Source organism: Pezoporus wallicus, unplaced genomic scaffold (genome assembly GCF_028554395.1).
Source record: "Pezoporus wallicus isolate ANWC-B61680 ecotype Strahan unplaced genomic scaffold, APGP_CSIRO_Pwel_v1 contig_6401, whole genome shotgun sequence".
Lineage (NCBI taxonomy): Eukaryota > Metazoa > Chordata > Aves > Psittaciformes > Psittacidae > Pezoporus > Pezoporus wallicus.
Window position 1 is genome coordinate 520,689 of NW_026638608.1, and position 264,764 is coordinate 785,452.

Consider the following 264,764-nt stretch of genomic DNA (forward strand, 5'->3'; position numbering starts at 1 on the left):
ACACACACACACACACACACACCCACCATGAAAACCCGCATCAGCGCCCGTGCCGCTGCGCGCACCCCCCGGGCGGGCAGGTTCGGGGCGCCTGAACACCGCGGGTCCTGCGGGGCGGGGGGGGGGCAGCCCCGTGCGGGGACAGCGGCTTCCCGGGCTCGTTCCCCCGGAGCCCCGCCGGGCGCGGCCCCGCCCCGCGAGGATGTGACGCCGCCGGGGCCGCCCCTCGCGGGCGCGGCCCTGAAATAGGGCCCCGGCCGCCGCCGCCGCGGGCAGCGCAGGAGCCGTGGCCATGCCCGCTGCCGCTGCCCCTGCTGCCGCCCCCGCCGGCAAGGCCAAGCTCACGCACCCCGGCAAGGCCATCCTGGCAGGTGAGTGAGCGCCCCGGCGCGGGCATCCCGCGGGCCGGTTGCTGCCGCCACCCGCAGGTGCTGGTCCCGCCGTGCGAGCCCAGCAGCGCCGGGGCCAGCCCGTGCCCCGTCCCGCTGCAGCCCAGCCGGGCTCGTCCCGTGGCAGCTCCCGCGGCTGCATCCCCGGTTTGGGCGGGGGTCGCGGCGGTGCTGTGGGGCTGTGCCTGCAACCTGTGGCCTGGCGGGGAGGGGCCGGTGTGCTCGCAGCCGCCGTGTGCGGCGGGGCAGAGGGACACGTTAGCAGGAGAGTCGGGCCGGTGGAGGAGGAAGCGGCAGGGAGCTCCCTGTGCACCCCCCGGGGGGGGATGTGAAGGGAGAAAGCTGGAGCGGCTGCGCTCGGATTGTGCCTGCTCCAGCCGTGTCTTGCACGCTGCTGTGATACAGCTCCTTTTACGGCTTCTTGGTCCCTCCTTTGTGTCTCAGCATCAGTTCCCGTGGACCGGGGCGTGTTTTACCATCATCCTGTTCTGACCATTTCCATGGGATCTAAATAGGCTCTAAGTACAGCAGTAACTGCCGAGTTAACGTGCTCCCTTCTGCTTGTGGCTGGTTTGAGCTCTGAGCTGAATGGAGTCCAAGACAGTGGAAGGCTTGTTAAACTCCTTTGTAGCCCTTCATTTAGCTCCCTGGTTTCTTCTGCCACTCCAAGGACAATTCCCAGAGTGCAAATTAGTGTCTTCTCTTTCAAACGAGCCCTCGCAGCCTCCACACGATTGGCATGTTTAGAGCTTTTGTGTTTTCCAGCCAATTCTCCCTCCTACGACTGTGCCTTTGTTCATCTGGCCAACTCTGCTCTGCTCCAAGGGCAGAGCTACAGCGCGACCTGGGGGGAGCGAGGCTCTGCCCATCCCACTGGGCAGGGGAGCAGAGCCCTTTGCCGCGCCAGCCCTGTCTCGGTGGTTGGCTTCTCCTTCTGCAGATCCCGGTTACTGCTGGAGACAGCATCACTGTGGGAAATGGATGCGAGCTCTGGAGCATGCAAAGGGTCATGAGGCTTCCTGGGGTCACGTCAGTGGCATAGAAGGGTCTGTGCTGTCAGCAGGGTTGCCCGGCCAGAAGGGCATGAGAAGGCTGCAGCCATGGCTGAACATTCACATGAACCCATCCATGAGGCCTGGCTACTTCAGAGCTCTGTGTTCCTCAGGGGTCTCAAACTTGTGCTGCCACCCCATCAAAGTGGCTTGTTAGTTCAGGCCTCTTCTTATCCCCTTTTACTCAAAGGTCTTTTAAATGGGATTTAATCTAAGCTTAGGATGGGATAGACATGATGTTTTCTCCTCACCCAGCCTTCTCAGTCTTTCCCACTTCATTGCCCATGTGTGGTGCATCAGGTTGTCACTGCTGCCTGGGCCAGTGTACCAGGACACTTCTGTAGCCCTCGCGTAGGTCTGTAATCAGGGATCTTAAGTGCATGGCTTATGGGCACACTCGGAAAGAGGCTGCAGCAGGCCTGCCCTGCTCTCCCCTACCAGAAAAGCTGCCATGAGTGTGCCTGGAAGCTTTTCTGGTGCAAAGGAACGGGCGTGGTGCTTGTGGCCTCTGCTGAGTGTCAGTCTGGGCAACAACGCAAAGCTGCACATGCCCCCACTTGGAGAAGCCCTTCTGGGTCCATGTGAGGCTGCAGAGGTGGAAGAAGGACCCTATTGAGATGCTAGTCTTCTCCTCACACGAATCAAATCAGAGTAATTGGTTAATGGGCAGAAGTCCAGCCAAGCCTCTGTGGTATCTAATTGTATTAGAGAACCACATAAATGGGAAAAAGCTGCTGTTAACTCCCTGCATTCCGGCCTGCTCAGCCCTCCAGCCCCTTCTGGGGGGATGCAGTGCAGTTTGTGGTCGTCTCTGATGACTTTAAGGAGTGTTAGGGACTGATACTTTTAAGGAGTTAACACCTCTGATGCTCTTGAGGCTTTTCATCTAACCCCTGTCTGCACAACAGGGCTGTGTGCTCCAAAGCTCATCTTCCTTGTAGAGCTGCAGGTTGTTCAGAGACGAGCCATTCCTGCTGTGCTGTGCTGTGCTGTGCTGGTGGGGTTAAATGAGCTGCCATCATCCCCCCTGGATGCGTGTCTGCTCCCAGACCCTGCGTGTGACTGAGATCCCTGCCAGAAGGGCACAGCTCCCTCGTGCTGCCCAGACCTGCGCTGCCTCTTGTCTGAAGCGACACAAGTGGAGCTCTGGCTGCCAAGCACTCTTCTCCTTCCGCTGTTGTGACGGTGAAGGCAAAGTTAAACATTAATTTGCTAATGGTCTCTCCTTTGTCCAAGCAGCCGCTGTGTGCCAGGGCAGCTCCTCACCTTGCTGCAGCCACAGCGCACGGGGACATCTTGGCTGTCCTGGCCATTGGGGTGCGTGTCACTCCCAGGGCTTGGTCTTCAGGGTTACAGAGGGCAGAGCTGGGTGGGTGTGGGTTCTGCTGCTGTTCAACCCCTACACCCCCTTTGCGAGGGGGGGAGCCCCCACGCTCTGAATTGATGGTACAAAGCTGATTTGAGGGACTGGATCAGAAGTGATGTGGCTGTAGGACACTAAGGGTTGGTATAATGTGGCTTAGTTAAACTGGGTTAAAAGACTGGTAAACGTGCAGGGCTTATACTGAAACAGATCTTACGTGTGTCTATCTCGTGGGCTGATGCCTGTTGTAAAGCTGGTGTAATTGTGAACTCGTGAGCTGGTTTGAGGTCCTGCTCCTGTCTCCTGTGCTGGGCAATAGCCTGTTTGCAAGCTGAGCTGAGCACCCAGCCCTGTGTCAGCCTCCCTTCAGCAGCTCCTGGTTGCTGTGCTGTGGTTTCCAAACCATGCCGCCGGGCTCCTGTCCCTCCCACCAGCTTCCCACAGGACTTGGTGCTGCTCCTGCACTGCCCAGCTCCCGGCGCGGGCTGTGCTGCAGCGGGCTCAAAGTGAAGCAGCGAGTGGTGAGACAGGAGCTGCTGGGGGGGTCACCCCTGTGTTACGCCAGGGGTTTGGGCACCACGGTGCTGTTAGGTCAGCTCCAGCCAGCCTGTGGTGGCCGTTTGGAGCCTGGCACAAACAGTCCTTGCCATTTTGCAGGCAAACCTCCTCACCCCAGGGCACCCTCCCCAGCAGGGCTCGCAGCGGCTGTTGGGTCAGCGGCTTTGCCTGCCCTGGCCAGAGTTAAGGACAGCCTTGCTCTGTTTTTAGCCAGCTTTGAAGCCTGGGGTCTGCTCCCTCCCACGGAGCAGCTCCTAGCTGCCTTGCTCTTTGCATGGTACCTCTGCCTGGGGGCTGCTGCGCAGTTGCTGTTCCTGCCTACACCTAATCCTGCCTGCTCAGCGTGCCTGGATGCTGCCCTATGTGATGCTTGGTTTGGAAAGAGCTCGCTGCTGCTCTGGTGTTTGCTACAAACACTGAGTGCTGCTGGGAATTAGCAGTGATGTGCACCAGGGCCCCAGGAGGAGCACGGGCGGAGGGGAGAGGGACTGTGCAGGGAGAAAGAGGGTAGGGCATGAAGCACCCAAAGCAGGGAGCCCAGGATCACAGGAGAAACAAAGCAGTAATTAGAGCTTCAGTCTCCTTTGTTAATCTCCTGATAATGACCTTTCTTGGGAAACACTGTACCTACAGAGGAGAGAGTCAGGGCAGGATGTGAAAGCTGAGGCTTGCTCCTTGCAGAGCAGGACACCATTCCCAAACATCCCAAGTCCACCTGGGCTTCCAGGGCCATTGGCCTCCTGGGAGGGCAGCTGTGCTGCTGTAGCCTGTATCGCTGCCTGGCATTGAGACTGCAGCTCACAGCAGAGCAGGGGATGTATCCCCCTTGATGCTGAGCGGGGGAGCTGGGCACTGGGCTGGATGTGGCAGTGGGGAGGGTTGGTGAGCATGGAGGGAACCCGTCTTGCCTGGTCTGCTGGCCCGTGGTGCATCATGCCTGGCCGTGGTTTGTCTGCTCTGGCTGGTGTGTGCATGGGGAGCGGGGCAGAAGGAGCACGCAGGCCCCGAGTGTGTCCTTGCCTGCCTCTGAGCCCTCGTGGACTGCAGAAACCTAGAGCAGCCCCAAGGCTTCTGGTGGGAGGAGGCTGCCAGCCCCAGGGCTGGGAAACCACACTGCGGTTCTACAGCCAGCTCAGCTTGTTCAGTCTGAATGGGTTCTGTGTGAGCTGGGCTTAATCCTGGGCCTTGAAATGTGCTGCTGAGATTTTCACATGCCTGGTGCTGTGCTTGACGTTCTGCAGGCGATCGTTTTTCCTGGGTTGACGTAAATGATCGGAAGAGGCCATCCATCTTCTGGAGGCAATGAGCCCCGTGAGCTGACAGCCCAGGGATGTTGCAGCATCTCTCAGCTCTGATAGCCTTGTGCAGTGCATGCCAATGCAGCTTTGTGCTCCTGCCTGGGCAGTGGTGACCCTGTGCTTGTGCCATGAGGTCTCAGGTCACCTCCTGACAGCAGGGGTTGATCTTTATGCCATATTTTCTCTCTCCCTGTGCTCCATTGCCTGGTGCTGCAGCCATTCCCCTGTGCTGGTGGCTGTGGGACCAGAGCCTCTCCCCGGGGAAGGCTTCATTCCTGCAGTGGCTCCTTCATCCAGCTACAGGGCTGCACTGAGGGATGTGTCCAGCAGCCCTGGACTCTGACATTGGCTCCTTGTTGCCCGTCTTTAGGAGGAGTTTTGGACACTTAAGCAGTAGATGTCTGAAGTGCTGTGGTGGGTTGGTCAGGAGCAAGCTCACAGGGGCATTGCCAGCGCCTTGGGGTGCACAGGGCAGCAGGGCGAAGGTGAGTTGAGCTGGGACAGGGGACTTGGCAGTCCCCAAAGGTGAAGTCAGCACCAGAGGCAGATGATGCTGTGACTGTGAGCAAAGGGAAACGGCTTCTGCCATTGCACTCGCAGCCATGAAGTTTATAATGTTGATTTATTGTAATATTGGCCCATTGAGAAGTAAATGCAAAGGGGTGATGAATGCGCAGGTTGTGAAAGGACAACCTGTTGAAACAGGATGGTTCCAGTAAGATTAGGGACAGATTACTCCATCCCATGGCCAGCATTATCTGCAGCGCTGTTTGCATGGGGCTGTTTACCCACCCGATGGCACAGCGTACAGAGAGGCACATTTCATGTTTGTCATCCTCGGTATCCCTGGTAAGGGGATCAGGCTCTCTCCAGCCTGGCTGTAGCACAATGCCATGACGAAAGCAGACACGTATTTACCGATGGACATGCTGAACGCCCGTGCCTCCCACCGGCCTTGTCCCTATCAGATAGGAGACCATCCAGGGGCCCCAGCGCAGGGGATGGATGCCTTCTGAGGCGGGCTGACCTATTGCAGGACATGCTTTTTCCCCTTCTAACCAAAACGCAGGTAATGTGGCAGTCTGGCCTGTGGGAAGCAGCCCTGCCCAAGCTCAGTGATGGACGGGATCTGTACAATGCGTAACAGCCCCCGTGGTGGTTTTCCCCAAGGATGGGGCTGCAGATGGGTGCTGAAGGGTTGTGTGTGGCAGGAGGAGGTGTCCGTGGGAGGCTGTTCAAAGCCAGCTCCCTGAGAGCGCTGTCCCCAGCCTGCCTACGCCTGAGCCCGTTTCACAAGGTAAGGAACGAAGGTGATGGGGTGATGTGGAGAGGGTGGAGCCCGCTCAACCCGTTTCACCACTGCAGGCAGGGCAGGATTTCTCCACCGCTGCCTTTGCTGTGTCATGGATGGCTCAAGAGCACCATGGGTGGCTGCCAAGAGGGGGTCGATCCCTCCACTGCAGGCAGCAAGGGCTGTGCTGTGCTGCTGGTGGGGCAGCATGCGGGCTGCAGAGAACGGTCGTGAGCTGGAGGGGGGCACTGCTGCCTCCCTGGTCTCTAGCACCCCGCTGCTCTTTGAGGCCTTTCATCTTTCATGTACTGAGCTCTGAAAGGCCTCTTGGCCGGAGGGGAAGAGCATCAAGTCCCCTCACGAGGGTAGGAACGGCATTTAGGAGGCAGGCAGGGCTGCGGGCTGTGCCTCCAGCATGTGGTCTGTGTCATGCTTCTCGCCTGCTCAGCTCACCCTGTACACCTTCACCCTCTGCGTGTGGGCTGGGTGCCCTCTCAGTAAGGACAAACATGAGGGTCAGCTCTTGCTGCTGCCCTAAAGAGGAGCTGTTTGTGCCTTCCCACTGCCCTGAGCCACGCGGACAGCAGGAAGGACAAGCTTCAGGGATGGTCCTGTGAGAGCTCTGCTGCTCTGCTCCCAGGCCCTGAGGAGTAATTTCGTCTAGCCTGAAAGGATCCTGCCAAACCTGAAGTTAAAAGGGGCTTTTTGTTTGGGAATCAGATGCTTGTGTACATCTGCATGTGAAATTACCCTTAAAATGGAGAGGCTGAAATTGCTCTCCAGGTGCTCACTTCTCATCAGAGCTGCACAGAGACCTGCTGTTCTGTCCGCAGGAGCAGGATGCTTTTGCAGGCACAGTCACTTGCAGGAGTGGCAGAGGCACAGTGCCAGCTCCTGCCCCTCTGTGGCTCCCAGTCGGGGCAGTGTGTGCTCTGTGGGGCACTTACCTTCACGTAGAGGATTTGGGGGGTGGCAGTGCCAGCCCTGACTGCACAGCCTTGGCTTGTGTGAGCCCCTAGGGCTCTGCTCATCTTCCCCATCGCAGCTGTGTCCTGCTGCCCTTGGCACCCACCCTGTGCTGGGTGCCAGACCTGTGGTCCCTGGGATGAGCTGGCCAGGAGGTGATCGGTGGTGTCCCAGAGGCTGCTTGCTGGTGGGGTTTGAGCTGAACCTGTGTGTGCTGGTGCTGCTGTGCTGCACGAGCATTGCAGGGGTAGCACCCGTCTGCTGTTCCCAAAGCCCCTCTTCTTCCTGCCAGCAATCCCCAGCAGTGTCCAATGCCTGCAGCTGCATCCTCAGGTAACTCTGCTGCCCCCTCTGCAAAGGAGAGACAAGCTTTGTCTGGGAAAACCTTGCTCTGTGGCTGACAAACAGGTACTTTGTCCTTCTCCCCCTTCCCCAGTGTGCCTGTGGGGTCAGGATTGCTGGCAGCTGGGGTGCTTGCAGGCTCATTGCAGGCAGGGAGCCATTCCCAGTGCTGGGAGCGGGATCCCCCCCCACCCCAGAGGCACCTTCTCTGGGGCTGTGCAAAGCGACCTTCCCTGAAGGACATCCTCTCTTGTCTGGCTCCACCACATCCAGCTAATAGCCCAGAGCCTTGGCTCAGCACCTGGGCTGCCCCACTTGCTCTTTCCCCTCCCAGGTGCTTGCTGCGGCTGTTCTGTTGACTCCATGGTGTTGCAAGACCTGAAGCTGCTGGTTAAAGTCCGGGTAAACAGGTTGGAGAGCCCTCGGCAGCCCTGGCAAGGGAGGGGGGGGCTGGAAAAAGCTGCTGCTCATGGGTGATGGGGTGGTTTGTTTGCACAGAATAAGGTTTCCACGGGAATAAAGTGCGGTGGGGAGAGGATGTTTGGCAGCAGAGCAGGAGCTCTGATGTGCCTCACTTTTGGGAGGAAAGGGGCTGTAGGGTGGGTGTTTTGTGCCACCTTGTCTCTCTGCAGGCAAAGGAAAACAGGATAAGATTGCCCCAACTCATGCAGTGTGTCTGGGGTCCCTGCTCCGTGCCTCTTCCCGTGGGATTTGGGGCTGGAGCAGCACTGGGGGCAGGGAGGGGCAGCGCAGGGAGCACATGTCCCCAAGCAAGACCAGGGAGATGATCCTCCTCTTCCCTGGGCAGACCTGTTCTCCTACCCTGGAGCTCGCTGCAGGGGTGTCGAGCCTGTCCTGGCTGTGGCAGTACCAGCACAGCCTGCGGGCACGGTGCCCTCCCCTCTCCTGTTCCCAGCACACAGTGATGGAGGCAGTCGTGGTGCCAGCGTCCAGCCGTGGCTCTGGGATGGAGACACCTTTCCCATCCAGCTCCCTGTGGCAGCCAGCACAAGTGCCCTGTTCCTCCTTCCTTGGCTCAGGCAGCCCCAGTGCAGCAGAGGCTGCCAGTTCCCAGGATCAGCATCCTTTGCGGGGCACTTCACAGGCTCCTATGGATGCAGCTTTGCCTGCAGGATGCTGAGCAGAGCCTCTGCCTCCCCTGCACAGACCAAAGCCCTTAATCCCGGTGCTTGCTGAGGCTGTGGGCAAGTTGCAGGAGGTGCAGCATCCCTCCCTGTGCTGTTTGGGGTAGCTGCTGTGCTGGGAGCCCCTGGACTGGTGCCGTCTGGCTCCTGGACCGACAGGGAACATTTACATGACTTAAAATGGCCAACACTTAAGGTCTGCAGCATGGAGGAAGGGAAGTGGCTTTGGCAGCACTCAGGGTGTTTGTGTGGCCGTGGTGGCAGCAAGGCTTGGTGGCACTATGCTGTGTTAGCGGTGCTGAGAGGTGCCAGCTGGTGCTCAGCTTATTGGGCCCTGCTGCACCCAGCTGGAGGATGCTGCTCCTCATCACAGTGCTCAGCAGGGACCTGTGTGGTCCCACAGAAACTCCTTGGCTTTGCAGAAGTGCTTGGGCAGCCCCCGGCCCCAGTATCTGCCATCTCTGATGGACATGCCAAGGACAGGAGAGGGTTGAGGGGAGAGCAGGAGTGCTCTGGGGACCCTTGGGGTGGTGGCTGTCCTCCCCTGGTGCCCCGGGGGTGCTGTGGAGGTGCTATGGCCGGCAGTGGTTGCCCATTGCTGCTGGCTCGGGCTGAGCAGCTCCAGCCCCTCCTGGGAACACAGGGGGAAACAAGGAGCCTTTGTCTGCTGCGGCAGAGCCCGGCTGGCCCCGCGCCCCGTCCCCAGCACCCCACGGTGCCGGGATGCTGCCAGGCTGGGCTGGCTGGTCCTGCTCTGGGTGTGGGGACCAGCACTCGGTGCCACGGTGTCCCCGTCCCCGCGGTGCCTGCGGGAGGAAGGGGATGCTCTCTGAGCGTGGGGCCGGGCTTTCCTGTCGTCCCAGCTGTGCTCAGTGCTGGCACGGCTTCTTGGCTGCCTTAGGGAGGATGAGACAAGCCTGAGCCCAGTCCCATGCTTCTGGTGCCTGCGGCAAAGTAACCCAGGATAAGGCTGTTTGAAGGTGGGTCCTGCCCAGCTGCTTGAGGGAGTTCTTTGAGGCTGCTTTCCTTTCCCTCCGGAAGGACATGGTGCCATGGGGAATGCCGGGCTGCATACCAGGGTGTCCCCACGCTGTGAGCAGCTTCACCAGGGGCACTTTGTGGGAGGGAGCTGGAGGCAGCACCCTGGGTTAAGGGTGTCTCTTGTAAATTTGGAGGCCATACAGAAGGAATAAGACCATACGGGAAACTGCTGTAGCCTGAGGAGCAGAGGCTGCCTGCTGTTGTCGCAGGGAGGAGCCATGGCTCAGCTCCCCATCCCATGGCCCCTATCGGCATCCCCTCGCAGGGTGCTTTGGAGGGTGCTGATAAGCGGAGCTGTGCTCGGCTGTGCTGCACCGGGCTGCAGAGCGGGGGAACCACCACCGGCCCCATGCTTCCTGCTCGCGCCGGCACAAAGAGCTCCCGCTGCTCGGCGGGACCCGGCTGCGCTTTGATGGAAGGAAGCGAGCTGCTGCGGGTCGTGGGCCGGCCGGGGCTGAGCCCGGGAGCTCAGCGTGCCAAGGGCAGCCCAGGCACCGGGAGCCGGCATCGCTGCTGCGCGCCGGCACATCCCTGCTCCAGGGCAGGAAGGGCCGCAGCCGTGTAATCGGCGCCCAGCAGCTGCCGCTGCGTGAGCCCGGCGCGGCCGGACAGGCCTGATGATAATGGTGCTTCCGTGGCCAGGTCTGCAAATGGGCTCCTGGGGAGCGGTGCTGGGCCTCATGCCGCGCTGCTCGGCTCCATTGGGTTTATAGATGCCTGTGCTGGCAGCACGCAGGGCTCTGGAGGGAGAGAGGTGCCTTTGAGGGGAAGCAGTGCTGAATCAGCAGCCGTGGTTCTCCCACCCCTTTGGCCGATCCTCTTGCCAGCTCTTGCCATGGCGAGGCATGGTGCCTGTGCAGGGTGCCAGGCTGGCACAGGGCCCTGCTGCCCTGTGAGGTTCCCAGGGGGTTGGTGAGGATGGGGACACCGCATCCCAGCCCACACCTGGCTGGTAAGAGGTCTCTGGTTCAGCCATCACGGAACTGGTAGCGCTGCACAGTGCTGGACTGACATGGCACTGCTCCCAGCAAGCGCATCCCCTCCTCTCCCTCCCAGGTGGCCTGGCCGGAGGGATCGAGATCTGCATCACATTCCCTACCGAGTATGTGAAGACACAGCTGCAGCTGGATGAGAAGGCAAACCCTCCCCGTTACAAGGGCATCGGTGAGCATGCCGGCCTGCTGGATGGGTTCAGAGGCTCCCGGGGAGCCTGGCTGGAGCTGGGGGGTCAGCGGGGTTTGTGGGGTGAGCAGTGGGGCTGGCACAGTGGCCTCAGCATAGCGGGTGATGGTGGTGCCGCTGTGCTCTGCTGCAGGAGACTGTGTGAAACAGACTGTCCGTGACCATGGCATCCGGGGGCTGTACCGGGGGCTCAGCTCGCTGGTGTACGGCTCCATCCCCAAGGCTGCTGTCAGGTAGGTGCCCCGTGATGTGGGGTGAGCTGGGGACTCTAGGCAGCAGCAAACAAAGGGTGGGTTTGCCCTCAGCATCCCCAGTGTCACTTCACCAAAGGGTGCTTTCCTGGGTGGGAAGGGTCCCCTCGCAGGGTGCATGGCTGCTCCCGGGGGCAGACCCAGAACAGGGGGTGCAGGCCCCTGGCTGGGTGCCCTGGGGTTGCAGAGTGGCTCCTTTGCAGGTTTGGGATGTTCGAGTTCCTCAGTAACCAGATGAGAGATGAGCAGGGGCGGCTGGACAGCACTCGGGGCCTCATCTGCGGGCTGGGTGCCGGCGTGGCCGAGGCTGTGGCCGTTGTTTGCCCCATGGAGACCATAAAGGTGGGTGGGAGCAGCCACCGGTGTCCCCCTGCCCAGCACCCCACCCCGGGCAGAGTCGGGAGGGGATGAGAGCCAGGGATGCTTTCAGGGACCTGAGGGCCACGTGGGTTTGCCCAGGCTGGGTTTGTAGGGGACGAGCTGATGCTGGAAAGCCCCATGGAGAGGTCAGGTCCAGCAACCACAGTCCCTTTCCCACTCTGGGGAGGACCCCCCCCACCCAGGAGCCACCCCATCACCCAGTTTAGTACTGTAAAACCCATGTTGTTGCTTTCAGAAGCAGTTTCCCAGGTTTTTCTCTGCAAAATGCCATGGGCACAGGCTTCCCCTGTGGTCTCACCTTTCATTGCTTGGCCACGAGGGTCAGCTCTGATTTTGGGACCATCCCTGGACAGGTAGCCATTAGCCCTTTGGGGACATTACATCTCCCCGTGCCTTGGCCACGACAAGCTCATTGTCTCCCTGCAGGTGAAGTTTATCCATGACCAGTGCTCCCCCAAGCCCAAATACCGTGGCTTCTTCCATGGTGTACGGGAGATTGTTCGGGAACAGGGTGAGTCCCCAGGGAGAGGCACCCTGAGCCCTGGGGTGCTGCCGCACTGCAGGGACGGGGCAGGAGGTGGCACAGGCTGGGACCAGCAGCCTGGGGAGGTTTTTCTCTGCTGGTGGGGTTGGTGCTCTCCTCCAACGCCCTCTTGCTGCAGGACTGAAAGGGACCTACCAAGGCTTAACCGCGACTGTCCTCAAGCAAGGTTCAAACCAGGCCATCCGCTTCTTTGTCATGACCTCCCTCAAGAACTGGTACAAAGGTACGGTGTCCCTGTCCCCACAGCACACCCTGGGTTGCTGGCTTCTCCAGCCCATCCTCGGGAGCTGGGCTTGGGCTTTCCATCAGCCCATCCTCCACTTCTCGTGGCTCAGCCAGACCTGGAGCCTTCCTTGGGCTCCCTCGGGGATGCCGTGCTTCATCCCCACACCACCACTCTGCCCTCAACCTCTCCTCCTTCCCAGGGGATGATCCCAACAAGGTCATCAACCCCTTCGTCACGGGGGTGTTTGGAGCCCTCGCCGGAGCCGCGAGTGTCTTTGGCAACACCCCCTTGGACGTGGTAAAGACCAGGATGCAGGTACAGCACCGGGCATGGTGTGGGACCTCTCTGCCTGTGGTGGGATGGGGCCACTGTTGTTTGGGAGCTGTTTTGTGAGCCCACAGGGCTGGCACCCAGTGCTGGTGATGTTTGGGAGATGCCTGGGGATGCTGCCCTCTCATAGGTGGGCTGTGGGATGCCAAAAAAGTGCACAGAGAAGATGGGGATGTCCCTGCTGGGTTTGGTGGCCCACAGCAACAAAGGGCAATCGGTTCCTCTTGGCTCCCCCCCAGCTCTGCCTCCCCTATGAAATCCCCCCAGATGCATCCCTGCCTCTGGCCTCTGACCCTGCTTTTCCTATCCACAGGGGCTGGAAGCTCACAAGTACAAGAGCACCTGGGACTGTGCCTACCAGATCATGAAATACGAAGGGCCCCTTGCGTAAGCACTGCGAGTGGCATGGGGGGAGCCGGGGAGAAGGATGGGCAAGGACAGGGGTTTCTGAGGGCACCGAGCCCCACGGATCCCCCTCTATCCCTGGCAGGTTTTACAAGGGCACGGTGCCTCGCCTGGGCCGCGTCTGCCTCGATGTGGCCATCGTCTTCATCATCTACGACGAGGTGGTCAAGCTCCTCAACAAGGTGTGGAAAACGGACTGAGGGGGCCAGGCCAGGCGGCCCCCACCTCCCTCACCCTGTGGGGATGCAGCTGGAGAGCCGTGACCAAGTCTACTGGGGCCAAGTCTGCCCCACACTCACGCCTTCCCCCCACACCCGGCCACCTTTATGTTTAGTAACAGGCTCTGGAGCAGGTTAAATTATTAGTTGTGCGCTAAAAGGAGCAGGGAGGGAGCAGCATCTGTGTCCAGACCCTCAGCATCCTGGTTATGCCCACCCTGAGCCCCTGGTGACACTTCCTCCTGGTCCCATATCACTTGTAAGTGCCAGTTATCCAGGACAAGGTGTCCCCTGGGACGGTGGCCCAGGACCCCAGCAGCCAGGAGCTGCCTGTGGGCCAGCTCTTTTTTGGGTGCTGAGAGCCCCCCCAAGCCATGTGGGCACAATGTCCATGCTGTGCAGCAAGCACTGCAGCTGGAGGAGGCTCTTGGGGCTGATGCACCAGCTGGAAGCGATGCGGTGGGTCTCACAGCAGCTCCATGGGGATCCACCAGCCCTGCACACCCTGGTATGGGATGGCAGCGACCTCCTGGTGTGGTCCCAGGCTCCCTCCTCCTTGCAACCACCAACCCCCCCTGGGGTGCTGCATCCCAGCCCCGGGTCCTGCTCAGCACTGGGCTGCCCGGAGTTGCACATACAGCCAGGCCTTTAGTTCTTGCTGTGGGACCGGGGTGAGCCGGGTGCCCCATCACTTGCCGTTTACAGTCGAGACGTGTGTGCGAGCCGGGGTGAGGAGGCACAGCCCCGTCCCGCAGACTTGGCCCCTCGGCCAGGGTGCAAACCCCTTTTTCTGCCACATTCCTCCCATCTGCCCTCCCACTGCCTCTCTGCAGCTCCATAGGTAATCCTGTAGCTTTCCGAGCTTCATGCTGATCTACTAACACCCGTGGCCGTGGGGCTGGAGCCCTGCTCTGCCCCATGCTGGGCTTGGCCCTGCCAGATTTGTGCCAAACTTCTCCCAAAGGATCAGGGGGTGGGCACGGTAGCCAGGGCTCGACCCATCCCTTCTTCCTCCTGTTGCCAGTGATGAGCGCAGCCTTAACACAGGAGGGCAAAGGAGGAGAAGGAAAGCCCAGGCATGGTTTACCTGTGGCTTTCTGCTCTGAAGCCAGTGAGGGTTGCGTTGGGTTTGTTTGGTTATTTTTACTGTTATTCTGTTTTACATTCGCAATTTGAATAAAATCAGTCTGGCTTTAGCAGCCCTGCTGGTGTCCAGGCTGTGCTGGGCACCTGCGGCCAGGGCTTGGGGATGGGGCTCCCCATTGTGTTGAGCTGGAGCTCCTGGGGGAGCATCGGCTTCGTCCCAAGGACAGTGTTGTATTCACCATCCTGGTTTACTGCCCTGGCCACGGAGCGCAGAGCTGGGATGGCAGCGGGCGGTGGAGCAGAAGGGAACAGGCTTTGTCCCCCGCCCAGCGCAGGGGCGGTGCGCTGGGCTCCCAACGCCACCGGCGCAGCCCTTGCTCCTCACCCGGCGTTCGCTGGTGCTGGGCAAAGCCGTCCCTTGGTGCTGCGGGGCGGCCGTGCCATGCGGGGCCTGCTGCTCTGCGGGGGCTGGCTGCTGGCCGCCGGCTGCCTGGTGGGTGCCAGCGGCAGCTGCCGGCACCGGTGCTGCCCGGGCAGGAACAACGCGTGCTGGGTGCTCGGTGTCCGCCGGGCTCACTGCTACTGCGACTCGTACTGCCAGAGGACGGGCGACTGCTGCCAGGACTACCACAGCGTGTGCCGCCGCGCCGGTGAGTGGTGGGCGGGGATGGCACTGGTTGAACCCCGGGGCTGGGAATGCCAGCCTCGGCTGCTGCTTTTGGTGGCAGATGTTTGCTGTTAGCCCCGTACTTGGAGCACAACAGGATGTGTCTGAGGATCGCGGATGCCCGCTGGGCTGGATTTGGAGCAATATCCCCATTTTCCGCTTTTTTCCACGCTGGATGAGTGGATGCTCTTAGCGTAATGAGAGCCGGCGGGGTTGGCCTCCGGTCGGCAGCTGATGGTAGTGCTCTTGTTGCAAGCCTGAGCTGTCAGTGTGGGACCTGAGCAGGATGAGCCCGGGCATCACCCCTGCAGCTGTTGCGGGCAGTGCCTTGCACGGGAACACGGGAATGGGGATGACAAACAGGGAGTGTAGGCTTGGGGGGTGCAGAGCCAGCCCGCCCTGGGAACCCAACCCTGGGGCAGCTCCCACAGCGGCCCCTGCACAATTGCAGCAGTCAGCCCTCCCTAATCTCCGGGGAGATTAGCGGGGTCCCAGCTCAGCGCGATGTAGAGCAGCAGCAGCAGCACGGGGATAAGGGCTGTGGAAGCCGAGCACAATGCCACTGTGCTGGAGCCCGGGGAGAGGGGCTGCCAGGGCCACGCCGGCCCTTTGCCGTCCTCCCATCCTGCATCTCCCCTGCTCCCCTTCCACCTTTCGTGCTACTGAAGCTGTTTCCCTCTGTCCCCCTGCTCTCCGGCAGCTGTGGGCTGTGCGGTGGGGCCCTGGGGGCCGTGGAGCGGGTGCAGCTCCCCGTGCGGGGTGGGCAGCAAGGCCCGCAGCCGCCAGGTCACCGTCCCGCCGCGGCACGGAGGGGAGCCCTGTCCTGACCTCAAGCAGCGCCGCGGCTGCCTGGGCGAGCACCCGACCTGCGGCACAGCCAAAGGTAACGCGGGTCCCGCTGGGTGCCCGATCCCCCTGCGCCGCTGTCCCCAGAGCTGCCAGCCCCGCTGCCTTGCCAGGGCACCGTTAACCACCCGTCTGTGTGTGTGTGGTGTCTGTGTGTGTGTGTCTGTGTCCGTGTCCCGGCTGCCCTTCTGCCAGAGGTGGCCAAGATACTACCCGATTCCTTCAGCCAGGACTTCAGGGATCCCTGGCGAAGAGCTGGGATGCTGCTGCTGGAGGAGCCGTCCCGGTAGGTGTGGGGCTGGGGTCCCTCTGCACATCGCCCTGCAGCCACGGCACCTTGTAACCCCCAGATCCACGGTCTCTTTGCACCCCCCCCAGCCATTACCCTTCTCTCCCCACCCCAAACCATGGCTCCTTTTCACCCTTTTCTTGACCCGTGGCCTGTTTATACCCCACTAGAGCTAATACTTTTCTCCTCCACCACAACCCCGTGGCCCCTTTGCACCACCCTACAAAATTAAGGCTGCTTTGAACCCCCCTCTTAAAGCTATTACCCCTCCCAAAACCATGATCCCTTTGTATCCCCCTAAATCTATGTCTCCTTTGCCCCCCATAGCCCCTATTCCAATGCTATACAGAGCCATGGCTCCTCTGTAGCCCCCCCCCCCCCCCCCAAGAGCTATGTCCCCTTTGCACCCCTCAGGACCATCACCCTTCCACCTCCCCACCCTGAAACAACAACCCATTTGCACCCCCCTCTAAATCCATCATCCCTCTGCAAACTGCCCCAGAGCCATTAACCTTCTCACCCCCAAACCCATGGCCATTCATACCTCCCTCCTCCATCAAGAGAACACCACAACCTCTGCCCTACCATCCAACCACCATTTCCCCCCTCTTTCTCCCCATTTTCCCCCCTTCCCAGCTCTCCCCTCCCCAGCTACTGCGGCTATTTCCGCCTGACACAGGTAGGGCCCCTGTGCCGAGAGCAGGCCTGGAGCCGCCGGCTGCACCCGAACAAGCAAGTGTGTGTAGAGTGCCGGGGGGACACGTCCCAACACCGTCCCCACTGCACCGGGCACGGGCTGCAGGGAGCCAGGTAGGGGGGAAGCCCCTTTGGAGGTGCAATGCACCCTTTAGGGCTCCTCCAAAGGGAGGAGCATCTCTCCGTGTCCCTAAGGCACCTTCCTTTTACATTCTTAATATATAAAATGAATATTATGATATGGCACAGCATGAGAAGTTAAATCAGTAATATGTACTATAAATCAGTAATATATAAAAATAAATAATATACTAATAGAATATTTCAGTTGGAAGGGGCCTACAGTTATCATCTAGTCCAACTGCCAATATGTGCTATATATACACAATATATAACTATAGATATCTAATTGTTTATGGCACACCCCAGCTCTTACCGTCTTTCCCTTCCAGGACATTTTGGGTGGCTGCCTCCGTGGCAGGGTGTCAGGGCTCGTGGGTGCAGGAGAGGCTGCAGGAGGGTTGTGTCTGCTCCCCACCAGCTCTCATTTTCGTGTAGCCCCCCCAGGTGAGCTGAGCCGCTCCACTGCTGCTTGCTGGGGAGGCAGGGAATGAAATGAAAACATGGTGTCTTTTGTAATTTCACCCTTCTGCAGGCTTGCTGCTTGCCCTTGGAGCTGACTCCCTGTGCTCTCCATGAAGTATTTGGTTGAAGAGTGGGAAGAAACCCTGCTTATAAAGATTAAAAATAAGGGAGTCGCTGAAGTGTGGTGACTAATGGTGGAAGGACATCACACTGGTGACATGGGAGGACAATGGGATGATGTCAGGCTCAGCTGCAACATCATGCTGTGCAACGAGATGCTGTTGGCGAGCAGCTCGAGGATGGAGATCACATCCTTCCTCTGTGTGTTTGGGCTGGTCCCACTGCAGGGAACTGCTGGGTGAGCCGTGAAGGGCGCTCAGCTGCGTGCTGTGGTTTGCAGAGACAAATTAAACAGAGGTACCCAAAGTCTGCACGTGGGTGATGATGCTGGTGGGTGGCTGGGTTCAGCTGGAGGGAGTGGGGCTGAGCTGTGATGCTGGGCTGTGCTGGTGCCCTCCTCAGCCTGCATGACACGAGCCTGATGGTGGGGTGCCCAGCCCAGCCTTGGTACCCACAGCTGAGACATTGTGCTGGCAGCCTCACCCCTGCCTGCACCCACAAACCACCCCCTGGGTGACTTCACCCCTGCCAGGCTGGGTGCCAGGGGTCTGTGTACCCTAGGGCTTGGGGTTTGAACCCCCAGCTGTGGTTGGGAGCTGCTGCCTGTTTGCTGCCCCAGGATGCACCCAGCTCCTGCTGCCTCCCCCTCTCCCCCTGCCCCTCCGGAGCAGGGAAACCACAAGGCTTCAATGGGGATGATGCTCTTGGTCTCTTTATTTGGGATAAAAGCCCAGGTTGACCATGAGCTAAAAAAACACGTGCTGGGAGTTGAGCAGCACAAGATGGGGCAAAGCTCCAGGGAGCATGTCCCCTCCTCCCAGCCAGACCTGAGAGCAGGAATGCCGCAAGCAAGAGCATAGGCACAGGCCAAGGCGACGCTGCACTGGTGTCCTTGGGGTGGAGAGTTAGAAAACACTGGGAACAAAGTGAGTGTGTCCCGCACAGGGAGTGGGGGTCCCCTGAGTTACACCACCGAACCTGCAGTCCTGGCTGGTGGCCACAGACAGCATCCAGCAAATGGAGGGACGCGGCTGCGGGGCTCAGTGTGATGCTGCTCTGTGCCTGGAGCTGTCAGGCAGCCCCAGATGGTGGTCCCAGCTCCCCCAGCGCATTGCCCTGGCAGGGCACAGGGGCCAGCCCATGCTGCGCCAGCAGCCCCTGCACCAGCTCCAGCTCCTGCTCCAGCTCCTGGGTGCCACAGCCCAGCCCTGGCACGGTGGCAGCATCTTCCCCCAGCACCTGCAGCGCCTGTGCCGCCAGCCGGGCCCTCACCAGCAGCACGGCCATGGCTGCGTGCAGCTTGGCACAGCCCAGTGCCTTCATCCCACAGCAGGCAGCGGCTTCTGCGGAGAGAGCAGGCAAAGGAGCTATGAGCATGGCAGAGCTGGCCTGGGGACAAGGACACCAGCTTGCCTGTCCCAAGGCTGCACGCTGTGCCGTACCTTGGCTCCAGTGCTGCTTGCAGTACTGCAGGTCGTGCAGGACACCGGGGCCTGTGGCTGTCAACCAGTGCAGAGCCGAGGCACGGACTGCAATGCTGGTGGATGCCTTCTCCAGGAGCTGCAGCAGGATGGGAAGCAGCTGCCGTGCCAGGACAGCCGGCTCCGCAAAAACATTGGGTTCATCCTCTTTGTACAGGCTGACGGCTCTAGGGGAGAAAGATGAGGTACAAGTGAAGCCAAAGGCCAGCCCCATGGTACCCTGTGCTCCCCTGTACCTCCTGCCCACAGGTCCGGCAACTCACTTGTTGGCCTCCAGCTCCTTCACGATGCCCCTGAGATCTAGGACAGGGAGGTGCTGCAGCAGCATGTCAAAGGTTTCAGGGTGCTCCCCAAACTCTGCCAGGAGGAGCCGCAGGAGGCCCTGCAGCCCCACGTTGTCCTGAACAAAGACGCAGCTGTCGTGGAGCAGCTCCCCAGGGTCCTGCTGCAGGAGGCTGGCGAAACCCGCGGCCTCGTGCCGGACCTCCCGCTCCTCGTCTTGCAGAAGGTGAATGCCCACATTTATCAGCCTGGGGAGAGGGAAGGGAAGGGAAGGGAAAGGAAGGTCACTGCACTCCTCAGAGCACCCCCAGCCTGCCTGGAGGGGAGGGAAGGATGAGACCTCCTAGGGGAATGTTTCCCCGAGGGCCTTTTCTCCCGGGTTGTGAAAGGCAGAGCCACCACCCAAGCGCTGGCAGCTGGGGAGGGCAGGGACTGCAACAGGGACTGTGGGACCCAGCAGTGCTATTTGCTGCACAGAAAGGACTGGTTGCTTCTATTAAAATGCCACCCACAAACGTTTTGTAGGCTTGGGTGCTGCTGATTTTTGAATGAGTGGGGTTTTCTTTAAATCCCCTGAGTTTTTTGTAGGGGACATCCTTCACAGTCAGCTAACCCACAGCACCCTGGGGCTGGGGCTCCAAGAGCAGTGCTATTGGGAATGCGTTGCAGCCACGGGCAATGGGGATGTATGCGGCCAGGGGATGTGCTCAGTGACCTACCGCAGAGCCACGGGGACAAGCACAGGACAGGCAGCACGCAGGGACCGCCGCACCACGGCAGCACCTGCTGTCTGCAGCGAGCGGGCAGCCGCCAGCCGCAGCTCCTCGCACGCAGCGGAGCGGCTGCACTCCTCCAGCGCCGCGCACCACCGCTGGACCAGCGCGCCGTCCTCATCCCCAAACCTGCCAGGGAAGCACAGGGAACTCAGAACACCTTGAGCTCCATCCAGCGGATGGCAGCTACCGCCTGCCCTGAGACTGCAGGACCCAGATGCAAAGATGCGATTTGTAAATCATAGAAGCAACTCATTTGGAAAAAGACCTTTAAGTTCATCAAGTCCAGCCACTACCCCAGGACTACCAAGACCACCACTAAACCCGGGCACTAAGGGCCTCATGTACATGTTGTCTGAACACTTCCAGGGATGGTGATTTCACCATTGCCCTGGGCAGCCTGTTTCAATACCTGACCACCCTCTCAGTGAAGATTTTTTTCCTAATATCCAATCTAAACCTCCCCTGGTGCAGCTTGAGGCCATTACCTCTTGTCCTGTCACTTGTTACTTGGCAGAAGAGACCGACCCCCACCTCACTACAACCTCCTTTCAGGTAGATGAGAAGTCACAGCTCTGTTTCCAGCAAGGACTAAGGAGAAGTCTCCTGGAAGGGTTGGGCTGAAGCCTTGGCAGCAGCAGGGACCTACCAGTGGGTGAGCAGCAGGCTGGCAGCACACAGCGCCTGGAAGAGGAGATCGGGACCAGGACACTCAGTTTCTACCATGTGCAGCAGCATCTCCAGGCATGCTGCCGAGGAGCCCTGGAGCTTACGGGAAGCTTCCTGGGACCACGAGGAGGGGTCTCTGTAAAGATGCAGCAAAGCCTCAAGGTACAATCTCAGGAACTCTCTGTCCCTTCTCTCTTGCAGCACCGACCGCAAGCTCTCCTAGTTGACAGTGGGAAAGAAGGTACATGGTTAGTGGCCCTGACACAACACGGTGGCAACCTCAGCACAACCAGGCAAGTGCCTGCACCCTCAGCCCAGGGAGCACTGTGCTTCTCAGAGAGCACCCAGGGTCCCACCTGCACAGTGCATTGGGGACCTTCTGCTTTACTTAGTGACTTTTGAGCCTTGCCATACCAGCAATGTTAGCCCGAGAGCCTTCTCCAGCTCCTCACACGTTCCTTCCTTCCTGGCGATCGCCCAGCTCAGGATGGCAAGCTGGACATCAGGATTTGACTGCTGGACAAGTGAGCAGACAGCACCAATCCTCTTGCTATCCGCCAGCCGCACTGCCTCACTGCACATGAAGCGGGCCATCGTTTGGTGGAGTACAGCCAGGCCCACCTGGAAGCAAACCAAGATTCCCCTTCCAACGCTCAGCCTCAAGTGATGGGACCCATGTCCCACCCCAGGCTCACTGCCAGGAAGGCCATGGCCATGCTTGTCCTGGCAGGCAGTGATACCTGCAGCTCGACACATCCTGGCTTGCCTCCTGGCGGGAGGCTGCCCAGCTCGGTGCTGATGGCATCATGGATGCTCTGGGCCAAGCTAGGGCTGAAGGATGCGGGCAGAAGGGTGAGGACCCGGAGGAAGGCATCACGGATGAGCGGGCAGCGCTGGGCAGGGGTGAGCAGCCAAACACGTGCCTCCAGTTGCAGAGCCACAGGGTGCAGCATCTCAGCCGACAGCCTGTGGGGAGACACACTGCTCACCACGCTGCTCACCACGCTGCTCATCACTGCTCAGCACAGGGCGCTCTGTGGCCAAAAGCTGCGTCTTGGTGCAGAGTGACATGGGCAGGGGCATGGCACAGGAACACTCACCCACTGGTGCCCGCAGTGGGCGCCAGCAGCGCCTGCATCTGCAGCAGGCGCCCATGGACAGCATTGTGCGAGCGGACCTGTCTGGGTGTTGTGGGGAGCTGCTGGGCCAGCTGCAGGAGGAACCCAGGGCGCCGGGGCAGTGGGATGACAGGCACCAGTGCCTTGGCAGCCATCGCTCGCACAGCATAGATGGGGCTCCCTGCCAGCCCCAGCAGCGGCTCCAGGAAGCGATCAGAGGGGCTGTAAAGCAAAAAGGACACCACACGGTGATGCTCTGGCTGGAGCAAAACCCCCAGAAGACCAGAGCCATCCCCAGCACCACGAGACCACATCCCATCGCGGGAGCCCTTGGATGGGGCAGAGCATCCCCACTGCCCCTTACCTGCTGGGGCCATCAGCACCAGGCTGCAGCTGGGCCAGGAAGGTGAGGATCGCATGGAGTGCAGGGCGCAGGCAGGGCCCCGCTGGCATGGGCCCTTCGGCTGCCTCCAGCTCTCCCAGCAGCACAGCCCCCAGCTGCGGGTGCTGCCCCAGGAATGCCTGCAGGCTCAGTCCCTCCATCGGGCAGCTCTCCCCACGGCTCCGCTGCTGGCCCAGGAGCCGGGATGTGAGGGCACCTGCACAGAGCATAAATCAGCATCAGGTCCCATCCATTCCCTGCCCGATGCCCCACACTTTGCCCCAGCCAGGTTGGAACCCCACGAATCTCTCCCCTCGGTACTCACTGAAGAGCTGGATGGCTGCATTCCTCATGGCCCAGCAGGGCGAGCCAAGGCCCCGCAAAGACAGGGCCACCATCGGCGTGGTGTGCCACAGCAGCGCGCTGCCCAGCCCCGTGCCATGGACCAGCGTCTGCAGCACATGGAGGGCACACACCTGGGGAGAGCATGAGGGGCTCAGCAGCACTGCACGGGGAGGGGGCTTGTGCTTCTGTGCAAAGGGAAGGTCAGGGAAGAGAGGGTGGGACCAAGGGGCCATCAGCTCTTGGGCTGCTGTGGTCTCTGCACTAGCGCAGTCTCACAGACTCACAGAATGGTTTGGTTTGGAAGGCACCTTGAAGCTCATCCAGTTCCAACTCCCTGCCACGGGCAGGGACACCTTCCACTGGAGCAGGTTGCTCCAAGCCCCGTCCGACCTAGCCTTGAGCACTGTCGGGGATGTGGTTGGGCTGGGGTACCCAGCGCAACCCCCTTTACAGGACCTGGCACAGGTCACCCTGTCCTCAAACAAGCTATAGCAGCCAGGAGGTCAGTGCCCACCGCTCTCACCTGGGGGAGGTCGAGGGTCTGGTCCCAGTCCTGCGGCAGGGCTGTGCTGGCCAAGGCCAGCAGTGTCTGGACACAGTGGGTCAGCAGCGGCCGTGCCTGCGCCGGGGCCTCCCCGCTGACGATGCAGAGGAAGAGCACGGGGAAGCCGGCGGCACGGCGTGTGATTGAGCTGCTCCTGGGTCCGCTCAGTGCTTCTAAGCCCTGAGGAACAAAACCCATCCAAAATACGGCTGGAAACCTGCTGGCCAGAGCCTGCAGCTGCTCTGCAGGGGAGGGCATCGGCTGCACCAACCTTGCACTGCAGCAGCCCCAATGTGGGGGAACACAGGGACACAGCCCTGAGGTTCCCCAGGGCACAGGGGAAATATGGGGCAGAATGAGCATGGTACCTGCTCCAGCATGGTCTGCGGGATGGCCTGCAGCTCCACATCTGGGTGGTTCAGCAGAGCGGCACAGAATTTGATGAAGCCGGTGCTGCAGCCCTCCACTGCTCCCTAGGGCAGAGAAGTGTCAGGCCCCCCCAGTCCCCAGAAACCTCTTTGCAAAGGGGCAGAAGCAAGCAGGAAGACATGATAGTGCGGGGACATGATGGGATTTGACACTAGGATGCCAGATGGGGCTTCCAACTGTGCCCCATGTCCTGCCCCAGATCAGACCCTGCCTCACCCTCCCTGCACACCAGTAAGAAGCCCCAGCTACTGGCCCAGGGCAGGGCAGCAGGGGTAGGACACGCTCTTACCCAGTGCCGACACCGCAGCAGGATTTCCCGGAACACCCTTGCGGCCATCTGCAGGGTGGGCAGTGAAAGCAGGGGCCCCGATCCAGCCGGCAGCCCTGGGGCCAGCAGCAGCTCGGCCAGGCCCCCCAGGAGCAGCCCTATCTCCTGGGAAGAAGCAGAAGGTCACCAGGACTGGCAGCAGGGCTGCCCCATTCCTGCCCTGCCCCACCACTGCTCCCTCGGGGAAGCACAGCAGATGCTGCCACCACTCCCAGCATGGGCGCTCTCGGTTGCCGGTGCTACCGACATGGCCATGAGCATGCACAAGCTCCACAGCATGGCAGCGTCCCTGCCAGCTGCAAGGTGTGATTAGCAGAGATGGCCTTTTTCCAGGCATCTGGTGAGGCTGTGGAGGAGATGCTGTGATGGGCGGCTGTCAGAAGGGGGCTGTGATGGGTGGCTGCAGGGCTGCAAGCTGGGAAGACTGGCTCTGCCACAGCTGGGGTCTGTCAGTGCCTGGGAACCAGCTGGGTTCATAGGGGCAGGCAGGGACGTGGCTGCTTTCAGTGGTCACATCCTCCCTGGCAGGGGTGAGGATGGGTCTGGCAGCTCCAAGGTAAGGGCAGAGATTCACCCTTTTGTCTCCCCAGGGAGGGTGAATGCCCCAAGGGGAGCTGAAGAACCGGCAGGTGGGGTGGGCTGGGTGGTGGGTGCTGTGCCGGGCTGCTCCTCTTTCCAGTGCTATGGGGAGGGGTGCTTACCTTCACTGATACCCAGCAGCAGGTCAGGATCAGGCTGTGTTCCTCTGACAGCAAGACTGAGTCCTCCTCTTCTTCCTGTACCCTGCCTTTGCCCAGCATGATGAGGGAGCCGATGGCGTTCCCCATGTCTGCAAACGATGGGGCAGCAGCTGTGAAAGGGAGAAGCCTGGTATGAATGGGGCAGAGCCTGTGGGGCATGTGGGGCAGAGGGAGAGGGATGTTGTTGGGGGTTTGGGGGACCCGCTGTCCCATTTGGAGTGACATAAATGGCAGTGGCCCCTGTCTTGCAATGTATGCAGGTATGCTTTGCCCTGCTGCTCTTCCTGAGCCATTGCTGTAAGTGCTCCATCAGCCCCTGCTTTCCCAGCTACTTCAACCTGGCAAGTGCCTTGATGCTTCTAGAATGTTCTAGCCTTTACTTCTGCTGCTGTTCTCACATGCAGTTGAGAAAGGGACTCGGACCCAGGCACCAGTCACTCTGCTCCTGCAATTTCCAGAGCATTCTGCAGCACCCTTGCCCCAGGTGTCCTGCTTTGGACCTCGCTCCTGGGCCAACCTCTGCCTGGCCCCACTGCTGCCCCTGCTACAGGCAGCGAGCCCAAAGTGCATTCCCCAGGCCTGGAGAGCTGCTGGGTCAAGGATGGCTGCGTCAATGGCTCCCGGGGCTGGTTCCCCCTGGGGACACGCTCACCTTGCTCATCAGCACCAGGGCCTTGCTGGCTCTGCAGAGCTCCCAGGAGGAAGGAGGTGATGTCCCTTGCCGTGGTCACGAGGCGGGTGAGCAGCTCCTGCCAGCTCTGCGCCAGCTCCGCTGCCCGCATGGAGGCAGCCACCTCCGGCACGTGGAGCAGGCACCTCCGCAGGGCTGCGATGACTCCTGCACAAACACCAGCTCTGGTCACAGCTCCCCTGCCCAGCCTGAGGCCGGAATGGCTCCGGGGCAGGGAGTGAGCAGGGCCCCTGGGGAAGGGGCACACTGGGCAGGTGGTGCAGCAATGCAGGGAAACTGAGGCAAGGACAAGGCATCAGCACTGAGTCCTGCCTGCTCCAGACTCCCAGAGCAAGAGCTGCTGCAGGAACCGCTGGGGCCGTACCGTGCATTGGCGTGGTGGCTGCTGCCTGCAGCAGGTCCTGGCGCGCCGCAGCGTACTGGGCTTGCAGCATGTGCAGAAGGTGCTGAGCAAAGCACAGGCCTCGGTTGGGCAGAGTCAGGGGTGCTTCGGCCTTCAGGGCCAGGCTCTTCATGATGCCGCTGTCTGACCTGGGGGAAGAGGCAGATGCTGCTGTGAGGACAAGGGAGTTTTCTGTCAGTCTTACGCTATGCAGCTCCTGCACCCTGGTCCAGCTCCCCAGTGCAAAGCTATTTCAGACCCAAGCCATTGCTGCCCTGAGCTATAAACGCAGATCCTGGTGAGACACCTGCGCTGCGGACACACTCTCGGGGGCTGCAGTGCCACTGTGGGGAGGGGAAGGCTGTGAGCTCTTACTTCTGCAGGATGGTCTTCATCAGCACAGCTCCGGCTTCAGCTTCCTGCACTCTGGGGCTGCCCAGGGTGTCCTGGGCCAGCTGGAAGAGAGCCAGGGCGATGGGCTCGGGGAACACAGGGGGAAAGTAGCGCACGAGCAGCTCGGAGGCCAAGTCTCTGATCTGTCAAGACGGGGGGGATTGGGAAGAAGGAAAGCAGCCAGAATGGGGCAGGAGGGAAGCGTGGTGGCCTTCCCCTCCAAGCCTGCTCGGCGCTGAGGCATCTTTATGATCTCGCCTCGTCTTTACAGGCTCACCTCATTAGTGCTGTCCTGCAAGCAGCTCAGCAGTGCCAACAAATTGGGCTGGGAGAAGAAGTCCCAGCAGCTGCTCTGCCTGGCGTAGCTCAGCAGCGTGGCCATGGTCCCTGCGGTGGGGACAAGGGGTGGTGTGACAGAGCTGGTGGGGAGCACCCCACAGCTGAGAGGTGATGCTCATACTCACGTGGGGGCTGGCCTTTCCTCTTGTCGGGGCTCCACGTGTCTGTGCAGGTCTCCAACACAGCGGACAGGAGCAGCAGACCTGTCTTCTTCCTTTGGAAGTTGGAGCCTGGGCTGAGCGAGGCGATGCTGAGCTGCAGCAGCCACTCCACAAAGCCTGCGGGCAGAGAGCATGGCAGCGAGTGAAGTGCATCCCGCAGGGCTCTGACGGAGGCTGCGGGGCGGCCGCCTCACCTACTGCCTGTGCAAGCTGCCCCTCTCCCTCGCTGGGGTCGGGGTCTCGGGGCTCCTTCCCCCGCAGCTGGGCCAGGGAGCTGTCCCGCAGCCGCACCAGCGCCTTCCTCACCGCCGCCTGCAGCAGCTGCCGGAACGAGGAGGAGTCGCAGTTGAGGTTGAGGGGCAGGAACTGCCGCAGCAGCCGCACCTCGGTGCCCGACAGGGTCTGGTTGGTGCTGGGGCTGCAGCAGAGCAGCCCCATTGCCGCCAGCCGCACGCCCTCCTCGCGGGCCCCCAGGCAGCGGCAGAGCCGCTCCAGCGCCTCGCCGTGCAGCGGCAGAGCCCCCGCCACGCTCTTCTGTGCCTTCAGCAGTGAGACCCAAGCCCGGAGCGACGCCGTGTCCTGGCCACTGAACCGGGCGGCCAGAGGTGCCTGGGCGGCCGGGAGCTGCCGCAGGGTCCAGGCGAGCAGGTAGTTGGCGGCGTTGCTCTGCAGGATGGGCAGGGGGGAGCAGAGCGCCTGGGAGAGCAGCGGCAGCCAGCACAGCGCCCACCGCTCCGCCACAGCCTCCGCAGAGCCCCGCTGCTCCGCGCACTGCTGCCGCACCAGGGCCCTGTAGACCTCGGCGGCTGCAGGACACAGGTGGTTGGTGGAGAGGCAGCTCAGGAGGTGCTGCGGCAGGTCCCGGTAGGTGTCCAGCACCTGCGAGAAAGGCAGACAGCAGCAGCCTGTCAGAATGAAGGCTACATGGGGGGGGACGGGGGACGGACCACACTGTGGTCGCCCATGGCACTGAGCATCTCTGGTATCCCAAGTGGCTTTTGGCCAGTTTTTGGTGGGCATCAACAGGCAAAGCTTCCCTCCCTGCTGGTGGTCCCCAGGGATGCATCGCTGTTGCTGCAGCTCACTACCCCACCAAGGATGCTGTCCCTTGGGAGATGCTGTAAGGGCCTCTCTGGCTGGAAAGGCTGCCTGCCGGCATGGCTGAGCTGGGCAGGAGGTGACAGGCAGCAGGCAGTGGCTGTGCCACCCTGGCAGCAGTGACAGCTGGGACAGAACTTCCCTGTCCCCCCACCTTTCCTACCTGCTGGCTGCCCACATAGGGGACGATGGCACAGAGGGGCACATATCTGGCTTTGATTTGCCATGGCATCGAGACCACCCTCTGCAGCATCTGTTGGTAGAGGGGTCTCTCCTGGTCCTGGAAGTGCTGGCACTCAAGGTGGTAGATCTCCAGGAGCAGTCGGAAGGAGCTGTGGATGAACTCGGACACCCCTTCCACCTGGGGGCAGGACAGTAGCAGGAGTGGTTAGGGTGGGCCCCCTCTCCTGTCTTGCTGTCAGGAAAGACCCTTTGCTTTCCTCTATCTGTGGACTTTCAAGTACTGGCTGGCAACCGTGGGTTTAGGAGCTGGGATGTGGGGATGCCAGGCAGTGAGCCAGCAGATGTAGACAGACAGGGACTGCACCCATGGGTGGGTGAAGCACTGAGACACGGCCCTGAAGAGGTCATGTGTGACATGTCCCAGCCTCAGCACCATGGGTGCCTCTGCCCTGACAGAGGGCAGACACAGGGAAGGGGGTTGAAACAGGCTTTACGGAGCTGAAACAGGCAGGGGTGTGTTATGGGCAGGGGAACAGGAGCGGAGCCGGGTCAAGGAAGGGCTGTGTCTGGCTGCTGCAGCACCCTGGCCTTACCGGGGTCTCAGCATTGTCCCACACCAGCTGGAGGAGCTGCTGGAGGAGCTCGGTGTCCTGGGCCAAGATGCGGGTCCCCTTCAGGGACCAGAGAGCAGGCAGAGTATCCCGCAGGCGCTGCAGCCACAGGGCACAGGCTGCAAAAGAACAGAGCTCCACTGCAACCCTCACCCTGAGACCACTCTGCAGCAGAGCTGGCACACGCTGCTGGGCTTAAGGACCACATGTGCAAAGGGAAAGGTTTCCCTGTTAACTACACAAGAGCCCAAGAGCATCCATTGTGCTGGAGCAGAAATTAGCTTCCAAAACAGCTGCCAGGATCCATAAAGCATCTTCCCTGGGAGCAGATGAAGTGCCATGGGTGTTCCGTGCGGCATTAGCACAGGGAACCTCTCAAACCTCCCCACCATAGGGAGGTCATCGCTTATTACCTTGGAAGCAGTAGTAGTGGCAGTCCTTCTGCTCCTTGGTCAGGACACACATAGTGGGAAAGATCACATCCAGCAGCAGACAGGCCTGTGGGAGCACAGTGACTCAGGGAGCAGGCAGGGGCAGGCTTTCCAGGGGGAGAAAACCCCACCAGTGGCTGCAGCCCTCTCCAAGGGCTCTCTCAAGCCTTGGCCGCTGGCTTGGAGCTCTCCTACCTTGTGTGTGAAGCTCTCCAGCTGGCAGCTGAGGATGTCCACCTTGCAGCACGTCAGCAAACCTCTGGTGAGCACCAGCTTCTCCAGCCCATCTGGCTCCAGGACCGTGGGGGTCTCCACTGCCAGCTCCCCAAACTTCAGCTCCCCTGTGCCTGGTGGGAAAGGGCTGCATTGGATGGCAGAAAGACTGCAAACCCCAACACTGCTCTGAGTGCAGACTGCCCCAGCTCATCCCAGAGAGCCAGATACAGCAGCAGAGTCCAGCCTGGACTGCTGGTGACTGGCACTGGTCTCTGTCCCCTCACACCCTGTCCATGACACCCCCATCCCGAGAGGCCATCCCTGGCTCGGGATGGAGCACGCACCTTGCTTGGGGAGCTGGAAGAGGCCCAGCACGGCACTGGCCCCATGCTCAGGCTGGGGAGCCATGTTTACCAGCATGCTCAGGGCTGTGCCCACCAGCAGCCTCGTGTCCTTGTTCAGGGCCTGGACTTGCAAGGGAGGCAAAGGCACAGCTCAAAACACCATTTAAACCATTTAACCACCCCCTCCACGCCCATAGGGGCAATTACACAGGGTCCCTCGGACACCCCAGACACTGGGGCTATCCCTGCAGCTTCCCTCAGGGAGGGAAATGGGGAAAGCACCCCGGAAGGATGGCACTGCTCTGCTTCTCGGGCCGGGCAGCACCATCCCTCCCCGGGGCCATACGCACCTTCCCCCACACCACCTCCAGCAGCATCCCCAAGAGGCTCTGCAGGGTCTCGCTCTTCCCCTCTGCGCTCCACACCAGGGGGGCCACGTCCTTCGGCAGCGCCTGGAAGAGCTGGAGGCAGGCCTGGAGGAGCAGGAGGGCCGGGGCCCGCGGGATGGCTGTCAGTATCCCTCACCTCTGAAAGAGCTGTGATTCCCCAGGGATGGCCATTCGAAGAGGCTCTGTGCGTTACATCCCTCCCGCGCATCGCTGCCGGCGCCTGGCCGGTCCTTGCGGGGGCTGATCCTTCCCCTGCTGCCGGATTTGGCTCTCACCTTGATGACCAGGTAGCCCCACGTGGTGCTGGGTGCAGGCTGGCTCTGCAGCACCCAGCGCAGGGTGGTGGCCAGGCGCTGCAGCAGCGGGGCCAGGTTCTGCTGCCAATGCTGCCGGCCCAGGCTGCTCTCCTCCATGAACAGGCACACTGCAAGCGAGGGGACAGCATCAGCCCCTGCCGCTGCCCACAGCCAGCCCTGCTCCCGGTTAAGCCAAGGACCGTGCTGCCGGTAAGCAGGGTGAGGATGGGGCTGGGATGCAGGGGATGCTCTGGCTTTGTCTGGTTTCCAGTTGTCACAGAGGGGGTGAGCAGAGCCATTGGGTGCTACTGGGGTCTCTGCAGGGATCCCACAGATCCGGCTGATCCCTGTCCCCTCTCCCACGAGCACAGAGGACCCGGTCTGGGTGGGCAGGGGTGTCCTGTGCATTGGTGGTGTGGGCTGGAAGAAACCTCTAGAGGGGAAGGAGCAGAGACTGACCTGACTGAAGGTCCCCAGGAGACAGCACCTGTGGGGGCAGAAGGACAGTTTGTCCCACATGAGAACATGCTGGGGCTCAGTGCCTTGGGCAGGAGGGTCCTGCCTGCACCTGAAGCTGTCCCAGGGGTGACCAAAGGGCTGGTGTGAGGAGCAGCCATGTGTCACCAGCTGCAAGCAACGTCAAACCCCCGCAGTGGTGGGAAGAGAAGCAAAGGACCCCGGGCAGCCCAAACCAGGAGGTCCCTGTCACACACGGGTTCCAGCCAAGCCCCTGCAAAGCCAGTGCCACCACAGAACCGGGGTTCTCTCACCTCTCCCTGCGGGGCCAGGCCAGACAGCAGCAAGCCCACCTCCTGGGCCAGCACGGCTTCCTTCCCCACTGCCAGCTGGGTCACGATCTGCCAAGAGACAGCCCAAGTCAGTGGGTCTGCCCAGACCCCATTAGCTACCCACTGCAGAGTGCAGCTTTCAGGAGAGCAGGGTGGTGGCACTGAGGCCCCTTTGCTGGTGAGGATGCACTGCATGAGAGCTGTGCCACTGCAAGCACAGCTGGGCGAGACCACCACTTGCACTTATGGCTAATAACTGCTCTGAAGCTGCAGCCCTGCCAGTTGCATTACGGACCTGTTCCAGTTTCTGGAAGGAGCTGGAGTTGCTGGTTGCCTCCATCTGGAAAGCCAGGACACAGCGGAGCAGAGGCCTTGCCTCTGCCTCACCCAGCGCCTGCAGACCCTCGCTCAGTGCCCGTGACTGCAGCAGAGCCTCCTCCAGGTGCTTGTCTCGGCATCTCTTGGCAGTACTCCTGAAACAGGATGAGGATGGGGTGAGGATACCTTGGGCTCAGTGGGGATTAGGGTGGTCATGCCCCATCTTAATGTGGATTGGGATAGGGGTGCCCCAGCTCAATGTGGATTGAGGTGGAGGTGCCATGGCCTGGTGGAGATTGGGGGGGGGGGGGAAGGAGGTGCCCCAGCATGATTTGGAGTAGGGGTGCCGCGCCTTGACAGGGATTAGGGCTGGGGTGCCCCTGCTTGCAATGATCCTCTCTCCCAGTTGCACTCAGCATTGCATTGGGTCCGTTCTGGCGAATACAAGCCCGCGGTGGGGCGGTGGGGCGGGGGGTGTGGGATGGCAGAAAGACACAAAAAATCCTACGAACGGCTGCTCCGCTGCTGCAGAGCAGGCTGGGAAGGAACGGTGGCTCTGGCCGGGTACGGAGCCGAGCTTCCCTCCCTCCGTCCCAACCCGTGCCCAGGGGGATGCTCGGGGTACCCATGCCCGGGACATGCCGGTATTCGCGCCAGGGGGGGATGCTCGGGGTACCCGCGCTGGGGGATGCCGATACGCGTGCCCGGGGGGATGCTCGGGGTGCTCCACGCCGCGGGACTCCCGATGGACCCGCACCCCTGGGGGGATACCGGGAGTTCCTCGCCCGAGGTCCGTCCTCTTACCCGGCGAACTGCCGCAGGCATTGCAGGCAGGAGAGCACCGGCTGGGCGATAGCCAGCGCCCCGTAGAATTCAGCGCAGGCCTGCGCCTCCCGCTCGGCTCCCATGGCCGGGGACGGCACCATAGAGCCTGCGGGATGGAATGGCCTTTGATTCATGAGAATGATCATCAAATCCAAATGGTTTTATTTGGGTTCTTTTTGCCAGTTGGCACAGGGTTGAGCTATTTTAACAGGCGCGATTTTGAGGTCCCCAAACTGTTCCATGATTCTGTAATTTCTGTGTCTTTCTTAAACCCCTGACTAATGCATCCCACTAAGCATCACCCAGCAGCTGCCACAAAAGTGCTTCTTGCTGGTTTTACCCTTGACAGATGTTTTTTCCCCTCTATTATTTCTTACAGTGGCACTGGGCAAGTGATGGTCGTGGGCAGTTTGCATGAGGTGGCATCACAGGACAGCAAAGCTGGCACAAACCAGCATCTGAACTGTGTGACCAAGAGGACACTGAGATGTGGCTCCGTTGGGCAAGCGCTGTGCGTGGGCACAGAGAGGCCCCTGCCTGTATATTTTGGCATCATTTGCCAGCAGCATCCATCCCTGCTCTGCTTTAGAAACCAGCCTGGAAGCCCAAATCCAGCCAGGGGTCCAGATTTATCCTGATTGCTGCCAAAATCACCAGGGAAGCAGCACAGGGTTTACCCCAGGTAAGGCAGAGCAACACAGGATGATGGTCACGTCCCTCAGACCTGCTCCTCCATTCCCTGAGCACCACGGCCAACCCACATGGGGGATAAGGGATTGGGGAGAAGGGCTGCCAAACCAGAGCCCCGTGGGTGCCAGCAGCCAGGCAGGGGCAAGGCAGGGGAGGGTTCTCCTGTGTTTTAGGGTCTCCAAAGCTCCTGTTCCCATCCCCTTGTGCTGCCTGCAGAAAGGGGGGCCGAGGGTGGGAGAGGGGGATTTTTTTCTGGTTTCACCATAGGAAGGATTTTCGAACCCTATAAAATTCCCTTTTGACAAGTGAACGGCGAAAGCAGATTAACCTTTTTGCTAATCCTCTATAATGGCTTTAGAATCTCCTTAACCAATAAGAAAATGATAAGAGCCTGTTTCTTTTCTTTTTATCTATATCTATATTGTCCTCCCTTGTCTGCACGTTTTTTCTTTCTTGTTTTATTTTCCTTTCCTTTTCTAATATGAAATAGCCCAGCGATCCTATCTCCTGGAGGCTCAGTAAACAGACCATCAGAAATCCCTTTCCTTTATTCCTCTCCGGTAACAGGGTGCAGAGAAGTGGCAGCCGATTGGGATTTGATTACCAGCAGCTATCAAAAGTCTCTTTGTAAGATCTGGGTCCTAAATCCCATAATTCTTTGATAAAAGAAGTATTACCAGTCCATTTTCTGAAGTGAAAGGTACGGGAGGAATGAAAGAAAGCAATCAGCAGAGATCCTAATAGGCTAAGTGTGTGTGTGGTGGGAAGCAGGGATGGGCAGAGGAGGCCAGGTGAAAGTGTCCTTTGTTAAGGATGGGGAAGGAAAATTAATCTGCTTTGGGTGTATGATTATTACAGCCAAGAGCAGAAAGGGTCTGATCCTACATCGGGTCACGACATGTCCCAGCTCACCTGCCTACAGTCCCTCTGGAGCAGCACAGTGTGGGGAGCAGAACCTGGCCCCACATCCATTCCCATGTCAGTGCTTGGGTACGTGCTTAAAAGCTGGGAGCAAATTGCAATGATTCCTGGCATTAGTGGATCCCCAATACCTCTCTGGAGCACTGACACCTTGGCAGGGCAGCAGTGAACATGTCCAGACCTGATGGCTACAAAGGTATTCTCCTGTCAAACCTGTAGAAAACGTGAAGGTTCACAGAGCATGGTTATAACTTATGTTATGCCACTGGAAGAGCTGAAAAAGAGAGGCAGATAAAGGGACTGAAGAAACAATAGTGGTTTGGTTTTAAGTGAGATTTAACAGAGATTTGAGCATCACAGGTAGGGTGGCTATGGGACATCCCTTCCCAGCACTGGGAGACCAGCAGGCAGAGGAAGGGCAGGCAGAAAGCAGAGCCCAGGAGCAAAGAATGGGGACTGAGAGGGGGCTCTCCTGGAGACTGGCTCTCGTTTTTGAGCAGTGCTGGAGCAGTTGCTGGGCTATTCAGTGTGAAGTCACGAGGTGCCACGAGGACCTTTGGTGTGCAGTGGTTTCACAGCACTCATTTGTGTGTCTCCCTGCTGTACTGGGAGTGAGACTGGTATCTTCTTTCCCCTGCAAAGAAACACCACTAGGGAAAGCGTTCCTGAAGCCTTGCTTAAACCACACTGAAGGCAAGAGAAGTTGGGTTTAAATTTCCCAAGCAACCCGAGCTTGACCACATCTTCTCTCTTTTAACTGGAGCTGCTCATTTCAGTTACAAACCCAAGATGGAAGGTGTCCTCTGTCCTCCTGTGGATCGCATCTGCCTGGCCTTGCTGTTTGCCCTCAGGCTGGTTGGTGCCAGGCGTCCCCTCCTGTCCCAAGCCACCTCTCTCGGCCATGGCCTCACCCCAGTTTCTCTCACTGGACAGAAGAAGCTGGGAATTGAACTGATGAAGCTTTGGGGAAGCCTGGCTGCTCCAGGCAGCATGTCCAGGCTGCTCCGGGCTCGCTGAAGCATCCATCAGCTGTGGCACCCTGCCTGGGCTGCTGTGGGACCTCCCTGCCTGCCTGCACATGAAGGCAGTGGGCAGCAATCATTCTCCAGCATTGCAAATGCCAAGCAGGGCTGAAGCTCAGCTGTACAGAGGTGGCTCCATGCCACTAAGCTGTGCCACAGAGCTGCCGCAAGCTGTCAGTAATCTAATTTATTAAGGGCTTTGAATCCTTACAAAGATTATGCTGGATACATGCAAAGCATCTGCATTATCACTGTGATTAGGGCAGCAGAGGTGGAGGAAAGGGGAAGGAGGGAAAATACAATTTCTCCAGTTTCAGCAGAAAATAAATCAACTTTTGCAGAGAGTTCTGGCACAGCCAAAGGCTGTGCTATCATTAAAAATGATTTTTTATTAAGCTGAACTCTCTCCTCTCTCATATTGTGTGATATGACAGCTCTCTTTTGATGGGAAAGCTTTCATTTGCCCAGAGAAAGGGATAATTTGCTTCTTTTAAGGAGTTAATCCTCTGGTCCATTTCTGAGCTGGGAACAGCTATCCTCCCCCTTCCTTGGATCGGAGGCTGCAGCACAATGGAGATCATAACCACCTCAAATCTACACCCGAGATGGAGAAATCAGATTTCCTTTTCCAGTCATTTTTGTGGGATTAGCTAAATCTTAGATCCACACTAACCCTTCACAAAGCTGCCAAGATTAGTTAGAATTTATTTTATTCACAGGGGGGTTTATGGTTTTCTTTCCAAAGGGATTATATCTCTCTCTATATATATATAAATTTAGGGTGGCTTCAGTCATAAAGCAGCTGGGATAGAAGGAGAAAAACTGTGTGTCTGTATAAAATAAAATCTCAGCTGTGAGAGTGACAGACACTTGAAATGCCAAGACAAAGCAGCGATTCCGGATGTCTTTGCCACTCCATTTCAAAAGCTATGTAAGCTGTGTTTTGGCTTGTGAGACCCCACTGTGGAGTCAGAACACAGAGGGCAAATCCCTTCAGCCTGAGCTCTCCATTCCTGTGGCCACTGCTGCTGGCAGAAGATGTCTTCAGAGCCAGGGTCAGATGCCAGCACCGACAAGAGAGGCGTAAAGAAGCCGTGTTCATTCAGCATCGAGGACATCCTCTCCAGCCCAGCAGAGAAGAGGCCCCAGGTCCTGGTCCCGCTGTGCCTCCGGAGCATCTTGGACTGCACACCCATGGGTCTGTGTGAGCTGGAGACCATCCCAGCCAGCTCCCTGCAGGAGGAGGAGGAGGAAGAAGAAGAGGAAGAGCTGGAAGGAGCAGGCTGCAACTGCTGCTGCTGTTCTCACACGAGCACCCGTTCCCTGCAGGACTCCCCAAGCTGGCTGGGTGAGTGTTTGGGTTCTATTCATGGCACTGGGCTTGTGAAGGGACTGGTGCCAGAACCATGTGCAGGGGAAAACCTGGGCATTGAGTCACAATACAGCATTTGACCTGCCACCACAGTGGTCTCAGATCCCAGCTCCAGGAGCTGAGCTCCAAAGAGCAGGCACTTTTACCTGCAATGCTACCAAGGCTTGAAAGGCAGCAGGTTCTATTACTTGATATTACTGGTTTAGTGTAAAACATTTGAGACATGATGCTTCTAGGGGTGGAAGTTCTCTGCGAAGTGCGGGGCTCCATGGTTGTGATGCCCTAAGCCCTTCTCTCGCTTGCATGGTGATCACACAGCTTGTCACCCATGCTGGCTGCCTCCTGCCAAACAAGATGTGCGGATGAACTTCTGCCTGAACTGCCTTGAGGAAGATGTGTTTCAGCCCCCCACACCTAACGGTGCTGCGGTACATCTCCCCTTGCAGACACCCGGTTCCCCTGGCCCATGCAGCTCTTCCACTCAGCAGCCAGGGTCTGTAAGAGTCCCCAGGGGAACCCAGCCGAGCTGCAGAGTTGCCACCAGATCCAGCGCCGGACGCGCCGGCACCGCACCATATTCACCGAGGAGCAGCTGCAGGCTCTGGAGACGCTGTTCCATCAGAACCAGTACCCGGACGTCATCACCCGCGAGCACCTCGCAAACCGCATTCACCTGAAGGAGGAGAGGGTAGAGGTGAGATCCTGCCTCCCGGTAGGGTGCTGTTTGCCCCCAAGAACACAGACCAGGGGATGCAGACCCAGGGCCTCAGTTTAAAAACCATTGTTGGGTATTTGACAGAACACTGTTTAGGTCTGGCAAACAACAGAGTAATAGGAAACAGATCTGCTGGGCTGGTTTGTTCAGGTATCTGGCCCCACAAACTTACACCCTCTCTCTCTCCTAGAATCACCTGTATAAACACACAGAGGCCCAATTCAGCTCATCCCCTCACTGAAGTGTTTATTCCTTATTTACGTGATCTGTGTGACTTCTGAATTTGCCGGGGGGGAGGGGGGGGGTCACAGTTCTCTTGTCCCCCTTACATGTACTGAGCAAGATCGCGGGGGAGAGGCTCACTACATTCTGTACCATACCCTTATACTGGGAGGTGTATTACAGTACGCTAAAGCTTATGCTGTACAGTCCAAGGGTGTAAGCTGCTGTCTCCCTTCCAAGCAACACATGGGATGTGAAATTTCTTTTCTTGCTTTACGCTTTACAGGTGTGGTTTAAAAACCGTCGGGCCAAGTGGCGGCATCAGAAGAGGGCGTCCGCCTCGGCACTGATCCTTCAAGGCACCAGGAAGTGCCCCGAGGAGAGCTGTTAGCGGTCACAGGCTGCATCTCAGCAGCTGCACGCCCAGCGCACCCATTTCCCATAGCTGACAGGTTCTGTAGGGGGTGACCCGAGGGGGGACTAATGAGGCAAAAGGGAATCTGTGATTCCCAGAGGATGAGGGCAGCTGAAAGCAGACACGGCACATTCACATCCAAGGTTCTCTCCCAGACCTAGCTCATGTGGCACGTAACTCGCCAGGCATTGACCCTCAGATGCCAAGGCCCGTGCAGGGGACAGAGCGATGCCAGTGTTCAGTGTGTGTGCTTCAAGAGGAGGGGAGACTCCTCTCCTCGTCTTGCTCCGTGCGGGCAGTATTTGTGCTTGTTTCACTGCTGTACACGTGCAACACACGAATGAATGTTTCCTACTTCCAGCACCTCCATGGCACCTGCAGTTGCTTTTGGGGCTGACCCTTAACAACGACACCGGGCCCTCCCCATGCAGGAGGGGACCCCGCGCTGCGGTGCGAGGGGCTGGCACAGCGAGCGCCCTGCTCTCCCCGCACCGCTCTCCCTGTGCGCGTCCCGGGCAGGGCCAAGCACAACGGCGGCAGCGAGGCAAGTGAACGCCCCCGTCCCGCCGCTCCGTACGCGCTGGGCCGTGCCTCGCCCACCGCCGCGGGCCGGCCTCCCGCGGCCCCAACCGCCCAAGCGGCGGTGCGCGCTCCCCGGTGCGCTGAGGGGGGCTGTGGGCAGAGGGCTCCGCAGCGCGGCACAGCCCATCCGCGTGGCACCCGCCAGCTCCGCTACGACGGAACGAGACCGGGCGGGTCCTCCCTGCCGGCAGGGGGCGCGCTGCCCGCCGCCAGCACGGCTCCGTGCGTCTCTTCCGTGGGCGGGCCGGCGGGTGCGGGATGTTCCGGCTTCCCGTGGCGCGGCAGTGTGACGTCACGGCGTGACGTCACGGCGCGTCGCGTTTGCGGCGGCGGCGGAGGGAGGTGTGGGTGTGCCGCGGTGGGCCCGGCCCGGCGCTATGGAGCAGGCGGTGGCTCCGGCGGCCTCCGCCCGTGCCGTGGTGCCGGCCGCGGGCAAGGGCGACGGCGCGACCCCGGCGGCCTCTAGGCGCCCGAAGACGATCCTGGATGAGGAGACCTACATCGAGGTAAGCCGGCGGGCCTGCGCCTGGGCCGAGCGCGGCGGGTCCCGCTGTAACCCGGGCTGCGTTTGGGCCTGGGGGCGAGGCAGCTCTGCGGCCGCCCGACGGGCTCCGGTACGTCCCGTGCGGTGCCCGGCAGCCGGCGCGGCGCTCCGAGGTGTCCCGGCTCGGCCCCGCAGCTGTGTCTGTGCTTGCAGCGTCTGGAGAAGATCATTCAGCGAGACTTCTTCCCTGATGTGGCGGTGTTGCGAGCGCAGAAGGATTATCTGGAGGCGGAAGAAAACGGCGACTTGGAGAAAATGAGGCAAATCGCGATCAAATTTGGCTCCTCCTTGGGCAAATCCTCGGGGGATGTACCTGTACCCTGTAAGAACTGCATCACTGGGGTGTGAGGGTTGATATCTGATGTTACTGCTCTGATTTAGCTGTGTGAAGGTGGTGCTTATCTTAACCATTCACATTGTCTTTGCATGGGAATTAGCCTGCCAGATTGGGCAGTAGCCACTGTCAGATGAGTGATGGTGAATTTCCATTTGATGGTGTTTATATTTCCTTCTTGAGGGAATGGTTTTGGAAAAAAAACAGCTACTGAGTAACCATTCCTCACAGGCATCTTTTGCCAAGCTCCTGCTCCCTAGGGAATGTTACATACTTGAATGTGCAATGTTATTGTATCAGAAAACTCTTAAGCTATGTTTTGAATTCTTATTATAGTTTTAGGGGTTCTTGTTGAGTCTACAGATGTGTAAGGTGTTTGTTTATGGGGGACAGAAGATGTTGGAAGCTCGTAATTATCAGAGGTTCATACAGCAGGCACCCTGTTGTATGTCTGCTTTCTCTTCAGGTTCAGGTGTCTATTACGTTAAAGCCCAGTTTCTGGCTAAGCTTTTGCAGTGGGGTTTAGGCTTTCTTGTGGCAAAGGGCATGTGTCAGCCAGTGGTTTCTCTTTCTCCCCTGCTGCAAGGGCTGGTTCTGGCCTAGGTGAAGATTGTTGTGCTGCTGCTTGCTTCTGCAAGCAGAAGCTGTTCATAAAGTGGCAAATATACTGGGCTGTGACTCTCCTGTGAATTTTTCCTAACAGGAGAAAAATGATGACTTAGATGAGAGCAAAAATCTTGTTCAGCGTTTGAGACAGAATTGAATATTTGGCATCTTTTCACAATTTTTAATGAAATCGTGGTTCTCTTGCTATGTGTTCTGTGACTTGTTTGGTATGTGACCCTTTCTGTGGTGGAGGACGTCACAGCAAGTGTCTCATTCTGTGTTCTGCTAACCATTTTTTCTGTCACAGATGTTACTCCAGCCACATTTGAAACCCCAGAAGTGCATCCAAGTGGCCTTCCACTGGAGGATAAATCCAAAGCTGGTGTTAAAGCTGCAGAGGAAGGTAGGAGAATGATGTTTGTTCAGCTGAATTCTTCAGCAGCAGGAAAATACTTTTGTGAGCTCTGTCTCCTGGAAGGATTGTGGGTATTTAGCAGGTGTTGAAGCAGTTTCCTTTAACCTTCTAATGGGTGAAAATGATCATTCTGAAGCTGAACTTGATGTAAAGTTTTGTCGTGTGTGTGAGTTCTCAGTTGTGGGTCTCTTTAGGGCTGTGTAAATTCTGAACTCAGTTGAACTCTTTGAAGGCAGAAGGTTTTTTTTCTACATCAGCTGAAATTAATTCTGTAAGTAAACAAAGATTGTAGGGGCAGAGCTACTCATATACAATATTAAAAATGTCTGCTAGCAGCTGTCCATGTGTGCAATTTCCTTTAACACAGATAGCTATAAATGCCATAAAAAGTTTTATGGGAAGGTTGGTTATATGTTTTGCCAAAAAGAATGTTTTATTGTACCGCTCTGCATGTGTGTATTTTTTTTTTGACACTGAGCTTCATGCTAATTATTAGTGGGTCTCTAGAAGGTTTGCTGTCAGAATGATTAAGAATTACGTATAGTGCTGTTGTAGAAAAGGAGGTATTAGTCTTTTTTCAGGCTTCTTCCCTCTTTTTGTTAGGAGAAGCAGAGAAAGGTGATAAAGAGGCACTTCCCAGTCTGGACAGCTTCCTAGCAAAACACACAAGTGAAGATAATGCTTCATTTGAGCAGATCATGGAAGTGGCCAAAGAGAAGGAGAAAGTCAAGCATGCTTGGCTGTACAGTGCAGAAGAAGAGTATGCCCAGGTACGGAAATGGCTCAGCTGTATCTCTGCTCCTGAGGTGACACAACAGGGAAATACTGTTTTATTGTATGTCTTTCTTGTTTGATTAAAGAAAATATTATCTTTTTGTTTTCGAATCCTACTATAAAAACAGATGGGAGTTCATGGGCTCTGAGTGTGAGGCTATTGCATTAGACCATGGAATTACTCATATTGCAGAATAAGAATAGAAAGGTCTTGATTTTAAGTAGTAGGTGCTTGGCGTGATCACATTAAATCTGAGCTAAGCCTGAGTTTCCTGGGTCCTGTGAGAGCTCGTTGCTTCCTTTGTAGTCCTGCTTTTTCCCCATCTGTAACTCGAGAGCAGTGTTGATTGTTGAGGATCTATCTCTTCCTAAAGTTGTGAGACTGGAGCATTGCACTGAGTGCAGGTGTTGCTGTTCTTGGCAGTCTCTTCCATAAGCGTCAATATCAAGGAGAGCAGCTGAGAAAAGTTCCTGTTGTTTGTCCATGAGCCCTTTATTATTTGCAGTTAGATTGTATTATTTCTGTTTCTGTAGCCAATAATAATCTATTCAGCTGCTGAAGTAAAGTCCTGTACACAGCATGGCCGGCTGTGCTGTCTGCCTCAGCTAGCTTCATGGGGCATTCAGGGCCTCTTCTGGAGCTGCCATGTCAATCTTTCTCCATCAGCAGTGAGCAGCCGGCATTGATGCCAGATGCATCAGTGATGGATGTAAGTTGCAGTGCCTTTTAATGAAGTTTGGCACTGACACCTGGGTGTTTCCTGCTGTGTTACTGTGAGTGAGGGTTATGGTTTTATCCCAGCTAATGTAAACCCTTGGAGTCTGTTACAATAAAAGTGCTCTTTGTGGCTCATTAAGCATCCTCTTTGCCCAAATGCTTTCATCCAGAATTAAAAGGCAGGCAGCAGGAGACCGTTTGCAAAGCACAGGGGTTGTTTCAGATCAGGGTGAGGTTTCCAGAGCTGGTCTGTGCTGATGCTGTGTGTCTTCCTGTCAGCCAGCACTGTTCAGACCTAGCATTTCCTTGCATTGCATGCCTGTTGATGTAGCAGACGATTTTGCTATGCCTCATTTAACGTATTTGGTGACGATACTGCTATTTAAATGTATATGGACAACATCAGTTGATGTCTTTAATATAGAGCTTCTGGCAGTAATTTTCTGGTTTAATTGGTGTGAGAGTTTTTAAATGGAGTAACTTATTGGTGGGTGACTGCATTCTGTTAGGTTTTTTTTGTATCGGTGATACTAGTATGCTGGTAACAGCACACAAGTAACTGTGTGAGTAAGTGTACACACAAGCAAGTGTAAGTATGTCAAATGCTTTCATACCTGTGTTGCCTATGGAAATGTTTGGAAACTAAGTATTGAAGAAGTGCCCATTCTGGTTTTTACTGCTTGCCTCAGCTAATGCAGTTTGCATGATAACCAGGATAATACAGACACTCTCCCAGGTTTACATGCCAAAGTCTTGTAAGCTGCCTTTATGTTAGATATAGTGCCTGATGTTGCTCTTCCCTCTTTTAGCAATGAATGCTTCATTTGAGTTTTTATTAGTAGATAGAGAAAAAACAGACAAAGCCTGAACCAAAACAAGTGTTGTCACAAGATGTAATAAACAAAGTCATAATCTTTATAAGAATTTACTTCTCTGGTTCTCACCTGGTTTTATACCAGAACTTCATATGGAATTGTTTGCAAGCTCAGGTGGGAACAGGATGGTTTCTCAAATGACACTTGCTAGAGAGTGCTTATGCCATGCCAGGGGCAAAGTATGCTATGGCAGGGAGCTGAGCTTGTGATTGAGCTCTGCATGGTGCAGGTGCCTGGTTGAAATGTTGCAGGAGTCAGAACTGGTTCTCCCCCTGCCACCACCCTTTTCTAATCCTTTTTTCTATCATGCTTTCAGCGTCGCAGTGAGAACCTGGCACTTCCTTCAGCAGAGCAGCAAGCTCTGGAGAGTGTGAAAGCTGGGCTGGAGACCTGGGAATACACAGCTCGAAACACCCTCATGTATTATCCGACAGGTGAGGTTGCAGGTTTCTCGTGAGGGGCATTGATTCTGAGTGGATTGACTCTGAACAGTGCTAACAGCATAACAGCATTTCTATAGATGACTGAGCACCTCTTACTGGCAATAGTGCACTTTTTCCTCTGTGAAACTCAGATACATAAAGTTACTTTAAAATGCCTGGGGTTTGCTCTCTCTCTTTTTGTATTTTTTTTCTCTTTTTCTTTATTTGAACTTTGCTCCTTTGCCTTTGATTGCAAAAGGCAGTCAAAGTGTGATCATATTCTGTTTGTCATTGAGAAATTCATTATCTGTATTACAGAAGCACTTGGTTTCAGGAGCCAAAGCTCTTTCCAGTTTGGTCTTTCTTCTTTATAAGCACTTTCTTGTCATCTTTATTCAATCTTAGCTTCTGCTCAGAGAGTGCTTCTTGAGCTTTTTGGGTTTTTGGTTGCTATAGAAAACTATGTAATTTGTAACTGCCCTTTTCTTTGGTTATAAATGGACAATTGGTAACCTGCAAACCAGTGAAGTACAGAAAAGAAAGTCTTGTTAACTTAAAAAAAATTAAAAATCTGATCTTAATTTGTAGATTTCAGCTTCTATCTGGTACAAATTCTGTTTTAAATTGCTAGTGATACACACCGCAATTGCTGATGGATTCTGTGTTGTGTAGGAATGTGTGGCAAGTGTGTTGGTCAGGAGCTTTAGAGCACACTGCCTAGTGTTATCTGAGCCCTTTCTTAAAAGGTATTTTGCTTTTCAAGGTGTACCGGATGGGGATGAAGTATTTAAGAAGCCCAGGGAAGTTGTCCATCAAAACACCCGTTTTGTGAAGGACCCTTTTAGCCAAGCCGTGAGCAAATCACAACTCCAACAAGCTGCAGCCCTCAATGCTCAGGTTGGATAATTGCACTTCCAATACTTCGTTAGACTCTTCCCTCTAACGTTGATCAACCAGGAAAACTGTGTGTACTAGATAATGCTGGTTCACACCTTTCTCCACATGGATGGCATTGTCTCTTTTTTATTTCAGTACAAACAGGGCAAAGTGGGACCAGATGGGAAAGAACTGATACCCCAAGAGTCTCCAAAAGTGAATGGATATGGATTTGTGGCTACCCCCTCTCCTGCCCCTGGTAAGAGGGATTTCTTATGTTTTCTGATGTAAGATGCTCTGTTTGTTCAACTCTGAGGTATCGTTGGTTTAGACAAGGAGATGAGCTTTCTATCTATGTAAGTGTCATGAGCTGGTGACTTTCTTGTGTACTGTGTATGCTAGCTCAGCCCAGTGCTTAAATCCTAGTCCCATACACTGGCTAGAGGAGTCATGCTGTACCCGAGAGGCTCTGAGCAAGCTGTCATGCCACCACTTAGGAGCCATGTAGAGGGTGGTGAGCCCTCCTAGGCAACTGGGGTGCTGTGGCTGCTTGTTTTATCCCTGGGTTGTACTTCTGTGGGGCTTAAAGAATTGAGGTCCTTCACAACCATTTACATTCCAATGAATTGTCCTGTAGTTTTTTGAGTGATATTCAGCCTGACTCATAGCAATGTGGCATATCACTTCCTTCACAGTCTAACCTGCTATTTCTCTCCACGTCTGCCGCTTTCTTGGTTCCTGCTTTGTCTGAATACACTTGTGTATTATATATTCCTTTTGTTCACGTGGATTAGCAGTAGGATACTTTTGGTTAGAGCAGACGTGTTTTTTCTTCCAGTGGAAACGTGGTATCTTAAGTTTTCACCTGCTCCTCGCTAACAGCTGTGTTTCCCTGTCTTTTGTTATTATGCTAGAAGCTGAACGTACTGAGGCTTTTCCTCCAGAAAGCCTGTAGGTGGCATTTGGAGCGCGCCTTCTTTCTCCATAGGAGTGCCTGTTCATACCAGTCACTAGCCAGCGACTTAATCGGGCTTTTAGCCTCAATTCATCTTGAGGCTAGCCTGTACCAAGCAGTGACTGCGCTTTGTCTGACAGCTACAACCGCAAAATAGATTCTAAGTTTGGCTATTACATGTATTCTAAGTCCTCTGCCTGTTTCTGTGCTTTATAAATAGTTCCTTACATTAAAGAAGTTTTCATGAAGTAACAGAGGGGAAGACTAGTACCACAGAGGAAAAAATGAAAGTGGCACTTAGCAAAAGCTCACCAAATGGAAAAATAAACATATGGAAAGGACAGTGCTTGGGTGTTGTCACCTGGAGGGTGACACAGCCACTGGCAATGCTGTGAGTTTAAGGTCACGCTCTTTCAATGGGAACCACATGTTGCTATTGAATATAGGCTGTGATTTCCTCTGCAGTGGAGGGGCTCCTTTTGTGTGTTGATGGATTTGCATTTCATAATTTGCCTCTCTGGATTTTTTTTGTGGTGAATGAACAGTCAAATGTCTTTCATGAGCATGACTCTTAAAATTTGGTTTTAGGTGTGAATGAGTCTCCTTTTATGACATGGGGTGAAATTGAAAGCACCCCTTTGCGCTTAGAAGGGTCAGAAACGCCCTATGTGGACAGAACGCCTGGACCAGCCTTCAAGGTATTCCATGTCATCAGTCAGCATGTCATTCTTTTTTGGGGGGAAGGACTAAGAAGGGAAAGGGAAGTGAGTAACTAATAGGTTAACATTGCTGTAGGAGTGTGACACGTCTCTGGGCTTTGTTCGCAGTCCCTGGTTCCAGTAATCTAGGTTCTGCTTGGAGGGTGGAGGTGGACATGAACGCTGCTTGGTGGAGGTACCTGAGGTGGAACACACACTGTTGTCAGGAGAGTGAGACTTCATATTTGATGATACAAAGCCCAGACATAGGGGTTATCAGAGGAAGCTGAAGAGACACCCAATTTATCCAATTTCAGTGTATAAATGGGTAGAAACTGTAGGATTTCCCTCTGTCTTGATCTTTTGGCTGTCACAGCCTGAGGCAGGTATATCACTTGAGAATATAAAAAGGCGCTCTGGCTTTGCTAATGGTACGGGTCCTTGCATGCCACCTGTCTCCTGCTGTTTTCATTGTGTATGAGCTGAGAGTCTTGCTTCAAGAAAGGTGTAATTTGCTGTGTGTGCCTATGTTTTGCTGGACTCAGAAGCCCTTGACTGGTTCTCCTGCTGTGTAGCAATGTGTGTTTGCCTGAGAGCTGGCTGGCCACAGGCCAGGCCATGCAAGACACAGGTGACATTGTTTGTCTAGGAGGGACAGCAGGAGGAAATGCCAGAGGTAATGGCTGCTTCCTCGACTGAACTGGTTCTACCATTTTTGTTACTTGCTTAGGCAGGTTGAAGGTCCCTCTGTGTCCTCTCTGGCTTTTACGTAGCAGCAGAGGGTTGTGGGCTGACCCTGCTTCTCCCCAGTTTAGATCCCTGTAAACTGGAATCCAACTGTGAAGGTGCTTTGACTCATTTTTGCAGCATTCATGAGAGTCTCTTGGCAACTGAACTGTGTGATGCATTTGTAGATCCTGGAGCCTGGGCGCCGTGAGAGGTTGGGGCTCAAGATGGCCAATGAAGTGGCAGCTAAAAAACGAGCAAAGAAGCTGGAGGCACTTCGAAAAGCGACAGAAAACTTGGCCAGGTGAGATTTGTTCTGACAGCAGAACTGGGGAGGGGTATCTGCTGATGAGATTTAAATCAACATACATAGAAAGGGAAGAATGATCAGAGTACTGGGAGCAGCGGTAGGTACAGTCAGACTGCAAGTTTTTAGAAATCAGAAAACTTAATTCCTGAGGGAAGGTGGCTGGTGGCTGTCCTTGATACTCCCTCTTGTCAGCATCACTGTTCTGCCTTACAGCCACCCAGCAGTGCATCTGGATCAGTGTCTTGCCTCATTGCAAAGAGGAGACGTGATAAGTCTTGCTTGGCCGTTTCATAGGAAGGATAGAATAGGCTCAAAGGAAAAGGCAGGTGGTACCACTCAGGTTTGGAGGGATGTAGGAGGTTTCTTTGTCACTTGTCTCTAGAGAGACAGACTGCATTTACCCATAGGCAGAATGACTTCTGCAGCCAGTGGGTCTGGTCTGTTGTGAGAGTGGATACCAAGCTCATCTGTGGAAGCATTGATGCTCTTCCACATAAGTGGCAGATTTTTACTGTAAAATCTTTTAAACCTGTTTATTCTGTTCCAGCTTCACTCCAAAAGGACTAAGCCCAGCAATGTCACCAGCTTTGCAGAGACTAGTAAACAGGACTGCAAGTAAATATACCGACAAAGCACTGCGAGCCAGCTATACTCCTTCTCCAGCCCACACTGGAACACCTGGTTACAAGACCCCAGCAAGTGGGCCTCATACACCCACAAGCACCCCACAATCTAGGACAGTATCTCAGACGCCAGTATCTCAGGATACTACATCAATCACAGACAATTTACTGCAGCTTCCTAAAAGAAGGAAGGCATCTAATTTCATCTGAATATTCCAGTCACCAGCAAGGCAACAGTGAACTGGCTCTGCTCGGCTGTCTGCAAATGGGATGTTGTGAGGCATCGGTGTAAGGGGTGTCTAGATACAGCTGCCAGAATGGAAACCAGTGGTTAGAAGACTTGGGACCAGCGCTACTCTAAACAATATAGATAAAATAGCCTGTAATGTGCTTTTTGGAAGCAGAGTATCTCTTGCTGTGGTATAAATTCCCTTTAAACTGCATGGGTGGGATGCACAGGGCTGTGGTAGAAAAAGAATGCTTCCTGCAATGGCAGAGAAGATTCTGGACTCTTGGAAAAGGGTGATAATTGTTTTAAGATCCATTTCTTTTTTTTTAAGATGGCCATGCATTTAAATACATTTCTGTACAGATATGTCTATTTATAAAATGTGTTAAGCCTTCCTAAAAGGTTGAACTGGAATTCCTTTGAGCTCGTCAGACGTCTTTGGTTTTGTATTTTGCAGAAGAGCAGATATAATCATGTATGTATTAAGACATGACCCAGAGTTTTTAGAGGGCCTCTCTTTAATTTGAGTTGCTCTTGAATGTGGCTTGGACTTGCCGAGAGAGGTGATATATTCGGAAGACAGTATGCATACAGATTCAGCTGTCGGTTCACAATGCCCAGTAACCTACCTGAATACACGGTGTGGTTGATGCACATGTGGATTCTGCAGCCTGTGTAGTCAGAAACTTGAGGAAGGTGAGTGTAAGACCTGTTAAATGCCAGCAGCACTGAAAGAAACTGTCCAGTGTGTTTTGACAGTAACTTCCCTGCAAACCGTATCAGAGACAGGCCTTGAGAACAATAGGGTTAAGCTGTTTATTCACCTCAGCAGATGTACAGTGTCTTCTATTGCTATTCTTTGTAAAGCAAGAGGTGAGGACTGTTGCTGAAGCAGAAGCTAAAGTTGAGAATCAGCAGTTCACAAGTTAGATCGACTTTGTGATACTGTTAAAACCAGCCATCCTTAGGAGGATCCTGTTTACTTCTGTCTTTTCCCTTTTGCTTAATGGCATTTGGCTTGATGCTTTTGCTTTGGCTTTCCTTCATGTGGGTTGTGGGAACACTCACCCTCTTCTGGAGCTGGCAGAGGGGACTCGACAGTGGCATCTGGAGTCTGCAGCCATGAGTGTTTCAAAACTTCATCTATGCACAATCTCTGAGACACATTGGGCTGGAGCAGGTGGTTAATGAGATCCTTGCACTCTACAGTCAGGTGTTTTGTGCTGGGGAAGGAAATCCTGTGTTGTTTCTGAAAAAAAATCATTTTCTTGATGTTGGAATCATCAAATGGCATGGAAGCATAGACCATTATATACAGGATGACGCCCAGACTCCACATGTCAGAAATCCTGGGGTCACAAGGAATGCCCTGTAGCACTTCAGGGGCTGCATACGCAGCAGACCCACAGAAGGTATTGCTGAGAATCATTTTCCCATTTTTATCCCAAGACAAGAGTTTGGAAAAGCCAAAGTCTGTCAGCTTGATGTTGAGGCCATCATCAAGAAGGATGTTCTCACATTTCAGGTCCCTGTGAGCAAAGTTTGAGTCATGGCAATGCTTGATGGCAGAAGCCAACTGCTGAAACTTCATGCGAGCAAAGTCCTCTCTCATAGCTCCTGTGATCTTGATGTGGTCCAGGAGGTCTCCCTTTTCCCCCAGCTCCATCACGATATACACTTTCCCAGCTGATGTCTCAAAAATCTCATAGGTTTTGATGATTGATGGATGTTGCAAACATCTCAAAGCCTCTATCTCCCTGGGGAGAAACCTTTCCCAAAAGTCTCCAGGAGTTTTCATCTTGTCGATGATCTTGACAGCCACTTTGCACTTCAGCCGGTTGCAGAAGGCACATTTCACTTTGCTGTAAGAGCCTTGTCCTAACGTGTTGCTGAGGCTATAGCCTTTCTTTCCAAGCACTGTAACGTCATCCATGGTGGAAGAGCTGGAGGGAGCTGCATGAGGTGGCGCTGGCGTGCATCATGGGTGGTGGCAGATGGTGTGTGCACCCACCATGGTGGCTGCTTGGGTTGCTGCTGCCGTGGTCGAGTGGCACCGGAGCGCTGGTCCCTATGTGATGTCACAGGTGCTCGGAAGGACCTTGCAGCCCTTTCCTGAAGCTTCAGGATGATGTCATCCAGGGCAGAACTTGGCATCAAGTCACTTGGAAACATCACCCATACCCTGCCTTCATCGTAAACTGATCTTTAGTTTTGCTAACAGGATGGAAGTACCCCAGATGTTTTTCTTTCCTAAAATGTACCCAAGTCTGTTTATATTTATTCACGTTAGGTGAAATTTTGTCATCTTTTTGTATGCCTTGGATGATCTTTCAAGCCCCATGTGGGTGTGCTTCTGCTGTACAGTGGCCTTGCTTCTCAACAGCCAGTTTTCCTCAGAAATGGGCTTGTCGTGTCTTAACTGAGGCTGCATTCAAGAACTGGGCTTGAGTTTGGCTTGGGGTTTTTTCCTTCATGGGCTTGCTAGGGGAAGGACATCGCTTCTTTCAAGTTCATTTCCTTCTTGTTCATCCAGCCCTTCCATTTCATAGCTCTGACTGGCTGCTTCTATGGGCTTTGCTTTTGCTGTGTGAGGGGGGTTATGTTTTGACTTCTAGCTTCTGGTGTTCTTGAGAAAGGCTCACACAACACCTTCCTCAGAGGGATTACTGTTCTGTATGTTGACAGCTTCACTGTAACCAGCCTCTGGGGCTTTTTGCTTTCTGTTCATTTCAGCTTTTTCAGATCTGTTGTTACTGCTGCTTTGTGTGTGACACCAAAGACTTGATGGTGTTGATCAAAACATGGGGGCTGGGACAACCTTGCTTTGTCCATCAGCATGGGTGACAATGTCATTCTGAAGAACAGAAGTGGCACTTCTGCCAGCCACACTGGGGCTTTTGGGGGGTTTCTCTTCCCATTCTTTGAAACTTGTGGGTAATTATTCTAATCAGCCGAAAGAAAAAGAAAGAAAGGAGAGTAGTTTTACCCATGCACAGCTTGCTCTCAGAGCTGAGTGACTGAGCAGTGGCGTGGTGTGATCCACCCTGGAGCAGCACAGAGCACCTTTTAGCAGGAAGCAGGCGTAGCCAGATGTGTACGCTTCCTGCAGCACGCCTGAGCACAGGGCAGCCTGTGTGACACTTGGAAGTCTTGGACACTTGCTATAATCAGGTGATGTTTTACCGAGGAAACTTCCATGGAAAATCCTCTGCGGCTCTTTGAGCAGTGCCTGCAGCCTTCTGTGACGTCTGGGGGGGTTTGATGCTGTGTTTTCTTGGTGGAGAGATTCTTCCTGTGAAAAACCCTAAGTGACTCGATTTTTATAGCGCACCGTGTACAAATCAATTGCTCACCATGGCATTGCAAGGAGTTAGCCATTTTTGCCTTTCAGTCAGAAATAATTGAAGGCCAAGTTTTGTCTTTAAGCAAAAAAATTGCTCTCACATATTCGTGAATGTAAAGGGAGCCCATTTACTGGCGTTTCCATGCTTTCAGAGATGTTCTTTAAGGACTGAACTGGGTAAATAACAATGAGTTTCTTAGGTAATTTAAACAACAAATTATTTATTTCATAATGACCACACGTTCCGCTCATCTCCAGTAAATGTAGGACCTCCCTGTTGGGGCACACAGGCAGATGGTCAGGCCCTGGCCTGCAGTTAGAGTCACCCAACAGAGCAGGAGAATGGAGTAGATGTGACATAAAGATGGTCGGATGTAGTAGGCACTGCTACGGAGAGCACCCAGGGGAATGTTTGAGCTTCACAGATAACTGAGGAGCAGCACAGGGACTACCAGGGTGTGGAGGTGACCCAGTGAGAGGTTATCAGAAACACCAAATTTGGCTGTAGATGTAACAAGGCTGGGCCCAAGGGGAGACAGTAATTAAAGGAGGTTATTTTGGGAAGAGATGAGGGTTAGAGAAAAGGAGGGATTAGAGAACAAGCACGGGAACAGAGAGAAACTGGATGTGCGGAAGCAGGCTGTCATCGGTGTGTGTGTCTCAAGCCCAGTACCTGATTTCCACCACCTTGTTCACTGATTCCTATCCCTTCTCTGGTTGTGGGAGCTCTCTCTTCTGGACATGGGATGCACGTAAAAGCTAGGTAGTGTTTGAGGACTGCAGATGGGGTGTACATATGGGTCAGGAGTGGGCACACATCTTCCACAGCATTTGAATCTGGTCATGCTCATGCTAAGACAGAGTTGGAATGACAGAGGGGAATGTGCTATCTGTGAATGATTAGTTCCATGTTGTGCAATCAATGCTTCTGAGCAGATCGCCTTATATATCCTGTGGGCTGGTGTTGGTTTTGTGTTCACCCTCAAGTGAATGAACCCAGACAGCCCTGGGACTAAAATCCCAGTCTCGGTTCTGCCAGACTGAAAGGCCTTCATGTGTTTGCTGGGAATGTAATTTATTGCTATAAAGCTGGATCTCTTGAAGGGGATGTAGTGCTCTTCAGATAGGCTATTCCTGTAATGCCTCCTGTAGTGTCTGGTCTCCGCTTCCTGCTGCAGTTCAGCTCCTGCTATCTGTAATTAGGGAATCAGTAATAAACTCTTCATTGCCTGATATTTTTGCTGCTGTAGCACTAGCAGATGATGTGCCTTTACAAGGCCAAATCCCATGTGAAAAACCATCTTGGTTCTTCATGACTTGTGATTTTTCCTTTTTCCTCTCTTTTTTGAGAGGGTTATTTTCCTTTTGCTCTTCCTGCATACCTGCATTGTCCAAGGCGCAAGCATGCTTCCTCCCTCAGCCAGAATAACACCTGGAGCTTACCTCAATGAAGCAAACCGCTGATTACACCAGGCACAACTGCTGCTCTTTGATTTATGGGACACAGGTAAGAACATGATGAGCAGAAGACAAGCAGCAGCCCAGGGTTTGGTGAGGCAAGTAGCTGAGAGCTCCTGTCACCATCACCCCACACCATGCTTTGAGTGAAGAGCCAGGATGGAGGTGGCCAGGGGAGTGGTGGGGCACTGTCCTGGGGCAGGAGGCTGCTCTCCAGCTCATGTTCCTCATCCCCTGTGGGCTACGTGAGCCATGTCTTGGGGCAGGGGTCTGGCTCTGCAACAGGATGTCCCAAGGCACCAACCGCCAACCTGCTCCCCTGTGCACTTCATCTTGAAGACCAAGAGTGTTTCCCTGGGGCAGATGCAGCCTCCCCTGCTGTGGTACAAGGGGCTGTACAGGGCCTGCAGTTTTCCACCACCCGAAACCAGGTTCCAGTAAGGAGTGGGGCTCTGAGCTGCTCTCTACTTAGTCGTAGAATGGTTAGGGCTGGAAAGAACCTTATTTAGCTCAGAAGGGAAGCTGTGGTTGGAGTTACTTTGTTGTTCTGGGGAACTGGGCTATTCCTCTGAAGAAAAAAGAAGTAAATGGATCCCCTCGCTCAGGAAAGTGGGAGATGGAGCAATTCCTACTTCCTCATATTTGCATTTGTTTCCTCAAACCCAGCTTGCTGCTGCTGGTGCAGGGCATGAGTGGGTTTGGCCACCCTGCCCGTGAGCCCTTTCCCTCTGCTTCTCCTGAGCACGGCAGCTTTTCTCCACTGCTTTATGGGCACGGGGGATCTGCGCTCGCTGGTTGGAGAAATGCTCACTCCCAGTATGAAACGGGGAGTGCCTGGGATGTGCCAGCTCCCGCACGCCCTCGGCAGAGGCTCAGTGTGTTCTGCTGGCATGCTCCTCGTCCCTGCAGCATCTGCCTGCCATTGTGTCCTGTCTGGTGGCTTGGGGCTGATGTGACTGCACAGGGCAGCTCCACCTCGCACCTCCCCACAGCCTGGCCAGGGCATTGGTAGTTCCCCAGTGTTGGTGCCCTCAGCACGGCACAGCCTGAGGAAATGAGTGCCTCTTACCCTTCACCTCCGTGCTGTGTGGCTGGGCTGGTTACTGCCTGTTTGCTCAAGGGTGCTGTGTGGGTTGCGGTGCTTACCTGGCACATGTGTGCTCCAGAGCCACCTCTCTTCAGAGGTGGTGAGGTTGCGGTGTGGGGAAATGAGGTCTGCCTTTCCTGGGGCAAAAGCCAGGGACAAGCAGCCTATGCCCTGTTCTGATGTGTTGTAGGGCATTTATTTACACATTGTATGATGTAACTCGCAGGCCTTGGTTGCCATGGGCTTGGGGTGGGTAAGGAGCTGTCTTGGATCAGTCTGGGGCTGGCATGTGTGGCTGGGCTGCAAGAAGCCCGGGTGAAAACAGCCTTCCTGCACTGTATCCCCTGGGAGGAACAGAGCTGGGGAGCTGGATGGCTGTGCTTTGTGCTGGAGGGTGCTGCCACGCTTCAGCTCCCTGCAGACACCCGGATCATGACAGTGTCTGGCAGCTCGTGAGAGCTGGCAAAATGTGTTCTGGCTGGAATCTTCAGGCAGCCCCCAGCTGCCTGCAGGTCCCCAAGAGCATGGCCCCAGGGAAAGGAGCCATTGCACACACTCACTGCTGCCCCAGCAACCTCCCAGCAGGCACCAGCTTCCACTGTCACATTAAACTTCACATTTGGGTATGGAAGAAGCATCTCCCTGATGCTGCTGAGCTGGGCTCGGCTGCAGCTCCTGTGGGGCCAGGGGTAGGGAGTGCACAGGAGAACCCACTGAAGCCTTGTCTCCATGCCTGCAGGTCAGCAGCTGGTGCCTGACCTGGAAGGGAAGCAGAAGCAATGTGAGAGTAGATGTATCTGTTATCTGTACATCCATCGGGAATACCCTTGAGGGAGGTTTGCTGCTGGGTATAGTAATTGGTATTAACAGAGAAACAGGGAGGGTGGGATCTTCGGTCCAAACATTGAAGCACGAAAGTGGAAAAGAGTTGTTGTAAACTTAAAAAAAATACATAAAACCTTCCCAGCAGCTTCCCGGGCTTTGGCTTTGACTCTGGATGGGGTTTTACTGGAAAGCTGGAATTCCCTGCAGCAGAAAGTGCTGACCCTGCAGCCACTGTGGGTCAGCTGCCCTGGCCAGGACCATGTCTGGTGCTACCCGAACACCGCTGCTTCTTTTCCAGTTGCCAGAGGAAAATCCGGCTCAGTTTGGGGAGTGGGTTCTGGAGGCAAAACTGCTTCTGAGCCCAGACCCCGCCTCGGCAGAGCCCCAGCACCGGGAGAGCTGTGGCACCGGGGCCAGTGCCACCTCCCCAGGCTGGGTCCCCGTAGGGACAGCCACCACCCATGGCACAGGAACACCCAGGGTCAGATTCCTGAAGGCGCCCGTCATTTGCCGGGCCACTGACGATGATCTGGGCTGCACAATTGGTGCTATTCACGTGTTTCCTCTCCGGCTCGTGAGCCTGGAACACAGCGCTTCCAGGAGTACGAAACCACCACCCGGCTCCAGCCCTGCTGTGGGGATGCCACCCGCTCGTTGGGGTCACCCCTGCAGGACTGAACTAGATAAACTCCGTGATACGGTTCAGTGCTGGTCTTGGCAGTCCTGAGGTAACGCTTGGACTTCGTCATCTTAAAGGTCTTTTCCAGCCCGGTTGATTCTGTGATCTGGAGGTCCTGTCCAAGCCAAGCCGGTCTATGGTCTATGGTCCATGGTCTACGGTCCGTGGTCTACAGCATGCGCAGGTAACGGCTGCGGGCTGGCGGTGCCGAGCGATGGCCCCCGCGGGGAGCTGAGGCCGCGCTCGACCCCGTAGGTGGGCGGGGCTTGTGCTTATCCGTGCGCTCGGCCCCGCCCCCTCGCCGCCGATTGGCGGGTCGGCGCGCTGTGGGGAGGGGTCGTGGCGGCGCGGGGGGCAGGCGGCGGGGAGGTGCGGCCGCCATCTTGTGCGTCGCCGGAGCCAGGCGAGCGGCCCGCAGCGTGGCGCCGCCCGACCCCGCGCTGCTCCCGCCGCAGCCGCCGCCGCAGCCAGGGCCGCTGGCTCCCGCCCGGGGGCGGCGGCGGACGGCGGAGGGGAAGAGCTCGGTGCGGACAGGGGCACCCCCCCCCCCCCCCCCCCCGCGGGTCCGGTGGCGGCGGCGGCCCCTCCTCCCGCCGCTCCTCGCGTGCCTCCCCGCGGGTTTGTGGCGCTGCGCCGGGGGAGGATGAACGGAGGATAAATGGTGCCCAAGGCAGACAGCGGCACCTTCCTCCTCCTCTTCCTCCTGGTGCTGAGCATCACCGAGCCGCTGCGGCCAGGTAGGGGCGGCGGGGGGGGGTGGAAACGCCGGTCCTCCTTCCTCAGCCCGCGGGCGGGTCCCGGGCCCGGAGCTGGAGCCGGGAGGGGGGCAGCGGGGCTCCCCCGGGGGGGCGGGCGAGGGAGGTGGCGGGTCAGTGTCCGAGAAGCGGTGCCCCCGGGCGGGCAGCGCTGGGGCCGTCCCCTTCCCGCAGGGCGCAGCGCGCCGGGAGGAGCCCAGCGCTGGGGTCGCCGTGGCCCAGAGCCGGCCCCGGACCCAGGGGTCGGTGTCTGCTGCTTCGTTGTGCGCTAAAAAGAGATGGGACCTGGTTGAGTCATGGGGAAGCGTCGGTCCCTGTGCTGGCTGGCTGGGACTTGGAGGAATGGGAGTTAGGGTCAAAAAACTCATTGTAAAGTTTGAAAGGTTGGGTAAAAGCTTTGTAACACTACAGGTAGTGAGCAGTGGAAGTGGGGTGGCATGGTCAAGTTTTCAGCTGCTTTTTACTTACCTATTTTTATGTTGTGGGCCTTGGGTGCCAACAAAACAAAACCTTGCTTTCGAAGTGCCGTTTGATCATCCCAGAAAGAGAAAACAACCCTACTGCATCTCAGCTGTATGTCATCTTCCTGGTTATGTTTTTGCTTCTTTTAGGGCAATAATTCAGCAGTGAAGTTGGTGTGGTAGTTGCTAGGCACAGTGCTTTAAAATGTTTAGATTAGTAAGTCTGGAGAAATGGTTGGTGTTTGCTGATTGAAAACTGCAGCCTTTCTAGGTACGTCGCTCAGTTGAGGTTTCTTCTTGGGTGTTGAACTCACTTGAAGCTTGGCAGAGCCCTAGCGTATCTTGGGCTGCTCTTGCCAAAGAGCATCAATAGCTGAAGCGTGAGGCTGCCTGGAGTAGCTTTGCAGGTTTGGAAACCATCCTCCCGTCACACCACGCGACTGCTGCTGGGTGATACTCACTCCTTTATAAACAGGAGAGAAAGAACGATGGTGTGCTTCAAAATCCCCTTGTTCTTTCTCTTCAAAATAGCCTGTATGATCCAGACTAATAAAACGTAACAGTATTAGTGAGCTGTGTTTAAGCAAGTTCCCAGTACAGCTGAAACACAATTGGGTCAGTGTAGGCAGTCTTATTGAAATAACCAACTTAGGTGTTGAAACTGCTCTGTGTGTTCCTTGTTTTGTTTTAGCTTGTTTTTTTGGCAGTGCAGTGTATATACAGGGCCTATGATATGCTCTAAAGTAGCCAAAAGAAAAGCAGAGTTGCTAACCTAGCATTATTACAGCTAGAGGCTTTACGTGGGAGAAGATGCTATGTAAAACTGATTTCAAGCAGCTTCCTCTGTAGCTGGCACCAAGTGCTACAGACAGCTGAATTACTGGTTGAAAAGGCTCAGCAGAGGTTCATAGCTGTCTGTGTACTTTAACAAGAGGGTAGGTTTGATCTTGAGCTCTGTTGGTGTTGAGCATTGTAGCCTCCTAGAAATTAGAAAATGGCTTTTTCCTCTTGTGTCGGAACATGTGTTGCTCCAGTTTGATAGCACATCTCTGCCTGATGCTTCATGGACGAAGACAAGTTCTTCGCTGAGGTTTGCTTCTTTAGGGCAAATTGATGTGTACTTTGGAGATTTGTGGTGCTGTAGCCACCCTGGCAGAAGGATTTTCCATGTGAACAAACCTGAACTCTCATCTGCTCAGGTTATGCACCACTGGCTTTGAAACCCATAGCATTAGGATTTCTGTGGGAAGTCCGTATGTGTTTCTTGAGCTTTGCTCAAACCATATGTATTCTTGAACCTAATGTGAAGTAATACAGCTGGATGTAGTATTGCAGCTGGAATTCCTTGCTGTATGAGGGATTTCTGAATTCCATTTGGAATAGTCTCACCCATCCTTTTTACTTGGAGGCTCTGGATGATTCTGGTATTTGAGCTGTCCATGGTGATGCTTCTCCTTTCTCAGGAGAGATCCCATTCCTTCAGGGTGGCCTCATGTCTTTTTGCCAATGTCCTTTGGTTTTTAGCTTGCTTCTTTTAATGTCTTAAGCCTATTCTGTCAGATAGATCACCCATTAATCAATTACTTGATTAAATAATGTGTGGGTTGATCCTGAAACAAAGGATCAGGGAATATCTGTTTTGTGCAAGTATGGAAGGTGTACAGAACCAAATTTATAATTTTAATCAATGGTGAAGAAGTCTGACTTCTCTTTTGGGGGGAGATACGTGGATTTCCTCAGAAACAGTGTTTGGATTTAGAATTTTTCTTCCTAGTGATGGTGGTTTTTCTTTTTCCTTCTTTAAACCTGTGTATTGTAGCAACTGTCTTACTGGTTTACAAAGGATGCCTGCATCATTCTTAGCTTAAATCTGTGCTCAGAGCTATCAAATGAGTGCTGCAGAGTGATGGGAGGTTTTATGTTCTCTGAGATGAATGTGTAGTCCCTTCACAATTCAGTCCCAGCGAATCAGGCACCTCTTTGTACTTCCATGTTAATTTGACACTAGCTTTGTATCCATGTTCTTGCTGTACTCTTCAGATAAATAAAACCTCCTTTTAAGCCTCCTCAACTGTAGTATCTTTTCAGGCAATCTGAAAGGCAGTGATTTTACATGGACCTATTTTTTTTCTGCGTTTCAGGGGACATGGAGTTTAGTAAATGAAGAGAGAAATTAATTAGAATTTCCTTTTTTTCCTCTGATTTTTTTCCATCTTGGTTACACAAGTCTGTTTTATGCTACTGCCAGTGCTAACATCACCAGGTACATCCAACACACTGTGGCACCAGCCCTAGCTGGAGGCTTGGGTTCCTGAAGGTATTGTGGGCAGTTAGATTCTTCTGAGCCTGTGAACATTTAATGGTAATTTTGTGCCTTTGACAGTCTCTGTTTAGATGATTTTTTTGTCCTAGTGTTTCCTCTTTCCTTTTCTAACTGTTTTGACCATAAGCTGCTTGTTTTGACTAGTCGCCTGCTTTATAATGCATTGTTGAAAGAGTGTTTTTTTTTTAAAGTAGGGGATTTCTCCTTGAGTTGTGTTACTCATTATGTGTTGGAAGTTGCTGATGTGAATTGAAGCCGAATATGTTGTACTTTTCCAACTATGCGAGTGTACAGTGAAGAAGTAAATATTTTCTTTAAATGCGTACTGAATTGATTGTATCTGGTGTTCATACACTTGTTTTGGGGGGTATTTACCACAGTAGGATTTGGCTTAATAGTATCTTTTCCCGGACAGCTCTAAACATCTGCTTCAGGTTATCTGTGTAGCTGGCTGAGAGCTGCTGTCTTGATGTGAAGAAATATTTCAGCAGTGTGTTAACAGAGTTACAATGAAACGTTCTGGTGCTAGCTCAGATTTAGACTGAGTTTCTGAGCACCACTGCATTCCTGTTGGTTGTTGAAAGAACATCAGAGGTAAATTGTTATGAACTCTGTTCTGCAGCACAGGTTGAGAAGTTCCTGTTTCTGTTAACATCTAATGTGCAATCGAAAAGTAGAGGTTCTGGTGTCTTTATGTAACACGGGGAACTTAAACAGTCTGGAATGATCTGGATGACATGTTTCAGAAGAGTGTTTAGAGGATTAATTAGTATCATCATCGCTGAAGACAACAACATGTTTTCATATTTCTCTAACAAGATGCTGCTGCTTGCTAATGGAAAACACTTAAACATGGTCAGGCTTTATATTGGATTTTGTAATAGTGGTTTAGTACAGCGCCTTGTGAATGTAGGTCATGGGCTTTCTTATTAGAGCATTTGCCAGGCAGCTAAAAGCCAATTGAGTTCTTGCAGCTTTTTTTCTCCACTTCAAAGCTAGCTAGAGGAAGTCACTTTATTACTCAAGTTCTGTTTTTAAGAATTTTGCACAACTTACCTAATCGGCAGTGCTTAAAGACTTGCCAGCACAAGTGGTGCAATTAAAAAGACCAAAAATTTTAGCTTAAAGTTTGAACTTCTCTTATGCTTTGGTGCTTGCTGGTATGCAGCTGGCAGGTAGGTTTGCACTGTGTTGGTATCTTGACACAATACCATTGACAGGTGTGTTTAAATTACGAAGTCTTTCTTGTCACTCAGTTAAAAGTTGTAGGTCTTAAATGCAAGGGAGAGCTCCTGGAGCAGAAGTCTAAACAGAAGTCAGCGTTGTTTCACGAGTGTGCTGTGACCTAACCTGTCTGGTTTTGGCTAGTTGAATTGTTATCAGTTAGTTTGGTTGGTGATGCAAATGTCAAAATGTGACCTGGGCACAGCATTCCTCTGCTCTAAAGAGTTTGTTGGTAGGCAAGTGAAAGCCCTTCTTTTACTCTTTGTTCACTGTCTCTGCTTTAGTGAGACCTGTGGTGAGTAATATTTGCTTGGTTCCATGTTGTTGCCAACTACAGTCCCTCTCTTTGTATTTAGCTGAATTCCCAAGTGAGGGCTTCTAGGTTTCAGGGACAGACAGAATGGTTTTTATCACACCTCCTCAGTTCCACTGCAAGTAGGGCTGTCCTGTCTTCCAGTCTTACGGTTACCCGTCATCCCTTATTACTTAATCTACGGGGTTTAGGTGTTTTTTTTCCTTCTGCTGTTACCTGTGTGCTCTTTTCCTGGTGTTCTGTGCTCTGCAGTTTGCTGTTGTTACGAGCTGCAAATCAAGCCCGATGGATTTGAAAAGGCTTTCTTCCTGCTGCTATCACTGTAGTAGAGAGGCAAGTCAGAAGGTATCAGACCTTGTTAGCAGGTCTGATACTTGAAGGCTGGTAATTCCTGATGTTAATTATAAGGCAAAATTTTTGAGGTGGAAGTGGGTTTGCTATTAGCAATGGCTACAGAGTAAAGGAGGAAGGGTTCAGTAGGCAGAGGGCTGTCTGTGTTGCTCTGGTTCTGAGAAGTAATAAACCAGAGGGGGAATGTGGGGGTTTGCAAACAAGTGACTTCTATGTCCCTGCAGTAGGTTTGGGAGTAGAGGAAGATCAGGCCAGAGCAACAGAAGTGATGGAGAGCTGCTGCAGTCTTTGTAGCGGGAGGAGGCAGCTGTGGAAGTGCTGCTGCTTTCTCAGTAGTTAGGGGGAAAGGCACAGCTAGCTTGAAGAGAGAATTTTAGATACTTAATATGAATGATGTAGAGTTAGTTCCCCAGTGAATGTCAGAAAACGAGCCAAGACTTCAATGAATTATTCTGTCCCCTGGAATTAGCTTCTTTAGGACTGGTTCTGATGTTGAGTTGTAATGCAAGTGTAGTAACCACCTTTTTGAGTAATGCCTGGGTCTGCGGGTTTGTACATGGTGATGTCTTGCAACTTTTATAAGCTCCCATTTAATTCTATGGGATGCATATAAACAGCTGCTTTTGTGATTAACAAAACTTCCTGTTGCACTTACATGTGTCATACTGTGCAGAGTCTGCGTACCCCGAATTGAACTTCTGGTACCTGATCTGTGGCTGGAGCAGAACCTGGAAGCAGCTCAGGGGCATTGCTGCTCCTGCCCTTCAGGGGTTAACGTGGGTGCTTAGGTTTGTTTTGTATTTTAAAAGAAGTGTGTGAAAGGTTCTTGCACTGGTAGTCTGAACAAGGAAGTCCTTGAGATGGAAAAGAAACAGAGCATGGCTAATGGCTGCTTTGATGAGAGGCTCTGCTGATCTTTGCCCGTGTCATCTCAAGGGCTAACCTGTGATGGGAAGAGGCTTGCTAATGTTTTGTCCTGTGTAGACTGATAGAAAGTTATGGCTAGAAGGGGCGCTAAGAGATTGGGTTATCTGTCTTCCTGCCCTAGAACAAAATCCAGTAAACCAAGGCAATTCCTGAAGGATATTTGTCTAGCACATTTTTAATGACTTACTGTGATAGAGACTCCAAACACCAGATTCTTTTGGTAGGTCTAGTCATCAGTCTGTTGCTTGTTCTGCAGTTGCAGCTTATTATTCCTGTCTAAATACAGTGTCATGCACGTGTCCCTCTTACGCTACAGTTCTAAAGAACAGCCTGACAGTTTCCCAGGACTGTTTGAGTGCCAGGACCTCCGAGTCTTTCAGCACCAGTCAGTGCAGTTGGTGTTTGGCAATGCCTATTCCTTCCTGGCTTTCCACTCTCTGGAGGGCATGTACTGTTCAGGATCCTTGCGTGGCAGACTCGCACCTTAGCATTGTATTTCCAGTGGTGGTTTTGTAAAGAAATTACCGAGTTGAAGAGAAATCACACTTCCTTTGGGGAAGTCACTGAGCAGCTGTAGCAGAACTCCAATGGAGTTGCTTAAAAACGTGAGTTCGGGATTAACCTTTAGTCTGCATTTCCCAAACTGTGAAATCCTCTGGCATCTTGTGGCTTCCTGTGAAACTTTTAGTTTTGCCTTTGTATTAAAGGGTCAGCCTGCTAATTCTGGGTTTTGTGAGCAGCATTTTAATGGTATTTGCTGTGTGGAACTCCTGAGGAAGCTACTATTCGTGTTTGAAGCCTAGCATTTAGATTATTTACAACTACAGTTTTAATGGAAATTGATATTTGCCTCATTAACCATAGCTAAACAAAGTAACATTCAGCTTCCTAGCAAATTAAAATAAATTGATCTAAACATTATATTTAGCTTCTGTTTGTTGATTAGCACTTGACAATTGTCGGCCACCTTGGTGGGTGGCAATGCAGAATTAGCTTTTGGTAACTGCTCTTGGGACATTCCTGCTCTTACTTACTGATCTTTGTCATATTTTCATGAGTGTAACTACTTTTCCTCTGTTATCTTCTGTTTCATATGCCTCATCTGTGCTTCGTTGTACCTTTCCCATATGCGACCAGTTCCTTGGGGTTCCTGGTGAGATTATTTGGGAACAAAAGCTAGTAGAAAAATGGGATTTAGAGCCATTTCTGGTAGAACGGTGCTGGGTGTTCTGGGCTCACTGCAGCTTTGTTTTCTTGAGGGAGCTTCAGATGTCACTTTGAAATGCTGAAGCCTCCATTGGTTTGTGTTTTGACTCCGAATCTGCATTGCAGATTGGGCAATATCACAGCAGCTGAGGTCTGAAGTGGATGAGCACAGCCTTTAGATGCATATGGAGGGAGGTCACCTCCAGCCTGGCTCTCCGAGCCCAGCTCTGGCCTCAGACCTCTGTGGGAGGGTAGATGTGGTGATACAAGGGTAGGTGTCAAGCATCACCTTTGCATGAGTGTGGAGCTTTAAAACTGAGTTAGTGTTGTCCTTCAGTATCTGCATGTTTCATCTTTGCTCTTACTTATATAGCAATTTAAATAGAAAGGTTTCTTCTGACTTAAAAGTAATGTATCTTCTTTTATACACTTCAAAACGAATAATCCTGCTTCTGACACCTGCTTGGTTTGAGTTTGTGCCCAAGTAGCATTTTGCCTTGTGTATGCAGAACTTCTAAACCATGTTACAACTTCTTTATCTTAGGAATGGTCAAAACTGCATTTGTGTTTTCTCTCTATTGACTTTGTGATATTATTCATTACACTTAAATTACTCTTTACTGACTAAAATACAGTAGCATAAATGTAATCTATTAATGAGGTCTTGGAAAAGTCTTTATTAAAAATCAAGGGTCTTGCAGGAGTGAGATCCAAGTGCAAGGACTTAATCAGAAGCATCATCCCTCCTCAGTTCAGGTGGTTCCAGATTGGAGAGAAATGGTTCAAGGATGCTGTAGTGAGTGAGTGCTTGTCTGTGTCTTTCTGAACAATAATGGAGTTGCATGTAATTTTTTTATTTAGCTAAAAAATGGCAAAGATGAAGTTTCGTGATATAGTACCTGACACGCGTGTGATATAAAAGCTGGTTGAGAAGCTGAAGAGTGCCGGCAGTACTTGAGCTGCTAGAAGGTGTGGGGAATGAGAAAACTAATCTTAAAAGATTAAGTGGCTTTTCATAAATGTGTTGGACTGTTATTTGCTGGCTTCTGATAGAACTGTTAAGGGTTTGATAGATAGATGAAATTTCTGTCTAGGTATTTGTTTTAGCATGGAAGAAGGAAGGACACTGTCTCGTACAGTGTAGACAAACGCAGAAGAGACTTCCATTGCCTGCATTGCTGCCACACTGGGGTTCACTGGAGGGGGGAATGCTTTTCAAAGCATGAGCCATTTGCTCTAATACATGACACTGCACCAGCTACTGCACAAAGGATAAAAGGTTTTCTGTATTTGAGGTCAGAGTATTTCTGTATATCAGATTTGTGCTTTTAAGTGTTCTAGATACTTGCTCATCAAATCAAGATGTGAAGATGTGTAGAAGAAAGTACAAGATGTGAAGAAAATGAAACAGGAACAAAAGGGTTTTTTTTCAGTGTGACCTTCATTTGAATAGTGTTCATTTGCAGGTTTCTTGTCTCCTTGAATTGTTAGATTCTTGTTTAAGATTCTTGCTTGGACTCTTTCTTGTTTAAGACCATGACCTTCCTTAGGGCCCTGTAGAGAGCCTCTTCATGTTCATTTGGTTTTGTAATTAAGAAATGGCACTAATTATTGGAGTGGAGTGGTTAAAAATATCTGATTTCATAGGTAAGATTTTTGTCACCTGTTCGGTATTAAGGACTCTCACAGTTCCTCATGTTTTAATTCAGCAAGGTATTATAAATACATGTTTGGCCTTACATTGTGTATTTTCATGGGATTTGTTTGGATTCCTCGTGCAGAAAGTTTAAGGATATGCTTAAATACTACTGAAAAAAAAGATACTATGTTCTATGTTTTCCTGCAAAGCAGGAACATGTGTTGTCTTGTTGAAAGTAAATGGGCTTGCTAGCTAATGTTGCTGAAATCTGGCAATTCTTACTTTCAGTTTAATGGTGGCTACAAATTAGCCTTGATTGCTCTGACAGTTCTTGAATTGCTGTTATCATGTTTCATCGGAATACTCTTGTTGAAACCTGATCTAAAGAAAATACTAATGTAGTTAATGTAAAACTTTTCGATTTAGATTTAACTTTCCTCTGTGGAAAACTCTCTCTATATTTGAGATTTATTTTTTTGCCACCTACAGTTTATTTGGTTAAAGGGAATACTTTTTTCCCCAGTGTTCTTAATCTTAAGTGGAAACTGTTTTGCATAAGGACACATACTTGTCCAAGCTGACTTGATAGGATGTGTACTTTCCTAATCCTGAGAATACTTTTTTTTTTGGAAGAGGAAAGGAATTATCTCACATGCTTAGATTTTGGGGGGCCATTTTAGGTAGGCAGCTGTCAGGTAACAGGGTAGATAATAAGACAGAGAAGTATGTTCTTGATTGCTGTTATTGGTAGTTTCTTTAGATCACTTCTTCTAAGTGAAGCTGCTTTCCAACAAGCAGCTTGTGTAGTGACTGTCAGAAACTAAAAAAAAAGAAATGTTTTGGTATTCAGATACTTCTGATTACTACACTGGTCCTTCTAGGGTTGCTGGCATCATTATGTAGCTCTGAGCTTCCCAGAGGAGACTCTGAAGTATACTGGAGATTGCATTGGTGGAGGACCACTGCAGATGGCTCCTGGGAGGAAAGAGGTGCAGGTAATACTGAAAACTTGTGAGGACGGAGCTTAGAGCTAGATGCTTTTTCTTTGTTCAGAATGACCCCAACTTTATGAAGAACTGCAAATGAGCAAGAAGAATATGTTTATATTAATAGAATGTTTTAGAGTATTTAGATGCAGTGGAGTATGAGGACTGTGTTGTAAAAGGTGTGGTTAAGAAGGTAAAGGTTTGAGATGAGGATTGAGAATGGAACCTGGTAGTAGCTAATCTGAGGTACCCAGGTATTTTAAGTGCTTGTGGTCTATGTGGGATAATCCATCTGCCCTGACCTGGGTATATAGATTGTAGGGGTGAAAGTACCACAAACAGTGGTGTTGCTCTTTTCTAGACTGAATTGATGGCTTGTGGAGTATTTTGTTACTGATGTTGTTCTTAATGGACTTTCTCTGTTGCTGCATCTTATGGGAGAATTAATATGTTGTGTGCATGACTGTATTTAAATTCTGTGTGAGGAATGGTGCTGTTTTCTTAGTGCCCATGAGCATGTTTCATAAGTAGTGGGGTCTAATGAAACCAAAGGGCTGTATCTCTATACATCCTCTACTGCAGTACCTTTGCCTGACACCACTGATACAATAAGCCTGTGCCTTCCAATGTCCTCTCTGTCTCCTCTGGCGCGAGGAGGTTGTGAGTCCTCCTGGCTCTCATGCAAGGGTTTGGTTCCCCGATCTCATCACTTTGCTGCCAGCTGCCACTATCACCATCCACTGTGGTGATAGTGCGATGTACAGATGTGCTGGTGGGCTGGCAACTGCTGAACAGTGTGAGCACTTTGGGGGGTCCTGGCCTCTGAACTTCAAGGTGGTCGTGGTTTCCTTCCCCTGTGTTGGCTCTAGGCTTTCCAAAACTTGCCTTCTGTGTTTTTCTGGTCTTTACTTTTCTCCAGCTGGAAATGGAGTGAGTTCAGTTGTGAGGTGTGATTGGCACTTTGATCCACTTACAGATTGGGCTTTCTGCAGAGTCAAATATTTGGTGTTGCACATGTTTAGGTCACTTGTCACTATTGTACTAAAAATTAAAGTCCCACCCAAAGCCATACGAAACATCTGAAGTCCTGAATGAGGTTGTTAGTATAGAGCCTACAGTGTAGGCTTTGATTTTGAGCTATATTAAAGGGTTCTCGGTACCCATGGCTTTGGTTTTGTTTGTGCCATACTGCTGTGTTTTGCTTTTCCCTTCTGCCTATTTGCTTACTGTCAGAACAATTTCTTAAGGTGGAAAAAAATGTAAGCCAGTTGCTTAGCTGGTATCATCACTGCTATGAAAATAAACTGGTTTTCAGTCTGGAATGCTGCATTGCCTAATTCACAATATTTTTTCAGTTTAGTTCAAGGAGCAAGTTTTCTGTTTGGTTTTAGCAGTACTGAAGAATTAGGAAATAGATTTTTTTCTGTTTCAATCTTAGGAATAAGAGTCCACACTCATAAAGCACAGTCTGTATTTTCTAAGTCTTAGGAAATCGTAGCCAGGGTTCCCATTCACGAAGCTCTGTTGTTGCTCTGGCTGAATGCCGGGTCTCTTGGGCTGTTGTAGCTGGGTTTTGTTGTTGCTATTTTGATTATTTTTGATAATTTTTTTTCCATCCTTACTGACATTGAGTCTGGCCTCTGGACAAACAGCAGACGCCGAACTGCGGTGCATGACACTTGTGAGCAAGGAGAAACTGAGTCAGTTCCAAGCTTGTGCAGGGTGTAGGTATAATGTTGAATAGAATTGTAGAATCATTTAGGCTGGAAAAGATCTTTAAGATCATTAAGTCCACCTGTTAACCCAGCGCCGCTAAGTCCACCACTAAACCCTGTGTGCCACAGCCACAATACCTCCAGGGATGGCAATCCACCCACTTTCCTGGGCAGCCTGTTCCAATGCTTGAGAACCCTTCTGGTGAAGAATATTTCCCTAATATCCAATCTAAACCTCCTGTGGCACACCTTGAGGCCATTTCCTCGTGTCCTATTGCTTATTACTTGGCAGAAGGCACCAACACCCACCTTGCTATAGCCTCCTTTCAGGTACTTCTAGAGCGCAATGAGGACCCCCTGAGCCTCCTTTTCTCCAGTTTAAACCTCAATTACCTCATCCATTCCTCATAGGTCTTGTTCTCCAGACCCTTCACCAGTTTCATTGCAGTTCTTTGGACAGTCTCCAGCACCTCAGTGTCTGTCTTGCAGTGAGGAGCCCAGAACTGAACACAGTGTTCGAGGTGCAGCCTCACCAGTGCCAAGTACAGGGGGATGATGACCTCCCTAGTCCTGCTGGCCACACTATTTCTGATTCAAGCCACAGTGCCATTGGCCGCCTTGTCCAGCAGGGCACACGCTGGCTCATCCTCAGCCAGATGCCAACTTACACCCCCAGGTCCTTTTCCACCAGGCAGTTTTCCAGCTGCTCTTCCGCAAGCCTCTTCAACACTCCCACCCAACTTGATGTCATTTGTGAACTTACTGAGGGTGTGGTTGATCCCCTCATCCAGATCATTGATAAACAGAACCGGCCCCGATACTGGGCTCTGTGGAGCACCACTTTTGACCAGCCACCAACTGTATTTCACTTCATTTGCGGTCACTCTTTGGGCTCAGCCATTCAGCCAGGTTTTTATCCAGCAAACAGTACCCCTGTCCAAGCCATGCGCAGCCAGTTTCTCCAGGAGAATGCTATGGAAATGACGTCAAAAGCTTTACTAAAGTCTAGGTAGACAACATCCGCAGCCTTTCCCTCATCCACTAAGCGGGTCACGTTGTCACAGAAGGAGATCGGGTTAGTCAAGCAGGACCTGCCTTTCACAGACTCACGCTGACTGGGCCTGATCACCTGGTTGTCCTGCACGTGATGCGTGATGGCACTCTGGAAGACCTGCTCTATAAGCTTCCCTAGCACCAAGTTCAGACTGACAGCCTTGTATTGCCCTGGATCTTCCTTCAAGCCAGTTTGTGTAGATGGGTGTCACATTTGCTAACTTCCAGTCAATTGGTACCTCCCTGGTTAGCCAGGATTGCTGATAAATGGTGGGAAGTGGCTTGGTGAGCACTTCTGCTTCTGTACCTTCATGTGGATCCCGTCTGGCCCGATAGACCTGTGTATGTCTGAGTGGTGTAGCAGGTCACTGACCATGCACCCTTGGTCTAGAGGAGCTTCATTCTGCTTCCTGTCTTCCAGCTCAGGGAGCGGGGTACCCTGAGAACAGATACGAGGGGGTAATGCGAAGGAGACTGCTTCTGTTCCTCACTGTGCTGTAAAATCTTTTGATGGATGTTAGGATCATCTAACATAATTTGCTATGACAGAACACTGAGTAATACAGAATGTTCATTAGAGTTATTCATTAAGGATTTACAGTTTTTAGCTGGAGCGCTGTCACAGGTTTGGTTGCTTCATGACACTGCATGCTGAGGTTATGCAAAAAATGCCAATGCTTCTAAGATGTATTATTTATCTATTTTTGGAGCTGATGTGTTCCTGCTAAATGGGATTATAACTTCAGAGTCTCTAATTTTCAGGAGCTGGAATTAAATTTGAGCATGGATGCGGGTTGTATTTGGCTGTGTGTGTATAGGACAGGGCCCAGTTTTTATTTTCCTGGGCTTTGTGCTATGTGCCATTGTGTTTCCATGCCCTCCTGTGCAGGCTCAGGTCATGATGAACCAGAGCAACATGACCTAAGGATTGTGTTTAGGCACATTTGCAGTAGCACAGATGAGTGGCTGAACATTGTATCTGAATACAAAAATGGAGTGCTCTGTTCTTCTGTAGCTTTTTAGTTCTTGTGTAGGTTTTTAATTTTAATTAATCTATAGGCTTTTAATTTGAAGAACAGTGAACAACCAGTTTTATTGAGAAACTTTAATGACATTCATCTGTTGACTGGATAATTGTCTGATGGTGATTTGTGAACTTCACAAATACTCTGAAAATAAGGTGGTGGTATCACAGTTTGTTTTTTGCCTGCTGTGGCTTTGTTATCAAGTACTGTATGTACTCCACCGCACTGAATGCGGTGGTGGGTGAGGTAAGGATAAATTTAAAACCATGTAATGGAAGTAAGATGCACCAAGTGACGTAAAGAAACCTGTGGGAGATTAATAGATAGAGAAAACTCTGCTTTCTGGAGCCGAGGGGAAATACTATTTAGGTACAGCTCCACTTGCCTGAGAGCAGCGCCTTTGCGTGGGATTGGTGATACCTCACAGACAGGTTAAAACCAAAACCTGCTTAAAGATGTGTCAGAACATCCTCAGGCAGTCAGCTTCTCTGTCACTGAACACTGTTCAGCAGCTGACCTGTGGACACCATGAGCAGATGCTGGGCAGGACTGCAGTGCTCTTCACAAGCTGGCAGGTTTTCAGGAGTTTTGGGATATGGTACCTGCTCTGGTGAGCTTCACCTGTGGACTTGAGTCAAGTCCTAGTTACGAAAGCTGCTTTTCAAGTGCAGAGGACTAGATTAAGGATGGGTTTTTACATGAATCTGCTAAGTATTAAATGAATAAAACCACTGTGGTGGTGTTGTATTGGGAATATTAAGAATATTTTAAAGTTTCTGTTACTTCAGTAAATACCAGTCTAGAGAATTACTGTTTGTGTTATGCTTCCGCTTGAACATAAATATTAGATCTGGAGGTGTATGTGTTTGTGTGATGGTGATGGGCGTGGTGTTCCTTTTGTTGTTGTTTCTGATGCTCGTTTTGAGGCATTTGTTGAGCAAAATCTCCAGGAGCCAAGGACTTAGGGGGTTAGGCTCCTTGCTGAAGATGCTAGGAGCTGATCATGCTCATCCAGTTTAGAATGGATTGGGTTATATAGAAACAATGATTTAAGAAAAAGGCAATTTTCACTTTAAGTAAACTTAAATGTGCTAAATGTGAAACAATAGTGCAACATGTAGGTACAGGCCTTTAAGTATGTAGGTGTAATATTAATATAAGAAAGATCTTTTGGACAAGCTAAAATCTGAATAAGAAGAGTTACTGGCCTACACACTTGTAGTTTGAGTTTTTCTTAATGCTTAAATTGGCTTTTGTTAGCTGTAATTGTCTCTGAAATCAGAACAGAGATTCTCTACAAGATGGTTCATCTGCTTGGGGTCAAAGAATGACTTACACTGAGAAAGCAGGAAGTATTTTTCTTTTGTTTTCCTTCACTCTGTAGATAAAAATTATGCTAGAGGATGTAGCGGACCCAACCTTGAGAAATGTGACCAAAATGAGTGAACTGCATGTGAGGTACACACAAAACTGCTACTGTTCATTAAAACCTTACATACAAACCCAAACCATGTACTTTAAGCTTATCTTTCCCAATACTTGCATTTCAGAGTAATAGCTTTTAACTGAGTAACATTAAATACTGGGTTTGTACATTTAATCAAATTTCAATTTCCATACAAATGAAGCTCAGCAGACAAGAACAAACAATTAGTGTGACAAATGAAAAGTGGCATTTCTTTGTACTAAAAGCTGAAATAGTTTCAGATCTATGGTTGCTGTGTAAATGCTGAAGCCAACATGCATCTGCAGTTTTAGCCACCAAAAGAATTTCTTCAGCTACCAGACTTTGCTGACTGGTGAATCTCTTTAATAAAGAGAGATTTAGTCATTGCAGGCAGAAGAACTCAAACTTTCATAATTAGTGATTGCAGTCACTGAATTTAATCTCTGTATCAAAGCACTCTCCTGAACTGAGACTTATAATTTTGGAGCCTTTAATTTAGACTTCTGGCTCTTCATCTCTACCTCTTAAATTGTGAATTGCCAAGTCATCAGGGTTTTTTGTGCTGCTAGTGGTTTACATATCAGAGTTAAGAACATTTCTGCTTTAGGAGAGATTTGGGTTTTTACTGTTTGGTTTTGTACTGGTTCTTGTAATGGTAAGCTTCAGTTTCTTGAAAATACAAGGTTGAAATTTGGATTTTGAAAACTTTGTGTTCACCTAACGCTGTGCAGGAGATGTTTATTATATGTACCTGAGACAGGACCTCTGGCATCTCTATTGGATGTAGCATTTCTTCAGGCTGAGTTACTCTTACATCTCTGTCTTAAACTGAAGGAGGATAAGTAGTCCTGTGAAAATAGCATCAAGGCATTCTCATTTACCCGCCAGCTTGTCTTTGCAGAAGTGTTTTGATGAGTAAATGGTGCTGTTAGACTAGAAGGGTACTTTTTGAGGTCCATATGCAGTTGGTTTCTGTCGCTTGGCAGACATTTTTAGAGCTTGCTGGTTTTTGCTCATTCCCAAGAGCTATTTTCACCTCTCCAGCTTCTCCTACCCCTGTGGTGGTGTGACCTGGTGCAGGTTTTCATGATCAGAGCTGTGACTGGTTGGTAATCGAGGCTTTTCTTATGGTACAGAAGTGAAGGTTCCAGCTATGTTCACAGGGCAGCTTCTGGTTGCACAGGGCTGAAATGAGCTGCTTTGCCTCTGAGGAGATGTGTGTAATCCCAGCATATAGGAAAACATCTTCTATTAGAGCTAATATTTAAAAACTATAATACTTTAGTAAATGTTTTAGCTTCATTGGCAGACAACTATTATGAGGTCAAATTCCACATTAATGGATACCAGCTCAGTACAATTATATTTCTGCTGAATTAGTTGGAGCATGCGGCCTTTCTGGATGTAGGGGACAAACTGTAGCTGATCTGACTTAAAATTAATGTAGACAGACAATAGCTTAATTTGATCCAAATCTTGCTATTTCAAAGCCAACTGATCAAATTCATTCAGGAAACTGAACTAGCAAGGTGAACTTCTATTGAATCAACACTTTGCTTTATGTGTCTGTAACAATCTTGATTTGATATTGGGAAGCTCTAAAATGAGATTTACTGTGTTGAAAAGTAGTCTCGGGTGCTGGATATAGATCCTCCCTGCCTTTCTTTCAAATAAAACAGTTTGAGTGACTAATTATCCCTTATCTTCTGCAATAAGAAAGTGGAAGGTGAATAAGAAATTGGTTCCAGTGTAAATGCAAGCAGGAGGTGTCCTAATACAAATGCATCTCGGAAAGACTTAAAATGAAGCAAAAAATGCAGGTTGCAGGTACTGTAATGCCCAGGCAGTGTGCTGACCAAGCATGCATCTGCAGGAAGGATGCACTGTGGCTTCCCAGTGCTCAGGCTCCAGAAGGAAAATGTTCTCAATTACATGGAAAGATTACAAGAGATGATTAAACCTGAAAGGGCTTCCTCAATCGGTTTATAATGGCAAAAATGTGTTTGTTTTATGAAACATGTGAAGCTGGCTGGAAATTAAAGCAGGGGGGGTGTGTGTATTTTATGCATCTGTCATGAAGTCCTTCCTGTGGAAAATGCTTCTAGTAAATGTCTGTTTTGAGTGCTTAGCAGAAAATCTGGAAATTAGCATGCTCTAAAGAAAGCATAAAAAGCTGGTTGAGCCCTATGTTGAAATACGTGATGAGTGCTGTGAAACACCTGGCATTCAACATGTAATTGGGAAAATGTCTGGAAGAAAAGCTTTCTGTAAGGATCTAAGCAGCAACCTAAACTTAGGTTTTTTTTCCCTTGTATGAAACCTAAATTTCTCTATTAGTGAAAAATCTTGTCTGTTTCATCACTAACTTAGAAAAATGATGATGAGGATTTCTTGTTTGTACAGCACACTTTAAATGAATTTATAATCTTGCGTGTTATTTCCGGTGCTGGATTAATTAAGCTTCCAGCTGTTTTGTGAGATATCTTTCAAATTTCAAATTACAGGTTCATGTCTAGCTTTGGCAAGACTTCTTTCAGGTGAGTGGCTTGTGGCAGATTATGTTACCTAATAATGTGTCCCAGCAAATTGCTATTGGTTTTTTTGGCCTTCACTTGACAGTAAGTTTTATCTTTGGCTATATATTAAGCTTGTAGAGCTGGTGTATGGTCTGAACCTGATTTCCATTTTCCTTCTTCTTTTTATATATAAAGTTAAGGAGTTTCTTGCCCTCTCTGGCCAATTCATAGCTCTTAATAAACTGTTGCTAGAGCGATCAGGTGGAGTGTTACCAGAGAATGGGTTGTTGTGAATTGTTGATGCTTCTGACAGGCAGACATTCCTTCGGGTAGGGGTGTGCTGGTGAACCAGCAGGTTCCTTGGGTTTTTGGCAAGAAGCACAGTGTTGTCATGAAAACATGGAAGCAGCAGTGAGTACAGCTGACTTCTGCTCATAGTCTTATCTGTAGCCTTTGGCAGGCTGTGTAATTTTTCTGTGCTTCCTTGTAGCCACCGGCAGAAGGATGCAGTGGTTGGCAAGGTTGATGAGGGTTAACATTGTACAAGTGCTTTGAGATGCTGAAGTGAAGAGACTATAATGACACCATCGCTTGAAGTATTTTCGTGTTCTCAGACTGCTTGAACTTTGTGATGTTTTGTAGGTTTATACTGCATGTAGTGCAAAAACTACAACTGCTTCTATTTCCAAAGTTTTACTTGCCTCCCATCTTTCCAGCATATGCCAGATGAATTTAATTGCTTTAAAATGAAATTTCAGTGTATGAAATTTTGTATTGTAGCAGAGCTAAGGCTGCATCTGATCGTTGAAAGAAAAAGAAGCCTTTTATGTTGGAATCTCTTATGTGAATCATAATAGTGCTGCTGTAACTTGTCACGTCGTACATGAATGCTGGAGGTGGTTGCATTTCCATTTTTTCACTTCTAGGCAGTTGTTGATGCCGTTAGCTAATGTGGTATCAGTGCCTCTACTCCCACAGCTGCTGGCTTATAGCTGAACTTGTGCCATTACAGATTTCCTAACAAGTTTGAAAATACAAAGTGTTTTATCTTTAACAGCTGGTGGAAAATGTGTGGTTTTAGTGCTGCTAGGAGGTGAAAGGTTAAGATGTTTTCTTCCTCATCTGCTTTTGCTCACAGCTATTGGTGAGTTACCACCAACAGCTATGAACAGTGCGGGATAACTGGCTTTAGGAATGAAACAGGGACTGGTACTTTTTGAACTTTGCTGTTCTTTTGAAGAACTGGAATCTTGTATGGCTAAAGGAGCCTTGTTTTATTTACCACACTCCTGGAAAGAGCAAAGTCTGACCATCCACTAAGTGATCACTTGCATTTCAGGAAAGATGCATGGTTACACTGTGTTGTACTGCTGTTCGCCTCTGCTCATACGTCTTCATGAATCATGTTCTGCTGCTGGTGCCATCACTTGATTTTATTTTTTTTTAATGTGGTACAATCATAGAATGGTTAGGGCAGAGAGACTGGCTTGAAATGTTTTCATGTTTCTGCTGGTTTGACTTAACAATAGACTACTGAAATGAAGTGCTTGACAAGGCTGTAGTGACTAGCACCTATTCTGTGCATCCTCACCTCTCCCAAATTTCTCTGTTCCTTGGCCAAATATGTTCATTGTAGACTTCCGTCTATTTTTATGTATGTATTTTACCTCTGAAGGCACCTGCCCTGGCTAGCTGATGTGCTCTGCTGTGGGAGTCATGAGCCTGGTGTGCAGGGCTGTGCAGCACACACAGGGCTGAGAGGATGGTGTTGGCAGGCGCTCTGCTGCCTGCGCTGCTGCCTGTGCTGCTGACCTTCCCACCCACTGCTGTATGTGGTCTGGGTGACAGGCACCAGTATGGGTATGGTGGGGCCTTAGTGGAAAAACCTGCACTCCGTCAGTGGCAGGAGGTTTCTGAAACTGCTGATCTTAAACATCAGTTCTGAAGGAGGCCATCAGTTATGTCCAAACCCACCCTGAGCACAAGTAAGAGGGGCAGTTAGAATTTCTCCGATGATTGCATGTTGTTCCTCTTTGTGTTAAGCCACAGTAGTCATCGTGTCAAAGCAAAACAATTCAGATGAAACTCTTTTGGTAACTGCACAGGATTTATGTAGTTCATTAACATGTGGCTTAGGATAGCTCAGGAGTTGTTACTAGCAGTGTTTGCAGAAAATGGGCATTTTAATTCTGCAGTATTTCTTCAGTGTCACATTTCCCCCCTGCCTTTGCCATAGAATTGCATAGTTTCCTTGGTCTGAAATAATAAGTGCATCTGACATAGCATGGTTTCCATTGGGAACGATTGTTCAGCTGGTTTGAGTGATGTTTTAATAGAAATATTTTCTACTCTTCCATGTATCCACATTCTTCAGAGAGGAGTGTCTGTAACGCAGGAAGTAATGACATTACGGCATGTAACTGGCATTTTTTTAATGCCCATAATATTGGGATGGAGTCATCCTTTTATCTGAGCCAGTTGTATGTAATTGTGCATAAAACAGTAATAATGTGTATGAAATAGTAGAGACAAAAATATACTGGTTTTGCCATGTGCATGTTGACTTGTGCTTTCCTGGTGGATGCTGCCTCTGAAACCAGAGGGCTGCAGAACAACTTTCTTCACAAGGATGTGTGCGTGACTTCCATTACAATCAAGCAGTAAAGAAATTAAGGGTTTAGCTAAAGTATTGAACTTTGAATTGAATTTTGCCATAACTGCAGGGGGATGCAGCAGTAGAAAAGTGGAACTGGGCTGAGAATAGTCTTTCATGTGTTAAAATATTTACCACAGTCTCCAGTGTAAATTCTGTGCTTGAAACTGCAGTGATAGAACTTTCTAAGTTTCCGCTGCGTGCTGACATTGCACAAAAGTGGTGAAAGAAGCTGCAATGATTTACTGAAGACTGGCTGCTTTCTGTGAGCTTCAAATTTGAATAGTTTCAATTTCAGCTGGAGGTTTTGTGTGCGTTTGGTTGTGTTTGGTGTGGGAACCCCCCGCTCCAATTTAGAGGTAGATTCTAGATTTTCCTCTTCTGCTACATTGGGCAAGTGAAGCTTAACCTTTTATTCCTCTAATTGGGGGGGAATAACAGGTTTTATTCCCCATTTTCTCTTTGGGCTAAAGAAAATAACTTCAGTTATTGTTCAGGGAGAGGGAATTATTGTGACCTAAGGTGGTAGATTATTTTATGAGTATTATTTTCCCTGTTAGCTCTTTGGACTGAGTAAAACTCTAACTGGGTGAGCACACTCTTGTCTTGCTGTGGCTGTCAGTAGTCTGGCAGGTCTGTGTGAGTTCTTAGCCATTTTGTGACCTGGATGTTTGCTCTGAGTAGGTGGTTGCTAAGAGGATGTGCCTGCTTTTATTTTTCTAGAAGAGCAGGTCTGTGCTTTGCAGAGAAACCAGTACTGGAGCTGGATTTTAGTCTAACATCAAATTAGAAGCCTATTATCAATATCCTATACCAATTACTAGGTGTACAGGTACATCTTTTATTGAGAGTGCATGATGACTGGTTTTATTACGACTGGTCGTGTTGTCTGAACACTTAAATGTGACCTCTGTCTTGATTTAGCTTAAATGTGTGTTTCAAGAAAGTAATAACTGCAATTACAATTGCTTTTAGGTTGTATACTGTGGACAAGAGAATACATGCTAGTGTGGTAATTCTTCCCTGCAAACAGTTACTTACTTGATCCTTTCACAATCACACCCCCCCCCATAAGGTGGTCATTCTTTAGACATGGTTTATCTGGGATGATTGTCGCTCGCTGAGAGGAAAACGTGCAAAATTCCTCAAAAATGTTGGTTTTGGAATTTTCACAACCCCCATCCAGGAGAAAGATGGGCAGTGATGGTCTGGTGCAAAAGTGAACCTGTGGATGCTAATGGGGACCTGCAGACCTGCCGTTGTTCACTTGTATAGCCAGATTATGTTTTTTTCTCATGCAAAATGTTTTGAGGGACACAAAACGAATCTGTATTATTAGGTGCTGGCATTTGATAGATGGAATTTATATGAAAAAACTATGTAGAAAATTGTACTTTTTATAATGCTAATTAGGTCTGACAGTATAATGATGGCAAGTAGGCAGTACTCTTACAGAAGCAGGAACTAAATGTTTGCAGATATTGACGGTTTCTTGTGAAGGATATGTTTGCATGGAAAAGCACTACAGAAGAGCTTAAGCTAGAAAGTGAAAACATATTCATGGCTATAGAAACTGTTTTACAAATAGGTCTGTGAAATGGCTCTGAATCAGGCTGGACGTTTGCACAAGTCTAGTGGGTCCTGCTGTACATTGGAATGGAAATAAGGGTCTGAATTTATCATGTGATCTAGCACGTAACTACCATAGCATATTTCTGTTGAACTTTGCTTCTGAGAAAAGTGAATAAGCAGTCCTCAGTGCCTCACAAGAAGTAAATGGGTAACTCTGTGGTGATAGCTGCTCCCATGGTGTCCTTATCAGGAAGTTTTTACCAAGGATGTTTAAGAGAATTATTTCCCAAGCATTGGAAGCTGGCCCTCCTGACTGTTAAAACCACACAGTTTAACACATGGAATTGGTCAGAAACAAAGCAGCTTTTTAACAGGCTGAGTTATCCAGAGGTTTTGTCCATTAACATTCAGTGATATGTTACGTGATAGATGATTAATACACGTAAAACTTGCAAGAATAAATAACACTTCAAACAAAGCACAACTTTATTCTTCTTTCCTAGAGCTCCGCTGCACCTCAGGGCAGTTTGCGTGTCAAAGTGGTACCATCCAGTGCATCCCTTCAAATTGGCAGTGTGATGGATGGCCCACCTGTGAGGATGAGAGTGATGAAGTTGACTGTCCAGGTAAGTAAACCTGAGAATACTGCTCATCCCTGTGTCAGCTTGTTTTGCAGCAGTATGCTGACTCTTTAAGGTCATTTGCTTATTTTTATTTCATAGTGGTGATTAATGGAACTGTATCTGTTATTAACAAACTGAACTGTCTTCTTTTTTTCTTCTTTTTTTTTTGCTTCCTTTCTTACAGCCTGAGTAGGTATCCTGGAGATGAGAGTTTGTAGTCTAAAAAGAGACTTTCATGACAAGTTAAAAATCATGATTAAATGAAAATGCTACATAGGCCTGTGGTTAAATTCAGAATTACTGTTTTGGTTGAATGTGTTTATCACTCAAACTGGGTGACAGTGTTGGACTTGGGTAGAGAGCTTGTTTTATTGCTGTCTATTCTGATTATGCTTCTTGTGCTTGAGAACTTTGTTCTGCCAAACAAGCTGGTGTATTAACTCTTCATCAGCTTTCGTGATCATATGCTTTCAGAAGCCTGTCAGCAGCAGTGGTGCTCTGCTAAAGCTACTGGATACTGAGATGTCTTAAAAAAGGCAAACAGAAGTTTTTGATTGTGAATATATGTAATCACAATTTTGAACCTCTTTATTTGTTCTTCACAAACAGGCCAGTGCATCTCTTTTATTGTGTGTCTTAAAACTTTTCTCTACAGTGTTACTAAATTACATTCAAAAACTGTTGTAAGAAGTTATTTGCCACTAAACTACTTAATTTGCTTGGGAGAGAATCACATCAGCTTTTCAGTTGTCATCACAGCATGCAGTCTGTCATTCTGAGTTTTGAGCTACTTTATAGAGGTGCTACAAAGTAGTAACATCAGTATTTTACATCAGCAAGCTCTTCTAAATATACGTGTTTTCTAGTGGAATTAGAGAAGTAAATCTAACACGCAGACTTTGAAGCTGTGCTATAGTTAGCCATCTCCCCAGTGTGTGCTAGGCACAAATAATTGAAAGAATGTGTTCAATGCTCTCTTCTAAAAAGCTCTTGCCTAGTTTGTGTGAATGTATGTATTCACAGCATGGGGGGAAAAAGCTGTTGGTAGTTTCTTCTGACATTGAAAAATAAGCTGTGCCATTGATATCTTGTTTAAGGATATTCTTTGCATTATGGATGTCCTAAAGAAAAATGCCTTTATAGTTGTGCTGTTATTTTCTCTCCTTTTTAACTTTGGCAAAATGTGAAAAAATATGGACCTAGTAAAATTCTGGAGGTTAATGGAAGACAGTGGCTAGAGGAAAGCAAAGTCATGTTTGGATTTACTCAAATAGCCCTGAAGGCTTCACTTGCGGGAATATGGGAACATTTACATTAGTAGAAAACAGTATTTTTATCTTCTCTTGTTGCCTAGTGTACTGATCAGCAATTTAAGTTGTTACTGGAGGATGCAACAGGATGATGTTGACTCAAGGAGTGGAGTTACAAAGAATGTTTGGTATATGGCTAGGAAAGGGATTTTTATGAAAGTAACATTTCTCAGTAGATAGGCCTTGCTTTTGTGTTTGGGGTGTATGTCTCACTGGGCTGTCTGGCCTGACACGATAAGAAGAACTTTAAGAAATGAAAGGAGATGTGTAGGAGAGATTTGATTCATTGTCATGTCTGTATGCAGGAAGACAAGAATAACATACATAAAGAATACTAGGGGAGAAAATGATGGACAGCACAGAGAAGGAAAGTATTTCACCTGATGAGAAGAGTAATTGGATAAGTAATTGTTGAAAAGGCTGTGCTTGGTGAAACAGCCAGAAAGCTGGGTGTGGTGGTTATGAAAGAACTGGGGTATTTGCACAGTAATGCAAGGAGCGTAGCCAGCAAACCAGAGCAACAAGAACTACTGGTGTAGGATGCAAAAATTCTATTATACCTGTAACAAAAAAATTGGTGGGACAGCTTTGTGACCCAAAATGGGTGTCGAAGGACGTCTGTTACTCAGAACTGTCAAGAATAAGGACAGGTTGGCATGTTGGTGTGCAGGTGAATGGCAGGCTGGATTATGAAGGGGAATAGCATGAAGTAAAAAGTCTGAGGCTAGAATAAGTTTGGAAGAGCATGGTTTTCTTATGTTGGGGAAGGCAATACATATGTGACTAGTCATAGGAGAGAGTAAGTCCTGGTAAGTTGATCGGGGAGCTAATGCTACTAATAATAGTAGTACATAATCATACTCAGGAGTGATAACTTTCTTCTTTGCCCACTGAATTAACAAGAAATGATGCAGCTTTAAATTTAGAAAATACCTTTGGATTTAGATGAGCAATTGTGAGATGATTCAGCTAAATTTAAATACTTTTTAATTAAGGTTCTTAATTTCAATAAAGGCAGACTGAACACTAAAAGAACAAGTTAATGAAGCCACCTGGACTTGTGAAACATGGAGAATTAAAGTATCTTTAAATTAAAAGGTATGAAATCTCTGTGAAACATGAAAGCTTGCAAGAAAGGGTTCTGAATCTGGTTGGGAAGCTTGTTACTTTTCAGCCTTTGAGCTACTAATGGCGCACTCCATGAGGAGCTCTGAAAGATCAGTGGCAGTGAATTAGGGTTTTGTGGTGGTGATGAAGGTGTGTTTCAATGACTACTTGTCATGTTGGTGTTTTCAAAGGTTTAATACAAAGACATTGTAAGTTTTGTCACTGTTGGTTTAGTTCACCTTTTCTAGGTCTGATTCATTCACATTAGTAACAAAGCTCCTATTAAAATCAGAGGATCATAAATTTATTAATAAAGTATTTTGGTAATCACATGTTGCCTGAAGTACAAGGAAGCAGCCCAAACCCCAAGACCTTTTTTGTTAGAATAATTTCTTACGGCATTTTTTCAGAACACAAATAGGTACAACATTAATTCATTGACCATCTGAAATAAGTGTATGAAATGCCTATTTTTGCTAGGCCATGTATTTCTCTGAACGTAGTCATAATAACGGTTTTCATTCTTACTGGCTCTTCAGAATGATCATCTTCTTTTAAAACATGGAATTCCTTTCAGTTCCAAACTTGCAGTGTGTGAAGTGCTATTCCCCCTGCCCTTCCCACTAGGCAAGCAAATGTTAGGGGAATCTGCAGCAGTGATTACTCTCAGTTCATCTCTGGTAGACTAAAACTCTTGGCTGCCTGCTCTTGTGAGCATACTGAAAATTGCCAAGAGGGTTTATGTGGCATATGCGTGCAACTCTCTTCCACTTAAGCAGTGGAGACTTAGGAAATTTGTGTACTCTTCTATATCAACAGTAATTGATCCTAAAAATAATTTATCCCAAAGCGGTGTATTCTGTGACATGGAAGAAACAGGCATTAATCTCTTTAATATGGACTTTTACAAATGGGAATTTCTTATTTCTACTCACTTTCTCTTATGTTTCTATACAAGTACTCAAAAGAGTAACGCAACTTTTTCACTGCATTTAAAAAGTTCTGCACTTCAACCCTGAAGAAGGAAGGGCTCTGCAGTTTGCCTTTTTTTACTGCTCATGGGATTTCCAGCCTTGCTTCTACCAGAAGATCAGATCAGCTTCTTCAAGTATCCTATCATCTTTGCAGGCCTGTTGGGCAAAACCCATGTACAGCAGTACAGGTGGAGCAGGGTTTAGTATATCTCTGGCTGTTTACCTGTTTTAATCTTATGCTACAGACTTGATGTCTGCTTTCTGTTACGTATGAACAAAAAAATGGATGTCTTAAACTCCAGTGTCTGTTGTAATTCCTATGCCTACCAGCTATTCAGCTTGCAATATATTGGTGGCCAGTCTGTTTTGTCTTTTTATTTATGTTTTAAGTTGAATTCTTCCCAAGAAAAAGTGATCAGATTGTGGTGTCAGCTGTGCTTGGGTTTCTTCCAGCATCTGAATTGGAAACCCTTCAGCTCATCCTGTAGTGCACACCCTTGCCTAATGCCACATTCTTCTTGTGTAAGTTATTTCTCAGTACTGTTTTCTAGACGTGCTTGGTCAGTAACAGGAGCACTGGGAAGTTTCAGGTTTTCCCTCCCTGAAGCCGGAATCAGCACTGGAGAGCTGGCCACCTTGGTGGCCCTGGTCCTGGGCCAGCAGTTGCAAGCAGTGGCTAGTTGGTGGTATGAGCTGCCCTGCAGTTCCATGGGAAACAGTACAACTTTATATGGTTTTTATGTTGAGATTGGGAGCCTAATTTCATACGGAAACAGCCTTACAGGGGAGCCAGCAATAAATGCTTAGCTTGAGTGATGTCCTCTTGTATGCTGTTCTTAAGGACTTCCCCATATACCCTATCAGGAAGAAATGTGCAGACTTGGAGGTCACTTTACCCCAGCGCATACACACTACATCATCTTTGAGGCCGCAAAATCTCCTTTGTGGAGTCCACTGAAGGCAGGTACCATAACACAGCAGCGTAGCACAGTTTTGCAATCATCATAAACAACCTTGTGTTTTGTTTCACCAAGGTTATTATGTTTGGTCAAAGTGACTCTTGTCATTTGTGCACTTCTTAGTACATCTCTTTTTTAAAAGCTAGATAATAATGATAAAAACTTGATAATTTCCACACCTTTTACAGAACCCTTTCTGAACTCGTACGTGAGTCATCCTTTTTTACCCTACTTTAAATTATTATGAGCACCTTTAAATTATTACGAGCACTTTACTGTTGTTCTGTTACTTTGAATAGGGCTCAGCACAGCAGGATGCTGTTCATGGTTGGCTTCTATTTCCTAGCATAGAACAATTGATAATGCAAAGCATGGAGATGCTTTATTTCAGAAGAACCACTCCTCTCTGGAGACTTCTGAACTGTATTTCCAAATCTTTAGGCACAGAACTGGATTTTGTCATGAAGTTATCTTGCCTCTCAAATTATCAGATGGAGATAAAAGCTTTCCAAGCTGTAGTAGGTAATGTGTTGGACAAAGTATTGGATGCTGAGGGGACAGGGCGGCTTCCTATGTAAGTTTTGGGAATCTGTGTGTTTAAACAGGTGCAACTCAAATCTTGGAACAAATAAGATATGACAAGACCTGACTGCTTCACAGTTTAGTTTTGACATAATTTGACATAGTACATCCATCCTTTTGAAGGGTTTGTCTTGAGTGAGTTGTCATCTGTGACACAGTAGCTCTGGCCGCTAGTTCAACTCCCCAAAATCCAGTATATCCCCCTTTGAGTCCTCACCCTTCAAGGATCTCTTTCTATTACAGTCAGTGTCTTCTGCCTGCCTGCCCTTTTCTTGGTGCAAAGCAGACCTTGGTGTTTGTGGCAGATTGCAGTTTCTCTTCCAGCTCCGCCAAACACAGTTTTCCATTTGGCGTCCTCTTTGTTCCCCCATGCAGTGCTGCTCGGCACGTGTATGTTCTAGCCTGTTCCCGTCTCAGCTGGTGCCAGCTCTCGCTTTTGTGTGGTCTCAGCTCTTTGGCTCACGTTTCATTTGCACTACTTGGCTCTTTTTTTTCTTCCTTTTACTTGGTCTGAATGATGGAGGTGCTGAGGGGAACAAAAAAGGCGCTTTCTGCTCTGCTTGTGTGCTTGGCTTCCCTTAATGAGATACCATGTGCAAAGAAAGCGTTGCTGAGATCCTGTGGATAAATGCAGCAGGGTAATCTCCATGGGTGTACATGGCAGAGTATGCACAACTTAACTGAATTCCTTCCACCCTCTATGAGTAATGGCAAAGCTCATATTTCTTTCAAACTTAACTGCATTTTTCCCCTTCTGTTTTTTCCACCTTCCCAACAGGAATAGCAGAACTTGTACCATAGCACAAAGCTTTTTCTGTGAGCCTGTGGGCTGCGTTTTGCAGGCTGCAGTGACGGCACTTGTGCAACTACAAGCTAGTTAGAAATGTAAGCATTTTTCCCCTTCCAGTCTCTTAATTTTTGTTCTGAATAATTGTTGAACTGTTTTCATTCAGATCTGAGAAAGTTTATCAATATGAAATGCAGTAGGAGCCATTCAGCATGGCAGATTTCCATTCTGAATTAGTAGCTTAAACTTTTAAACAAGTGAAAATGCTCACAGAATCAGCAGTGTTGGGCAACTTTCTGGATGTATAGCACTATACTTAGACTGTAGTCATGCTAGAGTGAATTAGATAGCAACCGTACATTGACAGGAGTTCTGTGAATACGAAGCATGGCTTGATCCATGTGGAAACAGATTGGAGGATGCTTGTGTCCATTGTGCTGTAGTATTTGAGGGGAGAAAAAAGAAATTTGCACCCCATGAATTTTTCCTTGAAACCATTTTTCCCTTTTCCCCACCAGCTGACAATCAGATTTCTCTTCTGGTGTAATTGTACGAAGTCAAAGGAAGCAGGACTCTGTCTTGGCTAGTAAAAATATTGCTGTTGCTGTTGGTTATAGTATCTTGAAGAATAAAGGGCTTGGAAAATAGCTATCTTCCAAAATCTGATAGCTTTCAAAGTACTAAATATGCACATAAGCAATAAAAATGATGGCTTTTCTTTGCTGAAACACTCAAATATGGTTAGTTGTGATTTTCTGGCTTAGGTTGTTATCTTAAAGCTTTGTCTGTGGCACTATTAATTTATCTTTAAAGATAAAAACACCTCTGTGAAGGAAGCATGAACAGCAGAGCACATAGAAAACTTTTCTGCAGAGTGCTGAAAAAGTACAATAGAAAACCAGTCCAATTATGCCTTTGCCACCAAGATCTGCAGTGACTTCATGGCAGTCAGGTAACTTTGAGGCTTGTTAGCATATCTTTCTTTATTGCCCTGGAAACACATGTCATTGTTGCTTTTCTCAGACTGAAAATTCAGGTCAAATAGAAGCAGCTTAATATTTGAAGAGCACTAGTTTATTAAGCAGCTGACAGTGTTGGGCTTGAAGGAGAAGTGACTTGTGGTGGCTGCTTTCTGCCTCTTGAGTCCTGCCTGGTTTCAGCAGCAAGTCTGCTGACACGGGCAGATGCTGAGGAAAGAATGAGTGTCCTGCTTCCTGGGTGAGGACCGATTGAACTTGCTCTATGTGGGATCTGTGTAGCTATTTTTCAGAGCATCTGGCATAAATTCTGTCACTTTAAGATGCTAACCCAAGTAACCCTTTCTTAACCTCGCGTGTTAAAACCTGTGAACTTCTGCTTTATTCCCCGGGGGACGTGGATTGTTAAGTCCTCGTGGGCGTTCTATTTAGCCATGGAGGGTCAGCCATATGGTGTTGCATCTGCTCTCACTTCTGAAAGGGAACTAATTCTTTGTGCGTTTGGTTCTTACTGGTTCTTTGGGTTTAGTTGTTACCATTTAATGCCATGGGAAAATAGAGCTTTCCATGCTGAGCTCAGTTCATCTTTGATAAAGTGTTCTGCATTAGTGTTATTTTTAAGGTCTTGCTATAATTAAAGGTTTGCCTTTTCAGTGTCAGTACTGAAAATCACAGTGTAAATACTGCTACTGAGCCATTAGGATTAAGAACAAATTCTAAAACTAGATTAGTCTTTAAAATAATAAAAAATAAGCAGCCATCTTCACTGTCAAATTATTTTACCATCTTGTGTCCTTTGAAATGTAGACTAACTGAATTTCTTGGCACTAACTTCTTGCCTGTGATAAATAGCATATTTTAATACTGAACAGTAGAATTACTACTTTATTCCTGTAAGGCCACGTGAGTGTATTGTGCACGGCCATTTCTTAATGGGCTATCTCTGTAGACATGTAATTCCTAGGATAACCTGATAATTAAATATCCCTTGCTTATCCCATTAACCCAGGGCAAACTCGGTATGCTCGAGCCAGATGAATGCAAAGCTACTCTGCTGTTCCTAGGCTCTAGCTAGTGATTCTTTTTGCTCATCTGTGCTCACATTTGTTCCAAGAAGTGCACTGTTTAATGGTGAGTCTTCTGGAGGTCTTTCCCCCCAGGTAATACAGCAAACAGTCTGCAACTCTGGATTTAAATTACCATGAAATTGCTGTGGACCACTTGCTTTTTAAAGGTAGTCTGAAAAAGGAAAGTTTTATTGACATGGTTTTGAACATATTTCAAATGGATGTAGTTAAATCTGTTGAAGACGACTGTGTAGCCCCTCTTTATTTGGGATCATGACTGGTTTATTTGGTTTTGCTAGGCTAAATAGAGCTAATCAGCTTTAAAGGAAAATAAGCTGATCTCTTTATATAGAAATGGATGACTGCAATAGCACTTTGTGCTGGTTAACTGTATTACTTTAATAACATCTGGAAATATTAGATAACGTACTAGCAGATATTTCTAATGCTTACATTCTTGGGTTCTTCATTTTTCTCTTTTTAAGGTTAATCCCTTGTTTCCAGGTTAATCTTTCCCAGTGCTCATCTCCATCTTTCTTAAAGGTTTCTCCTCACCACTGTGCCAGCTTTCCTAGGATCTTGCTAGTTTTGCTGGCTACAGCCCATCCTGCAGTGTCTCCACCTGAACTCCTGGTAGGCATGTGGAGCTCCCAGCCCTTTTTCTGGAATAACATCGTGCATTATGTTCTTCCTAAGTTATGTGCACTTGTTAGAAGCCATGACGCTGAGCTGAGGGTGTGTATGTGTTCTGCTTCAGAAATAGCAAACTAACATTTCCTTTAGAAACTTGACAGTGAATAAAAAAACCTCGTTCTTCTGGCTGAAGATAGGTTTCCTTTTGTGGTTTTAATTTTGTGCTGGTACTCAGAGAATGTGTTGGAAAGAGTATTGGAAAAGTTGTCTTATATCCCTGAACACACAACTGCAAAATGAAGCAGGTAGAGTGTAGGTAGCTCTGTAAACAAGAACAGATAAAATGCACTGGGGATGTTGTGTATGCTGCAGCAATTGAGATGATGAGTGTCAAGTCCTGTGTATAACTGCAGGCTGTTGAGAATCTGCCAGAACGTTTTGCTTACTCTGCGAGACTCATGTAATGGCTTGTTGGCTCTTTTCAATTGTGAGTATTTTGGTTACGTATCATGTGAAATGGCCAAGCAGGGATTTACCATCTTGGTTTACCTACATTACTTATTGTATATTACTTGAATTAAAACCAGGGAAATACTAATAAAATGAAATCTGCCTTTGCTTGCATCTTTCACCAGTACTGACTATGCCTTCTGGTCCCCAGGACTGACAGGGGACCAGCGAACTTACCATGGGAAGGAGAATGTGGACTCCAGGCACAGTCGAGGGAGAGGAGGAGAGACAACCCGCTTTCACACTGTCAATATGGCACAGCCTGTCCGATTTAGCAGTAAGTTGCAGTCTGGGAAATCTGGGCCATCTTCCTGCTAATTAATTTACCAATTTAGGCTACTTTTTTTTTTTTTTTGAGGGGAGATTAATAGGTTTTACTCTTGCATAGCTTTTTGACCAGATTTTCTTAATATGCACTGCTTTTTAAGGTTTTTGCACGCTTCTTTTATATAAATGGTATGCATTTTATATATTGGTATATTCTGTGTATATTCTATATACCATCTTAGTGATGCTGCTGTATTCTGTCCCTTCTTAATGATGTGAACAGTATCTCTTAAATGAGCCCATATAAATGAAGGGTAAAGAAAAATATTTAGTTCAAGGGCTTCAAATCTGTTTATATATCACTATTTGATGATAAAGATCACTGTTTCTGAAGGGAATAAAGAGGCTTGCGAACAGGAACTCTGAATGCATGTAACAAACATAAAACAGTTTATGTATTTGAAGTTCTTAAGTGTTGTGCAGAATTAACACTGCAAATGCAGGTGCTAATATAATTTCCCTTCTGTTTTAAATTTCATCTGCCTGTCTCTGTGGTTCTCTCTATTGGTTACCCATCACCCCCAGGAATGCTTGTCAGAAGTCCCTGGGCCTGTTTCATCCAGAAATGTCTCAAGGCTTTTGTTGGATATTCCCTCAGTTGAGTTAATTGAAAGAAAGCAGAGACAGCAGTTCACGCTGTCACCTTGTTGCTAAAGATCCAGTTTGCAGTGATGTTTTTCCAAAGCAAACACTTGCCCAGAACCCCCATTGTCCTTAATTATTGACTGTGGGAGCAGGATTACGTGAATACTACTGGGACTGTCTGTAAAAGTAGGTTGAAAACTTCACAGCCCGTTGGATGTATTGCTAACCACCTAATAGAAAGACACAATCATTAAGTTGACCACCTCTGGTTTTTTCTTCCTGCTTCTTGCTGCTTGTTTTGACTTGGATTGATCGAACTGATTGGTTTTACAAAGATGTGCAGGGAAATATCTTCCACAGTAGATCATCGGTCTTAATTAAAGGCTTTAAAGGCTGTGACAGTGCCCTGAAACATTACTTGGAGTTGCATCTTTTAAAATATATTCATAACAATTTTCCTTTATCAAAAGCCATAGTAAAGCATGTCTTCTGTGATCTGTAATACATGCATCTCCTCCTGGTGAGATGAAGTATATGCAGTATGTTGTGTGTACACACCCAGGTGATTATGCATTGCATTGTCATAAACTGATAAGGATGCATTCTCTTGAAGATCCTAATTTGGGGGGAATGGTTTCCCTTCTATTCTTCATGTTTCCTAGTTAAGTGCCCAACAGGATGGCACCACTATGAGGGCACAGCCAGCTGTTACAGAGTGTATTTAAATGGAGAGAACTACTGGGATGCTGTGCAGACATGTCAGCGGGTGAATGGATCCCTTGCCACCTTCACTGCAGACCAGGAGCTAAGGTTTATCCTGGCACAGGAGTGGGACTTGGAAGAAAAAACATTTGTAAGGAAGGACCAGCGTAGGTGAGTAAGCAGGAAAGGACAAAGATCTTGTATTACAGGAGAATGGTTTCTGTGCAATGTGAATGCTGGTAGTTCAGTTTGCTTACGAAATCTAATGGTAAAATTGACTTCAGGTTACTACCCAGTATGAGTGTGCTGGTTGGTAGTCTGGCAGTGGCCATCTGTATTTTATGTTTAAATTAACATTCAGAGATAGGCTACAATTCAGCAGTCTTTTTACCTTCAGGCTGTCTCAGCAATGTACTAGTGTTCTTGAACTGCAACAAGGAAGATTGACTTTACAGTGACTTATTGCTGCCCTGGCTTGTGTAGAAATAATTATTTAAAACTCAACAGAATTCATGTTTCCTTTAAGTCCTATGAAAGACTGCAAGTTTGAGATGAGAGTGAAGTAAAAAGCCATTTTGAATTGTAAGAATGTTGTGGCTTTAGATATTTCATACTGTTAGTTCACCACAAACAGTTTCTTTCTTTTGCCTGTGGGTTTTTTGTCAGTCTCATGGGCTGTTGTGACAGATCACCAGGAGCGGTTCAGTAATGCTGTATCTCTGTCTCTTCAGAGTCAGATGGCTTGATCTGGAATAGTCTTAACATTAGTTGTGTATGCTTATAGAATACTTGACTTCTGGGTGCTTTTGTGTGGTTTTGGGGTTTGAGATCCTGAAATGCTGCTATAAAAACAGAAGAAAGTGCTTATGAGTGGAAATAAAAGACATGGTGAGTTACCATTTGTAAACATAGAAAACCATCAAGTATTTCCCTTTATTCTTCAGCTGTATCTGAAGTATATTAGTATTCATACATTAGTACATCATATTATACTAATGAATACATTAGTATTGCTAATGTATGGGCTGAAATGCTAAGGAAAAAATCATCAATGTTTTGAAAGTTAGCTTTGAACTATAAAGACATTGGAAGATTCTGTGTAACTTGTTAGTATGATTTTTGGCTTTTATCTTTAGAATCTAACACAATTTCTTTCAGGTTCTGGGTTGGATATCAGTATGTGATTACCAATCGAAATCACTCTCTAGAAGGTCACTGGGAAGTAGCTTATAAAGGTAGGCCTCCCCAGTTATTACTTGGTTAAATTGCCCGTGGAAACTGTCTCAAATCTGAATATTACTTGCAAGAACAATTAACTTCTTTCAGTGATAGTGTTGAAATAGTGAAGAGGAACTGCTCTGCTCTACTGCATCAAAAGAGTTTATTACTTGACAAGCATCTTATTTTCAAGTGTAATAAGTTTCATAGTTTTCACATTGGTATCTTTTGGAGAGAACTTGGTTTTCAGTTTATTTGGGCTTTCCCCTTGATTAAGCTGAGAAAAGGAAGCTGCTCTGTAGTTCCTTGTTCTTTATCTAGATAAACTGCTGATTCCTGATTCTAGTATTTGCACAGACTAGTGCAAGGAGCATATCTTGAGGTTTTAGCTTTTTAAAAATTGGTAGTTTTTTATGCAGACAAAAAAAAAAAATCCCAACCAAACCCAATCTTGAATTTTGGGGAATTACTCAGATTTTTTTCACCTTACAGTACTTCAGATAGTTTATGTAAACCAAGACAAAATTTACCTAATACCAAAAATAAATCCCAATTTATGTGAAAAGCTGAACATTAATCTGATAGGCATCACTGAATTTGTTTAGTGCAAAACAAGCAGCTCCCTCTGCTGAAAATGCAGTTATGTTTGTTATTTTTAATTAATTCAGTTGAGGGATTAGTTAAAGTTGTCATATCATAGAATCACAGAATGGTTTGGGTTGAAAGAGACCTTAAAGCTCTCCCAGTTCAAACCCCTGCCATGGGCAGGGACACCTTCCACTGGAGCAGGTTGCCCCAAGCCCCATCCAACCTGGCCTGAAGCACTGCCAGGGACGGGGCAGCCACAGCTTCTCTGGGCAACCTGTGCCAGTGCCTCAGCACCCTCACAAGAAAGATTTCTGCATAGTATCCAATCTAAATCTATTCCTTATCAGTTGCTCTTACATGTGGAATTGAATCTCTAATTGAGATTGAACTGGTTTAGATAATGGAAAGGGGTTTTTTTAAGCATCAGCACTTGAATTCCAGCATAGCATTTGAAAAATAATTGGAGTAGTTTTCTTCTCATATACAAGTTTCAGTAATGGAAAACCTGGAAGGAAAACTGGCCCTTAGGTACAGATCCATAATTTTGAACAGAATTTTGCTGAACGATTGAGTCTTGAAAAATACTTTGACACGTGAGAAGTAATAGAAACCTGCATGGTGCCATGCCCAGCGATATTGCTTTCATCATTTAAGGAAAGAGGGTTGACTCAATATTCAGAGGAAACTGCTGCTTCTTGTGGAGGCAGGATCATTTCCATTAATTCCTTAAAGCAAAGCACCTGAAGGTGTCTGTGGACAGCAGGGGTAAGGAAGGGAGGAAAGTCCAACTTTTTTCTCATAACAGGGATTTCTGGTCAGGACAGATCTGTTTAGGTAGGTAGGTTTCTCCTGGGAAGGCTATATGGGGAAAAAAAAAAGGCATTCTCCTTTTAAAGGACCTTTCTTTGGTGTTCAGAAGGTTGACTGCACTGCCATCTGCTGACAGTGTTTTCTACCAGGGAAGCATAAATGACACAAGAAATAGTATTTGTCTTTTATCACAAGTTTTATTTAGTTTGATGCATTATATAAATTTAAGCCTTCTCAATACTATCTATTGTTTTGTTTGCAAGCTTTCTATTTAATAAAGGAGTACTACATGAAATAAAGTACATAGCAGTACCTAGTAGCATTCAGTAGCTTCTGAAAAATTTAAGACTCATTGACTCATAGTGAGACTTTCTCTGAATTCCTGCTATGTTGGAAAAGTGATTTAGGCTCTTCTATCTTGGAAATTTTAATCCGGTATTGGGAGATGCAGATGATAAAGCTTCAAAAACTGATAGCAGAACATAATTGCATTGTAAAAAAATAAGCATCATACCTAAAAGTGTTTGAAGAGGACCGTAATGTGAGAAGACTGTAATATGCTAACCACAGGAGCTGATAAAATCGATGTTTAAGCACACAGATTTGGAAAGAAACTTCTGAAAGCATAGGCTAATTTTGAGAATTGCTGTCGTGGTTGCCCATTAATCTCTGCAACTTTGCATACCAGCAGATTTAATGGTGAAGCAAGTCACTGGTCAAAAATAATATTTTAAAAGTTGTATAATGCCCAGAACACCGCTTGCCCTGTATGCAGCCTATCACAATAGTCTCTTAAGTTACGTGAGTTGGAAGGACCGCATAGTCCATGCCACTACTGCAGCAGCAAAGGCAGCGTTGGAGCCTTGTTCTCTGTGTAGCAGTGCTCTGCACTCTGAGTGAGCAGCATAAAATGTGGGGGAGCAGCACACGAGAGATGTACACACATCTCTGGGGTGCCAGGTACGAGATGGGTACAGGTTATTACTCCGCTAGTTGAAAGCATGGCCAAACTCGGTGTTGTTTGAAAGGGTGCATAACTGTTGGTAGGCAAACCCCATGGGACCCTGGAAAGCGGCACTTGTAGGGATATAAGAACATCACTGCTGCTGGTTCAGAATGACAGAATTACCCAGTACTTTGAAAACAGCAGCCTCTTCTCTCTGTGAGTTACCCCTTCCCTCCTCGCTTTTGCCTTTCCCCGAAGGAAGGAAGAATGTTGCTAATGGAAGCTAAAGCTAGAGGACAGTAGCCTTGTAGCAGAGTTGGTGTGTGTGAAATGAGTGACATTACAGAGCCTTTCCAAAGCTTTGCATACCCACAGGCTGCTTACACTAATGCATCTCGTTCTAGGCTCTTTGGAAGTATTTTTACCCCCTGATCCTATCTTTGGTACGGCTATGTCTGAAAAGGAAAACGTTCTTTGTGCCCAGCTTCAGTGTTTCCATTTTCCTACCCTTCGGCACCATGGTTTTCACAGCTGGTATGCTGAAAACTGCTACGAGAAATCTTCATTCCTTTGCAAAAGGAGTAAGTTGGTTTTAGTTTAGTGTTTACTGTGTTGTCTGTTTAAATATAACAAATATGGGGGCATTTATTAGTTGTCCTTCCTACCTTTTGCCCAGTGAATTTTAAAGAGTGTAGGAGTTAATTTTCCGCTTGGTTTAAATAAATAAGAACACTATAATGTGTAGTTGTCAGCCACAGTACAGATTGTCACTAAAAGATTACTGTTGAGCAGCTGCATCCACCCCAAAATAAAGTATACTTGGGGGAGAAAAAGTTAGAATGGAAAAAAAAGTTAGAAAGCAAACAAAAAGTGCCTTAGTAGGAAATATCACTCTTAAATTGTCACATGAAAATGAGGAATGTTTATTTCTGGTTTCATTTTGCATATAGCAAATCCCGTTAAATTCTTTTCAGCCAATGATTAGAACCAGGGGGTGAAAAAAGCAAGTGGAGCTACTGACTTAAAGTGGAAAAAATACAGCTTTCATTCTGTATCTTGCATTTCTTTACTCCAAAAGACCTGATACCAATAGAGGTATTTGCAGTATTTTCAGGTAACATATAAGATACCTGATTCTGATGGTGCTTTTTTCAAGGAGGAAGTTTGTTAAACTTTTACTGCAGTTCTTGAAGTTTTTCTGGTTTCCTTTTTCTTTAAAGCAGGAAAAAGAATTGCAGAATGGCAAGAGAGGATAATTCAGCCCTTTATCTGCCTTTGCACCTGAAATATTGAAAAATAGGAAGACAGGATATTACCTTGTCTAACCTGAGATGTAATAAAATCTTGGTATCTGATATTGAAAGATGTGTGTTTTGTCAAATGATGATCAAAAGAGGACCTTTTTGGTCATCCCTGAAAGCGTGCTAACTCCATTGAATACTTAAAACGCACTTTGTCAGTTTTGAGTAAGTCATCCCTCTGTGCCTCCAGAATATCCATTATCTTCCTCACTCCTTGGAGATGTCTTTTCAAAGTTGCTTTAATGTGAAGGTGTGACTTTTAACTGATGGTCTGCTTATGTTTGCAAATCACTTAATGTAACAGAATAAACAGGACTCCTGTCTGGCAGGCTCACAGGCACTTGGATATTGACGTGCATTTCTGTTCTAGGCCAGACTTGTGTTGATATCAAAGACAACATTGTCGATGAAGGCTACTATTTCACTCCAAAAGGGAATGATCCCTGTTTGAGCTGCACATGTCACAACGGTGAACCTGAAATGTGTGTGGCTGCTTTGTGTGAACGGCCCCAGGGGTGTCAGCAGTATCGAAAAGACCCTAAGGAATGCTGCAAATTTACATGCTTAGACCCAGGTAAGAGCTGACTGCTACAGTTTTGTCAAGAGAAATTAGTTCAGTACTCAACTTGGTTATCTTTGGGTATAACATTGTTTGAAATGATACATCCTTTCCATGCCTCCACATTGCTGGATACAAACTCCCTGTGGGGAAACATATTAAATCATGGGGAACGGAACATTTCAGACTATGGTTAGAAATAATTAGTCATCCTTGATGCTACTTGTGTAGGAGAAGCAGTAGCTTATTTTCTGTATGGAAGTTGACACTGCACTCAGGATTTTTAGTAGCACTTTTTGCATGGTTCCTTTATTGCGTTTAGTTGTCATGAAAAGAAAATACTTTTCTCTTGAGCACTAATTAAACATCTTTCCCTGGACATGAGGATTTATGTGCCTGGAAGTTCGCATGCAGGATCACACGGGAAGCAGAGTTTATAAATTATAGAGAGGTTTGATAATAATCCAGATGTGCAACTTTGCTTATTGGATTTGGCATCTTGGTGCAGCTTCTTGTTTTGGATCAATAAAGTCTTCAGTTGGCTCTGAACTGTTCTTCAGTCTTCATTTGGGAATGTAGATTTCGGGGGGGGGGGGTATTTTTCTGTAAAGGGATGTCTAAAAAGAAATGTATCCTACTTGGAATTTACTGTGAGGGTGGTCAAGTACGGGAGCAGATTGCTTGTGGAATCTCTGTCTGCAGGGATATTTAATGCCTGGTTGGATTCTGTCCTGGGCAAATTACTCTAGCTGATGTTGATTGAGCAGGGTTTGGACTAGATGATCTCAGCACATCCCTTCCAACCTCAGCCATTCTGTAACACTGGTATCTCCTAGTATTTTAAAAGAACCTAATCTTGTGTGAGTGCACTAAGAAACTATTCTGCACTCTGTATGGAAAACATGGAAAGTCAACTCACTTTTCCCATTACAGGCTTCTCTTTCAGCCTGTTACAAAAAAAGGGGTGTTTATTGGCTTCCAAATTTGCAGTCTTTTTTATTTGTCTTAACTACAGAAGTTAATCGTTAAAGGCCTTTGGCTTCTCTTTGCTGTCATTCACATTTGTTCTAAGGGTTAAGCTTTTAACAGGTGTACGTAGCTAGTGTTGCAGGTTGGTCGGTGAAAGAGTGGGGGGAAAAACAGGAGTCTTCCTTCCACTCTTAGCAGCAGACTTAAGGCTTTGTCTTCACTTTTTTTTATATCTTGAGGAACAGTGTCAGCAAAGCATCATCCAGCAGACAGGATAAGATGACCTGGGATAACCTTGTGCTGTGTTCTTTAATCCTTGCTTATTGCTGTAAGTCTTAACTATTTCATGAATACTGATTTGAAGAGTGTATTTCACCACATCCTTCCTGATCCTTAAGCTCTTCTTTCTGTACTGTTGCTAAATAAGAGACTTTCATTATACTCTTGCCTGAGCTGAAGAATCATCAAGCAGTTGTCAAACTTCCTTCATAATGAAGTTACTTCAGCTAGTGATAAACACTGAAATTTTTAAATGAAGCATTTCAGTTTTCCTTCTGGGTGTTTATAAATGGCTGTTCCAGATGACAAAATTAATGAATTACTTTCTTTAATCAGCATGTATTTATCTTTGTCCAACTTTTACATATATCTTCCCTAAGCTCTGTTGCAAAGGAAAGAAAACAGTTTACTAATCAACAGTAAGTAAATTAATCACCCAAGGAGAGACTGGGGGGAATAAATCCTGCTGTTGGGTTGGCAGGTAATCAGTTCCCACAGTGTGAGTGGGTGAGCAGTGATTACAAGTAGATAGCAAATATTGCTTAAGGATTGATAGTGGGGAAACTTTCCAGTGGTAGGAGTAAGCTGAGCAATCACAGCTATCCTCCCTTGAAAGATGCTTCTCGTCATTTATTTGAAGATAAATAGCAGGGAAAAAATCTTTTATGCTGCTCCATGGATGTGGTAGAAAACTTTTTTTCTGTGTGGCTCTTGTTTAGACAGACCTGCAACTCCTATTTGTGAGAAGATAATCAAATAAATAAAACACTTTGAAAGAGATGAAAGTGCAGAAACTTTTCTAGTGACTCAGCTAATGCAGTTACAAGGTATTATGACTGTATTGGGTGTACAACAACCTTTCTGAAATAATCTGTTTCTGTTTATGTGGGTGGGAAATCTTTGTGATGACTTATCTTGTGTACAAGCCGAGTCTTTGACTTTTTTTAATCTAATTTGACCTGACAGTAGTTTATCCAGGTTGAACATTAGGAGCTTTCACGGTGTAATGGAGTGTGATAGTGGCTCAAGATGCCCCAGAAGGTCCATGAATTGCAGTTGTAGCTGGCCTAAGGAGAGTATATGGAAGTCAGGCTTTCTGCCTACAACATTGCCTGTGTGTATGTTTTACTTAAGTCACTTCATTTAAGGCAGCTAATAGCACTAATTTACGATGTTCATGAAGTTAGTGTTGCCCTATAATGGAGGGGGAACAACAGCAGGCCTGTGTGTTCAGGAGGGTGTGTTGGTTGGTAGGTGTGTGACTGCATTGGTTTAAGCTCTGACAGTAATGAGTTGCTAAAAGATTTGACAGCACAGAGGCTTTTGTACTGCGCAGCCAGATTTGAGAGGGTGTAATACTTGAGCTCTGTGCACTATTAAATGCGTTTCTTGTTGCCAGGAATGCTTCCCATAATAAATACCAGCCTATTAGCAGTGTACTTTAGCGATGTATAAATTTGGTGGATTTTTCTGTTACTAGCATTTGTAGCAAGTCAGTGCTTCATCTGCTTCTTATCCACACCTAACCTGGGTGTGTTTCTCATTCAGAGCTCTTTAGTGGGGAAATTGGTGCAAAGAACACAGCACAGTAATTTTTAGGTCATTTTTCTTTGTGTAGAGTATCTGTATGTGTACATGCTACTTAAGCATAACCAAGTCTGATCAGTTGAATTGTGAAAAATGAATACCTTTCGTGTCTGTCCCTGGTAGAACAGGAATAATTTGCTCACAACAGCCTTCCAAATGTGGATCTGGTTAGCAGTGGTGTACAGCTCTCAGAAGTTCTGAGCTCCTGAGTCTGTTTCGTGTTCTGCCACTTGCTTTCTGTGTGATCTGGGAAAAATTTAATTCCTGTTGACCTTAATCTCTCTTCTGATTCTGGAAGATGATTGTCATGTTGAGTCACCTTTTTAAGGTATTTTTAGGTCCTGTCATTTAATGATGCTAACCAGTGTACCAATGACATGGAATTTAGATGACCACGTCTTGGCAATGACATTGTTTAGAGATTTTGGTGTTGGAAATGTTAAAGTTAAGATGTCCGGAAGTCATTTAGAAATAGTGGGCAGATAACACCGGTTCTCAGGCCTTTCCCATAGCTTCCAGGCTTGATGTTTCCTTTAGTATAACATCATCAGCTATGTCAGGGAGATAAATGCATGTGCAAAATGCCACTAACCTTTCCTTTTCCCCATTTTCAGAGACCTGAAGCCTTCAACATTTTGTCCCTTTTGCCAAGATATTTTCAGAAACCTTTAGATCTTCTTGCAATAAATAGATCAATCACCTGATGATTCATAATTTTCTTCCATTTTTGAAAAGAGAAGGGTTAAACCAGCCTAATGAATCTCCACTCTACATTTCTCTCTCCATTACTGACAGAAAAGCATCAAGAAAAATGAGTCCTGAACAGAAGTATAACAGGCTTCTTGTATATTTTCTGTAACAGATGGCAACAGTTTGTTCGACTCAATGGCCGGTGGAATGCGTCTGATTGTTAGCTGCATTTCCTCCTTCCTCATCCTCTCTCTGCTGCTTTTCATGGTCCACCGGCTACGCCAGAGGCGGAGAGAGCGCATAGAGTCTTTGATTGGAGCAAATTGTAAGTAGCCTGTATCTGTAATAAGTCCTGACTGAAGCAGTGTCTGCGCTTCCGCATAAAGGGAGCAGAAGGAAAGAAATAAAAGTCTGTGTAAAACATCAGGGAAAGTCTGGTAGTAGATTCTAGTCAGTGTTGTACCCAGATGTAGGTCTGTGCTGGCTGCCTGGACTGGTCATGATTTGTGCAGATTTTGGTTCTCTGAACCACTGCACATTCCAAGAAAAAATGTGTATCAACACTTATCTTGTGCCTCATGCTCATTACTGACAGATTGACACACATAAAGGTGAGAAATGTTATGGTCTTGCTTGTCTGTGCCTCTGTGTGTGTGTCTTGGTTAAGTTGTTCAGACTTGAACTCCAGACTGTAATGGAAAAGTATTTTTTATGTGATCCAAGTGTGAAATATCTTTTATGTGTTGCCTTAGTTTGGAGAGGTTAGGTTAAAATTCTGGTGTAAGGCAGGAGAAACAGGCTGGGTTCAGGTGGGCCTGGGTATCATTGTGTAACTGCAGGGAGTTGACTTGTATAGGTTATGTAGACTTTTTTAGGTCTTCAGGAGACATGAGTGTCTTGGGCATAAAAAGTGGAAAAAGGTGTTGAGATCTGCCTTAACCTGAAGAAGAACGCATGGGATAAAGTCACTTACTACTGTTTCTTCTCTTGAAATAGTGCACCATTTTAACTTGGGCCGCAGGATGCCTGGTTTTGATTATGGTCCTGATGGTTTTGGAACTGGCCTTACTCCACTGCATCTTTCAGATGATGGGGAAGGTGGGGCATTTCATTTCCATGATCCACCTCCACCCTACACTGCTTACAAGTATCCAGATATTCAACATCCAGATGACCCACCTCCTCCATACGAGGCTTCTGTCAATCCAGACAGCATCCTTTGTTCTGCTCCAGGTATGCAGGCAGTAGCTTCTCTTTTGTATCTCTTTTTCATTTTGGCTAGAGGGTAGATTTATTTTATATATTTATTAACTATAATCATGTGGTTTAGTGATTGTGATGAGAAAATATATTTAATAGTAAAATCTATTAATGCAATGGAAAAGTCTTTTGTTAAAAATTTATCATTAAGCTTGTTTTTTCCCAAAGGTTCTTTGGAACACCTAAATTCAAGTAGAGTCCTTGCTGCCGATAGTTTAACTTTGACCTTACCTATTTTCAAGCCTTACCTTGGATGGGTTACCTGGTTACCTAGTTTCCCCTGTTCTGGTACCTTCTCTGATCTTCTGGAGATAGGTCTACAGAGATTGCTATTAAAAAGTAGACGAAATGTCAAGTACAAGAGATCTTGAACAAAATCTATCCGGCGTCTTCTCTCTTCCCCACTTCCCCCACCCACACCCCCCAAAAATTGACCAAAAATACCACTTTCTAATGATTCACCCAGCACTCTTCAGTTTTTGCAGCTGTGCTAGTCACATACTGTAGAAACCATTCCAATTTGGGATTTTTATAGCAGCATATCTCACAAGATAAGTGAGCCTGATTAGTGCAAGTATCTTATTTATATATCAAAGTTTTATTTTTGCTACCCAATATTCCTCTTTTGCAGTGTCATCTCTTTGTGCATTAATGCAAAACTGAGAAAAACTCAGAGCTTCTAGAAATACAGATAGTAAATCTATTTGGGAATGTGAAATGATATACCTCACATTCTGATTCTGCTTGGTTTTTGTCTTTTGCAGATGGAGTTCTTTCTCAGACTGTGCAAAGCAGTCCTCCATCACTAGGAAACTGTGATGCATCCCCGCAGCTTACAGAGGGATCGCTTCCTCCCTCAGTTGGTCCTTCTCCAGTGGAGCTGGAAGACTCTGCTGACAGCAGCACCTTTCTTGTCCCTCCTGACACAGTGCTAAGTGAAAACACTCCGGCAGAAACTCTTACAGGCAGCTGTCACAGCCACTGTTCTCTCAACACCATTGTATAGAGGAGAAAAAAGCCGATCACCAGTCAGAGTTTTAGCAACTGTTTGCACAGACAAACACTAATCCGTGGTTTGAACTTCAGAAGGAATCTCCACTTTGTTTTTTGAACACTGCTTTTATGTTCTAGTTTAGGATTGTGCCTCTCGTTTTTTGGCTGTCGTTACTCATTCACTAATCGGTTTGTTCTGTAAATATGGATTGTATAACTGCTCTTTTTCTTCCATTGGCTATGGAAAAGAGTGCAGAGAATTCCTTTCACTTCTAAGGAGGTGAAAAGTATGGGTAGGGGTTTTATTTTGTGGGGTTTTTTTTCTTAACGTGAGAGGAAACAACATCTACATCAGAAAAAAGCTGCTTTGATTTGGCTGGATACCACTGGACCCAGGAAATAGGCAATGGAAAAGGCGGGTGGGGGCAGTCACTGCTCAATCAGTTGCTTTCTCTCTTGCTTCAGTGCTATACTTGGAAAAGGCAGAGAAGACAGAACTGCAAGGGAAGGGGCTGGGGCTTGTTTTACAAAGCGGGAACACTGAGGAGCTAAAACACATGCCACCAAGTAAGAGTTACACAGTATAACACATTTGCGTGTTTTGATCTGCCTTGCTGTCTCAGAGCAGCGATCTACACAATATGTGACAAGTGGGTACTGAGAAAACTAGGATTTGCAATCACAATTATTTGTTGTTGGTAGCTGCAAAATCTGATGTTGTTGGGTAAACTTCTGGACCATAAACAAAACTGGGTCTGTGTAATGCTTGTGTCCCTTCAGTAGAATCCTCTTATGTATTAGGCGGTACTTTAGGGAAAAAATGGGGAGCACTCAGTTTTGGTGCAGTCTGACTTCACTGTATGAAGCCCCTGTTTGTTATAACCCCATAAGGAAGAGTGAGGTGTTTTTTCTTTGTAGTTTAACTCCTGAACAGTTGCACAAGACGGGGCTGGATAAAAGGCCATTGTTCTTGCTTTTCTTATTGCATGCTATGTTTAGCATGTGTGTTCCCTCCCTTTCACTTCTTTACGCTTCTACAAATAACATTGAAAAGCAGTGGTCAACATGCACTATGCACGATGTTTAATTCTAATTGGACATGTGTTCCTTATCAGGGCCCCAGAAATTGCCAGCCCTCTTGTAGGGATTTCCCATGTGTCCCCCAAACCATTTATCCAGGTCCCACAAGGGATTATCATGAGGTTAGTGCACTTAAATGATTTTTAAAAGCAGTTTGCTTCAGTCAGATATGTCATCTTAAATTTCCCCCTTTGATTGAACTCTTTAATTTACAGATGGCAAAATGATTCATTCACTCCCTCACTAAACCCAACATCAAGCACTGTTGGGTTTGATGGTGAATACAAAATAATCTTTACAGGTGGTTTTACGTTTAAATTTGGACTTCAGTGCACAAATAATTTACCCTTTCACCCCATCCTCCTCTTGCCTCTGCTTCTCCTTGACTTACTGTAACAGTCAGCAGATGAGATGCGTTATAAGGAATTTGTAAGAATGCCCCTGTGTTCTTCTGTTACCTTATGAAGGGCACAAGCCTAGAGGGACAGGAAGAAAATACTGCGTGGGGGTGTGTGTGATCTATTTTTCTAGTAATGATGAGAAATCATACTTGTATGACAAATCCTAACCCACTGTTGTGGTTTCCCAGTGCAGCTGACTCTTTCCCCATTGAATATGCTGCTACTTTCTATTCTGTTTCTTGCCTATAGGCTAATACTGTACCTGGGGATTGGTCTTGACAATTCAACTCCTTTTGCACAGAAAACTGAGTTATTGAGTTCATATCTTGATGTCTTGACATTCAGACACTTGCTAATGATCTTGAATCCATCAGAGAGCGTGAATCACAGTCCTGGGGTGCGCTGCTGGCACTGGAGCGGGAGGAAGCACTGTTAGGAAGCCTCATCCGCCTGGAGCCGTACCACCGCCCGCATTTTGACTGGCTCTAACAGCAGTGGTATGAAGCAAGAGGAGCAGTTATCCACCCTGTGGGATCTCTTACTGTCTCTTCCAAGTCCAAGTCCTGGTCTAATGAAATGGATGGATAGCAGTAGTCAGAACCATGCATACAAATCGCTGAGCATTTCTGAAGTATGAAATAAAGCGGGTTTTGTGCGTTTTTGAGCACATTCATACGTTTTATACATTGTATGTACTGATTTTTCCTTAGTTTTATAGGTACGAATGCGTGTGTGCGTGTGTGTGTTTCTGGGTGGTGATATATATATATATCTATACATACTGTAGATTGTAACCTTTGTGCTGTGTCCACCTAGGTGGAGCTAAGCACTGGGATATAAACTAGGCTCTTAGGGTTAATACTTCTCTCAAGCTGGCTACACTCTGTTGTAGTACAGGCTCTGATAGCGTACACTTAAGTAGGATGCGAAGTCTGTGCTACTACAATCTGTTCCTGAAAAATACTTTGTTAGCAGCGGGAAACAGAAAACTTTCAGTTTCTTTTGAAGCCAGATGGAATATATTTGTTCTTTGTAGTATCCTAGCGCAATAACGAAAGGCCTTTTGCCTTGGTTTAGTGTCTGAAGCTGTGTTTTGTGGCCGAGGTGAACGGATACCTTACCTCACACTTCTCCTAACACTGCGGGAATCTGTTCGATGTTTTTCTGTTTTACTTTTGATTCTGTGATGAATTTTATTTGAAAATAAGCTCTGTTACAACTGGCAACTTCACGGTGGCTCCTGGTTGTAGCTATTCCAAATGGAGGCTTCTTTGTAGAAGCCTTGGTGTGATATTTTCCCCATTGCTTCTGAGCCTTTCCCACTTGTATGTTGGCATGGAGGCTGCTATTGTTTGTCTTTTCCCCTATCCTCTTTCATCTTACTGTAACCAAGGGAAATTCTGCCTTGAACAGAGCAGCTCACTAAGTAAAGCTCATTTACCTCGGTGAGCTTCTAATTTGGCAATAAAATTGTTTTGTTTTGGTTTTTTATCCCCATTTTAATGTAGCTTTTTTACACTGAGTATTTTCTCTTGGAGTAAGAGCCTTTGTAGCAGAAGACATCACAACTACTCAGACTTCTGGACCAACTGGGGACGAACCTTCCTTGCCCTTGGTAAACAGTTTGTCCTGGGCACCAATTAGAGAACTGATGCTTGCCTAAGGAGGACCTTTCCGTTTTGCTTGCCCCGTTGGATTGATGAGATCTTTTGGAGTTATTCTGTGCATTGTGGTTTTTTTTTTCCCCACCACTGATCGCTTTCTCTGGATGCTTTTTCTTAACTACTGATGCATCGCAAATGTCCCTCCAGAGCCAGCGGGGGAGATGGCATTGCCACATCGTTCCCAGCAGCACGTGTGAGCAGAAAGGGCATTTTTGCTCAACTGTGGTTGTGTTAAGTCACAGTTCTCAGTTCTGCGCGGGGCTCGCACCTCCCGTTGTGGCCTTGGACAAAACTGCTCTTCAGATTCCCCATCCTTACCATGTACTGTGGTGCCATATTGAGGTTTCTGCTGTTCCAGCAAGAGCAGCCCTAGATACTCACTTCTGTCCGTGTTATCAGTGATACCCGTTGCACAGTCTCACAGCAGCCTCTAATTTTTTTACTAGATGAGTTGTAGACTATTGTAATGTTATAGAAGGACGGTGGGTTTCATTCCGTGCTAGAAAATGAAAACTCTCATTCAGGTGTACAAAGAACTTGCTTGCATAATGTTCAGTCTTGACTAGTTTTGAGCCTCAGGCTGTTCCTGTGCCCGTTCATGGCAGGTCAATGATCTAGAAGAAGAGTGAAGTAGGTGGGAAATGTTTTTCTGAAGGCTTAACCTCTCAGTGGGCGGGCTCTGCCTCCACAGGTATCATGGTGATGGCCTGTTCACATGTACCTCGAGATTCACTTAGGAAGAAAATGTTGTTGTGACCGGTAGTTATTACTGTTCTTTTCCCATCTAATAATGTTAAATGAATTTGAAGCTGGTTTTACAGATGCTTTTATCTTTCAGATGTGGCTTTTCAGTGGCAAAGCACTGGTGTTTTAATGTTGCCTCATACAACCTGTGATGTGCACCTCTTCTTTTTTCAGTTGCTGAAATGTCTTTGTTCTCCCTGGCTAAGGAACATGCAGTGTACAGAAGTGTCTTTTAAATTTCCCTTGCATGGGAAATCTTAAAGAATTTAAAGAATTAAATGGGAGCTGGACCCTAAAATTGGGGCAGATGAGTGTAGAGGAATTGAATCAAAGTTTGCTTCTGATGTTTCCCAGTTCCAAATAAAATGGGGGTTTCTTTTTGGAATAGATGCTTTTAGTGGCAGCAAAGATGTGTTGGAATTAGATGAACTTTAAGGTCCTTTCTACCCCAAACCATTCTGTGATTTCCCCTAACAATAACCTGCATTACCTGCCTGCTACGGTACGACATAGCTTTAATTTGCCAGTATTGTGCACCTTGAACATGGAGCGGGTTGGAGCCGATGCCAGTGGAGATGCTGTGCTTGCAGGCTGCATGTGTGGCCATGCATGGGCTGGAGGATGCCTGGGAGGCTGTGAGAGAATGAGACACTGCTTTTTACCTTCTCCTGGAAAACAGTGCTAGCCAACACTGCATTCGCAGGCTTTTCCTGTGTAGTTGGTTTGTGACTGGACTTAACTGTGGCAGTGTATAAAAGATTTTGATATTCTATGAAATACCATGTAGGATTTAAATTTGATACTATAATAATTCGGTCCCTGTGACACTGGTTTTTGTTTTGACTTCTTTCCTTGGGGTTGGCACTAATGATTTTTTTCTTCTCAAGATGCTGTGAGAAACATTTCATCCAAATGCCAAATAAATCGTGTTCTGTAAGAGAAATGGCCTGTGCCAAAGCCTCCTGATTTCTGCATCGCTGTGGTTCCTCAGCGTTGGGAAGGAAGGTCTTGTTAAATCCCACTTTCGAGCTGTGATCTTGCAACAAGATCAATAGATGCATTTAAGTTCAAGCAGGGAGTCTGCTGAAGTTTTGTGTACAGATTCCAGTGGAATTTAACTCTAATTTTAGGAGGGTCTTGGGGTTGTGCCCAGGAAGGTGAAATGCAGCCTGTTCTGCTGTGCTCCCTAAACCTGTGGGAAGATGCTGAGCAGGAGGCTCAGGTGGCTGTGCTGGATAGGAGAGGGGGTTCTGCATCCCCAGCTCCTGGTACAGGGCAGGAGGGCTCTGGGAGTGAACTGGGTCAGTCACTGATCCTGCTGGGGAGATGGTGTGAAATGAAGGGGACAGCGTTAGCACCCTTTAGACTGATGCAGTTTCTGTGCCCATCACGCACTGGGGAGACTGATGGGAAAGCCTGGTGAGAGGCTGGGCTGTCCTGACCCTCTTCAGCTCCAAACTTCTCACCCCAAACCTTCTGTTAGAAGTTGATAGCTCCACCCTTTCCTTGCCTGTGCTTTACACCCCCTCATGGTAAGGGGGCTGGAGGGAGGGTTCTGGGACGATCTTGTGGTGGGCTGCATGTTCTGGGTTTGTAAAGGTTTCCAGTGCCCTCCGGGACCCGTTGTGAACTGCGGGAGATGTACAGCAGATGGCGTTTGTGCTCAAACCAGCCCCAAAATGCATTACATGGCAGGCGGCTGCAATTCCCTGTGGAGCTGGGAGGGAACACGAGCTGGGAGAGGCAGCTTTCGGCCCCCTCGGCCTGCTGGGAGGTGATGCTGCCTCTCCTGAAAGAGCCTGTACTCAAATGGTTGAACAAAGCTGGCTGGTAACAGGGAATATTTCCCCCAAGAAACTGGTGGATAAATAAGCCCTTTGAAATAGTGGTGCTGGTTTAGTAATGCAGGTTTGCAGCTGGAGCTGGCAGGTTGGTGGGTTATGGGATGGAGCAATACCAAGTCAGAGTCAGTGGCATCTGTCCTGTCCTGGCAAGGTGTTCTCAGCATTACTGCCGGATGCTGCTGTGGGAGTTCCTTGTCCTGCAGCGAGTGTGTGCTCACAGCAACACGACTCCAGAGGGTGGTGTGGTCAGTGGGCTGGTCGGAGGACTCGTCCTTCCAGAGGGGAAAGCTGAGAGTGCCTGCCTGCGCTGCCCCTCTGCTGGAGCAGTCCAGGCAGTGAGTGCAGTGCCACAGCCTGTGTGTCCTCACCCCCTCCTGGGATGGCCTGCAGCAGCACTGCTGCGGTCGGAACTGCCAGAGCCATGCAGAGTCAAACCCACCTTACCTGGGGGAAGCAGGTAAAGAACTAAAACCCGGCCTCCCCATCCCAGCCTGCTGCCAGAAGGGCTGGCTTTGGGCACAGGGAAAGGGCAGCAGCTCTGTTCTGCGTGGTCCAGACCTGGCCCCAGTGCCGCCTGCCTGCCCGTGCTCCGCTCAGCTCGCTGCTGTTTGAAGGGCTGCTGGGCTCGCAGTGTTTGCTGTGGGTCCCCGCTGCATTACTCGTGTCCCCTGCCCTACTCGTGGCCGCAGGATGTGTTCATTGCCGAGCGCCGGGCAGCGTGCAGTGTCACTGTCACTGTCCCCGCGGGGGCGGGCGGCTCTGCTCTGCTGTGCCCGCAGAGGGCAGCCTCCGCTGCAGCCACCTCGGTCACTGATGGACCTGAAGCAGCTCCCAGAGCTTCATCTCTGCTCTGGGCTGACACTGGCTCAGCTGAGAGGGGTGGGACGCGGCCCTTCTTCTGCTGTTGGTCTCGGGGGACACAAACGTCTTCCTATAGCAACTGCCTGACGTTGGGAGTGCTTGGAGGGGCTCAGTCTGGCAGGGACCCTGTGGGCTCTGTGGATGCTGCAAGACCCTGTGCAGATAGAGCTTGCCCTTCTCTCCTGCCCTCTTGCTGCCTGGGGACAGCGCTGATGCTGCAGGGAGCAGCCAAAGGTGCCTGGATCGCAGCTCCTCACCGCTCCCCGGGGACACACGTGTCATGTTGGCACTTGGATGCTGTGGCAGGGGCATTGCTGGGCACTCTTCTGCTGTCAGCTCTTACCAGCTTAGATGCGTTCTCCTGTGGGGTAGTCAGCAGCTGTGCTCAGTGCCGTGGGTCTGGAGTGCCCAGCTCTGGGAGAATGCCATTGACTTGGGGGTGTGGTTTGGGTGCGTGTAAGTGCCACACACTGGCAGTGACCCTGGGGGGTGCCAGGCTGTGGGGAGGGAGATGTCACATAGTGAACATGGGATGAATGGAGGGGCTGTGCAGAGGCCTGTGGCCAGTGCGCATCTGGTGGCCACAGAGCCTCCTTTGTGCCAGCTCCTGCTGTGCTCCCTGCCCTGCTCCTGGCTTTCTGCCTGGGCTAGCAGCAAATTCTGATGGAGATCTGAGTTCCACATGGAAAACCAGGAGCGACTGAGCATCTATTGCCTGTAAACTTCTCCTCCTCACTGCACTTTCTCCTCCGGATGCCCACAACCCTTGGTGCACCCATCCCTGGGTGATGTGAGCTGTGCAGAAGTCTTGTCCCTGCTCCCACCAGCCCAGGCTCCCAGGCCACCAGCACAGGATTTACCTCCAGGAGCTGTTCCAGCGTGGTGCTTGCTGCCCTGCACGTGGTGGGGGTTCCCAGCAGGGTGGCACCGTGCCCACGACCGATCGATGGCTGCAGCCTCAGTGACTGTCTTTATTTTTCAGTGGCATTTTTTCCCCTCTCCCGCCTCCTGCCCTTGGAGCTGTGACTGCGTGTGTCTGTGCCAGCAGGACGATGGACGTGGTCTCTCCCTGTGAGGGCAGCACAGAGCTGCAGGATGGGCTGCGAGCTCCTCACCACCACCACCAAGTACAGAGCAGCTCTTTCAAGGTTTGATCTGGTTCCTATAGAAACCGGAGGTTGCTCCTGCCTGCCGCTGGTGCCAGCAGCCAGTGGTACCTCTGGGGAGCGGGGACAGCGGGGAGCAGGGTACGGCACAAGCAGAGTGCTGCTGCTGCGTTTTCATGTGTATTGTGTCCCTCTCTGCTTCCTCACTCTGCTCCTGCCCTTCAGCGAGGCCATGCTGAGCCCCACCAAGGCTCAACATATCCTCCAGCCATGGAGGGCATGGAGGGCTCCCCATGGGACCCTGGGATAGATGTGCTGCTTGCCCTCTGTGGGACAAGGGACTTGTTGCAGTCGCATGCTGTGACACGGTGCTGTGGCTGTGCGGTCTCTGCGGTGACACCTCTGGTCTTGCTCTGTTTGCCAAAGGTCACCATTGGAGGAGTCTGAAAACCTGAGGGAATGTCCTGGGGGCACCTGGTTGATGCCCCGGGGGAAAAACAGCCCAGGACTGGTGGGTCCCATCGGCACTGGAGCCTCGAGGGTCTGGGCTGCTCTTCCACTGCCTGGCACTGTGGGCTGGTAGGTAGCAGAGGTGCTGGTGCCATTTGTGTTCCCTGGTGCTGGAGCAGTTCCTCTCCCTCCTGGCAGCAATGGGCAGCAGGCTGTGGATCTGGTGCACCCCTCTGCCTCGCCTGCCCGCCTTTGCGGCTGCTCCGGAAGGATGACCGCAGCCCTCTGCAAATACCTCATCCCTGAGCAGGGGCCAGGCTTCAGCCATGGCTCGGATCCAGAGCAGCTCAGGGGAGCTCTGCCCTGTGCCCTCCTCTGCACCCGGTGCAGGTGCCCAAACACACAGCTTCGCGCTGCCCAGGTGCCTGAGGCTGGTTCTGCCCTGGGGGGAAAAGAGGACCCGAAGAGCCAAGGATGAGCCCCCTGAGTGCGTTGTCCCCTTGTAGCATATAGCAGCCAAGCAGCTCTGCTGAGCCAGAGCATCCCTGGCCAAGCCGGCAGCAGGAGGCTCTTCCCACTGCCCTTGTGCTGCTGCCGCCTTTGCTCATCCTGGCAGCGAGTCGGCGGCGCTCCCGCCAGCGCCAAGTGCCGGCGAGAGGAGCTGCGGGATGGGCCCCGTGGCTTTGCACTCTGCCTGAGGATGGTGGGGAGATCCTGGGGGAGCGCGACAACACCATGCTCCTGTGCTCTCACCCCCTTCCTACCCGCCCGCTGACAAGATACTGGCTCCCGTGGGACCTGTCTGGATGGGTGCAGTGGGGATGGCATGAGCTGCTTCCATGCTGGGGAGCTGACCACGGGATCCCTGCACCAGGCTCTTGTGATGCCCAGGTGGGTACCAGGGCTCATGTTATGGTGTGGCCTCATGCTGGCTGGAGGGAGAGGAAAGGGTTGAATCCTGCCCCACCAGTGTGTTGCTCCTCAGTGATGCTGATGGCTGAGGGTCCCCGTAAGTGTGGTTGCAGAGACCACCCAGCCCTGAGGATGGGGCACCACAGGTGCCCACTGGGCTTTGCCCAGGGAGTGGCCTCTGTTTGCAGGGATAAACTGGATGTGGCCTGTGGGTCCCCATGCCATTGCCTGCCCCATATCAGACTCCTGAGGAGAGCTACCATTCTCTGGGCATGGGGGATGCAGGACCCACTGCTGGCTGTGGGGTTGAATGCTGTCCTATGGAATGTGCCTGCAAACAGTGGGGAGAGGATGGGGCAGAGCCGGTGGCCCAGCCCCTTCTGGCTACTGACAGCCCCTCTGAAGCCCACATGTGGCCCCACAGCACTGTGCAGGGGGTGGGATGGGGCACAGTGGGGATGCTGCCGAGCCCCTGCTTTGGGAATGGGGAGCAGGATGGTACCCAGGGCCGCCCCTCGGAGGGGAGCGGGCTCCTCCAGCCCCTGCTCCCTGCCTTGCCCTTGCGCTGGCATCCCGGGCAGGGGCCTGGCACGGCGCGGCGGGGCTGGCTGGGGGCCGGGCCGCTCCCCCGCTCCCCGCTAGCAGCCGAGGAGTTAAAAACTCAGCCCTTGTGATGAATATTTAACAGCAGAGCACAGGCTGGAGCCGAGGATTCCTCCGGGCTGGCTGGGCGCTGGCAGCGCTGCCTGCCCGGGCGCACTGCGCAGGAGGAGGAGGAGGAGGACGGGGTGCTGGGGTCCCCGCTGCCGTTGCCATGGGCACGCAGGGGCTGGGAATAACTTTTCTGACTTTGCCTCTCGTCGTGCAAGCAGCCGCGGGAGGTGAGATGAGATGAGATGAGATGAGACGAGATGAGATGAGATGCGCTGCCTCGCTCCCGCCGCGCCTGGGGTGGCTGAGGGGATGGTGGGTCCCATGGTGGGAGATGATGGGGGTCCTGGGCTGCGGGCCGGGGTGCGCCTGTGCCAACCCATTTATTCCTTTCCCTTTGCTATGTTCCGGGGGGCTGGGTGCTGGGGGACCTGGTCTGGCCCAGGAGTTCTCTCCTGGACCTCCCAGCACCCTTCTCCCCACTGGTGCATGTCCCCACTGTGCTGCTGCGCTCAGGAGATTTCAGCCCACCCTGGAAGGTGCCTGGGCCGGGTTCCCCTTAGGGCATTAGGGTGTTGGGCTTCAGCTTGTCCACCCCACAGACCTGCATCACCAGTGAGGATGAAACCTCAGAGCTGCTGTCCCGGGGCTGAGGCCGCTGAGTGCTCACCTGCATCTGGGCCAGGCTCCTTTGGTTGCTGCCAGAGGATGCTCGAGGTCAGGCAAGGGCTGGTGGGTGGGGATCTGAGCACCTCAAAGGAGTTCAGCTTCCCCTCGGCGGGGAGGAGAGCTTGAGGTCCCTGCCCTGGGGAGCCTCTGAGTCCTGCTCCATCCCGCTCCCAGCTCTCCTGTGGGTCTGGTGTGTCCTGTGCTGCCGTAGCGAGGATTTGGATGCGCTGCTGCAGGCTGGCACCACGAGCAGCATGGGTTGAGGCAGGCAGGCAGGGCTACTTTCATCCTGCTGGTCCGAGCAGTCGCGACTGGCATGGAAGCATAGCTCATCTCACCTGCAGCAGCCTGCTGGCATGGCCCCATGGCGTCTGTGGGGACCGCTCACGTAGGCTGGCCCTGGGCAGCACCGGGTTGCTCTGTGCCTCCTGCCAGGAGCAGGACAGGGAGCTGAGGAGGGAAGGGACGCGCTCCCTGGCTCCCATTGCAGAGGTGATGGCTCTGGGTGGCTGTGCAGACAGCAGGAGCAGGGCTCTGCCTTCCCTGGCATCCTCGGCATCCCCACGTCTGCTGTGCCGGCACCCGGTGTCAGGTGCGCAGTCCCTGTAGCCGCTCTGAGCGCGGGCACAGCACTGGTGGGAGGTCAGCAGCTCCGGCTCAGGTGGTCCTGAGCGATGGGGCGAGCTTTAAGTCCCCGCAGCGTGGGCACGGGCCTCTCCGTCGGCCCCCAGCAGCCGCCTTCTGCTGCCAGCCCACCCCGGGGGCCGCGGGAATAGCGGTGGGGGCTGCGGCAGCACCTTCAGCTCCCCGCTCACCCAGGGGAAGGTGATGTGTGTGGTGAGGGGCTGCCTGGGCTCCCCACGGTGCGCAGGGGGGGATGCTCCCGCAGCAGCTGGGGATGGAGCCCCGTGAGCAGTGAGGTTTGGCTGCCACGGAGCGGAGAGATGCTGAGGGAGGTTTCCCTGTGGAGCGGCTGGGGGAGGCAGGGAAGGTGTGAAAGCACCAGTGCTAAGAATAACCGGGATGAACACAAGTGCTGGCGGGACCCCTGGCTGCGATGAGGGGTGCTCTCGCCATGGGGGGGCTGGGCATGGCTGTGGGTGGGTTTGGGGAGTGGGTCCTGTCTCCATCACCTGCACTGAGCTCTCCTCTCTCTGCAGGGCAGTGGTGTTATGACTCACAGGACCCCCAGTGCGGTGAGTGGTGCCATGTGCAGGATGGGGGGTGTCGGGGCTGTGTGGGATTCAGACCCCTACATCTCCCCACAGCGCCTGGCCCAGGGCACTCTGGGCAGCATCAGTGAGGCTGCAGTGGGGAGCATGGTTTGGAAAAGGGCAGATTCACCCGTATCACACCAAGGTGGGATCGATTAGAGGGGCTTCGCTTTCAGGTGTGCTGATACAGAGACTGGGGACAAGTGCTCAAGACCGCTCTACCCAGGTCTGGGTGCTCCCAGGGCAGCACCAGCCTCCCCGCTTCCACCTGGAGCAAGCTAAATCACGCATGTAAAACATGCCATTAGCAACCCCATCAAGGCATTGAGGGGGCCGTGGGGCACGGGCCTGGCTGGAGGGGGGATAGCTCTGTTTGGGCAGGCAGCAAGTAGGGGAAGGGAAGCATGGCTGGGGGCACTTTGTCTGGAAGCAGGCAAATAGCTTGTAAAAGGTTAATTAAAGATCAACGAGCATTTAATCAGCTGCTACGGCCCAGCTGTTTTACAGCTCTTGGGTTTACACGCCTCGTGCCCAGCGGTCCATGCGCACTGGCCATGGCTGATGTGCATCTGGACTCCACTTATCCCTGCCGGAGCAGCGCTCCGTGCTACCAGCAATCCAACCTCACCGGGGGGTGGCAGAGCAGGGGAGCAGGGCTGGTGGGAAGCGGCTTGGGCAGCGCTGGGCTGGCCGTATGCCCGCAGCAGGGCTCTGGGGATCGGTGCCTGGGGGCGATGTGTGGGGGTACCCGACAGCAGCGTGCTGGGGAGCTGGTGCGGTGGTGGCACGGCCAGGCTGCAGCTCCCAGGGTTTCCAGGCAAAAAGGTGCCTGGAGCTAAGGAGAGGAAAAGGGAAGGACACGGGGCTGAGCCCAGGGGGCAGGAGGTGGAGGTGAGCGTGGGTGTGGTTTTGTCTGCCCAAGAGGAAGGGTGGCAAATGCAAGAGGTGCACCGCGGGGTGCTGCTGGAGGAGCAGCCCCTCCAGACCCTGGTTATAGACAAGGGCTGCCCAGCCAGAATGTGTGCCAGAGCAGAAGAGAGGTGCTGAGGGGGGGATGCTCTGAGCTGCCCCGGGATTGGGGGTGCCCTGGGAGGACAGGACTGGAGGTGTCAGGGGAATTCCCATTCCCTGGATAGGATGCAGCCCAATGCCAACACCTTCACCCCAGCACGGGCAGCTCCGGCTGCCCTGGGGCCTTAAGGTGAAGGAGCAGGGTGTCAGGGCAGCCACGCTGAAGCAGTGACCAGCAGGGTGGCTATGTCCCACCCCACAGCTGTGGACCGCAAGAAGTGTCCAGTGCTGCAAGAAGAGAGGATGCTGGGGTGACAGGCACGGTGAGCCACACATGTGGTGTGTGGTCTGGCCATGGTGGCAGCCATGGGGGCCATTGCTCAAGGTCCTCAGGCAGCTATCTGTGTTTGCAGTGGGTAAAGCTGGTTGCTGACGCTGACAGCTCTTGCCATGGTGACCCCCTACCCTGGCAGCTGCTGATGGGGATCATGCAGTCCTGTGGACCCCATGTGAGATTTGCCCCAGATGAGCTGTGTGGCCAGGATGCGCTGTCACCTGCTCCTGCGGGACAAGTGCAGCACACATAGGGGTAAAATGTGCTAAACTGGTAAAACCCAAACCGTGTGTCCTGTGAATGGGCCTCAACTCCTCCATCCCTACTCAGTGGCTCCTGTCTGTCCTTCCCTCGCAGGTGCTGTATGGGGCAGTGGGATCCCTCTGCATAGAGCAGTCCCCTACCCAGCCCTGGTGTGAGCCCCAGGGGCTGTGGTTGGCAGCCAGCATAGCCCCACAGGGAGGGATTGCTTGCAGGGATGGGCAGAAGAGGCTGGAAGAAAAGCCTGCCCTTCACCAGCAGTGTGCCAGGCTAAATATAGCCCCCAGCCCTGTGAGGAAACCCTGCTGCATTATGGATGAGGCTTGCAATAAGTCCCTGCTCATCAATAGGGAGGAAGGCTGGCCAGGCAGGATGCAGGCGAGCACAGTGGGGCTGACCGGGACTGCAGGGCTCGCTGAGGACCCAGCGCCCTGTGCCTCGGTGGCTGCCCGTGGTGCCCCTGCTCCTCCTCTGCAGGCCCCAGCCACTGGAAGGAGCTGAAAGCCACGTGCGGCGGCAGCAAGCAGTCCCCTGTGAACATCGACAGGCGCCGGCTGCAGCGGGACCGGGGCCTCGGGGACATCCTCTTCGAAGGCTACGACCAGGCCCCCCCGGGCAAGTGGAGGCTGACAAATGATGGGCACACAGGTACGAGCTGCATGGGGCACCCTATCCCCCTCCCAGCTCCAAAGCACTGTCCTGCCCCGGCTCAGTTCCACCACCAGTCGGGGTGTCCTCTGCCCCTGTGGGGGTGTGTTAGTGCTGGGATGAAGCCTGAGGAGGATGAGTCCAAGTGTGCCAGGGCTGTCCTGCATCCTCACCCCATCCCGCTGCCCTTGCAGTGATGCTGAACCTGGCCAGTGAGTTGATCGCTGAGCACATCACCATCAGCAGCGGGGGCCTCCCCGGCAGGTACCGGGCACTGCAGCTCCACTTCCACTGGGGCAGCCCAGCTGGGAATGGCTCCGAGCACACTCTCGACGGGTGCCAGCTCCCCATGGAGGTAGGTGAGACAAAACACTCTCTGGGTGGCCCGAGTCCTTGGTGTGATGGGAAGATGTGATGCTGGTGGTTGGGAAGGTGTGATCCTAAGGCTGCCATACAGGCTCTGGGATGCTGCGCTGGCAGGTTTGGCTGCGCTCCCATCACTTGTGCTGATGGTGGGATACAGGCAGCTGCCTGCCGCACAGGGCACCTGGGTGGTTAAAAAGCAGTTGATGCAAGACTCTAAGGTTTTGTGGTGTGTGGGCCACACTGCCTTGTTGGAGGCACTGGGTGAGGTTTGGAGGGCTCTGTGCCCCGCTGAGTCAGTGGATGCAAACGGGAGTGTGCAGGAGTGTGCTCTGCCAAGCGTGTTGGGATCCTTCTGGGTGAAAGAGGCTCCATGCCTCTAAAATATTAATTATCAGCTGGAGGAGAGCAAAACTGATGTACTGTGGCCGGTGGGCACACGGGACTGCTGCCCCCTTCCCACACCCCTTCAAAAGATGTCCCTTCATGGAGGTGCTTGGATCCTCTAAGCAGCTTCCACATGGAAGTGCCTGTGGGACCAAGCAGGTTTTTCTGCCCCAAGCTGGCTGGAAGGATCCATGGGCGAGTCCCCCTCCACCGGGGGTCAGCTGGGGGTGGTTGCCCATGCTTGGCCCCTCTGTGCTTTCCCCAGATGCACATTGTGCACATGAACGTCAAGTACCGGACACTGGCAGAGGCCAAGGGGCATCCCAATGGGCTGGCAGTTCTTGGCTTCTTCTTCCAGGTGGGTCTGCAACTGCTGGAGGGAGGGGACCCTGTGCTGGGAACAGGCCCCTCAAGGTGCAGCTGGTGAAGCCTTGTACGGCTGCTCCGAGGGAGCGAGAGGGGCAGGGAGGCTGGGCCAAGGCCAGGAGGTGCTGGAGAACCTCAGTGGTGCAAGGTGCCCACTGCTGGCTCTGTGCAATGGGAGCTGTGAGCTCTTCCCCACTGCTGCTCTGTGGTGACGTGGGGCTGGCTCTGCCTGTGGATGCTCAGCAGCACAGAATGACCTGGCTCTGCGCCGTCCCAGCTGCTCACCCTCCTCACCCACAGGTCTCCGAAACCCCTAACACCAACTACAACACCATCGTGGCGGGGCTGAGGAACATCTCCCATGCAGGTGAGTCACATTCTCATTGGCGTAGGGGCGAAAAGGGGAGAACCCTCCTCAGGGGGTTGCACTGTGGGGGGAGACACCTGACAGTCTATGGCACCATCTGGCTGAGGGGAAACTGATGGGGGTGGCCCTGCTGTCCCCACCACGTCCCTGGCATGGCACAGGCTGAGTGCCCACGTCTCACCTCACAGGGGACTCTGTGGATTTGGCCTCCACCTTCCGCCTGAGCACGCTGCTGCCACGTGCCGGCCGGCTCTCGGGCTACTACCGCTACCAGGGCTCCCTCACCACCCCTGACTGCAGCGAGGTCGTCGTCTGGACCGTCTTTGAGGAGCCGGTGGAGATCGGTCGGGAGCAGGTACCAGCGTGCACAGCCCGAGGGGATGGGCCTCCCGCGTGCCCCCTCTCCTTGCCCTTCCCCACCCCTCAGCACAGGGAAAGTCATCTCTACAGTAATGCTCCCGGCAACCAGGCAATTAATTTAATGAGGGTTAAGTAATGGAGCCATGGCCACATGCCAGCTCAGAGACATCCTCTCCATAGTGCTCTGCCACCCAGCCCCAGTATTCAGAGGGTGGAATGGGAGCAAACCCACTGGAACTTAGAAGAGGGTCCAAGGGGGTGGGTGGGTGGGTGGGTGGGTGGATGGATGGATGGATGGATGGATGGATGGATGGATGGATGGATGATGGATAGTTTTCCTCTGCCGTCCAAGCATATTAGCAGATGTATCTCCTTGAGGGAGTCATGGCCCAGCTACTCTTCTAAGTGTTCAGTGCAGCCACTGAAACACAATTACCTCCTTTAAAACTCAAGACCTGATCCTTTTAAGGACCTGGTTCATGTACTTACCCTGCGGGTCTTGTTTTGGGAGAGCAGTGAGGGGTTGCGGGAGGCCCCACTCTGGTGTGGGGCCATGGCACGGGCCCTGTGCACATCAGGGGCAGCAGGGAAGGGGCCTCACAAGCGGGCAGGGGCTGGTGTGCCTGGCACTGGGGCTGCCCACCTGCTCTCCCTGCGCAGCTGCAGGCCTTCGTCAGCACCCTCCACTTCCCGGCCGTGGGCTCCACACTCCCCAAAATGACCAACAACTTCCGCCCGCCGCAGCCCCTCCACGGCCGCAAGGTCTTCGCCTCCCGGGGGGCCACGGCCAGCGGAGGGTCCCCACACAGAGTCCCCCATCAGCTCCTGTCCCCACTGCTCCTCCTGGCCCTGCTCGGCCCCTCCTCACCAGCCCCGTAACGCCTGGGCCAGCCGTTCACCAGCCTCCACATGAGCATCTCCCCGCTGCACTGGTGACGCCTCTGGTCCATGGGTAGATGGGACAAAACAGCACAAAGAAGCACGTTGAGACCTCGGCTGGTGAAGGTGTTGCAAACCTGGATCTCTGCAAGCCCAGAAGTGCCCTGCAATGCGCCTGCAGCCGGGTGGTGGAGCTGCTGGGAGCGGGATGCTGTAGGCTCTGGAATCAAGCTGGGGTCCTCGCTGATGGCTGTGGGTTGCTGCCTCTTTGGCTCTGTGTCTCTTCGGCAGGGCTTTGCAGGCAGGCACGGGCCTTCCCCTTTCCTCCTTGTGCAATAAATCCCCATGGCCAAATCCTGTCCCTGCACGTGGCTCAAAGTCCTTGTGGTCCCTGTGCTGGTGGGATCCTGTTGCTTTCCCAGGAGCTGGGGCTGGCTGGCAGAGGGATGGGGGCTGCTCCTGGGGCCACAGCACCCTCAGTGCCCTGGGGCAGGACACGGGGCACCGATGGCTCTTTCCACAGAGCTAATTTTACACTGGCACAAATCGCTGTGGCTGCCCGCGCTGCTCCTGTGGTCCCCAGCAAGGCAGGGGGAGAGCCAGGGCCTGAGAGAATGGGGCGGTTCATAATTAATGAGCTGAAGCTCCAGGCATGTTCCCGTCTCCTCCTGAATTATGGGTGTAAGGGCCAGGTCGTTATCTGGGAGCAGATCCCCACACCAAGGTGCCTGCAGGCTCTGTGGGTGCTGGGGCTCTATAAACTCACCCCAGATGCAGGTCTGGGAGCAGCCTCCCTGGCCTGTGGAAGGGCGGCAGAGCTGGTGCTTGTGGCTCGGGCTGCTCTTGGCAGCCCACAGGACGCAGCCCATGGGCTGCGGCAGGCTCCTGTCACGGGCACGGCAGCGGCCATCGCCCAGCTCGGTACTTCCCGCCGGGCTCCGGCTGGCGCCGGCTGGAAGCAGTATCCTGGCCCAGGGGCCGTGTGCTGACCTTTCCTTAAGGACCTCGTTAGTGCCGGGGAGCGCCCTGGCCGCCTGCCCCGCCGTGCTGGGGGCTGAGGCCGGGCAGAGCCGGCGGGCGAGGGGCCGCGCTGCCGCCGTGCGCCAGCCCGTGCACCGGCACCGCCGACACCGGAGGCGACACACGCTGCGCCACTGCGCCGGGCGGCCGCCAGGGGGAGCTCGCCTCCCGGCTGCGGGCGCTGCTGTGCCCGTGTCACGGTCACCCGCGTCCCTGTGCCCTCCGTTTCCTCCCGTGCCCTCCGTTTCCTCCCGTGCCCTCCGTTTCCTCCCGTGCCCATTATCCCTCCCTGCTCTGGAGCACCAGTCTGATGAGGAGCGGCTGAGGGAGCTGGGGTTGTTAATCCGGAGAGGAGAAGGCCCAGGGCGGACCTTATCACGCTCCCCAGCTGTCTGAAAGAATGGAGCCAGGATGCAGCTGGTCTCTTCTCCCAGGTAACAAGTGATAGGACAAGAGGTAACAGCCTCAGCCTGTGCCAGGAAGGGTTCAGACTGGATATTAGGAACAATTTCTTCACTGAAAGGGTGCTCAGGCATTGGAACAGGCTGCCCGGGGCAGTGGTGGAATTGCTGTCCCTGGAGTGCTCAGCAATGGAGTAGACAGGGCCCTCAGTGCCATGGGTTAGTGGTGAGGTAATGGACTTGATGATACTAAAGGCCTTTTCCAACCTCGTCCATTTGGTGGTTCTATGTTCCCCTGGGTCCTCCATGCTGTCTGTGCCCCCATGTCCCTCCATGTCCCCACCGTGCCCCTGCCCCACTGCACAGCCCAGCCTCTCACACCCACAGGCTGCAGGGCAGATGCCCCGTGAGTCCAGCCTGGGGCCAGCCCAGCATAGTCACAGGAGCAGTGGATTCAGCCACAGAGCATGGCAGGGCCTGGCCATCCACAGTGACCCCTAAATGGCTGCAGCCTCCCAGGCCAGCATGTGAGGGGCACCTGGGGCCAGACCTTGCTTGACAGGGGGCTCATTGAGGGCACAAAGCTGTGGCTCTTCGATGGCAGAGGGGCTGAAGCTCCTGGCAGGAGCCCTGGAAGCAGACAGCCTTGTGCTCAGGGTCCCTATTCCCTGGGGGACCCGTCCTGGTCAGCTGTGGTACCCCTGGCAGAGGACAGTAGTGTTACCAGGCAGCCAAGCCCCTCTGTACAGCAAAACCACCCCAGGGGCTCAGAACACGCCGTGCATCCTCCTGGGTCCCCCGACCTGGGGAGGTGCTGTGCCTCCCACTGGGAATGCTGGGCTGCCTTGGCTGCCTGGGGAAAGGACCTGGAACCATTCCCCAGCCCAGGAGCCATTGCTGAAATGGGTCTGCAAAACGTCTTTTCCCACCTCCTGCTCGACCGGGCAGCGATGCTCTGGGTGCCACTTGTGCCGAGGACGCGGGGTGTGCTGGGGCTATTCCTGGCTCCCAGCTGCTGTTTGGCAGAAGCGGGCCCTTGGTTTTGGCCAGGCTGTAATTTTAGCAGTGGCTGCTCCTGAGCAGCGCGGCTGCGGTCAGCACAGCTGCCTGCAGAGCCGCCGCTCAGCTGGGGACAGTGGTGCATGGTGGCATCCTCTGCCCATGGTGCCTGCGGTGCCCAACAGTGGCAGTTCTTAAACCTGGTGTTCTAACCCCACCCTGGGGCTGAGGAAGGGGAAAGGGCTCTGCTGGGGCTGGTGGTATTTGCTCAGAGTGGGGAGGCTGCTGGTGAGGGTGGCACTGGGCAGAGTGCGGGATTCAGCCCCAGGGTGCACCGCACATCTCCCTTCAGTCCCCTCACACTGGCTGTAAAAGCCATGGCACTGCTCACCCTGGCAGGATGTGGAGGGGGAGAAATGCAGCTTCAAATCTCCCTAACTGCTTGAGTTAGTTCCATCCCGAGGGCCTGGTGAGGACCACAAGGGGCTGCCTCCATCACACCCACCATCCACCACTGCCACCACCTTCTTGTCACCTACTACATAGACATTTCTTCACGTAGCCTGAAAACACCCCATTTTGGGAGTCCTAATAAGGGCTGAAATTTATCGACCGTATTTCTCCAGCTTAGGCAATACCAGCCTAGTGCTAAGACCCCTCCATCAGCACACCTGCCTGGTGGGACCCGCTGACTCCTCCTGATGTGAGCAGAAAACAAGGGTGTGCTGGGTCCCCAGAGGAGGGCTGAAGCTCTGCCGGGAGTTCTATTTTATCACCACTTATACACACTTCAGATGACAAACACTTTGAAGCAGCTGAGCCGTGTTTGTTTTTCAGTGGGTTCAGCTTGTTTACAACCTGTTTACAGCCCAGGGGTTTATCTTTGGGGCTGTTTACCTCGGTTTAATACACATCTAAACTAACCTGACGCGAGGGGTCCGGCCCCCCCTCCCCATGCAGCCGCCAGCTGCGTGCCCTGACGGTTGCTGTTTTGCCGGAGCTATGCAAATGCTCTCATCTCCACAAACAAGCGGGGTGGATCGCTCAGGTCGTGTTTTCGAGCACGCCAGCCTCAAACGTTTCTTTATTTCATTTAATTCCCTTTCAATCGCAGGGCAATTGGGCTCTCTGGCTGCTCCCAGCTGGGGCTTTGATCCAGAGCTGCCCAGGGGGTGTTTGATGGTGTTTGATGATTGTAACTTGTGCTTCATCATTTAGAGCCTGTGTTGTTTTCTCATTTATAACCTGTATTTTACTCCTCAGATTTGGGGGAATCTGCCCCAAATTGCGGGAGCCTGGAGGCTGCCCCATGCATCTTGCGGCACCTTGGACTGATGGACAAGCCTAAGGGGCTGCCTGGCAGGAGGCAGGGACTGTTTAGTGTAATTCAGTCAATGAGAGAGGATTTAGGGTGACCTGGCCTAAAATGTGCTCCAGGTTTATACCCCTGGGGTGGTGGCACAGGGGAGCAAGTCCGTGAACTGAGCAGTGTCAGGGCCAGCCCTGGTTCCCAACCCCACATGACAGTGATGCCCAGCCTGGGGGCCCTGGATGCACTGGGATCACTGTATGTGTATCTGCATGCATGTGCAACAGTGTGTGCATGCATGTGCACACACCCCACATCGGGCAGGGACCTCTGCCAGGCAGGACCCTGCTGGGGACCCTCCAGGAGACATGACCCCAGGCTGGGGCCATGCACCCTGCCCTGGCACACAGCCCCACCAACCTTGGTGCCATCTCACAGCGGGTCCCTTGTCCTCCACCCTCCCAATTCTGGCCAGGTTAAAGCTGCCCCAAAACCTGTCCCCCCCGGGGTGGTGGCAAGGTGAGAACTCAGCAAGGGAACAGGGGCAAAGAAGCTCTCTGCAGCAAAGAGCCAGGGCTCGCTCCCCTTCACACGTCAGCACCCACTGGAGACGGTTTCACTTCCTTTTTTGGGGCCCCCTTTCGAGTTTCTGATTGGGGACTGGGGCAGGTCAGGAGTAAATTTAGCTGGGGATGCCCCATGCTGCACAGCTGCACGGTGGCAGTGCCGGGGGGGGGCAGGAGGGCACCGAGCTGGCGTGGCACAGCCTGGGCTCTGCACAGCCTTCCCCAAACCCTATGGAGAAGGTTTGGGTTATGGAGAAGGCGGCTATGTGAGCCGGGGGGTGTCGGGATGGGGTGCAGGAGCCACCAACCGCCCCTCCCGGTGCCCCAGGTCAGGCAGGGCAGAGCCCATCAGGTATCACCCAGCCTGGGCACAGCTGCAGAGCCAAAGCACTGGGCTCATTCTGCCCTCCCGCTGCCACCCCAGTGGGGTCCGGCTCTGCCCCGTGCCCCATAGCCTGGGCTGGGGTTATTGTTGGCCCCAGCTCTCGCTTTCGGGTTTCAGCCCTGCTCCTCCCGGAGCGGCGGCTGTTGGGGTGGCCGGGCAGGCGGAACGTCCCCGTCCCCTCGGGCTGTGCCACGCCGCACACGGCTCTGCAGGTGAGGTGTTTCATCAGCCCCAGGTGCGTGCACTCTGCTCCCGCCACGTCCCCACAAAGAGACCCCAAATCCTCCCGGTGTGAGATGCTGGGGCTCTCTGGGGGAAACACCGGGTGATGGGCAATGCAAAACCAGCAAGCCCGGGCTGGTTTTGGAGGGGACAAACCCTGGTAAGTTACCTCCCATGGATGGGGTCCAGCATGGCCACCCCCAAGTGCAAGGCTGTGGGTGCAGGAGCTGCCCTCACCCCAGGGCAGGCTTTGGGGACCAGAGCAGAGCTTTGCCCTCTGGGGCTGGGAGTGATGTTTTGGGCAGGGGTTGCAAGAGCTCACACTGCCCCACACTCCTTTGTTCCATCCCCACATCCCTCCCTCTGGTCTCAGCCATGGGCTCCCTCCAAGCCCAAAGCATCTAAACCGCAGGGGTTTATTAAACTCCCTCAAAGGCCTTGCTAAGCCCTTGTCTGTGGGCACAGATCTCACTGAGCCCTGCTCCCACCATGGCACCTGCTGCAGCTCTCTGCCGCTAAATAAAGCCTTTCTGAATCATCTCATCTACTAAAATAGCTCCCCCTCGTTTAGGGTTAACGGTGTGCTGGGGAAACAGAAAATAAACAACTTTAAAATGGCAGCGCAGGAGATGCAGAGCGAGAGCGAGAGCTGCAGCTGCGGAGGGAGGGATGCGGGTTTCTCTTTCCCTCAGCAGAAAACCCCACCGAGGGTGGCTGCAGGAGCAGCACAATTCTCTTCTTCCCAGGCCTGCATCAGGCCCTGCATTCCAGTGTGATTCCCAGCAGTTCCCAACACTGCTGAAGGCTTGTTATGGATAAAACCGGGGTTGGGAACCTGCTGTGCTGTGGCAGCGGGGGAGTATGGGAGCACTGGGGGGCACTGATCCATAATTCACCAGCTTTTCCCCTGCTTATGGAAAGGATTTAGCAAACTCTTTTAATCAATCATTAATGAGGCTCCCTGCCCCTGGAGCCAGATGTGCCAGTGCTAACCCAGACCCAAGCTGAAGCAAGACCCAGCAGGACCTGCCCCAAACTGAGGCCGTGAAAGCTCAGTCTGGTGTCTTGTGAGCAAGGGACAGGCTTTACCCATGGGGTGCTGGGATGGATTTCAAGCCCTGTGGAAAGTGTTGCCTTGCTGCCCCCTCCTTGCCAGCTGTCCCCCCACCCCAATGTACCCAATATAGCAGGGTAAAATCTGGCAGCATGGCTGCAATGGGGGCTCCTGTGTCACCCCATCGTTCCCTCCAGTCTCAACCACAGCTTTAGGGTATGGTTTGCCAACTGCTGGAATCAATAATCAGTGAAGCTTGAGCTTTCTCAGTGGGAAATGGAAGCAGGTGTCCTTCCTGGCAGCAGGTCTTGCTCCTTGAGGCTTTCTCAGCTAGCACAAACCCAGGCAGCCTCTACTGGGCAAAAGCCCCAGCAGAGCCATGAGGATGGGGGCAAGGATGCTGCAGGCAGGGGTTTGCCAAGGAATAACCTCCCTTGAGCATGGAGAGGGGCTCAGTGCCAGGGCAGAGGAGCTGGTGCCATCTCTGGGTCTGTGTCCCCCAGCAGTGAGCTGGGATGGGTGCTGCAGGGATCTGTACCTCCCAGATCCCTGCTGCAGCCTGGCAGCCCCCTGGACCAACGCTGCCACTGCAGGCTCTTCTCTGCCCAGGAAACTGTCTTAAAGGAGCTTATCTTGGAAAACAGCAGGACCCTACCATTGCCCTGCCCACCTTCCTCTAGCTCCAGTGCAAGCTGAGCATCACACTGCTGGCTCCTTCCCTGGCTGCTGCAGTCTGGTCTGGCCATGGGTTTGCTCCATGGGGATGGGGTTTCCTGTGCAAACCCCAAGCCTTGTCACCTAATACATGGGCAGGGACACTGGGACCGCTTCCATCAGCCCAGTCCCCTGTGCCTGGCAATGAGAAGGGAGTTTGCCCCATGGATGGGGCTGTGCCGTGGCAGGGTCTCCCTTGCCTGGCTGGGGAGAAGGATAAAGGCAGAATAAAGCCAGTTGTTTTGGAGCACGAGGTGCCTCTTGGAACCTCTGGTGGGGTCCAGACGCTGCTGCCAGCTTCCTACCAAAAAACAGGAGGGAAGGAGGGCTGGGGCAGACCCGGGCTATGTCCCCTTCTGCCCCTTCCATCTGCATCCTGCCGGGACTGCACAGTGCCCTGGGCCCCGCAGGGCTGGCACAGGTCCCTGCAGGGCTGACACACATCCCTGGAGCTGCCCGGGGCTCCTGGGGACAGCTAGTACTGTGGAGGACAAAATGCCTGGCGCAGCCAGGAAACCCCATCAGGCCTGGAGCGGATGCAGGGGACAGAGGTAGGGCAGGGGGCAGCCTTTTGGGCATGGGGACATGGGGACAGCATGGAGTGGGGAGCTGCTGTCTCCAGTAGCAATAGGGAGGGATGGGGACAGGGATGGGGATGCTGCTGAAGTGGTGAGCCTCAGGCTGAGACTGCAGACCCAGGGCTGGCCGGAGAACTGCATAACCTGCAGAAATGCAGGCTGGGAAAAGCATGTTATCGGGGTAAACAGTAGCATCTTCCACCAGAATAAAGTCTTCTGAAATGCTAAACCACTGTGCCACCATTGCTGGGATGTCCCCAACAGCACTGGGGGACATGGGGCTCCTTTTGCAAGTAGCAGGACCACCGCTTTGTTCAGGCCACCCACCCTGTCATGTCCATGTGAGCAAGAGATGGATGAAAGAAGCTTAATTCTACTCCAAGTTCCTCTTTGGTACTTGCTTTCCTGGCAGGTTTGGAGTTGGTGCTTCAGTGCTTGCTCCCTGGGAGGCTCCATTCCCTTAGACGTTTTGCCAGACAAGGAACAACCCAGAGAGAAGAAACTGCCCCTTTGGATCTTGTCTCATAGAGTTTGAGTTTGGCAGAAGAGTTTTGGTTTCATTTTGGCTTCATTTCATGATAAACCCTCAAGCGGCTGCTGAACGATTGAGTGAAAAAGAGCATTAAAGAGCTGGAGTGGGCAGCTCCATCAGAGCTTTCTGGGATGGATGGAGGCATCGGGGTGGGAAGGATGGATGAAGATGCTCAGCTGGAACTGCTGGGGTGGGTAGGATGGGTGGAGGCATTGAGATGGACAGGGCAGAGGCGCTGGAGTGGATGGGATAGATGAACACACCAGAGGAGAGTTCTGGAGCCCCGAACACAAGAGGGACATAGGAGCTGTCAGAGAGAGTCCAGAGGAGGCCACAGAGATGCTGCGAGAGCTGGAGCAGCTCTGGTCAAGACAAGCTGAGAGCTGGGATCTGGGGAGACCTTCTTGTGGCCTTTTGGTACTTAAATGGGGCCTGTAAGAAAGATGGGGACAAGGCTTTTAGCAAGCCCTGTTGCATTAGGACAAAAGGTAATGGTTTTAAACTAAATGAGAGTAGATTAGGCTAGATATGAGGAATACATTTTTAATGATGAGGGTGATGAAACACTGGAACAGGTTGGCCAGAGAGGTTGTAGATAATGCCTCATCCCTGGAAACATTCAAGGCTGTGCTGGACGGGGCTTTATTTAAACAACCTGACTGAGGTGCAGATGCCCCTGCTCATGGCAGGGGTGTGACGGGATGAGGTCCCTTCCAACCCAAACCATTTTGTGATTCTAGGAGACTCTGTCACCAGAAATGGCTGCAGGGACACGTGCAACCCTGCAGGGCCACAGGGAAACTTCCCCAGAGCTGTGCCACAGGGCCCACAGTGTCCCACGTTGCAGGGGACAGACTGGTGCATGCGCATGACTGGCAGCTACACCGGCACCCCCATCCTTGTGGACACAGTGGTGACAGAGGAAACAGGGACGCAGCCAGGGCTGGTGGCAAAGGGACGTGGCTGTCCATGGCCCCACCACAAGCTGTATGTCCCTGCAAGGGACCTGGCACCCAAAGGCCAGCAGGCAAGGGATGAGAATGGCACAGCCAGGACCATGTGCTTGCTGCTGGGCTGAGGGTTTAGATTAGCCTGCTGCCACAGGCTGCTCATCCTCTGGTCCCAGCAGGGCCAGGGGGGTTCATTGGGGTTCCCAGGGGTGAGCAAGAGCTGCAAGGAGCCCCAGCACTATGTGTGTGTGTTCCCATCCCACCCTCCTCCGTACCGGTGCCCGTGGGGCGGTGAAAGGACACAGAGACAGGGATGCTGAGGCAGCGCTGGTTCAGTGTCGGTGTTTATTTGTGGGACACTCAGGACAGGGGGACAGGAGCAGGGCACTGGGGGACATCTGCGGCAGGGGGAGAGCCGCTGCCCCTCATGGTGGGGAAGGGTTGGGGGGGTGTCATGAGGGTCCACAGGGAACAGGGATGTCCCAGTGGGGTTAGGAGCACTCGGATCTATTCAGGCTCTTCTCTACATCGCCAGCCTCGTGCGTGACCTTGCAGGAGTAGCTGTTGTACTTGTTCCAGTCAGAGGCACTCAGCGTCAGGTAGCTGCTGGCCATGTACTTGCTGTTGGACTGCCGCACCGCCTGGCTGGTGTCGGCCCCATCGCTGAGGGTTCTGCCGTCAGCCGTCCAGGTCACCTGCACGGAGCCGGGGTAGAAGTCTCCCAGCAGACACACCAGGGTGGCTTTGTTCTCAGCCTGGAGCTGCTCGCTGGATGGCGGGAAGAGGTACACGCTGGGGGAGACCTTGGGCTGGCCTGTGAGGGAGAGAGCGTTGAGGAGTCAGAGGGGCTTTGTGCCCACCACAGCCCCCTGCCTGCCTGCACTGCACCGAGTACCCCCACTTCCCCCACCACTGACAGTGCATTGTCTATAACTAATGTATTTGCACTGGGGATACAGCTACATTTTTATAGTGATGCATATATAAACATGTATAAGCATACATATACACACATATGTATAATATATATCTTATAGGTCTCTGTGTATGTGTGTGTAATGTACAGATATATCACACATACACTTGTATATATGTTATCTATTTTATATATGTCCATATATATAAATATATGTGTACATATATAATATATATCATTATATAAATGTATGTATAATTACATACTAAGTATATAATATACAGTTATGTGTGAGTACATATTCGTATATAAAAAGCATGTTACATATATACTATATAAGTATATATAGTATATATATAAATATATATAGCATACTATATAAAAGTATATGTTTTATATATATTATATACCTATATATAGTATATAATACATATAAAACAAAATCTCTGGTTAGTTGCCCTAAACCCATTTCTTCCCCTTTGCGAGGCAATTTCACCTATAAAACCAGATTTTCGAAGACAAACGCTCCTGTTTTCTGCCCCGCTCTGCTTTCAGACCCTTTCAGGTCTGTCTCAAAACAAGTACAACTAAGAACCACCCAAAGGAAGATAGAGGAAAGATGTTTGCTCTTTCTGAGGTGGTTCTGCTGTCTCCTCAAAGCTACAGTATGTATATTTCTCTTCAAAACCCAGGAGGGCTCCACCATTCAAAACTTTCTGCTGAAGGAATTGGCAAACTCCATTTTTCTTGATTTTCTGCCCTAATGACTTGGTTCAGAGCGGGATTTTTTTGACAAATTCTTCTAAAACTGCCACAGACAGACAGACGATGCTCCCGGCAGCATTTTCAGCCCAATCAGCTCAAGTTTTTACATGGCTTGCCTGGACAACGTGCTCTTTAAGAGACCCCTGACGAGTGTTTGGTTAAGATCCCAGGGATGTGCTAATTTAACACCAAGTCGGAAGCCCCTTCAGCCTGCTCCTGGCCGAGGACAGGCTACATTTTGCAGTGCCTGCACCCCTGGCTGCGTGAGCCCAAAGAGAAGCCCCTGCTCCTCACTTAGTCCTTCAGGACTAAGAGCTGAGAGCCTAGACCTTAAATTAATGCCTAATTCCCTTAACAAAGACAAAACCTCACTGTCTTAGAGACCTAAACCTGAGTTTCTGAAATAGGCTCCCGGGGACCTCGGGCACATTTCCTGGCCAAATTTTCAGACCTATCAATTGAGAAAATAAAATACCCCCCAGTCCTCTATGGCCCGCACCAGAGCCCTCCGAGTCTGCAGGGTCAAGACACAACCCACACTGCTGCCCTTAGTGCCTGTCTCCGAACTGGCAGCAGACCCCAGCCCAGCACCAAGTCCAAGCCAACCCCCCCAAATCACCGATAAATCAACAAAATGTCACAATTTCACGGTGGGGAAGGAAAGACCAAGAAGAAACCAGCGACTCACCTAGGACGGTCAGCAGGGTCCCGGACCCAAATACACCACACAGTGATACAGTGCCGTGCAAAAACCATGGGTATGGCAGGGTGAGGTGATAGGATGGAGATGCCCCAGTAAATGCAGCAGGATGAAGGTGATTGGCTGGGGGTGTCCCGATGGACACAGCAGGATGAAGGTGATTGGATGGATGTGTCCCGATGGACACAGCAGGATGAAGGTGATTGGATGGAGGTGTCCCGATAGTCACAGCAGGATGAATGTGTCCTGGTGGCTGGGTGCACTGTGCTGGATGTGCCCAGGTGGATGTGGCAGGGCAGGAGCAGCAGGACAGCCATACGGGAATGAATGCAAGTCCTTGCTGGAGCATCCATGAGGAAATGGGTGGCCTTGGCCCCGCCAGCCCACTTGGAGTCTGCTGGCTGGGCTTTCCAGAGCTATGGCTGTGTTGTTGGCTGTCCAAGGACCCACTGCTGCTGAGGACTGCACACCTATTGATTTTTATTTTCCTTTTTTGTTACTAATGCCTCAAAATTGTTTGAGTATACTTGTGTAAGCATTGATGTTGCTCGATATTTGGCAGTATATCCTCTTCTCTATAAAGGAAGGCAGGAAAAGGTTCAGTAGTCAAATTCCTGAATGAAAAGATTGTGATCTTCAGTGCAGTGGGCACATGGTCAACAAATAACATCAAGTGGTGCCTCATGCTCAAAGAATATGACATGTGTTCTCTGTGTAAGTATTTTGATGGTTTATTAATGGCATCAAAAGACAAAAGAAAGTAGAGAGGAGATAGATGTACTGTGTCTTTACAGTGAGTGAGTATCTGAAGCAGCAGATCCTCTACTGAACAACAAAAATAAAGCTCTTTCAGGTAGGTCTTAGGAAACAATTTGTCGCTGCAGAAGTTACCATTCCTCATACAGTGTTGAGAAAATAGATTGAGTAGCCAGGAGATCAGTGACTTTAGGCAAATCAACGTTACATATCACAATCCATTTAAACTTCCGATGTTGGAAAAGCTGTTTGAACACTGGCTTCTCTTAGCAGGAGGTGTCCCTGCTCATGGCAGGGGGTTGGAACTAGATGATCTTAAGGTCCTTTCCAACCCTAACTATTTGTGATTCTATGATTACAAGTCCCTGTCCCTGCCTGTGCTGTGAGGCCGTTAATCTCAGGTGATGAAGAGCTGGGGGGACCGCCAGACATCATCCTGCCACACCATGGCTGTGGCCAGGGGAAATGGGGATCACTGTAGACAGTATGTGTGGGAGTAAACTTCATAAATAAACCATCCATCCATCCATCCATCCATCTTTCCTTCCTTCCTTCCTTCCTTCCCACTGCCCAGAAACACCATCACTGGCTTAGAAGCAGCAGGGTGGAGCATCTGCCGAGGGCCAAGGCAAACAAAGGGGGTTGGACAGGAGGCATCAGAGGCTGTTGGCAGAGAAGAGCTGGACTAGAGGAAAAAAGCATGCAAGGGATGCAGATGTCTACATACATCTGCAGTAGCCAAAGCAGAGGTGAGCCACATGAGTTTCAGCTAAGACAAATGAACTTCAAATTCCCCAGGGAAAGCTTGGCTGCTGCTTTGTAAAGTGTTTTCCCAGCACGCTGCCAATCTCACAGGGCACAGGTTGCTCAGCTCAGAGCAAACAAGCTCTTGAAGGAATGAATGTAAAGAGCACCACCTTAAACTCAACTAGAAGACATTCAGATGTCATGGTTTGTGCAAGCAGTTACAGTCAGTGAGTCTAACAGCTCCTAGTTCTTAGAAAATAAATGACGCTTCAAAGACTTTGTGGTTTGAAGCATGTTCCGTTGCAGTTTTACTCTGCCTCTGGGAGTGCTTTATGCATTGGTGCGTAGATTAAAACTAGCCAAAAGAATCACTGAAATTATCTATGAAAAGCATTTAGCTGAAGCCGGTGCTATCTGTTGTGGGCAACCACTTTCTGAGCATTTTTTCAGCCTTCAATTGGGTTTTGGTTCTATCCTAAAGGAGAATAATAAAGGCAGACAACATTAGGCTCTGCCAACTGAAGCAGAGACATCAAGGGCATGGCCATGGCAGGGCCCTGCCCAACCATCAAACAGGCACAGCAGAGACTCCTAGCTGGCCCCTGCACTGGCAGGTTTTTGTATCACTTCCCTACTGTTTCATGTCACTGTGGGAACATAATTGCTGCCATCCCAGCCACCACAGAAATAGTCGGCCTCGTCCTCAGCTTGGACCCCAGTGATGGTTAACGTGGCTGTGGTGCCGGACTTGGATCCGGAGAATCGCGAAGGGATGCCCGAGGGTCTATTGGTGCTACCATAGATCACAGTGACAGGGGCAGTGCCAGGCACCTTCTGCTGGTGCCAGCCAGCACTGCTGCCACTGCCAAGCCCGGAGCAGGTGATCTGGACGTCCTGTCCTGGCTCCGCTGAGACCGATGGGGGCTGAGTCAGCGCTGCCTGGACCAGGGAACCTGGAGAGGGAGAGAAGAGAGGGGAGAAGACGGGGGTCAGCCAGTGCCCAGGAGCACAGCCCTGCCCGGGCAGCGGGACAGGGCCCCTGTGCACAAGGGCTCCGTGCAGGCGCAATGGGTCTGGCCAGGGCACCTGAGCCATGGGCGAGCAGCGCAAGGAGCAGAGGGGCCCAGGCCATGGTGCGATCCCACCAGCTCCGTGTCCCCACCACGATGGGGCTGTGCCGGGGACCCCAACTCCCTTTTAAGCCCCCACTCGCCCCGGCACGGCCCCTCCATGCAAATCTGTGCCCGCGCTTGCGCCAGGTCCTGCCCGCACCTCTCTCCCCACCTCCCGGCCTGCTCCACCACCAGCCCCACACCCCAGAGCACTGGGGCTTGTCCCCAGGTGCAGACGGAGACACCTCCTGGTTCAGTGCCGCAAACCCACCAGCACGGATCACCCATCCCCAGTGTGGGTCAAGTGGCTGCAGAGCCAAAGGGTACAGGAGAGATGGGCGCTGGGGACGGGAGCTCTTGCAGCTCCACCATCGCCATGGGCTGGCAGGAGCAGACGAGCCAGTGCCCATGCTGGGGATGGAAGGACCAGCCCTTGCCCAGGCTGTTGCCACTAGGGTGGATTCTATGGTTTAGCTGGGCTGAACTTGGCTCTTGCATGGGGAAAGGGCTGGGAAAAGGTACAAGTAAAGCCCCTTTTTCCATCCCTCTGAGGTCCTCAGGTGGATGTTATCTGTGACAGATGAGCACCAGGACCTTAACCTGGAGCAGGTGAGTAGGGCCAGGAGTGGTCTGCACTGGGAGCCCAGAGGAGCCCTCACTCCTGAGCACTGCAGGGTGCTCGCTGCAACCATGCCCTCCTGGCCCCAGCCCGTGGCTTGTGGCACTCCTGCCACACATCACAATCGCAGGCACAGAGCTGGAGAACAAGACCATGTGGGGCCCCGCTGCCCACTGCAGCTCTTGAGACACAAATGAAGCCCCTAAGGGGCCAGCAGCCCTGTTCAGAGCCTGGCAGTACCACTCGCCCTCATGCCAAACCTTGGCCCCTACCCTGTCATGTTCATGGGGACACAGGAAATGTCACACCTGGAAACAAGAGGCACACCATGAAACGACAGGGCTGGTGCCTTTGTTCCCAGTGGCAGACCCAGTCCTGGGCTCCCACAGCAGGATGAGGATGAGGTCAGGGTGCTGGGCAGAACCTTGCTGTCGTGGGGCCATAGGGCGACATTGCCCATGACCAAGGGCTGCCCAGGGGGGCAGAAGTGCAGCCAATGCTGCAGGACCCATGGGCTCCTCGTGCAGTACAACAGAGCAGCCCCCAGCCAGCCCTGCTCTGCCTGCCAGCCTCGTGCATGACCCTGGAGATCTGCACCACGGGAAACATCTCTTCCCATGGCTGGAAGGGAAAGCATCAGCCCTGCTCTGTGGCCCGTGGTGTGTTCCCACATCCTGGTTGTGGGGCTGCAGTTTGAGCAGGGCTGCAGCACCCTTGGGGGATGTCCCAGGGGCTCCCAGTGCAGGGGGGCTGGAAGAAAGGCAGGGAGCACCCAACAGTGCCCTGGGTGCAAGCTGGGAGCACAGGAGACCTTGGACCTGCAGTGCAGGGCAGGGACAGGGCTGCGGGGCCTCATCCCCTCCCTGAATGACAGGGATGAGCACAGAGCTGCGGCACTAAGACATCTGGTCCGGGACACCAGCACAGCCTCCTGCAGCACAGACACCAAGGGCAGGGCCGTGGCAGGGACTTGCTGTGTTTGTCCTATCAAACAGGGACTGTAAAGATGCCTAAAAGGCCCCTGCAATGGCAGGAGGTTTTTGTATCACTTTCCTATTGTTTCATGTCACTGTGGGAACATAATTGCTGCCATCGTAGCCACCACAGTAATAGTCGGCCTCGTCCTCAGCTTGGACCCCAGTGATGGTTAACGTGGCTGTGGTGCCGGACTTGGATCCGGAGAATCATGAAGGGATGCCCGAGGGTCTCTTGGTGCTACCATAGATCACAGTGACAGGGGCAGTGCCAGGCACCTTCTGCTGGTACCAGCCAAGAGCACTGCTGCTGCCAAGCTCAGATTAGGTGGGGCCATGGAAGGGACCTGCGCGACCATCAGACAGGGAGAGCAGGGACTCCTGACAGGTCCCTATGGTGACAGGAGGTTTTTGTATCACTTCCTCATTACTCTTTGCCACCGTGCCAGCACCAGCACTGCTGTCCCAGCTCCCACAGTAATAGTCGGCCTCGTCCTCGGCTAGGACCCCAGTGATGGTTAACGTGGCTGTGGAGCCGGAGCTGGATCCAGAGAATCGCGAAGGGATGCCCGAGGGTCTCTTGTCGTTAGCATAGATCACAGTGACAGGGGCAGTGCCAGGCACCTTCTGCTGGTACCAGCCATAGTAGCTGCCACCACCAGAGCAGGTGAGCTGGGCGTTCTGTCCTGGCTCCACTGAGACCGATGGGGGCTGAGTCAGCGCTGCCTGGACCAGGGAACCTGGAGAGGGAGAGGAGAGAGGGGAGAAGGCAGGGGTCAGCGGGCGCCCAGGAGCACAGCCCTGCCCGGGCAGCGGGACAGGGCCCCTGTGCACAAGGGCTCCGTGCAGGCGCAATGGGTCTGGCCAGGGCACCTGAGCCATGGGCGAGCAGCGCGAGGAGCAGAGGGGCCCAGGCCATGGTGCGATCCCACCAGCTCCGTGTCCCCACCACGATGGGGCTGTGCCGGGGACCCCAACTCCCTTTTAAGCCCCCACTCGCCCCGGCACGGCCCCTCCATGCAAATCTGAGCCCGCGCTTGCGCCAGGTCCTGCCCGCACCTCTCTTTCCACCTCCCGGCCTGCTCCACCAGCAGCCCCACACCCCAGAGCAGTGGGGCTTGTCCCTGGGCACAGATGGAGACACCTCCCAGTTCAGTGCAGCAAGCCCACCAGCACGGATCACCCATCCACATTGCTGGGCCAGTGGTCAGGGCAGACGTGAGCTGCTGCGGGTAATGCGGGCAGGCAGTGCCGCAGCTCTGAGTGTTGGCTCTGGAATGACACCAACACCAGCACTCCCCACCCCAGTTTCGCCATCTTCCACTCCTATGGGTGTCCCAGGTCATTAAGGTACCCTCTTACTCTGCTGCTTTCCTGCCCTGGCTCTTGCCCTGCCAGCCCATACCCACCTCTCAAAACCCGTGCTCTTCCCAGGTGTCCACTCCTCAGCACCATGGGAGCACCCAGCACTGGCCCCCAGCAATGCCACCCCATGAGCACCACATCTGGTGCTGGGCAAACACAGCCAGAGCAGGGGCAGCCCCAGGGCTCTGCTCAACCATCAGGGCAGTCCCTGGCCCGCCCTGCTCTGACCCAGGGCACAGGGCTCGTGGCCACCTTGGGCCAAGCCAAAATTCACTGCGACCACAGGAAATGCCACCACCCTGTGACCCCCCCCCCTGTCCCCATCGCTGCCTGCCTCTGGGTGCTCAGGGTACGGAGAGCAATGGGCAGAGCAGGGTGCAGGGGTCTGTCTCCTTGTGGGCTGTACAGAAGGGACCTGCTGGAGCAGAACACGTGCCCCATGGCAGGAGCCGCCTCACAGGAACACGTCCTGCTCCAACACAGCATCCAAGCAGCACTTGCAGCAGCAGGCAGCACCAGGGGGGACCTGCGGCAACAGCAGCCTTGGGCGTCACTTCCCCAGTGCTGGGAGTCACCATGACGCTGACCAGCTCTGGTGTCCCAGCCAGCACAGGAGAAGACAGCCTCTGCCTCAGCCTGGAGCTCAGTGATGAGGAGTGTGGCCATGGGGAGAAGCACCTTCCCTGGTGCTGCACAGCCCCTTGCCAAGTGACAGGGGATGGGCACAGACATGGGGGTCTAATGGACAGCCGAGCTGGGACATCAGGCACAGGTGCTTGCAGCCCAGGGCAGGGTCGTGGCAAAGACCTGTCCCACCACCAAACAGGGAGAGCAGAGAGTAATAACTGGTTCCTGCAATGGCGTGAAGTGTTTGTATCGCTTCCTCATTGCTCCGTGTCACCATTAGAGCTGCCATCGTAGCCACCACAGTAATAGACGGCCTCGTCCTCGGCTTGGACCCCAGTGATGGTTAACGTGCCCTTGGAGCCGGACTTGGATCCAGAGAATCGCGAAGGGATGCCCGAGGGTCTCTTGGTGCTCTCATAGATCACTGTGACAGGGGCACTGCCTGGTGTCTTCTGCTGGAACCAGCCATAAACACGATTGCTACACCCAGATGTAATCTTCCCCCCGGGGACAGAGACACTGGGGTGGGTGAGCCAGAGCCATGTGAGAGCAAGGGACTCTGGCAGGATGTCTCCCTGCCCTGCTGCAGTGCCCGAGGATCCTGCAGGCTGGCAAATGCCCCTGCACCCACCCCTGGCACCCGGCATGGCTGCATTGCCGCAGGGCTCCAGGTGAAGCTCAGCCTGGGGGAGCAGAAATGCTGCAAAGCTTTTCCCAGGGAGCTCCATGGACCCAGCTCCTAGCACTGCCCCAGGCTCCTCTGCCCCTCACATGGGTACTAGCAGTGGAGACAAGCACAGCCAGGGCTTCACCAGTACCACAGCCCCATCACTGGAGACACAGTCACTGCCCTGAGACACGGCACACAGGGAAGGGCATGGGGGGGGGGGGGAATGGAAAACCCCAAAGCTGAAGAGACAGCCCTGCTTGGCGGAGAGGAAGCAGGAGATAAAACCCACACCTCTGACTCTCAAAGTCTCACTTGCACATAGCTCTGTGTCATCATGAGATTGATCTGCACTGCTGTCGTCCCAGCTCCCACAGTAATAGAGGGCCTCGTCCTCTGCTTAGGCCCCAGTGATGGTTAACGTGGCCATGGTGCCAGAGATGGATCTGGAGAATCAGGAAAGGATGTCCAGGATCTCTGGTTGTTCTGATAGATCAGAGTGACAGGGACACTGCCAGGTACCCTCTGCTGGAACCAGCCGTAGCTGTTGTTAATCATGGAGAAGGCAATGCAGGTGATTACTTCTGAGGACACTTACATTACGAGCACATGAGTAGACCTGCCTAGAGACCAGGAGGGAGAGAAGGCGGCAGAAGATGGGATCACAAGTGCTGCAGGAGCACAGCCCTTCCTGGGCAGTGGGACAGTGATGGGTTTCCTGTGCCAGGGCCTGCAGGGCAGGGCATCTCCAGTCTAGGGAGCCCATTGACAGATGATGTGTGACAGAAGGAACGGATGAATCTCCAGTACGCATTGGGCTGGTGAGATGCACCACCATGGAGACCAGAGACAGGGTACTGCTGGGGCAGGGGGCATGAGCTCCACCAGGGCCTCTCGAAGACCAAACGTGCCCCGGGTAACACCCTCTTCCCACACACGTCCTGTCACTACAATAGCATGAAGCACTCAGGGAACATGGACTCTGGCCCTTTGGCTTCTCGGCACCCCTTGAGATTAGTCAGGAATGTCCACAAAGGCAGCCCAGGCCAAGTTGTTGGTGGGATGAGAGGGGTGGTAGTGCAAAGGAGGGACATAGTGCCTGGAGCTCACAGCCTGCAATAGAAATACATTCCTAGAGCAAATAGATCCCTCCACAGCCAAGGATTGCCCTAAGCCTGCTCATCCCAATGGAAAAGGTCTCAGACACAAGAGGGACAGAGAATCCCTCTGCACAACAGTACAGCAACACTGCAATGGAAACCACCATTTGCAGTACACAGAGCAAGGATGGAGGTGCCCAGTATCACACAGCAACACTGCACTGGTAGCACCAGAGGGGAAGTGGCATCAGAACAGACATGCAGACAAAACCCTGCAAAGGCAGAGCTGGAAGAAGGGCAAGTGCAACAGGGCATCAACTTCCTGCTCTCTGAAGCTTTTCCAAACATAGAGGAGGTGTAGGAAGGAACAGGAAGGAACATAGCAATCTTAGCATCACCATGACCCTGACCAGCATCAGTGCTGCTGTCCCAGCTCCCACAGTAATAGTCGGCCTCATCATTTGCTTGTACCCCAGTGATGGTTAACGTGGCCGTGGAGCCAGAGCTGGATCTGGAGAATCACGAAGGGATGCCCGAGGGTCTCTTGGTGCTACCATAGATCACAGTGATAGGGGCAGTGCCAGGCACCTTCTGCTGGTACCAGCCATAGTTGTTGCTGCTCCCAGAGCAGGTGATCTGGACGTTCTTTCCTGGCTCCACTGAGACCGATGGGGGCTGAGTCAGCGCTGCCTGGACCAGGGAACCTGGAGAGGGAGAGGAGAGAGGGGAGAAGATGGGGGTCAGCCAGTGCCCAGGAGCACAGCCCTGCCCGGGCAGCGGGACAGGACCCCTGTGCACAAAGCTCCTTAAGGGCATGGAGAGACCCCAGCCCCCCAGGCAGAGCCCAAGGAGTGAGCCCTTCTACCAGAAGCAAGAGGACATGTCTGACTGCAGCATGAAGTGGGAGGCAGATGAAAGGCAAAGACATGTCTTTTGTCAGGATAAGCACAGGGTCACATCCTGCATGGTGCGGTATAATCAGGAGGACTCCCACAGACATGGCCATGCAGAGGGGACGTGAAGCTGCTGCAGGCCGACAGCCCAGCTCCCCAGTGAAGAAGAAGGGCAGAGACCCTCCTCTGCAGCTCACTTTCACATCTCTCTGCATTGCAACAACAGCATCAGTGCTGCTGTCATAGCTCCCACAGTAATAGACGGCCTCGTCCTCGGCTTGGACCCCAGTGATGGTTAACGTGGCTGTGGAGCCGGAGCTGGATCCAGAGAATCGCGAAGGGATGCCCGAGGGTCTCTTGTTGTTATCATAGATCACAGTGACAGGGGCAGTGCCAGGCACCTTCTGCTGGTACCAGCCATAGCCATAGCTGCCCCCGGAGCAGGTGATCTGGGCGTTCTTTCCTGGCTCCACTGAGACCGATGGGGGCTGAGTCAGCGCTGCCTGGACCAGGGAACCTGGAGAGGGAGAGGAGAGAGGGGAGAAGATGGGGGTCAGCCAGTGCCCAGGAGCACAGCCCTGCCCGGGCAGCGGGACAGGGCCCCTGTGCACAAGGGCCCCAGTCTGGCTGGGGCACATGAGCCATTGTGAAGCACCATGAGGAGGAGATCAGAACACGTGCCCCATGGCAGGAGCCGCCTCACAGGAACACGTCCTGCTCCAACACAGCATCCAAGCAGCACTTGCAGCAGCAGGCAGCACCAGGGGGGACCTGCGGCAACAGCAGCCTTGGGCGTCACTTCCCCAGTGCTGGGAGTCACCATGACGCTGACCAGCTCTGGTGTCCCAGCCAGCACAGGAGAAGACAGCCTCTGCCTCAGCCTGGAGCTCAGTGATGAGGAGTGTGGCCATGGGGAGAAGCACCTTCCCTGGTGCTGCACAGCCCCTTGCCAAGTGACAGGGGATGGGCACAGACATGGGGGTCTAATGGACAGCCGAGCTGGGACATCAGGCACAGGTGCTTGCAGCCCAGGGCAGGGTCGTGGCAAAGACTTGTCCCACCACCAAACAGGGAGAGCAGAGACTAATAACTGGTTCCTGCAATGCAGGAAGGTTTTAGTATCACTTCCTTATTGCTCCATTTCACCACGTCAGCACCAGTGCTGCTGTCATAGCTCCCACAGTCATAGATGGCCACATCCTCAGCTTGGACCCCAGTGATGATTAACGTGCCCATGGTGCCGGACTTGGATCCAGAGAACCATGAAAGGATGCCCGAGGTTCTCTTGGTGCTACCATAGATCACAGTGACAGGGGCAGTGCCAGGCGCCTTTTGCTGGTACCAGCCAACAGCACTGCTGCTGCCAAGCTCAGATTAGGTGGGGCCATGGAAGGGACCTGCCCGACCATCAGACAGGGAGAGCAGGGACTCCTGACAGGTCCCTGTGGTGACAGGAGGTTTTTGTATCACTTCTTCATTACTCTTTGCCACCGTGCCAGCACCAGCACTGCTGTCCCAGCTCCCACAGTAATAGACGGCCTCGTCCTCGGCTTGGACCCCAGTGATGGTTAACGTGGCCGTGGAGCCGGACTTGGATCCAGAGAATCGCGAAGGGATGCCCGAGGGTCTCTTGTCATTCCAATAGATCACAGTGACAGGGGCAGTGCCAGGCACCTTCTGCTGGTACCAGCCATAGTAGCTGCCACCACCAGAGCAGGTGATCTGGGCGTTCTTTCCTGGCTCCACTGAGACCGATGGGGGCTGAGTCAGCGCTGCCTGGACCAGGGAACCTGGAGAGGGAGAGGAGAGAGGGGAGAAGGCAGGGATCAGCCAGTGCCCAGGAGCACAGCCCTGCCCGGGCAGCAGGACAGGGAGTGCACAGCTGGAGGAGACCACAGCTCTCATTCAGGCAGCTGGTTGCTCTGCCTCTATCCTTTCCTTTTAACCAAAACCTAATTATTCAAACTTATACTAAAACAATGACCGAGTTTGACAGATGAACAAAGAAGGTGGAGTTTAAAGCTCGTGCTGTCCACAAGAGATTGTGGTCAAGTTCCCAGGGCCACTCTGTGGTTTGTATCCATAATTAATACGTGGCTATTTGGTCTCTTTTTCAGGACATTGAAACAAAAGACACATGGAGGAGCAAGGTCCAAATCTATTGTAATTTTTCAGCATAAGGGAAGGAAGCGTCAACAAAGTGCTGTTACTACAAACACCATCCATCAGTTTCTTCTAATTGATGCTCAACAAATAAGTGATTCATAAACATTCACACAGGTAGGGCAAAGACCAAAGCCACTGCAAGATGGGCAGAATTAAGCAAATAGGACTATAAGTAGTGTGAGAGAACATCTCAGCTCTATGGGCCCCATTGTTTCTACAGGGAAAATGCTTTGACTCCCTCCTGTCCATGGTCACAAGCACATTTTGGGAGCTGGGCCCAGCCAAACACATCCCAGCAGAAAGGCAGCTTTGGCAGCAGCAGGAAGACATGGCTCTTAGTAGCAAGAGGCAGCAGGGTGGCAGACGGTGCCACACTGTGAACACTGTAGGGAGGAGGACAATGGTCCCAAGCCATATGGTAACTCCTCCAGTTCTCTGGGACAGGAAAGGGAGGACGCATTCACAGCTCTGCATGTGCAGAGGGGACAGGAACTTGCCTCAGCCCCACAGCCACAACTCTGCTCAGCCAGGACAGAGAGGGTCACAAACCTACCCCTGATCTTGGAGTATGTGTCTTACTTTCTACTACTCATTGCCACCAGACACCATAGCTGCTGCTGCTGTCCCAGCCACCACAGTAATAGACGGCCTTGCCCTCAGCTTGGACCCCAGTGATGGTTAACGCGGCCGTGGAGCAGGAGCTGGATCCAGAAAATCGTGAAGGGATGCCCGAGGGTCTCTTGGTGTCCTTACAGATCACAGTGATAGGAGCAGTGCCAGGCACCTTCTGCTGGAACCAGCCATAGTAGCTGGTGCTCCCAGAGCAGGTGAGCTGGGCGTTCTTTCCTGGCTCCACTGAGACCGATGGGGGCTGAGTCAGCGCTGCCTGGACCAGGGAACCTGGAGAGGGAGAGGAGAGAGGGGAGAAGATGGGGGTCAGCAAGCGCCCAGGAGCACAGCCCTGCCCGGGCAGCGGGACAGGGCCCCTGTGCACAAGGGCTCCGTGCGGGCACAGTGGGTCTGGCCAGGGCACCTGAGCCATGGGCGAGCAGCGCGAGGAGCAGAGGGGCTCAGGCCATGGTGCGATCCCACCAGCTCCGTGTCCCCACCACGATGGGGCTGTGCCGGGGACCCCAACTCCCTTTTAAGCCCCCACCTACCGAGGCCATGGCCCTTCCTTGGATCACGGCAGGATCCTTCCTGCTCCTCTCTCCCCACCTCCATCCCAGCTCCCTTGAGCCAGAGCCGCTTCTCTTTCAGTTCCACAACAGAACTGCAGAGTAGAGAGATGGGGTTTGAAGGGGACTGGAACCACACGGAGACCAGGCGCTGCCGGGCTACCCAGCAGTGAGGAAACACAGCTCCTCCAGCTACAAAGTGAGCCATGGGTCTCCAGCGGCTTCAAAGCAACCATGAACAGACTTGGGCTGGAGCTTGTACCAGTCAAGCGCACGTAATCATCCTCCACACTCGCCTGGCCCGGGGCAGCCCCTCCTACCTGCACCAGGGAGTTACCCACAGGCACTCGGTTGTCCCCAGCCCTTTTGCCCCGTGAACGTCAGGATTGTGGTGTGGGGCCACACTGACACCGTGTGGGGACAAGGTGGCCCTCAGGGACAGGAGCAGTGGAACTGAGAGCAGAGCCCAGCACAGGACTAGCCCCATGCTGTCCCTCCTCGCTATGACAGCTTCCACCATGTCAAGAGACATCTCCAGCTCCTGCCACAACCTTCAGGACTTCTGTATGGGATCGTGAGCAAGGCACCCCGTGCTCAGAGAGGGAGCCTCACACACACACACACACACACACAGGGCATTTAGGCACAGCTGCTGTCATCAGAGGAGGGTGGGCATCAGCCCTGAACTGGCAGGGAGCGCAGGGACAGGAGCAGGATGGCACAGATAACAGCGCTTCTCCCAGCTTACCTGAGCCACAAGACCAGACACAGGACAAGGCGTTCTGAGGGCAGCAGGAACCAGCCAAACAACAGGTCTGCGCTACCAGGAGCTCTGTCACTTCTGCACCCTCCACATCCACCGTTAGGATTGCTGCCCCATACACGGCAGACAACAGATGGTCAACCAGGAGCACCCAACCATGGCCACCCTGGGGGCACCAGGATGCTGATCAGCACCACTGCTGTCCCAGGCACCACAGTAATAGACGGCCTCGTCCTCAGCTTGGACCCCAGTGATGGTTAACGTGCCCGTGGTGCCGGACTTGGATCCAGAGAATCGCGAAGGGATGCCCGAGGGTCTCTTGGTGCTACCATAGATCACAGTGACAGGGGCAGTGCCAGGCACCTTCTGCTGGTACCAGCCAACATAATTGCTGCTACTGCCAAGCCCGGAGCAGGTGATCTGGATGTTCTTTCCTGGCTCCACTGACACCGATGGGGGCTGAGTCAGCGCTGCCTGGACCAGGGAACCTGGAGAGGGAGAGGAGAGAGGGGAGAAGATGGGGGTCAGCCAGTGCCCAGGAGCACAGCCCTGCCCGGGCAGCGGGACAGGGCCCCTGTGCACAAAGCTCCTTAAGGGCACAGAGAGACCCCAGCCCCACAGGCAGAGCCCAAGGAGTGAGCCCTTCTACCGCAAGCAAGAGGACATGTCTGACTGCAGTATGGAGCGGGAGGCAGACGAAAGGCAAAGATATTTCTTTTGTCAGGATAAGCACAGGGTCACATCCTGCACGGTGTGGTATGATCAGAAGGACATTCACAGACATGGCTATGCAGAGGGCACATGAAGCAACCAACCATGGCCACCCTGGGGGCACCAGGATGCTGATCAGCACTGCTGCTGTCCCAGCCACCACAGTAATAGACGGCCTCATCCTCAGCTTGGACCCCAGTGATGGTTAACGTAGCTGTGGTGCCGGACTTGGATCCAGAGAATCGTGAAGGGATGCCCGAGGGTCTATTGGTGCTACCATAGATCACAGTGATAGGGGCAGTGCCAGGCACCTTCTGCTGGTACCAGCCAACATTGCTGCCACTGCTAAGCCCGGAGCAGGTGAGCTGGACATTCTTTCCTGGCTCCACTGAGACCGATGGGGGCTGAGTCAGCGCTGCCTGGACCAGGGAACCTGGAGAGGGAGAGGAGAGAGGGGAGAAGATGGGGGTCAGCCAGTGCCCAGGAGCACAGCCCTGCCCGGGCAGCGGGACAGGGCCCCTGTGCACAAGGGCTCTGTGCCGGCACAGCTGGTCTCAGAGGTACCTGAACCATGGGCGAGCAGCATGAGGAGCAGAGGGGCCCAGCCACCTCTGCTGGTGGCTTGATCCCACCTGCTCTGTGTCCCCACCACCATGGGGTTGTGCTATGGGCATTGGCTCCCTCTTAAACCCCCTCCCACCTTGGCACTGGCCTTCTGTGGAAACAGGGTCCCTGCACTCACAGCCAGCTCCTGTCTTGCCCCTTCCCCATCCACTGCAGGCACATCTCGCCCACTAAATTCACCAAAATCAGACTGGACTGTCTGCTCCCAGGGTCACTCAGGTGGGAAAACCAAGTCCTGCTTCACACCAAAGCTCCATAAATGGGTTTCTCTCGGGAGTCACAGGACTATAACCAGCTGGATCAAGCTGTCCTCAGCTCTGGTTTTCGTACATACAGCCTTAGCCAAGAGATGCACCACGGAATAGCAGAAACACTTGTGTACCCTGCTCTGCTGAAGCACCTTCTGCAGCCGCCTTAGCACAGCACCACGCAGCAACCAGGCAAACCACAGCTTCCTTTCAGCCATCAGAGCTCCCTCACTTCAAATTCCAGCCCACCTCCATCTTTTTGAAGCATGATGAATAGGACACAGACACATGAAGACTGGTGTTTATTATTCTATTCAGTTGTACAGAAGAGGTTCAATGCCAAACTACCACCACCCTCTGCAATTCCTTATTTAGGAGCATAGCAGTTTCTCCATAGACACAGGAGATTCTCCACAGTCCTCTCTCTTCAGTTTCTTCTGTTTGGGAACCAAGACTAACTGGTGTTTCAGGGCTTTTTCTTTTACAAGCTCACGATAAAGCGCTGCGGCCACTTCATGGTGCGGCAGCAGCACCCCCCGGTGGCCTGCCTCCACCTGGACTTAACCGGGAAGAGAAGCAATGAAAGCGGGTGAGAAGTCAACAAGCAAGTCGGACATGATTCAGTACTTCTTGAACTCAATTCTTTCTACTTTCACATCATCCTCAATTAGCTGGTATACATAAGCCACAACTGTAGAAGCCTGGATATCCATCAACACAAATGAAGGGATGATGTTCCTGGAAAGAAAACATAATTTGTCCATCTTCCCAATCAACTCGCACTTCTTGCTACGAACATACCTTATGTTTATGTGTTCTAATACACTCAGCTGCCCACGGCTGCAGGGATCCAGGAAACTGCAGTTTGCAGGCACCAACCACAGCCCCTCAGGCAGAGTTGCCCTTTGCCTAGCAAAGCCCAAGTCCTGGCTCGGACATGCAAGCTGACAGTGCCTCCAATAGTCCAATACTCTACAAAATATTAGCATGCAGCTTCTGGGAAGACACCGGAAAGCAAAGCACCTTCAAGAAGCTGCTCAACTCACCCCCTCCAGGCCCAGGAAGAAGCCCCAGACACACCAGTGCCGGACTGGCACATGGACTAAGTCAAACCCTGGTGACAGGGGAGCCCCACTGCATTCCCAGGGAGGGAAGACAGCTGGCCTCCTGCTCCCCACAGCACCTTAGCAGCGTTCTGCAGCGCAGTGGCTGGACACTCACAGGTGAACACAGACGTTCAGGTATCACCTACGGGCTCTGCTGCACTGGGCAGCTCAGGGCTCCCCTCACTCACGTTTCCAAAGCATTGTAGGCTCCTGTAGCTGATCCCGGGTTGATGTAAAATTTGTTTTCATGCTCAAATGCTTCAAATCTGTGTGTGTGTCCAGAGATGAGAATGTCCACATCCAGCTGCCTCTGCAGCAGGGCCAGGCTGGCCACATCGCCCCAGGGGATTACCTGATGGCCATGAATCAGCCCGATTCTGAACTGCCCGACAGTTACAACCTTCTCTTCAGGATAATTCAGGCTCTGAAAAGGCAAAAGGCACAGCTACAAATCAGCCAGAGAGGCCTCACCTACACCACACAGGCTCCTACATCCCAAAACATAAACCTGCCTTTCACTATTGGGGAGCACAAGGTCTTTCTCAACGCGCAGACCCACTGGATACTCATACCACACCCCAGCAAGAGAAACCACAGAGCAGAGTGAAGAGTTTGTGCAGAGATCAGGTGCCTCAAGGCTGCCCAACAGTAACTACACACACACACAAGCCCCCAGCTCCTGGAGCTATGCAGCCAACTGGGAAACTCCCGTGGCCTGTCAGCAACCACAGACAGATTTGTGCAGAGTCCATGTGAGCCAAGTGCATCGACTCCCCCAGGCAACAGGGGTCTAGAAAATAACCCTGTTACTTCAGTGTCACTCATTCCCATCTCCTATCCTGGCAAATAACAGCTTAGGAACTGCTAACACTGAAGGGCTCCCAAGTTTAATCGAGACCACAGATTCCTCAGGAAGGAGGCTGAGAAATTAGCAGCAGCAAGGACATTACCTCAGCGTCCCCCCTAACAACATGGACGTCCCCAGCCAGGGTCCGGAGGTAGTCATAGGTCTCCTTGGTGCAGAGGTTCCCTGTACACAAGATGTGCTGAATCTTTCCTGGAACCAGCAGCTTCTTGAACTTCACAGGTAGACCAGAGCACCGGTGTGGGATGTGAAGGTCCCCTAACACTAACACCAACTCCACACACAGCAGGGGGAAAACGAGAGTTAAACTCGGGGTACTCAACGGAACACCACAAACCCTTCCTGCCGCTCCAGGCCGCTCACAAAGCCCGGAGAGCCATTACGGGCCCAGCAGGGGCTTCTGTGCGGTACAGCCGTGAGGAAACACCGCCGGCACTCCCCGGCAGCCAGCCCGCTCCCACCGGGGAGCCGGGCCGCGACCTCCATGCAGCCGCGGCTGGGGCTGCCGAGGGGGATCAAAGAAGCGACCCGGGTCAAGCAGCCGCCCCACGCCGAAACCCCGGGCGGGGGCCCGGCTCCCGGGGGCGCAGGGAGCGGTGCTGTCCGGTGCGGTGCGGTGCGGTGCGGTCCGGTCCGGCCGCCGCTCACCATCGCGCCGCTCCACGCCGCTCCGTTACCAGGACGCGCACAGCGGTAACCAGGACGTGACGCATCCTTTTTCTCCTCCTCCGAGCCAATGGCAGCGCCGCCAGCTCCACACGTGACGTCGGCGCCCATGGACGGGTCCTAACGCCCGCCCGTGTGCCCGCCGCGCTGCGCCGGGGACGAAGCGCTTTGGCGTGTCCGTCCCGTCCCGTCCCCCCCAGTGTTTTAAGTGAAATCCATGGGATTTTTGTGCAAAATGCACGCTCTTTCTGTGTGGAAACGTGCATACGAAGTACCTACAGGTGTCTGCGTGGTTACACGCGTCCTTTTCCCCTCAGAAGACTGGGGGAGCTGAGACGCAGCAGGGTCTGGGGTGGGTGGTGAGGGAAGATGGCTGCGCGGAGACACGGGTGGAGGAAGGCGCTGGGGGCCTCGAGACGGCTTTGAGGGTGCTGCGGAAGGGGACAGGTCCCTGGGGCATGGGGACAGCGTCCCCGCGCAGGGGGGTCTCTGGCTCTGGTGAAGATGGGCTCTGCCCGGGATGGGTGAGCACCATCCAGGTCCTGCAGACCCCATCAAACTCCCCACCACGGCTCCTCTGGGTCACCCTCCTCATCGGGTACCCGCAGGCACGGCCACATCCCTGCAGAGAAGCCCCAGGGGCTCCTCAGGACGTCACACACACGACACAAGCCCCGTGGCAAAGGATTAACCTTTATTATCAGGTGAAACAAACCACGCAGAAGCCCAAGCTGGATTAAGCCCACGTTGTGCCAAGTGAAGGAAGAGCCCGGTCATGGCAGAGCTTGCGCTGCAACAGGAAATCCCTGCTAATGCGCTCCAGGGCCGAGCCCTGGCTGGTCTCGCACTGTGTCAGCCTGTCCAATGTTCCATGGGGGACATTGGGGTTGAACAGGAGGTTGCTGCACCTCACAGAGCAATGCAGTGCTGCCGGGCTCGCTGCAGCACACTAGAGGGTCCTTTTCCATTCCTCCTAGGGCTGCCACCTCCCTACTGAATAACTCGTGTCAGGCTTGCAAGGGGAAATGCAAAAAGCTTTTGTACTCTTGCTTCTAAAACCAGTTGAAGGCAGCTGACAGGGAGCAGTAATAGTTGCCACTGTCTTCATCACAGATGGATGTGATGGTGAGGATGCAGGCGTTGCTGGCGATGTCTTTGGTAGCAGAGAAGCGGTCAGGAGTCTTGGTGGCCTTGTGCTTCTCTCGCTCAGAGTTGTAATAGAGCAGGTATGTCAAGTTGTGCCCCGGGCGCTGCTGGAACCAGGAGATGCCGAAGTCACTGATGTTGTACTGGGGGCTCAGGGTGCAGGACAAGCGAGCAGTCTGCCCGGGCAGCACCAACATGAAGGTTGGCTGGGTCAGCACAGGCACAGCCCTGGAAGCTGCGCACGAGGGATGCAGTTACTGATGGGCTGAGCCATGTCCCACATCATCCTCAGCCGCAAAGCGTCCCCGTGTCCCTTGAAGCAATCCCATCACCCAATCTCCATCCTCCCATCACAGCCCTGGAGGAAACGCCCTGCTGAGATGAACATCCCCTTGTGCAGCCCAGCCCTGCCACCACCCCACACGAGACAGCAGCTTGCTCAGCCACACCACCCTTACCTGTCTCCATCATCCCCACCAGGAGCAGGACCATGAAGCCCAGGGCCATGGCAGGACACGGAGGACAGGAGTCTGTTTTGGAGAGGGTCTGCAGTGCTACAGGAACGCGGGTGGCTGTGCTGCTGCCGCTGAGGTGTATGTAAATGACACAGGGGGCTCGGGGACTCCAGCTCCTCACGTTGCTCACTTTGCTGCAGCCAGGCTTCAGGGAGCGGGCTTGAAGCAGTGGGGTGAGAGCTGAGCATTGCGCCCCACCACCCGCATCACCCAGGCTAGGCCATTTCCTCCCGGCGCACTGATGCACAGTCCATCACTCCCTGCCCCAGCACTGCGGTACAGCAGCACTGAGCAGCCTTCCTCTCTGATGGGGACAGAGAGGTTTCTCTGGGACCTTTTGCCCTCTGCCACCGATACGCAAGGGGCCTGAGGCACACCATGCCAAGGGGCAGCAGCAGGCTGGGACAAGCTGGCTCTGCTGCCACCAGAGGCAATGACAGGATGCGCCAGAGCCGCCCCGGCAGCTGGCTCATGGCAGAAGCAATATAAGGAAAGTTGCTGCCCCCTTCTCCATGCAGCTGCACCAAGAACGGCTGCCCCACGGCACGGCCTGGGAGCTGCCGCGGGTGTGAGCGCTCTGCCGCGGGCAAACACCCCGGGGTGGCTGCCGAGGTCACCGGCCACAAGGCACTGCCCAAGGGAGCGGGTGCAGCGAGACGTGGCTGCAACTCAGGTGGCGCGGAAGGAGAGCAGACCGTTACAGCCAGGGCTGCCCCACACGGCAGCTGTAGCACCCTGCTGCCCGTGACACCCAGCACAGGCCAGAGACGCCACGTTACACTGTCAGGGGCTGCCCCCCGGCACATCGCTGCAGCCACCAGCCCACGGCAGACCTTCGCCGCAGGGTGGTCGCAGTGCCCTCGCCAGCACCACCATCCAGGGATGGCTCTTTCCTTCCCCTCCGGAGCACCCAGCCCTGCTCCCAAGCTGTCCCCAAGGCAAAGAAGTTTGCAAGTGGCTCCTGACGTGCCTGGCCCATGTGAGCTCCTGGCTTGAGGGAAAATGCAGCTCTGAGGGAGAGCCTGGCCTCGTCAGAACTCCCTGGCACAGGGAGAAACTGCTGAGGAAGCACGACCTGCATCCAAGGATGCGGAAGTGCAGGCTGGACGCTTGCCTTGCTGTGGTGCATCCCTGCACTGCTCTGAGCAGGGGCACCCAATGCATTGTCTGGTTTTATCTCATTCTCTACAAGCTGGTCTAAAAAAATCACTTACACAACCTCCCTTGGGAGCAGAGAGGGGAAAATGAGAGCAAAAGGTGCTGATGGGGACGATCAGAGCAGCTATGACAGATGCCACAGAGCAGAGCGCACACCTGCAGCAGCATGAAGCAGGAAGGTGCCAGTTAGACCTGATGGGATCACGCAGTACCTTATGCAGCTGGACTGCTGCATATGGTTGGGCAGCAAGAGCTGTTGTACGCCTGCCAGGGAGACGTGGAGCACATGGGTGCCATGCAGCAGCCCCGTACCTGCGGCTCTGTCCCGTCCAAGGCAAAATTGCTGCAGCAGACTTGCCACAGCCAGCCCCTACAGCAGGCGGTACCAGTGGCACGAGACCAGCTCCAAGGCACGTTCAAGGCTTGGTGTTCAACTCCACAAGGTGAACAGGAGCCACTCTGTGCTGTGTGCTAGGTGAGGCACATCACACACACCGCATCCATGGGTCAGAGACTGTGAAAGGAAGACCCACCAAGGCCCAAGGAGATCAATCACCTCCTCCTGCAAGAAGGGGCATTTTGAAGAAAGGGACCTTGCCCATGGCATGTCTGTTACAGTGAGATACAGGTAGAGAGGGAAAGCACCAGCTTCACCTCAGCTCTGGGGGCAGCTGGACACCTGGAGCAACTTCCAGGCACTGGCTTCATAGGGAGGGACAGGGCACCTCAATGCCCAGGGAGCAGGGCAGGAGAGCTCTGCCAGGCACAGCTGCATCCTTTGTGTTACCTGTTTAAAAAGGGAGATCTTTAACCTCTACACGATGAACAATGGAGGACAAAACCCAGCAGAGCTGAGCTAACTGCGGGGATTGAGGCCAGAGGCAGCTCTGGGGGAATCATTGGATGGGGGCTCTGCTTATACAGACACAACCAGAAGAGCCAAGGGGCATGGGGTACGTGACAGCTGCCAGCAGAGCTCCTGTGCTCTGGCTGTGTGAGAAGGGTTCCCTGGCTCTAACCCTGTCCCTCAGCTTTAGAGAGCAGGTATCTGTGGCTGCTGGGGGGGAACGGGCAGATCCTGTCCTGACCTTGCCTACTTGGCTCAGAGCCTTTGCCTGACGTGCGCAGCTGAAGCCACCAGACACATGCGGAGCCTTTGCTCCCTCTGCTATTTGAGCTGCACCCCCAGCTCCAGCCACTGACGTGGGTCAGCCCCGGGGGTTTCTCAATCCTGACAAACTCGGTGAGAGATCACGACCAAAGCATCCTGCGGCGACTGTGCCACAGCCTCCAGCTCCTTCCCCTTGTGACCAGCATGGATTCATGGAAGGGGTCAGTGCTCACTGCTTCTTCCTGCTCACGTCTGATGAAATAACAGAGACACTGCATGAACCGGAATCGTTTTCCCCAAATCGAAAGAACTCATCCCTGCTCCTAACCTGGAGCGTTCCCAGCACCAAACACCAGCAGACGAGGCTGTAATACAGCAGCTCAGAGCCCTGCTGAGGGCCACACAGGGACCCTACCATTGCTGGCTGTGGCACTGGGCACTTCTCAGCCACCCGCTGTGCCTCCCGCCCTTCAGGCCCCTGGACCCAGGGTGACCACGCTCCTATCTCAGGGCTCACCCCCTGTGCGCAGCCAACTGCCAAGAGATGGTGAACCTGCAGTGCCGTGTCCTGATCCCCATTGCTCACCTGAAGAGAAGGTGTCAGTGCAGGCCTGAAGGTACAAGTGCTCCTTGTGACCAGTGGAGGTCCATCACCCGCCAGCAGAGAAGCAGCAGAGGGTGACAAACAGGCTGCCTGGGAATCCCGGATCATCCCGAGACACAGGGAAAGGGGCTGCAAGGCTCCTCCCCTCGAGACCTGAACAGATCTTCCTCAAAGCACAACCTGCCAAGGAAAACACCTCAAAGCCCCACAGGCTCATGCTGGCTGCACAGGGGCACACTGGACCTTATTCACGTTTCTCTCCTTCCAGACTGCATCCATCTGCTGGATGAAACAGGAACCCTGATGAACCTGAGCAAAGCAGGAAATCCTGCATCCAAATTCACCTAGGGAAAAGGAGCACTACAGCCTCAGTCATCCAGCGAGACAGCACAGCTCAGCCTCTGCTTTGGGTGTGTTGTTGCCACGCCACAGAAACCCTGTTACATCCTACAAACAATGACACAGCTCTGGAAAGGGGCTTTATTCACTTGGACATGGCACAGTAGCTCTGAAGCAGCCGAAGCCAGCTTGGATTAAGACCTAAACCTTGTGTTTGTCCAAGATGGTTGCACTGTGGGAGAAGGAGCCTTTCCCAAGCAGAGCTGTTTTCAGCCAGGAGAGAGATGAATCCATTCCCCCATTCTGCTAGCAGGAGAAAGCTCTGAAGGAAACCGAAGCCAGAGGAACACGCACCTGCATCACTGGAGGAGCTCACCTCCAACACCATCACTGCTGCTGGCAGTGGCATTCCAGAGACCAGTCACCAGGGAGCTGCTCAGGAGCTCCAGCAGCAGCACTGAGCCACGATGGGCCAGAAGACAGCACACACCTGCTGCAGGTGCTCCTGATGGCTCTCCTGTACAGCTTCCACCCCCCCAGCACCATCAGTCCCCAGCATTCATTTCTTAAAGGGAGTCAGTTACAAGTCCTTCATAGTGGTTCCTCCTGCTCAGGAGCCTGGGGCTTCTCAGCACACAGAGCACTTGGGCTTTGAGTCCAACACCTTTTTCCCTTGGCTGTCTCAGGAGAGCACAAGAAACACCAGATAAGGGCAGGGACAGCTCAGCTCAGCACACTGCCCACCAAGAACTTAGGTCTTGACATTTACAAGGGGCAGGACTCACACCCCCAGCCTCCAGTACCTGCTGCCAGCTTCTCCCATGTAGACCTGGATTTCCCCACAGATCCAGGCAAGTGGCTGAGAACTTGCCCGTACTTAGCAGCGAGAGGTCAGCAATTAACAGATTAATCCTGCCATGAAATTCAGCTGTTCAGCATCTAAAAGCAACTTCAAAACCCTTTCACACCACATGTAACAGGCCCAGCCTGCAGGCAGCACTCAGACTGTTGTTACACTGACAGAGAAAAAAACAGCTCCAAGCTTCACCTGATGCTGGTGACCTTGAGAACATTGCATAATCCACCAAGGCTTAAGCCAACCGTACCCTGTCACACAGCCAAGATGGGCATTTCCTTAGCTCCAGGGTCAGAACAGCTCTTCAGGAAGAGGGGCTTGGTGGAAAAAGAATTTGTGACTGAAGATACTGTAGGGCACATCCACCTTCAATGACCTCTCTCTGTTGGAGGGCAGCCAATGCAGCCTCTGCTCAGTCATGGATCTGCTTTTGCCAAGTCATGCAGGCACAGTCCTGTGCACAAAATATGGAGTCATGCCTTGTCCTTGAATACTGATAACATTAGGGTAGCTTGATTTTAGCTTGAGAATTGAATAAAGACCATGCACAAGTGATAGGTCCAAATAAACTCCTTTATTTTTCTGCAATAAATACAACACTAGCTGAACTCCAGTCTCACAGCTCCAACCATTCCTTCTCTCCCCTACTAGTCTAGAAGTGAGTTACCACTACAAGACTCCTGTCTGGCTCATCTGTTCCCTCAGGCTCGCTCCCCGTCCATCCTCCCGCTGCCTACAGGCAGCAGGGCTCTACACCAGGCTCCTCTTCCCTGCAAGAGGACACATCCTTCACAGGAGAGAAGAAACACCTATGGGGAGAAAGCACAAGTTCAGCATTAGGTTCATTTTCCAGCAGCTCTCACTTAAAGGTGACCAGATCAAAACCTAACTCCCGACAACTGCCCTGGTTGCAGGTGCAACAGGAACTAGGGCATCAAGTAGGGAAAGCAGCAAGCTTCCCATGGCGTAAGAGAAGAACATCTGAGAGATCATCTACAGGCTCACCACCTTTACAGGACACGGTCAGGACCATCTCCCCTGCCCTTTCCAGTTCCCTTTGCATTCCAGGACACGGGAAAGACAGAGCTGCTTCCCATTTAAAGCCCTGAAGGGCACTCTAACCTCGACAGAATGCTCCTGCAACCTCTGCCCCCCTCAGGCATTCCGGCAGCAGCTCCCCTCCGCGCAGCCGTCCCGCAGGGGCACAGGCTCACCGTTGCTGTACTTGCACTGCTTCAGCGCCTCGTTGAAGCCCTCGCACAAGGTCAGGTCCCTCTGGTTGGTGGCGCACTCCAGGAACTGCTTCATCTCATAGTGGCAGGGGCCGTAGTTGGGCTGCTGGAACACGGGCTGCTGCCGGGGAGGGCCTGCTCAGGAGGGGGCTCTGGGGGCAGAGCCAGCTCCTCAGCCAGCACCGGCCCCGTCACCTTGTGCTGAGCCAGGCTCCGCCGGCCCGGCCCCCCCTCGCTCCCGCCCCGCCGCGAAGGGCGGCCCAAGGACGCCGGCCCGGGGCAGGCCCAGTTCCGGGCTCACCTGCGCGGGAGCCGCCGCCTTGGCCGGTTCGGAGGAGCCGCCGCTGAAGGCGCCGGTGAGGGCGCTGCCCACGACGTGTCCCACGGCGGAGCCCACGGCCACGCCGGCCGCCGTGCTCGCCATCTGCGCCATCAGACCGGGCTGTGCGGGCTGCGCCGCCGGGGCCCTCCCAGGCGCGGAACCGCAGCCCGGGCCCATCCCTCTCCAGCAGCCGACCTCCGGTGCCGGCGGCACTCGGCCGCTAGCGCCGGCCTCTCCTCCAGCCCGGGCAGCCAGTGGCGCGGTGCCCAGGGAGCCTGGCTCGCCTGGGGCTGAGCTGCCGCCGGTGTTTAACGGCCCGTTATGAGAGGGCACCGGAGGGGCCGTCAGCCCCCCCCCGGGTAACAGCGGAGGGGCGGCACCGGAGGAGGAAGGATTTATACTGATGTGATAGCTCCTGCCCCCGTGGGAGACACTGACAGAGCGGCTGGCCCAGCCGTGGCTCGGCTTGGTTCTGGGCTCCCAGCACTCGGTGAGGACCATGTCCTGCTGGGCGCTGCAGAGCCGCGGAGCCGATGGAGAAGGACGAAGCTCTGCGCGGTCGGGCAGGAGGGGAGGAATGCCTGGGAGCAGTGCGGCCACGCAGGGAGGGGAGCGGGGAGGCGCTGCCTGCGGGCGGCGAGCGCAGCGCAGCACCCCTGCGGTGAAGGCTTCTGCAGATGGGGTGACAAAGAACGGCTTCCAGGAGCGCGGTGTGGTGGCTTTGCAAACGCTCAGAGGCTGCTTCTCCCAGGTGTGGGGCAAAGCAGGAGAGAGCATGAAGGGGCTTGTTGGGAAAGGGCGATGGAGACAGTCTTCTGTTGCATGGGAGATGCTGGGTGGAGGAGAGGTGGATAATGAAGGGCTGGGAGGGGGAAGATGAAGAGTCCACAATTGGGGCAGAGAAAAGAGGGTGCCAGGGAGGAGCATGGGGAGGAATGATGTGGTCTAAGCCACTGGCCAGCACAACAACTTTTGCAGCAGCCCTCTAGATACAAACCAGCAGATCAAGGAACCCTCTGCAAGGCGTGGACATAGTTGGGAAGTAGGTATCCATGGAAAGATGATGATGATGAGCCCTCAAATAATGAACAGCCAGGCTGGACGACGCCAGCTTTACCTTCAAACCAATTTCCTGACAATCATCTCTGCCCTGGCACCCCAGCTGGTCTCTGGGGCCTCTGGGTCCGTGTCTGCTCCGTGTCTCCCTGGGACAGGCCTGGTAACCTGCTCCATCTTTGGATGTTCTTTATGCCCTGTGGAGTAAAAGACATTTCAAAAACTGAGAAAGATCCAGAAGTTGTCCAGGAAAAAAAAACCCTAAAATAATCCCAGCTCTGTCATGTCTCCAGGACTGTGTTTGTACATTGAGCACGTTATGAAAGCCAGCTCTTGGGGCTGGTTCATTGACTGGCAGGAATTAGAGAGCTAAGTCACTGCAGGGCTGGCAATTAGCTGCTGTGTAAATGTTTTTGTAGAATCAGATTTCCAGCACGAGGGGAAGAGAAAAGCATTTGTAAAGCAAGCTCCCCCCTCGGCGATGGAGCCGCGCGGGCAGGGGGGAGCTGCAGCTCCTGTGCTCCGGAGCAAAGAGATTGTGCCTCAAACACGCACAGCTCTGGTCTCTGGAGGGGTAACACCCCCAAATCCTCCCTCCTGCAGTGCCAGGGAGCTGCTGTGTGGCTCTGCTTTCAGCTGGAGCAGCAGCATTTTGCATGTGGCATTTGCCTGTCCTGCCCACTGACAGGAGAGGGGCGAAAAGCAGTTGTAAATCCATGAGGATGTGACTGGAAAGCCCTTGCACCAGCAGCACCTGCACTTGTTCCTTTTCCCATGGATCCATGCATCATGGGAAGCAAAGTTTCCTTCCCTTTGCAGCCTCGTCCCACGGAGCCACGAGCTCTTGTGGGGAAACGGAGGTCTTCAGAGAGAAAAAGCAGGGAAAACAAGGGTGACCTCAGGGAGCCCCTCACTGCGAGGAAACCCCAAGCTCAGCTCTGTGCCATGGGCACGGTGCAGCCCGTCAGTGCGTGGGGCTGGGGCTGCACCACCACAGGCTCTTCTGCCCTCCTGGTTCATCCCTGTCATGGGAAGAAGCTGAGCATGTGCTGGGGGGAGAAGGGGACGGACTTGCAGGGACACAGGGAATGCCAGACCTCCATCCATAAGAACTCAGGGTTCATTAGTTCCACTATGTGCAGGGCAAGTTGCTGGAGGAGCCTGGGCTTCACGCTGAGAGCGGCCCTTGAAGCTGCGTCTGGGGTCCCTTTGATTTGGTTAATTAGACACGAAGTTTCCCTGTGCAGTGGGAGGCCGGGTATATGCCGAGGAGCACAGCAACCCCGGGTTTGCTATGGGGTAATTTACTGTGGCCGGCTGAGTGTACACAGCTCCACCCGCACCAAGCCCTCTGCTCCCGGCTGGAATGTCCTCAGCATCAGAGGTGGAAGCGCTGAGGTGTCCCTGTGCAGAGCCCTGGAGCAGCCAGCCTCCTATTTGCAGCTATAGATCAGTTTTCACTTATTCTTTCTGAGTATCAGTTAATTTCCTAAGTAATAGTTTCACTGCTTCCCTGGCCAAACTTCCTAATCCCCCTATTTTTCGGCCTAAATTTGAGCTTTGATTCAATCAAGTTGCTTTGTTTCTGCCACTCTCTCTTCCCCTGCTCCAGAAGATCCCTCGTTACATAGTTCAAGTGTTGGGGCTTGCCTGCACTTGAAGGTTAACTCTGGATGAAGGGACACAAATATGAAAGAGAGTAACTGATTCCTGAATAGTTCTGAAAAGCTTTACTCAAAGCCAGCTGTTTCTCAGTAACCCAGTGCACTGGCATGTGCGTTCCTCCTGTTAGCAGCAGGATCAGGTAAGACAAAGTCTGTAAAAACCAGGTCTGTTGGTTCCCGCTGCTTCCTCCCCATTGCTCTAAAAGCAGATAATCATCTCCCCTTCAGAGTTTGCCTCACTTCAATCCTGACGCTGTCACAGACGAAATGGGGCTACAAATTGCTCTAGGAATTCCCCAAGCGTTTGCATCCTGAGGGGTTATTTCGCAGGTAAGGAATGCAATACCGGCCTCCTGCCTCCCCTACCTGTCTGCCCCTCCATCGGGTCTGTCTTTACCAGGCTGCAGTTTCACAGGGTGTTTGCTCTGGGGATCGGTGACAGGTGTCCCACTCCTCCCGAAGCCTTCTCCCCGCAGCCATGCCAGGCTGCAGCATGTCCCTGCCACAGGCCACCACCAGCAGGTAGCCATCTGGAGATGCTGATGGAGCCTCTCGAGCTGCAGGTTTGCGCTTGGAGAGCCCTAATTACTGCATGCAGGGGCAGATCTGGGCAGTGCTCTGGGTGTACCTGAATTTAAGTTATTTAGGTTAACAGCAAATTGCATGGGATGATTGCTCGGGGATCTGGGCACACTATTCAAAGCAGAAGAAAAGCGTCTGATGAATTAGCCAATATTTTTGTTTGTGGACAATCCCTCCCCCCTAAAAAAAACAAGAAAAGAAACAAATCTCCAGTTCTTACCAGTGTGTTTGCTACCCAGAATTACTCCATGAATCATCTATGACTGAATGTATTGCAGTCAGTGGGTTTCTTGTGTCCTGCTTTAATTTTCATCTTTGAGCTCTGGCTAGTCCTGATTTTGCTTTGTGCCGAGTGGTGGGTTTCAGTCTCCCAAGTCCACACAGAGCTTTCAGGTCAGACGTGAATACACAAGCACTGCTTTTTCATCCTAGACAGTCTTCTGCAAGCAGAAGTTTCAACTTCAAATAATCAAATAAAAATGAAACGGGAAAGTTGGTACCATCAAGTGGAATTCATAGATTTCTCCTGAGCAAAGGCGCACATTTCCCATGGTCCTGCCTCACTGATGTTCCCCTGAGGGATAACAAAGTGGTGGTGTCACAGGTAGGTGGCATTTGATGGCCCTGCCACAGCAGCGTGGCACACAGCCCTGTGTCAGGCTGGGCACGATGGGCTTTGAGCACACCCTCCCCACACAGACCTCTTGCTGTCTGCATCCTTCCTCTGTCTCTTTTTAGCCAAAATACAACGCCTGGAATGAAGTGACTTCTGGCAAGAGTCAGAGATGAGAAAAGGGAGGAAGAGAAATGGTGTTGTCTGAGCAGAGGAGCTGCAGATGGCTGGACGTGACTCCACGGGAAGGGGAGGCAGCACTACAGAGGCCGTCTCAGCTTTCAAGTCTGGTGCTCCCAGGATCTACATGCCATTTCTTGGATGTGGTTTGCCCCCAGGGCAATCTCAACAGCTGTGAAGTTTCAGCAGATGAACAATGTAGTTTTCAATAAATTTCACCCAGCAAACAAAAGGATTTTAACTCATTCCTGCTAGCCCACTTCTGGTGTGATGGCTCTTCCAGACCTCAATACACTCACATCATAACCCCAGGGGCTGCCCTGCTCAGGTGTTTTGGAGAGCTCTTCCCCATCCAAAGCAGCTTCTTTCAGCCCACGGGTCTTGGGAGGTGTAGGTACATCTCTGTGTTTACCTGCACAACTTAAACCTCCCCCGGTGACCCAGTGTGGAATGAGGATGCTCTCACCTCCAGGTGAGGAAGGAAGAGGCAACAGGAAGAGAACTTTTCAAAATCCCCTCTTCCTCAGTGGCAGTTCTATCTCGGAAGTTCAAATTCCTTTACATTCACACATCCAGCATCAGGGCTTGTGCACTTGGAGGCCTGTTCTGATCCCAGCTGAAGGCTGATGCTATAGGTTGTAACTAAGCGAAGGGCTTTTGTGTCCCCAGATTCCTCAGTCAGACCTAGTCAAGAAATCACCTCTGTCAATACACCACTGGTGTATCCTCAGAGAATGAGGATGACAGGTACTGTGAGCTCTCTGAATTCACCTGCTAAATATGAGACAAGGCAGCAAACCTGAGCTCAGAGCTTTAGTTTCATTCGTTCATGGCTGCAGAGCACCCCATGAGCAGGGCAGGCAAGAAGTCAGGATAGGTTGGTTTGGTGTGCGTGGAGGATCTGAACAGTGAGGCACTGCCCTTTGCTGCCGCTGCTCTGCCTGGGATCTGCCAGGCAGGTTCAGGGAGCCCAAAGCATCGAGCTGGCATCCCCAGCAGGAGATAATGGTGCTAAGCGGGCCCTGGAGGGATCTCACACCTTTACAGGCTCCCGGTGTTACCTGTGCTGTCCTGGTCAATGGGCTTTGCATTTCCTCCTCATCCAAATGCCTGCCTGGAGGCCATTCCCTTCCACTGTCACACAGCTGCTCCCTGCCTGGTCTGGTTCCCCGCTCCCTGGTGCAGCCACAGCAAGCAGGAGCTGTGCACGGTGGTTTCCCAAGCACAGCTCCAGGCTGGGAGGTGTCTGTAGTAAAACAACTTGTGAGCAAATACAGAAGCGAGGATGGGGTCTGTGTAAGGCAGAGGCACCTATGACCTTCTAGGAGGTTGTTAGCATCAACCCATGAACACCTACTGCTTTGAACTAGAATATTACAGTTACTACCTCCCCCATCTCCCCCTTCTCAAGCAAAGACATAGACCCTGTGGTAGCCAGAGAGACCTTGTGTGATGCTGCAGCCTCTACACAAGCCGTTCACAGCCACCCGTGACTGGAGTCCTTTGTCTCAGCTCTCCAAAACATCTCCTGAGTTTTAACGACCACACTGCTCTCCCTGCCCTTCTGAGGCTCTCCAGCCACCAGCTTCCAGCATCTTTTCTCAGATGGAAACTAAATACTGGAGATTATCTTTCTTTTTCCTCTGTAAAAGAAGATGGAGGTGTCTTCTTTTCAAATGGAGGGTCAATAACCCCTGCGAATGCACAAGCAAATCTTGTTGTGTGCTCTGGTTTGACATGATTTCTGCCACAATGTTCTTGTTCCAGCTGCAATCCTCCATAAAGTGCTGAGCTCAATACAGAGTCCATCCATGGGCTGCTCTGTAGGAACAGTCCATACATTCTCTCCTGTAGAAACAGCCTGGCCTTTGCAAAACCAGTGGTCTGAGCAAACACCTCAGCTCTCTGGAAGGGCTGGGCACTGTGTATGCAGTGCTGGATCCATTCCCAGCCTTGTGCAAGCTCTCGTGGTGCTCCTTTAAGACAGTTCTTTGAGGTGCTCAGGTTGGTCTCTGGGTGCTTCCCTGGATCTGAGGGTTCTGCAGTGAGTTTGTGATGATGTGGTCTCAGAGTCCAGCAATTGCTGTCCGAGAGAAAGTACCTTGGGCACCAAGCTTTGCCACGTTCCAGCAGCCAGTTTGTGCCAGACATTCATTAGTGGCAATGCAGCATGGGTCACAGATGTGCCCTTCCCCACAGCACCCAGGGCAGCATGGGGTCAGAGCTGCAGGACACTGCAGCACTGCTGCATAAATTAACAACTGTCAGAGGCTTTGCATCCCATGGGAGCCAAGAGAGCACTCACCTATGAAAACCCACACCTCCGTGATTTCTCTTCCCATTTGTCTCCTCTGGCCTGAGTTCACTTGCTCTCTTGTCGTTCTTCCCTCATGGCTCACATCATTACTGCCTCCACACAGCTTCATTCAGTCCAAGCCCACAGCACTACGCTGATGCTGGGGAACCAACAAGCCCAGCTCCCTCCCGGCTGTGAACACATCCATCCCAGTCATACTGAGATGTGGGGAGCACTCTCCCCTTCCCACTGCTGGCCCTGGCCTGCCAAGCCAGCCTGTGCATCCCGGGGATGGACACCTCCCACTCATCACAGGCAAAGGCAGGCAGCGGGATGATGCCTGAGCAGTGTGGATGGGCAGGAGGGTCCCATCACGGCGAGGCTGTGCTGAGAGGGGCTGGGGGAGTGGTACCTGGTGCAGGGAGGTGAGTTCAGCAGCGTTTGCTGAGGAGGGAGGAGAGGGAGGGAGGTGAGGGGCTTGGCTGCTCTGAGCAGAAACGTGCATGAAGTAAAGCCTCGACCCACACCCTGAATTCCACAGCTCAGCTCCAGGGACAGGGGGAGGGTGAGAGGACAGGACGGGACATTTCCATCAGACCTGCGACTTGTTTGCGAGTCTCATCTCACCAGCCCTGCCTCCTCCTCCCTCGCCTCCACCGCTCAACCTGGGTTTATTAACGCAGTCCCCCTTAGGCTAGAGGGAATCACATCCCAGGAGACATTCCAGGCTCCGCTCAGCTTCAGAGGGGATCAGAGGGAGCCAAGGGGTGGGGGGCGCTTCACCAGGACGTCTCATTTGTGGAGCACGGGCAGGTCGAGAGCGCTGCAAGACGGCACTAGCAGCGTCCTTATCAGGCACGGAGCAGCCGCAGGCTGGATCGAGTCTCTGCTCGGCTCTCTATCTCCCAGCCACTTCTGCTCCGTCCAGGCAGCGAGCTGGAAGCTCTTAACCCGGCTCTACACGGCTGGGCACAGGGAGCCTGGACAGGCTTTTTGTTCTCACCCTCTCGCTCAGGTGATGAACACAACTGTTGGTGACATGCAGCCAGGTCCAGGCTGCTGCAGGGCTGGACCCATCTCCGAGCACCCGCAGGGCCTCACCTGCCAGCTCCTCGTGCTCTGCACCAGTCGGGGCTGACACCTCTCGCCAGGAATTGGAGCTGGCTCCCCGGCGTCTGGCTCCTCAGGTGAATTGTGGTGTGCCCTGAGCCTGCGCCAGGAAAATGCCAGCAGATGAAACTTCGTCTCAGGCCAAGAGACATGAAGATGGATGTGTTTTCCTCGCCTGGCTTATCTCGCAGGCAGCGCTTCCCACCGGAGCCCTGCACTGTTTGTGTGCGCTCGGCTCCTGGCACGGGGGCAGGCGATGATTAGACAACAAACACTGTGGTGCACCTCTCCTGAGCCTGCAGCCTGTCCCTGCCCTGCCAGACCATGGCCCAGCAGGGAGATGCTTCTCAGGGGCTGAATCCCAGCGTGATACAGGGGAGGAAGAGCCGCCGGACTCCACAGCTACTTGGGCACCACTTGAGCTGCGGTGCAAGCTATGGGCTTGGGGCTGTGGCTGCCCCAGGGACCCGCTCCTTGACTGGACCCCTGTGCAGATGCACCTCTGCACGGCAAGGGGCAGGACAGTCCTGGCACCACCTCGCTTGTTGAGAGGTTAGAGGAGGCAGCAGCGCTGCCCAGCCGCTCCGCAGGCAGTCATGCACCCAGTCAGAGGGCTCTGCTCCACACTTGCCCCCTGGTTTCATCTATTGCACCCAACCTCTTCACACTCTGCACTGCTGGGTTTAACACAGAATTAAGGCCAAGGAAAGTGGTTTTTTTTAAGACAAAACAAAGTAAGTGTGAAATAAGTAGTAGTGGATCAAGCAAAACTTTCTGGAAATCCATAGTGGGAATGTTGCCCTGGCCTGGTTACGCTGAAGTCCGGGGAAAAAAATCAACACATTTTATTCTGGTATTTTCATGGTGCACTGTTTGGATCCAGGACAGCCTGCACAATTCAGCCATTTTCATTAGAAAGATCTGAAAAAGCTCAAAGGAGTTTTGAAGCAAAGCATTTTGCTGACCAACAGACATTTTTACACATTACTTTACCTTTCCACTTCTGAGTTAAGGCCCAAAGGCCAAATTTCCCCTAACTCCACATCCTTCCCTTGCCCCCTGCCTATGGCCACGCTTTGGGCTGCCAGCTGAGGGGGAGAACTGAGTAATTCAAGGCCTCTTCAAGAAATACTCCTGATTGCTGGTGTTTACAAGGGCAGTTCAGGGTGCATGACCCCAGCCCTGTTTGCACCTTGTTTGCATCACCTGTACAAACACTTCGGCTGCCCAGGAGAAAAAAAAAGGTGCCAAAGCCAAAGAAAAGGGGAATCCAAAGGTGAAGGGTGAGAACAAAGACTTGCCTGATGGGGATGTGTCCCATTTGTCACCCACTGATCAGTGGCACCCACGATTCATGAGGCCATCACCTACAGAGAGAAGAGTAAAGACATTAGAGAAGGGAAGTCAAAGGGGTCCTGGGGATTTGGCTCCTGGACCCTCTTCCAGCTGCTCAGGGAAATGCACAGAAGGTGTAAAACTCCATGCTCACTTTGCAAGGAGCCTAAAACCATGTCCCCAGCCACACAGAAAACAGCTGTGAAAGTCACACCAGGAAGGTGGCAGGAAACAAAGGACTTTAGACAAGAAAGGCTTAATCCATTTAAATTCAGTTTCTCTCTCACTTCTTTCCCTCTCCCATTTGCTCTGATCAGAGACCTCTTCCCCCACCTCCTCTCAGTCCAAAGGGCATCACAGCAGTTTCATACCCAAGTGGCCCATGAACTGGAATAGTTCTACTTTGAAAGAGCAGAATTGGACCTGGTGCTCCCTTCCTCCCTCTCACAGTCTCTTTCCACCAAACACCTGCTGGGGAAAGGGCTGCTGAGAGGTTGTCCCCAGTTGGCGGTTCCTATTGAGACACATTACAATGCCACATCGCTTGCCCAGGCACTGACAAGCTCCCTCCTTGCTGTAAAGCACCAGGGAAGTGGAGAAGAGCTAATGCTTGTGGCTAAAAGGACTTGGAAAACCAGTGAGAGCTCTGCTGCTTGCTAGGCTTGGAAGGCAGTGAGGCAGATGCTGAGCAAGAGCTATGCATGAAGATGCTGTATCAGCAACATCTGTGACCATTGGGACCTCCCAGTCATGAAGGCTTCTGCTGAGCTTCTGCGGCCATCTCGAGACCCCTGAACCCTATATTTGGCTCCAGCCTGGGCAGGAGTGGCAGGAAAGCAAGGAGACAGAGCCTGTACTGAGAGATGTTGGGCTGTTGGAGTTCTGGGGCTGGGGTGGGAGCCCTGTGCCCATCTGCCAGCAGCCAAACTGCAGAGGTAGGGAGGAGTGCTGCACAGACAGGACAGGCAGTGGCTGAGAGACCTCCCAGCACAGCGGCAGTATTTACATCCTCAGTATGGTTCCCATAAAACAAAACATGAACAACATGATAGTAATAGAGCCTGAGATGTCAGGAAGCCTTACCCACTCCCTGCATGCCAGCTCAGGCAGCTGGAGATCAAAGTTTTCTTATTTGCATACATTTCTTGAAACAATTTACAGCTAAACTCAGTCTACTGAGGAGATGCTAACACAGTCCAGGGCTTCTCTCATGGAAACAGGAACCAAGAAACCAGGTCTGTGCATTGCTGCCTCCATCTCCAGGTGGCGGAGCAGATGGAGGCATCGGTATTTCCAAAATGGGGAGCTGCTCTCTTCCTTCCCTCAGCATCCAGCACAGCAAAAGCCTTCTAGGAAATGGTACAAAGGGCTAGACACATACATGGCTTCAGCACGGATGCTCCCCATGGGAACTGAGCAGCCTAAGAGGGTCTAAAAGGATTGCTTTTAGTCCTGGATACCCCTAGGCAGGAGAGATGAAAGCCACCTTTAAAGTGACCCGTTTAAAGCCATCCCAAACAGGACAGAACACAGTTGCAGGACTGGAAGCATTGACTTAGTTGACTCCAGCCGCTGCTCCCTCATCTGCAGATGCAAAACCACGACGACGAGGCAAAGTATCACCCCCGGGGGAGCAACGGGACCCGCTTGCACGGAGGCCAGGGGCGGGAGGGGGGTCCCGTTCGTCCCGCCCCGCTCCGCCCAGACGCCGAACGCCGTCGGGGCGGAACGGGGCGGGCCGGGCAGGACCCCCCCCCTCCCGCGATGCCGCCGTGCCGTGTCCCCCCGGCCCATAGAGCTACGGCTTGGGGAGAACAAAAGGCAGGAGCGGGAGGAGGCGCGGGGAGGCGGGCAGGCGGCCACGGGGGGGGATAAAAGGCTCAACGGGGAACCCCCCCCCCCCTTTCTCCCTTTACCCCATGTCCGATCCCGCTCCGCCGCCCGGCATGGCCCGTCCGCCGCTGCCCGCCGCCGCGCTGCTGGCCGCCGCTCTGCTGCACTGCGCGCCCGCCGCGCCCGCCCGCCGCCACAAGCCGGTGAGTCGGGATCAGCCGGTGCCTCCTTTCCCCTCTCCGTGGTGTCCCCCCTTGTCCCGCGGGCAGTATGTCGCTGGGCGGGGTGAGCCGCCCTCCCTGTCCATCCCCAGATGGCCCTCGGGATGCCGGTACGGGCGGCCGGGAATCACGGGTGTCCCTGCTCTGGGGGTGCCACCGCTCCGCGGGCTCCTGTGGGCACGTCCTTTCTGTAGAGCCAGGGAAAAACAGGGGCCGGGACAAGGAGTGTTTACGGGAGGACACGGGATCCCCCCTTCCTTTAAAGGCAGCGGAGTTTGCAAACAATCCCCCCCCCCCCCCGCCTGCTGTGCGGGCACTGCCGAGAAGTTACGAGGAGACGAGGCTCAAGGGGTGAATCCAACGCGCAGCAGAAGGGGAGCAGCAGGGCTCTTTCTTCCTGCATAAGCCTGCCAGATCCCAGCAGGGATGGAGCTGCGAGCAGCAGGGACTGCTGGAAAGGAGCAGCGAGAGGATCGGGGGACAAGGAGAAGACAGAGAGCTCCTTGTGCCGGGAATGTGTGTGTGTGTAATTGGGTTATTATGTACATGCACTTTGCTGGTGTGCTATAAAATAGTGACAGAGTAAATGCCCGGTAGCAGCCCAAGGGGGATTAGTTCAGGTTCTGTCGATGGTTTTATTATCAGCTCTGTCATCTGAGTGCTTTCTAACTTGGCTGCTAAATATGCTGTGGGCTGGGACTTGGCACAGCACAGCCTTGGCCCCCAAAGCGCTTGTGTTATTCCAAACGACATGTCACTGCGCTTGGCTCCACTCAGCTCCTGAGGAAGGTGAGACTGAGCTCTCGGGTGGTAGTACACTGCATCCCAGCCACCACGCTGCTCTGCAGAGTTCATCCTCATCTGAGTGCAGCCAGAGGTGGGCTGGGAGGGCAGAGCTCCACCTGTGGAAAGCTGGAGACCACCGGTTCCTGCGGGACGTTTGTTGGGCTCATAGTGCTTCGTGCTCTGCTGTGTGCAAGCTGTGAAGCTGCTGCTCCTGCAGGGACCTGCTCAGCCTCTGGTCCTGGTCTTGCTGCCAGCAGGGACCTCTGTGGGATCCCCAAGGAAGGGAGAGCTAGCCCAGGTTTCACACTGCCTGAACTTGGGTCTGGTTCAGCTTTTATGTGCACTGTTCATCTCTTTTCACCAGTGCTCGCAGCTGCTGACTGACTGCAGAGGCTGCTGGGGCTCATTTGCCTCGGCCAGTGCCCCTTAAATGGGTGAAATACACCGAACTGCTGAAGAGCACAGAGTTTATGCAGGGGTCCAGGTCTGCTCAGGCTCCTGGTCCACCTAATCCACCACCATGCTTCTGAAGAAGGTCCCCCCAGCTGGCAGTCTGCTGCCCAGAGATGGTTTGTTCCTCATCTCAGGCTAGTGTGTTGTGAGTACTAATACTTTCCTTTTGGCTGCAGTAACTCCAGGTCATGCTACTTCATGCATGTTTTGCTCAGGAACACCTTGTGCTCATGTGTCTCACCAGCCTTGCGGAGCTGGGGTTTCAGATCAATGTGTGCCACTCGGTCTTTGCAGAGATAGTGGCTGCGCTGGTTTGGGGTTGGAGCTGGACAGATGATTTCCCAGCCTTCCAAATAGCAGGTCTCTTATCCCAAATAGCTGCCCTTTTGGGTTCCCTGTCTGCTGTCAAGGCTTCTGAAGGTCATTCTACTATCTCTGAGGCCAGCATTACAGTGGTTGCTCTCACATATGACAAAAGTTGACAGCAGCGTGCCCCATTCCTCTCCCAGCTGGGATACGGATGTCAGCACAGAATGGCAGAGGTGGGATTGCTGGGCTGACAGTGCCCTGTACATGTGTTTCTGCCCTCAGCCCTTCTCTGCCCTCTCTTACTAGAGAGCTCTGGCATGCCATTGCATGTTTACTTCGCTGGCTACTTTGAGTCCACACAAAGAGATGTTTCCCTGTGTCTAACAGCAGCTGATTTCCTGTCTGGGCACCTTTTGCTGTTGGGTGATGAATGAGAAAGGAGCTGAGTGGCTGAGCTGGGCAAAGAGACTCACATTCCTACAAGACAGATAACAGTGACTTCCTCAAGCTGTGATAGTAGATGGGGTGGACAAGGACAGGATGCTGCACTGTGTCGATTCACTTCTCCATAACAAGTCACAGCAGCAGTAACTGAAGGGAGAAAGAATCAAGGGCTAAGATTCATTTTAAAGCCAGGCTACACAGGGCAAGTTGCAGAAGGACCTGTGCTCTTTGTAGCAAACCCTGTAGATCTCCTTCATTTTTACATTAATGCCTAAAGAAAGAAAGAAAGAGAAAACTGAGAGCAGAATGCAGGCTGTGTCTGGTGTCCACTGTAAAACTTGAGAACAAAAGATCTGCAGTCCTCAGGGCAGTGCACGCGCAGACAACGAATTCCTGCATTGCTTTCAGCTCCCCGGGGAAATCACAGTCAGTCCATTTGCTGGTAAACTATCTCTCAGTGGAGAAGTGCTGGGCACCCTCCCAGCTGCCAGCGTAATCTCCCAGGGGCCGTATCCTGCAGGTCTTGCCCTGAGCCCAGCAGGTTCCCCCTTGGAATCATGGTGCTGCCTTCCCCACAGCCCCAGAGCCGGGAAGCCTCCTGCCTTGCTCAGGGCTCGGGCAGCTCCCGCAGGAAGGGTTTGATTTGCACTCTATGGTTTGGCTATTTAAATACTGCATGAGTGTTGGGGTAATTTTAGGCATGTTTATCCTTTGCTCTGAGACAAACTCAAGACACATGTAAGCAGTTATTCTCCAGTGGGTTTGTTGTGTTTGTGCTTCTACATGCAACACACACGCACACCCTGCACTGTGGCAAGGCTTGGGGTGTGCAGCTGGCAAACCTGAGCGGGGAGGGAGGAGAGACCAGGGAGCAGAGAAGCACTTTGGGGAGAATCCCCCACTCCAGTTCTTTACTTGCTTCCCCCATGTGTATCCTGCCCAGGCACTGTAACCGGGGGGGGCGGCTCACCAGGGGAAGGGGGCACTTATTCTTTTCCTGCAGGGACTTTTCCCACCAGAGACACTGTCAGCTTTTTCCTACTAATTCCAAATATTCAGACAGGTAAATGAAGGGTTCCTGGATATTCTTACAGTAGGGATGTCTCAGCCTGTGATATGAAGGGAAGCACTGCTGAGTCTGCACATAACTGTCCAGCAAAATAAAAAGCAGAGCACTTCAGAGGTTCACTGAGATTTTGGTGCAGATGAGACCCAGAAGGACAGACAGGTGACCAGACCTCCTGCCCTTAGTGGGAATTGGGCAGGAGAGATCTGTCACCCTCTGTGAAAATTAGCAGTGGGGGAAAACCCTGCAGACATCTCCAGTAGATTGAGCAGGGGAACAGTGCTTGTCTTGTGGTTTGGAGATCCCAACCTACGCATCTGAGCAGCACAAACTCCCTAAGGGTAGAACATCTCCCCATAGCTCTGGAGAGGGCTGCACTGTGCCAGGAGGCTGTACACAGTGAGACATGTCCTGGCTGCTGTCCTTGGGCAGTGATAGCTCGTTGCTCACCTTAGCTTGGATGTAATCGCACAGTAGACAAAACATCTCAGCCTTCTTCCTCCTGTGGCTGGAGTGTGCCACATCCTACAGTGGTTTCTTAGTTTCAAGGGGACTTCTAGGTCATGAGATTACGGGCTCTTGAGACCTTTTGCTCTCCTGGCATCCTGGGGCTTGTTTGCTTTGTAAGTACTCCTGTTTCTAGCAAACTGTTGCTTGGGTGACACCAGCAGCTTGGCTGTGGTGTTGTTGATGGAGTACACTCACAAACTGTCACGTAATTAAAGTGTCTGATAATAAAAATAGTCCTGCAGTGTTTATTCATTTGCTTTCTCTTGTTACATCAGAGCCTAGGTCTTCTCATTCTGTCTGTGGGCATAAACATTTGCAGTCCATTATGTTTCATGTTCCGTGTTGCTTAGGAAAAATAAACATTTTCCTTTTTTCGTTGCCAACAACAATTACCACCAAATAATCCGGAAACAAACTGTCAGGCCCCAGGAGGTAGGGCTTGATGGTGCCACCGAGTATGGGAAGCAAGCAGAGGGGAACCTCCAACTGTGTATGCATGGCCAGGCGCTGCAGCACCTCCTCTTTGGCCTCGTTTAGCCTAAGCTTGGCCTCAGCCTTTGCATCCTCCGTGCCTCTGTCTGCATGAGACTGCAGCCCAGCATGAAGGAGCCAGTCCTGTAGGAGAAGTGTAAGCAAAGAATTCATAGTTAAAGGGGTTGGGAGACTCTGCCTTGTTCTGGGGGAGGTAGGATCAATATATATGGTGGCTTTGCCTCAGCATTGTTTCCACCAAGTTTCCATTGTTTCTACTAACAGTGCCCTGACCAGCAGCACACTTGGTTCAGGGTCTGACCAGACCACAGACATGATCTGTTTCTTGCCATGAGATTTCATCTGCAGCATTAGCACCTTCTGAGCCCAGTCTGCTTCCGGGACACAACCTGACTAGAGTGGAGCTGGCTCCAGTTTTACCACCAACCATCAGCTGTAGCTGCACTTTCAAATCCACCCCTTGCAAATCCATGCTGGGCTGAGAGGCAGGCTGGCCACAAATCTGGCCATGGTACTCTGTGCATCAGGATGAGCGACAGTGCTGATCTCAGGCAGCAACATTGCTGCAGCTTGTTAATGTGGTGTAGAGCTCCTGGGGGGCACAGCAACCCGTCAGTGTACAGAAATGGGGTGAGAGAGCTATCTTACATGAGAACTGCAGGAGAAAACATCTCTGCTCTCCTTCCCCACGGGCTGAACCAAGGGCAGGAGTGCTCTGAGGTGCAGGCTCAGAGGTAGGAGGAGGTTAATGCTACTAAACAAAGAGACAGCAAATATCAGTGCCTTGACAAACACTGAGTAACAGAGGAAGAAAGTGGGGAGAGATGGAAAAGTAGCAGCAGAGGGACAGGGAGATGGGGAGAAAACCCATGAGATCATCCCCTAGCAGAAGAGGAAACAGCCCCCAATGAGAGGGGAAGTATCCAAGACTGATGTGATTCTTGTTATAACTTGTCCAGTCACTCCTGTCTGATGGGGAGAGGGGCTCTCCTTTCATGTCTGTGCTGCAGAAGCAGCCAGGAGCTCAGATAATTAGGTAGAGGAGACAAGTTTAAGTTCAGGGCAGGCAGCTGAGGATGGACCCAGGCAGACAAGAGAGCAATGGGTTTGTCAGTACGAGGCACTAGCCTCACTCTTGGGGTTATTCTCCACTGCAGCTATGGTGTTGTAGCTGCTTCTCCTCCTGGGAGGCTCTGGAGGGCAAATGCTGCCCAACACAATGAGGTTAAAGATGATCCCGGCTCCTCAGGGTGGCTGGGACACTTCCTGGGAAGCTTGGCTGGTGTTCATCTGGCCTCAGCAGACCAGAAGTGATGGCTGCTTGTATCGCAGCACTTGAGGTCTGATAAAGCTGCGAAGAACTGAGTGGGCAGCCTGTACCTCTGGTGTGGTTTCTGCTTTCCCATGGGATCTGTCCTTTGCCTCCTGTTCCCTCTTAGCTTTTTGGTCACAAGGCTGAGGAAGAGGCACTTCTTTTGTGAGGAGCTGTGGCCAGCCTGCAGCACAGCCCTCTTTTTGTATAGCTTTGCTCCTCTGCTGTCCTCGCTGCCCTTGAGCCTTGGTTTCAGGCAGCCCCTCTGCACTCATGTTGTGCAGACATTTTACTGCTCAGTCTCTATTGCAAAGCTCTGGCCTCTTCCTTTGGCTAAAATCTGTCTGTTCCATGCACAGCAGCCACCCCAGCTGTGGGTTATACTGGGAACGGCAGTGTAAGTGTCTGCACACTAGCTAGAGGCTCCGATCCAGCTCTGCACTCAGCTGGTCTGAATGCTTGTGACTTGGGATGCAAGGATTCTCCTTTGCTTTTTGTCTTCAGTAATCCTCTCCCCTCTGGTGGTGGGATGGGAGGAGTGAGGATGCCCTGATAGTTACCCAGCAGCCAGTGCCCTCCTCATCCTCTCTACACAGGCCTGTACTAGCTCTAGCAGCAGCACAGCCCTAAGCAAACCCCTAAGCATACAGTTGGGACATTATTCCACAGCTTGGGAGAACAAAGCAGGACCTGCCCAGGAGAGGGTGGGTTCAGCACTGGGTGGGAAGGATGCAACCTTAAGTGAGAGGACATGTTATCTAAGCCTTGGGAAGTGCCTGCAGCAAGGTGTGTCCAGCCAAGGAGACCAAAATCTCCAGCCTGATGTGTCTCCTGAGCATTGTTTGGCAAGTGGTTTCTGCCTGTCACATTTCCCCTTGCTAGCTGCGCCTGCAGTGGCATTTTCCAGCCCTTTCCTGCCATGGTGCTAATGTTGGTGCAATGACGACAAGGAGAAACTCACTGTTTGTCTAGGGGCACAAGGGGCACAGTGAGCACACAGGGCAGCCGGACAGGTCTTGCCTCCTGCCTCCACCCAGAGCCATTGAGAGGACCACACTGTGACCCCTCAGGGATGGATCTTGGCAAGGGCTGGCAGGCAGGAGGAGGAGGGAGGGTCCTGCCTAAGGCAAGGTGGGGTTTGGATGGCTGGAAGCTGGGATTAATGCCAGTTGCCTTGAGCTAACCAAAGAAGAGAAAGAAAACCTACCTCTGTCTCTCTCTGAACATGGGATCCCTCAGGGTGAGAGAGGCAGCTCCTCCTCTCTGTGCTCTGGCTGGGAGGACAGTCACCAGTTTATGCCAGTGCCCCCAGCCAATAAAGCAACAACTGACCTTCCTGGGAGACCAAAGGGATGTGCTTACCATAGCCAAGACGAAAAAATAGGACTAAGACCATCTGGGTCAGCTCAGCCGGCTCACCTACCTGGACAACTCTTGAGGGTTTCCCAGTGCTCCCGGTTCCACAGTGAGAGCTGTCCCCAGGGTCCATCTCCACTCTCCCCATGTGCTTCTGAGCAGCTGTCCTGCACTTCCTGGTCCTGGGAAATGAGACACGTTAATTACCCTGTGCCCTCTAGTGACAGGACCTGCCTCTGGTGCATGTAGGAGCAAGGAGCCGAGTGTCCCTCCAGGCTGGGCTTTGGTGTCACAGCTGCCATTATGTGCTTGGCAGAAGGTCTCATCAGGGCTGGAAGCAGCATGTTGGCCAGGACATGAACATTATCAGCCTCTCCTGCTAGCTGTACTTTGCAGGCAGTAGCTGCCAGCCCAGGCAGGGTGCCAGGTGACTCTCAGAGAGCTCCCCTTGGAGAGACAGGTACCTTGGAGCTGCCTGGGCTCCAGCCTTCACCAGGTGCAGACTCCCTTGGGACAGGCCAGCTCATACTCCCTCCTTCCACTAAAGCACTGGAGGGATTCTCAGTGCTGGTGGCTTGGGTAGGCTTTGCTGTTCAGGATGTAAAATGGGTTTCCTCCTTTTCACATGTTGATGGTGTGGTTCCTGCGCTGTGTGGAAGTGCACTGAGACACCAGAATTGTGTCGATGGTTTCTAAGGCAAAGGCTGGCAACCACCAAGGGTGTCTGGCTGGCTGGGGAGAAGCCAGCAGGCTGGGGTGGTGACAGACACACAAAAAGCCTAAACTGACACATGGACACCTAAACTGCACCTTATGTGACTTCCCTGGCTCCTCTGTCCATCTGTGCATCGCTCAGAGGCACGGGGCCACTGCAGAGCTGGGAGCTCAGTAGCGGAATTAATGCCAAGGGCTTCACACTTCATTCCAGCCCGCATGAATGGGCTCATTGTAGAGAACAGAGTGGTGGCAGCACGTGGATTACACGGCATCATGGCAGCTCTGGCATCATGCCATCCTGACCTTTGTGTCCCCTGCAAGGCAGCCAGGAGAGCCGGTCAGGAAGAAGCTCTTTGCAGGGGAAGGAAAGGGACCCCTAAACCCCAGGTCCTCACCCTGGAGCCCTGTGGGATGGAGCCTGCCTGCCTGTTGTATCACTGCTGCATCTTAGCTCTTCCTGCTGCTCAAGCACCTTTAAATTTGCTTGCACAGAATCAGGCAAAAAAAGATCTGTGTTTGGACCTCTGGCTTGGTCCGCATGGTGAGACAGGGAGCAAGCACCTCTCACCCCACATGCCTTACTGCAGGTTGGGGACACTTGAGTCATGTTTCCTGGTGGCCCCATAGTCCTGCTGTCAGGTGGGGAACCAGTGGAAGTCAGCTAATTAACATCAGTTAATGTTGCCAAGAGGAGCTGTGCTTTTCCACCTAATCCAGGTGATCCTGTCCCCAAGCAGAGTCATGGGTCACCTCTACTCGTGTCCAGGAGGGAATAAAGGTTGTGTGGTAAAGGGGTGGAATTTACTCTCTAGTGATTTGTTTCATTCTTGAAGGGTCTGGTTCTCATCCACAGCTTGGAAAAGCATTTCCTGCCAGCCAGCTGCCAAGGAAAAGTGGACCAAAAATAGCCCAGTGCTTAGGGGGTGCCATGGCATGACACAACACAGTGCCTCGCAGGTGTGATCTAGCTTGGAGCAGCACGGCCCAGGGAATGGAGGATGCCTGTGGGGAGCAGTTGGTGCCCCAGTAGCAGGGGAACAGCCTCAGGCAGGGGTGGAACTCACCACTGCAGGACTGCTGCGGGTGGGCATTCACTACTCTGCATCGGGACACCTTTCCCCAGTCACTGAAGTTGTGGCTTTGCTTTCTCCTTTCAGGACGTGTCCCGAAAGCATCACACCTGGAAGGAGCAGAGTCCTTGGCTGTCTTCCTTGGTGAACACTGTGGGGACCGGTGTGCCTATGAAGGGCTTCCCTGTGAATGCAGATGAGGCAGCGGTGCGCTGGAACCCGCCCCGGTGCGGCGTTCCAGACCTCCCGGTGCTGCCGGACGGACAGAACGGGCGGAACCGGCAGAAGCGATTTGTCCTCTCCGGTGGGCGCTGGGACAAGACCGATCTCACCTACAAGTAAGAGAGTTCCAAACTGGGAGTCAGGCTGGTTTGCTTCTCCCTCCCCCAAACCTCTCAGTCTGATGGCCCCAGGAGCGTGGCACGCTTTGATTTGACCAGGGGGCAGCCAGGGAACAGGGGAGCCACACACTGCACCACCAGCAGCATCGCACCCAGCACCTCCACATCCCCTCTTGCACGCACTGCCATAAACACAGCTGCCCACCCACCCCTCACATTCTGCATCACCCCTCAGTCAGTCCCTTGTGCATCAACACCCCTGTGCATTCCCTTCCCTACATCAAACCAAGCCGAGCCTCCACCACCAGCCTTCTCCCGCTGTGCCTTTGCCCCCACAGCCGCCCCGCCGTGGGCTCACCTCACAGTTTATTTTACAAAGGCCTTTTTATTCAGCTGTTAGCGATGTTCCCATAAACACAACTTCAGTGTGAAGTTCTGCCCTGATCACCCAACACATCCTCAATTGCAGATTTGCTCAACAGGCTCGCAGGAGGGTTGTGCTGCCTCCCCAGTTGCCCACATGGGCATGAGCGGAGAAGTGAGCACACTCATATGGACCTTGACAGCATGTAATCCATCTTTGGTTTAATTAAGTGCAGGAGACAGTTCCTCATGGTATTAGGGGTCTGTAGGTAACAGAAAGGTGTCTGGGTTTTTTTGGTCAACTGTATTAAAGAAAGAACCACAGCAGAGACTAACAATCCCCAACAGCGTTAATGGAAGGGAAAGAAAGCTCCCTCTGTGGCATATCTTACAGTCTGCTTATGGTATAGGAGGGGAGAAGATGCAGCAGCTGCTCTGAGTGAGCCCAATTTCCAGGGACATAAATGCAGAGATTGAGGAGTAGAGATCACATCACAGCACTTGCAGGCACCTCTGTGGGGTGGACTCATGGGGGACAGACCTGGAAAATGCTGCAGCACTTCAGCAAAACACAGCTCTGAAAGCTCTCCAGAAAGCTCACCTCCAGTCCCCCAGCCAGAGGGTTTCAACACTGATAGGATTTGTCTGTTGCACATGCTGCTTGGAATGGGGTGCTGTAGCAGTGCTTGTATGGATTGGAGATGTTCTGGTGCTGAAACAGAGCGGCACTGATCCTACAGCTAGTGTCTTCATGACAGCAGTGTGCATGGCACAGCACGTGATGCTCTCGTCATCCAGTGTCTGCTGCCTTTCAGAATCATCAGGTTCCCGTGGCAACTTGTGAAGTCTAAAGTGAGGAGGACCATTGAGGAAGCTTTGAAAGTGTGGAGTGACGTGACACCGCTGACCTTCACTGAGGTGCAGGAGGGACGGGCTGACATCGTCATCGATTTCACAAGGTGAGCGTGGTGGGCAGCAGCACCCTCCTCACACACAAAGAAGACCCCAAGGCTCTAACCAGAGCTGAGGGCCAGCAGCACACAACTTCAGCTCATGTTTCTGCTTTCAGAGACTGGGATCATTTTTGGGTTTGGTACTTGTTGCCAGTTGTGGCTGCTTGGTGTAAGTGCAGCTGTCCCATGCTGGCTGTGCACAGCACCGTTACTGATCGCTCATTAATTTTCCTGGTACATTTACATTTCTCTGCCCACAGGCTGTTTTCTTAAGTGTTTGTTTTGACTTTCCGTCTTCGGATCCTCCATCCTGTCCCTTGATGGAACGTAACTGTCTGCCCAAAGACAAATATAGTTGCTTGGTTAAATGGATCTTGGCTCCTGGCCTGAAATTCACTTTTGGCAAAATACGCATGGGGGCAAAGACTTCCCTCTGCTGCGTGTTTTCACAGAGCTAATAAAGGCAGTGGAGACGGTCCAAGCAGTGATGTGATTTGCATACTGTGTATTGCCTGTGCCTCCCTCAGCTCTCTAAAGTAGCTGCATCTCTCACAGGTTTCCTTCATCAGTCAAGAGAGGGTTTGGCTTGAGTGAGGACCTGAGGATTTGGCTGGGTTTGCTGCCAGCTGCCCCTCTGCATCCCCCCACCACACAGTTGTGTCAATCAACTTAATCTTAGGTTGAGCAGCCACCTCCTTAATTCTTTGGGCTCTACAGTCAGCTTTGGGCTGGAAGCTGAACAGCGGGAGGGAAACATCCTTGAGAAAACACGTGAACTCCCCAGGGATTGGTGTGACTAAGCTCAGCTTCCTCAGTGCCCAGAACTGGCTTTGTAGCAATCAGAAGAGCTCTGAACAGTTGATCTGGACTTGTGGGATGAACTTGGGATGGGAGTGAGAGCTGCTGTCCCTTCACAGTGGCTCCCCACCTTTGGCCATACAGTGCTGTTCACTGTGGGTACATGGCTGTTTGTCTGAGGTGCAATGTGCCTTCCCTCCAGGTACTGGCATGGAGACAACCTGCCTTTTGACGGGCCCGGAGGGATCCTGGCACATGCGTTCTTCCCCAAGACACACCGGGAGGGAGATGTCCATTTTGACTATGACGAGACCTGGACGATTGGGAACAACCTGGGTACGGTACTGTTTCAGGGAGAGCTGTGGATGGTCCAGGATGCTCAACAGTGTACTTGGAAACAATTCCATTAGGGTGTGAGCAGGGACCCTGTAAAACTGAGAGGCAACAACCATTTTTGTGGCATGCACTGTTGTCTCCCACCACTTACAAGCACAACGTTAGTATTCAGGTCTTTCCTTGTCATTTTTCAGCCACAGCAATGCCTGTGTCCAGCACCAGGACCCTGGCTTCCTGGTGGGCTCCTCCTGTTCTTTGAGGGGGGAACAAGAGAGATGACTCCTCCACCACTGGGGATTGCACCCAGCATTGGCAGGAGCCATTAGAAATAAAGGAGGGAAAGGATGAAGGGAAACTGGGGCTCAAGCATGGGGTGACACAGTTGTCTTCCAAAGGAAGTTTCAGCCCCAGTCCCTGCATGCACTGTTCACCATCTGCCCTCAAACAAGTCCACAAAGGGAAACTGCCCAGGCTCCACCTCTGTGTCCCCGTAGCCTGGGAATGCTCTGACCATAAACATCACCACATCGAGTCAAGACTCTTTTCTCTTTTAGGTTTTTCCTTTTGCTAATAATAGATTCAGCTGGTAGCTCTGTGCTGGGGCACTCAGGCTCTAGTGTCACAGTATCTCATGAGATACTGCAGTGCCGCCTGGGACCAACTGGATCAGTGCCCAAAGCATCAGTTTCTGCAAGACCCACCAAAATTAACCCAGGTCAGGCCCTCCTCCTCCTCCTCCTTCCCAGTTTATCTGCAGGGGCAAAAACCAATCACAAAGCCCATGTTAACCCCCTGCCTCACTCTCGAGTTTCCCAGACGTTTTGCCCATGTTGATGTTGAGGGCCCAGATGGGCTTCCCAGAAGTTGATGCCATTGTTGGTTATACACCAGCTTGACTCTGCATGGGGCACAGGACCCTGCCCATGCTGACCCAAAAAGAACCACAGGGCACCAGACCTCTCTGCAGAAGCATTTCTGCTCCTGAGGAAGGGTGGGCTCTGCCTTCTCTCACCCTCTGTTGGGGCTGCCTGTGTTGGTGAAGAATGTCCTACATTCTCCCACAAAGACAGTGTTGGAGGCAAAGCAGGAACTGAAAATGGATGCCAGTTCCCATCAGAATCCACCCTTATTCCATAGCCTTCCCCCCCCCCCCCCCCCCATCTTCCATAAATAAATGTTGTAAAAGCTCTTTGCAGCTAATTGCCATTTAATATGCTGAAAAGAGCTTTACAATATAAACATGGATAAATCCTTGGCTCAGTTCTGAGTGAGAAGGGGAAATTCTTAGCCTCATTTTTACAGATAGGAAACCAGAAGTACAAGGACGCCTGAGATGTCCTCTCTGGGGATCCCTGGGGTCACCCCAGAGCTGAGCAGGACACAGGACTCCACAGAGAGGACCTGTGAGGGACACAGGGATGCTCCCAGCACTGCTCCTTCAGGCGTGCTCTTGTTCACCTCCCCCTGACAATCTGAGAACAGCACAGCTGATCTGCCAACACTGGAAAGCATCAAGTGAGGAGCCTGCCAAGCTAAACACAGTGTCTGAGAGTTCGTAATAAATCACTGACACAGAAATCCCACTTTCTCAGCTGACCTACATGTGTCGATTTAATTGGGTCAGTTCAATATAAAGCTGAACAACAACGGGCTCACCTTCCCCTCTGCCCTTCCCAGGCATTCCTCCCAGCTGCATTGCCCCTGCCCCATCCCGTCCCATCCTGTCCTGCTGCTGAGAAGTGACCTGCTCCCATGGAGCCAGTGGGGAAATCCTGCTTGGAGCAAGTGAGGCTGCCTGACTCACATCCCTGCCTTTCCCATCACTTGGGCTGCAGCGTGGAGGATTTCTGGCTGGAAGAGAGTGAATGAATAAGCTGGGACTTGTCAAAAAACATACTCTGCTCGCAGGCTGTGCTGCTTAATACGCCTGTCTTCCAGCTTCCCCTGAAATCTATCAACTTCAAAAAGGATCCATTAGGAGCTAAACACCACCTGCCAAATGACACATTTTTTCACACTGAAATCCACTTCCCCACCTCCCCCTCCTTTTCTAGATGCTCCAAGGTCATGTATTCCTAAACATGATCTCCCGTAAATCTACTTCAGTCAGGTGAAGAAGGCCCAGGCCTTGACACGGGATGACTTTTTATGGATTTATTTCTAAACGTCACCTCGACACAGTCCAGTCCACACACAAGCAATAAATGAGCTCCCTCTGCTGTCTGTGACAACAGCCATTAGCAAGTTCTAATCTCAGAGGGTTCAGTGGACGTGAGCTAAATGGGACCCGATGCACTCCAGCTGTAGACAACAACTGCCGGGTGGACAAAACCCAACCTTGCCACCCCCCCACCTATGTTTATGAGCCAGACTTCCTTCTCTGTGCCTATCTCTCCTTTCCAAAAGTGCACGGAGCATTCCTTTCTTCGTGGTAGCTGGAGAGGTGCAAGGAGCCCCTGGCGACAGAATTGCAAATTACCAACATGCCCAGGCTGATACCTGAGTGTATGAATTCACTCAGGTGCTCCTGAAACAGTGGATCCATTAATTATGCCCTTTTACTCCTTAGAAAAACACAAACATGGTGTAGAGCTACACAGGGAAGTGCAGGAACATCAACCTGGGAGCACTGTAGTGAGGCAGATTTCTCTTTCCTTGTGTTAGACTCCTACAGCAATGGCTGCTGGTTGGTAGAAGTGAACCTGGGAGGCGTTCGTCCCACATACAAGCAGACAAAAGCATCTCCCACCTTTTCCCTTTGCAGGCACTGACCTCCTGCAAGTGGCTGCTCACGAGTTTGGCCATGTCCTGGGCCTGCAGCACACGGCTGTCTCCAAGTCACTCATGTCTCCTTTCTACATCTTCCGCTACCCACTGAGCCTGAGTGAGGATGACAAGCAAGGTATCCAGTACCTCTATGGGAAACCCAAACTGGATCCTGCCCCAACCCCAACTGAGCCAGCAGAGCTGCCCCAGGCAGGCCTTGAAACCAATGAGATCACCAATGTAGAGGTGAGCAAGTAGCCTGTGTGTCCTCCTTTAACACCACAGCTGGGGCTGTCCTAACCAAGAGGCCAGCAGCAGGCTTACATGTGGTTTGGTGTCTGTCTTCCACCTTGAGTCCAGGTCCGGACTCCCTGCTGGCGCTGCCAGCTAGGCTGGGGTGTTGGAACCAGATGAGCTCCAGGTCCTTTCTAACCCTTACTATTCTGCTTTGGCAGGCAGTGCAGCCCGACGCCTGCGACACAGCTTTCGATGCTGTGTCTACCATCCGAGGGGAGCTCTTCTTCTTCAAGTCCCGCTACGTGTGGCGGCTTCGAGCAGGAAAGCTGCAGGACGGCTACCCAGCTCTGGCCTCCCGCCACTGGCAGGGCATCCCCAGCTCTGTCGATGCCACCTTTGAGGACCCTCTGGGCAATATCTGGTTTTTCCAAGGTAAGAGCTGGACTGGGATCAGACAGCTCAGAAATGCATCTCCTTTACGTAGGGGTATTCAGGACCCAACAAGTTCCTGGGAAGATAAACTTGGGCATCCTCAGCAATCCAGTGATCCTTGTTATTTGTTTCCTTCTCTGTTTAGGTCAAACTTTTTAGTAGATATTGTCACTTTTATGCACAGCCACAATATCTCATTCTCCTTCTCTGGAACACAAACATTTGTTTTGAGGTTTTGCCCTGGCAATGCTGCTGGCAGAGCATCTTCCCAGCTGTCCTGGTAATCAGTGCCAGAAGAGAACCTCAGACAGCTTCACTGGTTGTGAAACTCCTGCGCCTGTGCCTCAAGGCCCTGCATCTTTTCTGCTCCTCAGAGACAAGCATGTGGAGTTTCTTTAGTGCCCCAAGACCAAATGAGACTACACAGAGCCTGTGTGCAGAACCAGACAACCTCTGGCCACCACAGGCATTAAAAACCCATGGTGGGGGCAAACCTCCTCCTGGCCATCTTTGGAGTTCAAGGCCAACAACAAATCCCATTAAAGAAGACAGCTCCACTGTTTTCCTTAATGCTCTTTCCAAGTGTAAATTTAATAGCAAGGGTGCAGAATGAGGAAGGTACCCAGGTGTCCTGGGTGTGCCCGCCCTGTCTGCCCTCCATGAGCACCAGAAGGCACATCATGGGGCTCTGCAGGCAGTGCTCCTGCATAAAGAGGTCACTTAGCACCTGACCTGTACACAAGGACTTACAGTGCTAAAATTGGCAGGCTCCTACCAAGAGTTAAAATGAGATAAGGGGAAAGTATTACATGCCATAGACTAATTACAGAGATTCCTCTTTTAATCTAATCTGGAAATAGGCTTCCAGTCTTTATTTCAGCTTGGCAATTGCTACCTAGTTTCTGTAGCTTGCTCCTCTACAGCTGCATGCCCCCTCTATGCCTGTGCATGCCCACGTATGTTCTCCAAGCATGGAGTTTGCAGGGTGGATGCTGATCCCTCCAGCCAAGTCTTTCCTTATAACTTCCACAGATAGAGAAAAGACAGCTGCTAAAATGGTCCTGTCCTGCTCATCCCACCACTGATACCCTTAGGGCTGGACTGAGGTGGGAAGTCAACTCCCTGCACTGACAGCACCTGTCAGTGATAGTGTCCATGACACCGGTGGGGTTTTTGCCTCTCAGGCACAGCTTCCCCTGAGAACTGTGACAAGGCATCAGCTCCAGTTGTCCAGTTCACTGCCAAATTACCAGATACAAAAAGAGCTTCTGACCCTTTGTCTCCCTTTTCTGTCTCCTCACCAGATTCTCAGTACTGGATATATGATGGTGAGAGACGGGTATCTGGTCCCACTCCAATTGTGGAGCTGGGCCTCCCTGCATCCCCTGTACAGGCAGCTCTGGTGTGGGGGGCTGAGAAGAACAAGATCTACATCTTTGGTGGAGGCAACTACTGGCGCTTCCACCCTCACACGCGCCAGGTGGACAACATCTACCCTCGGACCATGGCTGACTGGCGCGGTGTCCCTCAGGAGATCGACGCAGCTTTTCAGGATGAGTTTGGTCAGTGCAGGGACATGGCCTGCTCTGGGGTTTTATCATTATTAGTTGCAACATTCAACAGTTAAGTGTCCGATAGAGAGAATTCAAACTTTGACAAAGAAATGGTCACAGATTCCTACCCAGATGTTACTGCTCCTGACAAAGAAAGTGGTGAGAGGACAGCAGAGATGCTTCACTCCAGCCTCAGTAGCTGTCCTGAACGAACAGGCTCCTTTTGGCATTGCCTAGTTCTCCCAGACATGTCCCATGCTGAGTGAAGACAGTATGTCAGTGCTGCAGAAACACTGGGGACAGGCAGAGTGCTTGGGATGACAGGGGCAGTGATTGCCTCTTTCCTTTGAAAGGATGTGGTGGAACAGCTCCCCACTGCTTCCAGATCCCAGGGCTAGTTCCCTGCAGTAACAGATGCAGCAGGTCTTCACAAGCTCCCTGTCATCAGCCCTGTTCAGATCCTAGACAGCATCTGCTCACCCAGGACCATGTCACCACACGGGTACCAGGAATCACTAGGAATACAAATAAAATCTACCCTGTTTATTCTCCTGTGAAAACTAAAGCAGTGTGAAAGAACAGTGTACACCACAAGCCTGGGTTCAGGTGTGATGAATCTACCAGCATCTCCTGCCTCTTCCAGGTTCTGTTTTGGTACTGCGCATGCTGCATTGTCAGCTAGGGAAGAGCTCTGTGCCATTCAGACCCTGTCTGTTCTAACCCTTCTTCTCCCACCCACAGGTTTTGCCTATTTCCTGAGAGGCCGAGATTACTGGAAGTTTGATCCAGTGCAGGTGAAGGTGCTGGAGGGCTACCCACGGCAGATCAGCCAGGACTTCTTCAGCTGTGTGCCTTCCTCCAACTCCTTCAGATGAGGGGGATGCCTGTCCTCCACACTCCCCTTTCATCACCCTTACACCAGCAGCAACAAAGAGGGCTCCCTCTGCCATTACTGACTTTCTTCCAGGCACAGCATCTGACACAACAGGTCTCTGTCACAAGTGACAAAGTTTGCTCCTCTCCAGTTCCAGCAGCCCCAGCTTCAGTTGCTATCAATGTAAAAGCATTTGCCATGTTATTTGCAGGCAAGAGCGGCCACTAAATCCTTAATGTGGCCATGCTCTTCTAGCAATAGCATCCCAAAGGTCATCAAGCTAGCCTGGAACAGGATTACACTCTCCTAACCAACGTGGACCCCACCCTGTAGAACCGATCCGTCGGCATTTCCTATGTTTACACAGCTCATAACAGCAGCCCTTTGCTGCTCCAGGCATGGGCCGGGAGGGAGGAGGGCTTCCACCGAGGCGCTCCCTTGGCAGCAGGCGGGGACTTTGACGGACACTGACTGTACCTGCGGAGGAGCGCAGACGTGCGGCTGCTGCCAGGGTCACTTCCCCGGGACTGCAGCGGAGACCGACAGACCCTGCCGCAGCCCTGCTCCTGGTTTTGTGTTGTATGACTAGTACGCGTTAGGGTTTTATACGGATTTGTATATAGACAAGGGCCCCCCTTCCTTCCACGGTGCTGGGTGCCAGTGCTGGACACTGCCCCGTTGCTCCCCCTGCTAGTACGGAGATCGGGTCCCCATCCCGGGTTGCTCACACGCCGCTGACACCGCACACCCCTCTTTGCTACATGACCTTGTGCCGAAACCCCAGTGACGCTGCGGCCGGTTTCTCCCCTTCCACCGCACCCGTGCCCCTCGCCATCCCCGCCCGCGGGGGGGACACCGGCTGGAGTCACCGCAGCGAGCGGGCCGGTGTCGCGGAGGATGACCCCCGCACCGCAGGGCTATCGATACGATACCATACCGGCCCGGCCCGGCCCGCCCCGCTTACTGTAAGCGCCGATACAGCGCTGCCCGTCCCCCCGCCCGCAGTGTGAGCCCCGCTCCGCGCCCTGCCTGTATTTAAGTGCCAATAAACCGCCTCTTTCCTAAGCACCGCCTGCCCGCACCGCCCCTCAGCGCGTCCCGCCTGCCGCCGGGGCATGCGCGCCGCGACGGCTGGAGTAGGCCGCGGCGCCGCCCGTCGTTGCTTGGCTCGGTGTTACCGGCTCCGCAGCCCCCATTGAGGACGCCGGGCGCTGCCGCCGCGATGATGATGATGGCGCTGAGCAAGACCTTCGGGCAGAAGCCCGTCAAGTTCCAGCTGGAGGAGGACGGCGAGTTCTACATGATCGGCTCCGAGGTGCGGCCCGGGGGAGGCCGCGGGGCGCCGCGCCGCGCCGGCTGTCGGGGGACTGAGCTCGGGGTGGGCGGGCAGAGGGGAGACCCGTCGGGACGTGGCGGGGAGCAGCCTTCCAGCTCCCGCGGGGCCCCTCCCGCGGCCCGCGGGGCTCAGCCGGGCCGGGACCAGCGCTCCCGGCGAGGGCCGCTCCTGGAGTACGTGGAGACCGGTTCCGAGGCCCCGCTCCGGGGGGTGCTGCCGGGGACTTCTGTAGCGGGTTTGGTCAGAGATTCGGATTCTTTGACGTGCCGCCAGGTAGTAAAGTGACAGAGCGGCCTTGGTGCTCGGTAACACCATCAGAGCCAGGCCTGAAGACGAGCCTCGTTGAAGCAAGAAGCATGGTTTACCCCCCCCACCCCTTGATGCAAAACAGGGGAATATTGGATAAATTAAACGGGCAGCTGTATGGGTTGAGCAGGGACTAAAAGCCTCTTGTGCTCTCCCGTGAAACATAGAGTTTGGCTGTAACTGCAGTAGCTAGTCTGTGAGATTGCCATGCCAGGCACATGGAAGGGGAGAACGTGTTACTTCCTTTATCAACCGTTAATTTCTGCTGATGAGCACTGTGGAGCGAAAGATGTGATTAAAAATTACCTGCAAATAAAAGTTAAGATCAAAATAAGCCTTGTCAGATGAGGGATAAGAGTGTTACTCTGTCGCAGCCTGTCAATATGCTGCCAGTCTGAAAATGTGATTTCAGAGACTAGAAATAGTTCTGTTGTTCAGCATGTTCTGCTGTAGCCCTCAGCACAGGTGAGCATCTTGTACCAGGAAGAGCACAACTGCTTTACAGATGGTAAACTAATCTGAAAGAGGATTATTGACAGTGATCACATTTTGCATGTGCCAAGGATTTAAACCAAAATACGCGTCTCTGGGCATTTGCTGTATTTGAGCTATGTCTACACGGCACAGAGGTTTGAAGTAAAAGCTGGAATGTGAGCGAGCTGGGTGCCCGGTTTGATTTAATTCCTACTGATCGTTGTGCCTTGAAATGAAATAGAGGTAAAGAAAGGCTAGGTTGTTCAAAACTACATGAAAAGGAATGGATTCTTTTCCTTATTAAATGGATTATCAGTGCATGGAAATTTTTAATATCAGACTAGTGAAATACAGAATATAGTTTTCCGTATTGCCATGAAAATTGTGGTGCCCCACAATGCCAAACCCAGTATATCAGTATCTCGTAAAAAACCCTACAAAAATCCTCTTGGGATGACCCGTTTACCATCACAAAAAGCTAAATTTGTTTCAGCTTCTGACAAAAATCTCTTGAGTGGAACACCAGGCCACACAGGAACACCAGCCACGTCTCCACTTCTCTTCTTGTAGGTGGGAAACTACTTGCGTATGTTTCGGGGTTCCCTGTACAAGAGATACCCCTCACTCTGGAGGCGACTAGCCACAGTGGAAGAAAGGAAGAAGATAGTGGCCTCTTCACATGGTGAGAAGATGAGTAAACATTCCCAGTATTGTTATATGAAACCTGAAATTTTGCCTTGAAAAGCTCTTTGGTGACTCAGAAGCTTGTGCACCCTGAGGGCTGCGTGAGTGGCCTCAGGCTGCTCCAGTGATGGAGCCCTCTGCAGTGGTGGCACTGGTAGCTCTTGTGTTGGCCTGGCACCAACCATCAACTGATCAAAAACGTTCTAAAATGGCTTTCCTGGGGCTGGCTGCATCCATCATAAAGCAAAAGCCACATCTCAAAATCAATACCATGTTTCAGAAGAGGTGGGTTTTTTTTTGACAAAGAGGGCACATTTGTGTCTTTTGTCAAGCAGGCAGGAATGTTGCGAGGATGGCACATTGGAAATGTGTGTGTTTGCTTAACTTTGCTTCTTGCAGGGACTGAATATTCATGCCTGCCAGAATTTGCTGTGGTGTATTGCTGCTGATGTGACTGCCACAGTGAGAATATGCCTCGGTATTATTTTTGGTGCAAGACTAATAACCAGCAGTTAAATTTCCCAGCAGTGTGATTTGTTGTATGCTCTTTAGACTAGAGCATAATAAAAATATGGGTTAATTTTGGACTTATGTCTCCTTCCTCCAAGTAAAGTATCCTGCTGACCTGTTGCTTTCTTTTCTTGTTTTATTCCCCAACAGAAAACCAGCGGTCTCACAGTCCCAGACGATGTAAGTCTTATCTGCATGTTAATCTTTGCTGCGCTAGAAGAATCTCCACTGCGACCTTTTGTGCTATTAGAATATATATGATTGTCTAATCCTGTTCCTCTTGATCTCTTTCTGTGGCTGCCCTAATTGTGCATCTGATCATGTGCTGAAGTTTTTCTCAGAACCTTGGCAGGACTCTCAAATGCAGATGGTCTCTGTAATTCAGCCAGAGCTGTCCTGAGGTTTCTGCCCCTTTCCCAAGTCTTACCAGCTTCTGTACTGATTGTTGCCTCTCCATTTCTAACCTTTAAATCCACTGAGGATGTATTGTTTTCTGGGCTTTTTCTCCCAGAAGGCTATGGAAGAGATTTTTATATCATTGTGGCAGGTGTAGGTGTGCAGAGCTAAACTTTGCCATTGCAAAGGGCAACTCTGGGTAGGAAAGAATTGTTTTTCTTCCTCTCCTTAAGTGAAATCACATTAGATTCAAAATTTAGATAATAATTAGTTGTATTAGTATTAGTATTAGTATTATTAATTTAATTAATTAATAATATATGTATTAGTAATAATTAATTTTTCTCCTGAAATTTTGGCTCTGTGGCATTGCTTTCCATCTTAAGTAAATTCCATAGCAGAAATGACCAGGGCCTATGCATAAATTGCACCCTGGATAAAGGAGGTTTATCCAGTGGTAGTATGTGAGAGAAGCTCCTGTAATTCTAGCCCTCCTTGTGTGTTGACTCTTTAGTCCCAGTGGAAGATGTTTTTAACAGAGCATGAACAGGAAAGATGTACAAGGTAAAGAGATACTGATCCTTTTCGCAAATCTTGGCTCTAACATTATGCACCCGTTCCAAGGTATTGTACTGCTTTTGTCTTTTGAGTTGGCTTTGTGGTAGGGATTGCTATACATTAACTAAGACATTCCACTCCTGCTCCCAAGAAAGTCAGGTTTATTCCTGTTTAGATGGAAGTCAAAACCCAATTATGTTTCTTTAGTGCCAGGCTAGGCACTGTAGCTAGGCTTCTGGTCACTCCAGTGTTAGTAACCTACTCCAGTGCAAGTAACCTACCCCAGCAGTGGAGCATCTTGGTGTGTAAGGAAATGTGGAGGCTTTGGCAACTTGGAAATGACAGTGGAAAGTTCTGTCATCTCCATTTATCCCATGTGTACAAAATGCCATGGCAAAACCTTTTTTGAAAGTTAAATTTCTACAAGAAGATAAATGAAGCCATAGAACTTTGGGGGCACACACTTGTACCACTTGGTAACTGATGTTAGTCCCTTCTGCAGCAACAGGGGAGCTTTTCACCATGCAGCCTATTAATGCTACATTGCTGTATAACACTTTTCCATGTTATTTATGTGCATCTTTCCTGATAATAGATCATGGCTATACAACATTAGCCACTAGTGTGACGCTGTTAAAGGCCTCTGAAGTGGAAGAGATCTTGGATGGAAATGATGAGAAGTATAAGGCAGTGTCTATCAGCACAGAACCTCCTACCTACCTCAGGTAACCAGCATCAGTGAGGGCCAAGATCAGAAGGGAGCTGCTTGGAAGATGTCAGCTTGGGCAGGGAGCATGAGAAGTTGCATAAACCCAGGTCCTTGTGCTGGGGGTGCTTGCCACTCTGTGCTAACAGTTGTTTGCAGTGTTGGGCAAATGAAGATCTCCAGAAGGGTTGGGTTACTGCCCACATACAACAGGAAGAAAAACATAAATGTTTGATGATACAGCTCTTTTTGAAATCACTGCATTCCAGCTGTACCAGATGTTTTCCAGAACACACTCTCTGCACGTACTGCCTTCTGGAGACCTTGCATTTCTCAGCAGTCCTTTTATAAAATACAGACATAAAATCCAAATATGAACTTAGTATTTATAGTGGTGCACCTGGAGTTATAGCTGGAGAATGGGCTTCCCAGGGGCTGGTGTGGAACATGACTTAGTGGAACTGTTGTTTAGAGTTCCAGAATAAAATAGCAAGAACACATAATAGGACTTTGAAAGTTTAAAACGGTGCCATTCCTTTAGTAGCAGTGTTGTTCAAGGGCTGCAGTTTAACATACAATCCCCTTCTTCAGAGAACAGAAGGCCAAGAGGAACAACCAGTGGGTGCCAACGCTGCCCAACAGCTCTCACCACCTGGATGCCGTGCCGTGCTCAACAACCATTAACAGAAACCGCATGGGCAGGGATAAGAAGAGGACATTCCCTCTGTGGTGAGACAGCTTCCTGCTTCTGAAAAGTGGAAACAGTTACCCAAATAACACACTGCCAGGGTAATGCTGATGGGTTAGAGATGAATCATGGAGTTGTAGGTCTTTTGTCAGTTAATACAAGTTGCTAATTTGGAGGTTCATAGTTAAACTGTGTCTTGAGGCTCTTCCTCACAGCTGCCAGCCATGGCTCAGAGAGCAGGCTTTCTTTTTAGTCAGGAAAATTGTTCATTCTTTTCCTGATGAGTTCCTTCTACTTTTTGCTGATGGGCTGAGCAGTTGTCATTTGAGGAGCCTGCAAACCCACTCTGTAAAGGACAGGGTGCCTCTTGGTGGCATATTCCAGTAACTTTGATCTAGTTCATTCAGTGGGAAATGCTGCTGTGGCTCATGACTAACTTATTTTCCATTACAAAAGTTGAGAAAACCAACATAAATGTAACCCTGGAAAGCTTCCTTGATTTATTTGCAGGAATGTATTATGATAGGTGTAACAAAAAGTGATAAACTGGTATTGGTTGTCATAGCCCTCTAAGCTTTTGTTGAGGAGTCTGTCTAAAGACTGACTGGGGAGTTGGGAGTGTGAGGATTGCTTCCCACAACCATTGCCCATTGCCTGCCCTCTGTGGATGCCAGATGTCATGTGCTAGTTGAATATACTGTGTTGTTGCTTTTCATATTAGCTTTGATGACCATGACCCAGCAGTGATCCATGAGAATGCGTCCCAGCCGGAGGTTCTGGTTCCAATCAGGCTTGATATGGAAATTGATGGGCAGAAACTCAGAGATGCATTTACGTGGAACATGAATGGTATGTAGGAAGGAGAGTTTCTTGAGGTTGGAGAGATATAGTTGTATCTATCACCAAATATGAAGAGACCATAAGCATGAGCATGCATGTCCGTGCCCCATATACACAGAGCTTTAAAGCTGTCCTACTTTAAACTGTGTTCAGCTCTCGTGTCTCTTCGTGAATGCTCTGCCAGTTCCATGGGTTGTAGTCATTCTGGACACACGTAATCAGAAGAGTTTAACTGGCTTATTTTCCTGACCCAGTTCATCAGCTCAGCAGACTGAGACTATTCTGTTGGCTGAGGTACTCTGAATACAAAGCATTTAATGTGTAGGCTTCTTTATGTATGTGAATTACTAGACCATAGCTACATTGTCTCCACAGAGCAGCTGTAGGAGGCTGTAAGCACCTGTGTTGGAGTGCATGTCCTTACGAACTTAATACAAAATGCCCATTTAAAAGCAGAAGGTGATACATTTGGGATTTTGTTTGTCATGCTGTGGGATTAATTTTGTGTATTTGTAAGTGGCAGACATTAATTTCTGTGAAAGTTAACAGTGTCTGTTCATTCTGTTCTCTATCAGAAAAACTAATGACCCCAGAAATGTTCTCTGAGATTCTCTGTGATGACCTGGATTTGAATCCTCTGACCTTTGTCCCTGCTATTGCCTCTGCCATCCGACAACAGATAGAGTCCTACCCAACTGACAGTATCCTTGAGGATCAGTCAGACCAACGAGTTATTATTAAGGTAATACAGTAGAACAAGAGCTGAACCATTTGGATTTCTCTGATTATGTTATGGGGGAGTAAGCACAAAAAGCTTCCCTGAGTGCAAAGTTGCTCTTAATTCCAGTCCTGTGCCCAGACTGAATTTGTCCTTCGTATTGAGAACGGAACCAATGTGGCAGATTATTAAGCATTCATGTGCCAGCCCCTGAGATGATAAAGTTGTTCTGTTAATACTTTGATGTCATCTTTTGGAAGAATAAACCTTAGTGAGTGAAGCTGAGTTTTCCTCATGCTACTGGAATTAAGAATTCAGTTAAGGAGCTCTGCAGATGCAGTGAACTAAGAGTTACTGCTCTGCTTCTCCAGCCTCTGCCTCCTCAGCTAAATTACCTTTGACTAACTTGTGAGAATGGAAACAAATGATCTGTTTCTTTCCTTGTCTCTAGCTAAACATCCACGTGGGGAACATCTCCCTTGTAGACCAGTTTGAGTGGGACATGTCAGAGAAGGAGAATTCACCAGAGAAATTTGCCTTGAAGCTGTGCTCAGAGCTTGGCCTGGGTGGGGAGTTTGTCACTACTATTGCCTACAGCATCCGGGGACAGCTGAGTTGGCATCAGAAGACATATGCCTTCAGGTACAGAACTGTTCTCTTCCTGCTATGGCTGTGGGGGAGGGGGGTGTTTGCATTTCATGGGTGTTGGCATCAGTGAATCCTTGAACAGCTGCCCTGAGGAAGAAGGTTTCATTGGAAATTGGTCCTTACGGCTTGCACCCATTCTGTCCTCCTTACCATTTTTTGTGCTTATGCTCAAGTATCTTTCCCTGTTGTGTCTAATAATTTCAGGACCAAATATTGTAGCGTCAGCTTTCAGTGCAGAATGAAAGGCTGCTGTAATTAACAGTGACCTTGTGTCTCCCTCTTCTAACGTTTGCTAATGATGAGCTCCAGATGCTTTTCTGTTTTGTTGGCTTTGCCTGATTTGGGCCATCCACTGTCTCAAGCTTTGGTGTTTTGAACTAAGACTGATTGAAACTATATCTGTCTCCCCTGGCTGAGTTAAAGTTGGCTTGATCACAGGCTGTTCTCACAGCTGGAACACAGCAGTGTCAGGTTTGATTAGTCAGCTTTGTAACTTGTCTCCTAATGATAATCATTTCCAGTTGTGCCGTGTTCTGTGGTGAGTTACTGTACTGATGTTGTTACCCTCAGCATGTTGCTGAGTCTGCAGCTCTGAGTATACCTTAATGTGTGCTGTAAGGTTTTGTTTTTTGACCTCAAGTGATGGTGATAGTCGAGGGAGTTTGAGAGTTCAGCAAATGATGTATTTGATGAGGTGAGGGAATGGTACTGCAGACACCAGTTTTGTAGAGGTCAGGTCAGGGAAGCAGGATGGGAAGCAGCAAAGGGAAACATGCCCAGCCCTGTCCTGCTTCAGGGATGGGGCAGGGAGTAGTTGGTGTGGGGAGAAGCTGGCTGCTGCTGTGGGCTCTGCTACTTCCTCCTCCATCTGAAGGTTTCCTGTCAGGTCAACCTTCTGTGGAAAACAGTGATCTGCTCTGGACCAGTTGCTCTTCCACTTGTCTCACTCCACTTCCTCTGGAGGTTTATTTTTATCCTGAAAATCTTCCACAGCAGCTACTTGGCTCTGAAATGATTCCCAGAGTGGTTCATACTAAAAAATGGAAAGCGACTCTTTAGCACATGGGAATTAAGTCCATCCCACTGATGCCCCTTCACCTCATGGAGGTGAGGAGGTCACCTCTACCTTTCCATCTACAACAGCTGACTGACATCTGCAGATCCAGCATGGGACCACATCTGTCTGTAACAACAGAACAGTGGGTATGCATTCCTGAGAAGGAATGGGCACTTGAAGTGTGGTAGATGGGAATCTGATACCTTTAGTACTCTTCTTCCCTGCTGATGACTATTAGAACAAAGACATGAGCTAGGGCTTGAAGTAGAGAGGTGGCCCTGTTCATACCATGCTGGCCAGGAAGCCCCCTTTTCTACTCAAAATTTATTTACCTTCCCAGTTAATTTACTTGGACAACTTTTTAGCATGCTGCCTCCCAACACACAGGGCATTTGTTCCTTGCTCTTGTCACTTGGTGTATCAGAGGGCCATTTAGTGAACACTAAATGTTCTCTCTTTCCTGTGCTTCTCCATGTATTGCAGATACCTGGGTTGAGAAATGAATCTGTGTACATATTAACTGTTGCAAGGGTGGGATGGTCATTTCTCCCTTTGCTTCCTGTTAGTCTCTCTAACCTGCAGCACGTAAAGTTTTAGTCAGTGCTGCCCAGGCTCTCTCAAGTATATAATACTAGTGCCAACTTCACACTATTCTCTCTAAAAACACGTATCTGCCCATGGTTACTGAAGAGGACTTTGTTTTAGGGGTAGTTCAGACAGGTGAAGTCAGGCCTTCTTCAGACTGTGGCAGTATTGCAAGGGGGAGAATGAAGAACTAGAAAGGCAACCCCAACAGAACAAAGCCTGTAGACATGAGCTATTCAGAGAGGAAGAGCCATCTAATTTAAACCTTGTTTTGTGTCATACTACAAACATGTCCTTCTTCCCTTTGTTCTTCCAGCAAAAGAGTACTTTTGAAACCTTACAGTGATTAATGATATTTGGGTTCTGTGGTTGGTTAGTTCCTGAATTCCCAAACCGCAGGAGTGGTGGTTGCTCCAAAGTCATTCCACTGATGTAAAGAGAGGGTCTGCTTTAGATGTATCAAAATAACCTTAATATCTCAAGGGACTGGGGGTTTGAGAAGTCATGTGCCTCTTAATCATCTGAGGGAGAGGTGAAACTTGTCGTCTAGCTGATGAAAGCCAGGGCAGTTCTTTCAGCTGCCTGCTCTGTGCAAAACAAGGAGAGCCTGCAAGCCCAGTGTAAGGGGCAGGAATGGAAGTAGACAGGTAACTGGTGGTTGTGGGATTTTCAGGGGGGATGGCATGCTATGATGATTCCTGCTTCTGTCCTGAGTGTTTCTAGTGGCAACACATAGCAGCTCATAGCCAGAGTTTTGCCTGAAAGACCCGAGTGGTGGCACAGTTCTCTCATACACCAACTTACATATACAGAGAGGCACCTTTTCCAAAAGAAGACATACCTGTGGACACTACTGCCAGGGACCTGGACCCTTGCAGAGGGAGTGTCTTGCTCTACTGGGAATCCTGCAGCACTTCAGTCTTTCTGCCAGCACCATCATCCTCTTAATCAGAAAATAACAGGGGAGGAAGAGCTGCCTTTCTTTGGAGGTTGGGAGATGGGGGAGGATTTATTCAGTTTATCTCTGATTCTTTGCTAAGGAAATGTGGTATCTGAGCTGGCTTGCAGTTAAGTGATATGTTTGAGGCCAGCTTTCCTACCCCCACTTAATTCTAGTGGGTGTTCAGTGTTAAGCACAGTAAATGAGGTTGAGACCATGCCATCAAGTCAGAAAAGCCAGTTAGGGTCTAGCATTTAGCCTGGAATGTGTAGCAGTCTGGAGCTAAGATGAAATTCCTGGGTTTGAGTATTGCTTAGTGGACATAAGCAGTACTGGAAGTGGATTTGACTTGAGCTTCCTCCCAGGATCAGATACCAAAGGCTCTGGATTAATTTTTCATTGTACCATTGCTTTGAGGAGTTGTTATTCCAGATGAATAACTTTGATGCAGAGGCTGATGTTCCCATGACGATTAGCATTTGAGTCCCTTCCTGGGGGAAGGAAAGGGCTGCTCATGAGTACTGAAACCCTGTGCAGGGAGGCAGGTCCCTGGGGAGGGGGCTGGATGTGTGCACACACCTGGGGAGTGCTCCTCTCACACACACACTTTGTGCTGCTCAGGCTAAGCTGCTTTCTAGAATTCAAAGCAAACATTTACATTCTGAGGCTCCTCTATGCTGGGCTTCCGGCCCCACTGTCAATGGTTGGGAAGCTACTCCTGGTCAGTTCCTGTTGACTTTTACTGAAAAGCCACTGGTGAGGCAGTAAATACTTCTGTGCATGTGATAATGCAGCTGGTCAGGGCAGAGATCTGTCTGAGGACAGATCTTGTGATCTGGGACAAAGCCTGGTGTTTCATTCCATGTGCAGGGAGTAGCCACAGCATCTGGTTGCAACAGCAGGTCCTGAAAGACTACCCGCTCCATGGCAACTGGGAGAACAGTGTGTGTTCCACTATCAGGCTCCCAGAAAGCCAGACTTGTGTCAGGGAAGAGCTGTCAGAGGTGTGCTAGGCAGACTGCAGGTAGGAAGACAGAGTTGCAGAGCAGCAAAGCTAGACAGAGAGGGAGCCCTGCTACCAGCCTCTGCTCAGCTGCTGCTCTGGGTGCAGTGCCTCCAGCACTAATAAACTGGTATGAACTTTGCCTGTGAGGTTTGAACACTGTCAGCTACTTACAGCATGGCCTTTGTGGGAGAGAATTGCATCAGCCATGGCTGTTTGACAGACTCCTCTATGGTGGTGAAAGGAGATGGTTATAATTGGTCTTGCAGAAGCTTTGGGCTCCACAAGATCGCAACCATCAGTCCCAGGTGTGCTTCCAGCAAGGGGACTGTCCTAAGAGGGGCTAAGAATGAAACACTGTAAATGATGCTCTGTTGTCCTTGTGTCTTGCCTCTGGGCTCATAACCCAGAGGAGTGCTCCGAGACCACTGATGAATGTTGCTTTGTTGCCTTCTTTACTGCCATGTAGTGAGAACCCTTTGCCGACTGTGGAAATTGCTATTCGCAACACGGGGGATGCTGACCAGTGGTGCCCTCTCCTGGAAACCCTCACAGATGCCGAGATGGAGAAGAAGATCAGAGACCAGGACAGAAATACAAGGTGCTGCCACTCGTTCAGACAGTTCTGCCTTTCTCTGAGACAGAAATTAACCTTTGATGTTTGTCTTTCTCTACCGAGAGCCAGCTGGCAGGATTTCAAACTTGCACACCACAGAAACTCTTACCCCTTTAGCTTCAGGATATTAAAACTCTTATCACCTTGCTCCACAAATATTTAAATCTCTACTTTAACCATCTCCTGCTTGAAGCTAAATTTCCTTTTGTCTTTTTTTTGTCCTTTCCCTGGGCTCTCTGCTCATGCAGGGGGATTTGTTTCTATAGGAAGGCATTCATAAAGAATATTGGATTCTCATGCACTGTTATGCTACCTAGAATCCTTCCACAAGGCTTCCTTTTATGTAGGGCAAAGTGCTGTTTGATGTAGGAATGGCCATGCTTCCAGCTCCAGCACTGTTATGATTCTAGGAGCGGCTCTGCCCACCAGAGACCTAAGCAATGTTTGACAGGCAGTCGAGAGCACTTGCTCCTACTTGGTGATATTGCTCTTGACAGATATAAGTAAGTGAATTGCTAGAATCTCTAGATACAGTGTGGGAGCAGTAAATATGCTGGCCCAGAAGTCTACCAGGAATTTGGTTTTTGTGTTGTTTTTTTTTTACTGCTGATTAAGAGTTTCATTATTATTTTGCTACTTAACTATGGTTGCTGAATAGTTCTCAGTAGCAGTCAGTTCAAGCAAAGTGCCCTAAAAGCTGTTACTGAACATAGTGTCATAGCCTTGTTAACAGGTGCAGCCTCAGGCGGCCAAGAAGCCTGTGTAGGGAATAAACCTGTCCACAGAGCACACAAAGTTGTGGCAGCCTCCCCAAAAGTGTTGGTGTTTGTAGGACTTCCCATGCCTGTAAAACAGCACTCATTGTATCTCTTTCTCTCTCTCGTAGGCGCATGAGACGTTTGGCCAACACTGCCCCAGCCTGGTAATCTTCCTATTGTGACACTGGTGCTCTTCCTACAGACATCATCCCTACTCCTCTCCCCAAATGGATCTAGGATTGGCAGGGGTCTTTGTCCCTGAAGGGGACACACATTCCACTTGCCAAGAGTTCCCAGTACTGCTGACTTCTTCCCCCACCCTTTCCACCTAAATGCCACGTACCAAGAACGCTGTGTTAGCACATGATCTAGCTGAGACCTGTGGCAGCTCTTGGAGCCCTTACATACCTGTGTGTGGACAGTGTAAAGATTCTTTTGTATAGGTGCAACATGCACTATTAGGACAACTTTTTAAATAAAAGGAATGCAAACTACTTTGAGTTCAGTAAGTTTGAATGATTGGTGAATCTTACCACAGTTTTGTGCTGTTCTGGTAACTGAGCAGGCTTGGGACCTAATATTAATGCTTTTGGGTATAACACTGAACACTTGAATGTGTTCAGTTTTCCCAGAAGTTGGTGGAAATTGAGTACTTACTTCAACAGATAAAACAGGAGAAAGTGAGAATGGGACTTAAAACCAGAAGCAGCAAACAACTCTGAAGGACTGGTGTGTTGCTACACTTTGCAGTCTGTGAGGAAGTCAGTGAGGTGCTCAGCTGGCTTACTTGACCAGGGTAGAACAGGTTAACTGCAGTCATTTAACATTGCTTTCTGGCAGATGTCAGCTTGCAGTGTGGTGAACCCTTTTTTCTGTGGAGGCCACATATGGAAGACAACAGTTTCTGAACTGGTACAAAAGTTGAGGCATGCAATTAATGAGCCTGCAGCATCAGCAGGTGGCTTTGCTGTGGTCATTGTCACCACATACAGCTGCCAGTTACAGAGCACCCAAAGCAAAAGTGGGTGTCTTTAAATACCCTTAGCACTGCAGTGTGAGGCTTTTGCAATCCTAGAAACAACCTGCCTTTCCTTGGGGAGTTTCAAAACAGAAACCCATTGAAGTGAGATTAGAAAAGTCAAGCTTACTTAAAAACCTAATTAGAATGTACCTCGCTGTTGAGGTACACCAGCTCTTTGATAAGAGTTCCTGCCCTTCACTGCCAGTACTGATGAGTGTTGCAAGCAGGGGCAGATTTTGCTGACAGCCCAAGCATTACTACATTCAGGCCTTTATGATAAAGCCAATAGGCTTTACAGTCCTTGCTGATCCACCCACACTGCTAACACACAGTCAAAAAACACTCTCCAGTCTTAACTTATCATATTTAGACTTGAGGAATAGCAGAGCCAGTTCTGATTCCTGGGTGGGAGGGAACTGTTTCCAGATGTTAGACATGAAAACCAAAAAATTGGCAATAATATTGCAGTGTTATTCTGGGTTCCTGTGCCAGAGTGGTACTCTATTATTCCTTATTAGAAAGGTTGAAAAGTTATTTCAGCAAGTTAAACAAAACTTGGGGCCTGTGCTGCATATGTCAGCCTCCCATGTAGAACACATTTTGCCTTACGGATTAACACTTCCTAAGAACGCTTCAGCCTCTCTTTGTTATGATCAAGTACTTCTACAAGCAGCCTCTTCAGGAAATTTGACCAAAACAAGCATGAGGCTGCTATAGCCTTTAACTAGCACAAGCAGTACAATTTCTGAATTGCTGGGAACCTTACGGTTACCCATCCTGAAGCTCGCAACTGGGTACAGACACACAGGGACTGCAGCTTCTGTAGTGGACTTACAAGTACCTTGCTCTCCTGAAGCCCATAGAAGCTGCACGAATTGTCCCTCCAGGCAGCCAGGGGCAAGGAAGGACAGTCCAGAGGGGCAAGTCCCAGGAAGATGAATATTTAAATCAGCTTTTTCTATGTATTGGGACTACTCGGGAACAGCTGCGAGTGGCTTTCCTGCTCTACAAATAAATCCTGAGATTAATGTAGCACCCTAGCTAAAAGTGTAGCCTGGCTTTTGCATTCAAAAAAACCCATCCCAGAAGACATTTAAAACAGAATGTCTGCAGACTTTAAAGGCAAACTTTTACCAGGATTGAAACACCAGCTGTGTTACTAGGCCATGAGCAAAGCACACAGCAAGTACCTGTCAAGTCTGAGGCTGCTTAGCCCTCACTACCACTATGTGTTCTAGAACAAGATTGCTATTCTGTACAGGTCTTTCATCCTGCAGAGATAAACATGAGTGTGGCAAATCAATTGGTCAAATGAAGTCTGATTTTTTCATTTAAAAAGGGGTTTCATGGGAAGCTCACAGAGGGGAGGGGGGGCTTTGGTTCCATCTTGCAGAAGACTCCTGTCACGTTCTATTTAATTGGATAATGGCTGCTCACAGTTGGGTAGCTTTAGTGGTGGTTTCAAGTGTGTTTAGCTGAGCAGACAGCAACACTACCAAAGAAACTATCCTAAGAAACAACCTTTACAAATCCACTCCAAAGGTTTTAAGGTCTGGTACAAGCAGAGAAGTGCACTGCATTAGCATGAATGATCAAATCCATTTCATACAGCTGTTCATGGTAGGGACTAACTTTTGCTTTCTCTTAAATTTCAGATGTTTAAGTTTCAGAACTAAAAAACTCAACAAGAGTGGAATTAAACTGCATGTGCAGACAGCCTTTATTACCAGTTTCAAGTGCTACTTCCAGTCACTGCATGGATCAAGCATCCAGCTCTGTCCCCTGTCCTTTCCCAGGCATCCCTTTCTCTAACAGACAACCCCCTGCACACACCCCCCTCATGCTCTCCAGTCCTGATGACAAAGGAGGGTAAGGACATCTTCCAGCTAGCCCGAACTTTGCTTCCACCAAAAAAAGAAAAGCCCAAACAAGCAACTTGGCAGCTGTGATCCAAGTCCTGATGAGAACTGGTGAACTGATGCCTCTGCCCCTGGCAGAAATGGACACACTACTGAAAAATAAAGACTTTAATGTAAAGACTCTTTGGAAACAAAAACCAAGAAGGAGTGGGGGACTGAGAGGCAAGGAAGAGGCTGAGCGACATTCTACCATGATAGAGTTGGGAGTACTACCTCATTGAAAGCCCACAACCAGGAGAGCCAGGAGCATTCTACAGAGGGCAAGAGTGACCTGACATGCATCAAATCAAACAGCAAGAGAAGGAGCAACTGGTTTAACACCCCATTCGATACTTACTCCCCAGTAACTGAGGAGCCATCACAGCTTCCAGTCCCTGTCCCTAGAACACCTCCATGAGCATTCATCAGTTCTTATGTGCAAAGCTCTTTGGAACCACTTCGTACAAGGGGAAAATGGGTTACCCATACAAACAGTGAAACATGACACATCAGAACGTCAACTGATGTTATTCCAGTAGGATCTCTGGGCCACAGTATCGGTCCATCCAGAAAAGAGGAATCTGGCAACATAGAAGAGTCCCACATGTTACTGTGGATGCTGGTTCTGGTCCTGGTCTCCAGGTTGGTCTTCAGGGAGAGGGTTATAGTTGGGATCCTCCTCCGGTGTGTCAAATACCATCTTCCTGGTAAGAGACATGCCATCCCACCAGGCAGGTTAGGAGAGTGAGCTGAGGACACAGCACCCAGCCCTCCAAGGAACATCCCAGCCTTTCCCAGAGCTTGGCTGTATGCCTCAGCCACCTGCCCTCTGCACCAGCACTACCTGTTCTTTAGCACAGATCAGTATCTAACAATGACAGTACCTGCTTCCTTGATCTCTAGGTCAGTTTTGGTGCTCAGCATGAAGCTGAAAGTATTCTGCTTTCTTAAAGTACAGAAACATATCAAAAAACAATCCTACCTGCATCTAGCATTTCCACAAGCAGCAAGAGCGCTCCAGTTCAACTAGCAAAGTTTAAGGTACCAGCAACTGCTTTATAGACCTCGTGTACATACGCAGATAACGTGCAACGTGCCAGTGCTTTCTGCAGCAGAGGCACAAACTGTTGAGATGAGGTGCTAACAGCATGCAATTGCATCCTACGCTCACCCCACACTGTCACAGTCTGCTGAAGGTTGAGAAACAACAGAAAGCCCAGAATCAGTTTTACTTACAGGAAGCCAGGGGTTAACAGCAACTTCTTTCCTCCAGGCTGGTTGGGAAAAACATCTTCCAAGAAATAATAGATGTGACCCACAGCAATCCCTGGGAAGAGATGTGACCAAGGTCAGCCCCAGCTGCAACTCCTTTGCCAGCTGAACCAGAGCCACTGGGAGCTTAAGCAGGAGGAATCTACAAGAATCCATCAGCTGTGTACCCATGTCCCAGCTCCCACCAGTGCTGCAGCTCCACAGGGCCAGGCTGTTTGCTGCGATGGGCACACAAGCCTGTCAGACTCTGCCAGCAGAGCTCACTATATCCAACTTCAGCCCCTGGGGAAGACACATCAAGAGCTGAGGCACAAGGCTGGCCACCCAGCAACCTCAGCCAGCTCACTTTAGGAAACCCACCACCTGAAATAAGATTAAAGTAAGAGACAGTGCTAGCAATCCAGGAGCATCTGAGATTGGAGCACAGCGTGGCTGCAAAATGCCCTTGTCCCCAGCACCCACCAGCTTTGACTTACCCAGTAAGTCAATGATGATGGAGTTGCCCAGGAGCAGAGAGAATCCCATCAGGACCCAGGGCAAGAAGGGGGCCTGGAAGTTAAGAAGCCCAAAGAAGTTCATGCGGATATAAGGGTTCCTGCGACTCCACACATACACCAGCATGATGGTGAAAGCCTGGCCCAGGAAAAAAAGGCTGGCAAAGAGTCCAAATAGCTAGGAACTATCGAGTCAAGGAAAGGCCTACCCACCCCGTGCACCTTCTCCAGGCAGCACAGGGTACCTTGTGACTAGGAAACCCAGAACTACAGGCAGCTAATCAGCTAATATAGGCACCTCCACAAAGTTACCATAAAAGTCACCTTCAAAGAAGGGCCTTCACATTCTTACAGCCCTTGGGACATGTGGCACATATTAGCCACTAGCTCACATCCAACACTTGCCTTCTATAGGTGAACTTCAACAGTGAGCTGCTCTTGACATTCACAACCCTCTTCTCCAGAGCACAAGTAGATGGACAAAGGCGAAATATTCCCTTGCCCTTATTGCAGTTGGACTTCAAATCCACATATGGCCAAGTGCATGGCTGCTGTGGGCTCCTGGACACTGACAAACACCCAGCAATGGCCAACACCCATGAGAGCAAATAAAGCTTCATGCAGAGCTCTATGGGGAGCACAGTCCTGAGCCATTTGATAAGACAGCAGCAAGACATTCAGAAAAGGTTTTATGTTTGGGAAGGAGGTATTTCTCCCCAGACTATTTTGTCCTACAATAAGAGAACTTGAGATGTATGACAGCCACTGGCAGGTTGCAGGGATGGAGTGCCGAGCTCACGCTGCCCGACATGCTGACAGCAGACACTTCCCTCCTTGTCCATACAGCCCTGTGCTCTTCCCCTCAGCTGCAGCTCTGAGCAGCCTCATGCCAATGGTAGCAGCGCTCCAGTGTGCTCCTCACCAGAGCTCAGACCCAGCTGCCTGGCCACAGCTGGATGGTTTCTCACACAGTGAAAAAATGGGCTTCCTGCAAGGCTGAGATTCCCCTGCACACTGCCACATGTCCTCTTCGGGATCAGGCAGCCCATTGCCTTGCCAGATGCATCAGCACTTCTGCAGACAGCAACAAAAGTACAGGCAGCTTTTCCCATATGTGCTTCTGCTCTAAGGACAGGGAGGGGGCACAGGTCAGGAGACAAGGGTGGGCAAGGCAAGGAACATGAGCTGTGCTGTACAGGCAGAACACTCTCCGCTGTATGCTCTCCCAGGCCTCAGGGCACAAGCCTGGGGCACAAGAATAAGGTTCATAAGCCAGCTGTCCTGCTCAACAGGCAGGTACCTGCTACTAACCACACAATGCAGCTGCGACTCAAAAAGCTAGCAGTCAAGACCCACACTATCCACAGATCAGAACACCAAAGAGCCTCGGCCAACTCAAAAGGATACTGTCATGAGAAACCCTCCAAAGAGGAACATGAAAACAAAGTCAGCTGTCCTTCCACGGAAGGAGCCTTCTTCTAGCATGCGGCAGTACCTGTACCTGAGAGCGGGAGAAAAAGGAGGGGTTGCAGTATAGGAAATTAACAGCTGGCCACCCTGTGTCCCCACAGCACAACTTACAGGGAATAAACCCACTGTGAGCTATTTCATCACAGGAGCTGTCAGCCCCAGAGCAGAACAGTGCAAACATCACCTCATACCACTGACCCCAGGGAAAGAAAGAGGCAACTGCTGTGCTCCAGCCAGAGCTCACTCCAGGAATGGGCACTGCTCTCCAGTATGAGCCACAGCAGTGCTGATGGCTTCTCCAGCCTTCTGGCAGGGGCTGCCCTGCAGCAAGCAGAGATGGAGCTGCAGAAGGTGGCCACAGTTGTTGGGGGCCTGGCTTCATTTCAGACCAAAAGAACCACAGCCCTAGACCAAGACAAGTTAGCCTGGGGAGGAAGGTGGATAGGGTGAAATCACATCTAAGCCAAAATGAAGCAGAGAGTTTCACCGAGACCAAAGGATACAGAAATATCATGTTGAAAAAGAAACTGAATCCCAGTGGCCCAAAAAAGAGGAAGTTGGTGATCAGCCTCCATATCTGAAAGAGAAGAGAGAGCAAAGGAGGTGGACAGACAGGTCTCTCACCATCACAGGTACAGCAGCTCTCACTCACCCCCCCGGGGACGCCCAGTCACACCCCTGTACACTCAGAAGTACCCCAGGACAACAGACAGCTCCACCACCTTCACACCAGACTCCCCTTCATTGCCCATATCAGAGTACCTTGCTCTTCCAGGTGTGGGAAAGATTTCTCAGCTTTTCAGAAAGGGACAAACAGCCACAATTCAGCACCCAGAGCCAAAGTAAATCAGTGCTCATGCTTCTCTACAATAAAACCTTCCCCACCCAACCTGACACCAGCTGGCCAAACACCTCGGTGTCACAGAAGAGACAGGTTTCAAGCAAAATAAAAAAGGAAATGCCAAGATGATGCATGGCAGGGGAAGACTGTGTTTGTGACAAGAGGGGCCACCATGTTGGCAACACAGCTCCTGCTAGGAGCTGCAGAAGGTTGGAGCAATGGGAAAGAAGCCCTTTTGGATCGTAAAGCACCCCCTGAGTACCCTACAAAGCCAGGGCCCAGCCTGTCACACCCACCCCTCGCTGAGAAGGGGCACGAGGGGCCCCCAAGCCCGGTCAAGGCCTCACCTGGAACTTCCTGAAGATGAGGTCGGGGTTGAAGTACAGCTGGAAGGGGGTGATGAACTCCAGCTGCTGTGGGAGACAGGCAGAGCACTGCCACCCGCTGCCGGGTACCCACTGCCCTCAGCCAGCCCCCTGGCCGCCCCACCACAGCACCCCCTCCGGGACCCTGACCGCCCCACCACAGCCTCCCCCCGCGAGGACCGCTCTCGGCCTCACCACAGCGGCGGTGGTGAGCACGCAGGCGGTGGTGTAGGCCCGCGTCACGGCCGGCATGCCCAGGTACTCCTGCGCGAAGCCCTGGTAGGCCATGGCGCACAGCAACAGCACATCGGGGGACAATGGGCTGCAGGCACTGTGGTGCTGAGAAATGGCTGCTCCCGGGAGAGCACAGACAGCTCAGGGTCGGAGCTGCACTGGGGCACAGTGCAGAGCTTACAGCCAAGCAGGAGGGGCAGCTGAGTCCAAGAACTGAGAGCAAATGAATAATGGATGAAATAAATGGGTAATTATCCTGCTCCTCTGGATGTGGGATTAGAGGTTTCCTATCTGCTTTTGCTGCCTGCGGGTAATGCCAGCCTGAAGCTGGATTCAAGGCCTGTGATTCCTTCCTTGTTTGAACCAAGTATGGAGATGAACACTGGGAGTATCTCTGCTGGAAGGAGGTCATTGTTCTAGAGCTGTCTCACTTAGCTCCACAGAGATGAGAATCCAAATGATCAATCCCACAAACTCTGCGTGGAGGACTATGTGCTAAACAGACATTGCATGGAACCTAACAAAAGCCATTAGTTTCTCACTTCTCTTCTTTTCCTTTGTTTGCCAGCCAAAACTGGAGAACTCTACTTGCTTCTACTTAAGGCCTTCTTTTGTAAGATTCATGGGGGGAAGGGGCAGAAGCTATGGAACACATCGGGAAGTTCACCATCTTACACTGGAATAGGCCAAACAAACCTCACTGACACCCCCAGTTCCCAGGCTGCTTCCTGCTCATGATCTCACTCCCTTTGGAGCTCAGCCAAGCTGACTTCATGCACTAAAGAACACCCAGGGGCAGCTTGAGTATTTGCTACAATCCCTGTCACATTTTATGGGTTTGGGGAGTTATTTCTTTCCACAACATCACAACAGTCAGCCGCCTAGCTGAGTTCACATGATGCACCTTTGTGAGGATGCCAACATGTTCCCTTCTATAAAATCATGGAATCTAATTAAAAGCCCCCCCCCCGAACCAAACCCAGATTCTTTGTCTCAGCTGCAAGGAGGAATGAGGGACTGCCAGAACAAAAACACCATGCAGAAATTTTTGCTGATTTCCTGCTTGTGCAGTTCTCCTGCCCAGGGCCCCAGGGCAGATGTGAGCACAGGTCTGAGCAGGGCTGATGTACAGCTGCTGCCTGCCGTCTCCTGGGTTCCCCTTCCTTTTGGAAGCAGTTGAATTCATGTCAATATGCAACATTGCTTTCAAAACCCAAGACAACAGAAATTCAGTTTCCATAAAACAGGCCTGATGCCCAGACTTCAGTCCATTTTGGGTGGCCTTTGGAAAAGGTGTCTATCTGTAGGCTCTTGGAGCTGACTGAGGGACTAACTGGAAGAACTTCCATCTTTACCCTTAGCTCAGGTCTCTCACAGGAAGAACTGAAACACAGTGGCACAGGAGGCAACTCTCTTTTCCAGACAGTACTTACCCATTCTGCATCTGCAGGCTCAGTCATAGTAACCTGTTGTACTGTAAACATTTACAATTCATAAACCAACTCACAAGAAAATATGCCTGGCTAGAGTGTGTTGCACACTCACCACTGTGCATTCATTTGGCTTTGATTTAAAAACATTTATTTCCTGAAAAAGAATGGCTTTGCGCATAGACAGTGACTGCTACTAGACTATCCTATTGCCTCTGTTCCGTTTTCTCTGTTTCTGGAGTCATTTTAAGGAACATGCAAGTGTTTGGAGTTGCAGGTAAACTTAAGTGAAACTCAATATCTTCCTGTCTCAGTTTCTGCAAACCAAAATAGCGAAGAGTTAGAAAACAAAGAAAAAAAACCTATTAATGCTCCCCACAAGTTAACCAGCACATAAACCTCAAGAAGGCACATGATCGAAGATAAATGGGCTGTTGCAGCATTCATCTCTTTTATTTGTAGTGAATTATTGTGTGTAATTCATGTTTCCTGTCCATAAATGCCAGAGGAACTTGAAGACATAGAATCCATTCTGATTTAGTAAAGACAAAAACAACTCTGTTTGAACCCATCTGGAACTTGTTTTTATCGTAATTGTTTTGGGCTCGGTAACGAGTTCAAGCTCTAACTGCTGTCACTGATTGTTTCAAGAACAAACAGATGCTTGCTTTGAAGGCAGCAGCTCTCATTTTGCCCATCGCAGCACTCTCCGGAGTCACAGGATGAAAGGAGCTGAGCCCTGGCAGCATAGACCTTAAAAAGCACTGGCGCCCTCTCCAGGGGTGCTCACTCAGCCCCAGCCACGAGCTCGATGAGTGTCCGGCCGGTGACACGTGCCCTCTGCTCTTTAACACCGTTGGCTTTTTGCTTTATGACCTTTTGCAAACGTGTCCTGCCTGCTGTGACAGGTCACACCTGGGCTAAAGACACACAGGCACCTCCTCCAGCTGGGCTATAGCACACTCCATGGAAAGTGTTTATTCCCTGGCCACCTTGGCTGGAGCAATACTCCATACCTGTGCAGTAGAGCCCCAGTTCTTCTATTCATTTGAAAACAAAGACATCCTCTCGCCCCTTGCCCACTCTCAGACTCCCTGCACCAAGATACGAAACTATGCAAGTTCTGTATGAGGTCTCACCCACCCTAGTGCTCCCCACACTATGCCACTCCTGACATCTCAGCTCTGGTGTAGAAGACGTTGCTGCATGCCTGGCACACTGGCACTAGGAACAGATTCAGAAAGAGCATCACTGAGCTTCCCTGCAAATGAGCCCTAACAGCCAGAGGGACCTTTCTGGAAGGTTCTTTCAGCTCTCGGACTCAGTCCTCAGTGGTATGGACAACAGGTGTCAAAAGCTCCAGATCCACCTCAGAGTAGTCACTAGGCGTTTCTGCCCCAGCTTTGGAAGCAAGGCTCCATGAGCCTGTTGTGCATAGATAAGCTGTGTAATCATAACTTGAAATGTTTACTTTGTGATGTTTAATGGCCATATATAAGTTCTTTCTCCTTCATTGAAGGATTTCCTGTCCCAGATCAGCTACCTCTACAGTGTGATGGCTAAAGTCAGGAGAAAGTGAATCACACAGGACTGGGGGGTTGGGTGGTGGGTGTTATTTGTTTGTTTGTTAACAAGAAACTAAAGACAGCACTTAGAGTTCATTCCTTCATGGACATGGGGTTTGCACAGGGTTTGCTGTAAATCAAAGTTTATGTTATTTTTATTTCCTGTGTTTTTTAGTTCAAAAATATAGCTTGGTATCTGGCATATCATAAGAAGATCTTGCCTAAATCTTCTTGAGCAGAGCCTGATCACATATCCAAATAAAGCACCTCTTCCAAACGAGCTTCTGATCATGAGTTGAAGACATCAAGCAAGAAAATGTCTGTCCCTGCATAGATTTTGGTTTTTTTTTTCCCAGTGCTTAATCATTCTTGTTAAATTCTTCTGCCTTATGATCTGTCATTTGCACCATAGGTCACCTCCCACAGCTGCCAGTGGGGACTATCCTTCAAGGACCTTCATTTTGTAACATCCATTTCATAAGTGCTGTGGCCAAATCAACAAAAGAACCTAGAAACAATGCTTGTTTATTATAAAAAGAGGTCTATGTTCAGCTCACAACAGCAGCACATACAACTGAACATGCTGTCAGCTCCTGAAAGCCCCTACAAGGAGTCAGAAACGGTATTTGTACTTTGGCTTTCATCAGAGGCAGGACTCAGGTGCCTCTCAATAGGCCAGGGGACAGGTCTAATTGAAAGCTCTATTTGAAGTAAGCATTAAATAAGAAATCAGGATGAGTCTGACACTCTCACACTGCTGCACATAATTTCCTCTTCTCTGACAGGAACATTCAGTGACATTTACTGCCATTTGGCAGAGTGTAAACACTCTTCTCCTGCATGCAAGAGCAGAGATTTTCTTCAGCTAAGCAGTTTGTGCTCTCTGGCCTTCAGGTCACCCAGTTTCAACTAACTGCTTTCATCAGTGTCTGATAGAAAGAAGGGAGGAAAGGGAATAGTTCAGCCACACATGACCTACAGCTCACAATGGGCTGAGAAAATGGAGAAAAGTGTATTTCAATTATCTTTAGTATTCAGTTTTCCCAGAGAAGCTCTATTGCTTATCAGGAGGATGTAAATGCACACTACTGATCCAATGCACAGAACATTGAGCTGTTCTTCTGACACCCAAAAATCCTGGCAAGAAAAAGCAGCTAGTTCCCTAGGCTGTATATGTCCTTGTGTCCTCAGAGGACTCAGCTCCCACGTATCTCCTCTGGTCTGGAAGGCATCCAGTGAGTCTGTGTGGTAGCAGAAGCTCTGTCAGCATTGGGTCCCTGCCCTGAGAAACTTCTGCAATGAAGCCCATTTCCTGAAGTTCTTATACAGTGTCTTGAACTTAGATAAATCTTGTTTTTTTTTTTTTAATAAGGACCGTTAGTGAACTGCTGGAACTGAGAATAATGGTGTCACAGCCGGGCACTCCTTTCCTACAAAGAAAATCCCTTTTAACAGCTAAGTTCCATAAACATTGCTTTCACCATAAAAACAGCAGACCTGCAGGATGTTTCTTGAGAAAGATGCTTGTTTGTTTGTGCTATTTGTCTTCCATATTTGAGTGAATCCTGCAAGAGTCAGGACAAGCAGACAGGTATTTCGTATTTCACTGTGATGGCCTTTACAGGAAAGAGATAAGGGTTTACAGAAATAGCCAGACCAGAGCTTGGGAGACGGCCAACAACCAGCCAGGGAGCAGCTCCAGATCTCTTCTGTGATTGACAGTGTAGCATTTGTAGGGAGAATTCATCCTGTAGATTCAAGCCTCTTCTCCTCTTGCAGTGCAATTACAGTTGGTCCAGACAATCCTGGGATAAAAACACTCTAAAACATAGGCACCTCTCAGTACATGGCACATCGAACCACATTGATGGTTCTTCCTAATAGTGGGATTATTATTTATTACTGCAGACAGAGAATTACAGGCAGAGACTGCCATCACATTCTCCAAATAACTACTCTCCATGCTCATGGCATCATATTCCACCTTGATTATGACAGACTAGAGTTCAGTGAAAAAGTATCTGAGGGAAGAGGATGGTTGGTTCCCACAGTAGTGCTGGAAACCTGTGTTCATGTGACTGTTTCCAAAGCCAGCAGTTTGAGTAACTGCAGTGTTGTGGTTATACCCTGGTGACAGACCTCGAGACTGAAGATTTCTCATCCACACCAACTGCCACTCTGAAACTGTGAGAACTCACCCTAAGGCTGAACACCGGGAATGCTGGTTTTTTAAGTTGCAGAGGAAGTCAGTTAGAAACACAACCACTGTGAACACCTGTCAGCACAAAAACTCAAGTCATACAGATGTTATGTTGGAGAAAAAAATCCATCCATCCACTCCTCATCAAGGCAGCTGTTACTAGAAAACACAGAGGACAACTCCAGGGGCTCCCACCTCAGCTGCAGACACAGATGTAGTCACAGCAACAGCCAATTTATGCCCCTTCTGGAAGAGAGAGCCTTGTGAGCAGCCTGTGCCACAGTCCAAGGCACCTCACTACCTTCCTGCAGGACTTCACTCATCTCTTGTTGCTGTCGTAAGCTCACCTGCTATTTCCCTTCTCTGACCTGAGACTGCCACAGGCGGTTGCTTTACTTCATTGCACAGATTGCAAGCTCTCTGGTTTAACCCCCACATAAAAGCACTGGGAATGGGTTTTGAAGAGAGAGAACGTATCTCTGCACAATTCAGGGAAGGCAGAGGTGAAATAAGGAGAAGCTTGACGCAAGCCAAGTGAGAGCCCCAACGGGAGATACAAACACATCCCCTGACTGCATCTGCCCTTGTGCATTGGTGTCCAGAGCCTCTAGGATTACCTTTGGGCTGTGATGAATACCGCTTTCACCTGTTAAATAGAAGAGTGTGCACATATTTATTTGGGAAAAATAAGACAATGCAATGGTCTAAGCAGGCAGTTCTTGACCAGGTCATTGCAGACAGATACATTTTTATGTTTGGCTGCAACAGAAATGAGACAGATGAAGCAGATTCATGGTACTCAGGCCCAGGTGTGAGCTGCATTCCCTAGCCTCTTATCCAACTAGATACATGCTTTGACATGTTGGCCTCTGCCTAAGGAGCTAGAAATGGAATAATCCCCATCTAGCTCAAAGGCTCCCATGACACAGCTCAGTGACTAGCACAACCAGGGACACTCCACCCAGGAGCCACAGCCTGAAACTTCTGAACGCCATCACCTGAGAGGACAAAGACTCACACTAGGCAGTGCCTCTTATAAGATGCTAGGATAAAGGAGAAAGCTCTTGCCTAATTCAGAAAATGTGGTTTTATTCCTGGAAGACATCTATCCAAACTTGATCTCATTCAGAATAGGCAGCAGGAAGAAACTAGAGCTGTCCTTTTCCAGTGTATTACTGTTGTTGATACATGCTTCCCAAACAGTGCGTCAGCAGCTGTTAACTTGTACAAGTTACATACAGTTATCATTTGGAAAGCTGCTAAAAGGAATCCTCTGATCCCTGCCAGATACCACAAGCAGCGAACTGCTGGGATGTTGGAGTCAGAGCCTAATACAGGAAATGTTGTACTTCTCCTGCCACCTAGTGGCTGCAACTGATGCAGCACCACATCCCTACCGATGCCTGTAAGATTCGGCGATGAAGAATGAGTTCGTATTTCTGTTCAAGTGTAGTAAAACCTGAGTAGGGACAAAGAGGCATTTAGAAAACAATAATCTATTTTGAAAAGTCGGAAATCTGTCAGGCCCCTCACAAACTGCACTCTGCAGGATGAAAGAATGTTAAAGTACCAGGATGAGTCCTAAAGGCCAGATACTTTGTGAAGCAGCAGCTTTGCTGTTGTTGCTGGCAATGCAATATGCTCTGTCTTCAGTAGATCCCATCTCTAGGATTCATGAGGATACACAATTTCCCACTGCCAGGGAGTGCCTTTCTATTCTACAGAAAGAAGCGAACCTGTCACTGCTGTTTGTGCTGCCTTGATGTCTTCTCTAGCTTACATGGAAAAGGGAACCATTTCACAGGCATTGGTTTGACTGGTGAAGCTTCTTTCTTTCTGTTTCTTCTCAAAGTCCTAATCAAGCCATCTCTTTTCTTTTGGCTTTGTTTGTATGACAATCACAGCAGTGCTGATGGCTGCAGCAGAGAAGCCCACATATATTTCCAAAATAAGTAGCTAAAGTTTCTTTCAGTATATTTTTAAACTGCATGTTTTAAAAATACAGCATTTTTGAATGACAGGACTGTAAACGCTTCTGGAGTGTGTGACTGTTGTGCTGGGCATGAGTGGAGCAGCACGGCTACTTCCCAGAAAAGGAGTCTGTGCAAGAACTATTCTTCACCACCTAAGGCTTATAATAGAGGAAAAATAAAACTAAACTTTTGTTCATTTGTGGTTGCTGCTGTTTTAGAAGTAATTCATATACAGACACGGCCAAGAGCAGGTATCTCTGCTCTCAGACAACACTGAGATTTTGAAATAACAGGACTTTGAGACAAGACAGACAAGAGCAGGACTCCATGGAGCTGGGAACTAGAGAGATACTTTTCATTTCTATAGTTTGAAGAGAGCAGTGAGGGGCAGATAGAAAGAGCAGAACACACAGTCAAAGCAAAAAAGTGCTGCTACTGTCACAATGGTATCAAAATATTCTGTCATTCCTTTGGTGAAGATTAGAAAAAATTACAGAAAAGAGAAGCGAAGCAAAGCAAAGCAAAAAAGGCAGTAGAGAAGACACAGGGAATGAACTGAAGAGACTTCCTGGGCAGAGGGAGAAGCCTGGGAAACACTGCTGGGACCTACACGGCAGGGAAGAACTGGTTGAAACTGGGAGAAGTCCTCCAGTGTCCAGAGGTCCTCACCTTGGCCACCTTTGTGCCCACTCCCATGAGTCAGAACTGTGCCTTTCCCCAGAGCCCTGGCAGGACAGGGGCTGCATGTGACAGTATGAAACACGCCTAACATTCAGAGATGATACACATTCACTTGGCTGCCTGAGTTCCAGAGCCAGTCCTGCAAGTACATGTGTCAGGAAACACTAATTCCAACTTCAAGCATTTTTTCTGACTATGGCCCGAAGTCAGGTGTCTTTAGACTGATGAAGCAAAGACAACGAGTGGTTACATTTTAATTGAAGCGTTTAACAAGTTGGTTAACTTTTACTGAATTAAAACACCTTCAACTGAAAAAAAGATGAAACTTTGTTCGGGTCAATTTTCTTACCATGTGAAGTGTTAGGCAAAAATATATCTGGAAATATATTCTGCAGGGACTCATGGTTCACATTAGTGTTTACAGATTAAAGAACCGTGCACTGTTGTATTGATTAAAAACCATCAGCATCTGAGAAAAATAGTTACTACTGTTATTACAGACAATGCTCCTCTGCACAAGCCACTTCTCACTTCTAATCCAGCTGGGGTTGGGGTTCTTTCAGACACCAAAGACAAGAAGCACCCCAGCCCGGGGAACCACCTAATGCAGCCTCTCACCAGGAGAGGGAATTTCCCCCTAAGCTGTTTGAATAACCTGAAAAAACAACCTTTTTACAGAACCGTCTTGGAGACTGCCAGATAAAGATGCCCTTTGAGAATTATGGATAAAAGTAAAGATGCAGTTTATTTATTTTACAGTCAGGATTTAAAACTGAGATTCAACTTTCCTAGCATCTGCAATATATTATAGGGACACAGACTTGAATTTTAGGCAATGACCATTACTCTTAAAGTGTTACCTGACCCTGTAATTCAAGAGTTGAATGGACAGGCTTAGTCAGCCTTGCCCAGCTCAGGCTTCAGAAGACTTTGCTGTATTGAGGTTCAATGTAGCAGTCAGAACTTTTCCTTTAAATGAGATAACTGATTACCCAACTCATGACTTGGGCAGTCCAAGCCAGTCCACTCTAGTTTAAGCCAGTCCCTGGACTTTGGCTTCCATCAGTGCCTTTTTTACGGTTCTTTACTCATCTCCTGCAGCTCTAGTTGTCTGTTAGTTGCTGCTGGAGCTTCTCTTCCCTAGTGACCTGGAGTGAATGCCCAGCATGCTGAAACTATTTGCAGTTTCATCAGTAACCAATTCAATAATGACAAATCAAATAGCAAGAACTTCATGACAAGCTAAATAGAGTGTAAACACCAAGAAAGAATGAAATGACATGTTAAAATATTATCTCAGGCTCCTCTTCTTCTGTATATAGAGTGACTTTTTCCAAAGCAACCAAATAAAGTGTTAGGGAAGACCTAGGCTGTAAGCAGAAAAGACTACCTTTGCATGCAAATTGGTATATGGTTATCTTCTTTCTCTTTTGCCAAATAGTATATATTTTTTCCTTGCTGCTATTCTAAAAGAGCTGTTGCATAAATTGAGTACAGAAAGAAAAATAAATCTGACTCAGGTGTGGTTCAAATAATAGCACAAGGTCACATCTGAAAGATATCAAATGTCTTGCAAGGAATTGTCTTTTTAAAAGCAAAGGAAATGGGATTTAAAAGCATATTTCTACTTAATGTTCAATACATAACAGGGAGTTCAAACAAACCAAGGTTGTTCAGAGCACAGCAGCCAAAAAAAAAATACATGATTTGATAGATAGAGGAGGGCTGGAAGACTGAAAAAGTCCTCCACAATGAAAGGGTTATGAGTGGGAGGGATGGGGTATGCATGCATCACAAAACTGTATTGTATTCTATGCATTTGGTATACAATTCTATTGTATTGTATTCTAAGCCTCCTATCAGATATAGTTCTAAGAAAGGATGAATAAACTATTAAACCAGGAATGCCCTTCAATCCCCAAATGTTTGTCTAGTCTCAGCCAAGTCACTGAGCAAAATATTCATTTGGGTGAGATAACAATTGGAAAAGGAGGAGGAGGAAGGACAAGTAGATGGAAATCATGCACATTGCACCATCTCCCTCTAGAAGTTATTCTATGATAGTGCAGATTAAGGCAGCCAAAACTGGACACAGAAGCACTGAAGTGTGTAACTGGATTCTGGGAGGCAGCTACAAGCTTTGTCTCTCCTCAAATTCCTCACTGTCCTGTGCTTTAGTAGCTCTGGTCTTCTATTGCACTCTGCACTGGCTCCTTGGTGTCAGAGGACACAGGTGTGTGGCATTGCTCAGGCTATTGGAGTTGTAGAGGTGAACAGGACAGTGGGAACATGTCTGAATAGCTGTGCCAGCTTTGTTTGCTGCTTTTATTTCCTGCCAGAAAATGAGCTGCAGTCTCTTCCTCCTGGCTTTTGTCCTGGGTATTGGTGGAGGTTTCCAATATGGGCTGCAGATCTCCATTATCAATTCTCCCGCTGAGGTAAGCATGGACAGCTCATGGATTGAGCTACCAGCATGGATTTCAATGTTATGTGTTCCTGCCTCTATATGCAAGCACTAACAACTTCTTCATTTCTGCTCTCAAAACTAACTGTGGTTTCTTGGTTCTAAGACTGGCTGCTATTGCTCTTGTGTTTCATGGGGTTTTCACATCTGTCTGGTGTGACAGAACTGAGAAAGAGAAGGATTAGTGATACTTATAGTCAGCCATATTCCCCTTACTGAACTGGTCTGTTCACAGGACATTCTCCTCTTTCCAGTGCTCAGGTTGTCCTTTGTACCATTTGCTTGGCCACACACACTAAGTTTATGTGACTGCCTGTAAGGTGAAAAAGGACAGGGACGGACTGTAGCTCTATAACTGAGGTCAGCTCTAATATCTGCAGATGGAAAAGTAAAATTAGGGGAGGTATTTTTCATCCTGAATGGTGCCAAGACCACTATCTTAGTGGCGTTCACAGTTGATAAATTGATATATTTATTCATTGCACCCTGTTGCTAAAACATTAACACATGGGATGTTAGTGGCAGAATTCCCTTAGATTTCACTGGGGCTAAGATTACAAGTAAGCTGGCAATATAAATTGATCAAGAAGAGCAGTAAGTAGGTAAGAGAAGTAAAAAAAGTGGTGCAGTTATGCAAAAGCATGTTGACTGACTCCATTGTTTTCTGTTCTTATATTAAAGTACATCAAAAGTTTCATTCGTGAAACCTGTCTGAGGAGATATGGCTCTTCTCCCAGTGAAGAGATGATTACTTTGATGTGGTCCTTCATTGTGTCCATTTACAGCATTGGTGGGCTTCTGGGGTCCTTGTCTGCCGGATATTTGTCTGTTAGATTTGGAAGGTAGGAATAATGATTACATTAGTCTTTCTGTTTACAGCCACAACTGTCATGGGAGAAACACTGATTGTGAAGTGGCACAAGTGTGAGCAGCCCAGAGCTGCTTCAGATGAAGAAACAGAATGGCAAAATCTGCCAATGACCACAAAGAAAATTGTACCCTCTCCCTTATAAATTCCAAAGCAAATCCATTCCGGAGAAGTCACATGAGGAGTAAATGCATTTTAAAGTGAATTTCACAGACAATCTCTCACAAAGCTTGTTCCTTAGTGCAGATACTGGCTCCACTAGAGGCATCAAACTAACTTATTGGTCCACAACAAAGTTTTCCCATTCCATTTCCCATTTACTTCACTGCAGCTAATCTCAAAAGCCAGCATAGAGTCTTCAACTTGGTACACTTTATACAACTTCTGTAAGGCTGCATATGACACAGGGACACTATTTATGCTCATATGAATTTAAATGAATTCCAGGAAGAAGGCCATGCTTTTTGCGGATATCCCTTCCCTGCTGAGTGCAGCTCTGATGGGATTCAGCCAGCTGTGTGGATCCTTTGAGATGATCATCGCTGGAAGATTATTTGCTGGAGTGTGTGGAGGTAAATCAGCATTCCTATCTATGGCATTAAATAGCTGGGAGAGCAGTGACTGAGGGACGCAAGGATTTACCAGTCTGAGTATACGCATCACAGATTTGTACTAAGTCTGCAGAGGGTCTGCTTTCTGAATGCATTTTTAACTAAATAATAAAACACCAATGTCATTAAATTAATCAGGAGTGACATCTCCATTCCTCATTCTTTTATCTTTATATACAGTCCAGACAGAAAGTACTGCCAACCTGTGAAAAAGCCAAAGCATGCAATATTTCAGGGGAGCATGCTCAGTCAGTAGAAAGCTGACCTCCCGTTTCTGTGGCTGCTTGTTGTGGCTGATACTGTCTTCCATATTACAAACAAGGGGATGATTTTCAATCTGGGCAGTTCTAATTTCCAGATGCCTTAGAAGGTTACATTGTGTCTGTGTTTTCAATTCCTGAGCAGCTGGATATAGATAATCCTAACCAGCAAAAATAATAGAGAAATGATAATTCATTCACTGAGCAAAAGGAATATAGAGCATTTGTTAACTTGCTGGTTTGAAGCACAAATTAAAGCACATAGCATCCTGAGTAGGCACTGAAATATACAATTTAAGATTAAAGGGAGCAACAGCAACGCTCTCCATGTGGCTGTAGGAAACACTGTAGGAGAAGACCAGCCTGCTGAAGAACAGATTTCCCCAGGGGAACATACTTGCTTAGTGAAAGATTTAGGAAAGGCACAAGGCCACTGTACCAGGAACACACTTCATGTCATGCAGAATGCTCAGCGCAGCGAAAAGTTATCCTGGAGCCTCACCCTATATGCTTTGTCCATAATGGTCCACTCCAGAACACCAGACATTTGGGAGTTCGATGCCCTGACAAACACCTGTGATTGCAGGTTTAGCTCTGAACATCCATCTCATGTATGCCGGGGAATGTGCCCCACGGAAGCTCCGTGGGCTGGTTGCTGTAACCGCTTCTACTGCCATCGCCACTGGAAAATTTGTAGGATTTGCTCTGGGTCTCAGGTAAGGGGGTCTGAGACCTATTTCATTTCTTCTGTTATTAAAATACATGCATATGTTAATGCAAGCCTATGGATAGGCTAATTAGCAACTATTTTTAGACATGTTTTCAGGGTCCCCTATGCAGCCAGACTGAATTAGCTCAGTCTGAATTTCTGACTTAAGTCAATGAGAAACAGAAATCAGACAAAATATTTAATCCTGAACAACGATGTTGCTTCCTAACAAAGGGAGATAAAAATACTGATAATAAAAACTTTACCAGATTCAAATGGGTTTTAAAAGAAATCCATCTTTTGTAAGAAATGACGTCTACTTTTAATTTTTTTTTAGAAGGAGCAGGGAATATCAGATCCATCCCAACTTAATTGAAAATACACACAAGCCAGCGCACCCATGAAACCAGCAACTGTTGTGGATTCATTCCCCCCTGCACAGGCTCCTCCTCCTGTCCTGTCCCAAGGATGGTCTGTCCTGTTCCCCTGGCATGTGTCTTTCTGGCCACAGTACTCTCAAAAAACCAGCAGCTGTTACATGGGGCAGTCAGTAGCAGGGTGATAACCCGCGGATCCTGTCTTGTAACTTGAGGCTCTTGGGATCAGTAGCAGACGGATAAACCAGGGCAGGTTCCTTCTTCCGTGCTTGTGCTAGAACACGGTTCATCTCTGTGGGCTCCAGCTGTGCAGGAGGGGGCAGTCAGAGGTGCTGCACTCACCACTGTGCAACAGGGGGCAACACTGTGTGCAGCACTCTGCTCTCCCCTTCCACCTCCCATTGAGGTTTTCACGGGCTGATGAATGCTGGAGGCTGTTGGGTGAGAGCTGCCCAGACACCCTCAGCAGCGCCAAGGGACCACGCTGTGTCTGTGTGTGCTCACATGGTTGCTCAGCTCCTCTCATTCTTCCGGTTCTGTTTCAGAGAAGTTCTTGGAGTAGATGCTCTCTGGCCAATTCTCATGGCAGTCAATGTGCTTCCTGCCCTCGTACACCTTCTCACCCTCCCCTTCTTCCCAGACTCACCCCGCTACCTTCTCATTGACAAAAAGGACAAGGAGGGGTGCATCAAAGGTAAGGAAATCGGGCACAAAGCATTCATTTCAACAAAAAGTGGAGAATACAGTAAAGCCCCGCATGAGCCTGGAAGAGAGTACAGTTGGGAAAAAGACTCTTGTTCTTTTGGCTCTGAAACCACCTTCAGCTTGAATGAAAGATGGCCTCCTCTGGTTTGGTATTAGTACTCTCTTGGCATTAGTATTTCCCTTACCCTCTGCCAGGATCTTCTGAGGGATGTGATCACACAGACCTTGTATTTCCATCAATACAGATTCTGCCCTGAACAGTCAGGCTGTGGATATGGTACCTTCTGTCTCTGTGTAAGAAAGTGATGCTCTTTACTGTCATGCCTTATCCGTAAGCATTTCAGTTCTTCAATAACCCTAACACCAACTACTGACATAAACAGAAGAACAACCACTGAGGGTATTTAAGTGTCGAAAGAGAGAACTCTTGGATGTAGACTTATTTTTTAATGTAGGAGTCACTTTTCCTTGTCTGTGTTTTTATGTATACCCTAGAATTGCACCTTTAGCAGGAGGGTATTCAGGGGAGGATTGGTAAGTGATTTACATTGAAACACAGTAAGCAGCTATTGGCCAAAGGTTAAGGTTGTGATTAAGACATAGACAGAAATTAACTGGATTTGTGTCTAATCTGAACTCAGATCTCTAGAAAGGTCATACAAGCAAAGAGCCTGAAGCTCAACTAAGACACTCTGCAAGTCAGGAAGTAACCCTCTGAATTAATGTCTATGCTGGTGAGCTTGGTCCAGGAGTCACCTCTCTTCCTCTCTTGTAGCTGTGAAGTGGCTCTGGGGAGATGGTGACCATATGGCTGAAATAGATGACATGATGGCAGAGCAAGAAGCCATCCGTGAGGAGAAGGCTAAGAGCATGTGCGATCTTTTTCGTGACAGACCTGTCCGCTGGCAGTTCATCACTCTTTTCCTTGTCTCCTCATGCACACAGCTAATTGGCTCCAACGTGGTATGTGTGCTACTTTGCTTTTACTGCTTATTATAGTATTTTTCCATGGAAGTTTGGGATCTGGGATAAGTTGAGAACCTTCTTTTAGCAACTGTCATCTGAAGACATCTCTGTGAATTACCCTGTTATGATAAGAGAATGGAAGGGGATAAGATAAAATCTCAAATACCAAACAAGTAAACAACAGCATAAGCGCCTCTGCATCTCTGAACTCCAGAAGGCACTGCCCAAAATTGTTTAGCCATTTCAGGACAAACTGAGTCAGGCTGACAGAGCATTTCCGTATTCCTACATCTTTGGGTTTCTTTCTAAATCCTTTAACTTTGCACTTACTTTTGATTATAGACAATTACAACATCCCAGTAATATGTGTAACAGTTACTGAAATATATTCTGTTTTACCTTTTTTTTTCTGGAAATATATCTAGCTGTGTTTCATATCTCTGAGCATGGGAATAGTTGTTGTATAAAATGAGCTTATAGTGAAAGCATAGAAGTTTCAAAATCCAGATGAATTTTGCAAATTCATAAAGACTTCAAGATTAGTAAGACTTCTTTCTACCCTCACTAGTGGTGCAGTAACTATACCATAGAGGACCAGTAGAAGCTGAGTATATTAACAGTGGAATTTATTATGCATTATGAGTGCTTATGTCTATCAAAATCTTCAAGATTATGTAGAAAGAGAATGAAAGCATTTGCTTATGTATTGTCCACATTTCTGTATGCTCCTCATCCAAAGTACACAAAACACTAAAACATGTGAAAGATGTCGGATAGATAGAATTATAACCTGTAAGATAAGACAAAGGTAGTGCTAAAAGCAAAAAGAGAAGAAGAAGGTTGTATTTGTTACTGAGTTCAAGACAGAGGTGCTTGTGAAAGCTGTTCTGCACAAGTAAGCCTCATGGAAACACTGAGGATTAGTTACTGAATGAAGATTTTCTCTTTTGTTAACGACTGATTAGTTATTTTCTGTCAAAAAAGAAGCTACTGTAAACATGAGCACATGAGTACAGCCTTCACATCTTTCTCTTCTTCACAGGTTTACTTTTATGCATACAGTGTCTTTATAAATGCTGGAATCCCCCCTGCTCAAACCCACTATGTCTCCCTTGGAGTTGGGATCACTGAGATCCTCACCACACTGATGTGTGTAAGTGGCCCTTCAGCTGAATTTCATTCTGCTATAATGCATGGTTCATTTCAATCTTTGTAACTACTGTAAACGGAGATTCAAGGATCAGATGTTCTGCAACAAGTCAACTGCAGTATTTGCACTGATCACATAAATCCTCTCCACACACCCTGCAAACATGGGCATATGCAATTTAATGGGAGGAAAGGATTTTCTCTCAAAATCATGACCCAGACTGAGCCATCTTTGGGAGTTCCAGTTCCCCCCTATAGGAAAGGCAGATGACAGTCCCTGCGTCTACTTGTTGGGAGGCTGTAGGATTCATGGCAATTACCACTGCAAGCATCTCCACTTTGCTGAGCTCCCCAGCTGTACTTTGCCACCAGAATGCCACCTCAGATCTCTTCTGCTCAGGCAATACTCCCTGCAGCTCTGCACCTCTCCACCTTCCCCACCCCTGTGCCTGCAGTTCCTGGTCCTGCTCAATCCCCCCAGACACCTTCACTCACTCTCCCAGAGGAGGTACTACATAGCAGTCTCTTCAGAGATTCCGTGCTGGCCTGGTGAAAACAGCTCACTAGTGCCTGTCCTTAAGGTCTGTGCTGTGTCCTGTGAAGCTGATAGCATGTCCGTCTGGTTGCAGATTTTCCTAATTGAGCGCACAGGAAGGAAGACACTGCTGTGGAAAACCTACACTGTTATGGCCTTAGCTTTAGGGTTCCTCACTGTCACGCTTTCACTACAGGTAAGACACCACTTACTCATTATAGAGCTGTGTCAGGTCTTGATGTTCTATTTTATGGCAGATATCATCACCGTTTCCCTCCACCCAAATCACTTTTTAGTCAGAGTAGAAGTATTTTTGAGGCTAACCACCAGTCTAACAGGGCTGTTCCCACCCTTGTACATGCAGATTAAAGCTAATGGCGTTATACTACCATGATCACTGCCAAGATTATCTCCTTTGTGAAGTTTCTGGAAGCAGAGGAAACAGATGTATATGTAACATAGATATAGTTAGCAGTGATGAATGTTTCTAATGGAGCTGGATAAATACAACTTTAATTTCTGATATTATTTGCTTTTCATTTCCTACCATAGGATGCCTTTTCCTGGGTACCATACTGCTCTGTTGCGCTCATCTTTATTTTCATCATGAGCTTTGGCATTGGGCCAGGTTGGTATTTTCTGCTGGAATGGTTTCATATACTCATTCCTTCCTCACTTCAGCCTTTAGGAGAGGTCCCAGGTGTAGCTGTTCCACAGTTAGTGTGAATCCCTACTACTGGTTCAGCGCAGGGGTAGATATTCCCCTCCACACTGTGGTAGGAGGTAACACTTCATTTCATATTGCATTCGTACATGACTTCCTCCTGAAGACCCAAGCAGCACCTCGAACACTTCCAGGTCAGTTAAAACCATTAACTTACATGGCAATATATCAACTGTAAGTTGCAGAAGCGTCTTCCAAAATTTCTAAACTTCCTCTTTTCTCCAATATGTTGTTTTTTTTTCAGCTGGAGTATTATGCTCCTTGCCCACAGAAATATTCATTCAGTCATACAGACCAGCCGCTTATGTTTTTAATGGTACTATAAACTGGATCCAACTTTTCATCCTTGGACTTTTGTTCCCTTTCATTGTGGTAAGTGAAGTAGGGTGTTTTGTTTCAGTTCAGAGGAGATGAGACCTTTCTTGAATCCAGAGCACACTTCTCTTTTTCAGTACTTGACACACAGGACAGCTCAAACTAATTGCAGTTCTGATACTCCTTTCTTCTTACCCAGATATCTAGTGAAAGTGCTAGATAAACTCTAGATGCTACTAACACTATCTACACAGAGTGTAACACTGACAAACACTGAAGCAATGACAGAGGCACTAACAACTGTCCAAGACATCTGAATGTCATGAGGGGTTCCCTTCTTTTCCCCCCCTGTCCTGTGTGTTCATCTCCTTTGGGGTATATTTGGAAAATGGGCGGTTTCAGAGATCTCTCACTGCACTTGTACATATCAGGAAACAAAAGCCTTTGCAGTTCTGGGCTGTGCAAGGAGGGACAGAACTAACATGCTACCTACCTTACCCAGTCTAGCACAGACTAAGGACAGAGCAGACAGAAGAGTAACTGAAGCTCAGCACTTCTCTAGATTGTCAAGCAATGACATTCAATTTCTGCTGAGCATAGAACTTTCCTTCTTAAAACAGGAAAGGAGAATTAGTTCATCTTACCACTCCATGCCATTTCCCAGGTGGCATCAAGCAGGATTTACATCGAGTCCCTGACCATGTTTTTTAATAAATAGAAAACCAGGAACTCCATATCATAAGAGAAAGAGATCTAGGTCAATTTATGTGAACACATTTTGTCTCTTTCTTTTCCTATAGGAAGGTCTTGGTAGTTTCTGTTTCATCATTTTCTTGACATACTGTCTGTCCATGGCTATCTTTGTCTTCCTGGTGATGCCAGAGACCAAAGGAAAGACCATGCTGCAGGTCATGGAGGAGTTCAACCGCCTGAACTACCGTGGGAAGAAGAAACAGACAATCCTAGAGCAGAGTAACTGTTCAGTGGTGACTGTTACTAGACTTTAATAACAAACTCTCCACTCTTATTACTGTAGTGCCCAGAAGCCTCACTAAACAAGACAGAATCCATCTCTCCATAAACAGAAAAAAAAGTGTACTTTAAAAATAATCACTTGCAGTGCAGGATGAATTTGGTGGCTCTCTCCAACTGCTGGAATATGAGCCGAGTTCAATCCTCTGCAGAAAAAAATTACACACAGTCTAGAAAGAAATAAGATCTTTGTCAGTCCCTGCAAGTTAGCAGCTGTGTAACTGAGAACACAGGATCTCCTACTTTCCTAACCAAAACCAGGACTCCACAGTTACTGGAGGAACTGAGTGTGGAAGGTTCAGATGTACAGCATACTTGTGAAACAGAGAAAAAGAAGACACAGCTTTCACATTGAAATTATCTGCTCCTACGAACAAGCCAGTGCTGCTGAGCTCTCCCAGAGAAGGAGCTTCAGTCCACATGAAAAGAAGTGTTTAGCTCTTTAATAAGTGGAGTAAGAGTACCCTGCCTTTCAGTAGGCAGAACTGGTATGCAATGTTTCCTCTTCTTACAGTTAGATTTGAGAGCAAGTACAAAGTATGAGGGCAACTAGGACTTTCTTGAGGAGCTTATGACCACACTTCTGTGACTTGCAGCGTGGTCTTCATCCCTTTTAATTTGTTTTGGGGTGGGTTTTTTTGTTGTTTTTTATTTTATTTTATTTTGAGGAGGGGGAAAGTCATTGCTAGGTGTGAAGGAGATAAAAGGTCTTGGTGTAAAGGAGACACTATGCTAGAGCAGTATCCAAACACAACCTGTTGCCTCAAGTCAAACCTCTTGCTTGGTAATCAGGTACACTGCTTAGATTTTGGAGATTCTCCTATTGGGACAAACAGGGATTTGCCAGCACTGGAAGAAAGCAAGACATAAAGAAAGTAGAGCTGCAGGAAATCATGTGTGGGCTAATTCAGGCTGGGCAAGTTCTCCTTCATTCTCAATAACTATGTAGCATGTCTTCAGCCTGGTGCTATTTCATGTCAGAGAGAAGGAACGCTGGGTTTCAATGGAATTGTGTTTCCAAGAGTACCTGGTACTGATGAGACAAAAAAGAGTATTGCTCCTCCAGTAGAACCCAGTCTGCATGTCTGAGTGTTTGCTTCTCTCTCTACTCCTCTGAATACTGCACATTTTAATGACAAAACATGGTAACAAGGGCTTCACTTTTTGTATTCATTGCTATAGGATGTGACACATTCTTGCTCTTCATGCTTTACAATTTACTGATAAGGAAATAAAAAAAGCAACAGGTAAGAAAACACATCATACTGATCATACCTGGATTTGGTTTTCATTGACTGAAGAGTCAGGGACACAGAGCCCATCCTCTGGGACTGTATTGTTGGGGTCAAGGAATACTGTGGCTTTCTTGTTCTGGAAATGAGATTTCCACTACTGAATGTTGCAGATACTGCACAATAAAATTTGCAAAAGGACCTGACTATTGAGTGGTAGTTTCTTTCACAGCCCTAAGTCTGTGCAGATAAAACTGCTATTTTATCTTCAAATCAATATTGTAGCAGTGCCAAGAGGTAATGCTAAGACCAGTAGACATCATCAACACAGCCATCCTTCCTATGACAATCATCATATTACAGAAGAAAGCTAGATAAAGTTTACAGTTTCAAGGCCAGAGAACATGGACTGAACAATACCACAGCAAAGCTGACCCCCATTCCTGCTTCTGGGGGAAAATGCTGAGGGAAAGAAGGAAAAAAAAAAGGGAGAGAGAGAAGGAAAAGATTAGGTAAGACCTTGATTTTTTTAAAGTCTTTATATGTTCTGGTCTTTCTCAACCATACTGGTTGCCAGTGAGGAAGTTTTTAGTGTCTTACAAGACACTAAAGGGGTCAGAAGCAGGAAAGTGCAGTAAATCATTAACACTGCCATCAAGTAGCATGGATTGGGAATAAAGGTTAGAGAGGTACTTGTGAATCTGCAGCATATCTGTTTGGTTTCCAGGATCACACAAATGCAACACATGACATCTTTGAAACCAAAAGCCCTCCAAGCTAAGGGTATTGGGTGAGTTAAGCACTGGGTCTGGAATAAGTACATTTCTTGTAGAGTTCAAACCCTAGGTGAAAAGACTCTTCTGTCCTCTTCTGTAGGAAAATAAATAAGAACTGTATTATGCACTTAAGTCTTGTTTTTCCCATAGTACAGCACTGAATAAAAGGGTGAAGCCAGATAGAAATGAGACAGCAGTGTGAATATTCTGGGAGAAATACAGAGAGGAGGAACAGCACTCTGCATGGACTGTTTGATCAACCAGATCTTAAAATCTGGCTGTACAGTGGTTCAAAACTCCTTCAGAAAGAACAAGAGCTGCCATGTGTGTCCTTCCTTCCAGCAACCATGCTTTCCATCCTCAGCTCAAAGAACAAATCTTCCTTTCCTCTCTAGCTCATTCAGGCCCCCTGCTCATGACCGCACTCTAAGGTGCTTGAACCATGCTGTCTGAGCCTAGCAAAGTGGTTTTCTGTTAGATTGGCAGAAGCCTTCTGAAAAGAGAAAAGAAAAGTAAAAACAGACTTGCATGAGACACTGCAGCTTGAAAAGATCTGGAAACAGAGATCTGACATTCAAATTTGACACAGGAAACAGAAGTTAAAAGGCAAAACCACAGAGAAACAGCAAAAGAGAGGGTTAACTATTATTTCAAAAGTAGCTTTTAGTGTGTCCTGACAGAAAGCAAAAAGTAACACTGGATTGTTCAAGTATCTCCTTTGACCTTTCTGCCCCAGGAGTTGGAACAACAGAAGTTTACAAGACTTCAAAGAGGATCTCAGTAAATGGGTGCAAGGAGCAAATATAAAGAAACTGTCCTGACCAGCAAAGTCCCTGTGTTGCTCATCACTGGGGCCTGCTGCTATTATGCTTTTGCCTAACAGTATTATTTGCAACTGACAGCTCTGGGATACTTTGCTGGACATAGTTCTGGTGTGACCCCTGAGGATAAAGTGGGTGGTGGTGGTAAGAGAGGACAGGGGATAGCTGTATGATCTGGCTGCAGTCTTCCCTTTGACAGCAAAACCTTTAGCTGAGGAGGGGGCAGTGGCCAGTGTTAAAATGACTGGAAACTGAGAGGAGGAATTTGTAAGAAACAAGAGAAAAGCTAAATAAAGACAGGGATTTTTGCAGTAGTAATTGAAGAGGAAGACAGATTCTGGGGTGTTTTGGAAGAGGAAGTGATAGCATTTGAGAAGTCTCTGCTGAGAGGCAAAGGAATGAAATACATGACCACACCTGATGCGGAGGTAACGAGGATTTCAGGAATGATGAAAATGGAATGGGTGAAAAGATGAATTCCGCTCCAATTATTTCACTGTGCTGATGTGCGGTGAGACACCCAAGCAGAGGGTTTGGAGAGAGCATTACTGGGACATGCAGCAGGAGAAAGGTCAAGGCATGACTCAGCAAGCTTGCCCTGTGCTGCAGGGCACACGGCCCAGAGGACAGCATGGGGTTGTTGTCAGTCACTGTAATGTGACAAGCAAACTGTAGGAGGAATGTCAGCGCTTCCGCTGTGCTCTTGAGCAAAGCTTCTGTTGCTTTCAGAACCGTAGCCCCACCTTCCCACTGCCCCTTTCAGCACTAACCACAGACAGTTAAATCTTTGTAGTGCAGAGTGAGCTCCACTGTATTCAGTGTAGTACAAAATCTTACACGTAATATATAGAAGCCTGAAGGAAGCAAGAAGTAGCTTACACTGTGTAAACAGTCAAGTCTTTGGCTGATTAAAAATAATTTTCTCTAAGGTGAAAAGTACTTCTAAAAATCAGTTCTCTAGCCAGACCACAATGAGCATCCCTGTCTGGCACACAGTAGCCACCTCTGTTGTTAAAAAGAGGCAAGAGTGAGGCTTCTGAGTGGTTCTGGAAACAGTAACCCTGATTAAAGAGCTGGGTGTTCACAAGGACCAAATATGCCAATATTCAGAGATTCACCAGTCCTGCAACTGGAAAATCATTCAGTTCATTTCAAGCAATGGAAAATGTTACAGCATACAAGAAGAGGCCTTACAGCCCAGCTAATAATACAAATACTCAAAATACTAAGAGGCTTATCTCTGTAGTAGACTTAAGAAAAGGAAAAACACTCAGCCTAAGCTGCATGTCAGAGAGGTGAAGAGGGACTCTGCTATCCTGAAGGAAAGATAGGAACACCATCCAGCTCCTCACAGGAACATGCAGTTGCTTTGGCAGTACAAGTGAGGGGGAGCACTCCCAACAGAAGACGGATAAACATTTACCAGTGTTGCAACCAGCCTGGCGTATCTGGGTCTTGGAATAATTAAACCAGCAAAAAGGGTCCCTGGTCACTGCTGGAGGAGGACACAATTCACTAAAAGCCACAGGGTTAGAATTTAACTTCTGTGACATGATCCCCACTTCTTAGAATCTACACATAGAAAACATACCTCTCATCTGACAGACTTGACAAGGGCTCTCAGAGCAGGCAGGTTTCAAGGGCAAATGGCTGGTTTCCTCTCAGACCTGGTGAGTATCTAACTTCTTGTCTTCTAGCCCTACTCACTGGCAAGCAGCATGATTGAAAAATTCAAAATGGGTGTTTGCATTTTACAGTAAATCATAGAAATGTGAAGACAGAACATCTCATCAATTGTCTCCTGGTCTAAAGCCAGGAGCTATCAGGAACTTACAATGTGTTTCGTCACCTTTGGCAGGTTCAATACCGGAAGCTACTGCTAATGATTACGGTGCTAGGGCTTGGGGGAACCCACTTGTCTGGTTTTCAAATGTCTGTCATCAATTACACATCTCCGGTAAGCAAAGCCTTCACCAGATCACATCTGTAACTGTTCGTCACGGCCTTACTCTTTGAAGATGCTCTAAAAAAATCTGTCAGGTGCTGCTATGTGGGTTTATTCCCAGCTCTTTCCAATGCCATACTGTCCACTGTCAAAAGACAAAAGGACTTTGCATGATTGTTAGGAGCTGTGCTCCAAAGACAACTTCTCACAGAACTCTGTGGGAACAACATATTGAAACACCCTCCTCAAAGATTATGCCATGGAGAAAAAAGATTAACAACTAGCTGACTGACTCTCAACCTTCAGTTCAGCCCTTTTCTCTTTATAACCACTACCTGCAATAGGAGCAACTGCCCTTCACTAGAGTCAATAAAAGGTCCCACTATTTTGGTGTAGGAGTACCAGGGTTCAGCAGACTAAAGAGTATAACTGCGTTTTGAAAGAGTATCTCACACTATTAGTCCATATGGGAGGAAATGTCAATCCTAATTTGCAAACAAATGTCCCATAGTCATGCTTTTATCAATTACTATCATTCACCTCTTTAAAGTTTTAAACATTATGAAGAATTATTGTTTGTGAAAGTCCCTTTTTCTGTCCCAGTACATCCAGAAGTTTATCAATGAAACTTGGCTGGAGCGATATGGGTCTGTGCTGCAACAGGAGACACTCACATTATTGTGGTCCTTCATCGTGTCTATGTATTGTGTAGGTGGAACAATAGGCTGTCTGTGCAGTGGGTTCCTAACAGCAAAATATGGAAAGTAAGTATATTTCCCAATAGCTAATAGAGGCTGCAACAAGGGAAGCAATTAAATGTCACTCACCTAATATAACGGATGTCAGAATTCTCACTGCCCCCTTCTGGTGCAGAATTTGCTCCACTCTGTGTTTAACTGCCCCTAGGTACATTAGAGAGACAGGAACATGCAACCATTTCTGATTCCCTTGTCACGGTTTTAGTGCCGTACAATTCCTGTATTTTCACTGAAATTTCAGTAAAAAATAAATCTCTGAAATGTCTTTATTGGGCAATAATGCCCTCTGGAGCCCAACACCACTGCAGTAATGCAATAGAGGATAGATATTCTGTAGGCAAAAGTTTTTCTTTCCTTTCTATTGATCACAGCCTTTTAAAAAAACGTGCAGGTTCATTCCTCTGTGAGAATAATAAGAGTTTCAGCAAGGATAAGCAGAAGTCCCTCAGGCCCCATTCAGAACCCTCTCTTTGAGGGTGGCCATACAGCACAAAGCCAGAACTCTCTACCTTGAGGTGGTTGGAGAGTGAAACATGTTCTCCATGAAGCTGACTTTGCCCTGTTCTGGGGACAGGCGCAGTGTTTGAGATGGGAACCTTATCCACAGTAGAGAAGTGAGAAAGACCATTCCTTATCAATATTTATCCTTCAGGAATTTCCTTCATCCTCATGGCGTGCTCACATAGTGTTAGCATGGAAAAGAGGAACCATTTCCCTGCAAAGACATGACTTTCCTAATCGGATATGGTTGTCTTGTAAACATTGGTTTAAACTTGGTCTGTAAATCCAGAGGAGAACAGGCAGGCATTAGTCAAAGATGAAAAAGTAAAACATGGATCACACCCGCATGTTTGCTGTTGCAGGAAGAAATGTCTGCTGTTCAATGACGTGGTCCTCATAATAGCCACACTGAATACTGGCTTCAGTAGGAGAGCCAAATCTTTTGAGATGATCCTGATTGGGCGCTTCCTTGAGGGCATCGGTGCTGGTAGGACTCCCCACTACTCCTTGTTAATGTGACTACTTTGGGGTGGATACAGAAATCTTCCTGTTGGGAGTACCCAGGCATGCACAGTAACCCCAGTGGAACAAGGAACAGATTGGGAAAAGGTAAGATGAGCTGTCCTTTGCCTTCAAGAGGTCTTGAAAGAGAGATCTGGTGGATTAACTAAACATCTTGCTTAAAGGAAAAGGTACATTTTTAGCCTATTATTGTGGAGGATATAGAGCAAACAGTTCAGAAGAGAAACGAGAAAGCTACCTTTAGGCGAAGGAAAAAACGAAAAGGGACCGCCTCTCTTGCTTTCTATAGCTTTAGCTCTTTTGTGTCTTCTTCATTTCAGGAATACACTTGAGTGCCCACGTTCAATACGCTGGAGAGATCTCACCGAAGAGGTTGCGTGGCTTTGTAAATGTGAGCTCCTCTGTGTTTCTTGCATTAGGAAAAGCTGTCGCAAGAATTCTTGGATTAAGGTACTTGTGCTACTCCTTCTCATCCTGTTTTCTATTTATTTGTCTTCTGTACGGCAGGGAAGTGTTGTTATCCCAGTCCTAGAAATGGAAATGCACTAAGGGTGGGATTTTACTTTGCTTAAATACAGCCATAATAATGGATGCGTTTACCTCATACCAGTCACAGAGGTTTATGTGTCACTGGGGAGAGAAAGGCCTTTCTCTCGAGAAAGAATGAATCCATCTCTGGAGGTGCGGTCTCTCTGCTGAAGTTAATAAAAAAAGTTGTATGCAAACACTCTCAGTAAACTTTTGGGATCTAAATCCTGCGGATTACTTGATACCCTCACTCAGAATTGCAGTATTGCTTCAGAAGACTGTTGCAGGATATTCATACTCCACTGATCTTTACATAATAGTCAGATTACAAGAAAAATCTCAGTCCTGCAGTAGAAAGTATGAGCCTGTTTTCCTTTCCCAGCCTAAGCATCTTCTATTTCAATTGATCTTCCCAAGCTACGTATGTAACATTGTGTCTCTTCAACTAATATAGGATCTAGGAAAATACCAAACTAGTTATGGATTGTAATTTTACTGAACTATAAATACACTCTAACATGCTTTCATAGAGATCTTTTAGGAACTGAAGATATGTGGAATGTGCTATTGTCCTTCTCTGGGTTAGTGGCATTGATTCAACTGGTCTTTTTGCCATTCTTTCCTGAGTCTCCTCCCTATCTCTTGCTGCAAAAAGGAGACAAACCCGGTTGCTTGAAAGGTAACATAAAACTTTTGATCCTTAATTCGCTAAACCATAACTCTCAGTAAAGTGAAACTAACAGAGGGGGTCAGCTTTTCTAGCAGCCAACTACAGATTTCTTGATAATTATATTATTAAATTCCTCCAGACTAAGTACAGTCATCAGAAGTATTTAAGATCTACCCCTAAATACTACAGCAAATTAAAAGCCATTTCCAGGGAAGTCTCAGCATGTTCCAGTAAGCAATATTCTAGTCCTTTGCTCAGGGACTGATGAAGCAAAACACAGACTGAACTGCAAATGCTTAATGTTATTGAAAGTTGAAAAATACAGCACTCTGAGCAGATCAGATGATGGGGAGTTTATTTCATTCTGTCTCTTCTTTAGCCATGAAGCAACTCTGGGGAGAAGGGAATTATCTCATTGAATTTGATGACATGATGAAGGAAAAGGCTATAACAAAAGGCACCAAAATCATGAATGTCCTAGAGATGCTGAAAGAACCATCTGTGTATCCGCAGCTGGGCACCATGCTCCTTATTTTACTGAGTCTGCAGCTCTGTGGCTTGAGTGCAGTTGAGTATACACTATTTCCATGCTTAGATCTACTACTAAGTAACTGAAGCACCACAATTCTAGCTTCTAATTTTTTTCTGAATCTACTTTATTCCCCCCTCACACAGAATCCACTGTCTGTGAAGATCTGTGGTATCATCACTAGCATTCTTCACATTTCCAGGGAGCTTCTCAGGTGGAAATACAAGAGATCCAACTCAGCATAAATTCCTGCAAGGGCACTGTTGTCTTCATTCCCCTGGTGGTATTACCAAAGATTCTGTAGAAGGGGTTATAAATACCCTAAGGCTTGCTACAACCCAGAGATCTGTTTATCTAGACTTCCAGCTCCACTTTCTGACCTCTGCAGTAGTACATGGTCAGCTATTGCTATTCAATTGTCATTCCATTTGATAAAGGAGATTTATCCTTTAAGTAATTTCCTTTCAGTTGTTTCCACATAAAGGTGGCTGTGCCCAGTACAGCTCAAGCTAAGAGTCATTCCCCTGCCTATCATTTTTATCACTCACCTATGGGTCTTTCTCCAGAAACACTGCATTCTGCTGGAGCTTGTTCATTACACTTTCCAGAACTGTGGGCAGAGGAGGCACCTCTGTGTTGGTTGGGTTTTTTTCCCCCCTGGCCTTTCAAATACCTTTTCTTCATCTCCATTACCTTTTTGAATTTTCACATCTCAGGCAAGTATGTTTCCTCCACTAAGCCCCAACAATGTACTGTTGCTTTTGCAGTGATGACAAGTCTTGTACTAAATGATGCTGGGTAAGCACATATCATATCTATTGACTATGCTTCATTTTGGAATTTTTTCTTGTTTCCCAGATCACATTCTACACCTCAGAAATTTTTCAGACAGCTAACCTGAAGGAAAGCATAATCCCATATGTATCTCTAGGAGTTGCAGTTTCCGAGCTCATCTCTCTCATCTTCTGTGTAAGTCAGACCTCTCTGGGGCTTTAAGAGTTAAACTACATGTGAGTTGACTCTATTCTTCCTGAAAGAAAATGAATATTCTCCTTATGAACTAAAGAATGCTTCCACTGAATACAGTATTTATGAAGAAGTAACTGCAGTGCTGGGCAGCAGTGGTAATTCATAGCATTAGAGAGGCTGGAAGGAATTCAATAAAATAACAAACATTGTACCAATAAGATTTGTGTTCTCTAAAATAAAAAAGAACTCAGGACGAATGCTTGAGTTGTTGGATGCCTGACAGCCGGATTTTGCCATGCTTCCAGTGAGATGCAAGTTTTTTCTGCTCCTCAGAGCTCTATTATTGATCGCTTTGGACACCGGATACTCCTGTGGGGTGGTTATTTGCTGATGGCACTGATACTCACACTGCTTGAAATAAGTCTTCTACTGAGCGTAAGTAAATGTCTCTCTGGGAGTGGAGCTGTGTCAGAACTCTTTGTGCAGGGTGGCAGATAATCAGCCTTAGCTTTCATGTCCAAAATAGTAGGTCAGGATATCTTCTGAATACAAACTCAGCCTCTCTGCAAGGGTTTTGTGGACCTGCACTGTGGTTCATCTTTTTTAATCAGGCTTTCAAACAGTCAGTGAGAAACATTTTGTAAAGCCATTGGTCTGGCAGAGCTTTCCTCCAGCTCTGATCTCTCCAAATCTCAAGAGAGGTGTGTTGCCTACCAGGGGCACGGATCAGGGATGTGGCAGAGAGGCTGCCTGCTCTAGTAAGTCCCACGGACTATTGAGGAAATTCTTTCCTGTTAGGGTGCTGAGGCACTGGAATAGGTTGCCCGGGGAGGTTGTGAATGCTCCATCCCTGGCAGTGCTCAAGGCCAGGTGGGACGAAGCCTTGGGTGACATGGTTTAGTGTGAGATGTCCCTGCCCATGGCAAGGGGGTTGGAACTGGATGATCTTAAGGTCCTTTCCAACCCTAACTATTCTATGATTCTATGATTCTATGTCTTGTTCTGCTGTCTTTTAAATCCGTACATGAGCATCTGTGCTACCACCTTTCCCATTTGCTGTCCCATGCCTCCTGCAGCAGAAACTGTGTGTAATGACACTTCCAAACCCCACCAATTTCCTACCCTTGATACAAGTGATCTCACTACATACTGCAGCTTATTAGCTACTTCTAGTTGGGATGGTGGAAAGTAGTGAGTAACCCAGTGTCATGGCTCCAGTAGCACTGGTGTTTGCACTGCACTGCAGTTGTGGTCTCAGTCCATATACTTTCAGCTTCTTTCTGCTTCACAGATATCTTCTGGTTCACAAGAGACTTAAGCATTTCTCTGAGGTTGTCTCATTCAGTGAGATAATCAGGTTAAATCAGTAACAATTCTCCACATATTATAATTACCTTGGAATTTGTTACTTGTTTTTCAGACCAGGGTGCAGTTCAGCTCACCTCTGTAGGTAGGACACTGCAGGCTACTCCTGGCCTTCTACTGCATTCAATACAGAAAGATAAGTAGCTCTAGTGAGCACCTACTACAGAGCTGAGTATCATGAGCATTTACATTAATAATTGCTTCTCCTGTACATTTGGATCAGCCATGCTACAGCTATAATATTAATTTTCATTCACTTCCCTCCTTTTGTCTTTGTCTAGGATCAGTTCCTCTGGATGCGGTACTGCAGTGTTATTCTTATCTTTTTATTCATCATTGCCTATGGGTTAGGACCAGGTGAGTACAACAATAAAAGCAACAACCTTGGACCACATGGATAAGCACAAGCCATGAATGTATGGAAGTAGAACTAGACTGCGTGAATATACCTTTGAAAACCAACAGCTTAGTTTGCACTGCAATGGTGGGAGTCCCAATTTTTGATGAATTTATGACCCAAGAAATAATTTTCTTAACAAATTATTTTAAATTACTCAGACCCTGATGGATCAGAACCCTGTTTCTTCTCACTGAATTACAGGTTCAAGCCAAAAAAAACCCTTGTTAATCAATTCACTAAGACTTGTGTTGGAGGGTGTCAATGCTGTTCAGTGCACACAGGCTCAACTGCTCCATCCTCTGCCTGTGGCAGAGATAGCCCCTTCTAAACTATCAGAGTTTTCTCAACTTACCTGTAAAATTCTACTTTATTAAAGAATGACACCTGATAGCACACAAAGTCTCTCTGTTAGCATTGCTCAGTGCTTTCTCATCCCCTCAATGCCACTCTGAACCACATACATCAGTACATACCAGATCCAAACTTACAGCTCTCTACCAGGACCTCACTCACATAAAACCAGTATCTACCCTGAAAGGTCCCTGAATAAACACAACTTTAAGTTATTTCAGTCTCCAAATTCAAACGGCAGCCTTTATTATTAAAAAATAACTTTTTAATTAAGCCTTTATTATTATTAAGACTTTATTATTATTGTATTATTACCTATGAGGACCATGAACATCTTGAAAACCTGATAGAATTCCCATGGTAGCAGAACCCAGGTGTCTCCTACAGGCAGTGGAGAGAATAGGCCATTCAGGCCATTCATCTCTATATTTTATACATGTTAGGTAGCTAGAAACTGCACTTGGTGCTCCATGGACCACCAGAGAAGTCTGTAGGTGAATTCAGATAGAGATGGCTGTGCTGCCCAAATGTAGATGATCTCACAGTAGTCTGACTTACTGGGGCTGTGTTTGACCAGTGACACCAGCTCATTCACTTTGAGGAAAATGGTTAAATGCAACAGTGTTTCTATTGATTTTTTATGTTTTTTCCTCAGCGGGAGCCATCACATCTGTCACAAATGAAATCTTCACCCTTTCGACAAGGTCCTCTGCTTTTGTAATCGGTGGAATCATCATCTGGCTTGGCCTCACTTTCACAGGAATGATTTTCCCCTTTGCTGTTGTATGTAATTTTATTCAAATATTCTTGTTGACTCTATCAATTTAAACTGGTTTTCTAGGCTGCTCTGGACAGGGAGTAGGATGAAATGCCTTGTAGATGATCAAAGCTGTGGATCTCTTATTCCTACTGGTATAAGGATGCCATCTATGTAAAAAACTTCTCTCAACTTCAGACATCACCTGCTGCCTCAAGACTAGATTAAAAAGATAAATAGATACTCCTTGTGTAAAACCAACTTATTCCTCATTTCACAGGGGCAAATCAACAGTGTTCAAGAATCTTTAGAGGCAAAGTGCTGCCAGGGGAGATCACTTATCTTGTTCTATTTTTATCTCTAGATGTTCCTTGGTCCTTTTTGCTTCCTCATCTTTATTGCTGTCCTGGTCATTTCAGCGGCTCTCATCTACCTATTCCTCCCAGAAACAAAAGGGAAATCAGCCTCTGAAATCACAGAGGAATTCAAAACATGCCAGGTTAAGAAGAAACGTCATCAGATTGTGGAGAAGAATGCTACTGAAGAGAAGACATTCTGCACCAAGCTCTGATAGGTCACCAAGCAACTCCCACTGACAAAAAGCCCTGTCTCAAAATCAAACTGAAAACTAAACCTTAACATGGACTTTTCTCAATAAAATGTAACGCAAAATGTAATCCAGAGATAGCTTGTTATTAATCCAAGTAGTCCTATTTTACATTTATCTTTATCTTTGCTTTTCATGGTGAGAGACAATGGCTCCTTCCTAAAACAGCTAGGAATAGGCAGGAAGACATTAATAACTACAGACACTTCTCAGAACTGGCACATGCAAAACATTTTCAAGTGTAACACATCAATTTCATCTCAATTCTTTCTCCTATGCTGTCATTTTAAAGAAGAGGATTTGTCTCTGTCTTATTTTGTAAGAAAGCTCTGCTCAGGATTAAGAGTGGTATGAAGAAAAGATTAAACATAAACATAGTTCTTGAAAACTATTTTCATGTGATCTCCTTATGTTATCACACTGTAAAGGACCTTGATCATGAACACTGCACATGAACAAATACCAGGCAGGATAACAAAGAGAACTCAATTTTGTTCCTATTTTCTTGAGCTGACATCAAGTAACTGTATGTCCTATAATGACTGTCAGAGATCAGCCCTGATCCCTGGGTTGGTACCAAAGAACTCTCACCTGAATCCTCTGGAGCAAACTGACTGCACTTTCCATGCATATCAGTTGTAGCAAAATCTAGATGAAATTTTTGTAGTGTAAGCAGTGCTCTCAGCCTTATTCTGAGTACCTGATGAGTGGCACAAGTTTAACAAACATACAGGCAGTGCTGACAGCTAGAGCCCTGGAGTGAAACAGGAAGTGAGACACTTTCAGAGAGTACCAAGAGAGTACAGAGAGTGGACACTGGAAATTCAGTCCATTTTATAAATAATTAACTGCTAAAATAAATAAATAAAGCAGAAACTGTGACAAGCAATGTGCTCTGTCTGTGTAATGGCCTAGGACACATTGCACTCCACCAGTGTCACATCAGCTTACAATACTACACTTTTACCGTTGCTATGCTCCACAGCACCCATGTACTGCTGCTTTTCAAGAGCTGTCAGCCCTGCTGACCACTGCACCATTTAGTCACTTCCCTCCCAAAACTCTTCTACCTTTGTATATGTTGCCTGCCAGGGCACAACATCTCTTTGTTGTTTTTCTGTTTCCCATCACAGTTACAAATGCTATACCATGCCTCCTGTTTAGCATGCAGTTTAACCATTCATATCGATTAACCTTGTGGTGGGGCACTGAAACAGGATAAGGGATTTTTCTGTTTTAAAATGTCAAATAATTTGCTTGCTTCTTCTAAAGAAATAGCCACAGAAGAAGCTCTGATATTAAAATGCCAGTGTGTGTCCAGCAGCCGGAACCTGGGTTCATTTTACATTCGATCTATTTTCACTTCCTGTTTCAAAATATGGAGCACTCACACTACCCAGTGTTTCCATTCAGAGACCTCTTCCATTGAGTCATTGAAATATTTAATCCATCCATTCTAAGCACTGACCAATTGCTGCAAAAACCATAAATCAATAGAAATCATACGAAGTAAACATTAACCTCAGAGTCAGATGGTTACTTAAGCAGAAGGTGCAGGAAAGTCGTGAGATTTTCTCCTGGCCATCAACTGGCTGCTGATTTGTCTTTGGATTTTTTTGCCCTTACGTCTACCACTCTTTATTTGGAAAACTGCTGTTCACTATCTACCTACCTAACAGAAGAAGAGAGAGCTTCACTGAGCTGACAAAGTGCTGTATAAATGCATCATGTTATTAAAGAAGTTCTGAATTACAGACATCTATTCTGCAATAACACAACACTGGGACAGACTGGCTTATCTATCTTGTTGTTGACCTGCCCACAACAGCTCCCATGCCCCCCCATATATTTGATTCTAAAATGACTACCAAGGTGCTGCCTGTATACAGGATGAAATCTTATGCTTTTTGTTGCCACCGTGCCCTCTTCCCCCATCCCCTCTGTAGCAGTTCTGCCATACAGCTTGCAGCTTCCCTGACAATGTTGTAAAAGGGAATTTCTAATGCCTGAGTTGCCTGTTTGAAAATAAGACCAGCATGAGACAGAACAGAACACAAATATAACATTTCTCTTCTTCCATGCTGTTCTTTCCCAGTTAGCACAAATTTCACAAGATGGTGCACTTGCGAATGGTAGTACTTCTCAACTGTGCTGAACAGACATTAAAGCCATGGAGCTATAGCTAAGTAAATAGACATATGGAAAAACAGGATCAGTGTTCACTATTGGTACTGTACCAGATCAATAGTGTGTTCTGTTGTGGTAACTTCCACTTTCACTTGTCAGTTCCTTCTCTCTAATTTTACTTTCCTCTTTCTCTTTTTCATATCTTCTTACCAGGAGTCCCAACCTTCCTGCACATACAGAAGAGAGAATTTTCTCTTGTAACGTTGGTCAGTGTCCCTTTGTCTTTGCTGGTGCTTTTGAAGGAACTGATCTCAGCAGAAGCACAGCTGGAACTTTGCAGAGGGATTGTTCATCCCTGTCACCCAGCACCATGTCAGGTTTAAAAGCACAAGCCTTGGATCCCTCTGTCCCTCTCTTAGGAAGTCCAGCCATGCTGCCTCTGATACAGCTCCAGTGTCTCCTGCAAGAAGTCAGTCCTTCACAGGTAGTCTTGCTGGGCACCTTCACTCCTTCATGGCTTTAACAAACCTTTCCAACTCAAGCATTCATCTTCCCAGGCTGCACAAATCCAATGTGCCAAACATCAAAAGGCCTGCTCTCCCAAATGCTTACTATAGCTGCACCTCTTACAGGTACTGATAAACCACAGAGTATATGATTAACCTGACACTATTAAAGTTTGCACATTGTTTTAACCCCATGCCAAGGCCTCTCTTTCTCATACTTCTCCAAGCAAGATTTCATATTTTTTTTGCTACTCACCCTCCCTATCTTTTACTCAAAAGGAGAGACAAAACAACTAAACTATTTCTCATCTTTGTACTACTACTTCAGTGTCATTGCTGTGACTAACATCTTTAAAAAGAAATTGGAAATTCAGGTGCCATCTGGCCTCACTTATTCCAGTACAGGCCAAACTCACTGTTATGAGGCTGCAACAGAACTGAATACAAACAGTGGCATTACCATTAGTGTGTCAGAGTTATGTTTGTACCTGCCTAAAGGAGGTTACGTTCTGTAAATATTATGGCTTTGGTAGCTGTTGTCAGATGAGCTAATAAAACTGGCTAGAAGGCATCTCATCCCATATTTTTGTCTCTTTTCTTGGGCCTGCCTGGACACAGTGAGGCTAAAATAGCTCTAGAAATAGTGAAAGAGAAAGGAAAAAGCTTCATGTGAATCCCCTCATCTCCCTCAGGAAATTCACAGCATGAACACCTCTATTTTCACTTCTATAGGTCCAACACTAAATGATGATGAAAGGTGTATCTATTCTTTTTTTGGACCACACATAACTTGCATGAGATGATATCCAGGATGGAAACTAAAATGATAGCAGTTTCTTGCTGTTAAAAGCATGTGAAAAGCTTTTAAAAGGACATTTTCTATTTCAAACCCATTCTTGAAAAGAAGCATTTTCTCAACAATCACCAAACAGGACAAGACACTGGTAGAAATGTACCCCAGTGCTTCAATTAGAGGTGGTATCACGCATGCAGTCCATTGTTTCCAATGCAAGTTTTTTGTCCCATTGTGTTTTCTGACATAACCCTCATAATCTGAGAAAAAATATACAGTAAAAAGTGATCATTAACATTTTGAAACAGTAAATGCTATTGACTAATTTTTGTACAATCCAACTGTTACAATCACTGGTGTTAAAGAGAAAATACAAAAATGCCAAATCATTCTAAATGCTATTTCAAGCCAGGGTAAACAGCAGTTGCCATGCAGTTATATAGGCAATAGTTGGAATTACACAAGCCACCAAGGTTTTATTATTAACACTGTTTTTTTCGCATTTCTTTAGACTCATAGTATTTGCAGTAAACCCTCTGTAAATAATTGCATTCTGTGTTACAAGAACTGAAGATACAAGTCCTGAGGATGAGCTTGAGCATTTACTGATGGCTTCAGTACAACCCCATTGCCCCATCTGCTCTGCCCCCAAGCCTTGGGGGCAGATGAAAGTCCTCTGGCATGAGTAAGAGCAAGCAGAAGCCTCTGAAAGCAAGAACAGCTCAGAGCATCAACCACACATGAAAGCTCTGGGCAAATCTCTTTCTTTCAAGTGCTGTCTCTAGCAGAAGCCATGCACAGCTACAGTTAGAGCTTCACTTCACAAGAGAGGAACCACTGGGAACCAAAGGTGACTTTTTCAGTGGCTGCAACACTGATTTTGGAGTTATTCTGTGTGAAAGCTGAAACCTGAGGGATTAAGATCCCATTTGTCCCATCCTAACTCATTAAGGAATTTTTTACCTTCTTTGATTACTGTCATGAGTAAGTAGGTCTTAGTTGCTGGCTGCACCAAGCAGAACCTTCAGGACCAAATGCTCTATTCCAAAAGCTCCTGCCAGGGCACAATATCTCTTACTCCCTTTTCACCATACCTGCCTGACAAACATCCCCATAAACACCAGAGAAGAAACACCCTTCCTCAATACAATCTGTCTGGTACAGAAAGCCATAACGGCAGAATTAGGCTTTGAAATTTGTCTTATTTTCTTCTAATAAATTATATTTACTATACTAATTAATCTGAAACGAAACATCACACATTTTACTTAAATAGCAATACCTAAACCTTGTGCCAGCTGCTTTTTGCTTTGCGCAGGTTATGGCAGATATACTCACTGGTCTGCATCATAGAAGTAAAGTCTTTTACTGTTCCTGGAAAACTGTTTTGATTTTTTTTGCCTGGATTGTTCTCTTTTCCCTTTCCAAAAACCTCACTACCCCCCAGATGCAAACTTTCTGCCTTTGAAACTTTCCCCCTAGTTGAACTAGATGCAATTATGTCCCAAAATGTTTAATCCATCAGTGTTAACTTTGGCCAGTTGAAGTAAAAGTAAGTGACTGAAGAGAAAATAGTAAAAATTTAACTCTGGTCCCTGAAGCCAAATGCCCACTGCCACACCAGCAGGCAGGAGGCAGATGAAGCTTGTGATGACAGACACATCACACACTGGACAACCAGCCCCTAGACAGAGATGACCGGCTTCTTATCAGACCTGGTAAGTGCTTGATGGGGTATTTACAAATATACAAAAATGTGGGACATTTTTGTACACTACTGGTGTCTCAAAGAAAACAAAATCAGTATTTCAGTAAAAACAACAAGGCTCCTATTCACTAAAATCATCTTGGAAGAGGTTCTGACCACTGTTTTGAGGTATTAATGCATTCCATATGCTCTGCCATCCATCTTTGCCACATTTCGTCAACATGCTAATGTTTCTTAAATGTTTTCATTCACTGGAAAATCTTTGCTTACCTTCAAATGTATTTTGCTTTGCTTGCCTGCTGAAGAAAGAATTTTGTAAGATACAGAATGAATTTAGCCCAGGAGATGGCAGGCAGAAGTTTTGAAAGGCAGGAAACTGGACAGGATATCAGCAGCTGGGGCATCTTAACAGCGATGTTTGTGGGAGTCTGCAACATTTATATCCTGGCTGTGGCTGAGTCTTGAACTAGTTGCTGCCTCATACGTCAGTGAGGCACTTCCAAGTAGGACAAAGTCTCTCTGAAAAATAGCTCTCAGCTCTTGCTGAGCACACTTAACCTCTCATGCAGGAAAGAGGAATATAGCACCTCTGAAAGGCAGACCATTTTTCATTCATTCACAGTATATTCACTGTGTGCTGCTGTAAAGGCTGCTGTAGGGTAAACCTAAGAGCAGTACTGGTTGTGTATTCCCAGATCCGTAATCAACCAGAAAAAGAAAACTAAAGTGGGATGCCTGCTCTCAAAGCTTCCAAAAGGTTAACGTGACCATGCGGCTTGAGACAGGCAGGTGGAGCAAGAGCTCAGAACTGACCACAGCTTTGACACAAAACTTGAATAGAGGAAACACTGCCCACTATTCAAGGGCCTGAAAAGTATCTGGCACAGCAGCTGCTGCCTCAGGTAAGGCAGAAAAGGTCTGGGTACAGATGGCCCAGTCACTGCTGTGGGCACAGGTAGCCTGGCCACTATCCAGGTAGCGGAGAGGAAATAAGACTTCCCTCCCCAAAAGCACTCTCACGTGTATTAGCCCTGAAGTGTGGAATGACCTTGCTACTCTGTTGACTAATGATAGAAGAGGGGAGAGAAATGAAATGGTTTCCATAGCTAAAGGCTGCATTTCCTTGAATTGGATGTTGGGAAATCACAGAGGGATGTATGCCTCACACCAGGACAAGCAGAGGGAACTTTCCTACCTGCAAGCCCCTTGAGCAAATGAGATGCTGCTGGAGAGTGAAAGACACATTGCAAGAACAGTCTGACGTAGCTACAAGCTTAAAATTTTGTTCTACCTCTGCAGGTACAGTACCAGGGGTTCTTTCAGATGGTCACCATCCTTGGGATTGGGGGGACATTCCAAATTGGCTTTCAAATTTCTACAATCACCTATGTGTCTCAGGTAGGCAAAAAAGCACATGGCACGCTGGTTAACAGCAGCTCTGAGTCTACATTTCTGTTTGAGGATGCTTCTCTCTGGCAGTCAGCAAGGGTTTAATCATAGTATTCTTCTCTCATGCTTCATTCCCATTGCTATGCTATTGTGTAAAGCAGAACATATCAAACTGCTGAAGATAGGAAAAAAGAGAGACATCTGCAAGTTGCTGTTAATACAACTATTCCTCAGAAGACACATACTGACTGAGGTGTCATCTGCCTTCCCTATAAACCTACAGCACATCTGTATTTTACATGTAGGTATAAACCTACTTCAGTGGTTCCACTTGATAATGTTATAGTTACCCATCTTCACAGACAAATAGAACAGATCAAGTGAACCACGTTCTAGGAAAGTGTCTGCTTCTCTCCACTGAACACAGGTAGAACTTCCTTTTGAGATACTGGGGTCTAGAGGGAAGACATTATTATGTTGTAGAGATCACCTTATGGGAAAAGTGCTATTTTCAGGCTCCAGAACACTAAGTTCAGACTGAGAAAGTATTTAGAAACTGCACTGAACAGTCACTGTGTAACCTGGTATTATTGGCACGTATGTGAGAGCAAGCCCATCATACATCTGCAGAATTTACAGGGCTGTTCACACTGTTCTTTAGTACGAGTCTGTGCCTCAGCTTGTCAGATTTCAAAGACAAAAATGCCCAAAGAATTAACTTCTTTTCACGGCAAAATTAACACAGCATACTCCATTAGGCTATGTCTATTAGCTATGTTTTTAGAGTCTATATGAAAAAGTTACTGAAGTTGAAGCAACAAAATTGTGTTCTAAATATAATCCATGCACTGGAGTCACAGGTATTGTTAGTGAAAATTCTTCTTTGTGCCTCAGCATGTTAAGGCTTTCATTAATGAAACTTGGCTGGAGCGATATGGCTACCCCATCCATCAAGATAACCTCTTGTTCCTGTGGTCTATCACCGTGTCCATCTATGGTATAGGAGGTCTCTTGGGCTCTTCAGGAACTAGATACCTGACGGTCAAATATGGCAAGTATGTATGTTTAAAGACAATCTGTCAATTGAATCTTGCTTAAGGAAATGACAGCTGAGGTTTTAAACATGAGACAGACTGTTGGGCTTAGACATGCCTGTAGACATGCAGCAGCTTTAGCAGTGGTGTCAACAGACTTCGATGTTTCTCGCCCTTGTCCTGTGGCACGGGCTAATCAACTGTGCTGCCAGCCTCTCACACCAGACGCAGTTATTCAGGTTGGGTTAGTCTCTGCACAGAGGAAAGGCAGCCCCTTGGCTGAAGATAGAACGTACAGCAGCACTGAGATGCTCCTAAGCGCTATATAAATGTGTTCCATGATGGATTTTCACGTGCAGAAAAGCTTTAAGACTTTTCTCAGTTATGAAACAGACTCAGCATTTTCTGTGACTTTTCTCAGCATTCACAGACTCCCAGGTCTAGACATGTGCCAAGGCACACAGTGAGTCTGCAGTATCTAGTGCCAATAGTGTGGATGGGATTATTTTGTCCTGGACCACACATGCCACAAAAGTAGCAAGCCAAATTCACCCAAGACATCCCATATGCCAGGAGTTGAAGTACCATTTCCCTTCTGACTTATGAAAACTCTTTTTTCTTTCTTGCACTTACAGAAAGAAATGTCTCCTGTGCACCAATGTACTCATGATAACGTCAGCATCTATCATGGGCTGCAGTAAAATAGCCCAGTCCTTTGAGATGATTCTGATTGGACGCTTCCTGTGTGGAGTAAGTGCAGGTAAGTGATTTCTTCCACAGGTCAGCAGGATCTCACCACATTTTACATCTTTATTCAAAGTAAATAATAACCTTGCACTAAGAAAATAAAATATTAAAGGCAGTGACCCCTTGGCAGTAAGATCTTCTATAACATCCAGCAACGAATAGCGTGATTACTACTAATTTCACTAAAATGAAATTCAGCTTTGCCAAGTGTATAAATATTCAGAGCTATCAGGAATGTTTTGGTACAATATGAAACAAAGGGTTTTTTTTACTGATGGAGAAATATGTATAATATTATCTGAATTTTAATTAACAGTCCTGAATTACATGGTATATGGTTTAAATCTGGTATTCCCATAAGACTCCAGAGAATAAGTCTGTTCAAGGCTACAGCCATTCAATTTTGAGTCTAACATATATCAGGAATGTTCGTCAAGGGTATTCAACCTGCTTCAAAGCAGTAATTCCTTGGGGTTAGTACAAAAAGCTGGGCATAATCAAGCAAAGTAACTCCTGCCAGTAATTCATTCCACATACAGCAAAACCACCCTCTGCTGGTGTCAGTATGCCTTGTATTTGTCTCCTACACAAAAAAATACTTTCCCATTCAGTTTGGATATTCACAGAGGTGCCTATTTTAACCTATTTCAGTAGAAATTAATGTCTATTTTTCAAACCATAACCATATTTTGTATATTGTTTCTCTGACATAGAATTGTATTGAAGGACTACAGTTGTATTTTGAGAGCTACTTACCCACAGGGGCCCTGCTATGGTCTAGAATATGTATGGTGCTTCATGCAAAAAACCTTATTTTTGTTAGAGATTGGACATCTGCATTGCTTTACCATGAAATAAAGCCAAGAGAACATGTTGCTTTCAAAACAGATAAAAGGGGCTGTGACCACCATATTAGGAAAAAGCTCTTGTTCCCAGACTAGTTTTCAGCATGTCTGAGTTATTAAGTACTTCACATATAGCTGGAAACACCAACTCTGCCTGAAATCATCAAAATTATTGCTGGACAGTAGGAAAGGAATGCTTGAGTCTCCCCTAAATCATGTACAAATCAATGTTGAGTATAGCACTGTGCATTTTAATCTGCTGTGGATCTACCTTACAACTATTCTACAGCATTATGTCAGAAAAGGTTGAGATGATGTAGGTTAACAACAAGCATATTAAATATTACTACAGGGTGTTTAGCTATTTAGCACTTGCATATTCTGCCCTCTCTAAAATATACTGTTACAAGAGATACTATGCTGATAGTTTACCCTAAAAAGAAAACTGTCTATTTCTTCAGATCAGAAATCTACTCTATGCAAAGAGGACCAAATACTTTTGCAGAAGGGGTTAGAAAATCTAGTACTGAAAATCTCCTATGTGGGTTGAGGTATAAGAAATGCTTCAGTGCATGAGGCAGCGGTATTCTGTCCTGCTTCATTATTTACATGCAATTTTGTTTCCAGTGGCTGTGAATGTCTTCTTTCTTCTCTCCCACAATTCTCTCCTCACCCCAAGGTCTTTGTGCTCCTCTACATCATCAATATGTTGGAGAAATTTCCCCTAAGAAGCTACGTGGATTTGCAAACTCTACTTCCTCTTTCTTTTGGTCTCTGGGAAAAGCCATAGGGCAGATTTCAGGACAAAGGTAGAATACAATTGATTTTGCACCCACTTAATTTCTGGATCCCTTCTACCTTTTGCTTCTTCCTCTGCTTTTCCATCCATTCCTTTCCTCAAAACCAATGCAATGAACTTACATTCCCACCAGGGAGCTACTAGGCAGCCAGTACCTATGGCCCTTGCTGATGGCCTCCTGTGGATTTCCAGCACTGGTCCAGCTGGTCACTCTGCCTTTCTTCCCTGAGTCCCCAGCATATCTCCTCATGCATAAAGGAGACCAGGAAGGCTGCAAAAAAGGTAACCAAGGGCTCCAGTTCACCACTTGACTTTCAATTGTTTTGTGATGCTTGATCTCCCCATATGGAAAAAATATACAGGACAAAGATTCTCCCTGCTCATTTCCAAGACAACTCCGTGGACACCTACTAAGTGTATTTTTGTTATAGTCCCCACACAGAACATGAAACTACTTCCTTCTACAGTTCTGTATTACAAAACCTTTGGCATTCAGCTGAAACCACCTGTACTGTCAGTCTGATGACAAATTATGATAAATGATAAATGATAGATGATACATGGCTGTTTGCACTGAAGGCCTCCACAGAGCACCCCTTAGCTCTGGTTGTTTGCTGTGTACCCTGTTCATATCCTGAGAGAAAGAGGAAAGGAGAAAACTGGACCCCTGGGCAGGGGGGGAGTCATTGTGCACCTCACTAGGCCCCTCTGTCACAACAGGTCCCTCTGCAGAAGGGGATCAGGGCTCTGGAAGACCCTATAGGACATCTCTGCTTCACACCACAGCCACAGCCAGACACTTGAATCACCTATTCACCAAACTCCTTAGGCAGCAAACAACAGAGACAAATTAACATGGCATATCTCGCTCTCCTTCTCCTCCACAGCCATAAGGCAGCTTTGGGGTGAAGGCCATCACCAAGCAGAGATTGATGACTTCATGAAAGAGAAGGCAACAATGAAAAACACCAAGATCTTGAGTGTCCTGGAGCTAATGAAAGAACCAGCTTTCCGTTGGCAGCTGTACATGATAGTTGTTCTGACCGCCACAGTTCAGCTATGTGGCATCAATGCAGTTGAGTGTATTTCCCCCTTAAAGTCCCAAAACACCTATTGACCTAAAGGAAACATCAGACTCCTCACGACTGCATAACCCACACTCTTCTTCTTGGGAATAACCTACAGTTATGGTTTTGGCTGGGCTCCAGAAGAGACAATATACCTGGCTGCTTCTGAAAGCTCCTAAAGGAGGACTCTGCAAACCTAAGCACTTTGCAGCAGCTGCAGGTCTTTCTAGCCCAGCATTTCATCTTTATTAAATGAATTAATTAATTTAATTTTTAATGGCTTTGTCCACCAATAAAGTGAATACTATCAAAAAGACTGCAGAATTCTAGATCCAGAGTGCAGACATCTAGATTCCAAACTGGAGCTGCATGCTGCTTGGCTAGCAGCTCCTGTCCAGGGCAGTGTCACACAGGTACAGGTAAGAAATCAATTAATTTCTTCTCTTACTGTTTTATGGGGTTTTCTTCCAGATTTATTTTTATACTTTTGAAGTCCTCCAGGCAGCTGGCTTTGATGAAAGAATGATCTCCTATATGACCCTCTCTGTTGGACTCTCTGAACTCGTAGCTACTGCAGTCTGTGTAAGTCGCATGACTTTGGGAATGGGTCTCAAGTTGCTCTTCTGGTACTGATACCAGTGTGATTCTGTCCTTCAGAGCTCCATCATTGAGCGACTGGGCAGGAAAGTGCTTCTAAGAGGAGGTTATTTTATCATGGGCTCATTGCTAGCTGCTATCACTGTGACTCTCTCACTACAGGTAAGGAAATTCTTCTCAGGGCAGATTATTCTAACTTCTGCTCACAGGCAGGACTATGCTACTGAGAAAGTAAAGTGAGGCTTAGAAGTGCCAAAATAACTTTTGTACTTTTGTATTAACAGCTTACCCTCTGGGAGGGGAATATCCTAAAAATCAAGCTTGTCTATAGGGTCAAACCATCTCTCAGCAAGTACTCTCTTGTAGTCCTGCCTTCCAGTGTGATCTCACAAGTGCAGCAAGGAGCACATAAAACACTGGGAAACTAGCACTCATTACAGAATTCATTGGACTGCAAGCATCAAACACTGGCCAAAGACAGTCCTAGGAAAATGGCCCTTTCTAGTAGCACAGTTTCTAATGAGTAACAACAAAAACCCAAGCTCTTTGCATCAGTTAATTTGAAATTTAACTTTGCTGCAGAATATATAAGGATGCACATATCTGTTCACAGACTTGAAAATGGTTCACTTCTGTAACACTGTCATTGCTGTAGCTTCTTCGTAAGTAAATCTCCCGGGTTACCAAGTATTCATCCAAGAGCTACTCTATAGCTAGTACTGTAAAACTAGCCTTGAAGCAAGGTGGCAGCAGACTTCCATTTTTGTTTCGCTCATGACGGATCTCAAACATAGGAGAGCGAAATCTTTTTTCCTGAAGCACTGAGATTTCACATATTGAAGCCTAAGATCCAGAAAAGTTCCTTTTCAGTACCAGTTATTGGAGCTATCATTAACAAAAGTGAAGAAAGATATGATTTGGCCTTCTCATATCTCAAAGGCTTGGGAAAAGCACTGTGGGCTCAAGAAGAAAGGAAGACAGGGAGAAAAGTACTATCCAGACTTAACTGAAAGCTTCCAAGCTGCTCTGCACTAGCAAACCTGCTTCTCTGCTCACCTAACAAAAACCCCACTGCTCCAGCCACAGGAAAAAGCAATCACATTTCTCTGCCAGTTCCCACACATTGTATGTTTTCTCTCGTGGTTACAGTGTTGGAAAACAAGCAGCATTTCTCGCCTATTAACAGATTTCACTCAGAAGTTTGTTATGTATTGGATTTTTTCCCTAGGACTGGTATTTCTGGATGCCATACTGCAGCCTTTGTCTGATTATCTTGTTCGCAATTGTCTTTGGAGTTGGGCCAGGTAAGTGCTCATTCAGAAGAAATAAAGGAATAGAGTCATGGGAGGCTAGGAAAATCCTGCATAATATTGCATAATGTTTAGCATAAGTAAATTAATTTAACCTCATCTTATAGTCATTTAAACATTATGGGTCCAATCATTGGCCATAAATTTCAACGCCATCAGATTCGGGTTTTGCTAACAAGAGGAAAAGAACACAGCAGAATGTACTCACTGGAAAAATACGGCGAAAATAGAGCAAAAGCAGATGTGTTTGTTTGGGGTTTTTTAATACTCAGAAAAAAAGAAAGAGAAAAAGAAAAGCAAGAGTTCTTTAAAATCCAGTGTTCTACAATATCACAACTTGTCCCACATATTCAGCAGTGCAGTACCTGCTCCTCTTTAAAAATATTATTAAAAGCCTATTCATTTTCAAAACATTTTCCTTCCCGTACGGCAGGGTTGAATTCTTTTCTTAACTGAAAGCTGCCAAAGTCCTGTGACTCCAAAACATGACTGAAATAGGCAGGAAGTGAATCTGGGAAGATCACTCATTAGTGATCTAGCAGTATCATCCTGGGAATTCTTGTTAGAAATAATAGTAATTCCACCCTTACACAGTTTCTTTCATGAGAATATGTCAGACTTTCTCAAGAGTTAACTACATCATTCTTGAAACTCCACAAGAAATGTATTTGAACACTGGACCACTTTACAAACCTGATGTGTAGCAGTTTATAAGATGACACAAACATTTTCTTTTCTAAAACAGAGCAACATACATTCTTATTGTGCTTTGACTTTCAGCTGGTGCCACAGTTTCTGTTAGGGTTGAAATTTCCAAGTTCTCATGCAGACCATCTGCCTTTGTGATCGGCGCCACTCTCAACTGGTTGGGCGTCTTTGTGATCGGAACGACCTTCCCCTTCATTGTGGTGAGTCACCTTCCCTGGGACACTTCCAATAGGCACTAAGCTTGAGTTGGCCCCTGGAGCAAGAAGAGCAGCACGAAATGCCAGTGCCATGTCAGTCTACAGTGGTCTTGGCATCTGCTCTCCCAAGCCCACTTCTGCAATGGAAGGGCTCTGATTTGCCCAAGATACTTATTCAGACTGAAATATTTGTCAAAGGTCAAAATGCAAAGAGCTCCTTGTCCAATTCAAAGTACTTTGGTACCCAATACGAACACTGTGCAAAGAAAGTGCAAAAGAAAAGACATGCTGATATTGCTCTCTTTCTTACTTTGCTTTTCCCTGCAGGAAAAACTCAAGCACTTCTGCTTCCTCATCTTTATGGTAGTAATTTTCACTTCAGGGACAATTATTCACCTGTTCCTTCCAGAAACAAAAGGGAAATCAATCGTGGAAATCACAGAAGAATTCAATAAGTTAAACTTTAGAAAGAAGTATATTCCAACAACTCCGAACCATGTCACAGAGGACTACACCTTCTGCACCAGGCTCTGACCAGCTGTTATAGGCAGTCAGGCTATCTTAAAAGGAAGGGAAAAAACAGATAATTGTTTCCTGACTAGAAGTTGTCCCTGCCCATGGCAGGGGGGTTGGAACTAGATGATCTTAAAGTCCTTTCCAACCCTAAGTATTCTATGATTCTATGATTCTAAGTTGGTCTAAATGGACTGTCACCTTTTGCATCTGTCACTTGTAAGGCTCCCATTTTGCCCAACCAGCACCTTTCTCAAGCACTCCATCCTGGGCAGCTTAGAAAAACTATGATGGCTGATATTAACAGGATAGGTTCACATGAATCACAAGCATTTTGGCTTAACATGCTGATGTGTACATCTCTTTCTAAGACAGCAACTCATACACACTGAAAGTACATGTAGAATTGATAAACACTCTGTTGACCACAGAGAAAGGGAATACCTGTGATCCCCAGTCTCTCCCTCTGATTTCTGTGTTTTTACAACCCTGAAATCAGAATAGTGATGTTCTTGGCTTGCCATCTCTGTCTAAGGTACAGATTCAAGAAAAAGCTCAGTGAAATAGGAGAGAAATTCCTTGTTTCTCTACACTCCACTGAGTAATCAAACTGTGTCAGGTTTCCATGCATACTGCCATGCTGTCTTTGTTTTGTACATAGCCTCACAAACTTCAGCCCTTTTTGACTGAAGTTTTCCATATCAACAGCCACCCCTTCTTCAACTTAAATTTAGGTTTTCTCACAGATACTCTGTGCTATCTTGCCCATCACCACCATCATCTTGAACCTGTAGCTCCTCTTCCAGGATAAGAGTTCCCACAGATACCTCATGAGCTGAGAATCCCAGAGCAATTACCCACTACTTTGCTTTGTGTGACTTCCAGCTAGCTGAGCCCAAATTCTCCCAGAACTGCCTCAGACTGAAACTCCTGGATGTAACAGAATACCTGTTGCTTTACAGTTTTTCCTAAAAACACCTATACAATGGCTGTAATGTACATATAGCAAACTGTCGGCAAAAGCTCAGTCATGTCCTCCAGCTCTTGGATCCATGCAGGGCTCCTGTTAAGGGTGTATTTCTCTATCATGACTAAGAAGTGATTACACATACTCCTCTTTCAGGGATGTGTAATCAGGACAGACTCTTCAGTTATTCTCACTGCAAGTGTAGGTGCTGACTGGCAGCTGTAGAGATGACTCTAAACATTTTATGCCTTGAATATTTTGTTGTACTCGTGGCTTTACAAGATTTACAGTAAAAGTGGAAAATGTTCTAACGTATGAACTTCTAAGGCGTTCATTTAAGCATTTCCAACAATTTATGGTTCAATTTACAGTCTCTCATGGGAGTTTTGACAATTTTTAGAAGCACATAGTGTGCACAAAGATAAATGAGAAAATATTACAACATATCATATGCAAGTTTTCTGACTTCAGAGTTTAGTGTGATATACCACTCCCAGTGATCTCTGTCGTAGGAATGGATGCAATATAATTTTCTACACTGATCTATAATCAATATCTGTGCTTGAGTTCACATACTGCAGGCTTTCAAACTGTGAATAATCTGCAATGCTCTCTGATAGTGAGCTCCTAATTCTTCTTCCTGCTATACATAGTTCAAGGCAAAAGAGTTTGCAGGCCTTACAGGATAGTATGACGTTGTAAAGTACCACATGGATTCATTTCACCAGATTTCTTTTTTTAAGTATTCAAACTCATGGGACTTTTCTTTTCTTTATAAAGTGTCTAATATTGCACGTATTTCCTTCACACAGTCCTAGTAGCAAAGCAATACTATTTGGAAGAACATGAACAAAACAAAGGCTCACAGTGGAGCGCACTAAACAATTTTAAATCTCTGGTATTGCTTTGACTGGCATATATACTTCAACTCCAATAAAGTAATTCAAAATATGAATTCAATTATTCATCATAAATGTTGCTTATTTTTAACTGGAAATGTTAAGCATAATAAAGATGGCACATTGCCTTGTGATAAAACTTCTGGCCTCCATAAATATTTCCTTCCTAACATCAGAATTTCCCTTAGGGACATCCAACTACTACTAAGTTATTGGTGTGCTTACCCTCCCATGATCAGGGGTTTTCATTATTCCTTTGACTTTAGGATTGAGGGGCACTTAAGACTTCTCACTACAAGATAACCTACAAAACACAAAGTGTCCTTAAAGTCAGAAAAGCTCAATAATTTTGTAGTGTTCCATATATGTATAACATGATAAAGACATGACAGTCATTTGGAGACAATTGCTAATATCAAAAGGAAATCTCAACAGTTGCAGAACAGAATTCTCTTTTCCTAACCAGTCAGGCTGAAAACATCCTTCATTCCATTACAACAGCAGCTGAATTCTTTGGAAATGTAAGCAGAGTGCTATTGTATAGCATTGATGGAGTGACTCTCTACTGAGCCACTTCTCTGATCTCAGTTATTCATTAGACGTTATTAGGAAAGCCTTTCCCATAAGATCTTCACAGAAGTGAGCAGATGCCCTATCGAACATTAATGTGACAACAAAGCGGAACAGCTATTTGGAGCACAGGTCAGCCTTCGCCTGTGCTCAGTGGAGCAAGAACTGTATTCTGGTAACTGCCAGATCAAGGAATGAAACAGCAAAAAGGTACAGTTCAACTATACATGGGAGGTGACAAAGAGTACAGCCATACAGGATCTTCGGGAACACTACATGGACATTTTCTTCCAGACATATTAGCTGATAGGTAAGATATGTCTCAAATACTGGCTCTAACTGGGGCAAATATAAACACTTACAAACTGGATCTGCTGTCAGCTACACACAAAAACTATACACCTGGTCTAGCCAGCCTGTATTAAGGAAGGATTAGCACAGCTTTGCACGTGTGTTACATGTGCCCATGAAACTGCAAGGTAAATTACCTGATGTTGTGAGATTTCCTATCCTCATCACAATTATAACTAAAGGGTATCTATAAGGTACCTGTTAACAACTTGTTAGCACTAACTATGAAATTGCATATCTAATGAAGGTGGTCTCAGCACAGTGCAAGTAATAAGAGCACAGAAGCAGCACAGTAACCAATCAACGCAAATGCAAAAGACATTAGGCATGAAGAGCATTACAGGAGGAAGACCCTTAACTGATCAAAATAGGAATCCTAAGTTAAGGTACAAGAGCAAAGAATAGAAGTAACTATATGCATAAAGTATACTAAATAGAAGTAGGTTAAGCAGAACATAAGGAAATAAGTGCAAGAGGTAGCATTTTTTGAAGGAATGACCCACACTTGTACCTACATATTATTGCTTGCTTCTGTCTTTCCCCAGTATCATCCAAGCAAGGCAGATACTAGCAGCTAACATGGCATTTCCTTCCTTTGTCAGATGCACATTTGGTTGTTTCAATTTTGTATGACTTTACAGAAAAGGAAATTAATTCTTAGCATCAAAGGGACAGTCTACAGTCTTGTTTGTGCTCTAACATCTTATCTGCTGAAGAACCAAATCTGGAAAAAGAAAATGCTATGAACTCTCAGCACACACTAACAAAGTCAGCTTCATGGTAAGGACCACATAATGATGGGACAAGTGGTCAGGTGGTGCTACCTGCTACACTCCAGACATTAGCTACAGAATACTTTGCATGTCATGTATTTTCTGTCAAATACAAGTGCTGGCATCCAATAAGCTCTTTATGATTTCTTTATCCTTTTCTTTAACTGAAGTGTAAATGGCAAATGATCAATAAGCCATTTACCAACTTCATACATACAAATCCCTCCTAATTCTGCAATAAATGAAGTTAAAGCTTGGGAATTTTCTGTCTGAAGGGAGAGACATCAATTCAGCTATGTAGGTCGAAGGAGAGTTTCAATGCATTTCTTTTTTTCTTCACAGACACTGGCTAACAGAAATGCCAGACAAAACTGCATGAGGCTGAATCTTTCTCTCCTAGCAAACGAAAATCAGCTACTGTTAAATATGTAGCTGCTCAAGCCTGGAGTGCCATTGTGTAATTTTTCATATTGAGTCTCATTCCAAAATGATGGAGCATTTAAATTCCTTTAAGTAATGATTAAGTTACCATGTGCTCCAGCTGCTGTCACATGAAGGGAGAATAGCTCTTTCCTATTGTATGTCAAAGTCCTATAGTTCACTGTTCAAGCCCCATCTAAATTCCCAACAGATAACTTTGCCTTTATGCTTCTCAGCTTATACTGAAAACTAAGCAAGTTATGATCATGATCATTGGAATTCTGTTTAGAATTGGTGTTTCAGTTCCCTGGCCCCTAGCACAAGAGAGTTCATGAAATATACAGGTTCCCCACAAAGGAAACCATTCTGTTTACTGGGCTGGACATAACCATTGGTTGAAATATTTAATCCAACAATTCTAAACTTTGTACAACAGCTGAAATATGTATCATTAACTCAAAAACCTCTGAAGTAAAATTTAACTTCAATGACATGGGACTAGTTCACGGACACTGCTATTGCATAATGTGAACATTCGGTTCTTTTAGCAGGTCGTAGTAAGCAGCACGAATCAGCTTTTTCATAGGAGATGGCCACCTTTTTCTCTGAGCTGGTGAGTATCTGCTCACTTTTTCTCAGTGCTCTGACTTATAAAGGACAAAACTAACATCATACTAAAAATCCAGATTACCTAAAGATTGTAAGCTCTTTTGGTACAGAGAATATCTTTCTCTTCTCTGCATTTAAACATCAACAAGAACAATGCGGCTTGGGGCCATGAAAATCATGTTGCATGGTCTGTTTCATGCAACAACATAAAGAAAAGAAAAGAAAAGAGAAGAGAAGAGAAGAGAAGAGAAGAGAAGAGAAGAGAAGAGAAGAGAAGAGAAGAGAAAAAGAAAAAAAGAAAAGAAAAGAAAAGAAAAGAGAAAAGAAAAGAAAAGAAAAAAGAAAAGAAAAAAGAAAAGAAAAGAAAAGAAAAGAAAAGAAAAGAAAAGAAAAGAAAAGAAAAGAAAAGAAAAGAAAAGAAAAGAAAAGAAAAGAAAAGAAAAGAAAAGAAAAGAAAAGAAAAGAAAAAAGAAAAGAAAAGAAAAGAAAAGAAAAGAAAAGCTGGCAGTTGCAGCACTCTCAATGATACTTTTGTATCTGTTGTCTTGTGAATTACTGAGAACAATATTAATTATTAAGCGCTCTGATAACTTTCCAAAGTAAGGAATAGATTAACTGTACTTCAAAAGACTAAGAAATCATGATATATGCATTAACATAATTGACTTCCCTCATTTCATACAAAGATACTTAATATCATCCACAAAGTCTTAAAAAGGGAAGAAGTGACAAGTATTTCTTGCTCTATTTCACAACTGCCAGCAAGAAACTATTTTACTTTCCTTTTTAAATATCAAAATTGTTAATTTGTAAGTCTATTATAAAAAATAGAAAATGAAGAGTAAGAGGGTGAGTTCTTCATTTGCTTGATGCTTTTGCCAATTAGGAAATCCATTGCATTTGGGACAGCACCTGTAAGGAAATTCAGAGTCTTCTGGCCACAGCTTCTTGATTCTTGTCATGTGATAACTTTTGGAATCCAGCTGTGGACTAATTAAGTCACAGGCTCTTGAAATACGGACCTAAGAACAACCAGAGAGTGTTTTCCTAAGTATCTCCCAGTCCAGCACTATTCACATTTGCATTACTTTATTCCTGACTGATTGCATTTTTTACCAGCTCTTCTTCATCCAGGCACTGATCTCCAAAGAGCTGTGAGCTCATGAAGTTAGTATGTGATATGAAAAGAACACAGAACACACTCTCCTCTCTACAGAGATGATGTTACTGTCCTGGCCTGTGATGTGCTGAATAAAAACGAAGAGACAGTTAAACCTCAAAGAACCCTGCACAGATCCTGATGGGGCTAAAATCACAATTGTCCTGGGTTTGGTTTGCTAGGTACATTCTTAACTGTTCGAGGATAACTACATCTAGCCTGGTAGGCACTTGGAAACAGGATGGATGACCAGTGGTATCAGATACCTCAAGAAAACTAATGAGAAGCTGACAGAGCGTTTCATTTTTGCTTTACAGGTTCAGTTCCAGGGACTAGTTCAAATGATCTTAGTGCTAGGAATTGGTGGTAGCTTCCCATACGGATTTCACATTTCTGTCATCAACTATCCTTCTGTGGTAAGTAGCCATCTCCCTACATTCGAAAACACAAAATGAAACGCCTGAGCTCTTCAGGCTCTCACAAATTTACTGAGCATTCAGCTGATGCATTGATATCGATGCCTTTTCTTTGGCTAACAGCAACATCAAACGTGTAGAGAACTTTTTCTCCTTAAAGCATTTTCTGTTTTAAATACCGTCTTACCACGTAGCATACAAGCCTCCAAATGAAGGCAGCAAATGTGCTTTTATCATGCTTCCCAGGAAGCTTCCTTACTGATACAAACTTGAGGGTTTGCGCTGTGATCTCAGCTAACTTGTTTTACTAACAAAGTTAGTCTCAAAATAAGTTCAATATTAGAAGCATGGGCTATACCTGAAGTACAACAGCTAAATAAGATTAATAATGGAATTCTATACCCATTATCCAGTCAAATCTCATTTTCTTTTTCAGCACATCAGGAAGTTTATTAATGAAACCTGGATAGAGCGACATGGCTCTCCTCTCCATCCTGAGACAATCATGCTGTTGTGGTCCTTCATTGTGTCTGTTTATGGGATCGGAGGACTCCTGGGGAGCCTCTGCTGTGGCTACCTGACTACAAGATACAGGAAGTAAGTGCTTCTTGTACAGCTCAATAGACAGAAAGTACAGGGAAATACCAAGGTAAACACATAAAACTTTTTGGTTGAAGCAGCCTGATGGAAGGTAACTGTTTGGGTTTGTTAGCACACCCACCTCTTTCAAGTAGCAAGCAGTCTTTCTTCTGCATCTGCCTCCCCAGTGAACTGTGTTTCTGTAAAGGCTGCATTCATCACCATATCACTGATCGGTGCCTCTGGGAGTAGCAGAATAGTGTACCTGCCTCATGTTCTCTTCAAGATCCCTATGACTCAAGATCTCCCAAGCTTTACAACCCCCCAAGAAAGAGCTGTGTGTCTTGTTCTGCAACACATAATGCACAGTTACTCTAGCCACCTGGAAATCACTGTGTGGAAGATATCCTTAAGTGTCGAAGAAAAGCCAGATTTCCATTTAAATACACTCATTTTGGGGTGATGGAATTATATTAAATATTGAGATCTAATCTTATGAAAATGTGAAAAGAATAGGAAAAAATAAATTGCCTGTAACCATGCTGTAAAGATACAATTGGCGCCAACATAAATTCTCCAAGAGAATTTCTCTCTGCTCTTGGCAGTCTATTTTGTTGAAAGTCAGTTCCAAACTATCTTTCCCACCGGATGGAGAAAGGATTCCTACCAGTATACTCTGTTCTCAGTGCTTTGTGTGTAACACCACTAATTTCATTTGCAGAGAAATTGGCAAACATATCTACTTGCTGTGACTCACTTAAAGATGTGCTCCACAACCCACTGATCCAGAGGCCCCTCATGGGTCTCAACAAACCATCTTAGCCTGCCTGCAATTGTGTTCTTTCCTATCAGGTAAGTGCCCCCAAGAAATTTCTTGTGGGACACTGCCTCATCCCACACTCAGAGGGTCTCCCAAGACTGGAAACAAAATCATGCACTTCTACCATAGGTTATATAACACCTGGTAACCTAATTGCTGAATCACAGTCTTCCAAACACAGGATCTCTGTGAATCCTTAATGTGTGAAAGAGGACTCTTGCCTAGCAAGCATCATAACAAAACAAATGAGAGCAAAAGTCTTTGAGTCTGATACATCAGTGCTGTGAACATCCAGCCCACAGTTCACACAGAGTGCCTTTTGAAATACGTCTCTAAAAACACGTTCTATCACTTCCATTTAGACAAGAGTGTCTTTAATATGAGCCATTCCAGAATGGGAGCCACTGACTCAGGTTATTTCTGGACAACAACCTGGCATTTTATAAGGAGTTCCAGCCATTTAAAAATCTTGGTGACAGGCCGGGCCAATTCTTTGATCTCTTTCCCCACTCGTACTGTGGAAATGCTGATGAAGTGTTCCAAATGTTTAAATTCTAAGCTAAAAAAAATATGAATGAATTCAAATCTAAATGACCTAGAAATTTTAAAGAACCATTTTGACTATTCAAAGTCAAAACTATTTCAGCCATTCCTCAAACCAGCAATGGCTGTACTATGCTTCCTCTCACAGCAAGATCAGTCAAAAGAGAACAAGGGGTTCTCATTTCAAACTAATTTCTCATGGGCTTCTTTTCTTTGCTTTTTTCCCCAGAAAAAAGTGCCAAATGTGCACCAACCTGATCATGCTGATAGCTGCACTTTTCATGGCCTTCAGTAAAACAGCCAAATCCTTTGAGATGATTCTGGTTGGACGTTTTCTTTATGGCATTGGGACAGGTATGTGCTCGTGCTACTTTGGACTGCAAGCATCCTTGCTGTCCCAGGATTGTCTCTACAGATGTTACCATTCTTGGAGAATTATTTTTAAAGCAAACACACTAGACACCTAATAGAAATTAATGGCATCATTCTTTTTGCAAGAAATTGTAATCCAAATGTCAGAGTGAATGGGAACAGTGTAAGAGAGGATGGAGTCAGAAAGGTATACTTTTCTAAATCTTTTAACAGTCATTTATCCTTTTCTGTGTTTAAGGTTTTTCTCTCAATATACATCCTCAGTATGTAGGAGAGATTTCACCCAAGAAGCTGCGTGGATTTACCAACTCCACAGTTGCTGTTTTTCTGACACTGGGAAAATTCATGGGACAGGTTATTGGACTACGGTAAATTCTCCAATCTTTCTCTCAGGTTGAACTAAAAGTAATAGAAATCTTTCTGTAACCCCACCCTCTAACTTAATCTGTGCCTAAGAAACCCTCTCACCTTCCCCAAAACAGGCCTTAGCTTACGTCAGAGGATAAGTTTTCATCATATTTAATGCAACCATAAAGTTTTACATACAGGAGACAGAAAATTAATTACTCAGAATCTGATTTCTTCTTATCTCCACATCCTTTCAACTAGGGGACTTTTCCTTCAAAATGTACTACATTTACATTAAAAGTCTTATCAAGATGTTCTAGTCTTGCGCTCAAACAGGGGTCAAAAATGTCTCAGAAGCTCTCTAGATGTTCCATTGGATCTTAATGATATTTAGTAAGTTTTTTTAAATGCCAGATAATTCCTTTAAGATTGTCAGAAATAAAAATAGCTAAATTTGTGAAATTTGACAAATTATCAATTTCTAGTTTTGCTCCACTGCACCCTCAAATGGAATCTAAGCCATCTTCATCACTCAGAAAGACTTCCTGAACATTTATTCCATTATATCAGCATAATTTTGTTTCACATACACTTTTCAGGGAGATTTTAGGAAGTGAAGCTTTGTGGCCATGGTTGTTAGCATCTAGTGGAATTTCAGCATTGGTTCAACTGGCTACCCTCCCATTTTTCCCTGATTCACCATCCTACCTCCTGATACAGAAGGGTAATGAGGAAGCCTGCAGGAAAGGTAGAGTGTCTACTTTCCACGCTTACTTCACTTCATTTGATATGTTAGAATGACACCCTCTGCAGCAGACAAGAAAGAAGGGCACAGATGTACAGCACAGTGCAGTGCCATGGAGTAATAGTAGAGACAGCTCTAAATAAAACAGCTGAGACGCCTATGGCAATACTCTGTATTAACCTGGAGCCTCATTCAGGCTGATCGAATCAGTTAAGACAGGAAAAATAGGATTGTACTGGCATGTTTAACATGTCACACTTTAGCGGGCACTACTTTGTTTTTTTTTGAAGGAAAAGGTTTCGACAGCTCTTTTAAATAAAATGTACTTAAATGTTTACTTAGTTTATAATTATGTCTCCTGATTTTGGCTGGGATAGATTTAATTTTTTTCTTAGTAGCTGGTATAATGGTGTTTTGTATGTAGTCTGAGAATAATGTTGATAACACTGACGTTTTAGCCATTGCTGAGCAGTGTTTACTCTAAGTCAAGATCTTTTCAGTTTCCCATGCTCTGCCAGTGAGCAGATGCACAAGAAGCTGGGAGTGAGCACAGCCAGGACAGCTGACCCAAGTTAGTCAAAGGTATATTCTATACCATAGAACATCATACTTAGTATATAAACTGGGGGGGAGCTGCCTGGGAGCCACAGATCACTGCTTGAGGATGGGCTGGGCATCAGTCAGTGGGTGGTGAACAATTGTATTGTGTGTAATTTGTGTTTCTTGTGGTTTATTCCTCTACTTATTAAAAAAAAAAAACAAACCACCCCACATTATTATCCTCATCATTATATTTTACTTTACTTCAAATATTAATCTGTTCTTTTCTCAACCCATGGGTTTTACCTTTCTCTGATTCTCCTTCCCATCCCACTGGAGAGCAGGAAGTAAGTGAGCAGATAGATGGTACTTTGTTGCAGCTGGGGTTAAACCACAACATGAAGTCAACTCAAATTAGAAAGATTATGTTATACCAAAACCCAGTGAAACAAAATTCTTCCTTTTGCCTACTTCCCCAGGAGCAGACAGTACCAACCCATCACCTATGTCAATGGACAGGCAGATTAAAGTGTTTAATGTAACCACTTGTGATGGAGCTATACTGGTAGAATAATTCACTCCCCTTTTTCTCCCCAACAGCCATCAGGAAGCTCTGGGGGGAAGGAGACCATCAAGCAGAAATTGATGACATTATGAAGGAGAAGGTTGCAATGACAAGCACAAAAACCTTGCGCGTCCTCGAATTAATAAAAGAGCGGTCTTTGCGCTGGCAACTCTACATTTTGATTATTGTCATGACGACCTTGCAGCTCTGTGGAATCAATGCAGTTGAGTGCTCTCTTTATCCCCAGAGCAAGCGACAACACTAGGCAGTGTTTCAAACCCCTCCAAATCCATGTTATTATGCCAGCTTAGAACTGCATCACAATTGCAACACTTTTTTCACAGGTGCATTTCTTCTCTGCGTTTTTCAGATATACTTCTATTCTTTTGAAGTATTTCACACAGCCAAATTTGAAGAATACCTTATCCCATATGTGTCCCTGGGAGTGGGATTGTGTGAATGCTTATCCTCTATACTGTGTGTAAGTTTTTTCAGACTTGAGTTTGATGGAAAAATTTCACTTAGTCAACAATTGTACTTTCCTTACTTATAACGTGCTCAGGGCAGATTTGCATAACCTAACACACATCTTCCTGCTTCTGTAAAACCACATGCAGGATAAGAGGGAGCTCTTTCCCCATGTTATTGCATGACTGTATGTCTTTAGATTCATTTTTATTCTGTAAAATAATTTTCTGATATTCTGGACTAGATCTGTGCAGGAATGACTTCATTTGAGCACTGGGATTTATGACCTGTGCTTTCTTCTTTTCAGAGCACCCTCATAGACCGATTTGGCAGGAAGGTGCTGCTATGGGGAGGATATACACTGATGTGCTCTGTGCTAGCACTCCTCACCATGACCCTGTCACTGCAGGTAAAGAGGCAACAGCCTTCTGCCTACTTACTCAGCATCAGCCCCCCTTTCTGGTCTTGCTTCACAGGATATGTAGAAAAACTTGAGTAAGTGGCAGAAAATACAGAGTTCTGTTTTTCTGACATTTATCTAATGGTTTGATATCACTGGTTTCTCACTTTTAGCACCACTTTTTCTGGATGCATTACTTCAGTGTTGTCTTGATCTTCCTATTTGTTACCTTCTATGGAAGTGGACCATGTGAGTATATCAACAGCAACACTGGGAGGAAATTTTGTATCCTATTGGTTAGTGACACAACTGGCAGATGAAGAACAGGTTAGTCCCACAGTAAGAAGTTCTGGAAATTAAGGAAGAAAGGGCAGACCTGTAAAAGTGGGGGACAGGAAATGGATACAGACACCTCGAATGTTATTATTGATCACAGGATTAAATAATTTAAAATACAGTATCATGTTCTCCAGAGAGTTTGAGAAATTTCTGACCATTTTTTAAAATACTCATCCAAACCCAGGATTCTAGGCATTGCCATGTGCATTATAGTAATCATCCTCATTAACTTAGTAAGTTGAGCTTTATGCCTACCAACATGCTTCAGGTGCAACTGACCACGGGAGCCAAAAGGGAAGCTCATTTTGCAAATTACTACACCAATAATTGCTACCAGTGCAATACAGAACTGCACAGATCCACTGGCATCAGAAAAAGGATTCCAGTATGTACAAGAGAAAATTAAATAAGCAGCTGTAGTCCCTCTCCAGAATCAAGGTGTTTCACCCTCATAGCAAAGGCCACTTGCCACCAGGCCACCTATTCTGCCTGTCACTTTCTATCACTGCCATTGTGAGGGGCTTTGGCAGCAACAAGAAAACAAGTATACCTGGTTTGTGTTTTGCTTTTCTTTTTCAGCTGGAGCTACTGTGTCTGTCATGGTTGAAATCTTCAGCCAGTCCTTCAGACCATCAGCCTTCCTGATTGTTGGCTGCATCAACTGGATGGGATTGTTTGTACTTGGGATGATTTTTCCACTGATTGTTGTAAGTGCTCTAACTGGATCCCTCCCTCCCTCCCAGCTAATCCACTTCTGAGTGCTGACAGAGAGCAAATTAATAGCAATAAATTGCAATGACATGCAAAGCTTAGAGCTCTGTCCAAATACCAAAGCTGCTGAGGAATCCCCCAGACCTGTCAGAGGAGCAGAAATTGGACTCAGGTCAGAGGTGGCCTGCGGAAACTCCTGGTTTGACACCCACCCTGAACTTTGTATTAAGCACACCTTTGAATTTTAATTAGTTGGACATAGACTTGCACTCAAGGGCAGGGAAACAGAAATGAGATTCTTATTTTCCTTACAGTGTGTCCCATTTCTGCTTTCAGGATAACCTTGGACCCTTCTGCTTCCTTATCTTTTTGGGAATCCTTGCTTTCTCAGCAATTTTCATCTACCTGTATCTCCCTGAGACCAAGGGGAAATCCATCATGGAAATAAAAGCAGAGTTCAACAAGCTGAACTTTGGGAAAAAAGAAATCTCAGTCACTGATAACGGCCTTCCTAAGGAACAGTGGTCCAGCACCAAGCTCTGAATGTTCAGAGGAGAAATTCGCATCAGTTAGAAAAGACAGGAAACACTTGCAATAGAACTAAAAAAGAAACATTAAAACCAGCCTGCAACTCTTCTGGGTTTTACTCCTTTTTCTCTGTTTCTTTTCATGAAATTCATTTTGCTAGAGTTTTATTTCTTGATAATATCTAAGCATTTTCACAGGAAATTTCAACACTCAGTTTTAAGACCTACAAGATAAAAGATTTTTTTTCTATTAAAAAAAACACAAAAAAACCAACCAAAACCAAAAAACAACCCCACAACTCCTCCCCCCCCCCCCAAAAAAAAAATCCAAAAACCCCCCCAAACTTTTCTGATAGTCTACCTTGCAAAGTTTAAAAACATTTTGCTAACAGTCCATAGGGCCCAAATCCTGCCAGAAGAACATACATATGGGCTCTGCTCACAGTCCTGCACCCACGTTGGTCTCATACATGAATACTGCCCAATGCCACAGATAGAACAGTTTGTATTGAGCTTTTCTGAATGAGACTTGTCTGGCTCTAATCACCTCGCAATCAGGAAACTGCTGGAAAATAGCTCAGAGGAGAATATCAGAAATACAAGGATCAAGTAAAATAATTTAAGAAGACAAACCAGGGGAAAGCAGGATTAAGAAGGTTACACGATCATCAGCCGTGAGGCTGGGGAAACATGGAGTCGCAGACTGATAGAAGAAAAGTTAGATATGTGGTTTCTGGTGACCTGAGCAGATATGGATTCAAAACTTAGCACAGTAAATTAGGAAAAACGGTTCCAGCCACAATAAAAGAAAAATACTGAAAGTGAAATTGTACAGTGCAACAATCCTTTTGGAGATGTAATGGAAATCTCAGTGGAGAACATCCTAGTAACTCTAGGCAGGGAAAACAACCTCCCAGATAGAGATATTATTCTGTGCAAAAGAAGCAAAATGGCTGCCATAAAATAAAGCACACTCGTAAGAGCATCTGTGGTGTCTCAGGATCTGATTTCCAACGTGGTACATCAGCTTCTGGGAATTACATCAGATGTTTTGAAAGAAGAAAGAGTTTGGTTTGGAAATGTTTTTCTTGTTATGTAAGCAAGCTGCGAATAACCAGTGATTATTTGTACCCAGCAGAAAAAATAGGTTGTGAAGTTCATTGGAAATACAGTCTAAGTTTTTCCAAGTTACCACTAGCAAGTATAGTAAGGTCTGTGACTAAATGCTTTGGATCATGCCACCTGCTTTCAGCTGATCACTAAAGAAAAGGTTCATCAATATTGCAAACAGGAGTTCCTCTCCTTACAGATGGAGCTATCCCTTGAGTTTGTTTGTAATGCTTTGACATAGGAAACATGCCCTGGAAAGGCTGTTTGTACAGATTTTATTTCAGGATATTTTCAGGATTTTCATTATTTTCAGAATGCTTTGGATACAGGAGATGCAATCCACTAACATGGGTTATATTTGAATCCTGGCACACAGTAATTAATCTGAATTTTATTTGCTGGTTTTTACAGCAAGGGCTCTACAATGAAGAAACTGACTTAAAATCAACATAAACCACACAATCAACTTAAACATGTCCACACAGAGGTTTTCACCATTTAAAAGTATTTGTTTAAATTACACCATTGCAGTACAAGCATTTAGCACAAGTTATAGAAAGCTCTCCCTCTTTTCCTCAGTCTGGGGAATGGAGTGAATAGAAAAGCCCTTAAATCACAGCAGCCTTCATGGTGGAGAGATTAACAAACATTTATTTTATCCCCATCATCATTTTCAACCTGCTTCCCCACACACATCACACTGCAAACACCCCTCCACCAAACACCATATGACCCCCCTAAATCACTTCTCTCATGTAAGACTTTACCCAGCTCTGCCACATCTTCTGCTCTGAATAAAAACTGCTCATTTTAGAAAGCCTGTGGATTTCCTATTTCCCAGGAGATCCTGTTGACTGTTATGGGACTATTTGCACAACAAAGGAGCAAGTTGAAAACAAGTCTCCTCTGACTTTTTGGAATCCAGTGCTCAACACAGTGGAAAATCAAGATGCTAATTTTAAGGCATCTTTGTCATAACTTAGTCACAGTTCAGGAAAGATCTCCACAACATGTGCTACTGGGGTTATGGTTTATTCCACAGAAAGAATTCCAGACCTCACAGTTGAGGCATCCATCTAAATTTTTTAAATAAGACTTGCATAAGGAGGTACATTATAACTCTCAGCCTCTGAAACACTTGCAATAGCTGATTCGTAAGTCAAACTGCAGAAAAGACAAAGAATATTTCATTAAAGAGCAAAGAATTTTAGGAGCCGTTATGGGTTACAACACAAGTAAGAGTTAAGACAATGCTTGGGAGTAGGGGAATTTCACTTGTGTTGTGTACAAGAAAGAAGTAAGCCTCAGCAGGAGTACTCCATCCAGCCTCAGACCCTTTACTTTGAGAAAGAGGCAGATTAGAGATGCACCAAATGAAAAAGGCTAAAAGAAATAAGAGACTGTAAGAACTAACAGACATTATGCCCCTTCTAGAAGAGAAGGCTGAAGAGGGAGGCTGCTATGGAAGAGATGGGATTTTTATTTCTTTCCCTCCTCAGTGGCATAAGGCAGGAAGCAGCATCTTAACCTGCAGCAAGATTACATCTAGTTCTCGGAGGAAAATGTTAAAAGTTCTTGGAGCTTCCAATAAGGTTCTGCAGAGATCCCACCAGTGGTGAGAGGTTAATAGCACTGACATTTCTTCAACCAATTAGAAATTCTTGGTTCTGCACTAATAATTAGAATATTTATAGTTGTTGTATGGCTACAGACTTTAAAAGACAGCTGTACATGGTTAGATGTTCTCATCAAATTGATTTGATGTCAAGTTAAAAATCCCATTGACCAGGAGAAGTCTGGTTCTACTGTGTTTCTTACAGGCAGATTGTCTGATGGAAGTCCCTCTTCCTCCAGGAACAGCAATGGAGCTTTATGCAATCACTAGTCTCATTAAACAGGAAATCAATCTCTGCCATATTTGACCATAATTAGTTATCTTGGGAATAGTCAGAAGCATGTTTCAGGTTCGTATAAGCCTTGTCTCACAAAAAGCAGGCTTAAGTGTAAATGGGAGTAAAGTTTATTTTTTCCAACACCTGCAGTAATATAATTAAATTCAATGTAAAACTGATGTGTTCTGTTCCCCTTCAAAAACCAACATCCCACTTTTTATCAGCCTAGCAAGTACTTGCTGTCGGGGGGGGGGGGGGGGGTGACGGGGTGGGGGGGGGTGGTGTCAAGCTGGTGGCTCTTGCATAACAGCTCCTGAATATAAAGCTAGAGACCAGGGCTGGGATGCAGCTGGAACAGGTTTGTGCAGCTGTGTGGAAGGAATATGTAATGTGACTGAGAAATATACAGGGAACAACAAAGAGATTTTTTTGAAGAGGACATTCAAACTCTTCGTGACAAAGGAGGTAATAGGAAAGGGACAGTCTCTTAGTTATAACACAGAAAGATGGAAAGGATTAGGATGGGCTGGAATGCAGAGCTTTCCTCTCGCAGGAAATGGTACCATTTGGAAAAAAAAATACTCATTTTTGATCAAATAGGGGTTTTTCTACTGGAAAAACCCATTTCAAACACTTTCAAATGATTCTAGGAAAATAATGCCAATTAACACTTCAACTTGTTGGTTTTTTTTTTTAAATAACAATCTGCTTCTGGGGTAGATGTAGATACACATGTCTCTAACATTTGGCATAAAGTTGAGAGCACAGGGTGTCCAGGCAAGGAAGAACAGGGCCAAGCAAGTGATATTTCATCAGGATCTCCTTAGCTTATCCCGTACTGCTGTGGTCTGATGCATCTTGCACCCAAACAAGGTGCAAATGATGGCCAAGACCCATTACCCAGACAACTCCTGGTACTCAGGCTCACTTGCTCTACCAAGAGGGTTAATTGCTGCCGAGTTCCAATGATGCGCTGCTAATAAACGTGGGTAAGATCAGAACAGAAGCCAAATGGATGCCAAAGGAACTGATCCCTGGATTCCCCAGTGTGTGAATCTGACACAGTGCATTAGCAGCAAGGAAAATTGCACGCTGGTCATTAATATTAACATAGATACTTTCTTCTGTTTTTCCTGCTATCAAGAACAATAGTAGGATTAGGCTGTATTTTGTTTAATGAGAGGGATGTTGATCTAAACCTCCACTATGTCAGTTCACATTTACCTCAGCAGGCAAGACTGCAGCATGAGCCAGTGAGGTGCAAAATCCCCCTGGAACGTAGGGCGGCAGCAATGCAATTGCACACCCCTCACTCATGCTGACCTCCCTGCACAGGCAGGGAGAGCCCAGTAGCTCAGAGGAAGCTCTGGAGGTGTTGCAGGCCCTTGAGCTCCTGGAGCACCTGAACTTTCTATCTAAAATTCAAAGTTGGTAAAGATGTTACTGCAGGATTCACCTTCCAACACTGCACCTGGGCTGAGCATTCAGGGCTCATCTTTCAGTAGGTAATTGGGCACACTGGGGTTGAAGGTTGCAATTCTCTAGTGCATGGCATTCTCTGCAAGACCAGCATTTCAGACACTGAGCATTTCTGTCATTCCTTCCTTTAGAGCAACACCCATGCATGCCTCTTGGTCCGTTCTGAATGTTTCACCAGAGTCTGTCCACACAGTGGACTCCAGACTGCCATCTGCTCTTGCCTTAGGCTTCATGCACATTTGGGTACAAAAGGAGAGTATTGCTGCTGGCTAGCCAGAGGCAGCTGCTCAAGCCTGGAGGTGAGCAGCCCAGCACACACGGTGCAGTTGTGTTCATCTCTGAAGAAACTGCCCTTGCCCAGCCAGAGCAATTATGAGGAACCAAGATTACCAAGCCTAACTAGTATTATGACTGTACTGCCCTTGACACAGCTGTGAATGTCTTGGAGTAAAACACAAATCTACAGCAAGATGTCAACACATGAAAGCCTTGCATGTGGCAAGCAATGTGTGGAGGAAAGTCTCTAAGAAGACAGCAGGCAAGGAAGAATCTGTGCTGCAGGGCAACTTGACAAGAGTGAAACTATTCGTGTGTTAGTGAAAAGTATCTCTGAGTGCCTGAGACTGGTTTCTTATTTTGTGCTGCTACTGCTATTAGTTAAGAATACAGCCATTCTGCAGTAGATGAAAGCACTGTGATGGCACTGCCTGCTCCCAAATGGTGTGTCATGAGAACAGGGGTTGTATTTCATACCTTCTCATTTTTGTGACCTGCAGGAAAATATTTAGGAAGCCTGGAAGTGAAATGAAGAACATGAGCCGGCTTCAGTGTGCGCTTGCAGCCCAGAAAGCCAACCGTACCCTGGGCTGCATCAAAAGGAGCATGACCAGCAGGTCGAAGGAGGTGACCCTGCTCCTCTACTCTGCTCTTGTGAGACCTCACCTGGAGCATTGTGTGCAGTTCTGGTGTCCTCAACATAAAAAGGACATGGAACTGTTGGAACAAGTCCAGAGAAGGGCCACGAGGATGATTAGGGACTGGAGCACCTCCCATATGAAGACAGGCTGAGGAAGTTGGGGCTGTTCGGCCTGGAGAAGAGAAGGCTGCGTGGAGACCGCATAGCAGCCTTCCAGTGTCTGAAGGGGGCCTATAGGGATGCTGGAGAGGGGATCTTTATTAGGGACTGTAGTGACAGGACAAGGGGTAACGGGTTAAAACTTAAACAGGGGAAGTTTAGGTTGGATATAAGAAGGAAATTCTTTCCTGTTAGAGTGGTGAGGCACTGGAATGGGTTGCCCAGGGAGGTTGTGAATGCTCCATCCCTGGCAGTGTTCAAGACCAGGTTGGACGAGGCCTTGGGTGATATGATTTAGCATAAGGTGTCCCTGCCCATGGCAGGGGGGTTGGAACTAGATGATCTTAAGGTCCTTTCCAACCCTAACGATTCTCTGATTCTATGATTCTAACATGCAGGAGAATTTCGAAAGTATAACTGATTGGCATGCAGCCAATTTCACTGCAGTTTAGGTACACAAATAAATTTCTGGCTTTTCAAAACTTTTCTTAATGTGGCAAAGGAAAATAATACTCCTTTTCTTCTTCCAACACTATCTAGCAATACAGATACCTCCTGATCAGGTGATGTCCTTTGGTGGCTCCACATACCCCTGTGCTATGTGCTTTCTCTACATCATTGGCAAGATAGGGGAGCAAGAGGACAAGGTCTACTCCAAATTGCTTTGTGACCTGCTGAACAAACAGCTGAAAATACCATCTGACAGGTGAGCTTGTACAGCAACTTGTCTGACATGACTTTCCACAAACTGTTAAAACTATTAATCCCAAACTTGTCCTTTGGTGTTCTTATATGCTGCTTGAAGAGCTTAAATGTGATGTCAGTAAAGCAACTCTCTGATTAAAAAGAGGAAAGGAGCAATTGCATGAGCTGCAGTGCCAATGCCCAGAAGCTGTAGAATTTTAGTTAAACAGTGGAGGCTCAGGCACATAAGATTCCTTCTTATTTAAAAGGGATGGGTTGCAGGCAAGGTCCTCCTTAGTTCTCTTACTCCATGGACATAGCTGCTCAGCAGATAAACTTGTGCTGCGAGTCTCCCAGGGCTCAGCAC

At 49.2% G+C, this 264,764-nt stretch overlaps 20 protein-coding genes and 3 gene segments (V, D, J or C); 12 read left to right on the forward strand and 11 right to left on the reverse strand.

The window, feature by feature from the left end:
- The first annotated feature begins 220 nt into the window (after positions 1-220).
- Positions 221-14,178, forward strand: SLC25A1 (solute carrier family 25 member 1). Its single transcript, XM_057411316.1, has 9 exons — positions 221-371; positions 10,502-10,609; positions 10,761-10,860; positions 11,082-11,220; positions 11,686-11,770; positions 11,922-12,026; positions 12,229-12,344; positions 12,673-12,746; positions 12,850-14,178. Exons 1-9 carry the CDS (start codon positions 293-295, stop codon positions 12,962-12,964), a joined length of 921 nt encoding a protein of 306 aa, XP_057267299.1. The 5' UTR covers positions 221-292; the 3' UTR covers positions 12,965-14,178.
- Positions 14,179-14,283: 105 nt separating this feature from the next.
- LOC130600206 (somatomedin-B and thrombospondin type-1 domain-containing protein-like) lies at positions 14,284-17,582 on the forward strand. Of its 3 annotated transcripts, none has more exons than XM_057411317.1 (6): positions 14,284-14,718; positions 15,436-15,618; positions 15,777-15,867; positions 16,522-16,680; positions 17,019-17,133; positions 17,222-17,582. In XM_057411317.1, the coding sequence occupies exons 1-5, from the start codon at positions 14,349-14,351 to the stop codon at positions 17,122-17,124; spliced, it is 909 nt and encodes a 302-aa protein (XP_057267300.1). In that variant the 5' UTR covers positions 14,284-14,348; the 3' UTR covers positions 17,125-17,133; positions 17,222-17,582. The 3 variants fall into 3 exon arrangements, with proteins under 3 accessions (XP_057267300.1, XP_057267302.1, XP_057267301.1); XM_057411319.1 differs by having other exon boundaries at positions 15,808-15,867; positions 16,550-16,680; XM_057411318.1 differs by having other exon boundaries at positions 15,808-15,867; positions 16,550-16,680; positions 17,019-17,582.
- A 442-nt stretch (positions 17,583-18,024) lies between these two features.
- On the reverse strand, positions 18,025-31,927 carry LOC130600214 (thyroid adenoma-associated protein homolog). 2 transcript variants are annotated; one of them, XM_057411332.1, is made up of 31 exons: positions 31,807-31,927; positions 30,980-31,157; positions 30,667-30,753; positions 30,356-30,383; positions 29,876-30,024; positions 29,562-29,684; positions 29,212-29,332; positions 28,847-28,998; positions 28,634-28,718; positions 28,203-28,339; positions 27,590-27,787; positions 26,523-27,207; positions 26,293-26,445; positions 26,106-26,215; positions 25,811-25,971; positions 25,418-25,584; positions 25,015-25,200; positions 24,324-24,451; positions 23,584-23,727; positions 23,234-23,338; positions 22,845-23,045; positions 22,302-22,452; positions 21,959-22,193; positions 21,577-21,816; positions 21,217-21,442; positions 20,891-21,097; positions 20,457-20,695; positions 19,754-19,936; positions 19,016-19,282; positions 18,714-18,919; positions 18,025-18,614 (listed from the first exon to the last, which is right to left on the reverse strand). In XM_057411332.1, the coding sequence occupies exons 1-31, from the start codon at positions 31,908-31,910 to the stop codon at positions 18,343-18,345; spliced, it is 5,628 nt and encodes a 1,875-aa protein (XP_057267315.1). In that variant the 5' UTR covers positions 31,911-31,927; the 3' UTR covers positions 18,025-18,342. The 2 variants fall into 2 exon arrangements, with proteins under 2 accessions (XP_057267315.1, XP_057267314.1); XM_057411331.1 differs by having other exon boundaries at positions 24,324-24,472.
- Positions 31,928-34,142: 2,215 nt separating this feature from the next.
- On the forward strand, positions 34,143-37,284 carry GSC2 (goosecoid homeobox 2). Its single transcript, XM_057411325.1, has 3 exons — positions 34,143-35,808; positions 36,279-36,526; positions 37,056-37,284. Exons 1-3 carry the CDS (start codon positions 35,499-35,501, stop codon positions 37,158-37,160), a joined length of 663 nt encoding a protein of 220 aa, XP_057267308.1. The 5' UTR covers positions 34,143-35,498; the 3' UTR covers positions 37,161-37,284.
- An 854-nt stretch (positions 37,285-38,138) lies between these two features.
- Positions 38,139-47,353, forward strand: ESS2 (ess-2 splicing factor homolog). Its single transcript, XM_057411334.1, has 10 exons — positions 38,139-38,272; positions 38,464-38,632; positions 39,558-39,653; positions 40,269-40,435; positions 42,349-42,466; positions 43,218-43,351; positions 43,487-43,589; positions 44,874-44,983; positions 45,898-46,013; positions 46,567-47,353. The coding sequence occupies exons 1-10, from the start codon at positions 38,144-38,146 to the stop codon at positions 46,850-46,852; spliced, it is 1,428 nt and encodes a 475-aa protein (XP_057267317.1). The 5' UTR covers positions 38,139-38,143; the 3' UTR covers positions 46,853-47,353.
- Positions 47,354-47,874: 521 nt separating this feature from the next.
- On the reverse strand, positions 47,875-48,810 carry TSSK2 (testis specific serine kinase 2). The gene has a single exon (XM_057411336.1). It carries the CDS (start codon positions 48,802-48,804, stop codon positions 47,875-47,877), a length of 930 nt encoding a protein of 309 aa, XP_057267319.1. The 5' UTR covers positions 48,805-48,810.
- Positions 48,811-54,672: 5,862 nt separating this feature from the next.
- Positions 54,673-99,396, forward strand: DGCR2 (DiGeorge syndrome critical region gene 2). 3 transcript variants are annotated; one of them, XM_057411374.1, is made up of 11 exons: positions 54,673-55,000; positions 72,193-72,225; positions 76,933-77,055; positions 86,110-86,235; positions 87,533-87,743; positions 88,731-88,807; positions 91,539-91,715; positions 92,806-93,009; positions 96,692-96,844; positions 97,516-97,752; positions 98,544-99,396. In XM_057411374.1, the coding sequence occupies exons 1-11, from the start codon at positions 54,922-54,924 to the stop codon at positions 98,783-98,785; spliced, it is 1,662 nt and encodes a 553-aa protein (XP_057267357.1). In that variant the 5' UTR covers positions 54,673-54,921; the 3' UTR covers positions 98,786-99,396. The 3 variants fall into 3 exon arrangements, with proteins under 3 accessions (XP_057267357.1, XP_057267358.1, XP_057267359.1); XM_057411375.1 differs by lacking the exon at positions 72,193-72,225 and having other exon boundaries at positions 54,674-55,000; XM_057411376.1 differs by lacking the exons at positions 54,673-55,000; positions 72,193-72,225; positions 76,933-77,055 and having other exon boundaries at positions 86,134-86,235; positions 87,484-87,743.
- Positions 99,397-108,507: 9,111 nt separating this feature from the next.
- LOC130600259 (carbonic anhydrase 15-like) lies at positions 108,508-115,698 on the forward strand. Of its 2 annotated transcripts, XM_057411379.1 has the most exons (8): positions 108,509-108,715; positions 110,315-110,350; positions 112,452-112,622; positions 112,817-112,977; positions 113,638-113,730; positions 114,039-114,105; positions 114,294-114,460; positions 115,126-115,698. In XM_057411379.1, the coding sequence occupies exons 1-8, from the start codon at positions 108,649-108,651 to the stop codon at positions 115,342-115,344; spliced, it is 981 nt and encodes a 326-aa protein (XP_057267362.1). In that variant the 5' UTR covers positions 108,509-108,648; the 3' UTR covers positions 115,345-115,698. The 2 variants fall into 2 exon arrangements, with proteins under 2 accessions (XP_057267363.1, XP_057267362.1); XM_057411380.1 differs by lacking the exon at positions 110,315-110,350 and having other exon boundaries at positions 108,508-108,715.
- Positions 115,699-124,388: 8,690 nt separating this feature from the next.
- LOC130600264 (immunoglobulin lambda-1 light chain-like) lies at positions 124,389-131,693 on the reverse strand. Its single transcript, XM_057411382.1, has 4 exons — positions 131,537-131,693; positions 131,112-131,403; positions 126,444-126,481; positions 124,389-124,888 (listed from the first exon to the last, which is right to left on the reverse strand). The coding sequence occupies exons 1-4, from the start codon at positions 131,580-131,582 to the stop codon at positions 124,566-124,568; spliced, it is 699 nt and encodes a 232-aa protein (XP_057267365.1). The 5' UTR covers positions 131,583-131,693; the 3' UTR covers positions 124,389-124,565.
- LOC130600263 (Ig lambda chain V-1 region-like) lies at positions 128,581-129,198 on the reverse strand. The segment is given in 2 exon segments: positions 128,581-128,911; positions 129,045-129,198. Coding segments are annotated over 2 exon segments (360 nt in total).
- Positions 131,694-132,885: 1,192 nt separating the features above from the next.
- On the reverse strand, positions 132,886-133,325 carry LOC130600260 (Ig lambda chain V-1 region-like). The segment is given in 1 exon segment: positions 132,886-133,325. A coding segment is annotated over 1 exon segment (390 nt).
- A 3,333-nt stretch (positions 133,326-136,658) lies between these two features.
- LOC130600261 (Ig lambda chain V-1 region-like) lies at positions 136,659-138,560 on the reverse strand. The segment is given in 2 exon segments: positions 136,659-137,105; positions 138,515-138,560. Coding segments are annotated over 2 exon segments (462 nt in total).
- A 961-nt stretch (positions 138,561-139,521) lies between these two features.
- On the reverse strand, positions 139,522-140,788 carry LOC130600173 (immunoglobulin lambda-1 light chain-like). Its single transcript, XM_057411267.1, has 3 exons — positions 140,698-140,788; positions 140,258-140,566; positions 139,522-139,910 (listed from the first exon to the last, which is right to left on the reverse strand). The coding sequence occupies exons 1-3, from the start codon at positions 140,786-140,788 to the stop codon at positions 139,522-139,524; spliced, it is 789 nt and encodes a 262-aa protein (XP_057267250.1).
- Positions 140,789-141,292: 504 nt separating this feature from the next.
- On the reverse strand, positions 141,293-143,753 carry LOC130600174 (vacuolar protein sorting-associated protein 29-like). The gene is made up of 4 exons (XM_057411268.1): positions 143,438-143,753; positions 143,062-143,354; positions 142,300-142,535; positions 141,293-141,743 (listed from the first exon to the last, which is right to left on the reverse strand). Exons 1-4 carry the CDS (start codon positions 143,751-143,753, stop codon positions 141,626-141,628), a joined length of 963 nt encoding a protein of 320 aa, XP_057267251.1. The 3' UTR covers positions 141,293-141,625.
- Positions 143,754-144,446: 693 nt separating this feature from the next.
- On the reverse strand, positions 144,447-145,450 carry VPREB3 (V-set pre-B cell surrogate light chain 3). The gene is made up of 2 exons (XM_057411381.1): positions 145,247-145,450; positions 144,447-145,023 (listed from the first exon to the last, which is right to left on the reverse strand). Exons 1-2 carry the CDS (start codon positions 145,293-145,295, stop codon positions 144,695-144,697), a joined length of 378 nt encoding a protein of 125 aa, XP_057267364.1. The 5' UTR covers positions 145,296-145,450; the 3' UTR covers positions 144,447-144,694.
- A 4,476-nt stretch (positions 145,451-149,926) lies between these two features.
- CHCHD10 (coiled-coil-helix-coiled-coil-helix domain containing 10) lies at positions 149,927-151,426 on the reverse strand. The gene is made up of 3 exons (XM_057411269.1): positions 150,905-151,426; positions 150,586-150,724; positions 149,927-150,180 (listed from the first exon to the last, which is right to left on the reverse strand). The coding sequence occupies exons 1-3, from the start codon at positions 151,424-151,426 to the stop codon at positions 150,161-150,163; spliced, it is 681 nt and encodes a 226-aa protein (XP_057267252.1). The 3' UTR covers positions 149,927-150,160.
- A 10,059-nt stretch (positions 151,427-161,485) lies between these two features.
- MMP11 (matrix metallopeptidase 11) lies at positions 161,486-179,714 on the forward strand. 2 transcript variants are annotated; one of them, XM_057411377.1, is made up of 8 exons: positions 161,486-161,797; positions 170,418-170,668; positions 171,850-171,993; positions 172,988-173,121; positions 175,886-176,133; positions 176,343-176,556; positions 177,861-178,118; positions 178,851-179,714. In XM_057411377.1, exons 1-8 carry the CDS (start codon positions 161,681-161,683, stop codon positions 178,982-178,984), a joined length of 1,500 nt encoding a protein of 499 aa, XP_057267360.1. In that variant the 5' UTR covers positions 161,486-161,680; the 3' UTR covers positions 178,985-179,714. The 2 variants fall into 2 exon arrangements, with proteins under 2 accessions (XP_057267360.1, XP_057267361.1); XM_057411378.1 differs by lacking the exon at positions 161,486-161,797 and adding an exon at positions 168,862-169,003.
- A 340-nt stretch (positions 179,715-180,054) lies between these two features.
- Positions 180,055-192,298, forward strand: SMARCB1 (SWI/SNF related, matrix associated, actin dependent regulator of chromatin, subfamily b, member 1). The gene is made up of 10 exons (XM_057411320.1): positions 180,055-180,298; positions 181,670-181,781; positions 182,444-182,473; positions 183,843-183,972; positions 184,545-184,682; positions 185,363-185,490; positions 186,057-186,223; positions 186,651-186,841; positions 190,902-191,033; positions 191,935-192,298. The coding sequence occupies exons 1-10, from the start codon at positions 180,206-180,208 to the stop codon at positions 191,972-191,974; spliced, it is 1,161 nt and encodes a 386-aa protein (XP_057267303.1). The 5' UTR covers positions 180,055-180,205; the 3' UTR covers positions 191,975-192,298.
- A 2,220-nt stretch (positions 192,299-194,518) lies between these two features.
- Positions 194,519-199,466, reverse strand: DERL3 (derlin 3). 3 transcript variants are annotated; one of them, XM_057411338.1, is made up of 7 exons: positions 199,363-199,466; positions 199,150-199,215; positions 198,465-198,538; positions 197,899-197,992; positions 196,474-196,669; positions 195,962-196,052; positions 194,519-195,429 (listed from the first exon to the last, which is right to left on the reverse strand). In XM_057411338.1, the coding sequence occupies exons 1-7, from the start codon at positions 199,453-199,455 to the stop codon at positions 195,333-195,335; spliced, it is 711 nt and encodes a 236-aa protein (XP_057267321.1). In that variant the 5' UTR covers positions 199,456-199,466; the 3' UTR covers positions 194,519-195,332. The 3 variants fall into 3 exon arrangements, with proteins under 3 accessions (XP_057267321.1, XP_057267322.1, XP_057267323.1); XM_057411339.1 differs by having other exon boundaries at positions 199,150-199,212; positions 199,363-199,465; XM_057411340.1 differs by lacking the exon at positions 199,150-199,215 and having other exon boundaries at positions 199,363-199,465.
- A 9,854-nt stretch (positions 199,467-209,320) lies between these two features.
- On the forward strand, positions 209,321-218,584 carry LOC130600243 (solute carrier family 2, facilitated glucose transporter member 11-like). 2 transcript variants are annotated; one of them, XM_057411365.1, is made up of 12 exons: positions 209,321-209,483; positions 209,590-209,688; positions 210,396-210,556; positions 211,030-211,154; positions 212,040-212,169; positions 213,085-213,233; positions 214,020-214,207; positions 215,253-215,363; positions 215,989-216,090; positions 216,447-216,522; positions 216,863-216,990; positions 217,734-218,584. In XM_057411365.1, the coding sequence occupies exons 2-12, from the start codon at positions 209,593-209,595 to the stop codon at positions 217,938-217,940; spliced, it is 1,473 nt and encodes a 490-aa protein (XP_057267348.1). In that variant the 5' UTR covers positions 209,321-209,483; positions 209,590-209,592; the 3' UTR covers positions 217,941-218,584. The 2 variants fall into 2 exon arrangements, with proteins under 2 accessions (XP_057267348.1, XP_057267347.1); XM_057411364.1 differs by lacking the exon at positions 209,321-209,483 and having other exon boundaries at positions 209,493-209,688.
- A 3,477-nt stretch (positions 218,585-222,061) lies between these two features.
- Positions 222,062-230,766, forward strand: LOC130600212 (solute carrier family 2, facilitated glucose transporter member 11-like). 2 transcript variants are annotated; one of them, XM_057411328.1, is made up of 12 exons: positions 222,166-222,464; positions 222,653-222,751; positions 223,343-223,503; positions 224,361-224,485; positions 224,841-224,970; positions 225,579-225,727; positions 226,098-226,285; positions 227,106-227,216; positions 227,550-227,651; positions 228,863-228,938; positions 229,988-230,115; positions 230,454-230,766. In XM_057411328.1, exons 1-12 carry the CDS (start codon positions 222,441-222,443, stop codon positions 230,658-230,660), a joined length of 1,500 nt encoding a protein of 499 aa, XP_057267311.1. In that variant the 5' UTR covers positions 222,166-222,440; the 3' UTR covers positions 230,661-230,766. The 2 variants fall into 2 exon arrangements, with proteins under 2 accessions (XP_057267312.1, XP_057267311.1); XM_057411329.1 differs by lacking the exon at positions 229,988-230,115 and having other exon boundaries at positions 222,062-222,464.
- A 4,992-nt stretch (positions 230,767-235,758) lies between these two features.
- On the forward strand, positions 235,759-245,125 carry LOC130600213 (solute carrier family 2, facilitated glucose transporter member 11-like). The gene is made up of 12 exons (XM_057411330.1): positions 235,759-235,840; positions 237,130-237,228; positions 238,114-238,274; positions 238,889-239,013; positions 240,525-240,654; positions 240,778-240,926; positions 241,532-241,719; positions 242,183-242,293; positions 242,369-242,470; positions 243,537-243,612; positions 244,399-244,526; positions 244,851-245,125. The coding sequence occupies exons 1-12, from the start codon at positions 235,817-235,819 to the stop codon at positions 245,055-245,057; spliced, it is 1,500 nt and encodes a 499-aa protein (XP_057267313.1). The 5' UTR covers positions 235,759-235,816; the 3' UTR covers positions 245,058-245,125.
- Positions 245,126-247,947: 2,822 nt separating this feature from the next.
- On the forward strand, positions 247,948-258,276 carry LOC130600238 (solute carrier family 2, facilitated glucose transporter member 11-like). 3 transcript variants are annotated; one of them, XM_057411354.1, is made up of 13 exons: positions 247,948-248,603; positions 249,565-249,629; positions 251,102-251,200; positions 251,637-251,797; positions 253,372-253,496; positions 253,753-253,882; positions 254,462-254,610; positions 255,748-255,935; positions 256,083-256,193; positions 256,488-256,589; positions 256,754-256,829; positions 257,499-257,626; positions 257,967-258,276. In XM_057411354.1, the coding sequence occupies exons 2-13, from the start codon at positions 249,606-249,608 to the stop codon at positions 258,171-258,173; spliced, it is 1,500 nt and encodes a 499-aa protein (XP_057267337.1). In that variant the 5' UTR covers positions 247,948-248,603; positions 249,565-249,605; the 3' UTR covers positions 258,174-258,276. The 3 variants fall into 3 exon arrangements, with proteins under 3 accessions (XP_057267337.1, XP_057267338.1, XP_057267339.1); XM_057411355.1 differs by lacking the exon at positions 256,083-256,193; XM_057411356.1 differs by lacking the exons at positions 247,948-248,603; positions 249,565-249,629; positions 251,102-251,200 and adding an exon at positions 252,501-252,631 and having other exon boundaries at positions 251,658-251,797.
- The last annotated feature ends 6,488 nt before the right edge of the window (positions 258,277-264,764 follow it).

What these genes read in the sequence shown, in the direction of transcription:
- SLC25A1 (XM_057411316.1), top strand. Translation starts at nt 293, where the DNA reads ATGCCCGCTGCCGCTGCCCCTGCTGCCGCCCCCGCCGGCAAGGCCAAG. An exon ending in CGGCAAGGCCATCCTGGCAG is followed by an intron (nt 372 to 10,501) that starts GTGAGTGAGCGC and finishes TCTCCCTCCCAG; the next exon opens with GTGGCCTGGCCGGAGGGATC. An exon ending in GCCCCATGGAGACCATAAAG is followed by an intron (nt 11,221 to 11,685) that starts GTGGGTGGGAGC and finishes GTCTCCCTGCAG; the next exon opens with GTGAAGTTTATCCATGACCA.
- LOC130600206 (XM_057411317.1), top strand. Translation starts at nt 14,349, where the DNA reads ATGGCAGCGGGCGGTGGAGCAGAAGGGAACAGGCTTTGTCCCCCGCCC. An exon ending in CAGCGTGTGCCGCCGCGCCG is followed by an intron (nt 14,719 to 15,435) that starts GTGAGTGGTGGG and finishes GCTCTCCGGCAG; the next exon opens with CTGTGGGCTGTGCGGTGGGG. An exon ending in CACGGGCTGCAGGGAGCCAG is followed by an intron (nt 16,681 to 17,018) that starts GTAGGGGGGAAG and finishes TTTCCCTTCCAG; the next exon opens with GACATTTTGGGTGGCTGCCT.
- LOC130600214 (XM_057411331.1), bottom strand. Translation starts at nt 31,910, where the DNA reads ATGGGAGCCGAGCGGGAGGCGCAGGCCTGCGCTGAATTCTACGGGGCG. An exon ending in CCTTCCAGAAACTGGAACAG is followed by an intron (nt 30,754 to 30,979) that starts GTCCGTAATGCA and finishes GTCTCTTGGCAG; the next exon opens with ATCGTGACCCAGCTGGCAGT. An exon ending in GGTGCTGATGGCCCCAGCAG is followed by an intron (nt 21,817 to 21,958) that starts GTAAGGGGCAGT and finishes TTTGCTTTACAG; the next exon opens with CCCCTCTGATCGCTTCCTGG.
- GSC2 (XM_057411325.1), top strand. Translation starts at nt 35,499, where the DNA reads ATGTCTTCAGAGCCAGGGTCAGATGCCAGCACCGACAAGAGAGGCGTA. An exon ending in GGACTCCCCAAGCTGGCTGG is followed by an intron (nt 35,809 to 36,278) that starts GTGAGTGTTTGG and finishes CTCCCCTTGCAG; the next exon opens with ACACCCGGTTCCCCTGGCCC. An exon ending in TGAAGGAGGAGAGGGTAGAG is followed by an intron (nt 36,527 to 37,055) that starts GTGAGATCCTGC and finishes TACGCTTTACAG; the next exon opens with GTGTGGTTTAAAAACCGTCG.
- ESS2 (XM_057411334.1), top strand. Translation starts at nt 38,144, where the DNA reads ATGGAGCAGGCGGTGGCTCCGGCGGCCTCCGCCCGTGCCGTGGTGCCG. An exon ending in GGGGGATGTACCTGTACCCT is followed by an intron (nt 38,633 to 39,557) that starts GTAAGAACTGCA and finishes TTTCTGTCACAG; the next exon opens with ATGTTACTCCAGCCACATTT. An exon ending in CAGAAGAAGAGTATGCCCAG is followed by an intron (nt 40,436 to 42,348) that starts GTACGGAAATGG and finishes TCATGCTTTCAG; the next exon opens with CGTCGCAGTGAGAACCTGGC.
- TSSK2 (XM_057411336.1), bottom strand. Translation starts at nt 48,804, where the DNA reads ATGGATGACGTTACAGTGCTTGGAAAGAAAGGCTATAGCCTCAGCAAC.
- DGCR2 (XM_057411374.1), top strand. Translation starts at nt 54,922, where the DNA reads ATGGTGCCCAAGGCAGACAGCGGCACCTTCCTCCTCCTCTTCCTCCTG. An exon ending in CACCGAGCCGCTGCGGCCAG is followed by an intron (nt 55,001 to 72,192) that starts GTAGGGGCGGCG and finishes TTCAAATTACAG; the next exon opens with GTTCATGTCTAGCTTTGGCA. An exon ending in CATCCTTTGTTCTGCTCCAG is followed by an intron (nt 97,753 to 98,543) that starts GTATGCAGGCAG and finishes TGTCTTTTGCAG; the next exon opens with ATGGAGTTCTTTCTCAGACT.
- LOC130600259 (XM_057411379.1), top strand. Translation starts at nt 108,649, where the DNA reads ATGGGCACGCAGGGGCTGGGAATAACTTTTCTGACTTTGCCTCTCGTC. An exon ending in GAGGAACATCTCCCATGCAG is followed by an intron (nt 114,106 to 114,293) that starts GTGAGTCACATT and finishes CTCACCTCACAG; the next exon opens with GGGACTCTGTGGATTTGGCC. An exon ending in TGGAGATCGGTCGGGAGCAG is followed by an intron (nt 114,461 to 115,125) that starts GTACCAGCGTGC and finishes CTCCCTGCGCAG; the next exon opens with CTGCAGGCCTTCGTCAGCAC.
- LOC130600264 (XM_057411382.1), bottom strand. Translation starts at nt 131,582, where the DNA reads ATGGCCTGGGCCCCTCTGCTCCTCGCGCTGCTCGCCCATGGCTCAG. An exon ending in GCTGCTCGCCCATGGCTCAG is followed by an intron (nt 131,404 to 131,536) that starts GTGCCCTGGCCA and finishes CTCCCTCTCCAG; the next exon opens with GTTCCCTGGTCCAGGCAGCG. An exon ending in GACCCTGCTGACCGTCCTAG is followed by an intron (nt 124,889 to 126,443) that starts GTGAGTCGCTGG and finishes TCTCCCTCACAG; the next exon opens with GCCAGCCCAAGGTCTCCCCC.
- LOC130600173 (XM_057411267.1), bottom strand. Translation starts at nt 140,788, where the DNA reads ATGGTGGTGGGGACACAGAGCAGGTGGGATCAAGCCACCAGCAGAGGT. An exon ending in GCTGCTCGCCCATGGTTCAG is followed by an intron (nt 140,567 to 140,697) that starts GTACCTCTGAGA and finishes CTCCCTCTCCAG; the next exon opens with GTTCCCTGGTCCAGGCAGCG. An exon ending in CAGTGCTGATCAGCATCCTG is followed by an intron (nt 139,911 to 140,257) that starts GTGCCCCCAGGG and finishes CTCCCTCTCCAG; the next exon opens with GTTCCCTGGTCCAGGCAGCG.
- LOC130600174 (XM_057411268.1), bottom strand. Translation starts at nt 143,753, where the DNA reads ATGGGCGCCGACGTCACGTGTGGAGCTGGCGGCGCTGCCATTGGCTCG. An exon ending in GGTCGCGGCCCGGCTCCCCG is followed by an intron (nt 143,355 to 143,437) that starts GTGGGAGCGGGC and finishes TGGGCCCGTAAT; the next exon opens with GGCTCTCCGGGCTTTGTGAG. An exon ending in GCCTACAATGCTTTGGAAAC is followed by an intron (nt 141,744 to 142,299) that starts GTGAGTGAGGGG and finishes TTTTCTTTCCAG; the next exon opens with GAACATCATCCCTTCATTTG.
- VPREB3 (XM_057411381.1), bottom strand. Translation starts at nt 145,295, where the DNA reads ATGGCCCTGGGCTTCATGGTCCTGCTCCTGGTGGGGATGATGGAGACA. An exon ending in GGTGGGGATGATGGAGACAG is followed by an intron (nt 145,024 to 145,246) that starts GTAAGGGTGGTG and finishes CCTCGTGCGCAG; the next exon opens with CTTCCAGGGCTGTGCCTGTG.
- CHCHD10 (XM_057411269.1), bottom strand. Translation starts at nt 151,426, where the DNA reads ATGGTCCTCACCGAGTGCTGGGAGCCCAGAACCAAGCCGAGCCACGGC. An exon ending in AGGCGGCGGCTCCCGCGCAG is followed by an intron (nt 150,725 to 150,904) that starts GTGAGCCCGGAA and finishes CCTCCCCGGCAG; the next exon opens with CAGCCCGTGTTCCAGCAGCC. An exon ending in GCAGTGCAAGTACAGCAACG is followed by an intron (nt 150,181 to 150,585) that starts GTGAGCCTGTGC and finishes TTCTCCCCATAG; the next exon opens with GTGTTTCTTCTCTCCTGTGA.
- MMP11 (XM_057411377.1), top strand. Translation starts at nt 161,681, where the DNA reads ATGTCCGATCCCGCTCCGCCGCCCGGCATGGCCCGTCCGCCGCTGCCC. An exon ending in GACGATTGGGAACAACCTGG is followed by an intron (nt 173,122 to 175,885) that starts GTACGGTACTGT and finishes TTCCCTTTGCAG; the next exon opens with GCACTGACCTCCTGCAAGTG. An exon ending in CAATATCTGGTTTTTCCAAG is followed by an intron (nt 176,557 to 177,860) that starts GTAAGAGCTGGA and finishes TCTCCTCACCAG; the next exon opens with ATTCTCAGTACTGGATATAT.
- SMARCB1 (XM_057411320.1), top strand. Translation starts at nt 180,206, where the DNA reads ATGATGATGATGGCGCTGAGCAAGACCTTCGGGCAGAAGCCCGTCAAG. An exon ending in ATTTACGTGGAACATGAATG is followed by an intron (nt 185,491 to 186,056) that starts GTATGTAGGAAG and finishes GTTCTCTATCAG; the next exon opens with AAAAACTAATGACCCCAGAA. An exon ending in GACCAGGACAGAAATACAAG is followed by an intron (nt 191,034 to 191,934) that starts GTGCTGCCACTC and finishes TCTCTCTCGTAG; the next exon opens with GCGCATGAGACGTTTGGCCA.
- DERL3 (XM_057411338.1), bottom strand. Translation starts at nt 199,455, where the DNA reads ATGGCCTACCAGGGCTTCGCGCAGGAGTACCTGGGCATGCCGGCCGTG. An exon ending in TCATCTTCAGGAAGTTCCAG is followed by an intron (nt 198,539 to 199,149) that starts GTGAGGCCTTGA and finishes CTTCTCTTTCAG; the next exon opens with ATATGGAGGCTGATCACCAA. An exon ending in CATCATCATTGACTTACTGG is followed by an intron (nt 196,053 to 196,473) that starts GTAAGTCAAAGC and finishes ATCTCTTCCCAG; the next exon opens with GGATTGCTGTGGGTCACATC.
- LOC130600243 (XM_057411365.1), top strand. Translation starts at nt 209,593, where the DNA reads ATGAGCTGCAGTCTCTTCCTCCTGGCTTTTGTCCTGGGTATTGGTGGA. An exon ending in ATTTGCTGGAGTGTGTGGAG is followed by an intron (nt 211,155 to 212,039) that starts GTAAATCAGCAT and finishes CTGTGATTGCAG; the next exon opens with GTTTAGCTCTGAACATCCAT. An exon ending in CTGTCACGCTTTCACTACAG is followed by an intron (nt 216,091 to 216,446) that starts GTAAGACACCAC and finishes TTCCTACCATAG; the next exon opens with GATGCCTTTTCCTGGGTACC.
- LOC130600212 (XM_057411328.1), top strand. Translation starts at nt 222,441, where the DNA reads ATGGCTGGTTTCCTCTCAGACCTG. An exon ending in CTAACAGCAAAATATGGAAA is followed by an intron (nt 223,504 to 224,360) that starts GTAAGTATATTT and finishes TTGCTGTTGCAG; the next exon opens with GAAGAAATGTCTGCTGTTCA. An exon ending in TGCCTATGGGTTAGGACCAG is followed by an intron (nt 228,939 to 229,987) that starts GTGAGTACAACA and finishes TTTTTTCCTCAG; the next exon opens with CGGGAGCCATCACATCTGTC.
- LOC130600213 (XM_057411330.1), top strand. Translation starts at nt 235,817, where the DNA reads ATGACCGGCTTCTTATCAGACCTG. An exon ending in CTGACGGTCAAATATGGCAA is followed by an intron (nt 238,275 to 238,888) that starts GTATGTATGTTT and finishes TTGCACTTACAG; the next exon opens with AAAGAAATGTCTCCTGTGCA. An exon ending in CGACCTTCCCCTTCATTGTG is followed by an intron (nt 244,527 to 244,850) that starts GTGAGTCACCTT and finishes TTTTCCCTGCAG; the next exon opens with GAAAAACTCAAGCACTTCTG.
- LOC130600238 (XM_057411354.1), top strand. Translation starts at nt 249,606, where the DNA reads ATGGCCACCTTTTTCTCTGAGCTG. An exon ending in TGAGGAAGCCTGCAGGAAAG is followed by an intron (nt 254,611 to 255,747) that starts GTAGAGTGTCTA and finishes TCTCCCCAACAG; the next exon opens with CCATCAGGAAGCTCTGGGGG. An exon ending in AGCTCTGTGGAATCAATGCA is followed by an intron (nt 255,936 to 256,082) that starts GTTGAGTGCTCT and finishes TGCGTTTTTCAG; the next exon opens with ATATACTTCTATTCTTTTGA.